General features: G+C 41.8%; 14 protein-coding genes and 2 long non-coding RNA genes across 32 annotated transcripts in view; 8 read left to right on the top strand and 8 right to left on the bottom strand.

Moving 5' to 3' along the window:
* Positions 1–16,038: 16,038 nt before the first annotated feature.
* ppp2r5ca (protein phosphatase 2, regulatory subunit B', gamma a) lies at positions 16,039–33,117 on the top strand. Of its 2 annotated transcripts, XM_035610225.2 has the most exons (14): positions 16,039–16,249; positions 20,681–20,880; positions 24,584–24,694; positions 24,957–25,049; positions 25,139–25,269; positions 25,382–25,441; positions 25,912–26,020; positions 26,338–26,391; positions 26,593–26,763; positions 26,858–26,985; positions 27,458–27,559; positions 27,753–27,825; positions 29,110–29,226; positions 30,491–33,117. In XM_035610225.2, the coding sequence occupies exons 1-14, from the start codon at positions 16,156–16,158 to the stop codon at positions 30,623–30,625; spliced, it is 1,578 nt and encodes a 525-aa protein (XP_035466118.1). In that variant the 5' UTR covers positions 16,039–16,155; the 3' UTR covers positions 30,626–33,117. The 2 variants fall into 2 exon arrangements, with proteins under 2 accessions (XP_035466118.1, XP_035466119.1); XM_035610226.2 differs by lacking the exon at positions 29,110–29,226 and having other exon boundaries at positions 16,040–16,249.
* Positions 33,118–37,648: 4,531 nt separating this feature from the next.
* On the bottom strand, positions 37,649–41,013 carry LOC118286120. The gene is made up of 3 exons (XR_004785317.2): positions 40,776–41,013; positions 38,670–38,816; positions 37,649–37,983 (listed from the first exon to the last, which is right to left on the bottom strand). It is a non-coding gene; the product is annotated as an uncharacterized LOC118286120 (long non-coding RNA).
* Positions 41,014–68,213: 27,200 nt separating this feature from the next.
* On the top strand, positions 68,214–69,838 carry dio3a (iodothyronine deiodinase 3a). The gene has a single exon (XM_035610918.2). The coding sequence runs from the start codon at positions 68,468–68,470 to the stop codon at positions 69,251–69,253; it is 786 nt and encodes a 261-aa protein (XP_035466811.1). The 5' UTR covers positions 68,214–68,467; the 3' UTR covers positions 69,254–69,838.
* A 4,834-nt stretch (positions 69,839–74,672) lies between these two features.
* LOC118286456 (protein delta homolog 1) lies at positions 74,673–83,786 on the bottom strand. Of its 2 annotated transcripts, none has more exons than XM_035610916.2 (6): positions 83,592–83,786; positions 83,084–83,164; positions 82,783–82,846; positions 82,184–82,314; positions 81,419–81,560; positions 74,673–76,881 (listed from the first exon to the last, which is right to left on the bottom strand). In XM_035610916.2, the coding sequence occupies exons 1-6, from the start codon at positions 83,620–83,622 to the stop codon at positions 76,092–76,094; spliced, it is 1,239 nt and encodes a 412-aa protein (XP_035466809.2). In that variant the 5' UTR covers positions 83,623–83,786; the 3' UTR covers positions 74,673–76,091. The 2 variants fall into 2 exon arrangements, with proteins under 2 accessions (XP_035466809.2, XP_035466810.2); XM_035610917.2 differs by having other exon boundaries at positions 83,581–83,783.
* A 20,878-nt stretch (positions 83,787–104,664) lies between these two features.
* On the top strand, positions 104,665–141,395 carry LOC118285891 (brain-enriched guanylate kinase-associated protein). Of its 3 annotated transcripts, none has more exons than XM_035609824.2 (7): positions 104,665–106,949; positions 110,657–110,688; positions 123,592–123,753; positions 125,009–125,075; positions 134,610–134,717; positions 137,011–137,094; positions 139,207–141,395. In XM_035609824.2, exons 1-7 carry the CDS (start codon positions 105,198–105,200, stop codon positions 140,743–140,745), a joined length of 3,744 nt encoding a protein of 1,247 aa, XP_035465717.1. In that variant the 5' UTR covers positions 104,665–105,197; the 3' UTR covers positions 140,746–141,395. The 3 variants fall into 3 exon arrangements, with proteins under 3 accessions (XP_035465717.1, XP_035465719.1, XP_047193525.1); XM_035609826.2 differs by lacking the exon at positions 104,665–106,949 and adding an exon at positions 121,710–121,952 and having other exon boundaries at positions 110,442–110,688; XM_047337569.1 differs by lacking the exons at positions 104,665–106,949; positions 110,657–110,688 and adding exons at positions 110,909–110,980; positions 121,710–121,952.
* On the bottom strand, positions 130,902–161,513 carry wdr25 (WD repeat domain 25). Of its 2 annotated transcripts, XM_035609829.2 has the most exons (9): positions 161,374–161,513; positions 160,792–160,921; positions 159,963–160,684; positions 155,493–155,640; positions 148,604–148,734; positions 147,294–147,464; positions 146,574–146,714; positions 145,089–145,339; positions 130,902–131,637 (listed from the first exon to the last, which is right to left on the bottom strand). In XM_035609829.2, the coding sequence occupies exons 3-8, from the start codon at positions 160,674–160,676 to the stop codon at positions 145,118–145,120; spliced, it is 1,527 nt and encodes a 508-aa protein (XP_035465722.1). In that variant the 5' UTR covers positions 160,677–160,684; positions 160,792–160,921; positions 161,374–161,513; the 3' UTR covers positions 130,902–131,637; positions 145,089–145,117. The 2 variants fall into 2 exon arrangements, with proteins under 2 accessions (XP_035465722.1, XP_035465721.1); XM_035609828.2 differs by lacking the exon at positions 130,902–131,637 and having other exon boundaries at positions 142,574–145,339.
* Positions 161,514–161,620: 107 nt separating this feature from the next.
* Positions 161,621–165,687, top strand: LOC118285893 (tryptophan--tRNA ligase, cytoplasmic). 3 transcript variants are annotated; one of them, XM_035609833.2, is made up of 11 exons: positions 161,621–161,855; positions 162,158–162,269; positions 162,636–162,855; positions 162,940–163,048; positions 163,256–163,375; positions 163,456–163,638; positions 163,820–163,920; positions 164,406–164,518; positions 164,619–164,792; positions 164,876–165,016; positions 165,168–165,687. In XM_035609833.2, exons 2-11 carry the CDS (start codon positions 162,168–162,170, stop codon positions 165,324–165,326), a joined length of 1,422 nt encoding a protein of 473 aa, XP_035465726.1. In that variant the 5' UTR covers positions 161,621–161,855; positions 162,158–162,167; the 3' UTR covers positions 165,327–165,687. The 3 variants fall into 3 exon arrangements, with proteins under 3 accessions (XP_035465726.1, XP_035465724.2, XP_035465727.1); XM_035609831.2 differs by having other exon boundaries at positions 161,641–161,860; XM_035609834.2 differs by having other exon boundaries at positions 161,641–161,893.
* On the bottom strand, positions 163,849–169,375 carry LOC118285900. 2 transcript variants are annotated; one of them, XR_004785284.2, is made up of 5 exons: positions 168,936–169,375; positions 168,746–168,846; positions 164,874–164,998; positions 164,578–164,755; positions 163,849–164,466 (listed from the first exon to the last, which is right to left on the bottom strand). It is a non-coding gene; the product is annotated as an uncharacterized LOC118285900 (long non-coding RNA). The 2 variants fall into 2 exon arrangements; XR_004785283.2 differs by lacking the exons at positions 168,746–168,846; positions 168,936–169,375 and adding an exon at positions 165,085–165,324.
* LOC118285895 (mitochondrial basic amino acids transporter) lies at positions 168,116–174,858 on the top strand. Its single transcript, XM_035609841.2, has 4 exons — positions 168,116–168,442; positions 170,201–170,244; positions 171,350–171,433; positions 172,329–174,858. Exons 1-4 carry the CDS (start codon positions 168,409–168,411, stop codon positions 173,097–173,099), a joined length of 933 nt encoding a protein of 310 aa, XP_035465734.1. The 5' UTR covers positions 168,116–168,408; the 3' UTR covers positions 173,100–174,858.
* A 176-nt stretch (positions 174,859–175,034) lies between these two features.
* fancm (FA complementation group M) lies at positions 175,035–213,305 on the bottom strand. Of its 2 annotated transcripts, none has more exons than XM_047337567.1 (24): positions 212,392–213,305; positions 212,140–212,312; positions 211,434–211,511; positions 211,137–211,295; positions 193,155–193,286; positions 192,226–192,358; positions 191,964–192,056; positions 191,658–191,762; positions 190,932–191,104; positions 190,326–190,532; positions 189,971–190,211; positions 189,623–189,771; positions 188,771–188,938; positions 180,010–181,933; positions 179,785–179,873; positions 179,071–179,136; positions 178,850–178,969; positions 178,409–178,574; positions 178,172–178,275; positions 177,570–178,066; positions 177,395–177,488; positions 176,484–176,841; positions 175,628–175,922; positions 175,035–175,538 (listed from the first exon to the last, which is right to left on the bottom strand). In XM_047337567.1, exons 1-24 carry the CDS (start codon positions 213,113–213,115, stop codon positions 175,433–175,435), a joined length of 6,354 nt encoding a protein of 2,117 aa, XP_047193523.1. In that variant the 5' UTR covers positions 213,116–213,305; the 3' UTR covers positions 175,035–175,432. The 2 variants fall into 2 exon arrangements, with proteins under 2 accessions (XP_047193523.1, XP_047193524.1); XM_047337568.1 differs by having other exon boundaries at positions 175,035–175,527.
* On the top strand, positions 198,590–208,875 carry soul3 (heme-binding protein soul3). The gene is made up of 5 exons (XM_035609843.2): positions 198,590–199,210; positions 204,521–204,615; positions 206,053–206,194; positions 206,365–206,548; positions 206,660–208,875. Exons 1-5 carry the CDS (start codon positions 198,973–198,975, stop codon positions 206,829–206,831), a joined length of 831 nt encoding a protein of 276 aa, XP_035465736.2. The 5' UTR covers positions 198,590–198,972; the 3' UTR covers positions 206,832–208,875.
* A 36-nt stretch (positions 213,306–213,341) lies between the features above and the next one.
* iqcc (IQ motif containing C) lies at positions 213,342–215,910 on the top strand. Of its 3 annotated transcripts, XR_004785282.2 has the most exons (6): positions 213,342–213,527; positions 213,744–213,887; positions 213,974–214,325; positions 214,692–214,749; positions 214,854–214,975; positions 215,817–215,910. XR_004785282.2 is itself a non-coding variant. In XM_035609845.2 (5 exons), the coding sequence occupies exons 1-5, from the start codon at positions 213,486–213,488 to the stop codon at positions 215,850–215,852; spliced, it is 561 nt and encodes a 186-aa protein (XP_035465738.1). In that variant the 5' UTR covers positions 213,342–213,485; the 3' UTR covers positions 215,853–215,910. The 3 variants fall into 3 exon arrangements, 2 of the variants coding, with proteins under 2 accessions (XP_035465738.1, XP_035465737.1); XM_035609845.2 differs by lacking the exon at positions 214,692–214,749 and having other exon boundaries at positions 213,974–214,190; XM_035609844.2 differs by lacking the exon at positions 214,692–214,749.
* A 624-nt stretch (positions 215,911–216,534) lies between these two features.
* Positions 216,535–222,310, top strand: dcdc2b (doublecortin domain containing 2B). 5 transcript variants are annotated; one of them, XM_035609835.2, is made up of 14 exons: positions 216,535–216,683; positions 216,970–217,255; positions 217,439–217,490; positions 218,972–219,042; positions 219,772–219,903; positions 220,061–220,195; positions 220,320–220,359; positions 220,554–220,619; positions 220,707–220,875; positions 220,974–221,083; positions 221,215–221,277; positions 221,659–221,718; positions 221,836–221,886; positions 222,022–222,310. In XM_035609835.2, the coding sequence occupies exons 2-14, from the start codon at positions 216,972–216,974 to the stop codon at positions 222,085–222,087; spliced, it is 1,299 nt and encodes a 432-aa protein (XP_035465728.1). In that variant the 5' UTR covers positions 216,535–216,683; positions 216,970–216,971; the 3' UTR covers positions 222,088–222,310. The 5 variants fall into 5 exon arrangements, with proteins under 5 accessions (XP_035465728.1, XP_035465732.1, XP_035465729.1 ...); XM_035609836.2 differs by having other exon boundaries at positions 216,646–216,799; XM_035609837.2 differs by having other exon boundaries at positions 216,681–216,778.
* A 1,155-nt stretch (positions 222,311–223,465) lies between these two features.
* Positions 223,466–227,667, bottom strand: tmem234 (transmembrane protein 234). The gene is made up of 5 exons (XM_035609847.2): positions 227,589–227,667; positions 227,125–227,276; positions 226,981–227,047; positions 224,664–224,756; positions 223,466–224,357 (listed from the first exon to the last, which is right to left on the bottom strand). The coding sequence occupies exons 1-5, from the start codon at positions 227,599–227,601 to the stop codon at positions 224,248–224,250; spliced, it is 435 nt and encodes a 144-aa protein (XP_035465740.1). The 5' UTR covers positions 227,602–227,667; the 3' UTR covers positions 223,466–224,247.
* A 352-nt stretch (positions 227,668–228,019) lies between these two features.
* On the bottom strand, positions 228,020–237,500 carry LOC118285898 (non-compact myelin associated protein). Its single transcript, XM_035609846.2, has 4 exons — positions 237,118–237,500; positions 230,513–230,619; positions 230,052–230,136; positions 228,020–229,118 (listed from the first exon to the last, which is right to left on the bottom strand). The coding sequence occupies exons 2-4, from the start codon at positions 230,604–230,606 to the stop codon at positions 228,839–228,841; spliced, it is 459 nt and encodes a 152-aa protein (XP_035465739.2). The 5' UTR covers positions 230,607–230,619; positions 237,118–237,500; the 3' UTR covers positions 228,020–228,838.
* Positions 237,501–241,019: 3,519 nt separating this feature from the next.
* rcan3 (regulator of calcineurin 3) overlaps positions 241,020–259,741 on the bottom strand; it is a 36,073-nt gene continuing 17,351 nt past the window's right edge. For both annotated transcript variants that reach the window (XM_035610454.2, XM_035610455.2), the window contains 3 exons: positions 247,684–247,857; positions 246,320–246,491; positions 241,020–244,266 (listed from right to left, as the gene is read on the bottom strand). In XM_035610454.2, the coding sequence (XP_035466347.1) occupies positions 244,112–244,266; positions 246,320–246,491; positions 247,684–247,857 (501 nt within the window). In that variant the 3' untranslated portion in view covers positions 241,020–244,111. The remainder of the gene's footprint in view (positions 244,267–246,319; positions 246,492–247,683; positions 247,858–259,741) is intronic.

Genomic DNA, 259,741 nt, shown 5'->3' with positions numbered 1-259,741 from the left:
GAGTGGAGCAAATCACTGTTTCAAGAAATGTAGTGGTATTAGAACATGTAGTTTTAGTTTACATTGCCACGACACAATGAGTAGCCTTTGATGTTTCCTCTGTGGCCAACAGTGAGGTGCTTGATGGGAAAAGGTCAGGATATTAAAGGTGATGAAAGGCCCCCCGTAACATTTTGGTCACAGAGGCTTCAGCAATTAGCGGACGCATGGCAGGTAGGTAAATCATTTCATGAAGGAAGTGGGCAGTCACGATGGAGGAGCAGATTAAGAGTAATGTCAGCTGCCATAACAACAGAGAAAGAGAGTGAAACCCAAAATACTCGTCGGCACACGCGCTTACGTGCACAAACCAGAGAACATCAGCTCTGCACGCACAGGTCACAGATCGCAGACACACACAAAGACAGATTGTTGCAACAAACATAAGCAAAAAGCGGCTCGGCTGCCATAACAGTTCCACGGTGACAGTGTGCACGGCTCACAACAACGTTAATCACACACACACACACACACACACACACACACACACACACACACACACACACACACACACACACACACACACACACACACACACACACAACCCCCCCCCCCCCCCCACAGAGGTTGTCTGTTCCAGTCAGAGATCCATCTACTTTGGAGCAGTTGAACCACAGTTGAACCCATAATGACGTTTTCCTTCTATTTAAAGCAGACACGAAAAAGAAAAAAAAATCTGTGGATCCAGATTTGGGAAAATGTTTTTTTCAACATTTAGCAATTAGATTATGTATATCGGCAGCATCAGTCCTTGAAAAGGAATAATTGGAGGAGTGGATGCTGATTCAGGGAAAAGGAAACCATGGATGTCTTAAGCAGAAGTGTTTATTATAAGAGATCAATATATATCAAGGAGATTTCTGGGTTACACAGATCAACAAGCCCTAAGACAATCTGCCTGTTCCCTGTCTCTGTAGTGTATTTAGTTCAGGGTAATGTCGTCATCTCCCTGCGACTATGACACCTCGAGAGAGACTTCAGTTGCTCGATGATTGTTGTGGCTTCCCACAGACAGGTTGACCTTGCTTGGTGCCTGAGAAGACTCGTCTTAACAGTTTCTCAGGGGAGGATAGACAAAGTTCCACGACAGTCCTGACCGTTGTTTCAATAACACTTTGCACAAAGTGAGAGTCAGTGCCGTATATCATAACAATAATAATAATAATAGCCACACTAAAGCACAACTGGATCCGAAATTCGCTTTAACTTCTGACAATATAAATGACACATGTCTGAGATCAACGTCATAGTTGGCTTAGAGTTCACTTGTAGCTCAGAACAGGAGCGGAGGAGACATCAGCCCGATTATCCTAATCTCATAACAGCAACAGTCGAGTCAGTAATATGGAGAAAATATCTTATTCAGAGGCAGGATTCATCTATAGGCACAACAGGATTTTGATGTAAGGGATAGAAATCTCAGAATCAAGCCTAGCGTATTTTGTTTTTACAGGACACACTTCTGCAGAATTACTCTTATTATAAGTAGTATTATTAAAACTACTATTGAATTGTATTACATGTTGGCACAGTAAATCTTTACTATGTTGTAGTTTTCATAGACAAGCTTCATGTTCAGCTCGGGCTCAGGCACGATAGGACATGACTTGCATCAGGCTGCAGCTGCACTGCTGTGGACAACTCCACCACGGTGATCCTCCTACGCTGTGCAGTGACAGCTCCAATAAATTCTTCATAGCTGCTGCTCCTTCAGCAAGCCTTCCCAGAGATAAAAGGAAACGTCTCGTTTCTCAGACCTTCAACTGCAGCAGTTTGTTTTTTTCATAGAAATTGACCACTGCGTTTTTCTTAATACTATAGTTTAAAATTGAACTGATTTGCCGTCATCCGGGCTGAAGCACAGTAATGTGTCAGTAGATGTTGAGATATTTCACAGGATAAAACTTGGCCCACGGTGGCCTTACATGAATGTCACAGGGTCAAAAAGGTATTATGATTAATCCTCTGGGCACCACGACAAGTACATGTTCAAGTCTGTACAGAATATCAAGAGACACCATCAGATGGTTGTCCAGATAAGTCAGTCTGGATCGAAGTGGACGTCCAACGGACAAACCAACACTGCCATCTCTAGAGCTGTGCCCCTGCTGTGGCCAAAACATGCGTGTTCCCTGGAATACATACAGCACACACGCTTCACAGATGTTATACATTATTGTAGTAAATATATAAGTGTTCTTTCTCTCACAATCTTGAACCTTCACAAGCAACTTTAAGGACAGAAATATTCTGAACAATCCTGAAAATCTGGTGTTCCCTTCCAGCAAGCTTTGTTGTGTGTGTGTGTGTGTGTGTGTGTGTGTATGTGTGAAATAGAGAGAGAGACATTGCTGTTACCTACGGGGCACTGTGAATCCTCCAAGAAATTCCTCACTGCCTAACTTAACGGAAAAACTATTTCGTCCCAATTCCCTATCTTTTTTTAAGTGCTGCCCTACAACCACAGGCTGAGATAAAAGGTCATTTCCATAATTGTCACAGTGCCTTCATAGTAACCGTGGATACGGTGAGTAACGGCGAGACAAGAACTCAACTCTGGTTTCCTGCACATTTTGAAATACCCCATAATGTCTAATTTCACAAAGCCATACCGGCAGGAGTCATATTTTAACATTTCTCAATCAGTGCCTTGAGCCGAGACCCCAGCAAGAAAAAAAAAACTCTCTGCAGAAACAAGAAAAGGTTTGAAGTCTGAATGAACAAAAACTACATTAGCGCAGTACAACTCCCACACATACAGCGACATGCAATTATTTTGTCATTTTAATTACCCTTGCATAGAAACTGTTTATTTACAGGCAGATGATTGACATAAAAAGAAATCTTCATTTCAACAATCATTTGTTTTACTTAATCCTCAATACAGCCACTGCCCTCTCACTGCATCATTTTCCCATCACTCCGAGGTCTCTAATGTCCAAATTTTCTATGTGTACTTCTTCAGGGGGATTTTGAACTTGGGTCTTGCGATGGAGCTTCCCCAGACACGAGGCTGCATTTCTTTTTCTGTGGCACTCTGGTACATTCATAGGTCAAGTTGGATGATATCTGATTTTAAGACACGAGCACAGCCTTTTATCAATGGCCTTTCTGTCAACCTCTGTCTCGGTCTCCAGCCGCCTGTATTCTCCAGATTAGCCCGGGCGGCTGGCTCCTTTCTCTGACCTGAGTTACTCACCAGCGGAGAGCAACTGAGCTGAGGCTGAGAGGGAATGAAGAGGATCGAGTGAAGAGGAGATAGGAGGACGAAATGCGAATAGGTCCGAGCGAAAAGACAGAACCACCAGTGGCTGACAGGAGGACAGGGTGTTATTTCATCTCAGAAGCACACTTTTCACTCAGACTTTATCTCCAGTGAAATGTGCCAGAAAAAACACCTCCTTAAAAACTAGTATTTTTTTTTTGTTCAAATCCATCATTGAAAGCCATATCCTCTTTTCCACCACTCCCTTGCGGTATTATAGGGAAAAATATAAGATTCTTACTTGCACAACTTTTTTACATTTTCAAACTTTCAGTCTGCACAGACACCGACTCGAGCGACATCAGAGGTTTTATACACATTTTTTCACCCATGTAGTAGTACTCCTCAAAACCTGATGTATAAAATCCGCAGAGTTCCCTTTCAGAAACATTAAAGCATCTTTTGAGAAAAATGTATTTAAGGTGTAATCAGACTTACATGGAGAAGGCACAGCCTGGGACCAGGCAGGTCCATTGTTTGAGAGGCCCCGCCCAGAATTTCCTGGTTTTTATGGTGTTGGTGAGCTTGGGAATGGAGCTCAATGTAAATTTATATATTTATATTTAGTTACGTCACTACGTTTCATCCCTCAGTAAATACTGGTATGGGCTGAAGGAGTGTAGGTTTTGATTGAACACCCTATATATTCAGTAGCATTTTTTTTTTTTGCTTCTCCGTTAGGACGAACAAGGTGAGGCCTTTTGTTTGAGTTTTCAGTGGTTCATTTTCAGATTTATTTTCCTTGTGTTTTCTCTAATTTTGATTTGGTTACATGCGTAATGGAGAGCACTGTAAATAAACATTCACCTTGGAGGGTCAAAAGGTCTGCCAAGTCTGCCTACCTACCACCTTCCTTTGACATTTGAGCCAAACCATCTTACTCTCGTTCACAGACATTGTGGAATCATTATCGGAGGCATCTCTTCTCTGCTCTTGTCTGTTGAACCGAAAAATGAACCGAGAGGTCCCACGTTGTCCATCTTTATACAAAAATGTGTGGAACTTATGCAGTGCTTTGTCTGTGGGGTGTCAACCAATCAATCACAGCCATTGGTGAAGTTCTTTAAATGACACAGGTGATATACTTTTGTAATCGGAATTCAGATTATATTGTACCTTGTGAAAATGAATCAAAATGGAAATGCATCTCTGATGTTTGCTGCTCAATCTAATTATTAATTTAGAGCCTGTCTTAAGTCTGAGCCCTCCTCCCCTTCTGTAGCTCTACCTCCCTTTACTCCTCCTTTTAATGGACCCGACAGCTGCAGCTGTCACAGGCCCTTTCATTCCCCATTTCCTACCTTTTTATGATAGATAAAGGGGGGTAAAGACAAAAAGAAAAGAAAAGGAATGTCTGGCCCCCGCACAGATTCAGTTTCACTGTGGACATGTCCCCCACAGTGTTAGAAGTGCCTGCAGGTTTCATACCGCCTGATAAGAGTGGTCCCGTCTCTAGCTGCAGCAGAAATACAGTCCCCCGGTCTGTCTCTGTCTATTACGGCCAAAGACTGACGAACCGAGTGTTAGAGCAAACATCACAGTGACATGACAGCAGTCAATGCTGTCCCCGACTGTCAATCCTTCCCCAGAAGAAGGAGACAGTCGCGAGCAGATGGCGGCGGGACCGGTTCATGGAAGCAAACTTAACAAGAGAGTTTACCCTGACCCTGTATGTAATGCACTGTGCCGTAATTGGGCCTTGTCAAAGGGAGGATGTTTCGAGAGAACGTCTGTGGGTGCGTGTGTTGATCAGTGTCTGTCCGTGCAGGCATGTGTGGGTGTGCACACGCTTTTGATAAAAGCACAAGTTGTTCTCTCTCCATCTTGTGTGTATGAATAATCTTCAAGACTATGTATCCTGAGGTTAACATTTTAATACCCCTTAAAAATAATTTAAAATTCCAACAACTACATTTAACAATTTTAACATATATTTTTGGTTTCTTGGTGATTACGTGTGGACCTGCTGTTTCCAGTCTCAACGCTAAGCTGATCAACGGCTCCGGCTTCATATTGATTAGACAGAAATGACATGTCATGCATTTTCCTCATCTAACTCTTGGCAAACAAGTGTGTATGTGGATTCTCCCAATGTATCACACATATATATTTAAAGCCTGTTTATGATTTTGGTGCATGCATATGAATGTGCCACAGATGGGAAAGACACGTGCATGATGACAGTTCCTCTTAATGTTTCATAACCACCTGACGGAACAGCGCTCGTGGCTCGTTACAGGTTGGTTTTAATACTGTAATCTCTAACGCGCATTTGTGTCGAGCCCTTAGGGACAGAAAGGCAAGAAATATCTCGGTAATATCACATTATCACCTCAGCTCTGGACTCAGGGGAAGAAGCTGAAGTCTCAGGTTTCCTCACGATGACATGCAGCCAAAGTACAATACACATTGCCAGTCAGTATCGTCATGATTCCCAGCTTGAATTAGAATTGTGTCTCAAAATGTGCTGCAGGTGTTTTCATATGTTTTCCAAGACACAGACCTGAAGGCTTTTCTTTAAAAACCCCACCTTTCTATCGACAACAACCCAGACTAGACTGTGAGTTTGTAGTTGTCATAAAAAAAAACTTTCAATACCCCAAAAAGTTTCTTATTTTGGACTTTTATTATTATAGAAAAGGACTTTTCTCGCATTGGCTTGACATTGGCCAAATGAACCACTGTAAAGTCCCATTTTGTTTCATTGTTATGGATTTTATAAGCATAACCAGACCACCTGGTGGCCCACACACCTTGTGAATGCTGGTCAGTGAGTCTCCCTAACTGATTCTGCTGCTAAATGCAGTGACGAGATGGCGCCAAGGGGAATGTACAATCTGATTCTGCAAAGACCTGCAACTGCTCCAGATCTGATCCAGACGGCGGTGAGTACAGAGTTTGCTGAAACAAAGTGTAGCGAGCCGTCCAGTCAGTAGACTGCTATCTGTGTCAGAGCTGAATGGTCGGGCAAGTGACTTGTCATCAACCATGATGATGGGCAATGGATGCAAGATTAACAAAACAAACCAAAAAAAAACCTTAACACATGTAACAAAATTAAAGAAATAACATAAGAGAGAAAATTAAGATAGAAAACAGATTGTGACTGAATCTTATTAAGATTAAGATCCACCGAAAACGAATAAAGATATAAAGGTTGTGTATAACCCATCTGTGGAATGTTCGAGTTGGGGTTTATAGAGAGGTTTATCTTGTAGATCGCTAAAAGTATCATTAACATTTAACAAGAGGTCACGGAGAAAGCAACAAATTCATTGTGTGTGAAAACTTGGCAATAAATACAATTCTGATTCTGATACATCAAGTAGCATTTTGTATATTTCTTAAAGGATCATAGATAATTAATTTGCCTGTGAAAACACATCCTGTCTTTTTGTGTGTGTGCTATCAGTATTGGAGTCGAGAACTCCAAGATTAGGCGGTCACTTTAATTTTTTTCAGGTTGACTGATAAAAGGCGTCTGAAAGCATAACATTTCTGTAAAAGGGAGAAAAGAGCTGTGTGCCTGGGGAGCACTCCAACCCTCCGTTTTCAAAAAGTCATTCAAGTGATGAGAAAAATTCAACAACAACTGAGAGAAAGCTCCATCTGCTGACGAATGTCTTGTGACGTGATGGAGAGAAACACAGCAGCCACTAAGAGGACCCTGTTGGGAAACTGTTTCTGTCAAGAGTAGGGCAAAGCAAAGGATGTCCAGAGGTCTGAGAGCAAGGCCTTAAGGATTTAAGAATACACACACTCAGTCTAATCATTGTATCATGCGGATTCAGGGAACAGACCGCTCATTGCTCACGTTGACTTGTGAGTGTGACCCGACCGTGTGAATTCATATTTGTATTTGTAGCTGTTTCCTGTGCTGTCCTGAACTGCTGCTGCGCAGGTCAAAATTTCAAAACATGACATACTCACTGAATCCATCTGCCATGCAATGACAGCTCCCTTTCACAACGAAAGCGGGCAAACACCCGCGAGTGCGAGCTTTTGACAGGGCAACACAACATCCACGCGTTATCATTGGGGATCGGGCACCGGCGACACAATACGGTGATTTTCAGTCAACATAGCCATCTTTCCCCCACCCGGCTTCTCCTTTGTCCTCTCCAGCAATTTTCTTCCACTTTAACAAGCTGCCCGTCTCTCTCTCTCCTTCACCCCTTTCTATTTCTCTCCCCTGGAAAAGTAAACGGGCTCTCGTTGAGCAGCCCCGACTCATTAGCCTCGCTGGCTCCGCAGCTTTCTCCTAAAACCTCCTGGTGTTATGGCAACTCACAATTCACCGACCGTGCCGGTGTAATGCAGGTTCCGTGCTTGTACAAAGGTTAAAGAATTTTAAAACCAGCTAATTCCGAAAAGAGAAAGGAAAAAGCTCCGATGGTAATAAAGAGTCAGGAAAAGAGAAAATGTCCATTCACTGTCTGAACATCAAGCTATTGGGGCAGATCTTTGTGAGAGAAAAAAAATTGATGTATGTGTTGAAAGGAGACAGAAAAACAGATCTTTACTCTCGTCACTGATATTCTTCATTACACCAGCTGCCCGTACTTCACTTATTGCATTTCTTTGTGAAGAAAGGACATATTGTGCTGTCACACACACACACGCACACACACACACACACACACGCTGTCGCCCGTCCAGCCAACCATGCGCAGGCACACGCACAATGTTGTTGCATTCACTGCTGTTGGAAGGGCAGGAAATGAAAGGAGCCGTATCAGCCAGTAATAACGCCGTGCTGGCGATGAAGCTCTGACCATGAACAGAGGCAGAGATGGAAACACAATGATTCAGAGAACAGAACACTCTCACAACCTAATCAATACACGCCAGTGTGCGGCATCGACGCCAGAACAGCAAGCAGTCCCACTCTGTTGAGCCCACACATGCAGCCATTGCTCATGTTAATCTGGACACGTGAAAAACAAGTGTCCCGTGTCACAAGCACAGTTATAAGATGTAGTTTAAATGATTTTGGGGGTTTCCCAACCAAGGGGTGGAGAAAGACAAATTCAACCAGAAGCATCAGCTCATAAAGGGTCATATGGGTGGTTTATATTTCCATCCAGTCCGTTACATTTTCATTGTGTGACAGTCTCCTCCAGTCTTTTTCTATGGCTCTCCTAAAAACAAACACACAGGAGGAAGAGTTTGACCCAAATGGATTTTCTATTGATTTCCTTGTGAACAAGCTGCCTGTAGATAAATGAAAACTATTACAGTGTGACCAAATACCTTGACTAAACTCACAAGAAAACAACAGTGCCACCATGTGGGAAGCATTATGTATTACAATAACATCACAAATATACACAGGGAAGACATGCACCTAAGATCATATATGGCCAAGCCAGACAGGGGGTCGACACATTTTTGTCCCAGGTCTGCTATATGAGTTTGATCTGGCAGTGTGTGTGTGTGTGTGTGTGTGTGTGTGTGTGTGTGTGTGTGTGTATGTGTGTATGTGTGTGTGTGAATTAATGGTTTTAAATCCCTGGTGTATGCTGGTGACGAGCTGGTTTTCACACTAAACACGTGAAGACTAGTTTAAACCTACAGCACATAGTAAACTGCCTTAGACCAAGATAAAGATTTATTTTCCCTTACTCTCGTAATCACAAGTTTGGTACCTTTGTAACAGTCTCACCGTGCTGCATGAAAACACTTGTGAGTCAGTGCTTAGAAACGTATCGTCATCATCTCACTGTAATGTGGTCACCGGCAGCAAGTTGTCCAAGACAGCCCAGGGCCCAGTTTACGTGACTGCCCTCTGGCGGCAGGTACCAGGCATCACAGCCGGCACAGGTTCAACGCATCACCCGCTGCGGCTGGGGGATTCAGAGTGGGTACCAGAAAATGAGTGCGGGGTATTGGTTGTAATTGTCTTCTTCAATTACGAACTCCGTGTTTCCAGGAAAGCTGTAAACAGGATGACACCGGGCCGTGGCGCGGTCACATGGTGGCCGGCTGCTCCGGCGACTACGGCGAGTGAACACAGGCGAGTCGCGTTAACCCGTCATCAGCTGCGGCGCCGAGGAGTCCTCGTCTCAGCAGCATGCCTCACAAGAGCAACAAGGAGAAGGTGAAGTGGCTTTTTGATAGACGTGCTCATTTAATCTCTTCTAAACTACATCTTGTCCTACTTCTAGAAGGTCATTTTCACATGACTTACTGCTTTTTACATTGTTTTTGTACATCATCCAAATCTGGAAGCTTTTTCTTTCTTTTTTTTTTAAATGGGCCTTAAGATGAAGTATACCCTACATGTTTGGTAGGTTTTTCACTGTCCGCAGAGAGCTTTCATTGACTAAAATGAATATAAGAAAGTAATTACTAACTAAGCTGCACAGAATATTACCAGTATGATTATTGTATACACCATGGGAATGTACAACACATATGACAAAGTAAAGTAAAGGGTAAAGAAAATGTTTTTCTGCTTGTGTGCATTTTAGGAAATTTGTGTATTTTTTGGAAATTATAACTGTTATGTTTATAAAAATAGCACAATAGCAAAATTTGCACTACATTCAATTACTGTAACTGCTTTTACATTTGTTTTCTTTCTCTGCCTTTTGTTCTGATGAAATGCAGGCTGATGTCATGGCATGATCTTATGACTTTATTTTCCTCTGAAAAACTATCTGTAGCACGCCCCACTATGTCTTGTGTGGCATCTGAGAATAATACCAGGCATTGTAAGGAGCTATTTTTGTTCTCATTATTTCTGTCGTTCAACATCGATGCCGAGCGCAGTGCATTGAGATTGGAGGGAGTCCTGATTGATTGACAGTTGGGACGTGGCATTTGTCCTCCCTGACAGCTTTATCAGCTCCATCTGGGTTCAATTATTCCGTCCACAGAGGTCCGTCACAGTCTCTGTCAACTGACACAGTACATTACACCACCAGCTGTGATCAGGTTGCTTCACCGAGAATCACCTGATCTAAATCGGAAAGGAACTTGACCCTTAACCACAACACCTCCTCTCCTCTCATGTCCTCTTCCTCTCCTCTCGACTCATCTCCTCTCCTCTCATGTCCTCTCCTCTCATGTCCTCTTCCTCTCCTCTCGACTCATCTCCTCTCCTCTCCTATCATGTCCTCTTCCTCTCCTCTCCTCTCATGTCCTCTTCCTCTCCTCTCGACTCATCTCCTCTCCTCTCATATCCTCTTCCTCTCCTCTCCTCTCCTCTCATGTCCTCTTCCTCTCCTCTCCTCTCCTATCATGTCCTCTTCCTCTCCTCTCGACTCATCTCCTCTCCTCTCCTCTCATCTCCTCTCGACTCATCTCCTCTCCTCTCATGTCCTCTTCCTCTCCTCTCGACTCATCTCCTCTCCTCTCCTATCATGTCCTCTTCCTCTCCTCTCCTCTCATGTCCTCTTCCTCTCCTCTCGACTCATCTCCTCTCCTCTCATATCCTCTTCCTCTCCTCTCCTCTCCTCTCATGTCCTCTTCCTCTCCTCTCCTCTCATGTCCTCTTCCTCTCCTCTCGACTCATCTCCTCTCCTCTCCTCTCATCTCCTCTCGACTCATCTCCTCTCCTCTCATGTCCTCTTCCTCTCCTCTCGACTCATCTCCTCTCCTCTCCTCTCATCTCCTCTCGACTCATCTCCTCTCCTCTCCTCTCATCTCCTCTCGACTCATCTCCTCTCGACTCATCTCCTCTCCTCTCATGTCCTCTTCCTCTCCTCTCGACTCATCTCCTCTCCTCTCCTCTCATCTCCTCTCGACTCATCTCCTCTCCTCTCCTCTCATCTCCTCTCGACTCATCTCCTCTCCTATCATGTCCTCTTCCTCTCCTCTCCTCTCCTATCATGTCCTCTTCCTCTCCTCTCGACTCATCTCCTCTCCTCTCCTCTCCTCTCCTCTCCTCTCGACCCCACAGTGACACTTGAGTCAAATTATTCCCATGTCATTTCCTTTGGGACAGGAACTACCTTACCTTACCCTGCTCCGGTAACAGGAGCCCTTCCCCTGCGACTCTTGTTTCTGCAGGGCTCCAATAAGAAAGTGCCTCCCGCAACTCAGCTGATGAGAGTAAAGCAGCCGGGGTCACACTCGGCCGCGAAGAAGGAGAAGAGGTTCAGCACTTCCTCTTTCCCCCTCACTACTAACAGAGAACTACAGAAACTACCTGCACTGGCAGGTATTCCTCTTTCAGTATAAAGTATCTCTATTATGTACTATACTCTTTTCCTCCTCAAATGCTGCACCTCTCCATTTTTCCTCTACTACCAATATACATAGATACGCTTTTGCACTTCTTATCTAAGGTTGCATGTTTGGCCTGTCTGGATGAAGGGAATCATATTAACAATTCATAACCTTGGTGGATCCTTATAACCGCCTTTTTAACCTTTGCATCTTTGCTCACTACATAATTTATAGCTAAGCAGACTTCATCTGTAATGGAAATTATGTGCAATCAGTTGAATCTCCAGCCGTACCCAGAAGAGACAGATATTTCTCCCACGGAGGGTTCGCTCACATAAGATAACGCTGACTCTGACTTCTTGGCTGCGACACCAGAAGGTGGTCGAACCTGGGCCGTCCAAGAATAACTCAAAACATCAGCCCAAATCAAACGTAAACTGTAAACCCTGATTTGGAGCAGAAGGCATCTCATACACCTAAAACACGCCTCCCCAGCATCAGCTTGCAGTGTATTATTAATGTTAGATAATACAGCCTCAAGCTGTTTTAAAATTATTGAAGTGACCAGCCATAAAAATCAGGCCAAGCTGGCCCCACTGTCAATGTTTTAATTATTGACTCTATTAGTAGATGTCAAACTGACGCCAATTCTTAGACAAGACAGTGAGGTTGAGGTTCACATCAATCTTTCAGGGCTTCTTTGTTTACACACAGCTTTACAGACCAGATCAGGCCTAAGTGGTTTCCTGTAAACTATACCCAGCTATGCTTTGTGCTTGTACCTGGACGAGCAGTGTGACATTATTAAAGGTGTACAGCCAGGGGATTTGGACGTTTGGTGGGGGATAATTTAATTTTTTTTAACCTGTGTATTTAAAAATATATTAAATATACCTCGACAATATACCTCAACACACTACAACATGCAAATACTACACCACACGGGCTAATTTAAGAAAGCATCAATTTGATGACTGTACTTGCTTGTTTTTTGTGTATCTGCGTGTTTCCTTAAGGTGCAGTGTGTTGATCTCAGTCAGGACCACAAAATTATCACCCTGACCCCGTCAGTCGATGGTTGCGACCTGGAGAAACTTGCACGAACAGGCAGAGCCTTGAATCTCATCATAAATTATTCTTCTGAGAGTCTGGGATTTTAGACCCTGTAGTCAGAGTTCAGATGGGGTCAAGGTTAAGGTTAATACTTGCTCTGTCACCCACCTTCAATAGATGAGTTGAGGTTGTGTGTGTGTGTGTGTGTGTGTGTGTGTGTGTGTGTGTGTGTGTGTGTGTGTGTGCGTGCGTGCGTGCGTGCGTGCGTGCGTGCGTGCGTGCATGCGTGTGTGCGTGTGTGCAGTTTAGTCGGTGAGTTTCTCTCTGATCTAATCGTTTTACGTGGAAAGGCAGACGTTAATACTTCTGGGTTATCCCCCAGATCTCTGACATATCTGAAATAAACCTCTGAAAGATCAGGAGATTCCTTTGTTTGTAGATTAGCAGAAAATCTACCAGGAACTATTTTGATAATTCTCTTGTAATGGTTCTTGAAAAATAATATATGTAAATGTACTTTTTCCATTAAAAGACCAAACATTTAATTGATTACTGGAAAAATAATGTCCATTTCTGCTGACTTCCTATGGTGACTTGGATGAATATAAAAGACGAGTTGTGTTTAAGGCAGATTTATTAATTTGAAAAATGAATTTGCAATATGATGTTGTTCATGTAAGATGTTATGTTGTTAAAAGAAGTGATGTTTTTGTAAAGAGTGCAGTTTGTTTGTAGCTGCAGGAGAATGTATTTTCACGGCGACGTCTCAAATGGCCGTTCAGTGGCACAGGCTTTCAAGTTATTTTTTTATGTATATTTGTGTGTGTGAGAGAGAGAGACAGAGTGGGAAACATGTGTCATATTAATAAAAATATTTTCATTAGACCAGTGGCGATGAGTATGAGTTGCTGAAGGCACTTACAGTCATCACCATGTGCTGCCATCTTGTGGTTCAAGACAGAAGTGGTGCAGTTACTTCAGCGTCCTCAGTCAGCTTTAAAAATGTCTGTAATGTTATATATTGACAGTTGCCACATGGTAGACTAATTGAAGGTTAAGGCTTGTGTTATTTAGATGTATTTACATACATGATTTGATAACTAGTAAGTATTTACTGCAGCAAGACAATGTACCTGGGATTCCCTATAAATAAACTATAATACCCACGTTCATGGGGATAAAGAACAGGTATGGCTCACCAATGTGATTTTTAAATTGTTTTTGGACAACAATGGAAGTCTGTGTCATAAAGGAATAAGTAACAGCAATGGATGGATGATCAAATAGGCCTATGGGCCTATACTGGGCACAGGCCCAGGGGCTCGAGAGGTCATTGGATGCCTGAACCAGAGCCTCTGTATTAAGTGACTTGAATGTTTCCTGTGTGAAAATCACATGGCTCAGTTAAAAGACACAAATCGACCACAAAGGAGATATAAAATAATAATAATAATAACAGAGGCAAAATGACCACAAAGAGACACAAAACGACCATATAGCGATGCAAAATGCTACAAAGACACTGAAAAACCACCGCAAAAGGACGAAAGAGACGGATGGATGGACTCAAAATGACCATAAAGAGACAAAAAAACACCAACTCTGTGGGACCTACAGTATATGGCAGGGGTGGGGGCCTTTGACCTTTGTGTATTAGTACTGCTGTACTGTGTCAGGCTGCACGTGTAAGACCTGTTTGATGGATCAGTTCATTGTTGCTTCTAGTCTGTCCATGGGATTTGTTAACTGTAAAAAAAACCAATGTAGAATTAATTTTTTGTTTCCCAGTCTGTTCTGCTGGTAGCAAGTTAGGGGCAGCTTTCTGCAAATACCGACGCCCATTGTCATGGTTGTGGAAGGTAAAGGCTGGGAGTGAGAACTGCTTGGTCTTCCTCTCCACTCCTCTAGAGGCAATAAAAATGTCAGACTGTCCAGAAATGAATTATTTCACATTACTACAGAAAAAATTGTACCTGTCAAAATAATCCAGGAATACATTGTTTTTTGCTTTATATATCTATGTTGTGATTGCTGCATTGTGCACCAGTATGTTTTTTATTCAACCAGGGAAGACATTTTACCTAGAAGTTGTGTTTATTTCGTGTCAATTTTAGTTGCTGGACTACTGTAACATGACAAATTGTACATCACAGCTTTGTTGGTGAACTCTTAAATTAAATGTATAATAAGTGGTCCATTTGTCATAAAAAAGACTGGGAAAGGACTGTGGAAATGTTGTAGTGAGTCCTACTGTTGAAAACTGTGCTTGGCCTTGTGGTGTGAATGTGGTTTCACTCAGAGTGGCTTCTGATAAATCACATGAACCGAGGGGAGGCTACGTCCTTATGTAAAGATGAAATGCTAATTCATTTATCGCCTTGGATCCTTGAGAGTCATTATTTCCTAAATGAATATTCACAAAAAGCTTTAGTCTAAATGTGAAAAAACTGAATTATTTAAAGTGTAAAATACAATACACAAATATGGCACATCATTTGAACACCTACTCTGTTTTAAAAACAAAGAGTAGGAGTCATCAGATAAACCTTCAGACAGGCTGTGGATGCTGTGTGAGCGGCAGCAGTTTCCTGTGCTGTGTGCCCGTGCATTTAATATTCCATCCTCTCGCTTTCATTTCCTGTTTACAGATAATTTTTTGCTAAGCACACGTACGTCACTCACAATAACCTAATGCAGCTAATTCTGCCTTTGCCCCGAATAGCGTGTGACACATACAATCCTCAATAATAAATACATTAAGAGGAGCCACCACCAGGTTGACTATAGTTAGATTTTTTTTTATCTGTCTATTATTATCTACCAACCATCTATTATATGGCTGTCTTGCTGGGCTAATCAATTATTTGATTTCAATGTATGAGTCATTAAGCATTGCACTGACATTATCTTTAATCTTGTGAATAATCACAACGCAGCTTCCACTGGAATTCTTTGGCTTTTCTAGTTGGAGAGTCCCCAGTATAGTCCTGTCCTCAGCCCCCTCATGATGTGGTTTCTTCTCATCTCCTCCTCTTCCTCACTGAATCCAAAGACTTGAGGCCCCTCATGACCCTCTTTCCCCCCCACCTCCTTTTCATAAAGAACCAGGCTGAGATGACAGGAGCAAACAATGAGAGGCTTTGAAGATTTGGCCAGGGCCGCTCTCTCTCTCTCTCTCTCTCTCTGTAAGCATAATCAGAGCAAGCTATTTTCTAAATGCTTATCCTAAGTCAGATTATGTTGAAAACCCTGCTAATGGTTAAACTGTGGGAAAGACTCAAGTCAATCTGATCCGAGGTCTGTGGCAGGTTCTCTGCTCTGTCGTGCAGCTCGTCACCAGAGACCAGGAGGGGGAGGAGCCGGAGCCAAAATTCCAACGCATGTCCCGCCCCCTCTGTGGCACCCTCTCAGCCAATCGCCGGCCCTCTCTCGCAGAAAGCCTCTGCCCTCATTGCTCGGTTGGCCGCCCGCGCTCGGCCAATCAGCCGGCCCCTCCGCTGCTGACGTCACTAACTAGCCAGTTCCCTCCAGCGGCAGCGAGCTTCATTTTCTGATCTGCTTTTGTGCTAAAATGGAGGCTGGCCTCTCGCCCTGAGTCGGTCGCCTTCCTGGTCGAGGTTTAGATGTTGACATGCAATAAGTCCGGAGACAGGATGGTCGTGGATGCGCCTAATTCCAACGGGCCCTTTCCGCCGCTGGCTCTAATGCACTTCAGAGGTACGTAAGGACGAATTCATTCCCCCTGCATTGTCCCAGGGAATTAAGGAGAGAGAGGGAGAGAGAGGGAGGGAGAGGGAGAGCTAGCTGTGTGTTGCTGTTCCCCTCCGCTGGCTACTGCCGGGCTAGTCCGCGATAATGTCACCGTCTCGCCTCGGTTGTGTCGGCAGAGGAACCGGGTGGACTGGTGTTTTTCTCGGGAGGCTTTTGTGTGTTTGGCTGCGAGACACCGGAGCTACATGTAAAAAAAGAATCTGGTTTTACTAGCTAGCTTCTCTCTCTCTCTCTCTCTCTCTCTCTCTCTGCCCATCCCCCCGCCGAGCGAGTGATGTCAAAGGAAGTGATGTCATAGCCCAGGGAAGGGTCTTTTCCTTAGAACCCTTTTCCCCCCCCTTCTTCCTGCTCATGTGTTTGATTGTAATTGTACGTGTCTGCATCCGTGTGTGCACTAGTTTACACGTAGCCCTTGAGGCTAATGCTAAACCTTGAATCAAACTCTGTTAGTCCGTTTTTTTTTGTCACACTCCAGTTCACCTGGGTACAAATTGGTCACAGTGTGTTGGCTGTAGACAGACAGCCACTGGTCTGCAGCAGCCACATCTCCCCCCTCACCCACCCACCCTTTACCCCCTTGTTACCCACCCACCCACCCTTTTACCCCTCATGCTCGGGCTCCCCTCATAAGTAAGGCAGAGGGGGAAAAAAATCTAATCTGAACGTGTCTCTCAAGTGCAGATCCGTGTCAGCAGAGCGGCCGCCGTCGATATGACCCAGCCATCCCTGTCACAGCTGAGAGCAGCGACGTTTTAAGGATGTGGAGCATTGGGCTCGGCCTCTTGATATGTGCACAATGCACTCAGTCATGTTTGAAAGGGCCCGGCCTGTAACCACTGTACTCGGGTGCAGCCCGGCGTTTCGATGAAGCCCCGGGCAATTATTGATCACACTCTGTAAAAGCCACACAGAGGCGACTGCCTTTTTGAATGACAACTCAGTCCGACTCGGTTTGCCTCTTCCACCTCTCCCTCTGTTCCCTGTCACCGTGTCTTTATCATTATAACCCCATTCAGACCAGACGTCCCATATCCGCACTCACGTCCAATCTAGTTGAGGCGTATTGCACTTTTTTATACATGGCATTTGAATGCATCTCAATGTAATGTCTCTGGATTCCCCACAGGGACACTGAACGAGGCTGGATGTGTTCAGGGTTGTGTTGTGTCTCCTCACGCTTAGGCCTGAAAACTGCTTTCTTCGCAACGCGAGAGAGATTTCACTTTAATATCAAGCACCGCGAAGCGCTTCTCGCCATCATTTGTCACATGGGAGCCTCCAAATTGCACCGTTGAATGTTTTTTCTCTTTTAAATATTTCCAATCATTAAATGGGCCATGGTCTAGGAACTGTACTCTACAGTATAATTTGCAGGAAGTATTCTTTGGTGTTGCTTACAACGCAGCCAAAACCTTTTTTTAATGGATTAATGTGGCGATAAAGTGAGGTGCCTTCAAACACACGGTCCCTCTACATATCTGCAAACAGTAAACAGTAAGTCAGTGTTTACGTTGAGCACAACATGCTGGTGATAACGCAGTTTGCCAAACCAGTTTTTACGCCTGGCAGCTGTTGCAGACAGTTGTTCCAATGTGACTCCCCTTATTATTTTTCTTTTGAACGGGGGGGCCAAGATTTGGTGTGTGTGCTTGTGCGCATGCTTGCTTTCCCAAGGCGTCTGTTTGTAACATTAATAGAAGTCACATTGTGTTAAACATAAGTTTTGGGATCACAACACTGGGCCTTTTTTTCCTGTTACACAACAACCTGCTGGGTATTTTGGGAGCGTACAGAAACTTTATGACACAGACAGACAGACTTATGTAATAGGAGCAGCTAGTCTGACTTGGTCAGGGGTGCGAGGTGAAGCGGCACATCACAGTCCAGCTTCACGTCCCGGTGCAGCCAATGCAAATTGGAAATAAAGGAACAAATAAATTAAAACTTGTTAAGTCCTTGTTGCTCCAAAAACTTAATTCTGAAATGTGCTATATTGAAAGTGGAAAACATAATTCTTACCAATTTTGACCGCACAATAATAAAAGTGAAACATGTCTTGGAACTTCTTTTTAGTTTTAATCATGCGGACTGGCTCTTTGAGGTGTTTTCCCGTCGTGAATCTTTATGGAAATGGCTGATGATGGCAGCTCACACACTTACCCCTTCTCCTCTGGAATTCCCAACCTCTCACTGTCATCAAGATAAATTGGCCGACTTGGAACTGACACTGCAGAAGTGTGTGTGTGTGTGTGTGTGTGTGTCTGTTCTGTGCTATGGCCTTTGTCGCTGAAATTAGGGCATGAGCAAATAGGTTTAGCTGCCTTTTATTTCCCTCCTTGTGTCAGTGTAGAGGTTGGCATTGAATTTGATGCCTGTTTTGCTTATTTCCTTATTACTTCCTATCTAATTGAAACAAGATGGAAGGTTAGCAACACAGCAGAAAGAACGAATGAATTTATCTAAGAATAATTTGGTTTTCTACGTTCATACAGCATCTTTTCTGCGCTCTGATTTGCCCTCCTCTGGTCTGTTTATTATTTATAAATCTTTATTCATTTGAACCCTGTGCCAAATTCATAAATCATGATTTGTCTTCCCGAGCCTAATTTGCTTATCTCGGTAATTGGAAGCACTCTGCCCAAAGGTTACTGTGCAGTCATAAAAGAGGAATAAGATTCATACATCTTCTAGTCTTTTGATGTGTATGCCATGTACTGTATACATCTGATCCAATATGGCTTACCCATTGCGTCAACATCGTCTCACAGCTTCAGAGCCAGCTCATTTTTAATGCCACACCATTTACTGATTAGTAGTTATGGGGTTTATGAAATGGAGTCTTTACTGCACAGGCATGACGTGTCGAGGTTTAACACCACAGATGGTAGATGCTGTATCGTACATGTTTTTTTTTATGCAAGGATGACATACATTTCGTCACCGCAGATGAGTTTCAGAGAACTTCGGTTCATGAGAGGCAATCGTATCTTGGTGCAAACCTCCTGGGGGTGTCATCTTCTGTGTGCATGTGTGTAAGCAGCGATTGCTGAAACACCCGATGCCTGTCCGCCATCAAATACAGAGCAGACCTCGCCAGCATAAACGGGAGTCTGGCAAATTAACCGGGTTTAAGTCCATTCTGTAGGTGTGTTGCAAATCACTAGGAACCAAATGAGAACATCTTTATCTGACAGACCTCTTATCTGTGTCTCTAGAAGCCGCTTGTCAGTTTAATTAACCCCACACCTGAGTTCAGTGTGATGATTTGGTGACTAGAGCCCGGCGGAAATCGATATTAGAATCGATTCCAATACCGATATATATCAGACAATATGTATATTTTAATCTGTCAATGATTCCTAAAATGTGGTTATCAAACCTTCATGACAAAGAAATGCAATTTTTTTAATTGATATTTTAGTTCAACCATAAACTTAGTCATAAATGAAAAGAAAACACAAATACAACCATATATATATAGAACTTGAAGTAAGAAAATAAACAACATTTATTTCACGCAAAATTTAAACACATTTTCCCTACATTATTTATTCTGTACAACAAAGAGTTCATATCAGTAAACATAAGCGCTGATACGATATGTCTGTGAAGGGCTCATATCGGCCATATTATTGGCTAACCGATAAATTGGTCTGGCTCTTTAATTGTGACATTATTATTTTGCCTCTCTTATTTCAGTACCCTCGGTGTAATCAATCAAATTGACATTTTGTATCAGTCAGCCAGGGAAGGGATCCTCCTCTAACCAATGAGGTTATCAACATTTTCATTTCAGTAAACTGCAAGGAACATTAGATAATAATCTTTTTAAAAACATGTTTTTTAAGAAACGTGTTTTATTGAGGAATGTCTGATCCATAAAGTGAAGCAGGTGTTGGTGTGAAATGTAATTCAAAGTATGGCTGATAAAGCTTTACTTTCAACCCCTGGCCTCAAAAAAATAAAATAATCTAAAACTACTATAACTACTTTGAACATTGTATAATACCATATAAAGCTATTCAAGTCAAGGCGTTGTGTTTTAGTTGTCCAGATCGTAAATTTAATTAACCGAGCCGTGATTGCGATCTCTTTGGTAGTCGAGGAACGAGGGAAGATGAGACAAGCAAAGATAATATGAAATATCATCAGAGACATGAAGAGAAACATGCGACATCACAGTTGTCTCGCATAACTACATAATTTTGCAGTTTTAACTGTCATCCTTGACAGCCGAACGGCACCTGTCGTTCCTTTCGTGACCCCACTCAAATATTCTCTGCCCCATCTTTTCATAATCAGTGTGTAGCCTTGTTACACTCTTGTTTTTCTTGTTTTTTTCCCCTCCTCACTTTTGTTTCTCCGGTCTTTCTTTAGATGTGGCCCCCGCGGAGCAGGAGAAGCTCTTCATCCAGAAGCTACGGCAGTGCTGCGTTCTTTTCGACTTCCTGTCCGACCCGCTGAGCGACCTAAAATGGAAGGAAGTGAAGCGGGCGGCGCTGAGCGAGATGGTGGAGTACATCACCCACAACAGGAATGTCATCACAGAGCCCATCTACCCGGAGGTGGTGCACATGGTCAGTAGAGCTGGAGGGGGTTAAATTTGTGATTAGAGCTCGAGATGAGGGAGAAACTTGGGCTGAGAACAGGGGGAAGACTGTGGCTGTGGGACAGAGCTGGTTGGAGATTAAATATGAAAAAAAAGAGTTAATTTGGGGTTCGTGTCACAGATGATGATTTGGTTTTGATCAGGCTTTTTCTCCGTCACCCTTTCTGAAGGGATTTATTTAATAAGCCACTTTGCTTTCCGCATCCATATTGTTTTCTGGGAGAGTAATTGATTAGAGCCAAAGAGCTGAAATGGATGAATCGATTGGTTGTTATGCAACTATTTTTATAATCTGATTGCTTCAGGGGTTGTTTTGTTTGTTTTTGTTTTTACAGAAACAGCAACGTTTTTCTGTCACTTGCTTCCCAAATTTGCAGATTGGATGATTTTCTTTGGGTTTTGAACTGATGATTGGAAAAAAAATGAAGTGTATTGTCTTGAGATTTGATAGAATGTAACCAATGTCTGATATTTTTATAGCCAAGCAAGCCCCGAGAAGAAAAAAAGATCTAAATCGAGATCTGAACCAAACTGTGGATTTTGGAAATTTGTCATACCCTTTCACTTTTTGTTATGCTTCAACCATATGCTTAAATTGCAATGCCTGCTCACGACGAAGTAGAAGCAGAATTTTTTGAAAAATCATTGCAATTTTTTTTGACATAAGTATTCAGACCCTTTACTCAGTACTTAGATGAACTAACTCAAGCAGCGTTTACAGCCTCAAGTCTTCTTGGATATGACACGAGAAACACTGCACAGCTGGATTGGGGGATTTTCTGACATTCTTCTTATTATTGGTGCACAGACATTTTCAGTTCACTCAAGGACATTCACAGAGTTGTCCCCTAAGACTCTCCTGCATTGTCTTGGCCGTGAGCTCCGGGGTCATTGTCCTTCGGCCCAGACTGAGGTGCTGGATACTCTGGGGAAGATTTTCATAAAGGATTTCTCTGGACTTTATTCTGTTCTGCTTTCCCTTTACCTTGACCAGCCCCCCCCCCAACAGCATGATGCTCCCACCACCACGCCTTACTGTTGAGATGGTATCAGGCAGGTGATGAGCGTCGCCTGGTTTCCTACAGAAATAGCGCTGGGAACTGAGGCCAAACAATGAAATTTAGATTTTTATCAGACCAGGGAATCTTGTTACTCACAGTCTGAGAGTCCTTTCCACCAACAGGGAACAGGCTCCAATCTTGTTTGTTCACCAAACACTGAACTGCTCGCAGCGTTTTCGACCAAGTATAAACTGATCGTGAAGCTGAAAAGTTGGTACAGAGCTGGCATCAAAAAATAGCTGGTTCTTAGGCGCGAACCGTGACAACATTGATGAGTGTCGATGGAATTGATGTGCCCCGCCATCTTGCCACTACTGTTTCCTTCTCTTTTACATCTTTCCCTTGTGTCCTCCTTTAAACACACTCTACGATTACATGGTTTCATTCATAACTGGTGGTACACAGGCCAGTTCACTAGATGGCAAATAAGCCTGAAGATTTGTTCTTTACCGCAAATCTTTCACTGAGGAGAACTTCCGTCTGACCACTCAGACAGCCATAAAGCCAAGATTGTCCTTCAGCAAGGTCTTGGTAACTTCTCTTACCAGGCAATTCTCTCCTGATTGGTGACGTTGTCCTGACAGACGGCTCTACAAAGAGCTGTCTGTTTTCTCTCTGTCATTAAGGGGTATTGTGTTTAGAGTGATGATGGAAAAATAGATTAAAATGATTGCAGCAAAAAGGATGCAATCATAGCAAATTGTGAGAGAGGGAAGTTGTTTGAATGGATGGATCAAGAAAGAGATGATGAAAATAACCAATAGTTGCAGCCAAAAAACAGTTTGTTTTTCTCACGGGTTGACTTCACATTTTTGCTGTACACACCTTTATCTTTTATTGGCTGAGTTAGGTCAAAGCCTCCCGGGAATTAGTAAAATATAAATTTTAGGTCATTTATTTCTTTCAGGAGCTGTAATGAAATAATCTGCAAGGTTTCTAGTATTAAAATGTCTCTGCGTTGCCAAGCGATTGAAGACACTCTAGGTGAAAGTGTGAACTTTCCCCGATGCAAGGAGACATTTTCAGCAGAACCTGCAGTGGTTTATTTGGAATTAATGGGAGAATTGCTTTCACTTTGATTTACAGATGCTAAACTTCGCCGAACAAGAATCTAAGCAAATCAAGATCATCACGATGAAGATTTCATCACAATCTTTAGTGTGCAGTGATGCAGAGGCGACGCTGTATACACGATGAAAAGTTTTAGAAAGATTCCCTTCCTCCGCCGCGATTATCTTTACATCCTCAAACGCAAAGAGCAGAATTGCTGTAATCATTGTGATGACATTTCCATTTGCAGTTTCTATTGTGGCGTTAATGCGCAGTCATCTCTGCAGCCCGCTCTGGGATGAAGTACAGCGTGGACAGTTTATCTCGATCTACCTTGTAGCTTGTCTTTTCAAACAAGGCTGCCGCTGTTTTAGTAGGCCACCTGCAGTGTCCCATGATCTGCCTGGCGGAGAACAGCAGCCCACAGGGGACTCAGTTGACACTGTGAGAGACCGTTAAACACAACACACTCAGATTGTTGTCGGCCAAACCCTCGGAGTGCACTGCAAAGTTAACATTGAGCTAACAAGAAAGAAAAAAACAAGATGGGACATTTCCTGAACATTTAGAATTAGGACTCAAATGTTGCTAAATTTATTCTAGACCTGTTCAGATAAGATTTATTTTTGAAGACGGCTTTCTTTTTTATTTTCTTGCTGAATTTTTGAGCATTGATGAATCAAGAATTGCCAGAAAGTTTAAAAAAAAAACTAAACCATGAAATGTGACTAACATGCTTTTCTAATAATGGACTACATGCACTAGGCTTCGTGAAGTACTTCCGTTTCAAAATAATGCTGCAAGTCTGTTTCCGGTCTGTTTACCGAAACAGTGCTTACTCACTACTTCATTCAGAGTTTTGTCACGAGTGTGCGCAGGAAAATGTCCAAAACAGGACATTTTCAAAACGGATGAAGAAGTACTCAGAGCACTACTGTGTCCCACCTTGTTCGCCGCCATCGAAATTTAATGGCGTACAAAGTTTTCATGGGTTTCCGACCCATCCCAACCTGAGGAGACACTTCGTTACCGATCGCCTAACGAAACAGCGCCATTGTTTGAAACTTTCATCTACTGGTTTGCTGCTTCTGACATTGAACTCCTTCGATGTGCTCCAGAGAGTGTGGAGTCTTGTCCCAAAGGAGGCTGCGCCGAACGTATTTTGGTTACAGAGATGCTGCCGTTTCTGTATTTACACTGTTTTAAAATGGTGCATTGTTCTTGGAAACAATCCCCAAATACAAAAAGCAGTCTTTTGATGTGGTTGAGCTGTTGGTTTGACCTCATGTCTTGACGGTAAACATTTTTTCACAAGTGGGGAAAGTTCTGACAGGAAGTTTGGGTCTTGCTGTTCAATGAAAAATAAATGTTTTGTAATGTATCCTAACACAAGCCGGGTCGAACCGCAGCATTGTTTTTCCAAACTTAAATATATATTTGCTGTGGTCGAGGCATGAACTATGGCTTCGGGTTATTACAACAAAAGGAAGTTGACATGAATAGCATTCTGTCCTGGGTCATAAACATTCAGGGTATTAATTTTCATTTCTCATCTTCCAGTTTGCAGTCAACATGTTCAGAACATTGCCTCCATCTTCCAACCCGACTGGAGCGGAGTTTGATCCAGAAGAGGACGAGCCCACACTTGAAGCGGCGTGGCCACACCTTCAGGTTGACATTTTAATTATTTTAATTGTCTGCAACACAACAAGACGCCAATAAGTGATTCTCTGCCTAGAAACGCCAGGATTCTTTAGTTTGCTGTTTGATCCATTTTATGTATGTAGAAAAAGAAAAGGACTGAAGCACACCAGAACTATGAGAACTAAGATAAACAGTTGGAGCATTTTTAGAGCACATGTAAACTACTTCTGTGCACAATTTACCCGAATGTTGCCAGTATTCATTTGTTTTTTGTCTCGTTTGTTTGCAGCTCGTCTATGAATTTTTCCTTAGGTTTTTAGAATCGCCTGACTTTCAGCCGAACACAGCGAAGAAATACATCGACCAGAAATTTGTTATGCAGGTGAGACAATAACATTTTGGCAAACTCTCTTTTCTCAAACATCATGGCAACTTTTCATTATGAGAACGTTCACCTTTCCGTCATTGCAGCTCCTAGATCTATTTGACAGCGAGGATCCCAGAGAGAGAGACTTCCTCAAAACAACCCTCCACAGGATCTACGGAAAGTTCCTGGGGCTGAGGGCGTACATCCGAAAACAGATCAATAATATTTTCTATAGGTCAGTGCAGTTCTCCCACTGCCACGTTTGTTTTTAAATCGTCCGATGAACGGTGAACATGTGAGTTGTCTTGTGTGTTGCCACTGAATCCTGGTCCCATTTGTTCTCACAGGTTTATCTACGAGACGGAGCACCACAATGGTATAGCTGAACTACTGGAAATACTTGGAAGGTATGAATCATTTTAATTCAGAGAATCTCTCAACGGGACCCATAATGGGTTAACTGGGAGTTGAAAAAAAAACCAATGTGACATGAGGATTTGATTTTGAGGAGATTGAACTCTGTAATATTTACTGAACGGAGTCGTCCTGCTTAAATCTTTGTTGTCGCAGATGTTCGTGCTGTCCACTCATGAATTACAGATTCGATTAAAGTACAGATGAATTTTAGAAGTTGATATTTACAATTGACTATGTTCTGCTACTTGGCTTTATTAACTGGTCAGTTAGTTAGTTTTACAGTTTGCTTTCAGAGCCGATACACCCGGTGGACTTTTTGTTTTTTTTAACTGTTAATCATGAAAAGCTTCTCCAGTGGAATCCCAGAATAAAAATACAGAGCTGCATAAAAGGTCCCCTTTAATTGTAAATAACGTATTTTTGAAGTGTGTTTGATAATTCTTGTTTTTTTATTTTCTAGCATAATCAATGGATTTGCCTTACCACTAAAAGAAGAGCACAAAATTTTCCTGCTGAAGGTTTTATTGCCTCTGCACAAAGTCAAATCACTTAGTGTCTACCATCCACAGGTGAGTTCAGTACACAATGAAGCACGAGAAGCTTCATTTTTAGGTTTCTGTAAAGCTGTTTGGGGAGATACAGCACATTATGTTCAGGTTACATTCTTTTGAAAAAGTATTTAAATGATCTTGTCCAAACCTGCTTTAAGTGCACTCCTCTTTCTTTTCACGAGAACAGCAGGTCATTCTGTGGCTCTTGTTAAAATAAAATCCTGGTCTTGCATGTCTGCGCCTCAGGTGCCCCGTCTCGTTCCTTCAGTTTTCTTTATGTGTAAATTCAATTGCTTTCACAGTTTTAATGATTTGTATTTGTTTGTGTTCCGTAGCTGGCTTACTGTGTGGTGCAGTTTTTGGAGAAGGACAGCACTCTAACTGAGCCGGTATGTCAGATAATAATTCTTGCTGAAACTGCATTCAAGGCTCAAAGTGAATTTTTGAAACTTTTTCTTGCAAGGTCACAAGGATTAAACAGTTGGCTGATTCTTTTGTCTGCTGTTTTGACTATTTAGCTCAAACACTGCACTCTGTTCATCCTACCTGGATGGTGATTTTAACATTATCTTTGTTCACCATGCCAACAGGTGGTAATGGCTCTACTAAAGTACTGGCCAAAGACTCACAGTCCCAAGGAAGTGATGTTCCTCAATGAGCTGGAGGAGATCCTGGACGTCATCGAGCCATCCGAGTTTGTCAAGGTGCAGGAGCCTCTGTTCAGACAGCTGGCCAAGTGCGTGTCCAGTCCGCACTTTCAGGTAACTCATGGGTATTTACAATATTCCCTTCATCGCTCTGGGGATAAGTTATTCAGGTGCCTGATTGAGGTTTATTGTTTCTTGTTTTCCGCAGGTGGCAGAGAGAGCTCTGTACTACTGGAACAACGAGTACATCATGAGTCTGATCAGTGACAACGCAGCAAAGATTCTGCCCATCATGTTCCCCGCTCTGTACCGCAACTCGAAAACCCACTGGAACAAGTGAGATACTTGAGTTGTCAAATGCCCTCCACGCACTTCACACTGCATGTAACGCCAGCCGAACACATCTTCAGATTTATATATAGATGTGGTTTTGGTCCCAGATTGTATGCTTATGCATGTCATTTAAGCAATTTTCTCATAATGAATTTGAAAATGATAATCTGTTGTTTCTTTTTATTATTGCATCTATTGCTGCAGATTAATCTTCTGGCGTCTAATACGAGACTTGGAAAAAACTAGTTGAATATTTCAACCAAAGCTGCTTTACATTGAAAATAAAGTAAAATGTGTCACATGAAAAGTTAAAAAGTGTAATTTTTGTCATTGAGCTATTTTCCAAGTATCAAGCATCATTTAAAAAAAACAAACTTAATTGTACATCTATGATATTAATTTAGGTGTGGCGCCTGTCTTGACAGTGATGCTGTTACTGTAAAGATTTGAGTCCTGACTGACCGCTTGTTCACAGAACCATCCACGGCCTCATCTACAACGCTCTGAAGCTCTTCATGGAGATGAATCAGAAGCTCTTTGATGATTGCACGCAGCAGTTCAGGGCTGAGAAAAACAAGTAGGCAGCAACACAGACACACTCTTCTCCCACTCAATTATTATTCTCTTTATTTAAAAGGCGACGTCTGGATGGCATGAAATTGCAATCAGCCTTTTAAGACTGCGACTGAATAGTTGTGTTGGATTTCACATTCACCTGCGCAGCGGAGCAGATAAATGACGTGGGGGGATTTGGTGATTTTGTTTGACAGAGAGAAGGCAAAGTCAAAAGAACGCGAAGAGGCCTGGATCAAAATTGAGAATCTCGCCAAGTCGAGTCCACAGGTGAGCAGCATGTGCAGCCTTTCAAACATCAGTTTTCCCCTTCCTGTGTGTCTGTGTGTGTGTGTCTGTGTAGGACTAAATATGGAATACATAAAGTGTCTTGTGTTTCCTGTGAGCCAGATTTGATTCTGAAATGTAGTTCTTTTTCCATCTTATCCCATTTATGTTTGCTCACACTGTTTGTTCGTAGTTAATGTGGAAAGAATTTATCGGAACGATTTTGACAAGAGCTCTAAAAATCTGCTTAGTTGTGGTGAATGGAATCAGTGAAATGACGAGATCCCCGGAGTCTTGAGCTGCTTTCGGACATGCACGGACGTCCGGACATTTTCCTGAAGTTTTCCAGAGGGGCTGTATGTGAGAACGCAAATGTCCGTAAAGGTTGGCCCAGACATTTTTCGTAACATTTCTGCCGGCCCCCTGTTAAAATTTTCAGAAAAAAAAATTGCCCTTGTGAGAATACAGCAGAAAAATCGCAGAAGATTCACAGCAAGTGAGTGGGCGATCTACCCAGGCGCCACCCCTCGCCTGAATGTCCCGAAAAATGCTCCTGTTGTTGAGCGCGTCTGACTCTCCTGCTGCGTTCTTCAAATGTGAATGGGAAACTCAAAAAATGTCTGGGCCCAATTTTCCGTACATCTTAGTTTATGTCTGAAAACAACTTTTGACTAAAAGTAAGAAACCTTCTTCTTTCTGCCCCCTTCCTAAATTTTTATTTTATTTCTTACACCATAGTAGAATGATGCTTCTGTGTTGGACATTATAAGGAGTAGTTCAACATTTTGGGAAATACACTTATTCACTTGCTGACGGTTTGATGATCAGCTTGATATCACTGTCCGTACAGTAAGTGGGAAGCTACAGCGAGTGGTCTGGACTTCAGAAGGTTAACTTGGCTCTGTCCAAGGGGGGAAACAAAAGCTGGAAAAATGTTGAACTATTCTTTTGTGCCACAAAATAAAATCCGAATCAGTATTAATGTGCCTGTAGAGATTTCATTTATATTCTATCTCCTCACACCTGTTAACACACGGTGTGTTCATAGTCAACAATTATTCCAAATAAATTCCAAATAAATCAGCGGTGAGGATGTTTTAATGATCTCTATTCCTTCACTTCAACTAAAGCGATTCAAAACCGTAACTGCAATAGATCCGAGTTGATTATTTCAATTCGTTCAGAGCCTCTTGATTAACTCTTCTTTGCATGCGACTGAAAGACTTTTCTCCATCCTTTTGTGTTTTTTTTTGTTTTTGTTTTTGTTTCCCTTTCTTTACAACATAGTTCTCTATGTATGTTGATTCCTCTGACCTCAATAGTCCTGTAGCAATGGAGACGGATGTCCCTTTGATAGAAGATGTTCAGAGGTTAAAAAAGACAGTTGAGGAGGGCGCAACTCAGGTAAACCTGCCTTTCTCTGCTCATCTCCCCTCTAACTATCACCCTATACATTGATACATTTGTATATTACCAAAGCTTGAAAAGTACAGTACAGTAGTTGTCACTCTATACTAACATTTCGTCTTTGTTTGTGTTTGTTTAATGAATCCACTTGTAAAGTAGTATGAACAAATCTGGACTGAACACTGGAATCAAGAGTTTTGTGTTTACTTCCCCATGCAGGACGTCCAAGTGTGAAGGAGCCCAACATGCTCAGTATTAAATATATAAATGAGTAATTATGAAATAAATTAGAATAAAATGTAAAAAATAAGAATACATGATAACGAATAAATCCAAGATTTCTATATGATGTGTTTTTTTTAAACTTGTCTTATTATTGTTAAATATTATTTCATCATTTTATAATTGTGAAACTGGTGACATCACTATCATGAAATCAAAGCAACAATTGTCTGTAAAATTCTATTAAGAAATTTAAGGCATTGTCATATATATGTGTATATATACACTTTTATGAAATTATTTATCTCATAATGTCTTATTTATTTATTACTGCACACCTTGAGGCTCCATAGTTTTAGTGCAGAGGTCTGATGATGTGTATTTCATTTAAAGCCGTTATTTTAATTTTTTAACTGAGTCAGTCTGTTGTCTTCCTCCTTTTTAACTAGATTTTGTTTACGTGACCGGCTACATCCACTCTAATGCTGTGCTGGCACAAAACTCAAAGCTGTTTTTCGCATTACAGTTAAACAGAAAGCATATTGTTTACACTGGAGTCGGTTGCTTAGTTACAAAAAATAGAAACAACAATGGTGAAAAGTAAGAAGAGACATTTTGTTTCTTGGACAGATGCTGTCACCAACACTTTGCCTTCACTGCTGGTAGTCGAGTCATGACTGATAAGAACCAATCAGAAAGCAAATGCGGTTGACGTCATGATTTCAAAATTAAACTGCCCGTCCAGACTATAATGCCCCTGGAGTTTTCAAACTAAAACGGAGCGAGCGGCGTTTCCAAACTTCTCCATTTTAGGTGCTCAAAAAACTCAGTATTCTGGACAGCATGTATAAATATGGCAGCAGTGATGCACTTTAAAGTTTAGAAAGCAGTAGTGTGGATGTAGTGTAAGTTGTGGTCCTGCTTGATCACAAAGATCAGATCAGAACAGAGAGGATTTGACATGTTGATAAAAGATTAGGATCCAAACTATTAGAATTCATTAAATAAACATGCTTAACTTTCTTCTGTATCTTGACAGTTGCAGCATGAGCAGCGGAAAGAGCGACCCATGGTGCGACGTAAATCTGAGTTGCCTCAGGATCTCTACACCACAAAAGCCTTGGAGACCCACCGCAGAGCTGAAGACATGTTGACCGCCCACGACGGACTCTAGGTCCCGCCAGCTCCTGGTTCGACTGCCCCTTCTCCCCCCAACAGCCATGGACCTCCACTCGTCCCAGGCTCCAGAGTTACCCTGGCGACCCGTGCTGGGTTCTCACCCCTCTTCCCCACCATCAGTTCCCCCAGAATCCTTTAGTTCTCCTTCATTCCTGCTGCCCCGGTGCAGAAGCTCTGTTCGCCTCCCTCAGATTTCTGCTTTCTCAGGTTTTTTTTTCTTTTAGGAGAGGAGTGTGAGCGTGTCTGTGTCTCTCCTTAGCCCCTTCGCCACATTCAGTGTGTTCTCCTGTCGTTTTCCCTCCGGTTCCTCTCACCTGGTTCCTTCATTCCTTCTCGCAAAACAAAGGATTGGACGTGGTTACGTGATAAGTGATTGACTCACTGTCTAAGGATCGTCCTTTGGTCTCTGCTTGGTTTTTCTTTTCTGTCAAAGGGAACAAAAACAGAACCCGTTGTTCAAATCAAAGACAAGACTTTCCGGCCATCTGTTGTTCTTTTGTTTTTTTTGCTCAATCTGATGGACATCTCATCCGTGCCAAGATGGTTGTGTTCTTTGTTTTGTTTCATGTTTTTATCTGTGACTCTGACAGGGACACTTGCCTTTGTTTCTAGTCACTGGTGTTTGAAAGTTGTTGTTTTTTTTTAGTTTAGCACACTTTTAAGACCAAACTGAGGCCTGTCCTTAGCCTTGCAACGTCCAGGAAAGATGACTTAAAAAAAAAAGGGGGGAAGTTGTCCCGTGGACACCTGACACTTTCCATTTTTATTGTTTTGTGCCATACGCCGCTCTTTTATATGCTTGCTTCCTTACGTTCACCGGCAATGTTTGAAAACCAGATCATAGTGATGCCTAAACGGTTCAAACAATGGTACTTGCTGTGCTTCAGTTGAGCAGAAGAGGACGAACCAGGAATGAAAGCTACATGCTACATTTGCTACCTAAAGTTTCAGTTGTAATATACTAGTGTTTATGCACATGCACCCACTGGCTCCATGCTGAGTAGAAAGACTGGGAGCGTGGCTGTGTTCAAGGTGAGTGTTGGGTTTTAAATGAATACATGTATCCTGTAAAATGAACAGTTGATTTATCTGTGTAAAGGAAATATAAGCAGATCATTATTATAATTTTTTCTTCGTTGTTTGGTGGGAGAGGTGCACAGATCTGTACTGTCGTAACAACTTTCACTCTGGTTTTAAGAAGCTGTTACTAGGCGAGAACCTCTGCTCATTAGGTTTCCTTTTAAACGAGCATGAAGGCATATTAGTATTGTATGGTATCAAGATTTTAAAATCCTTATTAATATTAAAAAAATAATTTATTATCAAACATAAAAGCTGGTAACCTCTTTAGATATTAACACACTGACATCTGATGATTAATTAAAGGAATATTTGATGGGAAAGAAAAGGCTTCCATAAATTTAAAGGCGTGGCATGTTTGTGTTGCTACCATTCCCTGAATTCAGTGGCCTGGCTTTATGGGTTGTGTATGTCGGACACTTCTTGGTGAGGATGTCGTTTAAAGGTTGGAAAGTATCTTCCAGTCAGTACCATTGTTTAAACTGAGGAGGTCTGCTCGATTTCTTCATGTTTGACTTGCTGTATTTCTTTGTCTCGTCTCTGGAGGTTAGTAGCGTGGATGTCAGGTGTTGGATTCCCCCCCCCCCCCCCCCCGGCCATTCAGAACGCCTGACGCTGAAAACAGACTGGCATCAAATGGCCACAAAAAGATGCCAGATGCTGAAAATAAACTGACATTGTGACTTGGCTTGTTAACTATATTAATACTGTATTTGCTTGAACGCAAAAAGATGTAAATTAAAAACTACCATGTTAAACATGTACCTTTTACCCTGGAGGAATGCCATTCACCAAACTAATTTCTGTTGTCAGGGTCATTGCGTTTTATGGAACAGTCCTGCTTGCTGGGAGGAGAGATGTTTTATGGATTTTATGAGTTTGAGATGGTTAGAGGTTTATTTTAGTGCTGAAAACAAGTCGTCCAACGTTAACGAGAGGGGATTTTAAAAATTATTCGGTGGCTTGTTCTCTCTGCAGGATCTTTGCAGATCTTTTAATTTGAACACATTATTTCCGAAACTTAATAACTTAAGTGTCCTTTTGTATGTGACCTGTACAATATGATACATTTAATATTGTATATATGATTTACCTTGTTTCATGTAGTGAGATATATATATATATATCTAGATTAATTTTGTACAAATTGTCCCACTGTACAGAATAAAACATCCATAGCAAGTTAAAGAAGTCAATCTGGCACATACCGTCTTAATTCTCCGGTTTTGGCTGTACCTTCAGTGACGCAAGAGTTTAGAAAATGTTCTTATTTTTCTCATGAAAATCTGCAAAGTTTCCTCCATCCTCTTAAATAACTGACAACTGTTCAAGCCCGTTGTGTGCTCCTATCACTGTCTTTAGTGTTGTACAACTATGTAGAATGAATAAAGAGATTATTTGAATATATATTTTCAACCATGCATCCATTTTGACTTTAATTAACTGAAAGGGCACATATCGTTAATAAAATGTAAAATACGGTAACAAGGTGATTTGCTCTTACAAGGTCAAAGACTGGTGGTTTGGAAGAGAATTATGGCATGGCATAAGAAGGAAAAAAAGATCATGTTTTGCATTTCAAGAACAAACTGGAGGTGTCCAGGATAAAGTCGATTAAATCAAAGGTGATTTTCTTTTGTAAATTATGCATTTCGGGAATCGTGACTTAGTTTGACTTTATTCACAACATTTTGACTTTATTCTCGAAATGTAAAAAATAATCTTTCTGTGATTTAGTCTGATTTTATTCTCATGCCTGTCCCAAACACTCAAATGTATCTTAGGGGTCCTGGAGATCCCATGTTCTCTTGAACAACTGACGAAGAAAAATATTAAACATTGAATCTTTATGGCTTTAACTAAATTTACTTTATGATCTTCTTTGTGGGAGCCTCAGGGTGCTGGATACAAAAGTAATGTACCCACATAGCTGTAACAGAAGTATTATGAATTCAATGAGAACAGTCTGTATGCAAACGTAACGTGTGAAAACATACAGTACATATTTATATTCGAATAACCAAAGTCCATAAAGATGTTTTTTTTAGACATGAACTCCAGAAAATGGCCTAAAAAAATTGATCTGGATTTTTTTAGGGAGTATATAAAGGTTTACTTAAAGGGAAAGAAGGTTCAATTTTGCAAATATTATCTTAAACATTACACCACTGGGTTTGTGAACCTCCCTAAAATGAGTAAGTACAGTCAAATGAATTCAAACACGAGGGTCATCAACAAGAGTATTTCATGGCGAACTGTTTCCTCATTATTTGGTTTCGATGCAGTATCGTCATTGGTGAGAAGCAGCTTTGGCAGGGGCCTGTTTTTTAACACAAGAGGGAGCCAGATAGTTGGGAGTGGACATTAACTAACAGTAGTCGGTTACAACATGCAGAAGAAAACATCTGAAACTTCAATCATTAATGCATCAGTTTTCCGGCAGCACCCACATGATGGATTCTCCTGCGGCAGCGATGTGAAGCTCCTGTGGAATTATTTGAACAGGTCCAACACTGTGTGTGTGTGTGTGTGTGTGTGTGTGTGTGTGTGTGTGTGTGTGTGTGTGTTTGTGTGTGTGTGTGTGTGTCCTTTCTGTAGCTCAGGACAGAGGTTTGCCATCAGAGTAAGCTAGTGGCCATTTATTTCCCAATCCTAGAAACTATAGAGAAATTATTATTATCTATTAATATTATTATTATCTGGGAACTGCTCCACATTGTCTAATATTTCATGAGAAAGGGGAGACTTTTGTAACATCAACAATGACCAGTTTACCTCATGCGGCTCAGTGTTGTCATCTGTTCCTGAGACCAAAATTGTTTCAACTGATTCATCCTGTGTTTTTGACAGAATCTGATACTGGCAAAAGTCACATTCGGGGGCATTTTTCTTCGTATGAATTTCATGTATTACTGCAGTACAGAGTATAAATTTGTCTAAACTTCGTCTACATATCTGAAACAAACCAATATATATTAGGAATCCATATATGAATAGGCAACGATTCCCAACATCTTGCTATCAAACCCTTATGACAAAGAATTGTGATTGAGGCTCAATATCTTCATATTTTACACTTTAACCAAAACCTTTATCATAAATAACTATAAAAATTAAAATACAACACAAATATATGTATCGGCAAACATAAACGCTGATACTAATAGGATATGAAAGGCTCATGGGTCGGGCTGTAGTTTTAACTGTAAAATAAAAAAGTGCAGCACAACTTGGCAAATATATTGGTTTCATCTTCATCACCTTATTCGTAATGATTCATAGGGGTTTCTTATTCATACATAACAAACACTGAGCTGAACGCATCTGATTTCACCTTCATAGTAATTGCCATTTGCTATGTCACATATTTCATAGACAAAATGATTAATCATTTCATCAAGAGGTAGATCGGCAGATTCATCGACACTAAACACAATTAGCCTTCATTAAATTCAAAACTATTTCACAAAGACTTAAAAATAAATCTTTCTTGTGGGAAGATTTGTTTTTAATGATCAAATAAAATAAATTACTGCTTCCTTTTCAGATGTGCAGACACAGGGGTGTAGTCGTTCAATGTATTTAAAGAATTTATTATTACTCTGCATTGAGCCGATTACATCTGAGAAGGTGATGTGATAGTGCAGAGCTCCTTCACAAGGGGAGAGACGTAGAATTAAGTGTTTCTTAGAAGTGGAGTGAAAAGAGGTAAACCTCTAACACGTGCTTTATGGATTACTTCCTGTTTCAGCGATGAGGGCTTGTGTTTTGATGTGGTTGGCCCTGTATTCCTCTAACAGTTGGCTGTAGTAGCTTATCTCCCGGTGCACAGGGAGTATTAAATCCTGATGTTACACAAGGTGAAGGACTGCTGTAAACAAGTGTGTTTGTTTTTGGAAGGGGATGATTTCGGGGAAACCAGACATTGGCTGTTTCCACGAGATTTCCCCGAGATCTGTTGATTTGTCCCGAGCTGACACCGCCATTGGCTCGAGGTCCCGCTGTTGTAAACTCACTTCCACTCCGTTACGAAAAGGCTAAGTGGTGGAGAGAGAAAGCCAAGACTTTGGAGCTATTCGGACATGCAAATGTCTGCAGCAGCTGAAAATCAAGATTATTTATCTGTTTCCCTAACTGATGCATCAAATGTGTGATGGAAGAACTGATTCATTATAAGAGCTCTATATATATCAAGGAGATTTCTGGTTGGTTACACAGGACAACAGGGTGGTCAGTGTATGGCGGCCCAAGGTTATCTGCCTATCTCCGGTCTCTGTAGGTGTATTAAGCTTTGTCAGAGTAATGTCGTCATCTCACAATCAGAATAGCTATCTCCATAGTAACACTGTATTAACCACCATGTGTCTTGCACAAATTCTGCGACTATGACACACCCGAGACAGCCTTCAGTTAGGAGACTTCTCGGCCTGCCACAGATAAGAACACCTCGCATAGTGCGTGAGAACGCTCATCTCGCAGTTTCTCAGGAGAGGACAGAAATTCCTCAACAATATGCACCAAAAAAATCCTTGGATAAACAACTGACAACATACACATTGTCTGTTAAATGAGGCACGACGCTTTCAGTTTTTCTGCAACTCGTCCAAAATGCTGCAGCCTGGCTCACAAGTGTCTGTCGAGGAAAGGGATTGCATTGTCTTGTTTCAACCGCATTGCAATGGAGGCAAAGGATAATCAGTCATATTCCATAATTATTATTTTTCTTCTAAACAGATCCGATTAATCAGATTAAAGACTAAAAGCAACAATGAACTGATCCAACTAACAAGTGTCTCCTGTGTATCTAAAACACATCAATGAGCAAAGTGCAAAGTGAAATGTACTGTCTTGATCTTTTCACAGGATTTGTTGACAAATAAAGAAAATTTACAATATGGCCTTTCATTTTAGTCACAGACATTATTGAATGTTTTAAAGTATTACATGGTCTAGCCTTTGGCATTCAGTATGTGTCTATCTCTGAACTCCTGTCACCTCACATTGCAAATAATATGCTTCTGAATATTCCATAAATACTTCTATATTAATTCAGGTTTTGGTTAAAAGAATCAGCTCTGAGTTTGTCAGATTAGGCCAAAAGTCAGAAGTGGCAATACTGGAATTCTGTTGGCAGTAAACATTACATGATATCTTTTATTTTTATTTTGTGAAAGTATATACGTGTGTGTGAGTGTGTGTGTGTGTGTGTGTGTGTATATATATATATAAATATATTCCTAATTTGATAATATATAACATTATTATAGTGTACTAATGGAATATGTCTGTTAAGAACGCATGCAATATTTATGCTTTAACAGTAAGAACAGTGTGAAAATACATATTAAAACATAATGCAGAAGATTATATCCAGAAGAATTGCCATGATACACACTGTATATATGTCAACATAACACCTTGAAAAAAGCTGGTGTGACAATGAACGTTTTGAGGTAACATGTTTCCCTGATGCTCGTCTGCGACCTGTTAGACGGTCACACATGCTGGTACAGCCGTCAATCTGCTCTAAGTAGAATGCTTTAATGTGCAGTGACCTCCGCGATTATGAAAGATTATCAAAGCAGTTTCCTCCCTCTCGAGCTTTCTGCATATTAACCATGACCCGACGCGAACCGGCAGCCATGATGTCACACTGTTCGCTTATCAAGTGTCTCAGCTCATGTCGTGACTGTTACAGCTGTTAGTCTGTGCTGTGCTTGGATACCTGCCACCATGAATGTCTTTGCCCAGGTGTTCACTCTACTAGCGGGTAAAGGTCTATAATTTGGGAGGATCAATGCAGACTAAAACGGAAGACAGTACTTTTATGACACCTCAATCCTCCTGTTAAATCATATGAGTTGAACAGAAGCAGAACGCGTTGCAATACTGCAAAAAGGCTGGCGAGATATAGAGACCAAAAAAACGGACTCACATCCACATTACACAAACTGACTCTTTATTTTGTTTGTGTAAGGTGTTAGATAAGATAACAAATTAATTCTTACTGATCCGCGTCAGAGATCAGCCTGCTCTCTCAAATCCCACAGCATCACCTGGGCTCCTGTGCCGCGGCGTTTTGTTGCCAAGCTGTCCTCACCCCACCTGCCCTACCTGACTCACAGGTGGCTGAGAGCCAAGACTGGCAGACAACTGGAGGGGAAACCTGTCACCATCTGGAACATCACCGGCTGCGGGTAACAGCCACGGCCGGCGGCCCTTGGCGATTGTGTGAAGACCAATATCCAGTGGAGGAGAAACTGTTTGTTACTTCTGCAAAATTCAAATTTCAGCCTTTACAACATTGTTAAAAGGGCAAATAAAACGTAAAATGTGCTAGACCTCAGAAGGCAGCTGGTATTCACCAGAGAGATTACAACAAAACAGAGCTATCTATCTATCTATCTATCTATCACAGGTTGTGATCACATCAGAGGACACAGTTCATGATTATATCTTCCTGATTATTTTAATTTTACAGTCAACTGTGTGGCTGGTTTTTTGTCCCCTTTTATTTAAGTATCAAATGGGCCATAACAATAACTGACATTCTTCTCCTTTCGTCAAGGGTTTAAAAAATCCCTTCAGATAATCTGAAATATATGAATACTGGTATGAGATGTAAATGGACTGTATTTATATAGCGCTTTGCTAGTCATATAGACCACTCAAAGCGCTTCACAAAGTCACACACATTCATACAGCGTTGCTATTTACCGCACTTTACATGTGATGAAGAAAATAGCCGCCAGAGGCAATATTAGGGTTAAGTGTCTTGCTCAAGGACACATCGGCATGTGGACTGGCGGAACCGCCAACCTTTCTCTATTAAGAACGACTCTACCTCCTGAGCCACAGGAGGTAGATCCTAAAACGTTACAAAATAAACTTTTTACCAGGGAATCTGTACCATGAGGTATAGAGTAGCACTGTTATCTCATGAGTCATATTCAACCCACCGCGGGAATCATGATGATTTCTCTTCTTGTGAAACGAGATTGGAAAATGCCATGCCGTGGTAGCCAACTTATTTCAGGCTTCTGGGATGAAGTCCTGCTCTGGTCCTACAGGGGGAGGTGTCACTCTACAGGGTCTGCAGCACAAGCCTGGGATATAGGGAAGATGAGAGATGGAGGAAGAGGGCAGCTGAGGTGAGAGGCTGGGTGGCAGCCGCAGTGTAAAACCTCACCACAGCCCCAGCAGGGAAATTTAATCAGCTGTTTCAGAGACTCTCTGGGCCCTGCATCACTCTCTCTCTTTCACACACACACACGCACGCACGCACGCACGCACGCACGCACGCACGCACACACGCACACACACACACACACACACACACACACACACACACACACACACACACACTCTCTCTCTCTCTCTCTTCTCTCTATCTCTCTCATTTTGAAGTGATGTGCCTCATCTCATTATCTTCAACCAGGTATGTAGAGGTTTGAAAAGATCCGGTGAACACAGGTGAGTTCTTTTCCCTGCATGGCAACATGGTTAAGTTGTATTTTGCTTGTGGATGACTTCACTCTTGGCTTGCCTTGTGGGTATTCTGCCTACTTCAGATGATTTTTATCATATTGCTGTTTTCTAATTAAATATGTGTTTGGTTATGAGCGACTTTAGTGTGAACGTGAATGCCATTAGTATACTGTATTTATTTAAAGTTGAACTTTTTTTCTGATTATTATGAATCAATTCACTACTGCCCTAAGAACTTACTTCAGGCAATATCTTTGACAACTCGTGGGACTCGCTCATAGTCTTTCAATTACAATGCTCAACTCGGAATGGATGAACTTCGAGGTTCCACCAACCTTAAGGCAGAATGGACGCATGGTAATAGTGTCAGAAGAAGATCTATCAAGAGTCTTCAAATTGCAAAGCATCCAAAAGAAATTAAATCTTTCATAAAGAGAAAACCCTCACAGAGAAGAATGCTTGGATTGTATCTGACTTCAGATACAGTAAAGAGATACATAGTAAAAGATACGGTGCATTGGGAAAAAAATGGCAAGGAACCTAGGTAAAAATCAGATCAGATAAAGATCTTTTACTTAAAAGTCGCACTATTGTACAGCACAGAAACACTTTTGCGCCAAACTATACTTGAAGTACTAAATGTAAAAGTACTCATGATGCAGAATGGCATATTTTAGAAGAATGTATTGTAATAATTGGCCTATAATTACTAATAGCTTAATGTGTACATCACTTCATTATTGAGGCTGGTCACGTTGGAGCTTATATTGATTATTTTATACAGTGCCTTGGCTTGTCTTTGCCCTAAGGGATCAATAAAGTCAGAAACACTCTATAATACAGCTTGCGATCGAGGGTGTAGTACACTTAATCTTTTATTATACATTAAGAAGAAGGTTTTGAACAACGTCTCAAACCTCAGTTATGTTTACCACGTAGGTACCCATGTAGCATTAACAAAAAAAAAATCCTTTAAAAAAGGTTATCAGATGAATATTGAGTAAATAGTTACCTCTGAAGTGTAGTGGAGTGGACGAATAAAGTGTCTGTCTGCATATTTATCAAGTATTTATTAATCATTTCATCCATTCTTTAACTCGTTTGTTGAGTTTCATTCGTTATTGTTTTGTCCTCCTTCATAGCGATGTGAAACCAGTGTGTTCACATACTTGGCCAAGAATGCCTAATGTTCAAATAAAGTTAGTCAAATGAAGATAAAAGTGTCCCAAAATTGTACTTTGTTACAGGCTTGTACTCAGTTACTTTCCACCATCGATTCTATAATGTTCAGTTTTTGTTCTTTTATATATGTATATATATATATATATATATACACACACAAAGCACCACAAACTACAGCCTCCAAAATGATCATCAACCCATCTCTGAAACAGTTACAACAGCAGCCGAACACCCTCCAGCCTCCAGGGTATATAGCAGGGCTGTGTACCTTACTGTACCTAATAAACTGAGTGTGAATCCAAAATGGCGGGATATTTAAACTGCTGCTTCCGCGTGCGCTCGCTTGTCGGCGTTGCTAGGATACCACTACTAGTGCGCCTGTTAATGAAGCTCACCTGTCGGACTGCGTCGCTTCACGTCGGCAAAATATTCAGGTCCGCTCGTCGGCACGTCCCCTCACGAGCTCCGGACCTCGAACCACCACTTCCAGCGGGGAGTCGTGCTCGTCCTCACCGGGGCCGGGGACAGCTAGAGACCGCGGACTCCCTTCGCTGCGCCGTCCGCCGATTCTGCTGCTGCTACTGCCCCTGCTTTGTCACTCCAACAAGCTAAGTATTAGCCGCCGTTGCTAACAAGCACGCTGTGCGTTAAAGGGATAGTTCAGTGATTTTGAAGTGGGGTTGTATGAGTTACTTATGCATAGTCATAGTCCCCGCTGCAACAGTGGGACTGAGACTTACACTACTTCCATTTCCCCTCCAAACTCCGTTAATGACATCCCTGATCACCATCTCCATATGGTAACATATTAATTATGCATAAGTTACTCATACAACCCCACTTCAAAATCACTGAACTATCCCTTTAATAGTACCATTTCCCCTTAGAGGTTTGGTCATTTGCTTCAGTGTAAACTGTGGATTAACGAATTTGTTGTGATGGCAGAGATTGTGTTTCAGTTGGTTGTCGTTTGACACAAACACACACACACACACACACACACACACACACACACACACATCATGATGCTCTCGGTGGTGACGGTTCAACAGTGTTTTGACTGTTGTGGTCTGAAATGTTCTTGGCTCGGACACTTTCCCGTTTTCCTGTTGATTCCCTGTTTGCTCTGCAGTCCTGTGTCTCCAGGAGAGGCTAATGTTATAACATTGGCGGTTTCCTGTTGCACTGACTTCATGTGTCTTCTGTGTATAAAGAGGCGTTCACAGGAAATTGAGCATTTTGGAGATCTTTCAGATATATGTTGTGAAAGGCATCAGGGCCCCTGTCTTCGGGTTGTTGTTGTTAAGCAAAAACCATCAATGTTTATTGTCGTCAAGCAAATTTGATTATTTGAATGCAGTTTGAGGATTGATTTGTTAATTTTGGACTCTGTTATCATGAAAAGCACTGACGTTGAAAGTATGATCAGTATTTATCGGATACACTAGGAGGGTTTGTTGGTGAGGTTCTCCTTGTCATATACAAGATCGATTTCTCAAAAAGCTTCTTTTTTTTAAAAAATCGCATCAACAATTTTTCAGAAAAATTAATGTGGCTGTTACTCTTTAAATATGTTTCAGCGTTCGAATGAAAAATTCCCCTTCTAAGTGGTCAAATGGCTCAATTCTTCTTGTAATATTCACTTTCTTCTCACAGTATCTTAAACAAGTTGGTTCTAATTAAATAACAGAGTTTATTTAACCTAATTTCTTTGTTCACTTCACTATAAGATTCAATTGTGATGTTTACGACAGTTGATTATGATTTACCAATAAACGGCAAGTTCTTATCTGAAATCATGATTACATCAACAAATCTAAGAAGATGAGGAATTTGTATCTGAAACATGAGTTCACGTATAGGGTTCATCCTAAAATGTTTTGGTCCTGATCCAGCTTACTGTTAATAAGTTGCCCTTTGGCAGGTCTGGGTTTCGATACAAAGAAATCCAGACTCCAGACAAGAAATCAAATAATCAATCTGGATAATTCAGTTATCCACTAATGGTCAGTCTGTTTGTGGAGGCCCAGCAGTGTATGTTGACTTCCACACTTACAAAGCGCTTTGAAATGTCCTCTAATCCAGTGGAGGGTTAGAAATTGTGTTATTTTTAGTCACTGGGAGAGTTAGAGTCTTAATTGGGACACTGAGATGTGTTTTTTTTTTAAATCATCTGTTTTACTGTCAGCTTTGTTTTGTTTTAATACAGTGACTTGATGAACTCAACAGAGCGGCATTAAATATACTGTGTGATGACCTCTTCAAAATATGAGAAAAAAAGGCTAGACTACAATCTCAATGAACATTTGTTTTCCATTTTGCTACATGGGTTCATGCACTGTTGCGGCAAACAGGATATCCAGCATTCAACTCAAAGCAGAACAAATGAGAAACATATTTCTGGATGTCTCTGTATCTTATTTACAGGCATCTTGAATGTATTCTTTAATTTCTGTCATTTACATCGTGCTTGTAACAGTTAAAGAGCAGACCTTTAAAACGTACATCTGAGACTTTTCCAAGGCCTTGATTAGATGCTGGATCTGGACATTTCATTTCGTGCTACAGCGGTTCTCAAATAAGGTGTGTGCAGTTATTAGTCTTTTGTAAATTGTAAATGGGATATCTTTGGTAAAATAATATTTATGCCTTGTCAAAACATGCACTTCACTTTGGACCATTAATATTACGATATAAAAAAAAAAACAGGTTGTTTAACACCGTACAATTTTTTAAGGCTATTAACAACCCAATTTACAACACTCTGTAACAGACTGTTAATGGTACTCCCTCCACTCAAAAATAATATCTTTTGTAATAAATGAACAGGTAAATGTCAGGTCAACTTTTTTTTTAACTTAAGCTTCAGAAATAAAAGTTGTCTAATTGATATTGGGGCTTACACGGTATCCTCTCTCTCCAGAGTTAGAGAACTCTTGATGTAGTTTTTTTTCCATTCATTCGCTTTAGCCTCCGTGCAAAAATGCTTTGGCACTGTGCCCAAGGCTTATAATGGTTGTGAAAACCCTGCCTTAATGGTGGCTGAACCTCTCTTCAACCACTGCAGACTTTAACACTTTGCTTAATTTATGCTTTATTTACAGCCAGGGAGAGTAAACTGTTTGGAGAAAGGAGGATGTACACCCCATGAAATATACATGAGATTGCTTTAGACGGACAATATTTAGATTATTTCCAATGGTGTTTTTCCTTTTTACATACTGCATATGTAACCATGTGGCTGAATGGGATGACTCATCAGCGTAGGTGCAGTATATAGTGTGTGCGGGACAGTGATAGTGGGCTTCACCGTATACAGTATGTTCTTGTGTAAACATATTCCTGTGATCATGAAACCAAGAACATTAACTCTGAGCTTAAAGGTCTCTCACTGACAATATCTTTGATATATTAAGAAACAATATTCAAATTAATACTGTTTATTTGTTTTAACAACATTTGTTGGTAGGTTTTCTATGTATTCAATCCCTCTCTACTGAATGTATTAAATGTTTTTTTATTGCGGTGACTGTTTCTTGTTGAGGGCCCCCAACAACCAGGAGATTGACTTAAAGGGATGGAGTTACAGCCAGGAGAAAGGAAATGGCAGTTTATAAAAACTCAAGATTTTTTGGGGGAATCAGTTCAAACCTTTTTATCACTAAGGCTGAAAAGATAAAGAGCTTGATGCAAATTGCTTGCAGACCACATTCCATTCTGCCATGTCAACAGTGTTATATTATTCTACTGCAATGCTGACAAAGCATTTTTCATGTATTGAATTAAGTGAATGACAAAAACTTAAAGTAGTTCAGTGGTAGAAATGATAAACCTACTTGTAAACATTTCCTGCAGCTGAAAGAAGCAGTGACTGAAAAAAAATATCCCGATCATCCCCCATGCAAGCTATTTTTTATTGCACTCATGTCTCCTGCTGAACTCTCCATATGGTTTATATATTGTTTATATAAGTACATGCACATGTTCTGTACTCGACCCATCACATATCTCGCACAGCTTCTCCATCACATTCTAGTCGCAGAGGAAACAGAAGGTTAAAGGAGAGAAAGTTCCTAACAGCTACTGATCAAAAACGTGTCAATCTGTAATCATATGGAGGCCTGCAGACTTTACAAGACATCTGCGTGACACATCTGAGGCTGTGTGATCTTGACGCACAGCGCTTTGTGACTATTGCTCGAATGTGGGAGATTAATGGCGTGAGCTTTACCTTTCACGTTAACGATAGGGCAAGATGCTCATACTGACACTCCAGTAATAACCACTTTTGAAGAATTATAAACATCCACATCCTAGATGGTTTGGCATCCTGATAATCTATGTTTGGGTGTGAGTGTTTCAGTTTCTACTGAAATATGAGAGTGTGGGTTGATTTGTGCCTTTTTATTAGGTGCAAAAGAGTGCCATTTTCTTTTATAAGCCAAATATCCTGGAGATTTGAATGTAATTTGAGCAGCTAATGATGGGAAGCATGGAAAGTTCATACATCACCAACTGTCTTTGGCGTTGTGTGTAGTTATTAAATGTTTACGTAACTCTTTGAAGAAATCTTTTTCGTCAGCATAGATGCACATTCTTTACTGTAATAAGGGCAACTTTGGCAATAAACTTCCATATCCATAATAACAGAGAATGCACAGTCTATCTCCACTGTTTATATGCTAATGTCTAGTTCCAATGCAAAAAAGCTATTATGATTACTTAAGTATGTCTGCAGGTAACGGGCAAACAGGCCTCTTGGGTGGTATTGCACTGGGAGAGTTCACAACAGCCTTCCATAGCGTAAAATGCATGTTATGTATGTTGATGGCAAAATAATGAGAATGACTGGCAGTAATCTGACAAAATCCAGCATGTTCTTTGACAGTTGTTGAACATAACACATCAATCCAGCGCTTGCATACTCGCAGATGACGAGGATGATTAATGTCCACGCCATCATCTGGTGCAGTTATTGAAACCTCATGTGTAAATGTGCAAGTTGAATACAGTTGTAAAAAGCATCAACAATGCATTGTGAATGTACCAACAGCTGATTGTAGAATACTTGTATATATGGCAGTACAGTTTGTTCAGTGCACCACTTTTGTCGCCTCACAGAGAGAATGTTTTGGGTTCGAACCTCGCAGCCGTCTGGGGCCTTTCTGTGTGGAGTTTGCATGTTCTTGCTGTGTCTGCGTTTGTTTTCTCCTGCTGCTCTGGCTTCCCACAGTCCAAAGACGCGCAGCCTAGTTTAATGGAGACTCTACATAAGGTGTGAATGTTTATGTCTCTATAGCTGAAAACTGAAACTCCAAAAATGATGGGGTTAAGCATTGTAAACAGGTGAGACCTGTCAAACACTGTATCAACCAAAATTATTACTGATTTCATCTTCAACTAGATCACTCATATCGTTGCCTGAACATTTGGAAATTAAGCCTTTTTCTTTTTTCACATCTTGGTCTGTGGCTTTTATAACTCTGTCTGATAATCCATTTAAATCAAGTTATTTTTGAGGTTCGATGAGGCTCCACGGGACTGCGCTGGCCAAGATATATAGCACATCCAAAAATGAACATCTTGCTCCAAGTCTTCATCTTCCCAGAACTGCAAAGCTATGTGTAAATGCTGGAGGATGTGTGGTGCTTCAGAATTCAAATTAAGTTCACAGCAGGAAAAAGCTGCCTCTCTATGCAATGGAGCCATCACCAGAACAGCATGGGTATTGAACAGACATTCACTCTAATTATAAATCAACCTCTTGCTGCTCAGCCTGCTCAGATCGCTCGCACTGCCCTCTCTCTCTCTCTCTCTCTGTGTTTCTCTCCCTCTTTCTCTCTCGCCCACATCTACCCGCAGCCAAATAGGCTTTGGTTCATCCAAGGTAAATCAGCACTGGGTAAATAATCACAACCACAGGGGATGCAATTTAGACCAGTATTCTGAAAATGTTCTTTGGAGTGGACAAGTGTCCTACTGTCTGAGGATGGACACTTTATCAAGCATGTATTTAACATTTAATGTATTTAACCTTTAAGGTAAAATGACACACCTCAGTCCATGTGTGACCAAAAAAATACTGAGCTATTTTGGTATAAGTCTACAAACCTGCAATGTTCATATCACCATCAATAGATACTTAAATGACATAGTTACTGTTGTGGAATTTTGTCTATCCTCCCCTGAGAAACTGTTAAGACGAGTCTTCTCAGGAACCAAGAAAGGTCAACCTGTCTGTGGGAAGCCACAACAATCATCGAGCAACTGAAGTCTCTCTCGAGGTGTCATAGTCGCAGGGAGATGACGACATTACCCTGAACTAAATACACTACAGAGACAGGGAACAGGCAGTTAGTTTGCTATTTTAGCCTATGGTCCAAGGTACTGGAATCTGATGAAGTGGTTTTATAAGTATCCTGGACCATTTTGTTGTACAAGTAAAACTTGACCTGTCTCTGGGCTTGGTCCTTTAGATATCATGTATGTCTGTACCAAATTTCACTGTAATCCATTTAACAGTTTTAAAACTATTTCAATCTGGACCGGGTTGTTGGAACAAACAAGCCATATGCTGGTATTTGTTAAACTGCTTCCAGATTTCCATGAATTTGCCCAAAACATTGTGTTTTAGAATAATCCCTGCTGGTTTGAACATTAATCTAGAGATTCACTTTTTTTTGCAGTGTTTGGAGAGCTTAACCACTGACTTATCGTCATTGTCATCTCCTGGCGTTTTGACAGTATTAACAGGGCACTATGTCAAATTCTAAAGTGATTCTACTAATGTACTGTGACACCTTGTCCTCTGACCTGAAGGTACAGTTTCGTAACTAGGTCGCAATCCTCACTACCTCAGTTACGGCTGATGCCAGAGTCTGATGGGATCTGCATATGACTGAATCTGCCCACCAAACATCTGGTGCGCAATGCCCAGTTCTGATTCCGGATAACAAAGCATCTGACCATCAAAACATTTCCTGATTAAAGTCAATATGCTACTGTACATGGCTGCCACATCTAATGTGTAACTGCTTGGCAGTTTGCAGAAACTTAGCTGCAGTAGCTGTCCCAGGTGAAAGATGACCAACGTGAAAGAAACTTGGCAATATCTTTTGACATCTGACGGAAATGTAGGATGACCATCTCACAAAGTGGCGGCAGCTGCTGCGAACTACTGCGTCTACTAACCAACCAGCAGGAATGTAGCATGGAAAGATGCACTGAATTAATGACGCCTCCTTTACTTAGCCATGACCAGGTCTTCCTCCTCCTCCTCCATTTTTGTTTCCACACCCATAAACACCACTATTGTAAGGACTTGATTCTTGATTAGATTCATGTTAACCACTGCAGCTGTGCAGATGGATGACACATGCTGATGATGGTTTATTCTGGTATATTGACTTTAGATTAGTACATCCAACTTAATGGCATACCCAAGTTTATTAGAGCCATGTATCACACTGCGGCTTGCAATAAACTTAGAAGATTGCTGAAATCGAACAGTCTGCATGTTCCTTAAATCCAGATTGCCCTTGAAAACAGAGCTTTAGTAAACAACAACAAACCAAAGCACCAGGGATGCCATGCTGTTGAATGGTGTTAAACTCATGACAACACCAGTTACACATTACACTGAACATTTTACAAGAAAAGAAGACAGGACGTGTGTCTGCTCAATATCGCCGAACATCTGTAATGTTAGATTTTTGCTGCGGGGAGCCTCACTCTTGTGGTGCATTTGAATGTTAGTGTGTGTTTGTTGATAAGTGATACTCTAGGTTTTTGCCACCTTCATCAAACTTGGTATTTGTCTACAAAACTGCAAACATACAGAGCTGGAGTTACACTAGATACTTAAATGATATAGTAACTACTTACTTTAAAGATCTTTTCAGACTCCAACGTTCATGTCTTTCAAGTTGTACTTATGTAACCTCAACAGTAAGCACTTTTAAGTGGGGTTGTGTTTATTTTATTCATGACAAATGTATTTGAAAGTTCATCTTATGTGGTATACAGAACTCTCACTGTCTTTCTTTGCCTTCATCAAACTTCAAAAGTGTACAGATTGCCTTATTGATATTACCAAGTTACCTTTCGACATAGGGGTTAAATCCAAAATATTGCCCAATATTTACTTCCACAGCAACCGTACAGAGCACCAACACCCAACCAACCCCACTTACTGGGGGATGTGCGTTATATCTCTCTCAACAGGTACAGGAAATCCCAAACGGAATACGGGACTGCACGTGCACGTGTGTTCATCGTAACCCTTCCCCTTTACCACATCACGCCCTGAGGTGAATTGAGTCCAGAGGGGTGTGGGGGGCCCTGCATTGTGGTTGCTGAGCTTAGGAAGGATTTAAACACTACTTCTTAGCAGCTCTTAACCTCACTGACCTCGTGACTAATACAGATCCTGTTGTGCTAGAGAATTACATTAAGCTGTAAGCCCTTTGAACCCAGGCCCAAGTGAGCACATGGACTGTAGCATTTACACTAGATTTTTCACCTGTCGCCTGCCTAACTGGGTGGGTGAGCTACCAGTTACTCGATCACACCCTGCTGCCATATGTGCTGTCGTGGCTCGATTGGGATTAATTGGTGAAGATGGGCCACACATAATAATTGTGCTTTTAAGATATTGGTCTTAATCAAGCTTTTCAGGTCAACATGTACTGCCAGTAACCAATCAATGAAATTCTAACTCTAGAGGAAACAAACTAGACGAGTGCAAAAATAATTTGTGCACATCAGTGGCTGTGCCTAGTTGCCTCATTGTCTGTCATATCTTTTGTCAAATTAAGTTCACAGCAGCAAAAGCTGCCTCTCTATGCAATGGAGACTTTTTGACTTGCATAAAATCTCAGTCAACAGTTAACTTTAATACCATGATGTCATCCCATAAATGTCCTGTTCTCACCTGATTCAGTTTTGACTGAAACCTAGTGAAGCCTGTGCTGCAGCTGCTGGAAGGTTTTTTTCTTGCTTTTTTTCCTTAATTATTTGTGTTTCGTGTGGATTTTCTTTTCCCTTCTTTTGCTCGTCTGGAGCTCATTTTGTGAATAGACGATCATCTCCCAACACCAGCTGATTGGCTGGTAGAGAAACGCAGCAGTATATTCATTTTAAAATGTCAAACAACCAGTTTTTCTTCTGACACTGAAACTCATAAGCCCAAAATCACACATTTTGAATTTCCTACGAATGCTGTTTTCTTCTTCTTTTTATCACGATTAAATCTTAAACTCCTTCGAGCTTTCTCAGTTTGAATTTGATTGGTAGGGAAAACCATGGTGCCGTTTCACAGGACTGACCTGAAGATACTTTCGTACCTGAGTTATGAACTGACTAAGCCCCAATCACATTTCACACAGTATGATTTGGGTTTGATGGATATTATATAAATCTCTAGGATGCCCTCCAAACTAGTCTTGTCTTGACTAGTCTAGTTGAAGCTTTGGCCAGGAGAAGAGGTCTTCAGGTGGTGCTAAACCTTCCTTGAGTGTTTCGATCCTTAACCTCACACTCTGGTTGGTGAATCAGCAGTGGTGGCCTGCTCACTACCCCTCTCCTCCCGGCTTCCAGTTCATCTCCTCCCTCCTAAAGCTGAGCAAACAGGAGTTGCAATACAATTGGGGAAAGTGGGACATCGACAGGCCATGGTTGGTACAACACTTGCTTTCATCCTCACCTCATGGATGCTGGGGTTAATTGGTTTATCTCTTCTCAAAAATGTTTTCATCTCAATGGTTGACCTTCGCCATGAACTGAGCTATTTTCAGAGTTTGGTACTAGCTCTAGAAGTCGGTTCATGTGCTGAAGTGGAAAAGTTTATTTGTTGTTACTTTAAATCATTAAAGATGTGATTTTATAAACATGATTTGGTCAAATCACAACTAGTTCAACTTGAAACCTCCATTGCAAAAACACTGAGAAAGGACTTTACAGTCAAGAAGGGGACTAACGTGGTTGTAGGTAGTTAAGCATCTGAATTGAAAAATAATTGCAAATGACTTCTCAAATGGGGGGAAAGGAGTAGATGTAATTTGAAGATTTTTTTGTGTAATTGTGAAAAAAGCATTTCAGACACAAATAGCTAATAACTATTTGTTTATTTATTACCTATAGCATGTTTCGAGGGAATCTGTAACAATGGTATACTTATTTATATATTCAATCACACACCTAGTGGTTTAGGTGACAGAGACCACTGAAGATTAACTGGCTCATAAAGAATATTGGTAACGTAAATTCCACAGCTTGAGTAAAATACACATCTCTAGCCTTGTGTCCTCAGACAGTTCATTCCATTGCTCATATTGGACCAACAGGTCGTAAATATAGCAAGAGGCCAGGCCACAGAGAGCCTCAACTGTAATCAATAAGGTATTATGCTCATTCCTAAATCATATGAGCCACTGTAAGGAGGCTAAAACAGGGGAGATATAGATAGCTGAATAGGGCTTACGTATTCTATGCTAATAAGGTTATATTTTTAAAAGCTCCAGATCTCAGATGGTTGTTTACCATGGAAATTAAGGAGACTTCATGTCATTTGAAACAAAAACTGTAAGACAAGCAAATAAAGGAAATAAGAAGCTAAGACTGAGCCGTATCACACATCTTTAGTGTAGACTTGGCAGTGAAACAAACGGTGCATTATACCAGAACCAGTGTTACTTCAGATGAACTTGAGTGAGTCATTGTGCTGTCTACCATTCTTTGATTCTTCCAGTAAAAGAATCTTTACTAGTCCTCTACTGGAAGTGCATCACTTCTTCTAAAAATGTAAGCTGAGACATGGTTGACGCAACAGCAAATCACAAAAGTATGCCCATTTTAAAAAAAGCAAAAAAAGCAAACAACCTCACTGTCTTCTTGCAAATCCAGACAATTTCCGCTAGACAGTTAAAAAGATTGCTCAGTCATGAGTAAGCCCTGTATGTGACGTTTACGGTAAGTACTTCACAAAGCCAGATGAAAAAGACCTGTGTCACACAAGGGAACTTTGAATATGAAAGAAAGATGTCCATTCAGCTTTTTTAGTGGCAAATGTCTGCTAATGTCTCTGTAAATTTTTCTATCAAGTAGGTCAGTGTATTCTTGGCTCACACAGGCTGTTGCAAATTGATTTGCATCGTTCTTTGTTTGTTCTTCCTCTCATTTGACAGCCTCTAACTCCATCTGCATAGCCATAAAAAATTCACACAAGTGATTTTGCAGCAGCAAGCATTCAACAGTGCTGTAGTTTTCTAAACTCCCCTCACAAATTGAAATGATGAACATTTTTGGGCGAAAGGCTAATGTGGAAATCAACCACGGGCTCTCATTCACTCTGGCTCTGCTGGGCTGTTATTCAAAAGTTCTCTTTTGGCAAGGGAAAGCTGTTTTAGGTTTACACCCCCAGGGATTCTTGGAGGGGTCCATACTGTAGGCTATAGAAAGAGGGCCTCACTGCATATTTCATGGATACCTCAGGGAACGGCTGACGGTAAATGTTAAGGACATGACAGAGGACATTGGCTGGAACAGAGAAGAAAAACTTTTCTGTCAATTGCTATCACGTTTCAACATTTTGGGAGGACAAGCCACATCTGATGAGCAAAATATGAGCGAACACAATCTGCAGGACGGGAGCCGGGACTAAAATAAGCAAGTTAACAAATATGCTGGCATTCACACATGCAGAGCACGTAGGAAACCCTCCACATACATTCTGCCTCTCATTATGCTCCCTTACATGCTCCTCATTATATCCAGGCCATCCTTCCCCCAATCCTATAGCCTTTCAGCCATTTATGTGTCAACAGAATTACCACGGAGAAGCGTCTCTGTCTCAGATGAATGTTTTCTCACTCTTTGGCCTTTTCTTCTGCCCTGATGTGTATGGATCTATATGTGATCCTTTCCTGATCCTTGGAGAGCCCTAAATGTCCCCCTTATGGTGCTTCCTTATGCTTTGTAAACCCTTAATAGATTACAGAATAGTCAGAAAAGATAAAGAATGTTTTTTTTCACGTCTTGTTTTTCATCACGGAAACAGATTTAGTTTCATATCAAAAAGGGGATCCATTTTGTATGGTTGAAATTCACTCTCCTCTCCCGTCTGCTGCCTCCCAAAAAACTGTGACTAATCTCAAGGCAGCGAGTGTACGAGTGTGTCCTCATCTGAACTTTGGGTGGATGAATTGGCAAATACACAGCTGAGTCCTGCTGCTGCGTAGTCTCTCTCTCTCTCCCCTGTATCTCTCTGCTCAGCATTCGCTTGCTCTGCTCAGTTGCCTCCTGCCTGCTCACAGCATGTCAACAAGTAAGATCTGAGATGTGACTGTGTCAAGTTGGACTCGTATCAGGTCAAAATGTGTGAGAGAAATGTCATTTGGAATTCACAGTGGAGGACGAGCAGACAGAGCTGCAGACAGAGCTGCAGACAGAGCTGCAGACAGAGCTGCGCGGGGATACAGTCATTCAAGAGACACTCATGCATGCAAACACTCGCGCGCGCACACTGACGTACACCCATGTTGTATAAACAGCAGGCAGTTGCAAGTTATCCGGTCATCTCCTTATGAAAAGTGCACTGATGACATGGATGTAAAAAAGGGGCTTTATTTCCGTGGCAACCGGTGCAACAGAAGGAGCAGGAAAACCAAAAATACTGCATTGCGTCACAGCGTTAATTCCCAGTGAGTTGCGTTTGCATGGCCACAGCCGTATTCACACTGCTCCTGAATGAAGTCCGAAGCCAGGATGTTGATGATACCGATGATCTCCCAAAGTGATTTTGTCTGCAACTTCATAAGCCCCCAGCAAAAATCCAAATTATCTGTTCAAACACTCCATTGCAAAAGACTGGGTAGGAGGTAGGGGGATGTCAGGAAAACGTCAGGAAAACGTCTGGAAAATGTCTGGAGCAACATTTGTGGACATTTGCCTTCTCACATACAGCCCCTTCAGTTCAAGAAAATGTCCCAACTTAGGTGCATATGTGAAACTTCGCATCTTATAAAGGAAAGTTTGATCAGACAGTTGCATTGATCAACAAAAATAAGGATAAAAGAAAAGAATATAATAATCTAAATGGCAGCTGATTAAAATATCTTGTTTTTGTTTGGATATACAGATGTGAGGACTTTTGCCCGCTACACACAGTACATCTATCTAATACAAAGGTCAAATGGTCCCACACTGGAGCCCTGTTACCAGAATTTCATACAGGATAGTTTGTTATTGTCCTCAAAATCAATATCAAACACTCGTCAGATCTGTTGCTGCAACAAAACATTTGAGACATAATGAGCCGACTGGCATTGGGTTGCCCAAACACAGAGGAGTGTCTAAATACTCAAACAGATTCTCTGGCTATACCTCGGCAACCCAGGAGGTTATTGGATGTTATATGAGAGCCTCAGTCTTGATGACTCTTGCAGAAGGCAACAGAAATGATGAAAAACTATTTGTTCCCACAGAAGTCTTTGCAGCTGCAGCTCCTTCACCCTGGATAAGAAATGCAAAGTCTGAGGGGATTCAGAAAGCTTCTTAATGAGTAACCGTAAGACCCATCTAAGGAACACATTGCATGGATTGTGTTAAATTACACCTGGCAGACTCTGGGTGAGATCTGGTCAGTGTGAGCCAGACTACCTCTGGAGGTCTGGCAGGCCTGATCAGACTTTAACATTGGCACTTTAATACCAGGTGTAACTGTGTTTTTTATTTCTTTTTCCTTCTTCTTCTCATCTGTGGTTTAATTTACCATGTCAGGGATTAGTTTGTGATAATGGCCGTATGTGGCTCACTCATTGTTTCTTCTTGTTTTTAAAAGCCTGATCCATTATAAAAAAGTATATCTGTTTTGGTTTGTATGTACTGTATGTTCCCTCTGTAACATACAATTCATAGTCATTGTGCTTGGGGTAAAACAGAAGATAAAATAGCCTTTTTTTCCCCCAGATGTCGAAACTTGATTCATGATCAGTGCATTCACGCACAATGACAACACTCACAGTCCACTGTTGAGATTCACGATATATGGGTGGGAATAAAATGTATAACTACAGTCAAATAAACTTAATACTCTTCCCACCACAGAAATGACAGCTTCCTGAAATAATAGTCATATCAAGCCTCAATTACATTTCTTTATCATAAAGGTTTGATAATGATATCTTAGGAATCATTGACAGATTTTATTTTAAAAGATAAAATAAATTTTATATATATATATATATATATATATATATATATACACACACACACACACACACACACACACACACACACATATATATTGGCCGATGTATCGGGAATCTTGTACTACCTAATATCGATATTTGCCCCAAAAAGTCCATATCGGTTAGGCTCTAATATTAATATATACATAATCTGCCTACAAATCCCCTATTCAGTGCAGCAAATTCAAATTGTTGCCATGCTTAGTCGTGCCTGTGACCATGACAAAACTCACTTGATTAAGTTTTGATAAAAATCAAGCATACTAATACCATTAACAGTTAATATACCACCAAAATTGTCCCATTTTTAGGGATTGGAAATTGTTGGGGTTGCAACTTGTAACAACCTGTTTGATTGTCCCTTTACTGTGAATTCACAAAGCCTGAGTTGTTCAGTTGTCTGCCGTTCAAACCTCTTAGTTTGCATGTTTCCTTATGGCTCCCCCCTCCCTTCCAGACTGCTCTAACACATTGGCTGGTACGTAGGTAGGTGTTTGCTCCTGAAAAAAACCTCTCACCTCCCCCACAAACACATTAAATATGGAATCACAAATTGAAAGTGGACTTGGTGCTGACTCCTTATGTAACCAGACTGTCAGGATGTGATTTGAACAAAAAGTTTTTTCTGTAGACTGCGTGGGAGGCAGAGGACATCGACTACATCTTTTGCCAGACTCAAACTCATGTTTGGAGAAGTTTGTAAGACATACTGTGGAGCGAAGTCTTGTCAGAGAGAAACTACATGTTTTGTCTTACAGCTCATAAAATACTGTAGGTTGTTGTCGGGGAACTGTCCAGACTGTCACTACAATCACTGTGCTTATGTTGCAAGCAGAAAGTATTGCAGATGTCTGTTTCTTAGCCGTTAAAAGTCTTACCCAGTACTGAAAACCTGAAGCCAACGCTACGCTAATCTATTTTTAGTATGATCTATGCTTTTTCTGTGTGAATACTGTTTTCTCTCGGAGGCAATGGCAAAAGTGGCATCATGTTAGTCTTTTTAAACCATGTGGTCATCTTTCACAAAAAATAATTACGTTTTTTTTCTGACACCTAAGCTTAATCAAGCCTTAACCATAAATGGACTGAAAATGCTCCAATAAATCATTTTAATCATTAAGTGCGAAGGTTCTGACACTGATGATTTGGCTGACAAATCAGCAAATGTAATGTAAAGCTCCAAGGGTAATTTAGAAATAGGAGTGTAGTGCCCGTTCAAAACATGCTTTGGAAGGGACTACATTTTTTGCCTGCAATTCAAGCATTTGGTGGCGAAAAAGTATTTGGTCGTAGTCTGTACACGTTTGTATAGTTGTAGTAAACTATTGAGGATTAGTGGCAGCCAGTGGATAAAAGGCACAATGCAGACAGAGATTACTTTCTTTATAGTTAGATGACTGATTTTTGCATTCTGGTAAGAAGAGTTGTTGAATTCAAATCATCTTCAAAAGAGGGTAGAGAAACTGACTTCAATTCAAATTAAATACATAATGTACTATTTTGTAAGGTTGGGGTGGTTTGTACTATTTCTTCATTTGAAAGCATGTAGTGTTACACTCATGCCTGTTGCATTTCGGGCTATTTTTCTTATATACACCTTCAAGCTCCATCTTTCATCATAATCCCTTATGAAGGCCTCCGGTGGCTCAATCCATAATGTGCTCTCTTTCCTTTGATTCTCCTTCATGTGTGCAGTAATATACTAGCCATCGCCCTACTTAACTGTGTCCAGTGATACTATCGTCTTAAGAGCCCCTTGCTACTTCTCTCTGGCTTTTGTGAGCACCGTTGGCATCCTTCCCTCCTGCCCATACAAGCATCTTTTTGTAGACTCTTTGCTTGTTCTTTCCTCCCAGTTATCTCTCCTTTAAAAGCCTCGGCTCAACGCCGGGCCTCTTAACCTCTTTTTTTTTTTTATAGCTCCAAAATCGTTATCCAAAAAAACACCTCGCCCTTTGCCTTAGAGATAGTTTACTATAAAAACAAACTGTGTTCCAGAGCCGAGGGTCTTAAACCATAATGTTCTCTCTTTTTTTTTTTTTCATTATTATTTTGGATTAATCAGGCTCTAGTCCTATCCACTCTGGATTTAGAGACCTAAGATTAGCCTATTAATTTGTTGAGAGCCCCAAATCTCATTGGAGAGGGAGAGGGAAGGTTTTTATGGAATGTGTTGTTTTCGTTAAATGGTTCTGTGTGTTGAAGTTAGTTAAATGGTATGCATGGTATTTTATAGCCTTTGATATGATTTTGACAGCATAGAAAAATTCTGTTGGATACTTATTCCCAAAACTGCAACAGCAAATACATTGTGATGGAAATGATCTCCTGACCTGACAACGCACATCACATGACCATTCACCTGCACTGGTCATGCATGTGCCGGTGTAATAGGAGGCACATTGTCTACTCTCCTGTTGGTTGAGAAACAGCAATGGTGAAAAACAAGGACCATCGACGAGGAGGAACTGTGACTGAAAGTTTGGGTTAGCAACACTAACTTCAGGAAGTGAACGTGGGTGTCTGTGTCGTCAGTGTCTCGGCTTCTGCACTTCCAGTCTAAAATCCAACCACTGAGTTTAAAAACGAAATCAGGGCCTGCAGCATTTTCTAAAGTCTCTGTTGTGGAGTCTCAAAAACTCTGGCATAGTGTGGACCCCAGGCATAACCATGCAACCATTTGGTCATCTTGCTGCATGATGAATTCCTCCTGATTAATTTGTATGAATACATTGAATGCGTTTCTCTAGTAGTTGGCAGACAGAATGTTTCTGTAGACGTCTGTACTCATGAAGATTAGTAAGCCTGCCATGACACCACCTGCACCAGACTTCATAGACGAGCTTGTATCTAGTTCTAGATTACTTCTCTCAATATTTTTTTTTCTTTCTGGAGTGGACTGTAAACGCAGCACTTTGCTTACAAGAAAAATACTCTTTCTGCGAACGTTTAATCCAGGCAGGGATTACGATTGTCCTCTCAATCGTAATTCGTAAAACAAATTAGTAATATATAAACCCTCATTTCAAGGAAAAAATACATCTTCTGTGTCACTTTGGCTTTATCTTGTATGCCTGGATGACCCCCCTTAAATCGGGTCGTCAGGGAATCGCAGACACCTGATTACAGCCCAGTGTCCTGAGAAAACAAGGGCAACAGAGCAACAAATGCAGTGTCCTCAAAAAAACAGCCCACATGGTCTCTCTCCCTTTCAGTTCCTTTTCTAAGTTGTTTCTGTCATTCTTTCTTCTCATACTTGTTCTAACTTAATCTTTCTCTCCCCCTCCCTCCCTCCCTCTCTCTCTCTCTCTCTCTCTCTCCCTCTCTCTCTCTCTCTCTCTCTCTCTCTCTCTCTCTCTCTCTCTCTCTCTCTCTCTCTCTCCCTCGTCTGAAACGGGACCTGGAATGACCAGCACACGTTCCCACTGGGGGGCTTGGACGGATTCATGTGGGAGCTGCTGCAGAGCTTCGCATTTCTTGTCTTAATATGTCCAGGCAGATGAAAGGGGAGACGGAGCAAACTGATGGCACAGACCAGCACTGCATTTTCATTCCTTTGAAATGGGAGTATAGTGCGATGCCAGGATTCACCAGGGGGTCTTACAAAGCCAAGGCAATAATGAAGAGGAGAGGAGAGTTATGGGGAGGGGAGGAGTTGCAGATTGGTGAGAGAGAGAGAGAGAGAGAGAGAGAGAGGGAGAGAGAGGGAGGGAGGGAGAGAGAGAGGGAGAAGGGGGGGCAGAAGAGGAAAGCGAGACGGATGAGGAGGGAGAGGTGGAGAAAAAAAAATGAAACTGCAGATGATGCTAAATGAAATAAAGTGCAATAACAGTCTTTAATGTGAAGGTCCTTGAAAGTCCTTTTAAAGAAATCTAAAATATTTTAAAATAATCGGAGGAAACAATTTCGCTCACTCTACATTGTGGGTAAATGAATTTGAATTCAACACAAGCAATCAGACAATTCAAAAAGAGAAGTCACAGTAAATCTCAGTCCGTGTTGGGTTATTAAACTCTGCTATTTTGATGAAAAACTATTCAAAGTGTTTTTCAACATGTGAATTACACCTTTTTCAATCCTGCACGCAGGCAGGCACACACACGCGTGCTTGTCTTAAACATTGTCTCCTGCTTGCTTATGATTCCACTGCAAACTAGACAGAGTTCACACAAATCAAACTCTTAGGACAGGGTGACAATTTTTCATTTTCTGGATGTTTTAAAGTAATAACATAATTAGAGAGCACACAACAGCACGTCATTCAGTCATGTGTTCAATGCCGTTGACTGTAGTAAAACCCGTAGAGGACCCCCACATCTCACTGAAGTCTGGTTACATAAAGGCACCTTTTGTAAAGGTTTCAGCAAATGTTCATCTGTGAATTTAAAGAATTTTTGGGGGAAATGCATGTTGTTCATTATCTAATTCTTTTGAAAAAAAAGAGAATTAAAATTATGGCATGTGATAAAAACAGATAAAACATCCACCATCTTAGTGTGGAAGTAATATGTTCAGAGCTGGACCAAACGAAAATAACCCACATAAAGAAGATTCATATCCAGATTCTAATGAACATGAAGATAGTCAGCACTTAAGTGGAATTTGTGGTTTTCGTTTATTTTCATGTTCTGTATGATTGTAAGAGATTAACACAACAGCAAATTAAATTGAATTTGAGAAAGAGAAAAAGAATGGATTAATGGGAATAATTAGAAGGTCTTTAATGTTTTTTCTTTAAAGACTGCAGTAAATGCCTTACTCCAGAAAACTAGAGTTTTATATTCAAAAACAGCGCAGCAAGTCCATACAACTCACCAGCTACCTTAGCTTCTCAAAGTGACAAACAAACAACTGTAAGATGAACTGAAAATAAAAATATCTAACAATCTGCTCAGTTCGGCTATAATATAGGAGGCTGATATGTAAAATCTAATCAAATAGTCTAATAATGATTATAGTAAAGTAATTTTTATTGTAAAGTTATTATAGTGATTCAATTAGACTATAATAAATAGTCTATAATGATTCATGAACATATGTATTTGTGTGTGTTGTAAAGCTTTTCGGCACTTATTCGTTATCCAGTTGGTTGTTGTTCAACTCTGTACTCTACTGATTGATCAGTGAAATATTAGAAAATGTTTGATTAGAAAAAATAAATATTTATTTATAATGACAAAATTTTATTAAATGATACAGACGTTGCCATTATTTTCAAACTCATAAAAAAAAATTCAAGGAAACCTCCACAAGCCAATCATGTTGTATAAACGCGTCTTAGTAATGTTGCCCTTCAGTTTATTAACCTACTGTGCCCTCGGCTCGCCTGAAGATCTCGGCCATCAGTGTTTTTTGCTTCACCTTCCTGTCCAGCATCACAAATGTTGCCAGTTGATGTTTGTCCCACTGCTTTAGCAGTATCCCGCAGAGACAACTCAGGGCAGAAAACACATCCTATTAAACACTGTTGAGTGCACAATGACCTTATGAGGACAGCAGTGCTTTGATTCTCCTCTTAGGGATTTGGTTTTTGGTCAGCTCATATTAACCTTTTCTGCTCTCTAAGCGTATGCACACACACAACCCGGCAAATTCTGAATTGTTTAACAAAGAATCACACCTCACTTCTAGCTGGAATACATTACTTGCAAACACACACGACTTAGCTGTTGCCACAGCGTTCCTACAAACTGATTTATATACAAATCCCTTTGTGCTGCAGCACAGTGACTCCAAACGGTTAAGGTTTGACATTATCAGTGAATTTTAATGATGTCCTGTAATAGAAAACACAGTTTAGTTTTAAAGACAATAGCTACTTCATTTTATTATATTTGGTTTGGGTAAATCACTTAGTTGTGCAATTTAAGGTTAGTTTAAGGGGCTTGTGACTGTATTTTGTCTGCGTGCGTGCGTGCGTGCGTGCGTGTGTGTGTGTGTGTGTGTGTGTGTGTGTGTGTGTGTGTGTGCGCGCCCGCGCCACACAGGTTTTCTAACTCACCCTGTCTTGCCACCATCTGTCCTGAGGACTGGCATCAATGACTGTACAGACGGGTGCAGACTAATAAGCTCAAACAGGCAGCAGCGAGAGAAGCCACATGAGGACAAACTCTGACATGCTCACCATCATCATTACTCGGCGAGTGCAAATAAGGGCAGCGACAATTGGAGACGCTAAGTTGTGTGAAGACTTGCCAGGAACCACACACAAACTTGCAGACAGTGTAATTCTCTGAGAAGCAGAAATGTCTTTGATAAGGTTTCTGGGAATATGTTTGTAAAAAAATGTGCAACGTCCATGCATAATAATGAATTAAAGAAATGCACTATTGGTCAAAAATGAGTTGTAGTCAAAGTTCTAAGATATCTATGTCAAGATTATTATTTTTTCTCTACAGAAATGAAGCTAGATAATCATTCACTTGTGCTCACTGCTTTTGATATAATTCCTGCCCGATATGAATCTAAAGAGATGCAAAAAAAACCACCCCCCCAGAACTATCCAACTTTGACTTTCCCATATTTCTAAGAAGATGTAAAAACATGATAATTAGAGCATCACTGCAGCCTTGATGCTGTAATGTTATAAAGTAAAGGCATCATAAACAAATAAATGACACTGATGCAAACCGCCAGAAACTAGGCCAATCCACAATCCTCCTGCAGCTACGGCACCAGCAGTTTCTGTCAGACCGGCGCCACCTATAGGCCTTCTCCACCGCACACATTATTGACCTGTCATAACAGGAAGTGCACAGGTGTCACTCACTACTCGCATTAACAATGGCTCTGATCGGCAGTAGTTCCTGATGGTGTGACAGTGAGCCAGCATGAACTGTACCAGGACCCTGAAACTGACGCATGCTGAATGGAATCCAGCCGCCATCCAGCTGCGCACGTTTTCTCCTGTGACATGTCAAAACGGCAGCAGAAATTTAGAGGTGCAGATGTGGACGTGCAGATGTGCGCCACATGAAGGCAAGGGTCGTGACGGTTCAGACAGTTTTGACACTTGTGCCACCAAATGAACAGAGAAGGCAGCAGATTTTTTTCTTGTTCGATAGATTTATGAATCCCCAAGATGAGCACAAAGTTACAAAATGATTTTAAAAAAACGGATGTGTCTGAGCTCCAATTCATACCACTTATAGCAAATTAGTTTCTATTAGTACCCACTTGTGACTTTCCCTAAACTATGCACAGTCTGAAAACACACCTCAAGTTACCTTTGTACAGTCGGGCAGTTTTTGTTCAAACTTGTAATTATAGGTATTTTACATTTTAAATCTGCAAACATGTTTGTATTCGCAACGTCCTTTGTGACTTTTTGCTCGACAACTTGTGTTGTTATCAAATTGTTGACAAGATGAAATTCAGACGTGTGTTATACCTACAACAGATCAGGTGTCAGTGTTTCCTTCAGTTTTGGCTCAGACGGGTGTGAGACAGACGGATCTAAACTTCTTCAGGGTTTATTTTTGTAACTCTATCATAAACCCTAAAGCTACAGCACAGACCTCACAATGCCAACAGTCTGTCTGCGCACACTGTATAGTGTGTCAGTATCGGCGACAGCTTGTCGTTCTCTCAGGATAGGTGGGTATTTGGCAACATTTACAGTTTTCGAAATCTTTCACAATCCTAAAAAAAATATGCTTAAAACAAATAGGAGTTGTGTAGAAATAGTCATTTGGACTGTCCAACAGCTGCACACTCTGCGTATGCTGGCTGGTCTGTCAGTGAAAAGATGAGTCCAAACTGAGATGCAACTTTGAATTGTCTCCTGAGCGAAGTTACTCGCGACATGAAACAGATTGTTGTAACATGTTAGTCCACCCTTTATTGGCCCGCCAGTTGCCGAGATACAAACAGCCCACAGGGCAGGCAACAGCCGTTCATTCAAGTTGAGCGTGAACACTGGTGCTCTTTGATTTAGATGAGGTCGTGGAAGGTGAGGCAGAGGATGGGAAAGAGGTAGATTTTTATCCTCTATCCTATTCAGTGCGAGGAGAGAGATATCAGTGACTTGAAAGAGAAGGAGCCAGCATCAAAACTTATCATGAATCTGTTTTCTGGGTTGGTGTTTATGATATTCCATCAGTTGTGGTCTCTGGAACCCCTCCATCTCAATAAGATCTGCATTGTCCTCAGATGAACCTGGAACCGCTGCCAAGAATCCAGCAATGTTTATGGGAGGTAAAAGTAAGCAGGTTAGAATGCAACTCAGGTTTTTCAGCCGCAACAACAAAAGAGTAATTCCTCAAAGCAAATTTAGGCACAGCAGGTGAGCCCTTTTTCCATCAAAGCCCTTCTGTTTTCTTGCTTTGAGAGAGTAAAGAGGGTTTAGATAATAGAGTGTTAATACAGTTTCTGTGCGGGGGGGGACAGAAAAAAGGACGGGAAGGGATGAAGGAGGGGAAAACTGCCTCAAAGTGAAAGAACTGCTGGACGAGGAAAAAAATAAATAAAACACATGTTAAAATGTCTACCGCAAAAAAGAAAATGGCAGAAGGAGGGAGGATGAGTCAGCTGTTGAACTCGTCAACTGCCACATCGTTCATCTTTCTGCCTCCCGATCTAAATGAGCTGTCCTCATAAAGACGCGGTCTGTCATCACACGCACTGCTAGTAATAATGAAGCGCACCACACTCATTATGACCAAGCTCCCTCATTTATGCCTTGTAAAGCCAAACAGTATGTAACTATTAAGGCTGATCAGGACCTGCTGTGTGCATACATTCACTTAATTTGAAAAAGCTGTACATTATATGATCTTTAGGTAGAGATAATATAAAATCCCCATTTTCAATTCTATAAAAGATAGCCTTTACATCTATAAAGAGCCCAAGATGACATCTTGAAATTGCTTGTTTTGTTTGACCCGTAATCAAGAACCAAAAAGTTCAGTATTTGACATACAATGAAATAAAAGAGCGATAATAATCTGGACAGCAATATGCAATTTCACATTTTAAAATAAATTAGATGATTAGATTAGAAGCTAAACAAAGTGAAAATCTGGCCTTTTAGCTTGATGAACACTTTTAAGATTTACTAATTTTCTGAGATTGTTGTCAAATACTGTCAGTTGACTAAGTTATTAACTGACTTATAGTTTCAGCAATAAGGAGTTGTTTCATCAAGATATACAACTGATGCTTGTTATCCAGCTGTGAACTGTTAGACGGAGAAGAAGTGGTCCCAACAAAATTACATGATTTAAAGAGCACCAGGAAAAGCTGGGGGAAACAAGTGATGATAATATCTGCAGTTTAAAATCTCCAGTTTTTATCTCAAGTTTTGCCTCAGTGGACGTTAGGTCACACGCTTCATGTATTCAGCCTTTTCACATCCTGTTGCATGTTCTTTTTTGTCAACACACAAAGTTCTCTACCCAACTCAAACATAAAGACTTTTTTGGGAACATTTCAAGTTTGTTGTTGTTGTAGTTTCATGTACAAAGTGAAAATGTGCTTAAAAAAACAATGGAAATGTATTTACTGATAATAAGATGAGATGGTAAGATGAACTTTTTGAATCCAAAAGGAAAACAAAAAACAAACAAAGAGGAAGATAAGAACAGTAAACTACAAATACCAATAAATAACTAATTGATTATTATTATTTTAGAAAATAAGTAGTAGGACCTTAATCTTAGTAAAATGGTTTGACCAGTGTTGATTAAACATACACGCTTGTTGTGGATTATAGTATTACTGTGGTTTTATGAGAAATGTTTTAGTTTAGTTCATGAATCTGCAGGGCGATGAACCGAGACAGACCTACAGACAAAGATATCGGCTTACCGCTCGACACCCCCTGTTTTCTGAGTCATCGCATTGTCGCCCGCAGTCGAATGACACCTCCCCTACATGTCGTACGGACACCCTGCCATCAAAAACATGACATGCATTTACTGTAACAGGAGATTAGGGCTTAATCAATAAGCTACAGTGTATGCACACTAAACCTGGAATGCTTTTGTTGAATCAGCTCTCCAGACCAGTGAATGGCATTTGGCCAGTAATGTGTGGCCAGATGTTGAATCCCTGCGGAGCACATGAGACAGACGCTGAACAGACCACTGCAATACACAAGACCCACCACTGGTTCATTAACAACATGTGCGTGTGTGATGAGGATACATTGTATGTGCACTGCATGCATCAATACCATATACAGTAGTAGCGTATAATAGCGTATAGCTCTAATAGCAGTAATTGAAGGAATGACTATAATTTTCATCTTGGAATTTTCATGAAATTTGATTACTGTGACTGAAAGTGTTTAGTTTCAATTTACCATTGAGATTAGGTTAAATTCTTTGTTTTAGCATCAACATACTTTCACTTGGCTTTGCTCTTTCTGAGCTTTCCTAAATTTTTTTCCACCTATCAAAGTTTTTTGGGGGGTTATCCTGGTATGCAGTTTGGATCATAAAGCCCTCTGAAGCAAGTTTGGGATATTGGGCTACATAAATGACACTTAAGTCATTTGACTTGACTTAAGAAAGACATTTTACCCTTTTAAAAGCCTTAATATGTTTTGTTCCCCCAATTTTCTACGGACTTTACCACTCGATCCATGAAATCCCCTCCAAGGAGTAACACAGTCAAAAGTGTGACTTATCATTGTTATTAGAGATGCATGAACATTCGCAGTGTGGTAAACAATACGCTACCTGTCGCACATCCAAACAACCAGCCTCTGGAAACTGTAATAATAATGATTTGTAATAAATAAATCTTTTAAAAACTGAATCCGAGCCACAATGAATACAATTCATACATGGTAAATGTTAGATGGCCGTTACTGACAAAAGTCAAGTTATAAGGAAGTATGAGCAGTGGTTTCTTTTCTTTTATCCCTGAGTTGGGCTAAATAAGTCTGTAGAAAGCAGTGAGCCCCCAACTACGCATATCAATATTTAAAGATTACGGTATGCCAAGAAGGAGTCATGATTCGGTTGAGCTTGACTCTGGAGCTCTTGCGAACTCTGTTTCTCTAATGTTGAAAAATATACAGCACCAAAACACCCATGCAGTTTAATTAATTTTTTTACCTTAGTTATTGTCGTCAAATGTTTCTACTTATATCATATATTAGCGCAGTGATATTGGACATTGTTGTCTGAACACCATCACATCTACTAGCCCAATGCTAGTAGATGTGATGGTGTTCGATTTACTTTGTTTTGCCGCTGTGGATGCATATGGTTGAGTATTACTTATGCCGTCTGGGTTGTTTCGCTTTTTATGCTGAGTATTTTCATATTGTCGACTGAAGAAGCCTAGGCTGTGACATTTTTAATGTTGTGTTAATCACCCATTACATTTTCTAAAATATCATATGTTGGAGACTATTTAAAAAATGTTTCTCATCTGAGCCCTTGTGTCCCTATCGCTTTTCAACACAAAGTGATGCACTTGGAAATAGGCATAGTATACGGTCAAGATTCGTTTTTTTTTGTGGTTGCACAGATGCTTTTTTTGAAATAAGACGGTGTATGATCAGATGTGGGCTGCATAGCGCTTCATATCCCAGTTTAAACCAGCCAGGGCCTTTCTGTGTGAGGTTTGCATGTTGTCTCTGTATGTTGGCCACGTGACGCGTTGGCGACCTGTCCAGGGTGTACCCCGCTTCTCGCCCAATGTCAGCTGGGATTGTACTTCAGAATCCAGATCAGTGTTTCACTTAATAACAGGGCTCTCGCAAAAGGCAGCAGAGAATGTTGCCGCAGCCAGTGACAAGGAACAATGTCCAAATAAATTACAAGTTAAATAGAAAATGACTGTGATCCAAAATAAAAACACCAACAGAGAAAACACAGTCAGTATTCACAGCAAAAATAAACGAGGTCCAGAGTACACCCTCATTTCAAGATTAAAACACTTTTATCGAGACATTGTCAATATATGAATGTTGATGTCACCGGGAATCACCAAACTAGATAGCTTGCGAATAGACAGCAAAAAAAATAAAATCACTGAGTTGGTTTTAAAAACGAGCTGTTTGGGCCCTGCGGTATGAGGGGTCTAACGATTCAACCAACGCCTCACGAGCGCCTATGTAAGACGTCTAAGATCCAACCAGACCTCTGACGCACGCTAACAACGTAGACTAACAATGGAGACGCAGGTGTTACACACGTGGCGTGGACGTCCCGCCGGCTGTGGTCGTTTCATATGCGTAGATGTGGCGCTCGCTCACACAAAATTGACAGGGTGCGGAAAAGAAGGACTTGGTGGAAAATACGCCCCTCCCACCTGTATATGTAATCTCATGTGCACATATGCACCTCATCAACACGGTGCGCCTGTACATTTTGAGTGAGCTGACAGGAAACCGAGGGCTAACGTTAAATGTATGAGGTGTCAAACGATTTCATGAGCTGTCAAACGATTCAGCCAAACGAACCCACACTATACCTCCACTGCGTACCACCTACTGCTGAAGTACACGCGCGTGTACCCGTACTTTGGCGAGCTGTTAAAAGAAGTGCCACATCAACACAGTAAATCTTAGAGTTTGATAGATATTGAGGTGAAATCTGGGGAGATTTCTGATCTATTTTTTTCTTCTTCTTAGTTTGACCCCGAAAGTTACTCATTGGAATTCATATCCTGAAATGTTTGAGTTGTATATGAGCCCTGGTTTTGCAGAGTTCTGGTATTTCCATACCCCATTAGGCAGGAGGCTCAGTGTGTCTGTGTGCGTCCTCCTATGTTTTGTTGGATTTTTTTTGAATGTCACATTAGTTGACACACCAGAGTACCTGAGGAAGAAGATTATGGCCACATTGAAAAATAGTTTAAAGGCTGAGATTAATTTGTAATCTGAGAAAGAAAATTTCTGACGTCACCACGTTTTAATACCAGAAATTATTCCTTCTTAATTTCGACCCATATTTCCTTTTTTTTCTCTTTAATGTGGCATTGATGGTTTTCCTTTGTGACCCTATTACGATGTACTGTTATGCACTATAAATGTGTCAAATGTGTTAACGTAAATCAGCGGAGGGGTTTAAACATGAGTCTATTCATATAATTTCTGCTCTGAGAAACATTGATTCATATGGACTAACGTGGTAGCCCGGGGGCTTTCCTAATCAATGACAATTTTGTGAGAACCCCCTTAAATGATGCGATCGCCTATGTACAGGAGACTGCAACGACCCCAATGGTCAGAAACGCCCGTACCAGGCCCCATGTTGTCATATTGCTTTCTGACAAAAGCTTTGGGGGACGTGGGGACGTTGGTTTGTTTGGATGTAGGGGCCCCCGGGTCCCTTTTGCCTGGGGGGCCCCTAAAGTCCCTTGAAGCGCTCCTGGTGGTGTCATCAGGTCAACCAGTGGACTGTTCACGTGTGATGGGGACCGGATGGGTTTAAGGGCACTCACACGGCCGGCCAGCTCTCGTGTTGGCCCGGAACCGCAGCATCTGCCGAGGGGCCCTGCAGTCACTGTCACCGCAGCAGCGCCGACTTCGAGCTGGCCCCTCACACATGATGCTCCTGCTGCACGGCAGAGAAAACTCTTTTTTTAACAATGTCACTGATCGCGCCTCATCACGGGAACAAGGACTTCAATCATCTTTTACAGTCTGCTTGACGAGCGGCGCACTGCCGTGGTGCACCCTCGGCCTTTGGCTGTGGCTCAAAGCCGTGGAGTTGACAGAAGGTAATCCCCACCATGTGAGGCCTCGGCCCCAGTTTGGAGGCGGGGTGTGATTCACTCAAATCTGCCGGCGCTATAAAAAGAGGGGGAAGTTGCAAGTTGCCCAACTTAAACCCACACGATCGTGCACAGTGCGAGCGCGCCGGGGTGTCCCTCTGGCCACCATGAGCACTGTGAAAGCCATCAAAAACGCCATAGTCTGCCTCGCCCTGCTGCCGCGCTTCCTGGCGGCGGCGGTCATGTTCTGGCTGCTCGACTTCATTTGCATCAGGAAAAGGGTTTTCTTCAGGATGCGGCAGCAGGGGGGCGACGCCGTCGACCCCCCCCTCTGCGTGTCGGACTCCAACCGCCTGTTCAGCCTCGAGTCCCTCAAGGCGGTGTGGCACGGCCACAAGCTGGACTTCCTGAAGGCGGCGCGCCTCGGACGCGCGGCGCCCAACACCGACGTCGTGCAGCTGGAGGACCAGCGGCGCGGCCGCATCCTCGACCACGCGAAGGGCGAGCGGCCGCTCGTGCTCAACTTCGGCAGCTGCACCTGACCGCCGTTCATGGCGCGCCTCCAGGCGTTCCGCGCGGTCGTGCGGCGCCACGGCGACATCGCGGACTCCGTGGTGGTGTACATCGAGGAGGCGCACCCCTCCGACGGCTGGACGAGCACCGACGCGCCCTACCAGATCCCCAGGCACCGCTGTCTGGAGGACCGGCTGCGCGCCGCGCAGCTGATGCGCCTGGAGGTGCCCGGCTGCCCGGTGGTCGTGGACAGCATGGAGAACTCCTCCAACGCCGCGTACGGAGCTTACTTCGACCGACTCTACATCCTGCAGGGGGGGAAGATAGTGTACCAGGGCGGCAGAGGACCCGAGGGCTATCGGATCTCGGAGCTCCGAGACTGGCTGGATCGATACCGAGCGAGCCTGGACCAGTCCAATAATCTAGTTATTCACGTTTAGACCATAACGTTCATCTTTCTACACATGCTGTGACGAAAACAAAACAGTGCTGCAGATCCTTTTTGTTGTTGTTGTTGTTGTTGTTTCAGTTTATAACTCCAGTTAGATAGATAGTGTCCTTCGTTAATGGTTTAAGTGTATTTATTTTTGATACGTTGGATCAAAGTCATTTGTTCAACAGTGTAGGATGTTCTACCGTAGCCTCCTTCGTATTAGACATGCATCCTGTGTTAGGGTCTAGTTTGAAAAAAAGAGGTTTGATCAGACAATTGTTTGTCTGTGAACAAAAGTGTGTGTGTGTGTGTGTGTGTGTGTGTGTCCAAAGTTCTGTTTCCATTTCTCCTCCGTGTGTAAATGCGCCTTTAACGGGTCCGTCGGGGTCGTGAGCATTGCGCATCACTGCGCTCGTCAGTATTGTTGTGAAGTTCGGTTTTTAAACGGGATGACTCCTGAGAACCGATACTGATGTTTTGTTCATATTGGAGATCACGGTGACGCTGCTGCTCTCTGCCCTGCACCGACTGTTTTGTAAATATTGTTCCGTTTTATGGATATATTTTTCATACAATAAAATTCTTTCATCTATAGGCCACCTTTTTCAAATTCAAAGAAAATGCTCCTGCTGTGCTGGTGGAGAAATATTGTTGGTTGCATGCAAAGGCTGGGGACCAGTCCTATGGTCTCGTACTAAGAAGACAAACAGAATGAATGTTCAATTTCCTGAACAGTAAAGCACAACCGACCACACGGCCCTTGATTCCTCTAGAAATATCGCCCTTTCAATTGCCTCCAAATTGTGTGTGGGAAGCAGAACATATGAAATAACTTCAAAAATGATAGGAACTCAACAAATCTCCAAACATAAAAAAAAGGTTTGAAAATCTGGCATTTTAAAAAGAACTAAAACTATTGTTTTATCAAAGCGAAGACAGTTTTGTCAAATTAGAGCTTTTTTTTTTATTTGACACAAGTTTCTATTCTCTACTTCTTTTTTTCAGAGCCAACCGTAATTTTCGCACCTTTTTTCCCTGGATTTAAAAATCTAGTCGGGTCTGTGCAATCAGGGTGAAGTATGTTGGATCTAATTAGTGGTCAGCCTCCTTTAAAACTGTATAGATGCTGATTATAGGTCTTTGGTCAAAGCTGCAGCGAAGAAGCCGCACTTTGTTCCTCACAGCCCCTTCCTAAGCCTTTGACCTCTTACAATTAAGCGAGGATAATCACACTTGATCCTATTATGCTGAGTGATATATCCACCTATAAGGGTCTAAACACACAATGTTGTCACGGCTTAGCTCGCCAAGTGTTACGAGTGGAGGCATTGAACTCTGGTCCGAATTCCCATGGAAACTAATGCACTTAACACACTGAAATATCTCTCTCTCTCTCTCTCTGTTGTGATCTAAAGTCCGAATCATCGGTCCCACGAGCCGTCAGTTTACTGGAAATCGTGCAATCCGTGCGAGAGTCACAACGTCGATGACCTTCAGGGGCTTCAGATCAGAGTGGTGACACAGTGGAGACGCGGCAGGGCGCCAGGGCCTCTGACGTGCGCCGAACCAGATGATTACGCCGAGACGTCCTGTGCGGAGCAACATCTAGTCAGATGTTTTGGTTCCCTGTTCCCCCTGCCTCTCCACGGTGCCATTATTCATCGTCAACCATGGAGACCGGAGCAGTTACCCCCAGCAAGGAGGTAAAATTCACAAGTGGGACATAAATCGCTGCAGACGCAGCACCGCAGGGTTTAGGACTCTCAGAGGACGCTCACTGTTGGTAAAGTGATTTCACCGTAAAACGTTGAATCACAGCCCTTGTCTCAAAAGTTGAGTCAGGTCATCTGCTATATACTGCATAACACTTAATGTTTGTAATGAAGTTGACTGAAATGAGTGAAAGATTTATTTTGTGTACCCGAGAAAAAAAGAAGATTTCTGTTACTTGTCAGATCTGAGATGTGAGAGAAAAACGGACCACATCCATCCAGTTTTCAGCCGCTGGAGCTCGAACAATGTTGTTGAATAGCAGAGCTGTGTCGACGACTGTGGCACGTCATTAATCAATTAGTCAATTCGAAAAGTTTTTCAGGAAACAATTTGATTATACATTAATCGATCTGTTGTCAACTCTTCCAGCTGAAACAACATTCACTGGTTCCTCCTCCTCAAATATGATGATTCTGTTTGTTATACTTGTTTTGATTGTACACAGTTGCTCAGACAAGACCAGCAATTTGACTACATCTCCTTGGGATCTTAGAAATTGAGGGGGGGGGGGGGTATTTTTTATCAATAATCTAAAAATAATTATGTATAAATTAGTAGTTGTTTAGTTTCAGGTCAAAGTGAGACATTTGAAGATAGATGCTACACAAATGTACATTCACTTTTAGACATTTGTCAAGAATTTGCTCATCTTCTGCTGATTTTCTAGATAACTTTAGCTTATCCAGGCTCTAACACAATTCATATATAACAGGAAAAAAAGATTCACCTTGATTCACCCGATCATAAACACAGACAGGAGTGCACAATGCACTTGTGGTCACAAGCCAAAATGATTAGGGAGCCGACCGAGAAGAGAGTCAGTAGATATGTACAGTATGTGGCTGGCCTGAAATTGGAGGTTTCACCGTGACCTGACTTCACAGCTCATCTGGAACCCATTTAACGCACAGACACACAGTGCCTGCTGTGCGCGGAGCTGACAGCTGACAGAGTGGTACCTGCCTTTAGTGAGATGTTGTGTAACAGTGTACAGCTTGTCCAGTGCGCACCCCTGAAAACAAACCCCCCACTGGAATTGTTTGAATCTGGATTCTTTCCATGTGTGATTTTCCATGGATATTACGTTTCATCTGTCAGCGGTGAGGCAGACAGGAACAAAGGGTTAAGGGTCTCTGGCTTGGAAATTTAACTTTTACTATTTCTGTTTTTGTTTTATGACTTGGAGGGAGCAGAATGGGTCTGCCAAGGTTGTTTTATATATATATGTATATACATATATATCCAGCTCTCTGCTTTGAAGGTGAGGGCCCCTCTCTCCCCAGGGCTATGACTCCACAAATGAATGTCGATAGTGGTAGGAAGCTGGGGCCCTCGGCACACGGAAAGGGTTTCAGAGAAGCCTGATTCAGGTTCTACATGTTAGGCCACTTCGAAAAGTGTGGACAGACTTTATTGCAGAACTGTAGGTGATCGCCTGAATGAAAGTTCATTTGCAGACATGTATTGGAGTCTCTTAAGTAATGCTTGAATTTGGCCGCGGTAGGAGGCATTTAATGCTCAGTTACAACATCAAGAAAAGACTATAACACCTACACAGTCCATGCGGATTAAATAACTTATACGCAGTCTAACTTTTTGACTCCTTATGCTTATGTAACTGCTCCCAGTCATGCAGAGCTCCCGGGCTGTCTGCGATGCTAAAGCTAATCTTTGTAGGTCAGGGACGCGCAGTAACACAGCAGGAGTCCCTGAGACATTTTCCAATAATGTTCAGTCTGGAGTGAGAAGGGACGGAGAAAACAAACAAACAAACAAACACTTAATGTCACGCAAAACAGAACTGAAACAGTGCAGCAAACGAAGTGGAACTTTTGTTCAGGCAAATGTGTGTGTCAATTTAAACCAATTTGTGGAAGCAGTGAATTACTTGATGATGGACTCATTCCCTGTTTTCAGAGTAATGAAATGCAACATGCCACAGCCTTTCCTCTGTCCTCTTTTAGACGGGGGACACCTTGTGGTCACACTATGAAACTACATGAGCTCTGAAAGTAAAGACTGAACCACACTGGGAGGAAACCTACTGCTGCACTGCTCTCTACAGGCTGGAAAGCCTCAGTGGTCCGTGATGATGATCTTCATTTGTGTAAAAGCATCAGTTCATATTGTACATATATGTCACAACAACATACCACATACAACATAAAGAGAGCAATCAACAGTGGTAATTCCTATAACTTTAAAGCAAACAATAAATAGTGTTAAAATTAATATATAATAAACCATCAATGAGTCTGATGGATGTGGGCACAAAGCCTAACAAGACTCTTAGTCCGGAATGTGAGTCATCTTTATCTCCGAACTTGAGGCCGAGTGACTGTAGTGTGTGTGTGTGTGTGTGTGTGTGTGTGTGTGTGTGTGTGTGTGTGTGTGTGTGTGTGTGTGTGTGTGTGTGTGTGTGTGTGTGTGTGTGTGTGTGTGTGTGTGTGTGTGTGTGTGTGTGTGTGTGTGTGTGTGTGTGTGTGTGTGTGTGTGAAATAGCATAGTATATGAGTGTAATGCGACAGTTTGTAGTCAGTGTTGCAGTGTTAAAATGCAGTAAAATGTTTCCTGGGGGAGCTCAGCCCCACTCCCTTTCTTTGGTGCATGGTAAAATAAAATGAAATTTAAAAAAAAAAAGGAAATCTAATTTGTAGCCAGAAGGAAACACGTCTCACCCTGTTGCTCATAAAAAAAATGAATGGGGAGAGAAATCTTCCCCTGACTGTGCCTTTATCACTGTTGTTAGTACCTATTTTAATGACATTGTTATTCCAAGCACAGCGCCGCCTGATTACACATCTGATCCGCTAAATATTTAAAAGTGTCTGTTTAAGAGTGTAGAGACTGTGCTGCTCATCATCATAATGTGATGTTGTTGGTAAGCCTGTTAGAATGCACAGCGTGAGCTTCAGTACGTACCGTGCTTGTCATCCACCACTCTGTACACGCTTGTGTTTTTCTTAAACTCGGAGGCCGTATTTGCTGGGATAGTGAAAATAAAAGGGCCAAAAGATCCAATTCTGATACGCACGGTTTTCTGTCGCTTCAGTTTTCTCCTGCAGCTGTTTGAGGACCATTTTATATTCCCCTCTTACGCTTTAATTCACTACAAGCAGACTTTTAATGTTTCAGAAAGGATAACACTGCAGTCTGGGCCTCAGGGAAACGTCTAACCTGACTTAACTAAATATCACCTGTATTTCCACGTGATCTTGCTCTTTGCTGAGGGCTGCAGCTTCAGGCCCCGGTGGTGAACAGCAGATAACTGGCACCACAAGGTGGAGACAGAGACTGCTATCTGAAACTGTCCCACAGTCAGGGACAGTGGCGGTGCACTGTTCTTATCCAGGTGATAACCAGTGAGCCGGGCCTGCGGGGAATTATTTTCTGAAGCACAACAGAGCAGGAGAGCAGACGTTTCACTGATTTCAGAGCAGATAGGGTCGGGGGTGGCTCACACAGCTTGTGTCACACACTGAAACATTGGATGTGATACCATTGCCAAGCATCTGATCTTGTCTTGTGTGTGGAGACAACAGCAGCAGAGGGAGAATGATGGTGAATCAAATAAAAGACTACAGTCACCTTCCAGTGTGCAGATAGGCATCACTGTCAGGTAGATGTTTTGTATATGTATATATGTTTTTATATACAGTAAACATATTTTATTACAAACAATGAATAGACAACAAAACATTATCTAGCCAAAGTACAACAATAATCATAGACTGAAATGAAGTGTACTGTGCGGTCGCAGTCACTGCCCCCAGTAGAAATGCCACTTGCAAATCATTATTTTTTGACAGCCTGAAAATGTAACTGTGGTGTTAAAAGCACAAGATAACCTCCCTGTCAGATAATTATGATTTAAAAAAAAAAAAAAGCATTAACAGGACAGCTGTGGGCGAAAGTCGTTTAACCAAGTTTTTAATTTAAATATAGTTTTTCTTGTTCACAGATTCATGGAGCGTTACCTGTGAAATTCTCAGTGGTGGAAAATATAACAAGGGCTGATTAACAGATGAAAGTGTGAAGGGATACAAATAGATTTTGATGAAGATAGAAAGTGGCATTTCTCGAGGATCTGTGAAAACAGCACATGTTTTAAACCCACGTCTTTAAACAGAGTGCACATCTTCGTATGTACCTATAAAAACCATCATCTGAAGTGACACATGCAGGCAGAGAAAATGTCATTTCTTCCAGGTACAGACAGTAATACCTTCACATTCAGTCATACCGAGTTATGACCTGCAGCATTTGAGAGTACAGCTGTTTTGGTAGAATGTGGTAATATCTAATTACACATTTGAACTGCACATGTACAAACTCACTATATGTATTTCTGCATCAATTATGAGATGGAAAATTCACAATATGTTCATCTAAGAAATAACAGTTTAACAAAATGTAGGTGTAACCCCATTATCTTGGTCCAAAAACCAAAAGACAATCTGTTCATCATCAAAGATTCGTGTAGCAGCAACTGTTTGACATTTTTGCTTGAAAAATCACTAAAATGATAAGCAAATGCCAATTAATTTTCTGGGGATTGACAAACCGATCAATCATTTCAGGGAAAGGGATGGTTATGAAATGTGACATTTAATTTGTTAACAAATGAAAAATCATTGGTACCATTACTCAGTTTAATTACAAATACTGAATGAAGCGTGATCCTGATTGATGCACTTCCAACTCGTTTCACTTTACTAACACCATTATTGTTGCCAAATCAGCTTGAAGTAGGGGAAGTAAAAGCATCATTTGTTTGTTTTTATGTTGTTCAGGATACAACACAGTGACCTCTTTTTCTGCGCAATCAGAACATGTTTTGTAATATCATACATTTGTAATGGGTAGGTTTTTTTTGGTTAAAAGTACATTTACAAACCAGGGTCATGTCTGTCCAGTAGACTGTACATTCAAATATAGTCCAAGGTAGTCCAGAATCGCTCGCTTTATAAACGCACCTGTACAGCTGTCACGGTGTGTCCTTCAGTGCTATTTCTAGACATTCATATTAGACTCCATCCAGAGGGAGCGAGGAAGAGCAAGAGACAATTTGATCAAATGGAGGTGTAGTGTCTCCCAAAGCTGGTGAGTCTAATCTTCTCCGGCAGAATGATGTTTACCGAGTGCTCCGGCTCTTCTTGGTTAGCGCCGTCAGCCTCCCTCAGCAGGTGTTCCCGTTGCTGCCGAACAAGCTGGTTGTACTTGGCGTTTGCCAGCCACGTTTCACAGCGGCCAAAGAACACGATGCCCGTGGTGCCCAGGATGACCAGGCAGGTGAGCAGGGCCAGTATGCCGAAGCAGATGAGCTGACCCTGGGTGACGAGGACGCCGGGGGTGTGGACAGTCTCCTTCAGGGTGATCTTGAGCAGGTCTCTCTCGGGCGGCCTGAGGAGCCTGTGGAAGGCGTGAGCAGGAAGGGAGTAATGCTGCGGGGTCAGCGGCAACGCCTTGTGGTCCGCGGGCCTGGCGCCGACGGGCTTCGGCCTGGTCTTGGGTCTGTGCTGCAGTGAACACGTGGGACCTGTAAACCATTTCTGGCAAACACACCGGAAGGTTCCATCGGGCTGACCGACACACGCGCTCCCGTTGGCACAGGGCCGGCCGGCGCAGGGCGAGAGGCTGGTAGTGTCGTTACAAGTAAAACCGGTGAAGCCGTGCGGACAGAGACACGTGAAGGCCAGGCCGTGGTTTGTACAGTTGCCCCCGTTGAGGCAGGGGTCAGGCTGGCAGTTGTCAATACTGATCTCACAAAAGTCCCCCGAAAATCCGGGGGGACATAAACAGGAAGAGGAGACTGCTGATTCGTTGGCATCTGTGCATGTGCCTCCGTTCTGACAAGGAGAGCTGAAGGGCAGAGCAGCACAATGTGAATACGCAGCAGGGAAAATAGAGCCAGCAATCTTTGACACAGCTTTACAACTGAATATTTTACACTCTGGTCACAAAGCATCCATCAATAGGTTTAACCCTACTCTGCAGTTAGATTTCAAAAGGCAGATGGTAAAGGCACGTTTTCTAAGTCCTTCATTTGTGGGGTCCCCAAGGGAAGTTTCCTGGGTCCCTTGTTATTAAAAGTGTCCTTTTTTAATGGGAAAATATGAATATGGTTGCTCTCCACTGAAAACCATGTATCTCTAATGATGGTGTTTTTGATTTTTTTAATTATAAAAAGAAAGTGTATGACTTGAGAAAGATCACCGTGAAGATAAATAAACCAGTTAAGAACCTAATGGATTGGTTGGACAGCAATAATAATTCCTTCCTTTGGGAAGAATTTTAGCCAATATTTTTGGATTTCAAATCATTACATTCAATTCAAATCAAGCTAAGAAGAGTTTTAAGTTCCGGCTGGTCAGACCCTTAACTGCTGATTATTAACATTAGTTTTTAGACATCAGCTGTCACTGGTGGCCATGGCACTGAAAGCACTCAATTTGTCAGGGCTAAATTTGTGCTCAGGAAGGCAGCTCCGCAAGACAGAGCGACATTAATTTGTTTGTTGGAGATCGAGTTCAATCCCGCGGACTGCGGTGCCACCATCTGCTCCCGCTGCTCTCCAAAAGATATCAAAAACTACTGACGGTTTAACATGAGCTCATTAGGGTTGTTCTCAAATTACATCCAGTGCAAATATTGCAGTTCCTGGTTGCTTAATTACCGGAATTAGCCATAAGCCAAGTGTGTTTTCATCTTTGACTGTTTCAAATGTTTTATCAGGACTCTGTGTTTGCAATTTTATGTCTTATTTCTTCGTATAACTTTATGAGAAAGTTCCATTTCTGGAATCTTACCTAATATAGCACTTATAATATATTATAGTAAACAGGTATACGGTCCATTGAAATGAACGTGAATAAGATAGATTGCATTTTGAATGCATTTGCCATATTTTGATATTAAGTATATATAATCATATTGGAAGAATATAGACCTGCAATGAACAATTATTTTCATTAGCCATTAACCAGATGATAGTATCTGGGGGTTATACTAATTTTTTTTTTTTCTTCATACATACATTTACTCATTTGACAGACACTTTTATCCAAAGTGATTCACAACTGAGGGACAACACTAAAGCTTCAGTAGGAGACCACAAAGATGTGACATGCCCATGGTGATGCAATCTAGTTCATCACAAACAATCAATGAATCTACTGTTTCAGCTCTAGAAAAATTCTTATTAATATTCTGGTATTGATTTTCAACACACCACCCAGAACTAAGGAACAACAACAGTACAGCTCATTTACTGCAAATGAAAAATCCGTACCAGTAATAAGATGCAAATGATTCTTCGCTTTGCCGCTTCAATAATCCTCCTGCATGTGCAGCATGTGATCGATGCAGCCGAGCTTCACGGCGTGAAGTGCACTGATAAAGACAGCCAATATCTCTAGTAGCAGCTGATGTAATTATTCAACCTCTTAACTGTTCACATCTGAGTGTAAGTCTACAGAAGTGTAGCTTTGGCATATTTTCTAGTCACCTCTGGTGCCTTTACTGAGGAGCTGATTAATTAAACCTCGTGCACCTTTTTATTTTAATGGAGATGAATTCCCCTGGCACACAAGTACAGCTCCAGTCGTCTCATTGTGAAAATAATGAGACTCAAAAGACTTTTGTGAGAGACAAGAGCTGTCAGTTCACTGACGCCGAGCTGTCAGCTATTGAATTTTCAGTGTGTCGTTTAAGTCAATAACAAGGCTGCCTGACAGGAGGAACATGGTGAGGATTCAGACTCCAGAGAGTCTTTCATATTCATCTGATTCCTCCGCGCATCAGTCCTGTCTGTCATCCAGGACTGGGGAGGCAAACATCAGGGGGATTTCTGGAGCTTGAACGAGACGATCCCCTGGTTTTGTTGTGGACATTAACTCAATCTTGAATCTTAGCTAATAGCTTAAAAAAATGTAATAATGTTTTTTTGTTTTTAAAATATTACTTCTAGCAGTGGTCCTTTTTAGTCGTCACCATACACTGTATTAACTGTACCGTGTGCCAATTCCAGCGAGGTGCTTTGAAGGAAGCGCCTTGTGAAGGTGGGTCCTTTCAGAGGGCCTGACTGAACCTGAGCCTCGTCTCTTCAAATGAGGACAGAACCATCGGTGCGTTCATTAGTTCCTCGTCGTCTCATTAAGTCAAACATTTCAATAAATGTGTCCTCCGATGGTTTAGAAGGAGGTAAATGTCAACAGCAAACGAAGGTTCGCTTGATAAAATTGCAGTCTCCTGATTACATAGTTTACAGTATGCGCTTCAACCTTTCAATTCAACCCAAAATAAAGAAATGTCTCACGATGTTTCCCAGTTAATGGAAACATCTGTTTATCTCTGATGCTCTTGACACTCATAAACACTGTTGGTTACACCTTGCTTCAATTGTTTCCATTGTGCAGTGACATTTCACAATAATTGTTTCAGTTTATGAGATTTGTGTCAGTGACTGATGACCACCTCAAGGCAAATGCATGAGGACTATGTGAAGGTATCATTAAACTACTGCCTGCGGAGCAGTACATTGTGGAATAGTGACATAATGCCTGACATGAACTGACATAATGCAAAGTACACATCAGACGTGTCCTCCAAACACCAGCAAAGGACAACTCAATTCCTTGTCATCTACTGAATAGAGGAGCTTTTGAAATGAGGCGGCCCGCTGAGCGATTCTGAAGTACTCAGGAGCTTGTAATGCTGCCCAGGTACACACCGCTGGCTGTTGGATAAAGGAGTCGGCTTGTCAACAACAAGGAGAACAGGCAACACGGCACCTGCTGCATTGTGGGCCGTTAATTTTCCGAAATAAATTCCGTCCACATCAGAGGATTCATGTGCTTGACCGGAAAGCAAAATCTATCCGCGGCAGGAAGCCTGTGTTTGTTTTGGGGATGTGGGCCCAGTAATATTGCTAGCATTGTTTGTTATGGCATGTGTTGTAACTACTGGTACGAAGAAAAGGTTGGCCCTAAACCTGCAGGAAGGTGTAGTACATTTTATCTTACATTTTATACAATAAAAATGTAAATTATATCCACTTTACATTAAGGTACGGACATGATGCCAAAGGGCTGCAGTTCTTATTAGGTTTGCTGCGGTAGTCTGTGTTACTGGTGTTACACAGTGTTCGATTGCATAACTTGCGTTCATCACATTAACAATGTCTCATTTATAAAATTCTAGTTTTCTGATAGTGGCATCACAGAGTAACAGAATGATAAGAAGGATTTGGTTATAAAAGATCTTTAATGTTAGTTTGAGAAGTGAACCGCTGCGGTCTTAGGTGATTCATAGGAAACACTCCAACTTAAAGTGCACAGTAAGAGCGAGCGCTGCCCGCAGGGAAATCCAACATAACAGATTTCAGTAAGCATTCCACAGAAACTGAGCTGACTCACGTCTTTTTTTGTCAAATGTCCGGTGTATAAGTAACGCCGGTGTTGTCACGGGTTTAATACCCGGTGGTAAAACTTCCACACGGTGGCATCCCCACTTGCTTCCCTCTATCTAACCGCTCTCTTTGCATAGTTTTCATGTTGCTGTCAGCACAAAAGTCACTGAATCCGACGTACACAGTCAATAACTAGCTGGTAGACATGACAGGACATTGAGCAGCTCAAGAGCCAGATATTTCCCCCAGGAGTCTGTGGGGTTAAGAAAATATTGGATTTCCATCTGTCAGGTGGACAGAGACCAAATAAATGCTAATTTTGGTTCGTAACTGGCACTGTTTATATATATCTATATCTATAGATATTTATATATATCTATATCTATAGATATAGATATATAGATATAGATATAGATATAAATATGCATCATCTTCACTTTGATGTTCCCAATCTGCTTCTGCTGCCCCCAGGTGGCAAAAAAGATCAGCGATTGCAGCTTTAAGTCTGTGCACCATTAGTTCCAAGTTGCACCAGGTACTTGCTTAGATCTGATATTGTAGGTACACATTTTATTCCATGTTCTTCTTTGCTTTAGGGCATTTCATAAAGACGTCAGTCCTCACATAAAAGTCGACTTTCTGACCAGGATTAATGAGCTGGAGCTCCGTTCGAGTGGAGCGCTCGTTCACAAACCTGGACACTCTCCAGTACCAACTTTTTAATACGCTCGTGTTCATCAGAGCAAATATTTCTGTTAGTCTGACAAATGCACAAACACCACACTGCCTGTTACAAGTCACAACAGCCAAACTGTCTGAATTGTTGCAGCAATAAGAAAAAGAACGTAATATTTTCTCTTCAAACTGCACCATGTATTGATTATTGCTCCTAATGATAAACAAATGGAGATGCACAAGGCATAAGTCCTGGAGTTTAAAAAGAAACATCTTTCTTCTTAAAATGGAAACGCATATTAAAGATGCTGGTACCCATTTGTGAGGCAAGCTCCTCTCTTCAGGTGGCAATTTTCTCCGGCGTAGCCGTGGGGACAGATGCACAGGTAACCCCCCTCTCCTGTCTCTATGCAGGTGGCGTTACCAGCACAAGGCCTGGACGAGCACAGGCGGGTATCTGTCGAAAACAAGAAAACAAACAAAAGAATCCATGCTGTTTTTAGATCTCTCTGTCTCTCCCTCTCAAGTGTGTGCTTCTTTGTGTCTCTGCCAGTTTTTCTCGCTTTCCTTTGTTTGTGCTTTCTCACTCACACTCCCCCTCCGAAGCATCTTGTCACCAAGTGCAAAACTGAGAACGCAAACCAGCCATGTTACACACGCGAGCAGCTCAAGTGCTCCAAAGAGAATCAGTCATTTTCGTGCCATAATATTCCTTTAACATATAATAGGAATGATTGAATATGTGCTAAAATAAATAGGGGCATCTACAGGAACGGAAATGTGACTTGGAAGGTTTTTCACAGCCCCACCACAATACTTTTGAGGTTCCGTGAAGTGAATCTTATGTCCCTCGCCTAATGGGAAAGCAGAGGATGGCAGTTTATAGATAAGGATTACTTCGTGGCTGCAGCTTTCATTGTCCTAGATTTCTCCATCCTTACTCCGGACATTTCCACTCCAACTTTGCCCATCTATAAATAGAATCAACTCTATCATCCAGATTCATTTGGTTGCGTTCTGCGACTCGCCCTCACCTCTGTTGTGTCGGCAAGTGTGTCGGGGTAGCTTACTGAGACTCACCTTGGTCACACAGGCTACCCACCCAGCCCTCATCACAGACGCACTGCCACGCCCTCCCACATGTGCCGTGCAGGCAGCCAGGGAAGGGCAGGCACTGGCCACAGTTGTCTCCTTGCCACCCTGGTTTGCACCTGAAAGAGATGGAATGGGCGAACAATCCAGACCTATTAATATACCACCCACCGGACCGCGCAAAGGCGTGTGGCTGTCCCCCAAAGTGAATGTGAAGACAATCCTTCATTATACAGTAATTCCTTAGATTTGGAGTACACACAATAGCCTGTGCCAGAATGAACACTTCAAATACGGGCGGGATTTGTAACCAAAGCATTTGAGCGATCTGTTGGGATAACAAAGCTATTTACTGTTCAAACAAATGCCTGATTTGGCACTTGGCACAATACAAACAGCCAACAGATCTAGAAAAACAAGAGGTGTGTGTGTGTGTGGGGGGGGGGGGGGGGCAGCTGGCTGGATTGTGATTGCATTACTCCTACACAGGGACATTTACAGCTCCAGCAATTTATGGAAATAAGGTTGCCAAAGCCCACAGGACGTGACCCATCCTCTCACACGGGTGTCGGAGGTGGTCGTCGTACCTGCACTTCCCTGGCTTCTCACAAAACCCATTTTCTGTGTTGCACTCTGCGCTGCATTCCCAACCTTCAAGAGAGAATGACAAAAAAAACAGTAAAGGAAAAAAGATACGTGTTCATATCAATTTTTTTTTTGTTGAAAAAAACCAAAACATTCCGGGCAATAAATATCCATTATTATATTATACTTTCTCTCCAGACAAGAGAGTAAATCGCTTCTGAATGAAGAGTTGTTGTTTTTAGCACTGGCTCACTGGCTCAGATCTCTTTGTTCAGCTGTCGGTGATCCACAATGTCAGATTACCTTCGGCGATGCCCGTCACGACCAGAATGAAGACCACCGCTGTGAGATGCATCGCAATTCCGAGCGAAGACCCCCTTTGTCCTGCAAAACATGCAGCGACCTGCAGTCAGTCGCGAAGCTCTGGGGCTTTTCTTTTCCCTTTTTTATGACTCAAAAGTTCATCTTTTTTTTTTTTACAAGAGCAGCAAACCTTAAAAAAAAAAAAAAAAAAAAAAAAAAAAGCAAAATTGAGGAGATGTGGCAACATTGTGTGTGGAGCTCTGGGCTGTGGGCGAATCGTTGGAGATTTTACGCGTAGGAACATGAACGTAGTATCAGAATCAAAAACAGCACACTGCAAAAGGAAACTGGTACTGACATATTTGATGGGGTGGTGGGCTTGTTTCCTTTGAGGGAACATAATTGGCGCACCCGATCCACACGCGTCCGCTCCCAGAATACCCAAATTACGCACAAACAAACAAACAAGAAGCACTCTCTTCTCAACATCCCCTTACCTATGACGCACCGGCGCTCAGGGTCCAGGTGGCTTCCGTCATGTTGGATGGATTCAATTAGACTTTGCTCTCTTTCTTTGCGCTTTTAATCCAGACGACGTGCTGGGGGAAAGTGACAGGTGAAGCACTGTAGTGGTCCGGCAGCCGGAGGTTTGGACGGGACTGCTGCGTCGTGCAGCGTCCCAGTGCAACACGCTCCTCCCACCTAAAGAGGCAGAGAGAGAGAGAGTGTGTGTGTGTGTGTGTGTGTGTGAGAGAGAAGAAGTGCTGTAGTTGTACAGTACTTCAACTGGCCACAGTTAATGTCCCAGCAGGTTCATTAATACTTCCAAAACAGCTTGCTTCTGCTCATTTGTATCTCTCTCCTTCTCCCCTTTATCCAAACATGATGCAGTTACACCCTGGTTGACTGACTGTCTGCTTGTGGTGGGGGAAAAAAGTATTCTGACCCTGCAGCTAGAGGAAAAGTGGCAACAAATTGGAAAGAAAAATATTCAGATGTAGGTAAAAGTCCTGCATTCAAAATCTAAATGAGTGAGATTACAAGTGAAAATGGCCATAGTTCACCAGAATTTGCCCATCAGCACATTTTCAAATGACAAGCATTGACTCAATGTGCTGAAACTAGTAGTTTTACTGAGGCATAAGCAGTATTTCACTTTTTGAGGTGGAGTTAATATACTTTGGACAGTTTGGTAAATGAAATGGAGTAAAAAAAGTACACATCTCGTAGAGCAGAGATGTAAAGTAGCTGAAAATGCAAATACTCAGAGTACAAGTATCAGCCCTTTACCTCAAAACTGCAGATAACGACAGTACTTGTACTTAGACACAAAAAATACTTAAAGACCTACTGTGAGTATGAAATGTTTAGGTAGTTATGTCCCTGCCTGTGAGTAAGATAGGAATGTTTATTGTATGTGTTTTGTGGCACCACGTATAATAACATATCAGAATCGTCTTTATAGGCAAAGTATTTGAACATTTGCATGGAATTTGACTCCGGTTTTACATTGTTCTCAGTTCTTACATAAATAAAGACATATACAGCTTAAAAGGAAGACAACAAAAAAGGTAAAAACAGAGGAAACAATTGAAAGAATGGATGAAATAAATTATAAATACATATTTCCCCTGATGGTTGCTTTTGTAAGCATTTTTTCCAATCTTTATTTCTGATCTAATTATCCCTGAGAGTTAAAGGCAATATGCAATTAGACTAAGCCTTGTACTGTATCACTGTATATATAACACAGACCTACATATAATCAAATAATTGTAATTGGCAAATAGTACCTAATTATATAAAATAATTCAGATTCCCTCAATGATACTGGCCAATTTCCCTCACACACACACACACACACACACACACACACACACACACACACACACACACACACACACACACACACACACACACACACACACACACACATGCACTGCATGTCATACATAATAATGTCCTGTTCTATTCTTAGTCCACCATCTCCCCTCATCTTTCCCGAGAGCAGTGGATGGTATTTTTTCTTCCCACCGAGGACCCGGCTTAGTCTTAACTGCCTAATTACGAGTTTCACTTCTCGCAGGCATCATTAGATCAGATATAAAGATTTAGAAAATGGTGGCCAAGCAGCCATCAGGGGAAATATGCTGCTCCGTCTCACTTATATGCTTCATTGTTTATCTCTTCGCATGCACAAGTGTACGACGCAGCCTGCGTCTCGTCTGGAGCTTGTGTTGTTTGTCAAAAGATGATAAATGACAGATAAACACTCATCTATCATCTGAAAGAGACGTGTCTGGATGAAGCAGGTGTGTGGGTTTGCAGTCAGGACAGTAAGAGCACAAGGGATACATATGCAAATTAGCAGTGATACTTTTTTGTTCCTTTCCCAGTTGAGCAGGGCCAAAGGCGGCACAAAGAAGCTCCCTCTTGATCCCACACAGAGTAAAAACAAGGACACTACGAACAGACAGGCCCGGGCAGAAGGGAGTGGAGGAGAAAAATGTCTCCTCTGATCTGATGTGATCTTCTGAGAGATCTCCAGTCTCATATCCCCCTGTTTTTTTTGCCGGCATGTTTATTTTCAAACCTCCCAGAGACGGAGCTCACAGTCTGAGCGTAACGGTGACGTGATTCTCTCACCGCTGCTACCGACCACGAGCCACGCCAGTCGGTCCTTTTTAATGAAACCTCTCGGGCTTGTATGAGCTTACAGATTAAAGTGAAGGAGTCATCCATCGATTTCTTTTTTCTCCCAGCACTGACCTCATCTTCATCTGGTGTCTGATGGGTTATTTTTTTCACCCGCTGTTGTCCACGTTGCTTCCTGTTCACAGGAAAATATAGACAGCGGAAATTAGATGGGAATATCAAAAATCTGACCCGATAAGGGAAATGTTAAGGGAACACACGAGAGATTACAATTCATCTTGAGGAGGTTGTGAATTTCTGTTGTTGCGACATTTCATTCAAGATCACAGATGTGTTGATAGTTGACAGGCTTTCTCTTTCTATGAACTCTTGGAAATTCTGTATTTTATAGACCAAACTCTCAATTGGTTAATCAAGAAAAAGTAATCAGTAGATTGATCAATAATGAAAATCATCATAAGAAGCAGGTCTGAATCCTTCAGAGAAGTCTATCAGCACACTCTCAAATCTGATTGAAGAAATCCCCATTCTGTGGACTTGTGTACGAGCCACGCCGCAGGGTTTTTGATACAGATCATTTCATTTCGGCTCTCAGCTGGCGCACCGTGATTTGCAGGAAATTAATCTTGAGTATCAAACTCTAAACACAATTAGCTGGATAATAACGCGCGGTGCGGCCGCCCGGGCAGCTCTCAGGCGGATCATTAGACAGGGGATCAGGCCAGGTGGAGCGTAATGTGGTTGACTTACTCACGCGGACACGACAGTGAATCTGCCACTTCACCACATCTACAGACAAACGCTTGTGTGCATAGAAATGGTGTATTTGCTCTTTTTTTTTTTAGGTAAATACTGGTGACAACTCTTTGGTTTACAGCCTGAAATTTATGGTGTGAATATTGGTTGCAATGGAATATTTTCTGGGCATCAACAAGTAGGTATAAAAATAAGTAGTTTGTAAAAAACATTTTATTGGTTGGGAGCTAGAAATAAATTCCAACATAATTACTTTCTATTATACCCCGTATATATTAAGTAATTACATGACAGATTATAGTATTTCTTCTGACAGTAGCTATGTCATTCAAAAGGAGTCAAACTGCATCTTTCACTCATTAAACAAACTTTTATTAAAACTTCATTTAAAATAGGTAAAATATTTTCTCTTATTATTGATTAAGAGAGAAAAAAAGACATAATTGTGAATGAGCTGATGATTTGACAGGATGTAAAGACTTGAAATTGTGAGATGATCTGACATTTGAGCCCAGAAATATATCACTGCTGTATTTTATCGTCCTTTTAAATCCTTCACCAAACCCCTCAAATACATTCTCCAGTAGTGCATCTTTACTTCCACGCTGAATTATTTATTTATTTTTGTTGTACATACATTTTTTCTGTGAATCTACCATGACTCATTTCGTTAAAATATTATCACTGTCACTGTTTCCCTTTTAGTCCCGTGTAGTCCTGTCCGTACCCTGTAATTTACAGCTTTAACGGCTAGCTGATTAAATGATAAGTCAATCGACATCAAAGTAGTTCACGACTGTTTAGGTAATCAATTAATTGTTGTTGTGAAAGAAAAAATGGCAAAAACACATGTATCAGTCTTTCAAATATGAAAATGTCCTGCTTTTCTCTGTTTTATAAGAAACTAGTATGCACTCAGTAGTGTGTATACCACCGCCAAGGCCCAACGGTTGCCTTAAATCCAATCAAGTCACAGTAAAGTGCACACACTCTTAGGTTTCAGTTCCCGACAGGTGCCTGACAGATCCATGCATTGTTTCATGGGAATTCAGTGAAAAAGAAAAGAAAGAAAGAAAATCTATCTTACAATGTCAAAGAAAGTGATAGAAAATCCTTGGATCCGGCGCTTTGTCCAGAATATATCAGAGGTTATTTCTTGGCCCATTGCCCCATCCTTCCACAAGTAAAGTGGAAATATGTTCAGACGTTCTGCGTAATAAATAATCATAATTCATAAACATAATCCTGCTGTCAAACAAACAATCCAACTAACAAAAAAAAATGGATGGGAGAAAAAAGATTCCCTCCTTAGTGGAGGTAATCCAATTGAATATCTTTAACTTTTGGTTTGATATAAACCAGGGAAAGACTTTTTCTGACAGCCTACAGACTAAGCGTTTAATCAAGAAATAACTGTGTAATCTATCGACAATGAAGATGAGTGATACTTGCGGCCCTACTCAACACAGCTGTTACCTCTTTATGTGGCGCCTCGTCACTTCGGACGGACTCTGAATCCCACGTCAAAGTCTTTCACAGCTGATAGATTGGGGCAATGTTGTCAGTCTCTTTGGTCTCTTAGCAGAAATTCTCATTGTCATGAGGATTTCACTGAACCCCATGATTGCAGGACAGTGTCATTAGCTCCGCTCGTCCTGTCTCTGTGGGCGACAGGCAGGGAGGGAGGGAGATGTGTGTGATGCATCAACACTCGGGCTAATTCTATTTTCTGGCTTCCAAATGGAGGTTGAAAAGCCTTTTGTAATTAGTCACAATCCTTTTTCATTAGTCACAAAGGAGAAACCCGCGTCCGACTTTGGCCACGAGCGGCTTATTTAATTACTCTGTTGTGTGAAAGGTGAAAGATAAAATGGCACCGTCGTTGTCTCAGTGATTTGGCGCCACACTTCTTTCCTCTCTGCTCTCCGTGAGTCCCATTACATTGGTTTCAACAGCTGGGATCTCTTACCTGTGATCACCAGAGAGGACGCAGGAGTCACCTCCATTGAGCTAGTTCGACGAATGCCACGTTTCTCGAGAGTATGAAACACACCCTCGGCCCTGGCAAGAAAGATGCTTTTAGCACCAAACATCAATGACAGAGGACACACCGCGGCCCAGGTGCATTGGGACAACAACACATTAGTTTCTTTATCCTCACTCAGAGACCTGAGGCGAACTCCTGCATGAATCTGGGGTAGTGGCTGGAAACCGAGGGCCCATTTCTCTCTTTCAGATATACCAATTACATGGAAGGTGGAGTAGAGACCGTCCGTCTTCTGCTGAATGGAGGCCATTTTCCTGGCGCTGGGTCGGCGGAGCCTCTAGCATCTTCAGCTCCAGTCGTCGTGATTGTGCAAAACCTTCTCCAGAATAGCCTTCAAATAAGAAGAGAGAAAGGTGAGAGGGATTTAGGAAGGGCGACATGTTCCCTTCAATATGAGCCTCATCTCTAGTTCCTGCATGATAACTGGTGTTGTCGATGGTATTGCCCAATTAGGAGACTCATTGACAGGCAACGAGCCGTTTAATTGTTAAACACAGGACGATCTGATCAGCTGTCATGTCCTTTGCCTTTGACTTGTCTTATTAATGGTTAGATTCACCTCTTTGTGCCAGAGTTCAGCTTCATCGTCCCTCTACTACTCCTGCAGGGCACATTGTGCTCATGCCACTGTTTTACACGGGTGTTACTTCAACTCGGTGCTTTATTCTGTGCAGAAGAGTGTGATTTGTCTTTCTGTAAATGGAAGGTTGTTTTTTTTGGCCATGTCTTTCTTTTGTTTACCTCGGAGGAAACTACTCCTCTAACTCCAAACTCAGACAGACGGTCCTCCGGCTTTTGAGAAACCCCTTATAATGTCGAGCAAGTAAATACGGGTGCTCCATTGATTGGTGGTGTGTCACTTAATACATTCTGTTGACAGGAAACACATCAACATCATGTCTCTCAGGAGTTGCAGATGCTTTGTTTGGCAAAGAGTATTTAACATCAGCCAGGAGCTGGATCTTTAATATTAGTATAGTGGTGTTTCATTAGCGGGGAAACCTGTCGACTCTGCATGGCCTCATTTATAGATTTCTTTAAAAAAATTAAAAAGCAGCATGACCTCTGTTTAAGTCGCCCAATCACATCGCAGTTTTGATACCTACCTATCAGGTCCTCGCCTTTATGAGTCTACGTCACATATCCGCAGACACACAGAGGCCGAACCCAAACAATGATGTTTGCCAAATTTGCCATCTGCTCAGTCGGTGAGCCGGCGTGTGCGGAGATGTTGACTTAATTTCCTTAACGGAGATAGTGTGCTCGTTATCTCCATAGCAACTGTAACGTCTTGTTGTCAGGTAAGCTCTAAGGTCGAGGAGGAAGCAGATGGACTCGACTGATAGTTAACAAGAGAATGGGGGAGCAGATGAAGAGAGAGAGGTCGAGGCAGGAGGGAGAAGAGCAAGGAAGAATCGGGGGAAATGGAAAATGTGCAGGAATGACTCCGCCTGATGACAGTTATTCCTGTCTTGTTACCATGGGAAACGGGAGGATGATGCTGTGGGTTTTTTGTGTCTTTGCGTTGCACCTTGCTATGGGATTGCATCACCAGTATATAACGAGTAGATCACCTTTTCACCCTGATGGTGTTATATCCAAAAGTGACCCAGACACAGAAGGTTATCAAAGTGTGAATTAGCACTAAATCATACAGGACAGACAGTGATGTGGCCCCGCGCCGCTCTGGGTGGGTTTCGGTCGCGGTGTAATTGATGGCCTGTTAGCAGTGATTTAATGCTTCACCGGCTCCATGTTAAGAAACGGATTCCGTGAGCGTGCCGGTGCACAGAGAGTCAGTTTTACCTTTCCCATCACATTAGTCTTTGCTGTTAAAGGGTTCATCTGCTCTGAAATCCTCACTTACATGAGAAAATCTGTACTGCGAGACATGAACTGACCTCTCATCCGAGTTTCGTCAAACGCTTCGATTTCTCCCTTGAAAATCTTCTTTCTCTGGGATTTTCGGACAGGTTCGTGATTGCGTTTATTTCTTTATACCTGCATTTCTGTGTATAGTCTATACGGCAGTGTGCCTGCAAAGGTGAATGTAAGTGTAAGTGTTTACTGGTCTCCGGGGCTCTTTTTGCCGACCTCTCTAGAAACCCAAAGCGGAGAGCGAAATTGCACAGGCGCTGGAGAGAGCTGATAGCCGGGCAGTGAAGTAAACAAATAGCAGAACTGACAGATAGAATAGGTAAGTGCCTGCTATAGACTGGTTTCCCCCCCAGACACAGATTAAACACAGGCCCTAAACATAACCGCCAGCGCTTCATTTTGTGAATTATGTAGTCGACTTGTTGAGGTCAGTTAATTTGTTGGAGAATGCATTAAAAGTTTTTTAAGAACTTTAGAGCAATAGGATGAGTCTTGCTCTGTCTATAAAGCTGGCACTGCTTTAGTTTTATCCTATTAATGTAAACCATTATGAGTCGAGGAGCTGCGCCGCTGCCGCTGTTGTGTCCGTATGTTTGCCTCTGAATATAATCGAGATTAATGGTGTTGTTGTAGCACTCTATTTGTTCTACCCCCGCTCTTTGTCTTCAACTCCTATTCATTGCCGACCTGCATCCTATTGTGCCGCACATAAACAGAGTTTTAAGAGACTCAGCGGAGTGGGGGGGAAGCAGCCAGAAAGTGAGGGGAAACACACAAGGGCTAACACAACAGAAGCAGAGAGCCTGCAATGATACTGAAAGCTAGAAATCACCCCAACCTGTTCACCCGCTTTCCTGCATGACTCATCTCTCATAATCTGACGTCTTCTCTCACAGAGAATTCAATGGAATTATTGTTCAACCTGACAAAATCCATAATGCTGTTCGGAATGTCCTCGGGCATTAGACATGAGATTTAAAGCTGCAGTAATGGATTACAATTTTGACTTCATCTTCATAAAAGAAATGCCACGCGCGTCCTTCCCTCGTCTCTGTCACCTGATCGTGGCGGCCCAGCATCTGTCACTCATGGTGATGAGATGAAAGCGTCCTCTACCGCACACGTGGGGACAGCATCCAAGACGTAGGCGATAAATGGAGGCAATCAGGGATAAACTGCAATCTGGGCTAGTGATTCTCCAAGATCACCAGTTGTCTGGTCCGTGAAGCTGAAAGTGTCAGTCCCAATTCTACGTTATATTTAGCTCAGTCAGGCCAAGATGGAGAGAAGAACTGACAAGAAAAAGAAAATCCTCCATGAACTCTGTTATTGCCTGTCTGACTGTGAGCCGACGTTGGCAGCACCCTCCCGTTCCTTCTTTTTGTTTCTACGGTCAACTTTCAAATGAGTGGGATTTTTTCCCTTGAATAGCTACTGTATGTATTCCACAAACGTCACGGTCACTCTTCATCGCCACACATTCACTTTTATCTACTGGGAATATTTTTTGAAAAGCTGGACAGTGATGCTGTCTTCCGGCTGGTACTTTTTAGAAAAATCGTAGGCATCTTCTTCTTCTGTGAAATTTGGATTCCGCTATGTTGCCCCTCTCTGGTAACTAGGTCGGTATGAATCCACCCATTGGAGCCGATCCCAGCTCCTGGGGTACAACCTGGACAGGTTCGCCGACATATCGCAGGTTCAACATACAGAGGAAAAACCTTTCACACACACAATTCAGTTGGCAATTTAGAGTCTCCAATTAACCTGACCCCAACATGGAACAGGGGTGCGAACTAAGAACCTTCTTGCTCTGAGGCGACAGCGCTACCCACTGCACCATTGTGCCGCCCCTAGAAGTCAAATTGAACAGGTCAGTGTAGCTGAGACGAAGCTGATTTAGTTTATTTTTAGTTAGTATTGCATTGCTCATTGTAATTATTTTTGTTTTGTTTTGACTTTTTTTTACTTTTATTTCAGTGAACAAAGCAATTTTTTTAACTTTAATTATAACATTAATATATATATATATATATATATATATATATATATATATATATATATATATATATATATATATATATATATATATATATATATATAATGCAGGCCATGTCATTGCCTAAAGGTGTAATTAGTAATCACTAAAGAATTCTATTGACTTTTTTTCCCACAGTTCGACCATAAGCAATCAGCAGAGGTAAACAAAACCTTCAAGTAAATTATACACCGAACATTAGAAGAAAGAAAATAAATGTAGAAAGCTCAGATAAACAGATTTTTTTGTCAAAGTGACAAAATGAAACTCATTGTGTGTCGTTGCGATGGCACATTTAACAAACTCTCCATCCTGTTTCAACAATACCAGGTGAAATACCAGATGTTCAGTGGGGACATAAAGATCACTGCTGTTTAACTGTCAGTACCATTCTCATATTATTATCCGAAAAAGTAGCATTAAATTAACTTTAGCATTCCTGCTGTTAAATCAATCCCACTAGGAGATATCGATCTCATTGCACATTACTCGTTGTGACTCGTACGCGTGAACATCCTCATTATTTATCATGGATTATCTGCTGCCACTGCGAAAACCTCTCACAACAGCCTGCGCTGAGCCGCGGCGCAGGAGGAATCACGCAGAGGTATAAGATATTCCTCTCCTCGACTAATTGAATTTCACCTTTCAACAGAAACCTGTGGCTGCCAGCCCAAGGTTAGGACAGTGTTGATATTGCTCCTCTGCTCACTCTCAAACACTTCAGTCCCTCGCTATGAATTATTCACACGCACGAGGCACATCTGAAAAAGAGGCCAACGCAAGGAAGATGAACTCAGCCTCTTAGATCAAGCCAATATATATAAAACATTCTTCAGGAAAGCACATTCGCCTGCAGCGCTCAGGGTGTATGTTGTGCCTCGTCAGCCTCCTCCACCGGCTCCACATCATACTGTACTTATGAATGAGATGATATCGGGTCCAGACAGTTTTACACCTGAGCCTCTCTGCGGTTCACCGACATTTCAAGATCATAGTCATGACCTTCCTGAAATTGTCCATCACATCCTCCCTCACGCAGGCTGGATCCGCATAATCAAAGTGGCACTGCTCCTCCAACTATGACCAACGTGACGGAACCAATCTCCTCTGTCATTTCCCGTCTCCCATGTTGCGACACGGCAGCCGTTCTGTGTCGGCCGCCGAGCGAGGGTTATCATTTCGGCGAAAATGATAAAAAAAAAACACCCCTGTATTCAGTTTATCAACATCGCCTGTGCATGGAAGATACTTACTGCTAACACAATTTTAAGTGTGTTCCATACTGGATTGGAAGAGGCGTGTACTGCTTTAACAATCGGTTTATTCACCTTTTGAAAAGCATGCGTCTGTCTTGGGAAGCAGAGTGAAACTAGACCTTAAAAATAAACTGCAAATCCAAGGTGAAACTAAATCATAGGAAAGGGAGGCAGACATAATAGCAAAGGTACAGTTTGACCTTGCTCTATTTATTTCAATTTTGTCGCTTGCCGTCTTTCTCTCTTTCTTGCTCTCTAGTGTTTGTTTGTTTTTCCCCACAAATGATTTCCTTCACCTCGGCTGCAAAGGGATGAAGTGAAGAAAGACGGAAAATGGACCCAGAATGCATGGAGGCTAGAAAATTGGTTGAAAAGGCACAGGAGGAATTGGTTGTTCTGTAACACCGGAGGGGGAAAAATGTTGATGTGAAAATGAAGATGATGAAAAAAAGAAGAGGAACGGGGGAGAAGCAGTAGAGAGGTAACACACAGAGAGAGAGAGAGAGAGAGAGGCTGCCATTACCATAAAGCTTGTTTAGTGGAGTGTGGTTAGAGCCAACAAAGTACAGTCACAAATCCCCCGGCTGAAGAAAATACAGTATCAGAGGCAACAGTGCAGAGGGGGAGAACTCCCCACCAGCGTGGCCATATTTTAAAGAATATTATTTTAGTTTTGGGATAAAGAATTTGCATTGAAATCCATGAGAGACCAGCAAAACAGAGCGAGTGTCACCTTCTTCTTTTTTTCTTGCAGAATAATAATATGAAGTTGCAATAACAGACAAGAGTTCAGACAGAGATCAAATGCAACATGAAAGGGACATGATAGAAACTCACAGGTTGCTCCGACCAACAGTTCAAAAGACACAGATTAAATTAACAATAAAATGAAGTTGAGTAAAGAAGCAAAATCTAAATATTTGATATTTATTTTTACTACTATTGATTGATTAATTGGCTTGTTATTACTGCTCTTACAGACAACAAGAGTGCGTGTAAGAGTAATATGGTTTAGATAAAACATTTTGATTTACTTGTCATCATTACATTATGCCACTGTAACAAGCGTGTGTAGTGGAAAAACCACCATGACATTATCATACGTCTATGCAATGTCAGTAAAGCAGGGCAACGTCATGAGAACATAGATACAATAAACGACAGTCAGAACCTAAAGGGAATATAACACGTTTACACAACAACAGTTTACGGCAGAGGAAAAGGGAACAACAGGCAGTGTGTGTAACACATGTTCGGATGCGTAGCAAATACATGGACAGAGCAACAATAATCCTGCTGTTCGCCTCACTGTAGAATCATCGAACTTCATCGTGTCCACCTCACCGTGACGCCTCTCTGAGCGTGTGCAGCCTCGCAGCTCCGTGACGAGCGTGTGGAGCCCTTCAGAGGTGTGCTGCGGTTTAGGACGGTGCTTTATATGCAAAGCATTTATTAAGCCAAAAAGCCTTTGGCAGAGACATCTGCTTAATGTAATAAGGGCCGCACGACTGTGTGTGTGACCTGCTGTGTGCTGATGAAAAGACTGTAGGTTACTCTATCTTAACCGATCTCTAGGAATTCATTGATGAATCCGTGCCAATGGAGCCCCGTCTGGTTTTTATTTTTTAACTTATTATTTATTATATTTTATATAAATATTTTATAATTATTTCCGAATTGAATGTTTCTGATTAATTTACGGACCCACAATAAAAAAAAATCAGCATGAAACAAAAAGTCTACCACCGCAGAATAACAAGATAAATGTCATTTGTGATAGCACTTTTTTAAATTCCACTGTTTATAGTTATGATAGTTCTCTCTTCAGCACTGGTGGTACTTGGTCGTGATTTTATTTTTATTTTCAAATCCGCCACTTCAAGCTACCTGGGGATGGGTGTTGATCTCAAGGATGACTCATGCTGGGTTTTATGTCAGCAGTCACATTGGTAGGGAAGAAGCCATCCTTTCCAAATGTCTCATTCATCGTGAAAGGCAAGTGTTCACTTTTGCAAACCTCCCATAATGTTCTGCACATTTCTCCCTCACTATAGCTGAAACTCCAGTGTGGCCTCATCAGTCATGAAGGCACCGTTTCACACACACATCCATCAGCTCCTCTGAGAGCTTGGCGGTTTTCTTTTCTGACTCTGCAGACATGTTTTCCTCACAGCGAGCGGTGCGTCGCTTTGGCAGCGCGCCCCCGCTGAGTGACCTTTCAGAGAGTGTTTCCTCCGTGCTGGCACAGTAATGCAGGAGAATCACATACACTGCTGTATTTATTTATTCACGCAAATGTATGTCATTGGACAAGGCCTTGAAAACACGTTGCCTTGTTTATAACTTAACTGTAGGTTTTATTGAGAATCAGCTGAGCAAACACTGTTAATGTTGAAATGAAATCATTTCTGAAGCCTTTAGCAGGGTGAAAGCTGCTTTTCATCCCAGCATGAGCGCATGAAAACTCTTGTCAACCACGCTTCCTTCAATTGAAATTTTGCTCACAATTTATAATCACACTCTTCACACCTTCGGACTAATGTGATCTGATTGTCTTTCCATCTATCACAATTGGAGATGAAGAGCAAGAGCTCGACGCTACAACAGTTTTGATAATGATCTTGACTGAGAGCGTCATTTCCTTTGTGGTGTCCGTGTGTTGCGACTGAAATGAAAAAAGACTGGTGTGATTGACATGTAACCTAATTATAATCCCTGTAAAGTCAAAGGCGTTTCACTTTGTTGCTTGGAAACAGCCCGCTCCACAAGCAAAGAGCGCCTTGTCAACTCTTATAACTGTTTACAGTAGCAGAGATAATTGTGAAGGATATTGTGCCCCTATGTGTGAAAAGACAAGGTGTCATAATGACGACTTCGGGTGGCTGAACTGCCACTCTTCAATATACAGTGAAGGTGCAGTAGTAGACTTCACATGAGTAAAAATAGTCATATCTTAAGCCTGCTGAGGTAAAAAATGCCTATGAAGTGCAATTTCACCCTTGTGTAATTGCTACAGTGTGATGACATGTCACGTAGTATTTTCCTGTGGGATTTGCTCATTATAACTTCCTGACCCCCAGGGACAGAAATGCCACGCAACCAATTCAGTCCAGAAACAGTCTGCGTCGAATTCAGCCGACGATGCAACCAGACAAAATTTAATTTGCACTGTACGTTTTTCTGCTGCACAGTCCAGCGTGTTCATGCGTCAGATGAGTGTGCCCTCTCCTCGGTCATGGAGGGGGGAAAAAAGAGCGTGGCATTTCACGAGAAATCACTAGACACTACAGCCTTTTAAAAGATGAGACTTTGCCACAAGGCTTGTGGTTTTATTACACATCTACTGTGAATAAAATGCCACCGTCCAAGACTCAAAGCAGGTTTAACGCATTGCGAAATAGATTGCACTCTCACAACATATAAGTAAGTGATGCACAGAAAGTGTTGCTTAGAAACCCAGGTATCGGATTATTCCTAAATGCAGCTGCTCACATGCACTCAGCTTCGCTGCTGCTGTTGTATTTGTGCGACTCAGTGTCACTTTGCAGCTCTAGCTCTGCACCTCTAGAGGATTCTAATCCAGCGGGAGTGACGTGGAATAAATGTCTTCATTCTTCACGGTCGTTCGCCGTGTTTCACTGCTGCGATGGTTGAAGGGACTAGGGCACCATTGTTGCTCTTTTTTTTCTGTCACACAGGCTTCAGCCTCTAGGGGAGTTCTGCAGGTTTATCCACTTGTATCTGTGCATTGGAAATGTGCATGCGCAAAGAACCAGGCTGTTCAGTCCCACGAGGGGAGGACTGCCCTCTTATAGACGACGGTGTCTACACCACTCCTCAAAAATAACAAATTGATCGCAGCTCGTCTTATTTTACACCTGTAACCACAGAGGACAGGGATGGATGACATTCAGTGGGTGGATTGTAGAGAAATACCAACAATAGTGGGACAACAGTGGTTTTCCTCTGTGGTTTTACACTACAGAGGAGTGAGGTCCAGTTTTGGGGGGCAGCTCTCCTGAGTCATACCTGTCCATCCCTCTATTAGACGGTAGGCCCCTGCTCGCCCTTTCACGGATTTCTTTTCCAGGGCAGCATGTGCCTCACTATCAGTCAGACAGCAAAGCCTTTCCCACAGTAATAAAGTTGGCTACCGAGCCGTCTGCCTCCTCGTGTCTCTCAGTGCAGGGTCAATTGCCTCTGCAAAGGACCTCACAGCCCTGAGGAGCCAAACTTGTTCTTTTCCTGATCCATCAAAGTCACTGTATACGTGCAGAGGTGGTTTGCCCAAAGCCCTTTTGGACGAATGCGTCAGAGTTCATCTGAGGAGGATGGGGTCGCTGATATGCAGCAGGATATCCCACCAGCCAAAATGATTCTGATGTAGATCATTCCGGCACTTTCAAACTAGTCAGAAACCCACCTTGCAGGCAAAGGGGAAGAAGGAACTTCCTCATCCGATATTTCACAGTTGCTGTGTTCAGTGTGTCCCTGTTGACTTTAAGCATAAGCCACATCTCAGCAGCAGCAGCAGCAGCAGGGGGTTTTCACCACTGCCTTGAGCTGTGTCACATCTCTGGCCCCCAGTCCTTGTGAGCCACAAGCGTCCCTCCAGATGCCCTCCAGGATATCGGACAGAAGTATTTTCTGGGTGCTCCATTGAATATGGTCAGAGTGTGCATTCATCACTCATGCTATTCCAAGCTGAAGTAAAAGTGGCCATACATTTTATTGTTTTCAGATTCTCTTACTGACCCCTAACTGTGGAAATAAAGGCAGATGGGAAGGATGGCAGCCCCCTCCTCTACCTCTCACCAGGTCTTTGCTGCAGCCCAGCTTAACCAATGGATTCTTGGCCAATGGACCATGTTGTTCCAGACTGAAATATCTGGACAACAAACGGATGAGTTGCCATGAAATTCGCTGCAAACATTCACGTCCCTCACAGGATGAATCACAATAACTTTGGTAATTCCCTGCCCTTACCTCTAGCGCTATCGCCAGGTTAAAATTCCAATTTGTCCATTGTCATTGTAGCTGATCCGGATTTTTCTTGATGACTTAAGTGCAAATTGTCGAAGTGTGAGGTTAAAATGACTTATTGATTAATTCAGTGCGATAGATTTAAGATATGTTCACAATTACAGTAAAGTTTAGATTATTCTGAATATTTCTCGCCACCTTGCAGTAAATGAGGAAGAAGAACACTGCTCCTAGTTTTGCAAACACTGACTCAGCATAACCTGAAGCCGTATTTATTAATTTGCAGATGTTGCAGCAGTGCGTCAATGGTTTTAAGAGGTACAGTCTACGTCCACTGTTTATGGACAAGAACCTGCCAGAAAAATTAAAACTGCTCTGTTATATTTAGTCTTGTGTTTTTATAGTAACACAGTAACAGCGGCTGTGGCTCAGGAGATAGTCGTTCGGCCACCAACCCGAAAGTTGGCGGTTTGATCCCTGCTTCTGCCAGTCCGCATGCCGATGTGTCCTTGGGCAAGACACCTAACACTAAATTGCCTCTGGCGGCTCCTCCGGCAGTGTATGAATGTGTATGAATTTGATAGAAAAAAGCGTGGTGAATAGCAGCGCTGTGTGAATGGGTGAATGTGACTTTCCTGTAAAGAGCTGTGAGTGGTCTATATGACTAGAAAAGCGCTATATAAATAAAGCCCATTTAATGTGTAATTTTCCGCGAAATGCCAATCATGATAATTTCACGCAGGACGTCTCCTCCTGAACGTTTCCATTTGCCTCATATGTTGCATCACCCAATGTTTAATAGGGTTGATGTATGATGTTCTCTTTTGTGGAGGGTAGTGGTGAGAAGAATTGAATTTCTGTGAGCTTATTAATGTGCAGCCATTAGTTTTGTTTGATCATTTTTATTTACATGAAAAAGAAACATTTTTAACATTCGTAACATTTCAAATAACATGTATTGATGCTGGATCAAAGAGCCCTGTTCACAATGGATTTTAAAATCCATCCTCTCATTGTCTCACAAAGGCTGTGATCCAATCTCACCAAGTATTCAAGCTCAGTCCTTTGTAATTTTCACATAAATGTCCTTGATTGCTTCATGATAATGATTATTCTCTATTGCAGAGTACTGTAGAGAAAAAATTAAGGGACGAAAAAGAAAAACCTTTTTTCTACCTCATTATCTAAATGTTTGGCAGTACACACCTAACCAAGAAAATGATATATCATCTCCCTCTGCCAGGCCTGGTGTCACTGAACTGGACTAAATTTAATCATACTTCTCAGCACCTTAATCATTTATCCTTTGCACTGTCCCCTTTGTATATTAGTCTATCACACTACTTATCCAGTATTTTTTATTTTTGATCTATGTAATAAATGTGCATTTTGTGTTTTTGCATATTTGTACTATCTACATTTGTTTACTTTTTGGCATGCATTTATCTCTATATATCTATCTCTCACATACAACACTACAGTATATGGGAAATAGTGTATCATTAGTTGTTACCTCATGGTTGAAAGTACTATCTCTAGTAATGGTACTGTAATGTAAATAATTCCGGACTGAACTGATCACTTGTTACTGTAACCTTAAATAATAAATAAAAGAATACACACAACTCACACACTGTTCATTCACAAGCACTGATGAAGAACCTTTCTCCTCAAATGATTATCCTCGACGTGTTCTCCGTTTCATTCTCATTCCAGGAATGTTTTTATAATCTGCTCAATTACAACTTATGACCTTCACTTTCGATGTAGCCCAGTATTCGAAGAGGATTCGGCGTATGTACCACCTTTATTCAGAAAGAGATAATTGGTCCCTCTGTGGCTGCATACCAGTCGTCGCAATACATATGCACAGAGAGGCTCTGCTGTAGCCATGGCAACCGAGAGTTGCATTGATGCCCCCATTTTATTTGAGCAAACATACATCAATAAAACCACGAGGCTGTTAGATCCCTCTCGCTCTGTGTCTGCACTTTTTATGGACTTAGCTCTCCCACTCACTAAGTCCATCTTTTTTTTTACCCCCCCCCCCAGGTTGGTGCCACCTGATAGAGCAGGTGGCACCAACTGTGGAGTTGAAGTTCAATGCAGAGAAAAATCAAGTAATGCCTGAGAGAGAGAGAGAGAGACAGAGAGACAGACAGAGAAACAGAGAGACAGCGAGCACTCAGTTACAGCCCTGTTCACTCCAGCTGAATGAGGTCATTAAATTTACAACTCTACATGTTGGTTTTTTCCACGAAGAAAATATGATGTTGTTGTGGCGATAATGATGTGCAATGCAGGTTCCACTCTACAAATCAAATTGAAAATGGTAGTTAGATATTTTGATCCATGTGACAGTGAGATATATTTATTATCATATACCACTGGTATTTATAGCCACCCAGTACACAACACAACACTGTCAACGTTTAATTAGTTTGTGGGTTGTCTCATGGTGATTAATGACCGCATAATTTAAAATCCAGTTAGAATGAATAGTAGTTGGAACCTGAGCAGACACACACAGGGACATCTGCCCAGCTCAGATGACTTATTTACTCTCAAAAGTACCATCACTGTCACTTTACTGTGTTTAATGTGGAAGATGTCTGGCATAAATGACTTACTGCTCGTGGAATATCCTGCAAATTATTCTAAAACAGTGAGTGAAGCATGTGCCGTACCAAACATGTGCACATGTGCATACAGAAATGTGCCTGAAAGACTCTCATATATAATTTATATGGCATAAAAAAAGATTGTTAATGTGAGAATATCTTTGTTTTACCAAAAATATTCTGTAAACGTCAGTCATGATCAAAATGTTAGATTTAAATTAGAATTAAAATGTCAGTTCAAACCTTTTATTTTTCTTTGTGTGAATTGTAAAATCTTTTATGCAACACTACAAATGAAATAACGTCCGTAGGAATTTAAATCGAACATTATAAAACCAACGGGTAGTTTAATGACTTGAGATAAATGAAAAATCATACCATATAATTTAATTACAACAACACAAAAAAGTGGTCGCATCAGCAGCTGCTTTGATTTTGTTCCATCATTTTGTCTCTCTTAAGAAACTAAGCTCCTCAAAGGAGGTTATTAGTTAATTAGTGATAAACACACTCTAGCATGTCCCCCCCCCCAGTGTGTAATTGTAGTTGTGCCAGATGATACCATGGTGCCCCCGGGCCTCGTTTACAAAATGGAATTTACCTGCGTCATGTTTGAATCCACCAAACTGTCATTACAAACTGAGATTAAAGTCTCATATCTAATTGTTGAGTTAATAATTGAGCTAATCTCAAGACATTTGAACATGTGAGAGTCTTAGCTTTTGGACACCTGTTTTAAATTTTAATTACGAAATATCTTTGAATTCAAATTGTTCTTACTTAATGTTACTTTTTCAAAACTATTTTCTGATCAGTATTGCTTGAGTCATTCAAGAGTATTTAACGTAGTTCACAATGTGTATTGCAAAATGTACAATACCTCCTTTAATGTATAGCTCATTGTTGTGCCAGATATTATACAAGTGGAAAAAATTGCATATTCTTTCATAAAACAAAACTTGAATTATTTTCTTAAGCACATAATACGTGTTTCCTGATGTTTTTATAAATCCCAGTGCAAACAGGTGAACCATCCTTAATCTCAGCGCACAATCTGACCTCTGTTGTCACAGCATTATCATTTCCATCTCTGCCATCCTTTTTTCTCCTCTGTGGATCTGCTGCGTCTGCATGTGAAATCCTTGTTGATATTCATGAATCCTCCAAACATTTTTATCACCATTTTATGCAGGTTTGACACTTTTGTTTCTTTGTTGGTTATTATCAGAAACATAATTCTTCTTAATTGATAAAAACTTGCATTATGATATGAAATAACAACACTCCTTGCAGATTTCAATTGAAAATATTGTTTTTATATCCATCTTGCAAAACACTAATTTAATAAGCATAATGGAAAAGAGGTAGTGAGAGAAGACGTGCAACAACGACTAACAATTTTATTAGTTTAAATCTGTATTAGTTTCAGATGCTCCACAGTTTCTTTGGCGCATCACAGTGTTTGAACATCCTGTCATTTTCACAAAACCAAATTCAATTTTACATCCATGTAAGTGTTGACCTATATTTGTTGCATTAGTGTATTTTCAAAGTGCAGTCTTGCAAGAGAATAATGTGAATAAGAAAAGGTGAATGAGCTGGAAGTTGTAAAGTTGATAACTAATAATTATGTCTCACCACTGGTGGCCACTAGAGAGCGATGTTGCATACATAAACAATGGGCATGTGTAATAACGCATGCAGGGGGTACTCTGCACATGCACATCGAGTATGAGTATGTTGAGTGTGCATGTGTCTGTACAAGCTTGTCAGGGAACATCTGCATTTCCAAGTATGTGCAATAGTTCTTTCAATTAATGTCTTATCGGAGGCTTTCAGTGAGGAGCAGTGGCATTAGTTTGAATTGTCTGCTACTTACTGTCTTTTTTCCCCCCTTAAATGAAAAAGATGTGCCACCGCAGGGCTTCCTCTTGACATGGAAATGAAAAATATTGTTTGGCATGGCTGACAGGCTCCATATCCTCTGTCAGACAGTGCTGCTGACATTTCCTATAGGTGTCTGTTTTAATGCCTTGGCATTTAGAGGGAAAGCTGCACAGATCTGTCTGGCTCATAGCTAGACAGGGAAAAGATGCATCTGGATTACAATCACTGTTTCCATGACAACATCGATGTTGACACCAGGGGAAAACAGGGGTCTGCCATTTGTTTCAGTGCTCATTAATGAGAAGAGAAGAAAATAACATGTGGGTACTGACTGGAAGTGGCTAAAATGACGTTAAAGTTAAATGAGTGAGAGTTCCTCTGCACACAATCGGCTGTTTTTTCTTCGGCAGCACTTCTGTCTCATGCTGAGTTAAGCAGATGGACTTGGAAGTATCAATGTACACAGACTTAAGTATGTTTACCAGGGGGTGACGACATAAAACCAAAGCGAATAGCCACCACTTGATTTTAGCTGAACAATGAACTGCCTTGTGTGAGCTCACATAACAGCTAACAGTTCCTCAGGATAAACACTCCCTGGTACAAAATACACTTGGAAAAAAACGTGCCATTTTCCTGCTTAACAACAGAATTAATTATTAATCAGCCTGAAGGCAGGTTGGGTTTGTGGTATTGTAATAAACAAGACTGAAATTCCCAGCAAATACCAAATACCCAGTGAATAGTGAATCTGAAGCATTAGCAAGATACAAAAGCAAATCATGAAACCGCTTGTAGGGATGAAATGAAGAATCTCATCTTTTTGTTTCAGTTTTGAAGACTTTGGGGAATTAGGACATACGTTAGGGATGTGGTAAGTCGGCAGAGTTTTTCTTGGCAACTGGTGTCTGTTATTCAAAGACCAAAGGGATACTTGTGTTGCTGCAAGCTTTGGCGACTATCAGCAGTTGTTAACCTGGATACAGTGGAAGAACAGAAATACTACACTTTTTGACGTTTTTCAGTTCTGAGTGTTTAGCAGCATCAGGGTCACAGTAGCTGATCTGTACTTATATCTCCTTAGCAACTTAACTTTGCACCATTCAGTTGTCCAGTAGACATAGAGGAAGACAGAGTATATTCCCACACATGACATGCTCCAAGGTTTACTTTGGTCAACCCTGGGCTCTTTCTCTGCATCATCACTCTGCATGCCTCCTCTTTCAACTGCTCCTTTTTACACTTTATTGAAGTAGGTACAGCTGTTGGGAGTTGTGTTTTTTAATGTTTCCGCCATCTGCCATGTAGAGTAGCTTCACACTGTTCTCTCTCAGCGAGCCAGTCCTCTTCCTGCTTTGGTTGAGTACTCTCCTCTTGTGGTGTAATCAGTCCTGTGCTGCTGTTTCTGCAAAATAAATGAAAAATGTAGGTAATAATCATTTGGTTGTCATAAGAGACTCAAATAAGACGAATAAGACAGGGCATGAAAAATACAAAAATATTGTAACATCTGCTTGGGAAGTTCCTTTTCATCCAAGCAAGAGGCAACAGATGCTGCTTCTTCATCTTTTGTTGGCTGCTGCCAACGAAGCAGATATCACATGGTAGCTGTGGTCAATATCTTTGACCTGGATGCAGCTGCCTTTCAACACTATCCATGTCGATACACAAATTCATTACAGATCATGCCCACAGACAAAGCACTGGTGATGCAGCTGTTGATCTATAATGCTATTTTGAAAAGGAGAGAATAGAATTGACAGTGTCAGCATATGCATGGTAATGAAAGTAGGTTGGTTGACATCCAAATGACTATCAGAGTCTAACCTCTTTGGGTTTTCATTGTGTACTTTGCTGGAGCAGGGAAAGTGTGTCACACTGCAACAGCTTGGGTGCACTGTCCGGGGACTGTGCAACTAGGGCACACAATTGAAATCAGGCAAAGCCAGAGGACATAGAACCATTGACAATCAGGTCTCCTGAGCCTGACATGGTCCACTTGTGTGTGTCAATTTCAAACGATGGTCTCAGGCTTGAATCTGTACAGAAAGGATCACCACAGACAGTGCGAAATAGGGGAAAGAAGGCGATGGCTACTCTGCGGCGCCAGTCAAGATCCAGAACATCCTCAACTCGACAGGATCGTGGCTCCTGCTCTTCCACTGCATCTTGCCCTGTTTTCTCTGGACCATACAGTGACCATGAAGAAGAACCTCAACTGCGCCACCAATCCTCGCCTTTACTCAAAGGTTCTTTTTCCAGCCTCCACAACGCTACTAGTCTAAGCTGCAAAGGATCCGTTTCTAGCTTACAAGGGTCTATTCCTTGTATCCAGGGATCATTACCTAGTCTCCAAGGATCTCTGCCCAATTTCCAGGACACTTTACCCAACCTTAGGGGATCAATGTCTCGGATGAAGAGGCGGTCGCTAGGCACCCTGGACAGCTCAAGTCCCAGCCCCAGTGAGTGGAGTACCAGCCCCAGCCTACAAAGTGGTAATGGCAGCTCCAGTGAGGACGACGGAAGTTGGGACACAAACAGCTGGAGCTCAGGGGCAACCTGCATGCTACGGACTCCTGTTAAGCAAGATAGCACCGAGCAATCAGGGGAATCAGGTGAAAAGCCTTGCACCACTGACCAGACATCTGCTACTGCGATTGCTGAACCTGAAGTCATCTATCAAAATCTTATCTTCTCTCGCCCTGCTAAAGCTAAAAACAAAGAAGATTCTGCTCCTGAGAGGGCCTCTACAGTGTTATGGAAAGACGCAGGAACTCAGAGTGTTTCCAATTCTTGCCTGAATAAGAATGTTGCTTCAGTCTCATGTCATCAGCCAGGTGAGAAGACTGAGGACAGGCGCCAGTTCACACAGTTTCTGAATGAGGTAACTTGCAGGGTGCTAAAATCTAATGGTGGTCCACAGCAGCAGAAGTCCACCCTCCGACACCGCTACCCTTCTCCTCCACCACCACCACCCTCAACCCCATCTCACCTGCCGCTAACAACTGCACTGCATTCAACACCAGTAAACCCACCACTACCACCATCTGCATCAGGAATAAACCTGTGGTACAGCCCGACAAGTTCAAACCTCCAGACCATCAAGGAGTATGATTCAAAAGATGTTACGAATTCTGTCCACCAGTGGAGCAAGTCCTTACCCAGCTGTAAGATCTTGGAACCTGGGGATGTGTTGAGGAAAGTGAAAGGGGAAAGTCACTCATACCAAGAGCAAGACCTGGAGCTATGTACAAAGGTCCAGACCCAGCCCTCCACTGGGAGACTTTATTTAGAGACAGATATTGACAGAGTGAGACACCTCGATGAACTGGTAGCCAATGGCACCCTGGGGAAAGAAAGGAACGCGAAAGGACTTGAGAAGGGTATGGAGAAGGGGAAGGAGAGGGAAAACAGGATTTCATGGGAGAGAAACGGAGGTTTAGGAATGGAGAAAGGGAAGGAGAGGGAGAGGAGAAAAGAGAACCCCTGGGAGAGAGAAAGGGGACCGGAGAAAGGAAAGAAAAATGATAAAGGGAGAGAAAAGCCTTGCTGGGAGAAAGACAGAAGAACAGAGAGAGGGAGAGAGAAAGAGAAGACAGTGGTACCTACCAGTTACGAGCCACCTCCTACTCAATCAGCTTCCAGTGGATGGAGTAACACTTGCCCTGTCTTCAGATGGCCAGAGGGATTTCCCAGAATGTCCTACAGGTCTACCTCACTGCCCAGACCTCTCAATATCCCTGTGAGTACCCCGAAGAGTTGATTCACCTAGAAATCCAAAATATTTTCTCCCTTACCTCTAGTGGTAGAGCAGAGAAAATAATTTGGTTTATACCCCAGTAGAACCAAAATGATTTAATGCATCATATGCAGTTATTACATCATGCACAGTTACCTCATGTATGGGTTATTGTGAGTATAATTCTTAGAAATTAAACGTACACTCTATGCAGCTTCATGTCATGTTTCCTCGTAATGCAGGAAGTGTAGAAGTAATTTGCTGAAAACTAGGATTTTAATGAATAAGGTTACACAAGCCTCTGATGATTTTACTCGATCTTTATCCGAGGCTTTGATGGATCACATTCCTTCTTGTTAGGAGAACCTTCTCAGATTTATTAGATGTGAATCTTTATGTTTGGTGTTTTGCTTAATTGCATCTCTCACACCACCCACTTGCCATACAAAATAAAATCTGCAAACATGATTATTCATTAATGTGATGTGAATGGGGAATCTGAATTTGTTTTGTGCTTCACATGCACAGATTTGTTAAGTACTGTATCCTTTCAAGAGCAGTTACATTAAAAACTGAGATAAAAACCTAAGAAATACAAACAGATGTATAGCATAATATAAAATAGCATTATATAAAATAGAAATAAATGGCATGATCCAGAGGTGTTTTGCAAAAGCAATTGAACAGGGAGATGCAATAGTCATGACAGGCTGGGTTCACAGTTCCATCTCTCCTTGAACCACAGTGCTACAGCTTTGCAATGTTTCTGAGCTGGAAAAAGCAGGAGTGAGTCAAACACAAAATATGATGGTCCAGAGTCAGAGCCTGGTTTGTAGAGACACCTAGATTTCTTATGAATTATTTAACTTACAAGCTGAGAGACCCAAGGCCATTAATTACTTCAGGGACAACACAAAGAGGGGCAGAAGTTAAGATTTCAGGGTTTTTTTTCAGCATTTAGCTGTACGAAATTAGTGGCCACCCAGTCTGATAGGATTTAGGCAGTTAATAAACTGGTAAACTGATCGAACTGGTAATTTCACAGTTGTAATGTTTACTGAGAACTATAATTAGATATCATCTGTGTAACAGTTAGACGAGAGCTGTTGACTATTGAGTTCAAGTGCAGAATCATTTACTCACTTTAACTTCGTCTACTCAAACACGATCTTTTCGCACTGGATGTGCACGTTCATGGTCTTGTCAAAGGAGTGCTCCTGGAATGGTCTATTTTTTTCATTTAAATACATTAGCATCTTTCTCCCCTCCACATATCAATCATAGAGATAGCAAAGAGTAAGTAAGATGGACCTTTGGCATGTGATACTATAAAGGGAAAGATGGTTTGGGTATCAAACACATCTCACTATGTTGCCTGGCTGTCTGTTTGAAGGTGGCTAATGTATTAATAATTTAAAGACTGTTCTTCATCTTTTTCCCTATCGCTTCATTGTACTTTTGAGCCTCAGGCTTAGAAATGTAGTTTTACTTACCACTATTCCCTCTCGCACCTTCTCTGTTTTACTAATACTGTGCTGGTAAATGTGTAGACCTGGACCAATGTCCAACAGTGAGGAAGCAGAGATGTGTTTGGGAGGTAACTTCCTGATCAGAATTTATTCACTGCATGGCAGCTCCCTAGCAACTGTTCAGGTGTGTGTATGCAGGGAAAGAAATACGTTTGGTATCAGGAGAGAAAACAGCAGTTTGGCAGCTTTTCACACATTTAGAGACTTGAGAGTGGGCCAATTACAGACAAGCAGTGAGATTCTTTCAGGGCAGATTAGAAGACGAGAGTGAAAGACGTGTTCTGTAACACATCAATAAATAAGAGGTGAATACATTTGTAGTATAATAAGTTGGTAAATTTGTACACATACTTATTCTACACTAGTGTGTCAAATCTCAAAATGCCATGTATTCAACTTGAGAACCGATCAACATCTCTTGCACACCTGAACATGTCCAGCATCACTGATGGGTGTGGTTAGAGGACCAGTAACCAAACCCAAAGGTGGATGTCAAAGCGTCCTGTGACATCCTTCTACTTTACTGTAGTTAGGCGGGTTAAGTTAAAACACAGGAGCTCCACAAAAAAACAAAATGATTTTAAGTTGATGAGTTGCTATTTAATGATCAAACATAACTGGGGGTTTTCTTATTTGTCAGCTTGTCATTGTAAAGAAAATGAACATGTTTTATTGTAACTAACTGACCTTAACTTACTGGAATCAGCAGATATATCTGGTGGTGGTGGTGGGTCACCTTTTCTGTTTAATTTAGCAACAGCAAAAAAGAAGGGTAACACTTTTCTCTGAATGAATGTACATCTGTAGTAGCTGCGGCTGAAGATTGTCATTCAGCGATGCCTTCCAGGAATGCAAATTCTCCTCCTCCCTCTCTCCAGGCTTGCCCTCCCCGCACAGAGGGATGGAGGGATGGAGGGATGGACAGAGGGGATTACTGAGCGTTGTCTCATTCAGTAGCTGCATGAGTCATCCTGCTGTATCACTCGCACTGTTTGTAACACCCACACAACACGAAGTGCAGCATACACGTGCTCACAAACCCAAAATGCACTCTCACAAACAAGCACGTTGACATCGAATCCTGAACTTTGAAATCCTCAACACATACAGAAACAACATTTGACATCCGTGTAGTTCATTCATATTTTATCACTAAAGTTTTGGTAAAGTCAACTTATTTTTATTTTTTGGTTGGTTAGTTTTTTATTGCAGACCATATATGTTTGCTCTGCCATGTCGACTCTGGACCCAAAGGATTGCACTGAGCAATTGGTTCTGCACCAAAGAATTAAGCCTAAGTGAAAATGTAAATGTAAATGGTAAATTCTCCAGTGAAATCCAGGCCATGCATAATGCACGTGTGACAAACAGACGCAACAAGGAGCGGTGCTGTCGTTCACCTCTGTTTGATTTTACACATATGACGACGTGGTGTAGTGGGTGTCGACATTGTGGGAAATTAGGTGAGAGGTTTGATACCACCCTGGTGGCTGTACCATAAATACGAAGCTAACACCAGAAGCCACTTTGCTTAGATGAGCAGAGCGGAAACAGCTTGCTGCCAAAGAGAAAGCCCCTGTAAAACATAGCATTGTCATTTTCCTCTTCAGTCTTTGCAGGGATTAACCGGAGGAGATGAAAAATGGTAATGAGTGAGCTTCTGCGGATGCTGCTGGGCAGATTTTTGTTGTAACTAAGCAGCTCGTGGTGTTTACCATAAAGTGGAACTATTCTTCTAAATTGACTAAACATATTTACTTTGTTTACCTTTGTATATTTCGTCCTATATTCGTCCCTGTTCGATCACTCAACTTTTCTGTTCCTCCTCTTCCTTCACCAACTTCAGTATGTAAGTCTGCCTCTCAGCCTTGGGCAGTTTCTCTCCATTTCTGCAGCACGCAGCATTTTTCTTTGCAGCTCCGCTAATCTGTCATTTCTTTCTCCGTCACTCGCCCCCTCCTCCCCCTCTCGCTTAATGCTCTCAACTCTGATATAGTACGTGTGCCGAGAGTGAGAAATAATGGATATATTTGTTTGCCGAGACGTCGTCGCTCCGAGAGCTCGTTAAACACGAGATAAGAGGCACTCCGCAGCATGCAGTGGCAGCGGCGGCGCCACATAAATCTGCCTGATGAATAAATCTAATCATTTCACCCTCTCTTCTTCTTCTCTTCCCACCAGGAACCTGATGGAGAGATGCAGCATGACACGAGGTTTGCCACTTTCACTTTTTAGCCCGTCTTCTTCTTCTTCATCGTCCCTCCATCACTCCCATAACCCCTCCTCTTCCCATACGCCTCCTCCTGCTCCATTCAGTCCTCATCTCCCTCTCTCGTTCTCTCTCTCCCCCTTCTCTCTCTCGTTCTCTCTCTCTGCCTACCAGCTTGCCTCCAGTCAGAATTAGAGGAGGCTTTTTTCTAAATGCATGCTGCTCTGACGGGATGCACAGGCACATGAATATTGTGATCTCATCTGCTGAAAATGAGGCGAAAAAGCATATAAACGGTAAGGCAAGAGAGGGGAGAAGTGCATGCCTGGTACTATTAGCGGCTCTGTGATAAGTGTACGTGTAGTGGCTTTGGCACACTTGTGAAAATATTGAATGTTGTGACTTCTCTTTTGTGGCTGTTGTGCCGTTCTGTCCATATTTGGCATAGTCTGATGGGTTTGACACAGAGGGCTGGGCAGACAGTTGTGCGTTCAACAGTACAGAATGTCAAGAGACAGCGAATACATGTTGCGCTGCGTGTGTGAGTAAACAGAAGCTTTTTGTCAATGTAATCTCTGCACCAATGAAAGTCAGGTTGCTCAAGACTCTCTGATTTAGCTATAAAACTGTGTTTTTTTTTTTGCTCAGCTGACTTTACCTGCGTGAGAATAACGAGGGGCCAAATGTTTTCACATCTCTCTCATATTCATCCCCTGGGCAAGATGATATTACAGAGGCAATTAACGGCTGAACAAGCCCATCCTGAGTGAGAAAGTTGTTCTCGTTGAACCAAAACTCCTTATCTTGTAGAGCTTAGAAGAAAAGGGGAACCGTAATGCCGTCTATTACTTGATGAGTTAAGAAAAGACACGTGATTGCTTAATGATTCAGCGAGTAAATCATGAAGTATTCTTCCGTATGATGCCTTTCGGTGGCTTCATAATAATCTGCATGTCAGAATGAACATGATCAGAACATCTAGAAGTTAATTGCATTCACCTCCAGTCGTCACCCCCAGCAAGTGAGGAAACATTGATTTTGGATATGATCTCTTCTTCCATATTACATAATTTAAGCAAACAGCACTTTGAAACTTTTGCTCTTAGAGGCAAGTTTAAAATTTCCTGCACAGTAGAAAAAGCTTCCGTTAATATGGTGGGGGAGAAAAAGAAAAAGAAAGAAAAGTGAAGTGCGTGCAAACCTTTTCAGTTATGTTGGCTTGTTCTTTACTTTACTTATTAACTTAATCTATGTTGGTGAATGTAGAAGGGTTTGCATACTTAACTTTGGCCTGCTTTCTCTGGCTCAGATATAAGAGGATGTTGTCACATTTAAATGTTGACTGTTGATTGTCCAAAGATGAACTAATACATGTAGGATGATCTATTCAGATCTATTGGATCAAAGTATTTGACGTAAAGATGTCTTCAAGTCATTCAAAATAATAAATGAGTTGAAATATGGTCATAAATGTATATCCATTGTGTCAAGCCTACAGTACTGTGCATACATCATTTTTGTCAAAAAAATTCCCCATAAAAATATTTATATGTATGACTCATCATCAGGTTTATGTTGGTGATACAACCAAAAGCTCTAAAGATATATCTGATTGTCTTCGTGATTAAACACTTCAAACGGATGCAAAATTTGATTCAATAAGTGTTGAAGTCTGTCCAAACAAATTATCAGCTCCACCAACCCCCAGCAGCACATCATGCACTGCTCCTCCTCACTTTTCTCAAATGACTCTTGACATAGGTGACAGGCCAACGCTTATCAATGAGGGCAGTTTAATTGATTAATGCAACAAAATTTAAATCCTTCTGCACTGGCATCATATCTGTCTTCACATGCAGTATTAACAATATGAACAATACACGAGACAGTGGGCACAGTAAGAGGACATTAGCCAATTTGTTAGTGGGAGATTTATGGGTTTTTGTTGAAAGAAGACAATTTAAACTTCCCAGTTAGTCTTTTCCATTTTGTGCCCATTTTCCGCTTCACACTTTTACTCAACTACTATTCTTCATTTATGTTTGATCGTTAAGATCCTCTTCACGAGGTGATTTGCTGAGACAGAAAAAATGCAAAACTAAAATGCAATCATTACTCTCAAACTAAAATTGAAAGCTGTGGGACACTGTGCCCCTAGAAAAAAATTGTAAATAATGACAATAATAAATATGTGCTAAAAAAATGAAAATGTTAAAGTTCAGTATTTTCTGTAAACATTAAAAACATTCTCACTGTCCCTGATGAAATTTTTTAAATAATGTAATGAGTTCATGTGAGTCCAAGTGTCGTGTCTGTGTGTGTCACACGGAATTATCAGTCATATAGCTGCTGAGATTAGTCGTAGATAAACCAAGGACAGAATAGTAATTAAAACAGTACAAACAGTGGGGGGGGGGGGGGGGCGTGGTTAAAAGTTGTATTGGCTTCACTTGACTTTCTGTGACTTTTAATTAGGTCTCTACAAATGTTTCATCCTACCTTCATCAACTGAATCTTCCAATGATCCAGTTTGCCTGCAGCACCAGCCCCTGGGAGACACCGCTAGCCCACTCGGCTTCAGTCAGACTTTGAGGAATGTGCCTGAAGAGGCTTTGTTTTTTCATCCCTCGTCCTTCCCTAAGCTAGCCAGGTAACCGATGCAATGCGAAGGCTCCCTCTAGGTTAGCCTGCAGCAGATTACCACCCCTCCGCTCTCTCATTCTTCTAATTATTTCCAAGACAGTGGAATCGGAAAATGTATGCGGGAGCCATTTGTGAGGGTGGACCACTGTAGCATCTGGAAGTTGCTGATGAGGGATCTGCCTTGGAGTGTGCTCAAGGGGTCGGCTTTGTCTTTGTGTGTGTACATGTATCTGTATTCTCTAATTTAGACCCCTGTGAATCCCATGTCTAGGTCTTAAGGCTCCTTTTTCTCTTTGACTTCCCACATCACCACCCTCATAGCTCCCCGGACTATTGTCGACACACCGCTCTGCCACAGAGCATTTACGGCTCCGTCAAAGCCAACAGGACAGGGTCAGCTGAGCAGCTTAAGTCTCTGGAGCATATGTCGTAGACCTCAAGTGTCATATAAACACACACACACATATATATATATACATACAATTTATATATAATACATATAAACTGTATGTCAGAACAGAAGCATGTGTGTGGCATTTTAATGTCGCTGTTGTCACGTCTTCAAAATATAGGCTTGTGCATAATCTTGTTGTACCCACTAAGACTATTTTAGCCCCGCTTAATTATTTTTTTGTTTGTTCATGCAGCTCATTAATGCATTAGCTTCAGTCCCGACCCCTCTTGTTCAGTGTCATGGTTCAGAGACTACTCCTATTATAGCAATAATAATGCGTTGATACAGCAGTTGTTGTGTTGGGCGGAAAAAAACCACACGCTGTTTTGTCAGACACATACAAACAAGCACACAGCCCTCTTACGAGCTACATGTTGAACAAACTGTGCGCGGCTATTGCACCCATTACACCTCAATAAATACTTCATTGCACCCTGGAGGGCCGTGCATGCCGCCGTATGTTCAGCCTACATGCACAGTCTCACTCACCACTGGTCCCCTCCCGCAGAGTAATGCATGGTGGATTTCCAGATGTCCTATCTGAGCTGTGATGATGCAGAGGAAAGGGTCGTTGATGAAAAGTGCAGGATGAGGTAAAAAATTGGGCCCTCGTGGCCTTTTGTACGTCTTTGTGCCGAGCTCAGCTACTGTACAACATGTGCTGTGCTCTACAGGAGGGACGGTTTCATATAAACCGACAAGAAAACCATGAATTATTTCTGAATTCAGATTCACCGGTTGAAACAGTTTGATGTCTATGAAAGAGGCAATCAGTAGTTTCTCCTATAATCTATAACCCTATGGATGGATACATGTGGATGCATTGTTTTGTTTTTTTGTTTTATTAGCAGATGACGATGTGGGTTGACTTGGGTTCTGTTTGGAAATTTCTAATTTAACCTAGAATTCTGAAGTGCAATCTTATTGTATAGGATATTTGTGGACACTAGCAACGTCAACAAAAACCCTTTATGTGTCTGCAAACAAATACAGAATCCATCCTCCTGGAACATCAGTCTGGAACAGTCTGGAACAAATGACAGACAGAAGCAGTTAGCAACTTGATGGTGAACACTGTGGAGCATTTAGGTGTTAAATAGCCAGATATTTTCCTCAGGAGGTAGTGCAGAACTAAAAGAAGAATGTCGGAGGAATATAATATCGATCTTAACATTCATTATGCGACCTGGAACAACAACTCCAAATGAATGCTAATGTTGTTCTGTATCTGCAGAATGTGTAAATAGGCTACTGCTTGCTGCCACGCTGGCTGTATAACCTCAAGGCCAGGACACACTGTACCGACGGTCGGCTGTCTGAACTCGTCTGAACGTCGATGAGTGTCAATGGTCCAAGTCGTGGCAGTGTGTTGTCGTCTATACTCGGCGATAAGCCGCTTTTCTGTTGAATCGGCGTCGGAGTCAGTTGATGGAAGAGATCATTCTGATTGGCTGTTTAGATTTAGCGAATCAGAGCATGAGAAGAGAAACTGAAGTATGAAAGACAGCATCCAAATATGAAAAGTCCACCACACACACTGTGAATTTGTAATTGTTCACATATTTGTCTTCATTAAAGGGGGGAGTTAGCTTAGCATGACCAAAACCAAGTATATTGCCTTCACTATACTGTGCCATATCAAGATGCCTTATATTCACTATACCATATACTATATGCAGAATGAGTCGTAAAAATATATTTAAGGTACTAAATATGAAATAGTAACTAGTCCGTCAGAAGATGCAGCTGCTTTATACAGTTTAGATCTTTATACTTTACTCTCTATACACAGTGTTGAATTTTAACAGTCTGCAAGGCGATCACTTCTGTTCCTCTGCCAGGCTGGGAACACAGGTATGTCACGACTGTGTTGTCGTGGCAACCTCAGCAAGGACTGAACTCGTTCACTTTCACAGAGAATGGAGAAATTGAGAAATCTTAACTCGGAATGAGGTTTTAACACACAAAAGTATACAGTGTGAAACATCCCTTCAGTACACTCTCTCTCTCTCTCTAAAGATTTATGAAACGGTCAAGGACATGATGAACTGCTGGCCTGTGGGACTGTGTGTCTACTTGTGTCAGGAATCTGATAGAAATAGAGAAGACATATTTTCAGTACATACAGCAATAAAAAATAATTGAAAGAAATCTCACAGTTGTTTCCTTGGCTATAAAATTAATTAATTGTTTTACTTGATGAGAAAAAGATTATAGCTGACTTCAACTTCATTTTACCTGATTGATATTAAGGATATCACTTGTCCATGTTACTTAAGAGTAACTTCTCTTAAACTTTGTCAATCCTCAGCAGACCTTCACAATGTTTTCATCCTTAAAGAAACCTACTCAATGCCGAAATAATTATTTTTACATCGCAATGTTATTCCTTTATGTTACTGATAAAGGTAAAAGTGAAATACAGGGCAAGCAAGTTGTTCAACTGTAACTACATTTTTCTGCTTCCAAATCCCCCTTGTTGTATTTTGTGGGTTCATTCTCAAAGTCTTATTTGAATTCATTAAAATAAATGAGGAAAAAAAGGAATTCTTAAAAGCATGTTGAGTTGAGGGGTCTTCTGATGTTTTTTATGGGACGGTCTCTCCAAAAGTTTGTATTTTAGCTGAAGACCAATCGCATACTTACTGCATCATCACTTTGACAAGGCTTACTGTAATATTTCTCGTCTCTAAAAGAGAGACGAGAACCTTGCCAACTAATTAAACCCAACTGGTACTGTCAAACCCAAACCCTGATGTCAAAACTAGTTTACACTATTAGCTGACTAGTTCTGATCAGTTTGAATATTCAACATACTTTAAATCAACTTTGCACAAACTTCCACTTGATGCCGTTGCATGTTGGATAGGTAGTGTACAGCCAAGTTTTGGGTTAACCCATTTTTAAACAAAGTCCCTTTACCTTTAGACAAAACTCGACGTACCAGTTTTGGAAAACATCTTTACAGACAGAAAAGAGGAGAAGAAGATATTTCTTTATAGAGTAATAAATCAATTTAGTATTTGCATGTCCATAAAGTTGGGTGACTTGCAAGAGACAGAATAGAAAGCTTGATTTTTAGTTTCTAGTACTGGTCAAACTCCAAAAACACTGGAGACTTTCCATAATGCAATTGTAGCTTCTTTTGTTTTACTTTCCAAAACTTACAAACAAACCACAAACTCTGCTTTTACAGCAAGCTTCCTAAAACTGTGCAGTCAACAAAGTCCAAGTACCATACCAGAATCTTATTGTGTGCTGTGACAGATGGTGATTCAGTCGGTTCAAAGATACAGTATAGTGCATTATGCTGCACAGCACTAGGTTGAAGTTGGACTCTGCCAAGAGTTGTGAGCTGCCAGTACCACACTAGTAAGTATGGTCTGGCAGGAGTGAGCTACAGTTGAGGTTGCAATTTGCTCCCTATTTAAAGGTTTATGTCAACTGAAGAAATGTATTGTAGATTCTAATAAGGGTTGTTTTTTTAAAGGTAAAAGAAATCCTATCCAAGGCACAGAGATTTGCAACATACCAGCCCTGGACTGCATGGCACATGCAGCGGAATGCAAGAGAGATCCCCTGTGGTGATTCCTGCTCTGACCCCCTGATGTGATTAGATCTGATAAGGAATAGTGTGAAATCTGCCCACAAATTTTCAGAATTGATTGACAATTTGCTGTTTCCTCGGAAGGTTGTTACACACACGAGCTCCCACGAATAAAACTTCCTTGCTTTGACTGAGGTACCCTTTAAAGGGCCAAGGATACATCAAGAAGGTGGAGGAAGATTGAAGAGTCATAGCGCAGCAGGGGAAACCATTCTTTATCAGTTAATTTATGCCCAGGAGCTTTGTGATGGAAGGAAGCATTATGATTGAATTCAAACATATTGTCTGTTTGGCCATGAACTGTGTTTGACATCACCTACAAGAACATGTCTATTACCTGCATCACGTTCCTGATTTCAATACACAGTCAATGTATCGATGTAACCAGTGACATTTTAGGTATTTTAATTCAACCTGTTAGCCTTTAGGTTTTAATAATAGACAAGCAGGAGTTTATTATACTAATTGAGTGAGGGTTCTCGTGAGAGCTGACTGCTTAGCCCACATTTTCCAAGTGTTGGCATGGAAAACTTACCAGTACAGGAACACGCTGAGTGTACGGGGATAGGGATCTTCCTTGGGGCTGGTGGGGAAGAAATACATACACATATGTAAATGTGTAGGCTCTTAGCATACACAGAAATCTGTGAAACAGCTGTCCATGCCCTTAGATTTGTTAACATGCTCAAAATACTTAGTTTGCACGTAGAAAAACCATACACTGTAAATAAAACGCACGTAGTCACGTTTAAGCCCGTATTCTCTGGAATGACCAATAGAGGGCGACTCGAATGTTTGCAAAAAGAAGTCAGTTTCTGTACTAAGTCTATAGTTGTTGATGTCCTGGCATATGAGAGCAGTGTTGCAGACCAGGGTGTTGGCGAGCCGTGACAGGACTGTAACCTGTCTTGGGTCTCGAGGAGTTGGACCATATACATGTATTTACTGACCAATAGCCTAAACTGCACAAACAGTGGACTGCTAGTTAGCAGCTAACCTGCTAACTTAAACTCTCTGGTCCAGGTAAAAGCCTAACCATCACACACCTGTCGAGAAATGCTAATAAAAAACTTCACAGTTGACGCTGCAGTACATTTACAGTTTGAAATAGTCAGAGTGCTTCACAAGTTTTATTCATTTCAAGGCCTATAAGTTTTCCCCTTAACCACTTAAGGTTGAGTCTCTTTTGATATGTAGATATAAACTAAAGGAAGGATAAACATTGCAGGGATTGCTCCCCAGTTGAAGTTCTTGTCTTCAGGCAGGAATTTGTGTTGACTAGTCATCATCATTGCTCCGGTGACTTAATCCACAGAGCTGTTTTTCTGGCCGCTGGTAGTGAAGCATGCACAAGAGACTGTTGTATTTCTGGAGTCTTGCATCAGAGGACATACTCAAAACATGGCTCTCAAGCAAAGCTTCACCCACTTACCCAGGGGGAAAAATTCAAAACTTTAAAATAATTCTATCAATTATCACCACTTCTTCTTCTGTTAGGTCGCTTTTTGCTTTTGTGCTATCATGCAACAGTCAAGATGCAACTGAAGGATCATTCTGATTCATCAAAACTTATTTTTGTAGTTTTATTCTTTTTTTTTAAACATAATTCGCTGTTCCTTGAAGACAGTACGGACATGAGAATGATGTCAATCTTTTCATCCAACTCTGATCAAGACAGCAGAAGTGCAACGAGGAGGACTTGTTGATAATCTGGCCGGACTGTTGGCTTGTTTATAGCTGACCTCTCTTGTCTGTTGCTCCAGCAGATTTCTATTGCAGCGATGTCGCCATGCTTCTTAATCTCAGCAAGTACTTTGGTTAATTCAGTGTCATCATGAGCCGTAGAGATGAGGGCCATCGGGACAAATATTTTCTAATTTGTCACATTAAGTTTTATTCTTTACACTAAATGAGGTGATTTGGGGTCTGTGTGCAGTTAAGACTTTGGGGGGGATGGCACTCTGGCCATTAAAGCTCAATGTCTCATCCTTGGCTTGATATATCGGGCAGGCTGTAACTCTTCCTTGCTCACTCCCAAGTCTCATTAGTATTAAATCAACCTGCAAGCACCATGGGCTCCTTGTTGTAGATCGAAGATGGATGTTGGCTGTTCGTAACCTTTAGTAGGTTTTGCATTTAGATCTTTTTCTGAATTAAATTGGAGTCACGTACCTATACGAACCATTTGCATGAAAGAGAAAAAAGTACACAGTCAGGGTGGTAGTTGGAAACTTTGCCTGAAGTGGGTAGTCTGCAGCTTCACAACAACCGTTTGTTGTACTCCCTGTAGTGTGCATTGTCTGATAATTGTGACAAGTCGTCTACAAGTCTACAAGTCGACAAGACCTATGAGGGAACTCTGAAGAGAAGAAAGTGTGTTTGATTTCCATATATTTTACTTTTTTTGGAGAGCAGCGATGAGCCGATCATGAGGTTCTCTGAGGACTTGAGAGACTTTTTTCCTTCATGCGGATCGTGTTTACCCTGCCCAACAACACCTTAGGCACCAAGATCTGCTGTTTATCCCTGTGGAAAAGGGTTGTGATACAGTGAGGGTACAGTGCTTCACATCCACTGCAGGGTGTGAGGATGGATTCTATAAAACTGCACTTCCTCACCAATTCAGCAACTATTTCCGTCTTCTTTTTCGTCCTCTCCCTCTGTGACTTGCAGATAAGAAAATGGCTGTAGCAACCGTAACAGTGTTCCCAGAAACCGCCATTGTTTCCTGAGCTAGTGTTGAAGGGAGATTAAAAATAATAACCAATGGTGCCATTAAAAATTGCAGCAGGCGACAAAACATTCATGCCCGTTTGTTGTTGAACTGCTACCCTGCCACTCTGCAGGCGCTGATAAAAGGAGTGCCGCAGGCAACCCCTGTCTGTATTTATGCATTTGCGCTTACGTGGCTCAAGGACGGGATATAGTGGGCTTTAAAAGCCAAACATGTGGACTCACCGAAATGTATGCACTCCAGTTACAGTCAGTGATGTTTGGAGAAGATACATGGTACATACACGTGTTGCTACACGTGTCTAGCTGAGGTATCATGGCACACACACAGACAATTTGTAACTGTGGCAGATTTTCTATTCACAGTGTAGTAACTTTTTAAACAACGGGTCTTTGACCCCAATGAGATCTGGTATTAACATCTGTCCACAGTGACCAACTATACGTACAGGTGTGAAGGCACCCAACACACTTTGAGGACACATTCAATGGTGGTCTGGGACGCAAAAACAAAACAGCTGTAAAGTGTCTTCAATACGCAATGTACAGCTACGTATTGCGCTGAGAATAGTCCAAAGCCAATTTACACATCGTAGGTAAAAAGTTTGCCGTTTTATTATCTGATGACCGATCTAGCAGATATGTAAATGTGGAGATAGCAGTAGTCCTAGTTTAACAAGAATGATGAGGTTGAATGTAAAATCAGATTGCCATTTTTTTTCAACATACTTGGACAAGCAAGACAGAGATTAGGAGATTATTCATAATAACTACCATAGAAAATGCTTTTAGATGAAGAATAAATTATATTTTATTTCTTAAGAGTTTGGCAGCTGAATGCAATAAAGAGCAGGGCCGAGATGCAAGTCTAAACTCTGACAGCAGCATGGATACTATGTAACCTGTATTGCACAATCACTGTCTCAGGAGGAATTCATAGACAGTATTTGACTCAATTATATCAACAAGACTTGTCAAATGCAGCCGCATAAAGAGAGACATAGATGGGTTTATTTTGGCATTGCCCGCGGCAGGTTATTAAGCTGTTGCGATGCAGGCGAGATCTGAGTTCAAGCGACAGCACCACAAAGCAATGATGAAGGATGAAAATGGAAACACAAAGCTATTCATCATAGGACTGAAATATTGAGCAGTGACCTCTGTGGTCAGCTGGTTAATAACTCACTATTCTTTAAGGTGCAGTTTGTGGAGGCTGCATTCAATTGTTCCCAACAAAAGGGAGGATCAAGCGATCGAAATATTGATGTTTCTACTTTCAGTGTTGCATTAACTGTGCATTTTAAATCTGCTTCTATTTTGGGATTTTTGAATTATGGGGAAAATTATTTTAATATTGAGGGCAAAGTGCAACCGGAGAGTCATTAATTACAAGTATTGCACACTTTTTAAGTTTGTTTACTGAGCTTATCTTATTGATCCCCCAGCTCTGCTCCAAACTGGCTTATTTTCTGAACGCATAAAAAATCACTTCTTTCTTTTCTTTTTTCTTTTTCTGCAGTCAACAGAACTAAAAGTGCTGCTAAATCTGTGGAACTTCAAAGCTGTTTTTCCTCTGCTCTCTTGCCAGGGTCAACACAGATAGCCAACTCCTATCTGCCTCCCCAGGCAAGACTTAGAGCTTTGACTGTTGGTTTGTGGTTAGTGTTCAAACTTGGCTGCAGCATTCAGCCGGCCAGCATCAGCAGCAGCAACAGAGGCAACAACGATACACACATGAGAGCCGGAGAAGAGAGAAAAATATGAAAAAGATATATATTGGCAAAACTGCCCTCAAAACCCAGAGAAATGGTTGCAAACATCAGAAACGAAGGTGAGTCAGCCTGGGGAGTGTTTTAAAGCATCTGCCTCATTATTGGGGAATTAATTTCATTCATTTTGACTAATGCAAATGGATTCTCATTGGGAGATCATAGCCATTAAAAGGCTATTTAATACATAATGTGGCATGTATTCATTACCATCATTCATCTTCAGATCGCTTGTCATGTATTAGCTGATATCTACATTAACTCCGCACTGAAAACAACAACAGTCTTGTGATACCCCACAAAAAAAAAACTGCTGTGTTCTCAGACTTAATTAAACAGGCTTTACTTAGTGATAAGAGCCCGGAGCAATTTTCACACGTATACATTAGTTCTCTGGACCCCTGCCATGTGTTTTTACAACATCGGTTGCAGCACCTATCTAGTTGATGAGATAACATACAAAGTCAATGCAGAGACGGGCGACACGAATAAAGTCAAAGTTGCCGTCCGTGCCATTCACTTCACTCGCTCTAGTTGAAATATTTGAACTCGACCAGAAATATTAACGTGATGCGATGTCACGAAAACCAATTAGCAATTAGAAGTCACTGACGTCAGCTTCCAACAGAGAACGGGCGGATATAATCACGGGTAGTATTTACTTGCATTACTTGCACGAGTAAACCGTAGCTAAGTAAATACACTTATTTTTACATGGCTACATACAGTAAAAAATGATTTGATGTATGCTTAATTAGTGGAGTACTCCCCCCCCCCCTTTGTCCTTTGTATTGACACGAGTCTATTAGTCTTTCTGTGGGAAACAATTTCTCTTCCTTCAGTGCCAGCTTCCTCACTGAGGCTCTGGGCTGAGCTGAACTTGGTGGTGATCTTGTTGTGAGCCACGTGCCCATCAGTCTGGCAAAATGCTGAGTCTCCCAGAGCGCACAATGGCCCTGCTCCCCGTCTCTAGCCATCCATTACTGCATCTATTCCCTCAGTCAAGCCTGTCAGTGTGTGTTCAACCCCCCTCCCCCTCCCCCATGTTCAACCTTTCTTTCCAATGCATGACCAAAATATTGCACCCTGTCTGTTATGTTGTTGTTGTTGTTGATGGAGGTGGTGTTGAAACTGTGCTTCTCCGGCCCTCTAATTCATTTTTCTCTCACGCTCTTTCTTTGCCTCTTCGCCCTCTTTTCAAAGCTCACTCACACACAAAGACGTGGTCCATTCTGTATTTTCACCTCTTCTTCTATGAATCACTCATGGTCTGTGTCTGGGGGCAAAAAATCTGTTCCTTTTCTTTCAGAGATCCAATAGGGAGGCTTGTATAAATGAATTTACCATTGCACCGATGGGAGCTCCTTCTCCCAGCTCTGCTCCCTCCCTGTGAATGGGAAATGATTAGTATTCCTCCTCCGTCCATCTCCTCCTCCCCATCGGCCCCACAGCCGCCCCCCTGCCTCGGACCTCTCACTCCAAACTGAATTTCACTCCAGCACTTCATCCCCGTCCCTCCCTCTCGCGCAAACACACGCACACGTTATTTCTTACTTTATTGCCTTTTCTGCTTGTTTCTGCACTTGTTGTTTCTCCCTCCCTCTCCGCTCGGTGACTCCGACAAACTTTCATAACAGGGAGTGTACTTCATCTGTCTTCTCAAATCCTGTATTCTAAACTCAGTGCCTCTCGTCTGTCCAGCTCTTTCCACGACCACAAGGATGACCTCCGTAAGCGCCTGTCGTACACCACCCACAAACTAGAAATGGTGGAAACAGAGTTCGACTCCACTCGGCAGTACCTGGAGACAGAGCTCCGCCGGGCCCAGGAGGAACTGGAGAAATTCACAGAGAAGCTACGCAGGTGTGTGCTCGTGACTCAGTGGGCTGGTTAACTTTGTATTCTGAACGCATGTGTGCTGTGGAGATCATCACATGCGTCACGCTCCCACCAAAAGGAAACCTCACCAAAGTTGCACTGTGGTGTTGAGGAAGGTCGGGTCAGGTAATAGATGCGGTGACGAGCCATTTAAATGCTGCGACAGCTCAGGGGAACCATTAATGTCACTTTCTGTTATCCAATCACATCTAAAAGCAAAAGTGTTTATAGGAGAAAACATGCCAGTAGAGAGTAATGGCAGTATAAACAGGGCTGATGGTCTCCCATATCAAAAATAACTGAGACAGTGGATTGAACATTTCCTTAATTTTAGTAAATGAATGCTTCCTCACCTCCACACCATTCATATACGTATGGATGTTACCAGGATGTTGTTGAAGTGATACCTTTTTTGCATAATGATAAAAGATTCCCATTTATGTTGAATACTAGTAATAGTATTTTTTTTTTAAATTTATACCTTTTGTGTGTTTCTAAACTGTGGATGGTGTGATGATTCATGGGTATTTTTAAATAAACAGCCCACATTTGGCACATTTGATGATTCAATGCTATTTTTATTATCCCACACCAATGATCTCTGGCTGACCCTAACCACGTGTTTCACTTAGCGTAACCACACCTCGACCGATCTGCCAGGATAACCATCTTGACTTTATTGACCTTCTTTTATTTTCAAATCCATCATCACAACAAGCATCATCATCATCGTGGTCCTTTCAGTACATTTTCTTTCACTGAATGGGACGGAGTAAAAGAAAAAGCCCAAAAGTATCTTTGACAACCGTTCTGTTTTGAGTGTGAGAGCGAAGGCTGGAAACCTTCTGGTCAGACAGGACAGCGTTCTTTCTGTGGCCACGCCATAAATAATTGTGATGGTTTTTCATGTTTAAATAAAATCTTCTTTGAAACTTGTAAAGTTGGAAAGCAGAGACAGTGTGGACCGTTTTTAGATGAGCCCTGGGGACTTTCTCACCCCGAGTATGATCCTCTCAAGCTCTGCAAAAAAAAAATCTCCCTCTCTGTCCTTTACTTTTTTTTCCATTTGTGATTGGCAGAACCCAAAACCTGCTCTCTTCCTAATGTTAACCATCTGAAAGATTAGTGGAGCTTACTGTTAGACTGGAAGTGCTGCTTTACTAGTGTCTCTTTAGGCCTGAAGTAAAGCATACATTGTGATTAGCATTTTTCATCAGTGTTTTCTTTTCTGCTCGTCTAGGATCCAGAGTAGCTATGCCGCTCTGCAGAGGATCAACCAGGATTTGGAGGACAAGATGTACAGGACGGTAAGAGACTCCCGCTGAAGTGTTAAATACACATCACTGAAACATATCATTGTCAAAATGTTATCTGTAATGCTATCTGGCAAAAACTCGACCAAAGTCATATCTTGTGTCGTAAAGAGATGTGAAGGGAAACGCTTAAACAACTTTGAATTTGTCAGGAGATATTTCTTCCTTCTTGCAATAAAAAGGAAATATTGAGAAACCTGGTTCCTCATAAAAAAAAATACTGTTTGACAGAAGATCAATACAAAGCCCGTAGACACTGTAAGTATTTCCCCAACAAATTGTTTTACATTTGTACATTTCCACTCTTTTGTCTTCTGTTGTTGATGGAAGTTAAAGATGTAAATTAGATATGCACAGCTGTAAATACGGTGTAAGTCTAAATGACAAGACTAGTCCCCATAAGTGTATTTACTCAAGTACTGTACACAAACACAGTTTTTGGGAACTCACTTTCATTTTTCCATTTTATGCCTCTTCTACTCTTTTTCATTTTAGAAGGAAATATTGTTCTTTAAGTGTTGTAGTTACCTTTCAAATTGAGAGTTTGATGGTTATAGATTTAAGTAGGTCTAATGAATTGAAAATGCTGCTTACATATTCATGCATCAGTGACTACTACTACTACATACTACTACTACTACAATTTTATAACATATAATCATAATAATATACTCTGTAGCGTGAGTACTTTCACCCTTCATACTTTGTGTAAGGTACATTTCTCTGGCAGGACTCAACTTTAAATTTAGGGCATTTACTTGCAATTGAGTATTTTTTTCTGTTATGATACTACTACTGTTACTTAGCAAAGTAAATGATGTGAATACTTCCTCCACGACATCGTCAGGATTACTGATTTAAACAATTATTCTACATCTTCAGCCGCGCTCTCTCTCACGTTCTCTGAATGCTTTTGTTGTTAGTGTTGATATTAGCAAGACATGCAGAATCCTGATGGTGTTTGTAAGAACCACTGAGTTCTCACCAAGAATGAAGATGTTTGGGATCTGTGAACTTATGCACATAGTAATTATGCGCACTCACATAGGCACACACATTCATGAACACACACACACAAGGCAGCTTGTGACCCACAGCTTGACCTGGAAGAATTTATTCAAGAACGCAAAGTCCTTTAGTTACTAGGAAACCATGAGTGACAGCTTGCTTTTTTATGAGAATCTTCCTCTTTCCCTCTTAGTTTACAGCAGTTGTTGAAAAATGACTAAAGAGTTGATGGCTTGGCAGGATTAAGTTTTTCAACCTTGTTTCGGTTATATATCTTTTATTCATTTCACTTATTTATTAATTTTACATCAGTTTGGTATAAAGGATGTTATTAAATACTACAAACCCTAAGAGTCTTATGTGCTAATGTTAAAAAAAAGGAGGCAGTGGAGCACCGTTGGCACCAACTTGCCATTAGCAGTGCACCAAACATAATGTTGATCTTGGTAATTTGACGTTATTTACTCCTCTGGAGTTTTAATTCAGTCCAGTGTTATTAGTCCAAGATTTAATGTGCTAAAAATCTGATGACATTTTTATATCCAAAAGGGCAAAGGTCAGCTTCACTGTTACATCATATTGTTGTCCAAAAACACACTTTTTTAGGATACAGGGTTGCAATTTCTAACAAAGCTGCTCATCTTTTGTCGTGATGCTTCAACAAGGGGAGTGGAGTGTAATATAATATGTACTCACGTAAAACAAACATAATTTAATTAGTGCATTATGATAAGGATTAGCAACCACGCTGAGAGGCCGTGGCCTCTGTTGAGAGGGAAGATACCTGGATAAGAGTCAGACTGGAGGCAGACAGAAAGAGGAAATATCAATAAACACAAAAGCATTAGATCCTCAAATACAGTGATCATAATGAATGACTTGATGAAAACGCTGCGGTCTCACACATACCAGAAAGTTCAAGAGCGATGGTGGCGTTTCCTTTCCCAGCTCTGTCTTTCTCTCTCTCTCGTCTGAGAAATGAGAAATCTGCTGTCATCGATTTGAACACACCTGTTTAGCTGCAGAACAACTCTCATCTCTCGCAGAGCAATTACATGATCAAAGACAGGCGGCACAATCAATGTCCAAGGCAATTGGTCTTTTCTGCCATGCGACCCTGTTAGAAAACTATTATAGCTAACGGCCGTTCTGATCACCTCAGCAGCCGCTGTCCGATCAAATCAGGTGGAGAAGTTCCCCGAGTGTGCCCCCGCCCCTCGCAGCCTCAGCTTTAGGACGCACAAGCCAGAATCAGTGAAGAAGACGGGCCGGCTCTTCATCGAGGGCCATTCTTATGATTTACACTACCTCGATTTAAAGTGGATCATAATCTCATCAGGAGTTTGATCCACAGGGCTCGTCTGCCCGACACACACACAGTGATGGAAGAAGACTGTGTGAAGATGATGGAGAACAGGCAGTCAGTTGCAGGAGTATTGACCCACTGTGAGCTAAATAGTCCAATGAAATGCCTATTAGCATATTACTTTCCTGTCCATTTCTATTTAAAGCTGCAGTAACCCTTTTTACATTTTCAGATATTGCATATTTATAAGATGAATATGCAAAACCTTAAGTTTTCTCACTTGTTGTCTTTAGGAGTTTACAGTTTATTCTCCGTGCTAGTGAAACGCAATAAAGGAAACGTCTGTAGGTTAAACTGAGCTTCCTAAACCCTCACGAACCACAAAAGACGAACGATAAACAAACGTGATGTAAACTCAAAAGCCAATCTACACTGAGCTTAAAATAACTCCCTCTGTTAGAACTAGTGTTAGAGTCATTTCATTAAATAATAGATCCAATGTTTTGAATAACACGTAACTGTCTCAATCTTGAACATCACACGACTCCTGCTTTTATAAACATCATTTTCCTAGAAAAACGTATTCTTACATTCAGGCCATTTCGGTATGGTTTTAAAGATTAAATTGGGGAAATTGCTGTTTGATTTGTGTTCATTTAACATACTGATCCCTAAAAGATACCACCATGATGAGTAAATTGTTAGCTGAAGCTACTGTGGATACTCATATTTAGATCAGTTGGCAGATAATGGATATTTTCTGGATGGATTTTTCTGTGAACTAGTGCGTGCTGGTGAACCAGTGAGGCATGGAAATTGTAATAAATCAACCCAGACATGAAATACAGTTTTGCACATTCAGACGACCGCCATTCACAACAGCATCTGTCTCTGCAGTAATTGCAGCTTCTTATTTGTGATGTTCTAATGTGATTCTTCTTGCTTTGTCATATCATGAGCAGACTGAGGGCCTAGAATATCTCCCCTCACACACCACACGCATACATCAGTATAAAAACTGGTAGCTTTTCAAAGGGATTGTCTGTATGGCAGAGAGCCTTGGTGAAGCAAATCAGTCTTCACAGCTGGAGAAAGTATGCCCCCCCCCCCCCCTTTTTTTTTGGAGGCAGGCCTCATTGGGATTGCTTTTGATGTCATGTCATGAAATGGCATTTTCTAGGTGTGTGTGTGAGTGTGGGAGGGTCCATTGTAGGTGAGAGTACACGCAGTCTGGCAGTGACAAAGGCAGCTTCAATCAAATCAGACACGCAATAACTAGCTCTGAGGGGCCTGGACTGGCAAGGTCAACTGGAAAACAGCAAAGCATAAAGCCACTTCATAAAAAGCAAAGCAAGAGATTAACAACTGGAGGAGCTGACAAGATGCACGTTGCGATGACATTGGAGTACTTGCAGTCAGCATAGATCTGATATACAGATAAACTGTGCAGCAGCAGATGAAGCAGATTTTTTTATTGTCTTCCTTTTTTTTTGTCTGCGGGAACAAAATATACCGATAGACTGAATCAGAAACAGATGAATGAAAGATTCATACTGAACACTGACTGTAATAATGTGTGATTAACTACCAATAACATATGGCTGCAAATTCTACTTCTACTTTTAGTTCTATTAATCCAATATGAATGGTTTTTTTTGGCAAGATGCTTCACTGTAGTTGTTCAGTTGTTGCTGTCCGTGGTGCTGGAAGCCATCGCTTTTCCTACTCCTCATTAGAGCCAGTCTTTTTACAGGGTTTGCTCACTAACAGCGGCCCTGGAAACAAAGTCTCACTCAGTGTCCTTCCACTCCTGATCACTGGCAGCCATGTTGTGAATCTCCCATCACGTCTAATCCAAAAAATCATGTGCTTAATGTGGTAAACCCATTCAGATTAATTTAACTACAACACTTGAAAAAAAAATGCATTAAGACATAGCAGAAAGGCAAGATATACAAAAATCCACAATGATAATAATATATACCAAAGTTATTATTATTATCAGTCTATTAAAAAAATAATATTTTTACAAAAAATTGACATTTACACCTTGTTCCTCTGGGATACCATGTTCAGAACAGACTAATAGTCAGAATAACCAAGCTATTCTAAGACATCACTCTGGATTCTAACCTGTGATGGGTATTTGTCTTTATTTTTCATGTTTTAGAGACCACAATAAATAATTTCTCATTTGAAATTTTAATCAATAGAATAATCAATAATGAAATATGACTTCTAGTCGCAGCCGCCGTCTAAGCATCCCTGAGTGCATTACTTTGCTATCCAGATATATTAATCTATCGCCTGTCATAACCAATCTGATTTATTTTATGTTAATTTATGAAACACAGAGGCTCAGTCTAATCTCTGGGGCTTCTGATCGTTTTCTGTCTTCGGCGACCGTCTATACGAAAAAAGCTTGAAGATAATCAATATTGTTCGATCCACGGACAATGCTTTTTAGCTGCTCGGTTTCATGGATGGCAATGTCAGAGCAGTAATTGTTCGTACGTTAAAATAGAAGAAAGTATGTGGAAGTTTTTTGTAAATGATTACTGCTTGTTTGGTTCTGTCAGAGGTTTGTGGTCAGTGAACAGAGTAGTCATGGAAACCTGAGGCGGGGAGGCATTCGCTGTAGTTTTTTTGAAGTCACAGATTCCCAGAAGCAACAAACAGCAAATAATGGCTCCTTCCTCCATGTTTACCAGTCTGAAGAGTGTCGGACGAGGGGACAACCATGGTGGTGAGTGAGAGACGAGTGAGGAGGCCTTTTGTGTCCGTGTGTTAATGTGTGGCCCGGTATGATCGTACCCACATACGTGTTGCTCACTGCTCTTCACAGAGCATCACAAAGGCCTGTCTGCAGTGCACTAATTAGTGCCATTAGCGCCGCAGTCGTTCATCATTACTCTACAATGAAAAAGTGAAAATCACACACCGGAGAGAAGCAGCACAGTGAAACTTGGCGCATGTAGATTAACATTAACTCCTGGTTCGTTCTGTAGCAGAGAAGCAGCAGCAACCCAGCAGGAAAAAAAAATTGTTAAAGAATGTATTTCTTTTTTTTTTATTACATACATACATTGCCATTACATGAAACTGGTCCGCATTCATTTCAGTACATTTCAACAAATGAATCCCACCATTATCTACATATCCGTTGAGGGTCGCCGAGTCTGTTGCAGGGCTGACATTTAGAGACAAAACACCTACGGGCAATTTTAGATTGGCTCATTAACATAAGCTGCATGTCTCTGGACGGTGGGAGGAAAACCCACGCAGACACACGGGCGGCACATGTAAACTCCACACGGAAAGAAATGCTGTCCAAAAAACTATTATAGACCCATTACTGAGCCACACTGTTGCACTGGGTGGTACGTTCCTTCATGATTTGAGTCAATCCCACCCTCAGTACTCAACAAATGTGTTAATCCGCAGCCATAAATGCAGATACAAACCACGACGCCCTGATGTTTTAAGGAAGTATCAAACCATTTGTAAAAAAATTGACTCAATATTTATGACCCTTTTTTTTTTTTTTACATTTACATCTTCAGTAGGATCCAATGGGATTAGGATGAAGTGTTAGAAGCAGGGTAGGGAATTCAGGAAGTATTTCAAGATAGGAGTTTAAGTCCATTGCATGCAATGCTTTTTGGCATTTATAAAGTTATAGAACAACAATACAGAAGAAGAATGGAAATCTATAGCCTGGTTTCACACCTGCATCATTTCAAAGTGTTTAATACTGACCCAGAGAAATAAAGGTTAAAAATTAGTCACTGTTGATCACGATCAATAACATGATACTTTTTTCTGCTTTGGAAAATGGTCACCAGAGATGATACATCCAGTATTATGTGATTTGTCAAACCATCTGAATAAATTTGATCTGTCATTTCTCTCAGTCCCAAGATGGTATGGACAGTAATCACCTTGGAAATGCCAGTTATTGTTTCCCACAATGTGCACTGATCAAATTGTTGAGGTCTCTTTGTTTCTGAAAACTGCTGTTCTCAAGAATTAGATTCAGTTTTTTATTCCAGGGCCGGTCGTTATCTTCAGTGTCTTTATTTGAAAATCCTTTTTAATTAGGTTAGAAAATCTGATTTGTTTATTTTTTATTTTTTATTAAAGCTTTCTGCTCTCTGCTCTAAACCGAGTTTTCAGTAATTGCATCTCCGGGGATTTAGGCTTCATTTGTCCAGTGGAAAGGCAGAATCTCCTCCAGAATACCTAAAATGAAACGAGCGAGTCTTAAAAACAGCTGATATATTTTCAGTTTTTATAAACCCTGCAATCGATTCAACAAAACCTCCTGATCAGTAAACGGCAAGCTTTGTTTTATCCCATAAAATATTTGCAGACGAGTTTTAAATGTGTGTTCATAGTTACATTTTTGCTCAGGATTTAAAAGAAACTTGGACACACAGATGGCCATAGATTTAAACAAAAAAAGAGACAGCAGTGAGTCTCTGAACTGCCACGTAGTGATAAACAATATCCCTCCTCCTCTGGGTAAATCTCCTGAAGATAAGAAAGTCAAATCTGCATAGTCCTTTTCCTTCATGCTGTTCTCTTAAATGTGTGGCACCAACTGATAAGAGCGTCTTGGTGACAGCCTGTGTATCTAACACAGAGCGAATGGAGGAGATAGTGAGAGAGAAAAAAAAAATCTGTGTGCACAAATTAACTGTGATTCCTCTGCTGACTGTCCATTATGCTCTAATTAAAATTACACTTCCTTCCTCTCTCCAAAATCCAGCTCAAGATCGTGTTCATCTTATCAAGCCTGTTAACATTTCCCTCTGTTCATCTTTAATCTAAAGGTCGACAATTCTGCCACTAATCATGTGCAAAAGGAGCAGCAGCATGTCGTAAAATCAGAGCAATTACTGGTTATTAAAACGATTCGGGTTTTTTTAATCACAAGAGAGATTTTACACATTAGAAGAATCAGATACTAAAGTTGAATGTTTCTCTTGGATACTTTGAATGAAGGAAATATACACTGGTGTTCTTGTTACTAATATTAAAGCAGCTCTAATTAAAATTTTATATGATATGATATGTGCACCGTATTACAAGTTTTACGATAACCTCTTATTTCATTTCTGTAGCTTGAACAACTTAATATCTGAAGTTGATAACTAAAAAACGGTCCAACATGGAAAAATAAACCTTTGTCAATCAAACAACAAAAAAGGTTTTAAAGCTGCACTAGTCAGTATTTTCATATTAACGCTGGATGATGATGTGTAACGTGGAAAGGGGTTCATTTTGAAACACCCAAAGAGACTCATCACCCAACCATTAAGTCGGCCTCAGTTCTCCAGGTCTTTCTTTGGTAGAAATGTCTCGATCCTATGTTTTCTTCATCTGGTTTCCCTGCAACCCTCTGACCTAGATCGACCAACTGAAACATGATGAGTGTCTGATAATGTCCAAGGACAGAACAAGATGACTTGGACTGGAAGACGCTTTTTCCAAGGGTGACATATGTAACCTATTATTAGGTAATACGTGACCCAACCAGTTTATGTTAATCATATCGAAGAGAAAGACAGAACAGGGAGTATTTACACGGTTGAGCTTCTAATGAATCCGGAGGTGGTCACCGCACAGTCCGCGTCGCAAAAAATACAAATACAAATCCAGAGTATCGAGCCTGCGAAAGAGTGCCAGAGAGCCACGTGTCTGCACAGCAGATTAATGACACCCAAACAGAATTGGATTTGAATATCAAAGCTGGCCAATTGCTTAAACTGACATTAATTGCCACCTATTAGATTGGCTATGTACCCCTGTATTTCAAAACAATCACCGCCACTGAGAGATTAGAGGAGGGAGGTCGAGCGAGTGCGGAGCGCTGCATCATCTGTCAGCCGCTGCTGTGTGGCAGGTTTCACAATCACCACTTTGTGTGCGTGTGCGTGTGCGTGTGTGTGTGTGTGTGTGTGATAAGACAGACAGAGACTGACAAAAAGAAAATTTCTTCGCCATTACTGGTCCCTAGGGGCTGCAATGTTAACTGCAGCTTGCAATATAAAACTAACCGTAAATAAATATAATCAGCAGATGCTCAGTTGACCATGATTGTAAAATTACATTTCCATGATTCTTAGCACCTCTATAGGACATTTATATGTCTGTTTATTAAAGTGTCCTATCAAGACACTGTTGGTCCCATGTCTTAAGATTACTGTAAATTTTAAGAAACATTTTTTCCTCTCTCAGCATTAAAGATTAGATATATTAGAATATATCAAACGTGGATCGCGAGGCGCCCAGTAGACGTCTAATATGGACATATTACCCCGGGACACTGGGTTGACCAATAGATTTTGAGTCCCCTTTGAAAATGCCATGTTTATCCATGTTGTCCATGGTGTTATTAAAATCAAACCATGTTTTCCCCTTTGGAAGCGTGAATGTGCTCAGCGTGTTATAAGACAATCTGTTTGTTAGATTTTAATGAGACATCTTGCTATCTCAAGTTTTATCTATCTATGTAAACTTTCATGTGTCCAAGTAGCAGTTTTCCGAGTGATCGTGGATGAAAGGTCAGCATCATCTGAATCATTGGGCACGAACCTCTGGGCACAATGCAACTTGTGCCAGACTCCAGGAACGTCTGCGCGTCAGTTGCTGAGATCGATGTGCGCGCACAGAAAGACACATCAGCCGACCGCCAGACATCAACATCATTAGGCGCCAATGTTAGTGGATCTAAAATGTCACTCCGGCAGAGTCATTTCACATTTCTTTGACAGTAATCACTGAAAATGGAGCCAGTGTTACATTTGCTTTCTCCCTTTTTTTATTTCTCTCTCCCACTTCCCCTCTATTTCCCTCCCTCTTACTCCCGGTGTAATTGATATGATATGAACTCTGGTAAGTGTAATCTTCTTTTAATTAAGACCTTCTGCTGGCGGCGGCTTCAGACTGATAGTAACTTACGGCTCGCTTCCTCTCATTTTTCTTCCCCCTCTTCCATCATCTTATTCTCCTTGTGTTGTTCCGACAACGCTGGCTCCCACATCTTTCTCTTGTTATCTCACCACTCAACTCTTCCCTCCAACCCTGTTCCCCTTTTCTTATCATCTACTCTGTCTACCTCTGTCTACCTCTGTCATCCTTTGTTTTGTTTTTTTTGGTTTATTTTTAACTATTTCTCTTGTCCCTTGTCCATTTTTTTTTTACCACAGTCCCAGCACCATGATGAGGAGAAGAGAGCCCTCAGCCGGGAGATCATCGTCCTCAACAACCACCTCATGGAGGCGAAGATCACCATTAATAAACTCAGAGAGGACAATGTGAGTACAGTCAGGGCTGCATCGTGTAATATCCCCCTGACAATTGGCTAATTAACCGAAAGAAAGAAAATTGTAACATAGTTGAACAGGATCTTTTTGTGTGAGGAGACTCAGTTGAGGACAGAGTCAAAATATATTTTGCCTACATGTTTAGAAATGAAGCAGTAGCCTGAGGCATTCGGGGCCACAGAGATCAGGGGCCCTGGGGCAGTGTTTTCCTCGCTGGGTCAGTCATCCAGCCTTGTCAGCACCCAAACAACAGTTGGCTTGCAGGACCGAGATGACAAGCTGCTTGTCCCGATAGAAACACGCTCTCCTGGCACATTGGCAGCGGCCTGTATGAGCACACTCCTGTTAAAAGTCTCCTATCCACCATATTTGTGCAACATCCTGGATATCTGTGCTTCAAGGAGCCACAGCAGGATAGAGGCATCAACTCTAAGCCACTGGCCGTGTCATCGTGATTATCCCGAAATCAATGGGCATCCTCAGGGCTGCCAGAGTTTGGAGCCAGGGCTGTGTGGAGCTGAGCTCAGGGGCATGTTGCAATCTGGTGCCTCAATTTTCTTTGAATCGAGTTTACTGATATTTCTACTGGGGTCTCCCGGTCAGGTTAGATTTTGTCACTTTGGGCTCCGGTAGTTCGTATCACTTCTGAGCTATTGAGTTTTTGGACAATCCCTCCGGATCCTTCCAGGCTGATTGGAGTCAAGGTTCATTCTGAATGGGTGGAGAATTTGTCCCGTCAGTGCCAACAGCGAGGCAGTCACGTTCTCCAGAGAGCAAGGTTTGGGGTTTTTTTCTGCTTAGAACACGGAGAAAGCAAGTAACCTTTGATATGTGTCATGCCTGAGACGTGACAGGAAAAGCACATGCATCGTATTAAATTAAATGTACATTTGTAAGTGATGAATCCATTTAATGTACAAAAGGTTATTCCTATTGATGCATTTCTGAACAGGCCTACCAGGAACAGACCAGGCCCAGATCCAGGGTCTAAAGGGGTCACAGGGCTTTTGTAAGATGTGACTCTGTGTTACTGGTTGAGAGACCATGAATACCAGGTTTTTTAAAGAGCCACAAAAAACTGCCATGACTACATTTGAAATACACACAGTTTGTCAAGTTTCTCATCTTCAGACATCACAAAAACAGGCTGGCCACATAACTGTGGTTGTGAGAGCTCAATGAGGTTTTCACAGGACTATTTGAACGAGCCACAAAAACCACAGGGAGGCCAAATGTCCCCTGGCAACAGACAGAAAAGAAATGAAGTGATTAAAAAAGGATTCACTGTTAACTGGGGGGTGGGTGGGTTGAAACTGTCAAAGAAAAGGCTTTGATGTTATTGGAAGTATTGTTTGGGAGGAGGCTACAGTGCAGCAAGAACTGACCTTTAAATGTGCGCAGATTTAACAGCGTAGTTGAGGAAAGTAAACCAGCTAACCCAGCTACCCGCCGACACAAACACATGCATGTGCAGATCAGAAAACAACGAAAACCGAGCGTCTGCTCTGCAGGTAGAAATGAAAGTTCACTCTCTGAAATTTAAATAAGGATCCAGAAACCATCCATTATGGGAAGAAAGCACAGAGAAAGACATAAATGATGCTGCATTGGCTTCCGAGACTGGAGGGTGGAGATACGTGAATGTTTCAGACAACTCCATTAAAATTAGCACAGACTGTACGTAGACGGAAGATATATTTCAAATTAAACTGTTTGCAAATACTTGATGACAACCCATTCAAACAGTATATCACCAAGGTGAAAAATACATATTAACTAATTAAACACTATCTGCTTCAATGGATGAATTTGTGTCCTAGATTTGACAGGCCATTAAATCAATGAATTGCCCCTTTCTATTATGCTGTTTATAGCAATGTTTCAGGATAATTTATGTAAATCAGACTTTTAAGGAAATCCATATATCATATAATTTTATACAATGAAAATGAATGTCACTGTCTCAGCATGACCCATAATTCATTCATAAGAATCTCATGAATAGTAAATTGATGTTTTATTTTTAGACGTATTGTTTCTACTGCTCAGTAGTAGCATTACACTGCTGGGTGACAAAATAATTTTCCTCACAAGTTCCCAATTATTACAAAATAGTTAAGCCACAATTAGAGGGCTCTATTATAATGTGTTACAGATTTTTCCACGGGGCTGCACAAACATAATCCCCTCGGTCAGAAGCTTACTTCAAGTATCAGGCTGCCAAAATGTGTTCAAGTGTTCAAACCGATCAGTTTAGTAATTTATCCTTTTTTGCCTCTTGCAGGACGTGTACAGGAAAGACTGCAACCTGGCTGCCCAGCTGCTGCAGTGCTCCAAGTCTCACTACAGAGCACACAAGATGTCTGAGGTGAGCTCCCCAGCACTGCTGCTACAACTGCTCCAATGTGCCAGTTCAAATCTGTGCTGCAACACAAAAACGCCGTCTGACTTAAAAACCAACATTTTCTTATTACCAACCTTTTTTTATCATGGTGGGTGATCTACAGACTGATTCCTGTATGTTTAAATTTGATCTACTTAAATTTGTCTACCTTTAGGCCTATTGGAAAATTAATTAAGAGAAAACAAAGGATTAGTATCGATACTGGTATATCACATATATTGCTTTGGGGAATATCAATTTTTGTTTTTGACCATTTTTGATTTCAGAAAATATATGAAACTCCTTGCAAACCTGTAGAAATTGTTGGTTAAACTGTAGCTGCAGGATATCAGACAATGCTAATAACATAATGTGACACTAGCCTGGACTTCACTCTGTAGTGTTGTAGCATTGTAGCCATTTCATGTGCTTATCTAAAAAGTCACAGAGAAACATTAAATAGCACACTGGTTTGTCCGTCAACTTGTGGAATTTAGCTTTAGAATATCTTGCACTACCTACCTAGTTTGGCCTGATTCAAAAACTGCTTTGTGTTGTCAACTGATAAAATCCTCATCTAGAAAATCACAAGCCCCATTTGTTTACACGTGCAAAATTTAAATCTTATTGTTTAAAAAAAACAAATCTTCAAAATTTGAAATGGTAAATGTACCACTGTGATAAACCCAGCATGTTATCACACACTGCATATGCAGCTACCAATGGCCATTTAAGAATGTGTTTTATTGCCAATTGAATGAATGAAGTGAGCTTATTTGTAAGAGGAATATTCATTTTTTTTGTATTTTGAACCTTTTACATAGAACTGCTAGAATGCCTTGAAGAACAAACGCCACATCCATCACACACCATTAAACTCATTCACTAAATTAAGACCCGTGGACACTGTCACATGGATTAACACTGCAGAACTATGTGACTGTTAATCAACACTTGCCTCGTATAGCAGCTAATGCTGAGCTAGTTTACTTGGCTCGTACCAGCCTCACCTACTTTCCATATCTTTTCCCTCTGGAGGAGGCAAAGGCTGCTAAAAATAGCCTTGACTTAAAAGATACAGTTTATTTTATATTGAGGCGAGCTTCTATTTCTTAACAAAGCCAAGTCAGTATTTTATGATTTTTCTTTCCTTCTTATTCCCAGCTGGAGACCCAGAGCACTGTTTTAATTTGAATCTAAGCCGTTCCCTGTGGAACTGGTACGTGTTTGATGGTAGAAAGAAGCGAGAGACACAGGACGAATAAGACAGGAAGAGAGAGGAAATGAGGGCTCTTTGGTTGAGATGGCAAGGAAAAAAAAAAAGATGTAAGATAAAGAAAAGGGAGGAGAGAGAAGCTCCCGCTGACCCTGACCAGCTTTAATAGGCACAAAGAACCATCCTGTAATTGACAGGAATGGTTTTATCAAACATGAGCCAATAAAAGAGGAAATATTGATGTGCATCTAAGAAATATTTAAGCTATATACAGACGTGAGCAATTTATTGTATTATTAATCGTTTCCCATTTGTTCATTTTTATAATATGACAAATCTGAGACTTCTGAGCTTTTCTAGTCTTATCGACCGCTCAGGGCCGTCACATTCATACACTGCTGGCACAGCTGTTATGTTTTCTTGCCCAGGGACACTTGGGCATGCAGACTGGGGAATGCTCGGATCACATCCCCAACCTTCTGGTTTGTGGACGATGATCCTTTCTAACCTCCTGAGCCACAGCCAGTTTTGAGGACAAAGAAAATAAATAAATGGATGGGCAATTATCTGAAAAGTTCATTACAGGGGCTATTGTGAGATACATAAAAGGCTCTGGCCTTTGCAAGAATTTCTTACTTTCTAAATCAGAGCTATAGACTAAAATCCTCAGGACAGTTCATAGAATATGTCTGAGGAAGAGTTGGTTGCATAAATAATTAAGAAAAAGCTGTTGAGGAATTCATTTTTTTAGGGACCTTTATAGGCAAAATCTGACTTCTTCAACATTCACACTTTCAACAAAAAAACATCTGTGTTGGTTTTCATTTTAATTTCCCTTGTTCATCAAGCTTATTTTGTCTCTTTGCATATCTGTCTCCCAGCTGCCAGTGGATTTACAGGAACGAATTAGTTCCCACATGGAGAAACATAATCGGGGCAGCGGGGCCACCATGGCAATGTGCCACTCCAATTACACTGACGCCGTGCCCACCTCCGTAATTGCCAAGGTCCTGGAGAAGCCAGAACCTGGAAGCAGCTGCCCTGTAACACGCTCAGCAAGCCCACTGCCGCAAGATGGAGACTTTCTTACAGGAACAGGAAGCACTGATCACCTGAACCGCCGCGTTGCATATAAAACATCTGACCTGTACTGCAGCGATACAGCACTCTACTGCCCTGAGCGATGGCAAGAAACAGAGCGCAGGCAGAGCGTCGACCTTCACGGCACCGGGCTGCTTCAACTCCACACCCAGAACTCGACTGATAGCAACCCAGACGAAGAGGCCTACCACTCTGGAAGTTTCTCCCACCATGAACGTCAATCCTCCTTCCAGCAACATCAGGAGTTTGGGACTGGTAGCCTCCCTGCTTCCAGCTCCTACTCGAGCTTCAGCCTTGCGTCAGACGAGAAGGGAGGAGTAAGTGGTGGGTGTGGGCGCACTGCCAGCAGCACCTTATCCTCTTCCCACCAGGGACTCTATATGGACTGGCGAGATGGTGGCATTGGGGATTATGAGCACAAAAGCATGTCTTCGTATGATAAAGACAGCCCAAGTTTCCCCAAGTCCCACAGCATCCAGCACATGGCAACCACCAGGAGCCCGCAAAAGGGTCCCTCACCATCGTACACTAGGACGGCTTCTTGCTTCAGTGAACCATACAACTCCAGCTCCCTCCGTCTGGCCTCGTCTCACAGTATGGGGTCCACGTCTGCACTGGGCCAAGATCGTGACAGAGCTCTGGACAGTCGAGGTGACGTCCGGGTCCCTGAGGATGACCTGAGCAGCCGGTGGAGACAGCTCAGTGTGGAAGACATCAACACCGTCTCATCTTCCTACCGCAACATCACAGGGCGGGCCTCTCCGTACAGTTTCTCCGAGCACCACTTTGCCATGGGGCCCTCCAATAAGGTCAAGGGATCTCTCTACAGCAGCTTCCAAGATGGAGATGACGTCTTCCATAGCCGCATGTTGGACCAGTGCTTTGCTGTGGGTCCCCCTTCGCCCAGCCGCAGTCCCAAACCGATGGAGCACCACAAGCAGGAGAAAACGTCTGTTTTGTATAGAGCCAAGGACGACAGTCAGGACTCAGAGTGCAGTCTGTTCCTCTCAGGGAGCTCCAAAGACAAGGAGAGTAGTGTGGGGGCGACGGCAAGCTGCGCCAAGAAGGACTATGTAAATCTGAGCGCAGACAGCTCTGCTGAGTCCTTACATCATAGCTCCCTCGAGGCCTCAAGTCTTCAATACTACCCGAGCCCTCGGCCGAGCGTCCGTCCTCGCCCGAGCTCCAGCTCTGCCCTCAGTGTCGGCCCCGCACTTCCAAAGAAGACCTCTCCAAGATACCAAAAATTTGGCAGCACGGGACTGACGAGGAAAGACAGTTTGACCAAGGCACAGCTGTACGGTACACTACTGAACTGAACAAGCCACGAGAGGTTTTCATTTCATGCATGATGATGATGATGATTCATAACTTACTCTACTGTATGTCTCCCTGCAGCGAACATACTTGGTATGATGGGGTATTAGTATGTTGCTGTTTTATGTATCTCTTAGCCAAGGCACGTTTCATGAAGCCTGCAACGGTTTTTCTATTGTATGTCAAACAGTGTAGCTACCTGACACCAGCTATTCAGTGTTTTTAGTGATGATGATGATAATTAGAGCTCCGGGGATCATTTTTAGCACAAACCCATAAACAGTTTGCTATTTTTTGGTGTCAAGTACCGCAAGTAAAATAGAAAAAGGCCATTAATTCTTGCTCTAACATATACAGTACAGATAATGGACTAAAGTGTGTGTAATGGACCGACATGAATTACTCATGTTAGGGAGAGTTTATCTATTATAAAGTGGACCCTGCTAATTACAGGCTGTTAAAAAATATTCTCTAATTTCTCTTAAAGAAAACGCATGCTGTATAATGCATATAACTATGATGGAAAAACACATTTCCAGTGGAAATTGTTGTTCTTAAGCCCCTCTAAGAAGGGTTTAAGGCATATTTTTCAATTGGCTGCATAAAAGGTATTAAAAATGGATTTTAGCTAGTTTTCACATGTTAACAAAATTAACATTCATTCATTCATTCATCGTCTACCGCTTTATCCATTTAAGGGTCGCGGGGGGTCGCTGGAGCCAATCCCAGCTAACATTGAGCGAGAGGCGGGGTACACCCTGGACAGGACGCCAGCCTATCACAGGGCCACACACAGAGACGGACAACCATTCACTCTCACATTCACACCTACGGTCAATTTAGAGTTTCCAATGAACCTAACCCCATTCTGCATGTCTTTGGACTGTGGGAGGAAGCCGGAGAACCCGGAGAGAACCCACACATACACGGGGAGAACATGCAAACTCCACACAGAAAGGCCCTGGTTGAACCGGGAGTCGAACCCAGAACCTTCTTGCTGTGAGGCGAAGGTGCTAACCACTACACCACCGTGCAGCCTCAAAATTAACATGATGATTTTATTTGTATGAATAATAGTTATATTATATACAGTATGAACCTATAAAAATGTATGTTGCCAGAAATGTACAAATAAATTAATGTACACATTCAGTAGAAATGATTATACATAAATTAAGGAGTAATACCATGAGGATCCAGATATGAGCTGCCAAGATTTCTAGACGTATTCAGCTGGAATTCATCTTATTTTTTTTATATCAAAGCAAGATGAAATCTGAGGCTGAATTGCACAGTAGTTAGAGGAATGTCAGGAAACTTGTGAAATTGCCTTAATCCTGTTCAGTGGACTAAACGGTCTCCTTTACAGTATCTGACAACTGTGCACATAGTCTATATCTGATGTATTGTTAATGTACGTATACACTACTGCTACTGTCACTACTGTTACTACCTACAGCGTATGTTCTTCCTGTCAGATAACACACACACACACACAAACAAAAACACCGGCCATTTTCTTGGAGGAGGAATAAGTCTGTTCTTAGATTGAGGATTGTCTTTCAGTGGAGATCTCCATTGCAATTTGTGTAAATTGTAGAGGACGAGGATTAATCCCCGTCTGCAAATCTGGCGCGTGCAGCCCAACTCCACCAGCCTCCTCATCACCCTTGGCACCAGTAACACAAACCAAAAACAAAAGTGCTGGTTTTAGTTTTTCAGCAGAGACTAATTGGAAAAACTCTCCAGGCAAGCTAGCAGATCTGCAAAGTATGCACAAAATGGGGAAAGGAAAGTGAACAGTAGAAAAGAAACAAAAACAAAAACTCATTCAAGACAAAAATGTACAGTCAGTGTTGTTTTTACACCAGCATGCTCAGTTAGGCATAGAAAACACTGTGAAAATAGACGGCGTGCATATATCTACAGTGCGTACATACATAGAAAGTGGCAAAGACTCGCTGAACCTGTCTTTGTAAGTCCTGTACCAATTGTTAAGCAGAAGTCGCCCTGCTACCCCACATTAATTCTACAAGCTAATGTTACGAGTATAGATGGGGACAAAAGTACAACATTAAATACGGTATGTCTGTGCAGAAGTTTTTGGCATGACAGATTTTGAAGGATTTCTTCTTGCCTGTGTAGCTCTATAAATCTGAGAGGAATGGTGACAGGGATAAGCTAAACAGGAGCTGAGCTTTGCCATCGAGTGGGGTTTTTTGTTGAACGCCCTGCTTCTTCTACCTCTCCCATTCCTGCAGATCTGGATACTGGCTTAAAGCTGTTTATACAGATTTCAAAACTGCATCTATTCTTTTTGACCTTGTGACATAATGTATAAAAAGAGATATAGATACTGCATACACACTCGCTATTACACCTAGACTCTTTTTTTATTCTGTTTTCGGTTGATGTTATATTTATTGAATGTTTTGACCCTGAATGAAGAGGAGAAGTGTTTCTGTCCTACCTCCTGCCCTGTTCCAACAACAACAGGCCAGCTGTCTAAATGTTGACATGATTGTCCGTCTGATGCATGGTTATATATTTTTGCTGTATGTTTATTTACTTAATAAAGATGGGTGTTGGGAAATACATCGCAGACTTCCAGAAATCATTTTACTTTTTCAAGGACGTTGAACCTTGGAGATCCTAGATATTGGGGATGGCTGCAGTTACTTTTTAAATAAATTTCATGGATGACAAGTTCTGTCTACATCAGCACTTTTAATGCATTTCCTGCAATTCAAATTGGTGCACGAGATTCATTGGTGTATGAATCTCATGTCACTTTATTTATTTTTTCCTTAGTTTCTTAGATGTGGACGTTTGTTGTTCTGTCAAGATACGATATTCATTCCAATATCCAGTTCAATTTTCTGCTCTTTTGCAAAGGTCAGCATGGAGCAGTGATTAGCTAGGGAAGTGTTGAACCTTGTCTTAAGTGTATTTGTTTTTACTTTTTTATGCCTTGTTATGTCTTCCATCATGGCCCGACTCCCTCTGTTCCCTTTAGAACAAATTTCTATTGAGTTTCAAGGAATAAAAATTTTTGTGACTGAAAGATTATAACTGCCGTAGGCGAAAATCGTCTGAAGTAATTTTCCCAAAAGATCCTTCCTCATACTCTACAAACAGTCAATATAACACTTTTTGTCTTTAACTTCCTCTTATCATCTTAATAATTAATGGAATGACCTCCGGTTAGTGAAAAATTAACAATCAGGATACTTACCATCAAGGAAATCCATTCCATTTCTTTCCTGAGGAGGTTCTCAAAATTAAAAACTCTCTTCCCTGACATGTATGACATGGGTTTTTAACACCAATTTTCTTCTAGACTTGTTAGCAACACAAAAGAGCAGCAGTTTCCACAAGTGTGGAATTGCTTAGTGATCCTTCACAATGTCAGTTTAACTTTTATTGACCATAAACAACCGCCGCAGGGGCCGGAAAAAGGCGAAAAAAGTATTGAGCCATTAGAAGTTGCCTTACAGCTTAACAGCAATGTGTATTTTAAGGACTGTTCCACTAGATACTGAATAAAGATTATGAGCTTCTGTCTGCACTCTGCTGCTCCGTTGTTGACTGGCAGGGTGGTGGAAGAACCTGGCAGTGCTTTGACAGACGTCAGCCTGCTTTTAGTTTTTTTTGTTTAAAGATCTTTGGTTGTCTCGGCAATGCTCTAAGCTGTCAGTGAAAAGGGAAAGTCATATCGGAGCCAACGAGAACAAAAAGGCAAAGAGGACAGTGATGTGTGTGCAGAATTCTCAATGAAAAACACGTCTGATTAGAAAATGCCCTAAGACATGTTTTTCTTTTTGTACATGTTATTCTTTTTGTAGCAACATAATAATGACGATTGTGATGTCCCCTGGCTGTATTTGGAGTGGAAAGCCGACTATAAAAGCATTGAGGTGGTGTGTGTGTGCGCAGCGAGACAGCTTCCCCACCGCCTACCACTTTAGATAAAACTCACAACAATAGTTCACTCTTTGAACTGTAAAGAAACTTCCTTTGATCTCCTGCAGTGTGACTTTCCTGATTTCGGGATATTAAAACAATGCGAGATGGGCCAAATATGAATAACACGCATATCCAATAGTGATGGTTCTTGTGCCAGTATCAGTTCATATCAATGGTAACGAGAATGTGGGTGGTTTTAAAATAATATGAAGCACTACAAAATACACAGTGTGGAAAAAAACTGTTTTTCAAAAGGCGTAGAAAGAAGTTCTTATCCTCTTATGCCAAGAGATTACGTGGGACAAAGTCTTGAAAAGGGTTGTGCGCATGAGTTGCTAGTTTATTGTAGTCTGTATCTTGGCAAACCTGCTTTTTTTACCGTGCCGTATTTACTTGGTCGTCCAGTCCTCAGTGCCAGACTTTGATTTCACCAGCCCAGTCGCAGGTGGCCGCGGTTGCTGGCAGGATGGGATGCTGAGCCACACACAAACAGGGCTGCCTGTGGGCGTGGACGGCGTGCAGCATCCGGGTGTTGTGGTAGTCGTAGAAGTGAGCAGAGCCCGTGGCGCTCCCTGAGGCCAGTATAGTTCCATCCGGAGAAAACTCAGACTTCACTGCATATCCCTCCACCTGGGGGAAACAAAAATATAAATAATATTGGGTATTATATCGATGTTAGCAGCGTGACAAAATGCCAGTACAATAGGTGCATCTTGAGCCAGTAGATTTCTAGACTAGGGCAGCTGAAATGTTAAAGAAATAGAGTGCATGTGATGAGTCGTTTGCCAGTTCAGTGTTTGGAACAGAAGAATAAAACTGTGTTGGTGAAGCTGAGATGCACTTCCCTCTCCCTCACTCTCACCTCTGGGTGCTCATTGAGCAACTACTTCTTTGTGTTGTTCAGATTCTAGGTGTGAATGTATTTGGAACAGGGTGTTCATGGAAAAGAGAAGTTGTGCTTACTAAGTAGACCCAAATCCAAGTGGCTCTATGTAGCTTGCAGAGTTGGATGGTGTCACTATAGCTATTTTCAGGAATTTGCAGGAGATTCTCCAAGTCAGACGAGTTCACAAACATCAGAAAAATCTGATCTTATTCTGGTTGGAGCATGCAGGAGGCAGGACATTAACACGTCCGCTCGCTTGCTGTGAATCTTCCAGAAATTCCTGTATTCATGTATTCTCGCGTGGGGTCAAGGAGACATTTTCCATTTTTACCCAGAGACGAGCAGGAACAAGTTGAGGAAAATGTCTGGACTTCAGTGCCTTCATGCCTGAAAGCAGCTTTAATTTCTCACTGTTGCCGGGCAAGAAAACAGTGGGAAGCTTGACTGACTGGTCTAACGCAGACACTGAAGCCTCATTGCTTTAGCTGGAGTTTAGAACAGATGGAGGACAGATGTTAGATATTGTTCTCCATATATTCCACTGGATCTCAGCAGGACCAGTTTAGAGAGGAGAAATTATTACGGCGACCCATAACTCTCCCATGTATCAATGAGCAAGTCAGAGAGACTGGGGGAAAAATATCTGATCATATCTTTCAAAATATTTGTCATCATCAATAGATGAGTGATAGTTGTGACAGTGAATATTTTTCTGATTAAAGTAAAGGATGTGTGATATACAGTAGGTTAATGAACCTTGCTATGGACACATGTACACTGTTAGATGCATTTGCTTCCAGTAAAGAGAACATGAAAGAGGATGAAAAATGAAATATTAGTCTTGTCTGTTTTGTCGATTTTTAATGTTGTGGGGAAAAAACAGGATGTGTGTGTGTGTGTGTTGCCGTTTACATCCGAATTCTGTATTGATCAGGCCCCGCGTGCGTCCCCGTCCCAGAGGCAACAGTCGTTACTGACCTTGTGTCCCTCGTATCGCCGCCTCTTGTTCATCCTATAGGGCCGCTGAGAGGAGAACACTGCCATGTAGTCCCCGTTGGTCTGGGCGACAAAGGAATCCTCCAGTGGGTGGAGCGCCAGGCTGGGGCACGTGTACCTCTCCTGGTGGCCAAACGAGGGGAAGGGGAAAATCCAGAGGGTAAATGAATTCACTATTTGACCTTTTCTCGCTGTTAATAACCGCAGAGTCGGTCGCATGTTAACTAGTCTATTAATTTGAAAAGCCTCATGTTCTGAGGTGCAGTGTTTCCACAAAGTAACAGAAACACTTGCTGTGGTCATTGCACAGCGGGTATGGAGAATTTGCAGTGTCTTCTGACACTTCCTGTAGCGTAAAATAAAATCTCAATTCAGCTCGAGAAACAGATTCAGAAATGAGAATTTATTCAGCACCGAAAAAAAGCACAAAGGTTATTGAAAACATTTTCAAAACAGGAGGCAGTCAGTAGAGCACACACTTCTTTTGCACTGTTGCATCTGTGAAATTATGGCAGTTTCACATGCATCATTACAAACTTGTTTCACACCAGGAGGTTCACACAGTTTCAGGAATGTACTGTACCTGAGATGTGATTCGCTTGTCAAAATTCCAACTGCTCTTCAGTCTTTTAGCTAATATCTTTAACATTTAGGGCCAATCGTCCCCTTCTTTCTTATTCACACAGACACAGATTCCCTTACCTGGTATATCTGGTTGGAGACCTTGGCCGTGGTCTGAAAGTCCCAGGCGATGAGGGTTCGGTCCGCAGAGTCTCTGCTCACGCAGTCGGAACTTGTTATGAAGTCCACACCTCCTCTCAGAAACAGAATGTCCAAGGTCTGCTGGATCCCCGCTTTGTACATTTTCACCATCTGGACACGGACGGACGGACACACACACACACACACACACACAGAATAAGAATCAAACTCTCTTTCCTCAAACTCAAAAAAAAAAATGGAGAAATGCAGTTGAAACAACAATGTGCGGGGAAAAATTAACAGCACACTGCTTTTTTTTTAAAAATACACATTGTTAGCTATACACCTATTGTACACTTTATTGACACCTGTGTTTGCTCAGCCAGTCTTATCAGATCGGATTTTTTCCGGGTGTTTGATGGGATCAGGTTGAATTTCAGAGCCACTGAGCCAGTAGCAAGCAGCGACATGATTCACTGGGCAATTTAACTTTCGACCCCGATATGTCTGCAACGGCTCCTTCTGGTTTGTGACCAAACTTTTAAATATTGCTCTTTAAAAAGTGTTTCAGCATAACGAGGCAGAGCAATCTCCTCAGTCATCCAGTTCTACCTCGTGAGTCTTTTTGACAAGGCTGTTTACGGTCGTACCTGTGAATGGGTGAACTGGTCTCAGCGTTTTTATTTTAATCTAGTGAGGTAATTTCACTCTGGTGCAAAAGAAAACCCAACAACAACAACAACAACACACAACCTAAGGGCTGAGACTGAAAGGCAGCCAGGACGCTACAGAATTAACAACCTATTCGCTGTGCACTGGTCTGTGCTCACTCTGCAATATACACCGACACACACTGGCAGAGGTGATCCCTGCTGTATTAACTCTAGAACCCTGCTGGGAAACGATTCGGTTTGCCAAAGAGTGAAAAAAGAAGTACACGTGCACCTTCGGATTCTGAGGAAGTGAATAGGATTACCATATAAAACAGCCCATTAGGCTTAATAGCATTATTAGGTTGCAGCTTCGTGGGAACAATTTGAGTCCAGAAGGAAATTAAAAATTTGCTTTCAATAATTGGCGAGTTAACCTGCAGTGTTACTCCTCTGTATGAGGCGGAAAGATCCTTTAAGAAAAATATAGCAGAGAGCCAAGTGTGGACTGCCTTGCTTGTACTGGCGTGTGGGAGGGAGTTGTGAATGAGGCGCTGGCGTTCAAAGAAAACACGGCTTGGATTTATAAAAGGTCAAACAACAGTCGGTGAACCTCTGTCAATAAAAATAATAAACTTTGAGGAGGTTAATAAGTTTGACCTTGCGGCTGCGAGCGTCCCAGGCCTTGACCACCGAACTGTGACCTCCGCACAGGAAAACGTCGGGGCTGCTGGGATGCAGCGCTGCACACATCACCTTGAACTCGTTGTCCAATCTCACTATGTGCTGCCCTACACACATGAAGAAAACAAGGGAGAGAGAACGAGAAGAGAACATGATAAATGGGCGTCATGCCAGAAAAAAGTGGTGTGTTTGTTTGTATATGTGTGTGTGTGTCTGTGTGTGTGTGTGTATGTGTGTGTGTAATTCCCAAATTCACCAATGTTCTTGTAATTTGAACTTCCTTCCAGATACAAACACAATTTGTCCGTCGTCGGAGTCGTGTGAAATTAGTCTGCTGTTATTCAAATCAGGTTTTCACTAATGGATTGTATATTTCATCACTTTGAAGCAATTATAATACATAATTTACACCTTGTAATTATGTCGATATTAATCTGCAATTAAAATTATAATTCTAAATGTATTCATGTACCTGATAAATGTCTTTGTGCTGCAAACTAATGCAGATGCCTTGCACAAGAAAGCTCACAAAAGCTGTTTTCTGATCATTTACCTAAATTCCACTACTTTCTCCAGGTGACAGAGGTTTATGCTTTAACTCTCTGACCCAAGAGGCTTCTCGTCAACCTACATTCTGAACAGAGTGTTCAAAAAACAATCTTCCTTGGTTTATATAATTCCTTGTGAAGCACCCATTCGATTCCTGAGCAGTAAAGATGGTGTGTAATTAAATTGTGCCACTGCCTTTGCTGATAAACAAGGCAATTCAAAAACAAGATCACTGACTAAATCGTACTGTAAGCTGCTGCTGAAGATAGCGTTCCCAACTCAGAGCACCTTCTGAAATTCACAAGGGAATGAAGTAGAAATTTCAAAAAGAGGAGAGAAGCTTTCTGCGATGGTCCCAGATCAGAGGCAGGTGACACGCTTGTTTAAAGACTTCAGTTTTTTGCTCACCTGTTTCAGTCATTATAAGAAGCTTCACACAAGCCCATGGGAAGTTTTGTGATAAAATAAAGCCTCTAATTTTATCATTTGCTGTCAGAGGTCAGTTCAACAACTGTATGTCTGTAACTCACTCTAATGATGGTGGGTAATGGGACTGACTCCAGGTTGCCGGAGCCTGCCTGTCTTTTCCTGACAGCAGCACATCACAGAAATCAGTCTCTGAAATTCTACTTGATCTAAACACCACTCGACACAAAAAAGAAAACCTAAACTGACACTGAGACGTAGAAAAGTGAAAACCACTGTTTTGGCTGAAGGCGGCTTTATCTACTGTATATCAATTTGAAAAAATGCCACACTTAAAAACAAAAAAACAAAAACACTGAGGGGAATAAATATAATTAGGCCTGACAGGGTGCGACCAGAAATTAGTTTCCTTGGGAAACGACAAAGAAGACTACACGAGGAACCAGACTTTGAGCCAGCAGCTCTGTCGAAGGCTATGCAAAGCAGGAGCCCACAGGGTTCGACGGCTCCTCATTAATTCATCGAAGAAACAACAACAACAAAAAATAACACACACATCCAAAACAGTCTTAGGGCCACAACAAAAATGTACTTCATTACACACTTGTTCCACGATTTTCCTAACAAGTCTTTTCAGCGAAGCAGAATGAGTCACAGCTAATAAATATACAGCAAAAATTGGACCGTCTTCCACCTAATGGGGCTCCCAGACTCCGTTGCATTGATCAGAGGTTTTAACGGGCAATGTCGTCAGGCTCACACATCCTGCTTTAATTGGTTTACCCGTAGCGACATAGGAGAAGATCTGTCATCAAGGTTTTTAAAACTCATGTTTGGCAAGACGACTAAAAATAAAACAATCTTCTCGGAATTATTCGGGGCCTTGTCATGTTTTAATTAAGTAAGATTAATTAGTTTGCTTGAGAGGGGAGATAAGGGAAGACTGCAGTGATCTGTCCCCCCCTTACTGTGGTTTACTTTGTAGTCCTGTGATAGTGCCGCAGAGCTGACACGCAGTGGAGGACGGTAGGAGAGGGGGGACACTGGGGGTGATGGGGACGGCAGGGATGAGCTTCTTTAGGGCAGAGGGAAGTGGAGATGAAATGGATATACTGCCTCATTACCACATCCACCAAAGCAGGGTGCCGCCACCGCACACGGGGAAAGGGTGGGAGCACAGTGCTCGGGTTTTTTAAAAGACTATATCCAAAATAAATTTGGAAATGGTTTTAATGAGCCAGATATTTTACATAAAAAATGGTAAGGTAAGGTTCTGTAAGGTATTATTCATTATCACAAAGGGAAAGTTTTCTTGTCTCCACGCCACTGTATTAAATATCATACGGCATATTGCAGTCCATTGTCAACATCACAGTGGACCAACATACTGTTCATTAGAACTCATACAGAGAAGCAAGCTGTCGAGTGTGGGTGACTAAAAGCAATTAAAGACAGTAGTACTCCTACTTATTTCTGTTTAGTGACCTAATGGGAGGGCTGCACAGTGGTGTAGTGGTTAGTGCTGATGCCTCACGGCAAGAAGGTTCTGGGTTCACATGGAACCAACCAGGGCTTCTTTGTGGAGTGTGTGCATACAGTCCAAAGACATGTAGGTTATGTTCATTGGAGACTCTGAGGTGATGGTCGTGAACGTGAGAGTGAATGGTTGTGTGTCTCTGTATGTTGGCCCTGTGATACGATGGCGGCCTGTCCAGGGTGAACCCCGCCTCTCGCCCAATGTCCGCTGGGATTGGCTCCGCGACCCTTAATGGTATAATGGGATAAAGTGCAATAGATAATGGATAGGTGGATAACATGATGGAAGATGGGATGAATAAATTCTTATGCCGATAACGAACCGTCGGCCTGAGGGCAGCAGTTCACATTCTGATTCAAGGGTGCGTTGGGATCTTCTGTGCCTCCCTACGCACCATTTTGACACGAAAAACCTAAGGGAACAATTACCATTTCTTCTTGTCTCCTTTTAAATCATATCATGATAGAAGCACACACAGTTATGTTGAAGACATACAAAATTGTCAATGACTAATATAAGTTGTGAATGTAGCTATCACATTTTTGAAACGAGGGTCTGTTTGTATTTTCTGTCAAATAACAAGGTAAAACCTGTTTTCACCAAGCAGGTAACCGTTACAGAATAAAGCTTGCAAACTAGGTCAAAATGCAGATATGCTCGCCTTGGCAGTTGGAGTTAAGCTTCTGAGTGTGTGTGTGTGTGTGTGTGTGTGTGTGCGTGCATGCTGTATTGTCTCCAGGCGAGCACACTTAAGGCTCCTATCTTTATAAAGCCAGAAGGAGGTATTAGGGTAAAATGAAAAATGTTTTATTGAAAATGCATTCATTGTAGAAACTGTATGGTTTCATTGTTCATAAAAAAAATCAAACAATATAGGGTGTGGATATCGGTGACTAACCCCAATAAGATTTGGACTCTTGGATCATTCTTAAAAAAAAACGGTGGCAGGTGTAAGTTTTGGAGACAAAACACAAACAACACTGATGTTTTCCTGTTAACCAAATAAATGCTTCACAATAAATAACTAAAGAAAATTACAATCTATTTTTTAAAAAATCTTAACTGAGTATATTTTAGTTAGGTTTGCGCAAGTTAAAGTTACTTTGTTTAGGAGCGACTACTATAAAACATTTAAGAAAAAGCTCAGGTGATATGTCTTAAATAAAAAAAGAAGAGTGACACCTAACTTAACACCACAATGCGATTCATTATTTTGACCTTGCACTACTGTCATATATATGTTGGTGAAGCCTTTAGCTACATTCATCAAATATGATTCTGTAAAGCCAAAGTGAGGTGGAAGGGTGATGGACAATCCCACTCCAGCACTGGCACCATCTTTGTGTATTATTGGTTCTTGGAAAGCGAGGACAATCCTCCTTTCTGCCAGTGTCTGATGGGATCTGGACAAATGACTCATGTCCTGCATACACATGCATGGTCTGACACACCAACCTGTGACAGCCTGTGGGTATGCGGGAATATTTCCCCACGCCATCCTCCACCAATCAGCTTTTCCAAGGACAGCCGTGAAAGCATTGGACAACAGCTGCCACTTCACACTAATGCCCTCCAGATGAAATTCATTTATTCCACTCCCCAACTCCCACTTTCTCTGTCTCTCATTCTCCGAAATTTATTCTGCCTCTTTTGATTTCATCCTCTGTATTCTTGCTCTCCACTTACTTTCTCTCTCTCTGCATTACGCCTCTTAACCTGCGAGTTCTCCCTTATTTCTTCCTTATCCCTCTACATTGCTATTCAGCCGTGACAGCCTTCCTGTGGCCCACTAAGAGTGGATAATAGACTCTACAATCTAAAGTGGACACAGAAACAACTGCAAAGAGGCCCACACACTATTCTGATTTAGTAGGTTCTCCCAAAATTCTAATCCTGTGCAAACCTTCTGACTAATGCAGCATCTGGTTTTGACATACTGTGATGTCCAACAAGATTCCTGCTGATCGTTACAGGGCCTGCACACCTCTCTAAAGAGAGCTCAATTGAACAGAAGAGTTCCCCCGCTGTCTTCCTTGTTAGATTTAAGAGACTCTACATTACTGTGACCAGTAAGATCAAATTAATTAATTACACTCTGACATGGTGAACACTCGGCTCCTTCGGTTGCCCATCACGCCTGGTAGAGATAGTGTTAACACATATGCTGTGTGAACGTCGGAGGCGAATGTCCCTATCATAATTACACCTACACCTTCCTGCAGCACTGTCATTTTTGTCAGAAATATAAATCCTCTGGAAGGAGGACATTCATACCACATTGTGATGAGAACCACAATTATGTCAGTCTGTATTTGAAATTATTACCAGACTAATTACGCATACAGCCTGGCCTCTGTTCTCTCCGCTGATCGAGTGTGATCGGTTTTAACGTGTCAGTGCCTTAGTCGCAGCTCTACCACATTAAATTGGAACCGGAACTGAGCAGAAACTGGTCTTAAATGCCCAACTCCAATATTAATATGCAGCTAAATTTAATACTTTTCATCTCACGCTACCATAGTCATGCCGTCACAAGTGTGCGGATCATCGATCCTCAGAAACATTAAGATTTATCTCATTTTAAAACACTAATTACTATTAATAGTAGTGGGAATATGAGTAAGAATAATGTCTTTAAAAAAGGAAAGACTGCTGCTGGATTGATGTGAGAGCCTTCCAGACATCTGACAACACTTCAAAGCTGTCAGTTTGAACCTACTTGGACACCCAACTGTGCTGAGCAAAGCACTGGCAGCTACCAAAGAGAAGGCCTAAAATAAACACTTGTTTGTTTACGGTTGTAGTAGGTGACGTTCCCGTATAAGGTCATGGTGGCTGCTCCTGTGGTGTTGTATCCATTATTGATCCCTATGCTGGAGCTGCCTGTGTGTTTAATGGGCTGGCCAGGCCATTATCCGTAGGCCCTATTGGCAGTATTGACAGACGTGCTGAGAGGGGAAGTGCAAACGGCAGCAAGTCATCACAGCATTACGTTGACCCTGGAGATGTAGATGCCACAGGGCTTCAAAACAAGGTCTATTTGTGCGTTGGCTCATTTCGTTGAGCTTCCACTGTGGTCGTTTTGTGTGTGTGTAAACACACTGTCACCAAGAAGGAACAAGATACAAGATGTGAGATTACTCTCAGTGACTCTTGAATCTGAACAATTTTTCTATATATTCATCATAACGTTTTTCAAATTTCAGGTCTAGAAATTCAAAAATTGTTTCATTCTATTTGCGGAACAATCTGTTAATGACTTCCTACAGGAGTTGCTCCCACCCTTTCTGCCATGACTGTTCAACAGACGCTTTACCAGAAGAAGAACAGGGAACTTTCGTTCAGTTTGCATGTTCTCCCTGTGTCTTCCTGCTTCCTCCCACAGTCCAGAGACATGCAGATTGGGGTTATGTCAATTGGAGACTCTAAATTGACCATAGGTGTGAATGTTTTGTTTGTTGTTCATGTGTTGGCCCTATGATGGATAATGAGCCTGTGGATTTTGGCTCAAAGAGAGAGATGTGCCCCATTTTAAGAGCCATCCCCATGGAGGCAGACATGTAGCCTCCCTCCAACCTAATTCACAACCTCCCTCCCTAAATGAAACAGTCCACTGATAATTCACTCAAGTGTCACTGTAGGTTTATGGGGTCGTTACAGCAAAGAATGAAATGCAAGTATTTTCTAATAACAATAAAACGCCATCTAACGGAAGAATGTTTTGCCATCATTAATTTCCCATATACCTTTAAAATCATTAACATACACCATTATAAAGGCAGAGAAGTCGGTTGGACACCGGTGGTGCTGCAGGCTGAAGAGGAACCACTAGTTGTTTTATCGCTAAATTTAGCGAAAAGTAGCCTGAATTCCTTTGCAGTGGGATTGTCCAGCAGCTGTGATGTATTCACTCAAGAAATGGGATTGTCGAAGGTGGTGGTGCCTGAAATGGGTCACGACTACAGAGAGTGAGCTTTGCGAATTATACAATGGGTTTATAGCAGGTTTTGTGACCCAAGGCAGTTTAAAGACACACCACACATAAATTACTAAAACTAAACTTAAATTTGCAGGAAGTAAAGTTGCCAAGGAGTTTTTGCTTTCCCACAACAAGCACAACACCAATGTGCTTAGAGAAAAATGTTTGCTCAAACTGATCTCAAATAGTATAAATGTGAGGAAAATATAAAGAAACACCACTGCTGTTCTGGTTTCCTGTGGGCCGATAACCACGAATGAGAAGCACTGGACTGTGGACGAAATACAAAATTGTATCTGATGTTTAGTTCAGTTGAGGGCACAGTCACGGTGATATACTTGTGTTTGTGCTTTGTGACATTGTGGTGTTCTCACCCGTCTCCACGTCTGTGATCACACTCGTATTGTCGAATGACCCAGTGAGAAGGTGTCGCCCGCAGGGGGTCCAGCAGGCGTCACGCACAGCTCCCGAATGGCAGGTGTACACCCGGAGGCATTGTCCGCTCTCCGCTCCATCCCACACCTGCCAGCCACGAACACATTGCATCAAGCAAAAGTCACAAACATGCCTTGACAGGAGCAACAAAGCCGTCTTTTTTTTTTTTTTTTACAGACGGTGCACAAGCTGAAATAGTTCTTGAAGAAATTTGTTATTGTTCTGCCTCCACTACATGACATACAACGGTTTGTGCTACAGAACAACTTCAATTGAAAGGAACTGGTTCCCCCTTAAAAAGCAATTGTGAAATCCACAAGATCGTGAAAGTAATTTGTCCTGAGTCTTTGTAGGATACTTTTTACAAAACGTTTAACAAGCCAAAAGGAGTGAAAAGCAAAAAGTGCTGTAAATGTGCTGAAAGGCTGAAGTGTGGCACTGACCCTTGTTTCCTTTACAGCAGATGTGATGAAACAACATGCAGTGTGACATAAGGAAGCAGTGGATAGGAAGAGACATCAGACAACACTGACACACTGTGCTTCCCTTCTCATAGAACATACACAACAACAAAGGTTGGACGTTTTTTGGACGAAATTTCAAGGCAGTTTACCGAGAACCAAATGCTTCAGGTCAGACTTGGTGGCCAGCCACTCCGCTCCACTCCCCCCAAAAAAGACAAATAAATAAATAAAAACACTTCTGCCGATGCCTTTACAAACGATGAATGCAAGGTGTCCTCCGGCACTGAAAGTCCCCCCTGTGTGAATGAGAACTAGTGAATAGACAGTCTGACACTTTCTCAATGCTGACAAGGTTTCAATCTAAGCCTTCTTCAACTAAATTCCACTGTAATGAAAGCAAAATGAAAATACATTAAAGAAATGGCAATAAATGTGTACAAATCGGACGTATTTGAAGAATTTAAAAGCAAAAAAACAACCTATGTAATTTAGCAGTAAAACCAATTTAATTTGAGTGTCCGTATAAGTCCATCTCCTGTGGAGTGTAATGGCTTCACTAAAGAGCAGAGGAGAAAAGCACCCAGCTGCCTTCTGTTGTTGTGACCTCCATAACTGCACTACAGTATATAACACCTTGCTGGATGGAAATTTGATATCATGGTGCAAATAAAGTGCAAAAACAAAAGAAAAGCCGAAGCTGTTTAATGAACGAGGAGTTTTAGTCTGCCAGATCGCTCTATTGTGGATTTTTTTGTTTTTGCAGTGTTTCAAAAAGAGATCGCTTGGCAAACAGACAGGTCAAAAAAAATGTCTTTCATTAGATGCCGTGCTGATAAAGATGAATGATTTTCTGTCAGACATGTCAAAAGACAAAAGATTCTCCCTGAAGTACAGCCTGAAATCCAGTGGGTGGTCTGGACTGGTCCGGTGCCCACTGCGATGCGATATCACACTAATGATGATTTTTTTTTTTTTTTGCTTCCCTGGCTTTGCCCAGGCCCACAGAGGAACTTTGAAGATCTGCGCAGCAGATCCCTCTCTGACTCTATCTGTGTTTCATTATTAAAGATGACTCCTCCACACATTTGAAACACGCTGAAAAGCACCGTGCCACAGCTCCCACCGGAGACAGACAGTGGGGAAAGAGATGGGACAGCAGAGACGGTGACATGTCAATCAAGCAGGCAGAATTTAACAAACAGAATGCAAGAGATGCCTCCAGGGCGAAAAAAGTAAAGTAACACAGAGAGAAACAGAGACACAGAGTCACACTTCTGATTGATAAGAAGCTAAACATTAAAGAGATGCAGCCATTAATACTATTTCCATTCACTGTGGAACAAAATATGCAACTTATAGTATGATCTTACGTTTAGGGAAACGCTGCCATCTGAAGGTAACATGAAAATCTGTTGAACAGCAACAGATGATAAAATCTATAGAGTTTCACAAAAACATTCAACTAAACACAGATTTTGCCGTGTTGCTTTACGCAGGCTCCGGGACACTTTCTAATGATATACACCATTAACAACACCAATGCACAAACAGTTACAACAATCGTGTACAATGGGAGACCTGTGCATGGGTGAGAGAACGAGCGCTTGTTTATTTGCATCCCCTTTAATTTCACCGGCCACTTAACAGACACGCAGAGCGGATCTTCGCAGATGACTCATTGGGGCTTCCTAATATGCTTCCTAAATGACTCTCGGTAATTAAAACTAAATTGGTTTTCGTGTTATCAACTTAAAACTGCTGCCTTACACCTGGCGTAGTCATGGCGACAACAGTTGCAAACAGGCTGGAATAATAATGGTCTGCCTCTGCCTCTGAGGGACTGACAGACAGGATGGAGAAAGAGGAAGCCTGAATGAAGTCGGCGAAGAAAACACATTCGCAAAAAGAGAAAGTGTGAAGATTTCATGGAGTGTGCTCCCTCGCTTCTTCTACACACAACAAAAAAACAAAAAGCTGTAGTCAAAGTGCTGAAGGAAAATCATAATAAAATCTGCCGTACAATATGTCAATGAGAAAGCAATGACGGACAAGCTGTCATGATACAAGAAAAACAATGTCAGATTTTCATAACTGACCAAATAATTCTGTTCCAGGAAATCCTGGAGTGATTGTACTCATACGAAGGCAGCTGCTTCCCAAACTAAAATATTAGACTGTCTGTAAATAATGTTCAAATATACATTCTCTTCATTTTACATCTGAGACAATAACTTTGTTAATCCGTAACCATTTTTAATAATTTATTAACTGTCCAACTTTTCAGGTATGAGCCAAAAACGTTTCCATATTTCCAGCACTTCATTTGTGAGGAACTGATTGTCTTGAGTTGTGGACAATTAGTCAGTAATACAAGCAATAAGACTCGAGCTGATATAATAAGTTGATCAGCACTTTGATACCCAAGTAGAAATTTAAGTCATTTTTCAAGCGAAAATGCAAAAACACTCTCTAGCCCACGCTCTTCTGTTCTGATGTTTTTCTGCTTTTCTCTGCTTTACATAATTGTAATTTCTTTGAGATGTGGATCATCAGATCAAATAATCTATTTGAACATTTCCTCATGGTCTAATAGAAACTGTGAAGTGATTAAGAATATAATCTATAGATTACCAGAATCATTAATTAATGTAAATAAACATTAGCTGCAACCCTAAGACACTTTGGATAATAGGGAAATTGTTATGGGCAAGTTATTCTCTGCCTTTGAATAGACCCCCAAGATTAATAAATTAACCAACAAATAATCAGTGATTCTAATAATAATAATTGTAAGTTTTTTCAAGATTTATACTTAGTATAATCCATGACTAGGTCTTCTTTGGGAAAGTTAACAGGTTGACACAGAGAGAAGCTAGTTAAACACTGTTACCACAGTGTTTTCCAGGCTGAATGTGTTATTTAAAATCTTTTTAGGACTGAATGATTATCACAATTACGAATAGATCAAGCTTTTCCGACGTTGAATCACATAGTGCTTTGATAACTGAAACCTCTATGTGAAACCTGAAAATCTCTGAGCGCAGTATGAACTTTTTTGGGGGGGAAAATACTATTGTTCAAAATGGGCAAATGGCTCACAAGACAGAGATAAGTAAAAGAATACCACATCGCTCCCCTTCCTAATGGTTTCTTAGAGCAAAGGTGCAGCAGCCCGAGACAGAGAAGAAGACAAACCCTTGCATACAAAACAACAAAGACTTTTCTTCCCTCTCTCTGCGAGTCTCCACCATCTGCTCCAAACAGCCCTCTCCAGGTGCCAGGAGAGGTTGGCTACCATGCTGCTTGCACTTGTATGATTATGCAAATGATTTGATGAATATTTAAATTATTAATTATTCAGATTCCTCTCAGGATATTGGTGGGGCGGGTGATTTTGCATTTGGGACAGAAATATATTTTGTCCCTGGCAGACACCTGCATTGCTTTGACCTTTACAGTAGGGAAATGAGGGATTGCTTCCTGGTGTGGAATACCCCAAAAAATGGAGGGGGGGTATCAGAAAGATGTCCCATAAGTCTTGACATACATTCGACTGACAGTGACAGATATGATTCTAAGGAAAGAGGTTCACAGTGCCCTTATGTGTGTGAAAGTGCAAAATTTTATCTCCCTGCCTGTAACACGGTGCAAATTACACTGAATGTCAAGTAAAGCGATTATCGGGAGCACTTGGCACCTGCCTGGAACTATGCCGATAGATGGATATATGTGTTCCTGACGACCACGTGAACGTATTATGTAGCACACAACATGAAAAAGGATGAAAAATGTTATCACATGGGAAAAAAACCTTTTCACAGATTACCAAGCCAGTTATTGAGTGTACTGACTGTACAATGCAGAAATCCCTTCTTTACTCTATTTAAGTATCCATATACACATAATTTCTGAAGATAGCGATGACCCTATTGGAGCCGCCTTTACCTTGAACGTCTTGTCCATGGAGGCCGACAGCAGCAGGTGACTGCGATGAGGAACAGGACACCACTGCACGGTGTTGACCGGGCCCTGGTGGCCTCCCAGGCTCATCAGAAGCTTCCTCGGTATCCCTGCGGCGTCGAGCTTGCGAGCGAGATACGGCTTCACTCTCGCCGACACATCTGAGAGAATTTGGTTCTCCCTGCTCAGCCTCCCTGGGACCGGCCCTGCTGGACACGTTGGGTCCACAGTCCCTACCGAAGTGGCAAGTCTCTGTCTCTTGGGGATGTACGGCCTGACACCGGACGGGAGACTGTGGTGCCTTTTCGCCGGGTTCAACCCATCACCGCTGCTTTGTGGCATGTGAGGAAGAGACTGCCATGGGGGGATCTTCTCCTGAGTTGCATGTAAACTCGGAGAAGCTGCAGTGTCTCCAAAATGCTCAGATTGCGCTGACCTGCGACTACAATACTTTACCTCCCGATCAGAGCGGCTCTGTAGTGAGGAACTGCTTCTCCCTGAGGTACTTCCATGATATTCCAACAGAGTCTGGTCCGGGGTGAAACTTTGAGCGCTGGCTGTTTCCTTTGAGTCCTCACGCACTTGGTTTTGATCACGAGGTCCAGTTTGGACAGAGAGTGATGCTCCGTCCTCCGCTTGGTCCAAAGATTCACCCTCTGACTCTGAATCCTCATAGGCCACTAATGAAGACATCTTCATCAGACACTCTGTTGGGACACCAGAGGGACAACAGGTTATTCCATTAGATGCCCAAAGGTGACATCTAGTGGTTGCTTGGATTTCAAGCACCTAAAAGTAAACCTACAGTACTCACCTGTCACCAATTGTTAGATTTGTGGACATTAAAATCATCTGTCCTGGCAGCGTGACCCCAAATCAACAGATGTTTTCTTTGTGCTATTGTCACTTGTCTCTCAGCCTCCTCCAAGTGCCAGCTGAGCAGCCTGGAAGAGAAACATGAAGAAGGTAAATCCACTGTGTGTGTGTGTGGGGGGGGGTTAAGAGAAGAAGGACAGTATGATGATTGTTGCGCATTAAACGTCAATGCTACGTGCGTTGGCCTGTTCTTTCTTGTTATCCAGTCAACACAACACACACGAAAGAAAAGAAAACAAACAGCCAGATAGGTCCGTTTACTGCCTGTAGACGGACCGAACACACTGTTACAGTTACAGTTGTTTTGTTTCTTGATGTCAGTTGACTTATAAACGTTCAGGCTTGGACGGTGTCACGACAAAAACATGAAGTTTAACGATACGTCACGGTTAGTTCCTCCAGTGCTACCAGTATAGCAAAAGTAGCTAACGTTGGTCGTTGCATTTCTGACTTATAGTTATTATTTTTATTTTGTATTAAGTCAAACTACCCGGTAGATCTGCCTTCAACCATTAAATACCTGTAGTCTGGATGCAAATGCATGAAATATTTTCCACTTCTGAGCGACAACATTCAAACACTTGGTACCAACGTCCCGCAAAACCCATTTGAGTAAATGCAAAGTTTCAGAATAAAGTAAGGTTTCGCTTTGTCCCATTCATTCCAGAAGCAGTGCACCCGTAATAAAACTTTTATCTTGAAGGCAGCCGGGAAGAACACAATGACTGTCCCACCCTCTTCCGACCGTGTGAACCATTAGGGTCCATTACGTGTTGATTACGACGTTTGGTTTAATTAGAAATTAACCTGATAAAACACAAGAAGCCCTGTTCGTAATAAAACTGTCTAACCCAGCTCCTAAAGCGGCTCTCTTTCTTTTCTTTGTATTATCACACCCGGAGCGGAACTGTTGACGAAGCCGGGTGGCCTGGGAAGAATTTGATCCGAACACTACCTCACTCAGGCTGATGCAAGCTGTCAGTCAGCTGTGTGAAGAGTATTGTACGGTATGCCGGCTAGTGATAGTATTTACTGTCATGGTAGCTACTTCATGATTTAATATAATTTCTCTAACTTCATCATGTATGTCATCTATCGTGATAAGATAAATCCAAATAACCGGCGCGCCGCTGTTCAATAGCTAGCCAAGTTAGCTGTTGTTAATGTTGACATATGGGATTCTTCTCACACTGCTGTGGAAGGAGTTACAGAACAGTCCTCCTGTAATCTGCTTCTAAGTGCTATGTTGAACGTTTGCCACGTGTTTGGTATCTAATCATTTTGTTGTTTTATCTCTTGGGCAGTGTGAAGAAGATGACGGACTGTCAGGAAGCAAACAGTCCAATGGAGCTGTATGAGAAACTGACAGCTCAAGGAGACAAAGTCAGGGCCTTGAAAACTGACAAAGCTGAGAAAGTGAGTGCTCGAAAACTACTTTGTATAAGCAGCGATTTTACTCGATGGGTTTCCTGTTATAATTGGTTGGTTAAACAAAATGACAAAACACACACGATCCTCACTGGTTTGCTGTAGTGAGGATAAACATCTATTGGGATTTTCTACCTCTGCACAATAGATTATATTTCAGTAATTTTTCAGTAGTCTCTGGGATATGGAAATCCCAGAGACAGATATGATCACCAAAACAGACACTATTTGTAATAGTCTATGTAATTTGGGTAAACTGATTCTTGTTTTGTTTTGTTTAAACGTTCAATTCCGGTGGGATTTTGTGGATTTTATTCGTGTGGTTCTTCTGACAGCAGTGTTTGGTTTCCACAGGCTGAAGTTGTTGCTGCTGTCCAGATGCTGCTAAAGTTGAAAGTGGACTACAAACAGACGACGGGTCAGGATTACAAAGCGGGTTGTCCGCCCTCGGAAACCGCTGCCGCTGTCACTGACAATGGGCCGGCAGCAGATGGAGATGGTGGCGAAGACAACGTTGACCCGTGGAACGTTTCCACCACTAACGCCAAGGGGGTAGACTACGACAAACTCATAGGTGGGATTAAAAAAAAGTGTGACTCTCACTCAAGGAGCTGAATGTTAAGCTCAATAATTCACATTGTGTCGTGTCTGTGTTCAGTGAGGTTTGGCAGCAGTAAAGTTGAAAAGGAGCTGGTGGACAGAATAGAAAAAGTCTCGGGACAGAAACCTCACCGCTTTCTACGAAGAGGAATCTTCTTCTCACACAGGTCAGTATTTCAGGAAGCAGAAATGTTTCATCAGCGTTACAACCCAGTTACTGAGACTTCTAGCAAATGAGTGTTTAGCACATTATTATCTTACATCATTATTACATTATGACTCAGATTTTTTGTGATGGTGGTGGGAAGGTGAGAGTTCATTGGAGAATGACACATCAATTAATCACTTTCCTCTTATTGCATTTTTTTTGGCAGAGATATGCATCAGGTGCTGGATGCATATGAGAAGCATAAGTCCTTCTACCTTTACACTGGCAGAGGTCCGTCCTCTGAAGCCATGCACGTTGGTCACCTGATCCCCTTCATCTTCACTAAGTACGTTTTCCTTTACTAAATTTTTTACCTGATATTACTTGTAGATTTTTTTTTAATTGATTCTTGTGTCCTTGTTCCAGGTGGCTTCAGGATGTGTTTGACATCCCCCTGGTTATCCAGCTGACTGATGATGAAAAGTACCTGTGGAAGGATCTGTCACTGGAAGACTGCCACCGCTTCGCTGTGGAAAATGCCAAGGACATAATCGCCTGTGGCTTTGATGTCAACAAGACCTTCATCTTCTCTGACCTCGACTACATGGGGTAAAATTTGACAATAAGAATATCTCACACTCCTGTCTCGCAGTCCTGCTGAGGCTTCCTAGGATCCATGTTAAGAAATGAAAGATCCACTTTATATGTTCATGTAACCGGAGTTGGCATAGAATTTTTGATTGAAGTGTGTTTTGTTTTTTAATGGGTTCATTCGTTTTTTTTCCCACAGTGCATCCCCCGATTTCTACCGGAACGTGGTTAAGATCCAGAAGCATGTAACATTTAACCAGGTCAAAGGCATCTTTGGCTTTACGGACAGTGACTGCATTGGTAAGAACACTGACAAGTCGTCAGGGTCTAAAGAAAAACAACCATTTGACAGCAATCATTCAAATATTCTCACATCACTTTGGAAAGAGGAAGAAACATGACATTTATTGCAGGGAAAGCAGTTTGCACTCAGTATTTTTCACTATTCTTTCCAGATTAGAGTGCAATGTGCTGCAAAAAATATTTTTTTGTAACTTTCTGATTCATTATATTGTATTTCATGTTTAGATTTGTAAAAAAAAAAAAGAAGTATTAAAAATTAAAAAGCCAAATGTTCATAACTGGTTGCCAGAGCTTCAATAGGTTTCAGATTGCTTCCTTTGTCAGACCTGCGTCTGAAATACTAATTGGTAACATTTTTTGATGGACAAAAAGTTGCAGTATAATTTTGTGTTTGTGGTTTTACTCTGTTGTGTCATGAGTCTGAATTTGATTGTATAAACTGCTTGTTGGATAAAGGTGTTTATTATTTTTCATCCATTCAGGTAAGATCAGTTTCCCGGCCATCCAGGCTGCTCCATCCTTCAGTAGCTCCTTCCCACAGATCTTTGGAGGCAGAAAGGACATTCAGTGTCTCATCCCCTGCGCCATAGACCAGGTCAGCACAGCATTTGCACGAATACATGACAACACTGCACACTGGCATTCATAGCTCACAATGACATGATGTGTCTGGACCCCTCCTCTCACTCATGCAGGACCCTTACTTCCGGATGACCCGTGATGTCGCTCCAAGGATCGGTTATCCCAAACCAGCACTGCTGCACTCCACCTTCTTCCCCGCACTGCAGGGGGCTCAGACCAAGATGAGCGCCAGTGACGCCAACACCTCCATCTTCCTCACGGACACACCCAAGCAGATCAAAAGCAAGGTGCTAATATTATTAGTTATTACTAGTCATTACATATATTGCAAGTTATTGGCTGATATGACGTGTGTAACCTTTACTCACAGATCAACAAACATGCATTTTCGGGGGGGAAAGACACGGTGGAAGAGCACAGGAAGTACGGTGGGAACGCAGATGTAGACGTCTCCTTCATGTACTTGACCTTCTTCCTAGAGGATGATGAGCAGCTGGAGAAGATCAGACAGGTGAGCGTTTAGAAGACTAGGCAATCAAATATTTTTTTTTGCTCTCCTTATCTTTCCTTGAACTCTACCTTGTAAATCATTACTCTCTGGTCATTCATCGTCCTCTTTAACTTCTTTTCTGCACTCTCATCGCTTCTCTTCACACTTGCAGGACTACACAAGCGGAGCCCTTCTCACAGGGGAGCTGAAGAAGATTTTGACTGAGACTCTCCAGCCGATGATCGCGCAACATCAAGAGAGACGCAAACAAGTCACAGATGAGACAGTCAAGCAGTTCATGACTCCAAGACCTTTAAATTTTAACTTGTAGCCTGCTTGAGCATCTGAAAAGGCCGGCACATCATCATGTTTATCTCAAGACAAGAACAAATAATGCATCCACCACATTTAAAATCCACATAATTTCTAATGGGACGACGGACATTTTCTCATAGTTTGCATCAGTACTGGAGAAAAGTGTAAATGAAAGTTTCTGGCGCTGATGTGATTCTTCCTTGTCAAAACTAAGCATGGAATTGCCCACAGCTACATGCTAATTGTCATGCCACTCGATAAATGTACACGTTCATGAAGTATTTGTAGTTTCAGCGCTGCTGTAACGTCACATGATACCGACTCCTCGCCCTGTACTCAGTTCAGGAGAGCAAGGAGATTAAAGTTGAGTACAGATGTTTGTTGTGGAAAATTATCAACACAGCTACATATCCACTTTTCAGAATGCGGTTTGAGAAGTCTTATTTTACTTGTGAACAAAAGCTGTGTCATTTTGAGTCTATGAACTTTTCATCTGTCCTCACAGAAAGAACCAAAGCAAATGTAACTCGGCAAAAGGAACTTGAGTCAAACCTTTTCACTAAGCATGTTCTAAATCAACAACTTAAGCCCAGAATAATCATTAAAATGTACTTCAGCTAAAAAAAACTTTTATTTTTTTTGAAAATTAAATGATTTCCATAATTTTTTTGATTTATTTATATCTCACTTCACGCAGTAGTGCATAATTACCCATTTTTCTTGCAATATCCCACAAATTAACGATTCAAAATAGGTATTTTGTGATACAATGACTGCACTGTGACTTTTTCATGTAAGACATTTTGACATGTCGTAACACATGCACTTCCCCTGCAAATCAAAATGTCTCCAGAATGAAATGAGCTTTGAACAGTGGATACATATCACATTTCATATTTCATCTTATCATGTTCCTTGAAAAGCAACATCTTTGACCCAAAGGTTTTCTGAATATACTTGTAATCAACAAATTATTTGCTATAGGGTTCTTTAAATGATCATAACACAGCCAAGTATGTTAGTAACACAGACAATAGGCTGGGATGTTGGAAGTAAAACAGAGTTTTAACAAAAGATAAAACTGTTTTTCCACAGAATTAAGTTTCAAAATAATTCAACGCATAACCTAACGTTCAGAACCAACAACTACCAAATGATGATTGTTGTTATCTGCTGCCTGATTGTAAAGTTTCTCAAGGAAGGGACTATCATATCAATTTCCTCTCAAAACAAAAACATGATACTTTACTGAAGAAAAGCTGCTCATGATCAAGTGGCTCAACACCCAAGTCTTATTTCCTTTTGAATCATTAGCTTACAAAAAGTACCTAGAAACCACCTCAAAGAATATTCTACATAAACATATTTCCTTTTTGATAAACTCATCGTATCTGAAAATTAATGATTTTGATTCCACGTGAAATTCTAAACATATACAAGTCAGAAACTTTAGTCAGGAAGTTTGGACAGTTTTCTTTTATCTCCCTGCTTTATTTTGTGGGCGCACTTGATCGTTGTGGAAAATATCCTCCAGTCTCATTCAAATGAGACACAAATTAAAACCTCGTAAAAATGCTGTAAAGACGTGCTCCATGATAGCAGCAATTGCGTGTGCAAATATCATTTCGTGGAAGTGCTTATAAAACAAATCCTCAACTTATAAAACAAATCCTCAACTGCTACTAAATCAGTGACAGATATAGATAAAATAAGATATACCTTTATTCGTCCCACAATGGGGAAATTTGGTCGTTACAGCTGCGCAGTGGACCGAATATTGCAGAAATAGCAGAATATAGAAATACATTTGAAAAAGCAATATGTATGTACAAAATATAAAAATATAAATACTATATACAGAGCAGTAGCAATAGTTGCACATCGAGGATAAAAATAAATATTGCACAGATGGTTATTGCACTATTGTACCTGTGAATTATTTTTTTTACAGTGGTTGAGTCCTGTGTGTGTGTGTGTGTGTTCTGTTGAGAGAAGTGCTGGTTATACAGTCTCACAGCAGCCGGAAAGAAGGACCTGCGATACCTCCTTCACACACTTAGGGTGAAGCAGCAGGTAATATGATACAACGCTCCTCTAAGCCAGATTCAACAAAAAACTGAACATCATAACCTTTAAGAAGGTATGATTAATTGCAGGGCGGCAGTGTTAGAACCTAATGACCTGCTAACTGAGTGTGACCTAAAACTATTAAGTTCTTAAATCTAGATTTCTACACAGGCAGGGTGAAGGAGGAAATTAATGTCAATTTGCAATCAATTTGCAATTAATCAAATTATGTGGACCCTGAAGAGATAGTGGCTTGACCCAGGTGGTGGTCCAGCCTTGACGACCAGTACAATATTTCTCAACTCAGGAGGAACTTCATTGTAAATGTATTGACGGAGTTGCACCACAGTTGCACAGAGGTCCCCGATGTTGCGACCTGAACTTGGCACCCGGTCCCTTGTGCCTCTGGCTTCCCAATCTGCAGTTGGACAGTTGATACGCGCCGATGACGACCGCCGTGATAACACTGTTGATTCTGACGGTGGGGACTGGGAGAGGCGACGGTGGACGGCCGCCGCCGCTTCCAGCGCGGCTCTGCCCGGCGGCAGCCAATGGGCGCGGGGGGCGGACGAGCGGCCTGCTGGGAGTTGTCTTCCTCCGAGTCACCCGATTGGTCCGCTTTAAAAAGGCCCGAACAACGCTGCTTCTCCTTCACCTCGAGCCCCCTCCCTTCCCCCCCTCCCCCCATCGGGCACAGAAATAGAACAGGTCTGGCCAGAAAGAGCGCGTCTTGTATGAGAGAGCGAGGACACATCAGCAGAAAAGAGTGAACCTGTCTTGGTTTTCAACAAGCTCCGAGAGTCCGCAGCAGAATCCTCCTCCTCCGCCTGCAACACTCCCCCTCCCCAAAAAGAGAGAGGGGCACCAGCAGCCGGGGGTCTGTCTTTAATCAATTCTCTTAATTTTTTTTTGTGTTTTTTTTTTTTTTGACAAAGAGTCAGACAAAAGTTACCACTTCCGGGTGAGCTGACTCTGTCTACCGTCGAGTGAGCTTGACACGTGTCGGCCGTTAGTGGTGCTCTTCTCGGGGGATGGCACTGGACTTCGCCGCGGGATGCTTAGGAGGTAAGTCGGTTAGCCACGTTAGCAAGCCCGGCTGCACAGGTTGAGCTGGTGGCGGCTAGCGTTAGCACCTAGGAATTAGCACCTAGCGTTAGCAGCCGGTCTGTACTTTTCCATTGACTGAATGTGTGGTGGTGAATTATAGTGATTTTCATTTTGGGTTTTTTAAGCCGCTCTGTTGTCACAACTGAGCAATTGCAACAACAGTCTAGAGACACAAACTCTAGCAGCGTCCTATTTATAAAAAAAGAAGTAAATAAAGGTTTTCAAAATATCCCGGATGTAAAGTGAAGTTACATTCCTCACCTCTGGCTCGCGCAGCAGGGAGTGGTTCTTCTTCATGTGCTGCTGTGATTTAACAGCTGGTGTCGGTTGGATTTAACCTCGTGCACAAACAGCTTATCCCCCTAAAAAAAACAAACTATCAGGATATTGCCTCATCCCCTTTTCATGTTTTTTTTACCTACCCCCCCTCCTGTGTTGCTAAGTTACTCACCATCAGATGAAAGGCCAAAGGTCACGTCATCCTGTTTGAATGGAGCCCACGGCTCGCAGCCGAAGTTTCCACAGAAGCCTCCTCGTCCCCAGAAGCCTTTGGGAATCTTGTCACCTGTTTTGTCTTCGCCCAAGGCCGAGCTCGTCCCCCAAACGCAAACACGCCGAGGACGACAGATAAGAGTCCCCCAGGCCCTGGTGTGATTTAAACGTCCAGGGAGCCTGGTAGAGTCATGTTGTCAAAGGGGGGTTGACATTTTTTATGTACTAGAGCCTCATTTTTAACAAGGTGAGGACCCCCCGGACCGCAGTTGTCTCGTCGTAGTCACAAATCCATTTCATTTCCCCCCCCCACGACAACTCTGAATTCACTCCACCACTGCCACTGGTTTCACTCATTCACAATACTGCGACACAACCCTGGAAATAATGATTTGATTGCACCCGGTTTTCCATAAACCCAAACCGGCGGGCACACTGACTACTCTGGTTAATCAGTCAAAAGCCCTCTGAGGTATGTGTGCGTACATTTGTTTTTTTAAGGTCATGGTCACAAGATCCTACACACGAGTGGGGAAATTTCATGAGTTTAAAAACCACAAAATCTTAGCATTTCTATCAAAATCTCCCATGGTGATGATGCCAACATACATTCAGACAATGGCGTATAAGTGCGTTTCATTTGAAGATGAGATACCTGACAACTCTGGACTAATACGTCCCAGTGAGACGTGGTCTTATTGGGTCATCGTGTTGCTGTATAGTGGATTTATCTTTTGGCTCCTGGACGGTCCAATGTTAAGCTTTATCACTGGGTACAGTGCAGTGACCATCTGTCTGTTGCCTGTCCTTTCGTGTTGAGCCACTTAATCACCTTTTTTACTTCCCAAAATTAAAGCACACCGAGCATAACTCGGTTACATTGCATCTGTACTGTGCAGTTTCAGATGTGTACTGTTGTTATGCTCTTATCAGGTCAAGAAGACAGTGACAGATTTGATAAACAGTTTATATATATATATATATATATATATATATATATATATTAGAGCCCGACCTATATGGCTCTTTGGGGGCCGATATCGATATTTACAAGAGTACAAGATTCCCGATACATTGGCCGATATATATAAATATTTTTAAAATCTGTCAATGATTCCTAAAATGTTGTTATCAAACCTTTATGACAAAGTCATGTAATAACTTGATCATAAATAACAAAAAATTGAGAATACAAATATATAGATCCTGTCTCCTCTTTTTCAGGTGCTGCTGGTGTTTTGGTCGGACATCCATTTGACACTGTGAAGGTGGGAATTATTTTATTCAACGGTTAGGCAATGACATGACCCAGTTCTGGGGCATTAAAAGGTTTTGAGTCGGCCCACTCTGTTGGCAGCCGTTGCCATGGGTAAACTACAGTTGAACCTGCAACAGGAGTGACGTCATTGAGCAAGAGGAATGGGTATTTTCAGTCACTGTAGCAATATTATATGTTCAAAGATATTTGTACAGGATTATTAAATGCATGTAACTGTGATTTGAGGTTTTGTAGATAAAATTTTCCATCTCTTTGCTGCTAAACTGGTCAAATGTTTAGTATCTGTCAGCAACTACATTCTATTTATTAAGTTTAGAGAGTGAGTAAAACCTCTCATTGCTTATTCCAGCTCATAACTTAGTTTTATTTATTTTTTATTTTTAATGAACTCACCTCCTGCAAAGTCAAAGTAAGTATGATAGGCATTACATTTAGTCAATGTGTCTGTGCAATACTTATTTAGTCTAAATATTTTTGTTTAAGTCAAAATTTAATGAAAAACAAATAAAAAAAAGATTTTCTTCTTTTCTTCCTTCTTGATTTGTTTAAAAAGGCAAGGAAGTTTTTAAACATAGCATTACGATTGTGTGGATTTTGTGGCTTTCTCCTAATGGGCTCACAGAGCTGGTGAATGGTTTGGTTGTAGTTCTTGAATGCTTTGCTTTTCAATGTCATTTCTTGCCTGAGCTGGTGTCTGTGTGGGGGCCGGGGGAGGCTGTCTTTAACAGCAACAGTGTCACTGTGTTGTAGATGAGAGAGAGAAATAAACAACCTCTCCACGGAAATGTGACCTAGTAAGTATGGTCAAGGTCTTTCTTCCTCTCACCCAATGTCCTGTCTTGAGCTGTAGAAATGTAAAGCACTGAAGACTTTATTTGTTTTTTAGTTTTTTAATACTTCATTCTCTGCTCATGTTTTCTCCTCCTCGTGTTGCACCCCCCCTTAGACACATCACCCTGAAAAGAAACCGTTTTAAAACTGTTTGTTTCCCCTCTCAGTTTTTTTTTAAGGAATAAAATATGTGTCTTGTAGTAGTCATCTTTGGCCTTGTTACTCCTTTTGTACAACTCTGACACGAGGGCTGTCTTCCACAGGTGCGGCTTCAAGTTCAAAATGTGGACAAACCTCTTTACCGTGGAACGTATCACTGCTTCCAGTCCATCATACGCCAGGAGTCGGTAAGCTTGTGTTTGTTGTGAATGTCCTACCACTTCATGTCAAGTGATTCCTGGGTTGCGTTTAAACCCTGTGTGCAGCTCTCACCATGTGCTTCCCTTACTATGCCAACGTGATCGCTGCACAAATTCGAGTGTCTGGTTACGGTCCCGTCAGCCTGGGACCGGCCAGCGTTCCTAACATGGGCTGTTGGGGGTGAAAGGGGGCAGGTGGTGCGTCTGTTGTCCAGGGTCAGCAAGGACCTTATTCCTGCATGGGCTAAATAAAGATGTGGACGTTGGGCCATATGAGCTGAGCGACATATGCTCGGTCTTTCTCTTGTCGTGGAGGTATCAGACTATGTTCCTCCCACAGCACAATATAAAAACTTTAAATGGCTGCTCAGGTCATTTTTGTTGATTTAGGTGCATCAGGAGGCTTGAATGTGTAACTGTGCACTGTTTAACTTTAGTAGTTACATTTTCCAGCATTGCCTCTGCAATGATTGTATGACTCCACATAGATGTACCGTACACAAAGCCATGAAACCTGTATATCAGACATGCAAATATATATATATATATATATATAATATTATATAATTTAAAAAATGTAGTTAAAATAAAAAAATAAAATGTAGGAATTAGAAGCGTTCAGTTCAGTTAGATAATAAGATTATCTCATATGAAGTGAATACAGTGTAGAAGTGCTAGAAAAACCATGTAGAATCAAAAGAAAGGGAAAAAATATTAAATATCAAATCAGGAACGAGTTGCAGATAACTAACAAAGTATAACTAAATGGCGATACTAATTATCAGAGACTTGACCTTTGACACGTGCAGAACTCTACAGATGTGTTGATCTGAATCTGTAATGTTCCCTCGGTGGGGTCAGTAATGTGTCTCTGTGTCTGTAGACGCTCGGCCTCTACAAAGGCATCGGCTCTCCGATGATGGGGCTGGCCTTCATCAACGCCATAGTATTCGGCGTCCAGGGCAATGCCATGCGCAAGCTAGGGCGTGACACGCCGCTCAACCAGTTCCTTGCAGGAGCCTCTGCCGGGGCCATCCAGTGTGTCATCTGCTGCCCGATGGAGTTGGCCAAGACGCGCATGCAGCTGCAGGGGACCGGAGAGAAGAAGTCGAAGCGGAAGCTGTACAAGAACTCCCTGGACTGTCTGGTGAGAATCTACAACAGGGAGGGAATCCGAGGCATCAACCGCGGCATGGTGACCACGCTGCTGCGGGAGACCCCGGGTTTTGGCGTGTATTTCCTCGCGTATGACATGTTGACACGTTCCCTGGGCTGTGAGCCAGAAGACCCATACATGATCCCCAAGCTGCTGTTCGCCGGCGGAATGTCGGGCATCGCCTCCTGGATCTCCACCTATCCCGTGGACGTGATCAAGTCGCGTCTGCAGGCGGACGGGGTCGGCGGTGTCAACAAGTACAGCGGCATCATGGACTGCGTCAGGCAGAGCTTGCAGAAGGAGGGGTGGAGGGTGTTCACGCGTGGACTCACGTCCACTTTGCTCCGCGCGTTTCCGGTGAATGCCACCACGTTCGCCACCGTAACTCTATTTTTACTGTACATGCGCGAGGGGGAAGAGTGTCGCATGCAGGACTCTGAGCCACAGTCCGTCCAGCTGCAGCCTCTGCAGCCACAGACGCAGCCGACCAGCATGTAAGCCGCCGTGCAGCTGCGACCATTACTACTGTCATCAGCCTGTCAACTAGAGATGGAACTTGCTCCTTGCAGATCAGATCCGTCAGCTGGTATCCACAATAACAAAAGGTGAACCGGTGCCGTGTGAGCATCTGTCCACTGAGCTCCTGCTGAGTGACCACGTAGTATTTAAATAATATATACTGTACTTTAAAAGTAAAATCTGCACTTGTAAATATGGTCTATTTTTAAACATCCTTGGTTTTTGGGTGAGTTTTTATGTCATTTAGGAAACTCTAGGTCACAGATGTCCCTAAAGTTTTAAGTCAGGGAAACACTTGGACTGTGATGCTGTGTTAAGTTCATGTTTATCTTCATGTGAATGCAGTTTTTCAGCATCGTGTTGTAGTGGCTAAAAGTACAAAGAGAGAGCGCCTTATACATGTACATTTTATGTAGATATGGTTGTATTAATTTTCTGTAGTTACAACTGTGTATGTGGTTTAATTTTCCTATGAACCGTGACGTTTTAAACAAGTGTGAGGTCACAAATGTCATCTTTTAAAGCCAATGACTTTGTTGGCTTTAATTATCTACGTTTTGATTTTCAAATGTTACAGAGCTCTGACACCGACCCAGTTGCAGTAGGACATGAACCTAGTTTAGAGGTTTGGAAGTCGGACACTGTATATTCATGTGAAATAATTTTTATACAATCATGAATTATTCAACACAATCATGCTGTAAAAAAACAAATCGGTTGCAGTTTGTAATCTTGTTTTGGACAGTACGGTGTCCAAAGAAAGCACCTTATGGTTATGATATTAAAGTTGTCACACATTTTACTTTACACTACAATATATGTCATATTCTGTGTCTGCATCTAATGCAAACATGTTACAGTTGGGGAAAAAGGGGGATGGCTTGTGAAGGGTCAATTTTCCAAATTTGGACATGAAGCACAACGTTCATCATGCTCCATGTTTTCCACAAGGGGGCGCTGTCAGACCAGTAGTGCACACTAACCTGTCGAAGTAGAGGAAGTCACGGCCCCTTTCATACTGGAGCTGCAGATTTTTTTTAGCCTGTCCTTGATCCAGCTGCATATTGTGTCTTTTATAGCTTGTGAGTTTATGAAAGTTCAATTCCACTAACAATTACCTTATAGTAATTATTATTATTACATTTATCCGTCAACAACTTCCATCTGTAAACATTTATCTACCTGCTGCATTAACGTTATGACATTTTTTCAATGGCTAAAAAGAAGGATCGAACTAACCTTCTGATCTCCGCTCTTATATTAATCAGGACAGTCCTCAGTGTCTCTCAGCACAGTATCACCTGTGTAAACTAGTCTGTTAACAGTTGCACTTGTGAAAATGCTTTCACACTTTGCAGATTTAAAGATGTAAACTGAACCATGTTGCCATTCACCTTCCCGCTGGCTGCAATGCTGTCAGAACTGCAGAAGCTGTTACTTTCCCTGCACATCTTCACGTCTGTATTTGCAAACTGATGCTGCTTCATTTAACTTGTCCTCACCAGTGGGTATGAGTTTATTTGGTTTTCTCTCTACTTGTATTTCTGTTTGAAGACTCATATATATATATATATATACACTAGGTTTGTCTGACTTTATTGGTGGGTGATACACAATTGTGGATATTTTTATGAAAGGACTCCTTTTATTATCTAATGTTGCCGTTGTGTACTGTGCTCTATGTTCCAAAGCTGCCTGCCCTGTCCTTTGGTGAAATAAAAGCCACTTTTTTCCCTCAGTCTGAAACATGCAGTTCTTGGCACAGCCATCGCCACTCTACATTGAATATTTGAAACTTTGAAGTTTTCAGATCTCCCACAACCTTAAAAGTGAGAATTAATGAATTGATGCAACATGCAAGAAATGAAGGGCTGGATTTTAGTCATTTGTATTTTTCAATCATTAAAAACAGAATCATGTACAAAAATGTTTTTTTATTTAAGAAACAATATTTGTATAAAGCAAATCTGTAAACAAATGTATCCATTATCTTAGTAGAAATAAATAATTCAAGTGTTGAATATAGATGAGGTTGTTATGATCACAGGGTTGTTTAGCTGCCAGTTCACTGCCAGTATGAGTCTCGAGGGAAATGAAACATAGTAATGTTATGTCGGCAAAACCCATCGTATTATATTACATCGAGTTGAGAGGGGTTCCCCTTTGACTTGTGCAAAAAGGTTGATTATTGTCCATTATCCCGAGGCGCTTCTCACATCGTAGAAGTAATGAAAAACAAAGGGCAAAGAAAAGTGAAGACACTTTGTGTTGTGGAGAAGGTTCGCTGTCTGCAAACTGGATTTTCCTGCTTTTCATGTGCTCATGAGGAAAGTGTCACAAGGGTAGCGCAGGAAGCGGTAGATCTCCTCAGCTCTGGATGGACTCATACAGCCTCCCTTTTGTATGGCTTCAACGGAGCTGGAGGAGGAAAACAAGTAGATAAGAATTTATGATGTGTAAACCAGACGGGAAGGAGATCTCACGGTACACGCAGGCTCTTCTTTTACCTGTTCATGAGTTGGGCGATGGAGCTGAAGTTGTGGCTCATGTTGAGGGCATGGACGTAGCTGACTGAGGGCAGGTTCAGGTACAGCTGCAGGGCCTGCTGCCTGTGCTGCCCTTTGACCTTGAGCGGGACACCGATGCCCTGGCCTTTGCGCTGCTCCAGCCGCGCCAGGTCTGCCAGCACGGCAGCACTCTGCTCGGCACCGTCGCTCCACAGCAGGCGGACCCCGGAGCGCACCAGCCCCGTTAACGTGCTGTCGTAGTAACGCGTTCGCTGAAACGGACGTGCCGCTTCACCTGAGACACAAAGATCAGATGCAAACATAAGTCTAACACAGTTCATTAAATTGTCTTTAACCTCACTTATTTCTTTATCTCTAAAGTTAATACTTTCTTAGTATTAGTGTGTAAATTTGTGGAATAAGCTACTTTTTGTTACAGCTAGCCTGGCTCAATCGGAAGGTAACAAAACCTGGCCACCAGCACCTCAAATAAAATAAAGTCTTGTTTCTTTTAGCCGTACAAAAACAAAGCTGTAAAAATTGACTCGTGGCTTTTGTAGGCCCGCTGTAATAACTGTGAGGCTGCCAAGACTCCAGGAAGTCACTGCTAAGAAATAGTACGCCACAAAATGTCCCAACTACACTTGGGAGGGATTTATCTCTTCATTTAACTCTAAGTAGGAAAACAAACGTTTCCTTTCAAGTCACAACATTTACAGGAGTAAAAATGAATTTTTTTTAAATGCACAAAAGGCCTTAAAATATGTAGTGCAAGACCCATATTTCAAATATATATATATATATATATTTTTAACACAACATTTCATAGCATTCAGTCACAAAATCAGTTACAGACCTGGCTTGGTTCGTTCCTTCTCCACAATCAAACAAACGCGCTCAAACAATCTCTGTAAGCCGGTCACTCTTTCGACCAGTCGCTTCCGGTTCTGCATTGCGGCCAGATCCGATTGGCTGTGCCTCTCCACCGCCATGCGGTTGCTGACGACGAAGTAGCTGCCGTCCAGGGAGCAGACGTGGACGGTGGCTGCGTGGCGCTGACGCAGGCTGGTCATCAGCTCCACGCCAGTGCTGATGCAGCGACTGTCCGCCAGAATGCAAACAGAGCCGGGCGGCGCGGGGGACTCGCCGACCGACACATCCTGACAGACGGACCTCGGGGGCGCAGGAGCTGAAGAGGAGTTGCTGGTTGTTGCCTGGACAAATGAGAATCGAATGTATATCAGCTTTATGTTTACCCGATATGAAAGTAAATCAGCACAGTGTGTGTCTATGTCCTACAAGTCTCTTTCCCACTATAGTCTGGACAACTTCCTGAATTGTGTGTGAGAACGCATCTGTCCGCAGATGATAAACACTGATTTCCACAGCGGAAATATCGTCATGTCCTGCCTCCAGCATGCTCTACCCAGACGCCACAAAATGAACCAGAGTTCCTGTCGTATGTGAACGGAAAAAACTCTGGAAAATATCTGGACTTAATCCGAACATTTTCTGGAGTTCATGTCGGAAAACAGCTCCCTAGCAAAATTTCAGAAAAATGTGAGCATGTGAGCAAACAGCAGGAAAAATTCCAGGGGACTGTACCCAGGTGCCACACTTCACCTTAATGTTCCTGCAATTTTCCTGCTGTTGTGAACGCGTCTGACTCGGACAATCTCTTGCTGCTTTCTTCATATGTGGACGGCAAACTCATGTGAAAAGTGGCTACTGACTGGTGGGTACACATCTCGTCTCGTTTGCTTTCACCTTGGGTTGATTCCTGGAGGATTTCAGTGACACGCCCTCCTCAAAGTCCAGCTCATCGGAGAGGAGATGTTGATTTTCTAACCTCTGGAGACACCTGCAGGAGAAGTTCAAACAATGCTCAAGTACTTGCTCACTCTTAGCACATCTGTGCAACTATATATGAAGGTTTCCTTACCTCTCATTTTGTTGTTCTTCAGTCTCTGAGCTCCTTTGTGCTTTACTCAACAATGAGACCTTGGACGCTATGGTTGAAGACGAGGAGGAGAGGGCTCTCTGCTGCTGATGATGCCTGCTGGGCTCTAGCTGTGCTTCCTTTTGGCGCAAGGTGACGGCAACACCCCCCCTTGCTATAACACTTCTTTCTTTATCAACTTCACCTGTCTCCTCATCACTCGAATCATTAATGCGTATGATCCGCGTTCGTTTGGTTTTCACCTCAGTCCCCTGCTCTGATGCAGCTCCAGCCACGGTCTTGGTGCCAAATCCCACTCTTTCTCTGACTTTGTGCAGGAAAACTCGCCGCCGTGTGGCATACTGCCTCCTACCGTCCATGTACGAGTCCTCCGGCATGAGCTCTATGTCCTCGGCCTCGTCCTCGCCACTCTCCACCTCCTCTACCTCACTGCCGACCACAAAGCTGTCCTCCGCGTACGTTTCATCCATCTCAGGCACCTGGGCACAGAGGTTAGGGGGGCATGGATGATTTGAGTTGGGAGATTGGAGATTTACAAGTGTGCATTGAGTAAAGAAAATCTGGGAATAAACTGTACAGAGTACCTGGGAAAAGACGTTGTCGAGATGGTGTCTGTAAGACATTTTGAACTTGCCATGGACTGCGGGGCTTTTCACAGACTTCAGGTAAACTCCATGCATCTCTGAGTCTGATACAAAGTGCAGACAGGAAGCACAAGTGTAAATGTCACAGTTGTCACACACTGTCAACACAGTTCGGTGAATCTAGATTTGAATAAATCCACTAAAGATACAGTCCAATCACACTCAATGGTGCTGTACCATTGAGTCCCTGGGAGAACTGTGTGCTGTCGACCACGAATCCATCAAGAGACTGGTTCTGTTCCTCTCCGTCCTCCTCATCAGATGAAATGTCTGCCCCCCTCGTGTCCTCTGACAGCTCCGCTTCTTCCTGCAGGAACTGACGCCCGTTTTGATGCCCCGCGGACTGACAAAAGGAACGATGGGAAATGTCAAAGCCGGCGGAAAGCTGAAGGTGTTCGTACGACTGGCAATGGATATCGCCTCGAAAATTCTATGGTCTGAAATTTGTCGACTGCAATTTGAAAGAGACAAACGGCAGTAGCTTGTAGGGCTTATGATGGAGCCAGAAAACATTCATCATTAAAAAAAAAATGCACGTATCATTCACTACATGAGGTGACATGAGGACATGTATGTCAGGATCACAGCATCACCGGAGCCATCTGTTGCTGTACAGACCTTGGCTTTGGCCCGTTGGGCTCGTTTCCCCTCAGCCCCCTGTGCTGCGGTTCTGCGTGTCAACACGCTCTCATTCTGGAAATCATCGTCGGAAACAGCTCCGCCGTCCGTTTCATCAGACTGGAGAACAACAAGGAGAGCATATTATTAAATAATGAGGGCCAGCAGAAAAATGATTCCAAAGCAGAAGGTGGAACAGTGAGGCATCAAGAAACTCTCACAGTGTTAAGTGGAGCTGCAAGTTTCCTGTTCACGACCACCGGAGAGTCTACGTCACTGATCTTCGACTGGCAGAGACAAAACATGTTTTTACATAAATGCATTTTCTGTCTGTAACAAATACTTGTGAGTTTGTAAATGTTTGTGTCAAGATTTATTTTGCCAAGTTTTTTTTTCAGACACAAACGCTTCATCACTTGCAGACTGGTTGTCATGACAACTGCATGTACCTGGGAAATGATGGATAGAGGCAGCCTGAGCAGTCTGAGTCAGATACTTCCTGTCTTGGCTGCTGTTTTGAGCCATCACATAGAGGTGAGCTCATGGTTATAATTTGCCATTTATTTTTAATGTATATACAAGCAGTATGCATCAAGTGAGTGTTTTTGGGACATAAAGGAGGCAAATATTAACAAAAAACTGCAATGAGCTGCAGCTTAATCAAAAAAATCAAAGCAAAAAATCCACTGGTTTTAAATCCTAAAATATTATCTGCGTTTTTTGGATCTTCAATGAAACTGAATATCTGGACAGTTGGTGAGAAAGGCCTTTCAAAAACACTCACAGCAAGATATGGGAAACTGATGGAACTTTTCACTTCACTGACATCTCAACCAAATCATAAATTAAATAATTGAGAAAAAAAAAACCAGTAGATTAGTCTAATAAAATGAAAACGATTTGTTGCAGCCCTGATATCAACAGGCCTTGCTCACCACTTCTGGGGATGACAAGGGGTTGAGCATATTCTGAGGTCTTCTCTTGAGGATCACAACTTCATCGTCACTGTCACTGTTGCACACCACTGAGGAAGATTCACAGAGTCACAGAGAAAAGCAGGTATGGTGACACGAGGATCAAATCAGGGGAAAATAATGAGCCAATAAACAGAAAAATTTAAAGTTCAGGCATCATGATTTTTTGGAAGGGTAAAAACAAACCTGGACGAGGAAGGGAGTTAGACACACAGACAGATTCAAGGCGTGACTCGTTTCCCACAGCCGACCCTCTCTTGTAGTCAGAGGTGGGACCCGCCGATCGTTTCCGCTTGGAGCTGGAGAGTAAAGACGGCGCGTGAGGCCTTGCTAGACCAGGCATGAGCGTCCTCCTTGCTCCCGCCGACGTGATTGGAGATGGAAGAGCCCCGTCTTTAGACGTCAAAGTCAGAAGTGGGGACATTTCTCTGTTCCTCTGCTCTGGTAACATTTGTGGCGTGGACAGTTTAGATTCACTGCGCTGTGCGGGCCTTCTCTGTGTTGTGAAGCTGTTGTGGGGAGTGGAAGAGTTGGAGACGGTTGGCAAGGACACCAGGGTGTCAGCTGACTGCTTTTTAGGCCGTGGAGAGGTCAACATACATGGGGGAGAAGGAGCCTCTGTGCCGGCATCATCCTCGGAGTCCACGAGTGAATAGCCAAGGTCAAAGTTGACAGGGAAGTAGTCATGGGAACTCTCAAATGACTCTGTGGGAGGTTTAGGAGGAGCTGCAATGAACCCAGCTGGGTCGCTGGGTGCCGTTGTGTGTGTGTACGTTTTTGTAGTGTTACAAGCAGCTGCACCCTCAGTTATCTGCTCGGCGTGGAGAGAACGAGATAAGTGTTTTGTGCATGCTAATTCATCTGTTTGCACCGTGTCTGCTGTGTGCTCAGTCGGGCGTGTTGAATTGTACATTTGTGAAGTGTCATAAATCTGTTCTGTGCTAATGGAGATGTCACCGGCACAGGGGGATGTCCTGGGTGTGATGCCTGGAGTGGAGATGTCTGGTATGGTCATCTGCAGGAAGGCTTCATCATCCCCAAACAGATCCATGCTGTCATCCATGAGAGAGATGCTCTGGGAGGCCCTGTTGTTTTTTACACCTCCAGGCAACCAGCCGCCCTTTACCTCGCTCGTGTTTTCATTTTCTGTTTCCTTATCCCTCCCAGCTTCCTCAGCAATCAGTTCACTCTTGAAGTTACGGTACATTTCAGCGTCCGTCTCCTTGCTGTCTTCCCCAGTGTGACGATCATCGTTTACCTCTTCGTCCCCAAAAACCTCATCCCAGGTCGGACTGTCGGCTGCTGTACGGACAGGCTGCTGCTCACGATGAGGCCAATCATTACAGGTTTTGCTGTCCTCTTCACCCACTGGAGGCTGGTATGAGTTCGTTGGAGAGGCACCGTCAGCGTCACTCATCATTTCTTCATTGTCATCATCGTCCACATCCAGGGTAAAGCTGACCTGGAATGGCTGAGGAGGCCACAGATTAGAGGGAGGAAGAGACGGAGCGGCCATGTCAGCCTCTAAACATGCGGGCGGTGACGGTGGAGACCGTGACAGGAGCTCTGCCACGTTGGCCAGGATGAACTTTAGACTTTCATATCTCTCTGGCAGGGGTTTGGCGTAGGAGGGAGGAGGAGCTGAGTCCCATTTGGGAAGGTAGAACATGGCCTGAAGTTCAACATCATCTTCATCAAGCGCCCTTCTCTGCTGTGTATTATTGTCTGAATCTATAGGCTCTTCATTAATAATGGCACAGTCGTCGTCCATGTCGGCCTCTGGACAGTCATTTTTTGAAGGAAGAGGACAAATAGCCTCTGGTCCAGGGGGGTCTGTGAAGTCATAGGATGCTTCAGTATGATGTTCAAGTCTTTTTTTTGTCACAGCCGATGTGGAAACTAAACTTGCTTTCTGTGTTTTTTTCCTGTGTGCTTCCTTGTTGATACACTCCACGTCAGAAAGTGTAGTAGAGGGAGAGACTTTGGGTTTGTTGTTGGTTTTACTGCAGGTCTTTGCGCGCTTCTGCTTCTTCAGTCCGTAATTCTCTTGGCCAACAGAATCGGCTTTGTGGCGGTAAGGAAGAAGCTCCTCTTCGTAATGACACTCCCCCTAAAAACAAACACACACACACACACACACACACACACACACACACACACACACACACACACACACACACACACACACACACACACACACACACACACACACACACACACACACACACACACACACACACACACACACACACACACACACACACACACACACACACACACACACACACACACACACAGAGTTGTATAAGAAAAGATCCCACAGCGGGAGAACCAAGGTCAAGGAGCTGCAATCAACCTCTGGACTTGCCAGCCTGCTTTGCGTCAGAAGTGATATTCAGGGCAGCCGATTCACCAATCAATTCCGTAATAAAGTCAGAAGTGTCCTATGAAGAAATGTCTCATGGCAGCAACACGTGGGGCACATAGAAAAGTCTGGTTTCCCAAATTAGTTTTTGTGAAGCAACAAACGCCGAAGGAGAAGAAGACACACAGACATTGTATTGTAACAAATAAGACATTGTTCAAAGTTCTCAAGGAATTCTTTTAAATAGACAATAATTCTACAAGTCTGCCCCCAAAATTGAAAATCTCTCCATCTTTGTCTCATCGTCTCTTACTCACAAGTGCACACACATCGTCATAATCATCCTTCAGACCATTTGACCTGGAAATGATTTATCTAGAGTGGTATCCTGCTTGGGTCAGCAGGATGCCATCGAACCTGTGAGCAGCAGGACAAAGACGCTCCGTGAACACGGAAGAGACAACGAAAGGTTCCTAATGTAGAATCACAGTGTGCATGCAGGGAAAAACACTGGTTTTGCCTCAGGTGAGGGGGATAAAACTGAATGAGAGGAAACCTTATGTCACTTTATTAAATAAAGCTTCACACGTCATAGAGTGGGAGTGATTTAAATGTGAACAAATGGCCCCTGGCCCCCAAATGGCCCCCGACCGTGCGTCGGGGTGAGAAAATTAGTCCCAGGTCACATGACAAAGTACATGATTCCACTTTTGATCTGTTAAGAAACTGTGCATTTTTGCTGATGACAAGGCCATACATGCCTTTTGATCCGGATGGAGATGATAACACCCCTTGCTGTGTCTTTACGTAACAGGTCACAACATGAGCACCATTTTGTAACACCCGCCTGCTGTAGAACCTATTCAACATTTGCAGGGGTTGAAGTCAATTTTCATATTTGACATTCGTCAGTTTTCGCGGCTGTTATCTTCATTGGCTCATTCAGGAAGATGTTTCACAGGTTCGATCAAATCAAAAATCACCAAAAATGATGATGCAGTGGGGAGCACAAGGATGTGGATGTCTTCCCAGTGCGCATATCACTATTGTCATTTTAATCTGCAATAACTTTTTTTGTTTTGTTTTTAAATGAAAGGTTTTCTTTCTCAATAGCTCACTCATTTATGAATTAATTGACATCAAACCCCCTCTCATGTGTCTGGGACATCCTCTCACAACTTCCACAGCTGTTAGTTTGTGAATAAGGCCTGATCGAATCCCTTAGCAACTGGAATGGAAATCAATCTGCAAGTTACAGAGAAATTTCAGCGATGGAACAGACATCAGACAGAACAGACAGATAAACCGAGCAATTCACGGAGCCACACTGCAACCAAGGCTAATGATTAGGTATAAAGGGATTTTGATTTACTGATTTGATTTACTTTTGTTTTGTTAACTTTTGTTTGATTTTTAACTTAATTTTGATAAACTGTGCAGCTGAACTGACATCAGCAGGTGTTTTTTGTGTGGTTTTGCAGCACACAGGAACGTGGCCATGGAACATCAACATGGTCGGGCCCTACCGGTTCAGCGATCCACTCACAGGAAAGTTATGCCTGTTTTCTTTATGGGGAACAAACTGTACCATTTCAATTCTTGATCAGCAGGTTTTTACTTTGAGGCTTGGCACCAATGTGTTGTGTCGTCAGTGCTTGTTCACATATTTCACACCTGATCAGCATAATTAGCACGCTATCGTGGACCAGGTAAGTGTGATGCCTAAAAAACTGCTTCTGAACTGCTCAGCCTGTAGAGGACGGACAGACAAGTAATTCAGTCAACGTTGGGAGTGATATGAAGCCTTTATAGAGGCTGGGCAACAAATACATGTATATTGTTTTCAACTAAAAACATAAATGTAAACTAGAATGGCACTCAGTAGAGCGCATACCTCCGCCAAGGCAGAACAACCTAAGTTCTTATAGTAGAAATAAAATAAAGGGGGAAGTGGTCTGATAACCTAAATGATTTATTTGTCATAAAACGTAGTCCTTAACAGTGGAAAATTAAGATCAGATTATCAAAATGTGTTTGGTTAAAAAATGTTGAAAAATGCAAGAAAGTTAAGCAAACATAAAAACTGGAATGACGTTTCTAGGTTGAAAAGTTTGGAAGGAGAATAGGGACCAAAAAGAATAACATTGTGGTCCCATAATGTTGAAATAATACACTGCCCTAACAATGTTTACAGTAACATGTTTGCTGTTTCACCTGTGTGACAGGTCCAAATGCCAATCAAGAAAATTGCCCTTAATTACAATGAAAATATTGGATAATTACTCAGCAGACACTTGCTGCCCTCAATCCACACACTTTCTTTCTGAAAAAAACGATGACTTGAACTACATTCGGACAGGATTAATCTTAAACCCACACAATTAATTAACGGTTAGAGTCTCTCGATTGGGGAGAGAGTTCATGTTGTTCAGTCCGCATGAGAGGGAGGCAGCCGAGTGGAAACTTCTCTCTGCTGATTATCTCATTGCACTAAAACAATTCTACGTGTTTGACGCTCACGAGCACACACAGAGAACGCTTCACCCGTGTTAATCAGACTGCATGACCTTGTTTCCAAACATGCTCCAGCTTAGGTTAACAATCACTCGCGTTTCCTTGTTCTCAGACTGGTCGACACAGATGGACTGGCAACACCAGTTGCCCTGATTCAAATGATGCTCTTGAGCTAATACTGCAAACTTAACTGATCAGAGGCCTTTTAGCTACAGTTGCTATGAAGGTTCTGAAACAGCTAGTTACTGGCTACAAACAATGTGGTAAACGGACTATTTATTTAGCCCTTGTCTGGTCTTATCGAACACCATGTGCTTTTTTCTATCACACATGAACCACATATGAATTTCAGCTTATTTGGCCATGATGAGAAACTCAAGAATCGACGAAAAGCCCCAGCGGGGAAATGCAAATCCTGCGCACGTTGTGTACATGCTACTAAATATATAATGTGTATACTATTTGTCTCGCCAAAATGATACTTAATTTTTTTTACGCAGCACAAAAGATTTCGCTCTATCTCTCTTACCATCAGCACCTGGATAAAAGTCTCACCTGCGTCGGTGTCCCATTAAAACATCCATGAAGTTTTTTTTTACATGTATACAATTCTCAACAGCAGGCCGACCGTGGCTCAACACCGGCCCCCTCTCTGTAAGAGAGCATTGAGTGCGCATGAAAACTATGGACTTGGTGTTTGGAAAGTGATTGTAGAGATGCAACACCAGTGACGCAACTTCAACAAGCTCGGATGTCAACATTTAAGCAAGAACGAAACATGAGACACAACAACTTGCAACAAAAATGCAACAAAACGTCATTTTTGTGAGACGTATAAAAGCAGGAATGTACTTAAAGCTGCGATATCTTGTCTGTTGCTATAAACAGCTCAAGCACAATCTAATTGAAAATGCAAACCCTAGACCTTTGCAATCTTTATTAATTCACTTCAAATAATTTTGTATTTGTCTTCTTCCATCTTTTACTGTTTTTTGATCTCCGGCACACCCCTCTTCAGCCCAGCACCACATGCATCTAGGTCATTACAGCCTGACCCACTTCCAGCTTCCTGGCTTTATGTAACAGTTCAGAGAATCGTTACATAATCACAAGAGGCGGCTGGCCTGCCATGTGCCTCCTCATCAGACAGCGAAAGCGCCAGCACAATGAAAAACACGGCGTGGTTTTTGAATCTTTGCAGACAGAGAATGGCCTTAAATGAGGAAAATGGCCTCGGGGGTGCAGGGCTATTAGGTGGAGGAGGACGTGTGTGTGTGTGTGTCTGTGCAAGATTCAAAAGACAAATATTTATTAGTCTTTGTACCCTCACTGATGTTTGTGGAGGGAAAAAGGTTGTGAGGCCTCTGAGTAAATTTAGGCCCACCGAGTAAGCTGTGTTATCTGTGACAGAATAATACAGACAAATATAGGACATAGCAGGGGCAGAGTTTTCCGTCATCAGCACTAAATGGAGAGTTAATGTTCATCAAACCAAGGTTAAGAATGAGTGTGTTTTTAGTAAGATTTTTAATTTGTCAAATTTAAGGGAAACAACAAGACAATGCAGGTTAAGACAAATTTGCATTTAGGCACTTTAACTTCTTTAGTAATTAAGGTGAAAAAAATTGGTTGGTTGTGAAAAAAACATACTGAAATACACAAAGATTAAAATAAAAGGGACCTTTGCCTGGAAAAAGTAAAGTACTTACCTCTTCCAAGGTTTTCATTTTCAGTCCCATTTGTTTTTCTTGTCTTTATTATTTTATCTTTTTCTCTATCTCTTTTTAATGTTTTATCTTTCTTTGTTTACTTGCCTTTGGTATTTCCTCATTGCAAATTGAAGAGACTCACAATGGCATCTCCTCAGTTCCTGTTATTATTGTTTTGCTCTGTGCGTGAGATAGGGGGTAGATGGGGGGTTATTTATTGTTATCATTGTTTTTATTGCTTTTATTTTGGACGGCACTTTTGTGTTACATTGTTTGATGAAAAGTGCAATACAAATAAAGTCTGAAGAAATGTTAGGCCACGAATTTAGAGGGGAAAAGAACATAATTTTATGTTGCAGTTACAAATTCATGTATTTCAAATTAGAGTTGGGTAAGTTTTACATTCCAGTTCATTTCCAAATAATAACCCCAAATAAAATTAATTCCTGGAAAGAGACATGTCATTTGGTACAAAGGATAGCAGGTCAGCTATGCATGTAAAATATGTCTACAAACCAACTTACAAGTCAGCATAAATGAAGAATAAAGTTTTCAAAAATAAATTTGTAATATTTACTGGGTGGAAAATGGAGCAATTTCTTTCATCATAATTCATCTACAAGTCTTGAATAGTAAACACCACTAGTTTTACTTCAACTAAAAGAACATAATTAGACCCATGTTACTACATGGTTCTTTTCAGGAAACTTTTGAGAAATTATTAGGAAACAATGGACCTGTAAAATAAAACATTTTGAGGATTCCTCAACATTGTGAGATATGGGTATATCTAAATATAATTTGAGCTATTTTCCTCAAACTACAGCAAACTCTGTCACTATATCATATTCATATTCATATTCATATTATGAAGATACATTTAGAAAATTGTGTACAGGTGTGTACTGTAGGTCAAATGAAGCTAGAATGCAACTCCCTGCTTAAATAGATAAACTGCCTGGTACATGATTTATGAACAGTATTCACCCGAACAACTGCAGATGACAATAATCGTATTCACAGCATCTCGCTGCCATAAAACAAGCCTGGCCTCTGCACTGCCTAACGATTCAGGTTTATGCACTTCTGTGTTCTGCAGCGTATTGTTTGTGTTTTTTTCACTGTCAGAAATAACTGTTGTTTTATCATGTACAATCAGATGTTTGAATACAAGAACCGTTTTGTTCACTTGTTGATTAATGACCTCAATTCATGAGATGTTGGCTTTGACCTTGCCGTCTAATCCTGTTTTGTTTTTAAAGGTGAGCTAATCCCTCCTTCCCTAGTGTGGTCCAGACCCGCGGTGGGGAAAGAAAAAAAAAAAAGTAATAAAAACCCACTCGTGAGTTCAGCCAATAGTCAGTGTTACCATAATCTCTGACCCAATTTCAAGGATTTGGACAAATTCAGGGGTCTTATCGATGACACAGTCTTGTGAAATAGCAGATGGTGAGACAAGGAGGGCTAGTGGTTCAATTACCTGTCAGATATTGATTATCAAACCACGCCATAGCAACAGAGTTGCATCACAGTTCTAGTAGATCTGATGACCGTGCTGATATAACTAAACCATACAAGCACCCACAAACACAAGATTGCAATCAACTAAACTGAGACCACGAACCAAGCTGCTATTAGGTCACCAGAGAGTGTTAACCAGAGTTAACATCTCTATAAAATGAAGAAGAATGAATGATTGAATGGTGATCATGAGTTTGATGAAAAAAAAATATGATTAATACATAATATAAAGCAGTTCTTCACTTTTTCTAGCCCTGTGTTGAAAAGAGATGTTTTGTTTCTTGTTCTATCTAATTTAAGAGCAGAAGACTAGAGGAGTATCAGCCTGGATGCACCCTCACTGAATATAAATTCCATTTTTTTTTCCCTTTCACCAATACCACAATTCCGCCATGGAGCCCTTTTTTCATGCCAGGAATTTGCCTTCCAGGTCAAAATGATGAATGTAGTAACTCAACACAGACCACAATCATATTTTCACATGCACCTCAGCTGACTTTTAGCCTAGTGAGTTTATTAAGTTTGGTTTTCCCTTACGTAAACATAGACTCCTTTCTTTCTTTCATGAAACAAAGCAGGGGGTTTGGAAAATGATTGAAGCCATTTTGTAAAAAACATTCGGCAAACACCAGACAACTTTGTTTAACTGATCTACACCCTTCATTAGTGGTTACATGGTCATCTGGTTAACGCATTAACCTGATGACGCATTCAAGACTCGAGACCAGATATTTTCCTTCATGCCACACAGTCCGAATTCATTAATTTCTGCCTTGATGCTCACGGTAATAATATGAAAGAATGTGATCACACATAAACTAGCTGGTCCTCTTCTCACCTCATTTTCCTCTCTCATGCCGTCTATGAGCGCCATCACCGTCGTGAAGTGGTGACAACGGAGGGAATGATCAACAATGTGGGTGGGCAGCACTTTGTGCTGCCAGTGCCTCCATTCCCACAGAGACAGCACTCTGGACGGGGGTCCCGTTTTGTTAAGTTCCTCCCCCTAGGACATCAAATGACAAAAAATTTGGTATTGGTAAAATAGTGGCATAGTACACAGACTAGACTGGAGCAGGAGTCTTGAAGATATTCTATTTTTCAAACCCCTGACTTTTCCACATTTAATTTTCCGACCTTGGGCAGGAGATTTTTGCAAAGTGAGTTAATGGCAAAATTCAGTACCAGCCTCCATGCATGTCTGAGAACTGGCACCAAAGTACAATTTCCTTGAGATGCTGTGTAGTGTGTGAAAAACAAACTCCAAACCATTAAAAGTCACTTTTTCCCCTCAACGGTTATGTTGTCATTAGTTAATTTTCCTGCTTCTATTGCATTATTTAAATCACAATCTCAAACATGTTTTTCATGAAAAGTGTATGTAGCTTGACTATTAACCAATCGGTCCAATAACTGCCAAAATGGGCAACAAGTGGAAACCTCAAATCTAGGGAAAATGTATCTTTTGTATAAGTTTTGTATGATTTTCTAAGGTCTTTGGGGCAAACATGCTGTCTTTCATTATTTCATTTTAAAACACTACTGCATAAAACATTAAGTATGCAGGATTTTATTGTATGGATGGATATCCCTGCTTTAAAATGATCTTACAACAGCTTTATCTTCATAGTCCTCCCGACTTTTTACACCTCCAAGAAAAAAAGTGACAAAATGAAAGAAAGAAAAAAACCTGAGGCGGTAGATCACTCTCTATGGACATGAAGTTTGACTGCTTCAGGGTCGGATGAGCTTCATTCTCCTCCAGCCTCATGGTGGACGCCCACAGGGAATATTCTGTACTGCACAGGAACCCATCCCTTGTGGCCCTGCCCTGCCGAACTATCACATTACACACACACACACACACACACACACACACACACACACGCACACACGCACACACGCACACACGCACACACGCACACACACACACACACACAGAAACCAATGTCAGGCTTCTCCAATCAAGGCAACTTCTTTTTTCTCTATCACCATTTTGAATAACACAAATACTGTATACTCCTGCCTTGCCCCTTACTCAGGTTTTGAGGGTGGGTGAGTGAGGTCCGTCTCTCAGAGTGGGACCGTCTACCCCCGACAGACCCCCTGCCGCTTTCCCGGTGGTCAAACTGGCCACAAGTAATGTGCATCTTATGCAGGGTGGGATTCACCCCCTCCGGAAGCATGCGGGGACTGTTGGGATACATGTGAAACCCGCATGTGTTGCCGGTGATAGACTTGTACACACTGCGCTTGTTGCTCTGGCTCTGGTTGTAGGTCTTAGGGAAAACAGAACATTAAGGGGTAGTTTTGGTGAACTGTTTAATGCACCAAACTTTTAATCCAGGGTCAATTGAGCTTTTGTTAATGCAAGTCACTACAAAAACACTCACTCTCTCCTCACGCCCCTCTGCCAGGATGACAACGATGCGTCCCTGCCGCTTACGTCCAGTACGTCCCATCCGCTGCACGAGGCGGATGGGGCTCTTCTGTGCATCGAAGCAAACAATGAGGTCCACCTCTCCGATGTCCAGCCCCTCTTCCCCCACACAGGTGGACACCAGTGTGTTGAAGCCTCCCTGACGGAACCTGTGCACCACCTAAAAGACAGCAGCGCTTTTAATAATGCACAAAGTGTCTGGTCTATTTTTTAGTACAATGTACATTTACATGTAATAACCAGTCCTGCGTTATTTACTCAGAGGAAGTGGCACAGACTGGCTGCAGAGAGAAACTGTGCTGCCTGGAAGTGGACCGGCAGTTTGACATGGTACATGGTACAGTAGCAGTGTCAAACTGAGCGGTAGACTAGGTTGAAAATTATACTAATCTTTCTCACTACAAAACAACTGGGAAAATTCTAGTTGAAATGAAAATATTTTTTGAAATCAGCTAAATAGTAAGAATCTTATTTATTCTCCTGGAAAATATTATGGTATCTTTTATCATTGCATAATGGCTACAGCTAAAACCACATCCACCACCATAGTATACTCTACCTCCAGCTGTTCCTTTTGGGTGAAGCCTTTGACCCCCTTTCCAGCCGAGGCTTGGCCCATAAAGGTCATGACCCTGATCATCGGTGCATGGCGGTTTAACATGTCTGCGATCTCCTGTACGCTTTCCCGGAAAGATGAGAAGATCATCACGCGTGTGCTTTCTGCCCCAAGAGCTGAACCAGGAAAATAATTACACAGGGGGGGAAAAAAAGAAAAACAGCTAATTTCTTTCGGCAATTCAACTTACAATATGCCCGTTTGATTCAGATGCTGAATACTTTATACTTTGATCCTAATCCAAATCTAAACACACCATTATCAAAAGAGATCAAAGATCCTCATTCAAATAGCCCCGTGGGTTCATAGAATAAAATATGTAGCGAACTTGATAATGACTTCATGAAAAATTATGAGATTTTCTGCAAAATGCCATACGCAACGTTATGTGAATGCCGCGGAAGTTCCCTTGTTCAGAAGGACTTTGTACATTTGTATGGACGCTGCAGTACTGTATATATTTACCAGAAATTTTAGAAATACCAGACAATAAAACACCAAGGTAACGTCTTTAAAGCATAAGAACATAAGAAGAAAGCTACAACTGCTGCATAGCAACGCTAGGAGATATCTTCTTTGCTGTAGTTAGAAGATGAAAATAACTATAGATTCAGAATCAACTCTATACAAATGAGTCACAGCATAGCACTGCTACAACAAGTAAATCACCATCATTGTCTGTGGAGCTCTCGGCTGACAGTATGAAGTGCTGCAGCACCACCCCCTCCAGCTTCTCCAGTTTGGGGTGACTGTAAATGAATGACTCATCTGGACCTAGAAATATCATTCACAGAGGATGTTAGTCAAATAGAGGCAGTGGATTTCCAGCAATACTTTAAAGCACCTTGTAAATTGAGGCATTTTGTTTCTAGATTGGGGAGAAGTGGCATTCAAATTTCTACACAATCAGAGAGCCTCATCCAACGATAAATGGTGATAAATTTGATTGATATGATATGAATTGTGTTCAGGTACCAGCAGATGGCTTCACAAACATTGCTTCCATCTCATGGTAGAGGTCAATGAAGGTGGGAGTCCTCTGCAACTCATTCCTCGCCCTGGACATCTCTGAAGCAAACAACACATGGTGATGAGCATGCAGTGGCAATGATGAAAAGAAATCAAGGGATATAAAAGAGTGGATATCAGCTGTAGTAGTGCAAACACGCATATATGAGGAAGAAACATTTTTCTCCTTCCGAGTGCAAGAGGTCAGCACGGAGGTAAGGTGATCAACCTCTGGATCCATCCATGATTCCCTGGATGTAAAAGAAGAGCGAGCGTAGCCCCATCTGCATCAGCAGCTCATAGCCATGGTACAAACTGATGCAAAGGGCAAAGTCTCCCTCGAGCATTCCCTGCTGAGGACCCTGTCGAGAGCAAGAGGACACGTAAGTGCATGTCACAACTGTGAGAACCCTGTTAAGAATTAGATGAAAAGGCTTTGGATGAATTAAATATTCAGGTTAGGCGCTGTATCCATGTACTGTAAATCAGCTGCAATAACATCCTTTATTCTGCTTCTATTTTATTTGAAAATACATTAAAGCATGATATATAATTTGCAATTAAGATGTTAGATAACATGTATTGTATCATCAAATGTATGGCCATTAAATACAAAAACTTCAATTCTTCCTTTTTGCTGCCATGGTTATCCAGAAAATTGAAAATTGGACAGAAAAAGCATTCATTGTAATTCAACTATTAGACAATGCTGTCACTATGAAATACAAGACATTATTATACGCTAACAAAATTAATGAACAAAACTTCCTTAAATCACTTTGAGAAGTAGTTCAAGACTTTTACTTTTGACGATAACAAGAACTAATTATCAAAATCCAAGGGTATTTGTTACTAACTGTTCAGGGTTGAATGCAAAAGAATGAAACTGTATATATATATATTTACATTTTTTACTTTACATTATTTTACTTTACATTATTTAACCAACAGTATTACCTACTGATGTAACCTATGCATTTCTATTTTTTACTTGTCCGATAACCTTTTACTACATTTTGTCATTTTCATGGCCCCACGCATCTTAAAACTGGTTGGCTGGTGATGCTGAAAGGTTGTTGTATCGTATCATGTGAAGCTGTGTAGCACACAATATATCACTCAACGCCATCCAATCATTCACAGAGCTTTAGTCCGTGCCTTGACGTTCGGTGGTGGGTTTTTACGAAACTGGTCCCTGGCGAGTATGAGCTGGTATTTGGTGAGCGTCCTCAGGTCTCGGTGAGCCATCACTCGGTTCTGGACCAGACGAGACATGAATTTCTCCAGCACCTGTCAGGAAGAGGAACACACATATAGGTCATTGGTAATTGTCCATTTCCACACACACACACACCACACACACACACACACACACACACACACACACACACACACACACACACACACACACACACACACACACACACACACACACACACACACACACACACACACACACACACACACACACACACACACACACACACACACACACACACACACACACACACACACACACACACACACACACACACACACACACACACACACACAGCTGTTCCTTTAGTGGTAAACAGACTGAATAGACATCTTACTTTAACAACAGACACAGAATAACACCGTAATTTGTTGAATTCTTTCTTCCTCTCGCTGTACTCATTTCTTAATAATGGGAGGAGAGATGGACGCGGCTTATCCAATTTTTGGCAATTTTGGCAATATCTATTCATCCTCACCAACACAGATAATGGGAGGCCTGGGTCATTACAATTTCAATTTCGGTTGTGTAGAAGTGCTGCTCTGAAAACAGAGCAGAATAAAAGGCTGCTCTGAAAGAAGAAGTGGGCCGACGCGCTATTTGGTTGTTTTGAATTGTAAATGGGAATCGTGTTAGGAAATGGGCACAAAACTTAATTATGGTATGAATTACAATGCAGGCCACATGACATTAGCCTCAATTCAAAGAAGAAGAAGTAATGGTGGCTAAAAAAAATATTATTTAAACATTATAAATAGAAATAAATTAGTTATCTTAGTAAAAAAAAATTGTTTTGAGCCAGTCGTGATTATAGGAACTATAATTATTCTCCCATCACTTTGTCAAAACACATCTTTTATGACAGCAAGTGACAATATTTATAATAGAAAATAATAGTTATTTAGTTTTCCTCTTAGAGTGCAGTTTCTGCTTAGCGTCAGTCTGTATCTCAGAGGTGAGAGAGGGGTGTGCTTCTCAGAGCTTACGGAGACAAAAGCGACGGGCTACATAACGACCTTTAATTCCACTGACCTTTCGGAAGACATCAACAGCTATATCACCTCCCCCTAAATGTTTTGATTAGGTCTGTCTTTCATTTCACATGATATGGTTTAAGCCTGAAGAAGACACCATTACTTAGGGTGATTGCCAACGGAGATTCATTGAAGAACTGAGGAACCAACTAAGACTCAACAAACTCAACAAACTTTAAAGAAATAAGGTTATTATTCAAATATTTAAATGTTTTAGTTTTTTTATGTATAACATGTGCAGTAGAGTAGAGTAACTACTATATTGAGTAAGAGTATTGTAATGTTGTATAGTATTGAGGGTATTGAGTCATCCTTGTGACAGGTGAAGGGAATGATGAACCTCTGGTAGGGATGAGTTGGATGGAGGCTATATTGCACAATGCAGCGTTCAGGTAGTTCTGGGTACAGAAAAAGATGGAAATACACAAAGCTTCTGTATAGATGAGAAAAAGGATTAAGATTTAAATGAAATCCAGCTACATTTTGTATTAGCTGAATTTCTTTCACGCTTCATCATAGGTGAGGGTTGAAATGTCTGATGCCACTGACTCAGTGTCATGAATCACCTCTGCTGCAAAATTATGAGCAGAATTTTAAGCAGCTACATTGAAGTCATGATGATTTCTGACAATGCGTGAACACTGCAGGCTTAATGTCTTTCTCAGATAATTGGACTGGTTTCATTTGAGCCTCACTGGCAGCACGGCTCTAGGGACAACAATGCAATGTGTTAAATTCATCCTCCAAAACTTTGGTTCAGATTTGATGGATCACCATGTGGAAGAAATTCCTGGCCTGGATAGCATAATTATTTTTGAAGTCCCGCTTGTCCAACATTTAACATTTATCCGTCTATTCTCTGGACTAGCTTTTTTTTTTCCACAAATCAGTCGTGACCATATAGACTGTATATAAAAATGTACGTAGTCACCCGGTCCTGAAAATGAAGCCAATGAGGTGCCTGAAGCCTGTATTCTCTGGAATGACAAGCAGTTTTACATCTGATGAAAGGTGGGGGACAAGTGTCCAGTCTATATACTGAAACAACCATTCACACTCACAATTCAAAAAGTCTTCAACAAGAAAATTAAGAGTAACCATACCCAACTCGTCCTAAATCATTCAACATGTTAACGTATAATAGGTTTCATCTTGAGTTTCGCAAAAATTCTGAATCAATAAAAACAGAGTATCATCCAGTTTGTTTATTATACTGCACAAACATGACTGTATGGTTGTGTCAGAGAGAAGCAAACAGCATTGAGAGAAAGGGCCACAAAGTGGTTATAAGGCACGACCCACCCACTGTACCCCCCTCCACTCCACACCCTCATCCCTCTCTAGTTAACTGACAGGTGGTGCACAATGTGGGAATGTGTAAACAGCGGCTAGGGCCAGATAATGAGATTATACAGAACCAGATTAATAAAGTCGCCATTTTTGTCTGGTTGGAGTGAAATGACAAAGTGTGCACAAAGAAAAGCGCGTGTAGCGTCTACTACTACTATTTTTTTTGTGTAATACTCAAATTCCCCACTCTTTTGGTTTACACCTGTCAAATACATTTATCATATCATGTGGAGCATGGCAATCAATGTTATCAGAACATTTGATTACTATCTTATTTCCCTATTTGTTTATTAATTCAGAGGATCCCATTGAAGCTGGAAAAACACAACGAGGAAATTCAACACCTGCAGTCTTTACGTTTGCTTTGCTGCCAAATGTAAAGTGAAATGCTGAATAGAAATTGTTTGACACTGCAATGGTTAAGTGCCTGGTACAAGGACTGTGGGCCTCTCCTTCACAGCTAAGGATTACAGTAGCGAGTGTGCCTGAGCGGTACAGCTAACCTGGTTTTTAACTACACTAAGGCATTCAGCACATGTATGTAAAACCTGTCAAGGATGAGATCAATTAGATGGAAACTGCTGACTAATATTTTCCAAAGTGAGCATTATGACTGAGAAAGTGAAGAGGGAAAAAACGTGGAGAAAAAAACTGCCATATACTGTAGTTCCCAGATGCTACTGACGTCTTGCATACAGGGATAATGAGAAGATAAGTGAAGACAAAAATAGTAGAATGCACTTCAGGATCACAGGAAAACAAATTATGAATTAATATGAAACAGAAACAGTTACTGCTGTCATGCTCTTAACAGGCAAAGAATCACTGTTCATTAAGTGGAAATAGAGCAGATGAGTTCCAGGCTATGAATATGGGAAGAGGAGAAAGCGACAGAGAAATTGGAAACACTAGAGGGTACCTTTTTTTCCTTTTATCATAAGAAAAAATTAGTAAAAAGGATGATGATAGAGGTATTTTTTAAAAGGTTAAATTAGCACCAATGAGGTGAAGTATGTTGGGGGCTGGGAATAAATAAATAAAAAATCAGTATGAGGTTCTTCTGGATTCAGAACAAATACGATGTGTACATTAGATTTATGTTAGAGGAGAGGGGAGGAGAGGAGGGGGTGAGGCCAAATGACAACATCGTTGATGCAAGCCTCAAAGAGCATGCTCAGAAGAGGCCAACAGCTGATTGGTCAAGGAGCATGGAGCTAAGTGACGTGGTGTATCAGAGAAAAAGCTTGTAGGGGGCTATTAATAACTGAAACTGAACTCTCACTCCTGTATGTCAACAATACAAGGGACTAACAGTGTGTGTGAAACACACACACACACACACACACACACACACACACACACACACACACACACACACACACACACACACACACACACACACACACACACACACACACACACACACACACACACACACACACACACACACACACACACACACACACACACACACACAGGATTATGTAACAGCCTCTCTCTACGTGCATGTTGAAGGGTGCAACATGGTGGTTGGCTGTTGCAGTGACAGATCAGACAAAATCCTGCCCCCAGGAGCACATCCTCTGCCTGGAAACTGTTTATTTACCATCATCCACATTCACAAAGACAATTTTTATTAAGACAATGAAACAACAAAAAAGCTATTCCAAAGCAAAGAACACAAGATACGACTACTTGAGAATGCCCTGGCATCCCTCTTTTTCAGGTCTTTAAAGGTTAACGGAGCATATTTTAGAATATATATATTCTGTATTTCCTCTCCTATTATTGCGTAAAAAAGCCTTCATGGCTGTTGCGGAACACGTGTAAATGCACATACAACCGCTGATACATACATCCTGCCAAACTCTACCACTGGGTGTCCTGCTGTCAAGGAAAATGGTCCCATGCAGCAATGGTGTTACAGACAAATAATCTAAAGCTGCCATCCTAAGTGAACACTGAAAGCAACTGAAAGGAGTTTTATTAATCTCTGAGTAGACAGTGACAGGAAGTTAAATGGTATTATGTGTGGACATAGATATCTTAAAAAATATACTGATGTAATAAAGATTTTTTGTGTGTAAAATTTTACATGAATGGTTGAAAGGATAGTGCCACTTCAAAGTATTACTATATGTAAAGTCTGCTAATATACTACAGTAGACAAGGCATTTTATTTGTTAAGGCACCTTTCTCACACAGAGGCAATTCAAAGTGCTTCACATAAGGTGGAGAAGTACCTTTTCAAGATTTGAATAAAATACAAGCAGACAGAAATAATGGTAGACCACATATTCAGTTTTCAATGCTAAAGTGATTGTAATATCATTAATAATTATTCAGATAATCATTAAACAGGATTTTTTTCTCGATTAATTCGATTCGTTGTTTGGTTCATAAAATGTCGATCGTGTTTCCCAAAACTCCATGTTTTGTTTTGTCCACACACCAAATATCTTCAGTTTACTGCCACAGAGGAGCAAAGAAACCAGACAATATTCACATTTAAGAAGCTGAAATCTGAGAATTTGAGACTACTTGAATGTAATGTAAATTCTTTATATTTATTATTCTTATACCTCTAAATTTTGGGAATTTGTATATTTTTTACATTTGTTTGTGTATATATTGTATATATTTTGTGTGCCCTGTGAAATGTGCCGCTGTCACACCGCTGCTGTATGTGCTGCAGCCCACAATAAACAGGTATATTAAAAAAAAATAAAAAATAAAAAATAAAATATATATATATATATATATATATAAACAATACAAGGGACTAACAGTGTGTGTGTGTATATATATATATAATTTTTATATATATATATATATATATATATATATATCTCTTCGGTCAAGCTGGCGATCTGTCTGTGTCTGGGGGGGAGGGGGAGTGGGGGGGGGGGGGCAGCAGCGTCACGTGGTCCGACCTCATCTCCTATAAACGTCACAGTCACCTCCGGCTGCAGCAAGGCGAGCGTCACGCTGCCAGGCGGAGGCGACTGGTGCGGTTCATGTACTTGTTGTTTCGTCTACTCGAAGCAGAGGAGCATGGCTCGTGTCGGTTGAACACAACGCGGCGAAGCTCATAATGGCCGAATTCGTCGGGGGAAGCTTCGTCACGCCTGCTTCCTTGACCAGAGAGTAACGCGCGTCCTACCGAGGTCCGAAGGGGAAGAAGACGCCGCCGCCGCCGCAACAACAACAACAACAACAAAAACAAAAAGGCGTCAATTCAGCGACGATTCATGAGCGATCGGGAGCTTCTCCACTCGAAGTCGACCCGTTCGAAGTGTATCTCTCATCCACCCGTCGAACGACCGTCGACAACATGGACCGAGGCGGCTGCCAGATGAGCGGCGGCGGCGGCGGGGTCGTGGACGACGGCGGCGGGCCCGAGTCGAGCGGCATGATCACGCTGGAGGACCTGGAGTCCTTCTCGGAGGACCAGCTGTCAGACTCGGGCAACGGCAGCCTGGAGGAGGCGGCGGACACCATGGAGGAGGACGGCCGCCTGCTGCAGTACTGGCAGGACGTGGCCAGGGGACACCAGGTGAAAGTTTCTCAAGGTAAAGAGGAAGAAGATGAAGAGGTAGCTGAGTGCAGAGAGAGGAAGGAGCCAACAGGTCGCTCCGAGGTGTTGGCCCCGGCGGTAGACGATTCTACTCTGGCTCCACTTCCGGTAGCGGTACCGCCGTGTACACTGACCTAGTTTCAAGCGAAGACTCGTCTCCAGTCAGGCCACGCCCACGCGCTTCAACTGTAGTTCTCCAAAGGTTATTAATTGCAATAGATGCTCAGTCAGACCTTTGGAGCCAGGCTGTAATGTGTCTGGAGACAATAACTACAAGCCCCCCCCAAGCTTGGTCATGAGACCAGAGGGGTTTTCTTTCTGGGTTGTTCCAGAAAGATGAGGAATGATTAAGTGGCCTCCCTTATTTTGTTTTTGGCCAATAAGTCTGCAAAAAATAATAACCAGACACTATAATTCGATCCTAGTTTGCAATTACTTCGTAGTAATGGTTCTATAACGCAACAACAGAGATCTTGCAGATGTGTTTCTTTGATCCAATGTAATAAATAAGGTCCTGTTGTCAATATAGGTTTTGGGTTTTTTAGGACATTTTAAGTGGGGGGAAAAATGGAAAAGGCCTCTGTCACAGTACTTAAAATGGCTAATTGTGTTGTTATCAGGTATATAAAAGCAGACGGACATTTTCCTCTTGTAAGTCAAAATAGTCAAATACATTGTAATTTTTAGATCTTCTCTCTCTTTTTATATATTTCTATGGTGATTTTATATTCTATACACCTTGGCAACTCCCCCCGGGCAGATGGATAATAATTCTGGATAATAAGATTCCTGTATAAATGAACTAAGACTAAAAGTATAGAATCACCAGATTCAAATCTTATTTAAAAAAAGTTTGACTAGTTTGCCACAAATTAAGGTTTAAAATGATGTTTTTTACACGCAGGTTATCCTTCTAGTCGGACACCGACCTATTTTATAGAGTGCCGTGACGCGGTACCATTGGCTCATCCCTCCAGAGCACTTTAACAAATGAGCGATTAAGGCTTTTTGAGCATAGTACAGTAGAATAATACCATTGGTCTTAAAACTGATCGTAAGTTCATAAGGTAAAGATTACTGAAAGTTTGAATCTCCGTTTTCAAATACTAGAGGAATCACATTGGTTTGTTTACTTCCAGCTAACAAGGGACGAGGTGTTTGGTTATTTTTGATAGACTGGATTCAGAAATTTAATTAAGTTGATTAGTTAGTTAATTTTTGCCCTTAGAGAATTTCAACCTTACCTTGAGAAATGAATACTACAGCACATACAATTTATAAAACTAGGAAGGTGGATTAGTCCTTTTTACTTTGCTCAATCTATTCATTCATGTGGATGGCACAGGGATCACCAAGGAATGCAAAGATATTTAGCCTGTATTATGCTCTGTACACACCCCTGTCACTGTGAAGATGGTGGCGTGTGGGTCCATAGTGTTTGTATTTCAGCGTGCATGTGTGCTCTATTAAATGCAAGCTCGCTGGAATGTGGTCAGGACTGTACAAGATTGAAGTGCTTTGCAAACACTGAACGGAAAAGATGGTCCAGTCCAGTCTGACTTCAGTTGAGTGTGTAGTTGAGCTGAGCCTCAGGCGTCACTGTTGGAACACGAAAAATCTTTCAAAGTCTGTTCTCTCCATTTCCTCCTTTAAGTCTTTGTGTAAAATTTGAAGTCGTAATGTCACTGCAGACATGCCAACCTGTATGCATTTTGCATAGTAGGTGCGCTTTTTGACATGCAAGTACTCTGGTACGATTTGCCACTCTAAACTACGCGATAAGCTGGTGACGCCTGTGAACTAAACTGTGCAAGTGCAGTATTCAAGGCCGACAGTAAGAGGCAGCAGTGTCAGGCCTGAACATGGAAGTGGGCCTGCCTAAAAGCAAAAGAAGAAAAGTTCAACCAATTATAGCGCCGGGTTTAATTCTCCCAATATCAAGCAGGGGTGGTCAATCATTTCAAGAGTCTATTATTACAGCCAAACCAGAAACCAGAATGATAGCAGCACTGCTCCATAGCCGATTTCTAAATTTACCAAAAAATTGTAATTGCGATGAGGCGGTGCAATGACCATGTTCTAACCTAAGTGGCATGGAATCACTGAACTAAGCGTCACACTGTTGTACTCATGGTTGGTTTGATTTGACCATACACGTCCAGGTGTTGTGTGCAGCTGGAGACTGTAACAGCATGTGCACTCTGGAACCTTCCTAATCTAAGTAATAGCCGCTTATCACAGATCTCGGGCACACAGAACTGCACAATGGACCCACTGAAATAAGCTATACTTCAACATTCACAACTCACAGCAATAAGATGCTACCCTCAAAACTCTTAGATGTTACATTAGTTGCAGATATCTAACTTTGCCTTGCATGGATTTAAACAATTTTACCTAATCAATGTAAAAGCCTTCTTCATAAATTCAACTTGTGTATGGTAAACGTCCTGACAACCAGGTTGGGAATCACCTGGTAATGCCATCTGTCATCCAGCTCTGTGGTTGTCCAATGTTAATTCAGAAAACACACTGACACACCCTCAGACTACAGCACTGATTTAGGACTTACTTGCCGGGGCTTTATGACTCAGGGGGGGATTAGCTACCATGTCTACACTGGTACTGGGGTTGTAGCCGCTTAGTCCTGAACTCACTCAGGACACAGACTGCTACAGTAAACCACTTTGACTCCATCTCTAAATGGGATGGAGGGAGAGGCATGCCGTTGGTGTCCATGCAGAGCAGTTAAGTTTAATACAGTCAAGCAAGTACCGGAAAGAGAAGACAGATGCCTCCAACATTGTTTTTATGGTAACCATGCAAACATGTATCAGTGTGCTGGCAAACTAGATGGCTGTAAACACAAAACGAGGAAACGTCAACCCTAAAAATCTATAATTTGGTATCTTTTGTTTCTTGCTGTGCAAAAATTTTATACTGTATGAAAGTCCTTGGCAGACTATGATTTCCCTGCCTTCTCAGCTGTTTAAACAAAGCTGATATTATTTGCAAGGGATATTCAAAATGGCTCATTGTAAAGTAAAAGGAGGTCAAAGGAGAAGATATCATCAACTGATGCGGGTTCATTGAGGGCTCGTAGCTTGTAAACAACATGGAATTCATTGCTCCAAAGATTTAGGCCAAGAGGGCACTCATGTTTGTTTGTTTTTTAATTTACATCCGTGTACACCAAATGAACACTTAATGAAGAAAGCAGACCTTGATTTAGAATTAAGTACATTAGAACACCCAAGAAACTACAGACAAACTAAACATCAGTTTCCTCATACCAAAGACCACAAAACCTACTTGATTGCATGCAAATCTTTTTAACAACACAGATGTGTTTCAACAGTGCTCACATTTTTACAATTGTTTGCAAAAGATGAATAGAAGACAAGCGTCAGCATGTTTATTTTGTCTGTTCCCGTCAGTATACAGCTTACGTGTTAATATTTCAAAGCAGTCAACACTCTGATTATGAAGTCAATCGACTGACATGTGAAGCCACAACCACCCTTAGTCTCTCCAAATTCAACTTTACAGAATGGGGCTCGTCTACACAATCATGTATTTAAAGATGGTACACCTGATTGTATGTGATTATTGGCAGTAGTACAGTAGCTATTACATACTTTCCAAAATCTACACATTTGTTTAACTGATGTACTGTACATAGCACTGCATGGCATTACGCAATTTCATACGCAAAAGCCACAAATTGAATTGACACCACTTATTATGGAGAATTGAACTACGTCTGCTCTGGAGTGTATTTCTGCCTAACTCTCAATTTTAACTATCTTCAACGGGGTATTCTTTTCATATTCTTTACAAACTCTGTATCAATAACTGTCATTAATATTGTTCCAATATTACACATGGGTGCAATTTCCAAAAGATTAGGATTCTCCCGCAAAATTCCCTGGTCATGTTGTGCTTCTAAAAACCCTGTATAACAAACTAATTTGGTATGTTTACTAATTTAGTAAGAATATATATTGGACACTGTGATTTGACAGTGGTGTTAGCGGATTATGAACAGAATCATCATCTCAAAACAACGTCCTATTTTTCAGAAGAAAAAAAATGATGGGACATAAAAAACAGGTTAGTGGAACAGGATCCAGACTGAAAGGCTACGTGACTTCAGGCCCTGTATTGATCAGAAAGCCCAGGTGCAAAAACAACTGCGTATGTCAACTGAGCATGTTGACTGTTCTGCGTCAGCACTAAGCCGCAGCTCTCGATGTGCTGCTTACTTATGTGTGGGCAGTTTGCGCCTGTGTGTGTGGTATATCCACGCAGTATTTTGGGCTGTTTTCTGTCCTTCCATGTGTTGAAGATGCACACATGCTAACCAGAGGGTGGCGTTTTTCTGTCAAATGTTTGAGGAACTGCCTTAATTAATGGTTATACACTATAACCTGGATTTCCTGAGATGCTGCTAAATAAATTTAGACGCACACACTCACACACCAACTCTCAGCTGTGTTCGTGGTCAAATTATCGATCACCTAAATACCATACCAGATTCCTCTGAGCCAGCTGTCCTCCATGGTAGTGAGTTACACAACGTGATTGAATCTGGTTCACCTTGGGTGCCTTGGTTTTGACAGTTCAACAATGGAACAAAATGCTGTTGTTTTATCTTATCTGATCTTAAACCAGTTTGGATTCATTTGGTTGGAGAATAAGGGTGATTGCTGATAAAATGCAGCAAAGCTACTACTGTAGTACATCTCTGTTAAAACCGGTCTATATCTTGCCTTGGGCGGCATTAGTCAGTGTTCACTCCATCAGCTATGATAAACATTACTCTCTGCAACAACCAGGAACAGCGCACTGCCCATCCGGCAGCCTTTTCTCAGACAACTACAGACATCACCTGCCAGCAGATTACTGGAAGTGAGGGTGTTTTACATGGATTACAGAGAAGGCACTGCACGTGAACATACAGTATGAGTGGAATTAAATGTAATTTTCGAAAGTATGTGAAAATTGAATTTGAGGTTGGAAACAGATTCAACTTACTATATGTTAATGGTATTAACATGTATGCCCCAAACACACAGTATCAAAAAAAAGAGGCACAATTGCATTTTGTAAAAAGTTGTCATCTTTTTCGGAAGGAATAGTTTTGGCTGTCCTCGTCAAATAGGGACATGCCAGGACAAACAAACAAGAGAAAATTATTTGTTTTCATTCAGAAAATGTTTTTTTTATTCATGTCAACAATCCTTTTCATTTTTGGACCGTGGTCTTAACTGACCAAGTACTTTTTTCTTTTGTCTGTTGACAGATATGGCAGAACCCATTCAGCAGTTAACAAGCAACAACCAAGGACGCAGCAAGAGAGAACACATCCCTTTTACTCTCCTTGGAAAAAGAGAGAAGGTACTGTATCTATAAAGTTTTACTGTGTTAACCAGGACAATTTATGTATTCATTACTTACACAATTTCATGTACTGTATGAAAAGGGAAAAGCTCAGACCACTAGACAATTATGCCTCCACTTTGGGCTAGATCTCTCAAATGTAGACCTTGCATGACAAGCCAATCATTGAAGAGCAGCAGGTTGGAAACCTTAATCTACCTGAGAGTACTACTAGAGCAGTCAACTGTTGGATGCAAGAAGCTCTCAGCAATGCAAAATATCCAAAATGGTGTAGCCTATAAAATCAACTTTGAGTTCTACGAATCAACGAGGGCACAGAACTTCATGACGACATCAAATGTTTTTCTGAACCGTCTACTCCACAGCCTCTTTTAGTGTCCAGTACATGAAATTATGCTTGTTTGCAGTTTATGTCAGCATGACACCCTTTATTTATTGTTCTGACCAATGGGTTACAAAATACAGCGGCACACTTAACAGCTTGTCTACAAACGTCAGTGCCCTGTAATGCACACAAATCAAATAGATCAGGCCTCTCTATGAACATAAGATTGAGGGCATGACCAGCATCTCTGTCAGTCTAGAATCACATGGAGATCTTCTGTGCGAGCATGGGTCAGCTATTTATTTTCAACAAAATGATCATGTGATTCAACACAAAGCCTTTTAAACTCCTTAGGGCACTGTATAAATAAAGAGGGCTAATTGGTTTAACTTGAGTTAATTAGTTCATTCAAACTTGGCTGGACACCCAGGTGAAACAAAGGATAATCATGGCAATCTATTCTTAGAGCAGGTTTCACTGCTTTGTAAAAGGAAAAGCACGTTGACTGCAAACGGTTCTGAGACAGGGAGTCATACACCTGAGCTGCATTGGTCACAGTGCGCATACAGAGAACACTATTGTTTTGTCTCAGTTCGCCAAACTTTCTTCACATTATCGGCGGCATAATTGCCATGTCGCCTAAAACTTGGGCACACCCAAGGAAATAAAACATTCATTTTTAATTCAGTTGAGAAAAGCGGTATGCAGATATTTTGGCAGGCAATAATCATCGTGGCAATAGTCATTTCCAGTGAGTGTGCAACAGTTTTGTAATTTAAGACAGCAAATAGGAATTCCTTAATTTCTCCCATTTAAAATACTGTGTATACAGTGTACTACATGCGTGTGTGTGCCCTGAAGTATCCGACTTGAGGCACAGCAAGTAACAGAGGTTGGGGTGGTAAAAGTGTTTTAGGTTTTATAGACCAATTATTTTCCCATTAGTCAGAACATTTGCTGGCACTTTAATACCATTCTCCACTTTTAACAGAAGAGTTTGCAGCATGTTACAGATTATCTGTTTCATAAGGATATTTAATTCAATTCAACGCAGTTTTCATAAAGTGTTGAAATTCTAACTATGTATTTTGTCATCTGTACCTTCTCAGTGTGGGAACCTGCTCTATGAGAAACGCGAATATGAAAAGGGCCACTGGGCTTGTATAACAATGTGTGAGGACACTTACGAACAGAGCATCTGTTATGGTTTCATGAGGATGATGAGATACATCTGCCAGCAGAACTCTTTGGGTAAGTCAACAAGCAAGGGACCGTTCAACTTATGCAATCAGGTTGTGGCCTTTTGAATCCCAACTTCATCATCCATTTCAATTTCTGAAGAACGTCTCCACAACAAACATTTTTCAAGCCAGCCCAAAAACATAATAAATGCTAGTTGCCATTTTCTTCATCTACTTTAGGTGACTACTTGGGCATGACGATCCCCATCGTGACAGTGGTACACACAGATGAGAGCCACACTGTGATCTCCAATGGTGTCACTGTGGCGTACTACCTTCCTGCTGAGCATCAGGCCCAGCCCCCACAACCCGAGGACAACGAGATCACCATAGATATCTGGCCCAGCACTATTGTGTACACAAGGTTAGTAGAGAATAAAATAAAATTGCCAGTTCCGTGATTCTAAATCTGTCCTCCAGTGATCAATAGGGTGAAGATTAATGGTTGACATGTTTTTTTTCCCCCTGCTTCCAGGGCCTTCTCCGGTCCCACCAATGAAGTGACCATCATTGATCAGATAAATGCCATGGCAGAGGTGCTCGAATCTCCTGGCGTGTGCGTCAACGACTCGTTCATCGTGGCCGGCTACACCAACCCTGCTCACAGCAACCGTCAGAATGAGATCTGGTTCCTGGAGCGCCGCTGAGGGACGAGAGGATTTAGGCAGCCTCCGTATCTGTGACCTTGAGCCTGATAAAGACTCCCTTAACACTGCCCCAACTCAGCTACAGCCTCAGGTGTAATACTTTCTGTAGTTACCACCTCTACCTGAAACAACCACCAGCTCATCACACTCCAGAGCAGTTTGGCAACCCATGACTCAAAACCTCAGCAAATTTTCATTTATGTTCATTTAGAGATATCCTCAACTCACCCACAACAGCTGAACCAAATCACTGCCATACGCTCATGGACACAACTCAAATGCTTAGGTGAAGTGTAGCATTCATCTCCCGCTCCTACACTTAGATGACTAAACCCTTTCCTAAGCACAGTGCTCTCTTGTTAAAGTTGAAATAGTTTTAACTCTTAGCACTCCATGAACATAGTAACCATTGCGCCAGAAACTTGTGACAGCGTGTCTTTTCCACGGTGGAAACAGGCTCCCAGAGGATATGCAGTCTTATTAAACTTTTTTTGTTGCACAGCTGCAATGCCTTGTCATGTGGGTTGAAGTTCAAATCACAACAGAAAGAAAAGAAGAATAAAACAGTTTCTCTGTCGCTTTCTGGAACAATTTCAACTCTGTCACTGTTGATCTGCTGTTCAAATTCAATACAGGTCCCAAATCTACAGTATGTGATGCCAAACACACTGCATATTTTGCTTTAACAATAAGTGCAATATTTACAATATTAACCAGCAACCAACAAGCCAGTTACTACAGTTACTGGGCCACTAACCTAACCCAGTTAAAAGGTGTGTTCAGTTACAGGTGGGGACAGTGTGAAAAAAAACCTGACAAACAACATCCAGTCCAGAACTGGCGGCTTGAACCATGAATTTGCTCTAGACAAAAGGTGACAGTAATGTAGAAGACAGATGCACATGAATGTAACCTGTTTGTGTGTTTCTGTGCATGAATGTACAGCTACAGGGAGGGGTGAAAACAAATGTCACACTTACAGAAACCAAACGCTGAAAACTCACCGATTCAACTGCTGAATGACAATCATAAAGTACTTATATATATATATATATATACATTCTTTTCTTTCTGCGAGAAAACAATGTGATGAAATCAATGCATTCCTCATGATTCAAGGCACATTCACACGCAGGAATTGTATGTACCTCTTTCTCATGCTCTTTCTACTTGCTACGCTGTGTCAATGTTAGTGAGTTTGCATTCACTACTGTATAGCAAATACCACTGCTTCTGAGTAGGAACAGTGTAACCAAGAAAATTAGACCACAAAGAATACCTCTACTGTGATAATACTCTTACTCTTTCACACTGTTAGACTACAGTAAAAAAAAAGTTCTACTTAAAACTGTATTTGATGTTCTATCACCAAGATAAGAAGATTTTGTAGTCAAAGTGAAGGATGTATGTCTATCTTTGCTATATTTTAAAATAAAACGTACCAGTACAATTCAAAAATAATAATAAAGCAAACTAGCTACAATGAGAGTTCACATTAACATTGGAATCTTTCTGCTTTGGAAATTTACATTTACTGCTTGGGTGCCAGTCAAATAAAACTGGAGGTGAACTAGCCAAATCATAACTGTGTGGGCGTTTTTTAAAGGACAGGGTGATGAAATACTTAGGCGGGTAGGTTTGTTGAGGCCTATTAAAAGCTCAAATTTAGAGGAATTTTGGTTTAATCTTACTTAAACCACAAGAATGTAAATAAATTGAGTTGCAAGGTTTGCTCAGCCTTTAAGTCCAAATCCGAAGAATTTTGCATTTAATGATGGAAGAGATCTATGACAACAACCATAGTGTGCAAACACTTGCAAAGCCATGATACATGTAGGTTTGTTTTCCCTTTAAGAGCCTGGTTATATGGGAACATCAAGTGTAACAGTTTAATTTGTGTTCCCTTTTTTCTGCTTAAAGTGTAGTTGTTTTTTTGTGTTTCGCAAGAGTGCAGTACTGTGAACGTTCAAGTGCAACAACAAGAGCTACTGTGGTTTTTCTTTGTTCAATAAAGATGTGCTCGTATCCTGTCTTTCGAAATCTACAGTGATGCTGGGTTTTATTGGACTTGTTCACACACTACACGATATAAACAATTATGGGGGTATTGTTGCACGAATATCATTGAATAAATTATATTCAGTAATGTGGTACTCTGGATAATCCTGTACATTTTTAGAGAACCAATTGATATCCTATCTAATCCTTGAGTATGCATCCAAGCTGAATTATTGAAAAAGATTTGACAATTTACATTTCTACTAATGTAACAACTAAGCAATTCCAGCTTCACACTCGTCCTTTATACGGAGCGGAGACAAGCACCGCGGGTTGTGTTTCAGACTAATCCCTGCGCTTCCCTCCCTGAAGGGATTCCTTCTTATGGGATCAAATGTGGCAAACAATAATTGGTCACACCCTCCTTTGTTCTGTGACACTTTGCCTTGCTTATTTCATAAGAAGAACTAGTGCTCAGTTACTGGAGCATAGTAACAAGATGACCTCTCACAAGATTTACACACACACACACACACACACACACACACACACACACACACACACACACACACACACACACACACACACACACACACACACACACACACACACACACACACACACACACACACACACACACACAAACACACAAACACACACACACACTATAGTAGTTCTCCCAGTACAGAACAGTACACTGTATACAGTGTGTCTAAGGGAGATGGAAACAGTTGGAAGTATTAAGAATTTAATTAGCTGAATTTGAGGTTGAGACAACGATAAACATTACAGTATATTCTAATAAATGTATAAAACAACAATGTAAGCACATTTGCTTAAATAAATGAGAGGTATTCCTCTTTAATCTACGTGAAATACCACTTAATCTTAAGCCCTAAATGTTTCCTTTACAACACAGGTTGTATCCTTTATGACTGATATCTGTAATGGAGGGCATCTGTGGCCAAGGAGGAAGAGAGGGTCATCCCCTAACCAGAAGGTCGATGGTTAGAATACCCGGGTCCACCAGTCCGCGTGCCAAAATGTCTTTGGGCATGAATAATTGTGTGATAGAAAAAATGTTATATGAATGTGTGTGTGAATGGGTGAATGTGACTTTTGGGTGGTAAAAAGACCTAAAAAATATTACACTAATTCTTCTAGAAAAACCTCCATCCATGCCCATTAAAATCACAATGCTGCTTCAGCGGTTATATGGACAGTTCTCGTCTCTCTGTAATGGCTTGTGATAAAATAGGCAAAACTGGAGGAAAACCACATAACTAATCCCGGAGAGAACCGTCTGCATGACTGGCTCATTTCTCAGATTTTCTCAACAATCATTAAATTTCACCCGAATAACCGCACTAATGTTCATTAGACCTGACTACAGGGATATCTCTGTTTTGTGTGCCGTCTGGTCAAAGTTAGGGAGGCCAGAGGGGACATGGAGGTTAACAAGCAGGTTGCAGACACAGATACCTTCCAGTCAGGAGGTGGAATGTGAAAAATAAAAGACTGCACAGTGACCGCAGAATAAAAAGGAAGAGCTCAGACTTATTATTACAAACAGGAATCCAAGAGGAATCAGAAAGGAGGGAAGAACTTTCAACAGGTCAAAACTTTCAAATCCAGGTGTCACATTCCAGCTGTCCAGCCAGCTGAGACAGATTAATTGTAGCTGTACGTTTACAGTCTACACAGGCTGCGAGTCAATGCCCGGAGGGGAGAGACTCGCCTGTAGGGTCCATTAATAATCCAGACAGTCTACCAACACTGAAAGCTAGACGTCCAAGTGTAAGAGGACATTGGTTTCAAGACAAATCCATTCGTTCAATATGAACTGAAGCAGTACGCAGTACACCACACAGTGAGGGGAAAGATGTGTGAAGCAGAAGAAAAGGATTACAGTATGGTTGAGGGTTTCTTTTGGTCAGAAGTCAGCAAACAGTAACCACAGGATGGCAGCAAAGCACTAAAAACAAATGCTGTTACATCATGATATGTCCAACAGGTGGGAAGTTTGACAATAAAGTTTTGTTTAAGTTTAAATGTACTTGTCTGCATGTGTGTTTTTTGTATTTATAACTGATATGACTCTGACAGTGAAAACATCATGAACAATACTCAAACCTCAAGTCAAAATGAATTAAAATAGTAAAATAATTTGCAATCGGTGCGGCTCCATTGTTTGTTTTTGGCCTTGTGGCAAAAAAGTAAAAAACCTTAATCCGTTAAACTCTGACTGTGTTTATTTGTAGGAAAAAGGTGTTTTGCTCAGACTGATGCATCACTGCATGGGCCTACCTGCAGGTAGCGCGCCTGGTGAGCAGAGAGGGCCTCTCCAAGAGGAACCACCATCTTCTCCACGATGCGCTGGTGGGAATGGGCCTGGATGTCTGGGCTTTCCTCTGAACGCAGCTCAATGTGAGAGATCAGCAAATTAGAGATCACCGACTGCACCGACTAAAGGGATGGAGTGAAAGAGAAATGATGGAATCAGATTTGCGATTAATTAAATTTAGATTTTTTTTTCAGAGCACATTAGAACCAGAGAGAGAGAAGAAATGTTTAAGGGGCAACAATGCTGTGTATCGTTCTGACCTTTGAATCTCCACCTGGAGTTGCACTCAGGGCCAGGATGCGGAATTGTAGAGTCTGAGTGCCGAGCTGTCTGATCACCTGGAAATCAGAGAGAAGAGCAAGTAGAGGACATTTCCAACAACCATATTGGAAAGACCAAATATTCAGTAAAGTTAGTGTTAGAATGCAAACCTGAAGAGGCATCTCTGCTAGAAAACAGAAGTTGGCAAGTAGATAAAGTCCTCAAATACAATACATACAATATTGATATTAATCCTAATGCAGTAAATTTTCTGAAAAAATCAATTGACAATCTTTACAGTGATTAAGTAACCCTGTTCACTGATTTATATTTTACAAATTGAACTAGTAGCATGATAACAGACATTACATGGATAGCTTCCAAACCCAATCCTAAAAAAATAATGATTTAAGTGTCACACCGACTGTCGCAAATCACAATTCTAGGTTGTGCAGTTACAGCTCCAGCACCTTCACCGGTGTGTGAACAACCAAATGATACACCGAGTGAAGATGAAAAAACAACAACTTTCAAGTTTATAAGGGTGAGTATTACTTAATGAAGTTATATTTTGGGGTGGATTATCTCTTTAAAGGCATTTTAATGAGGATTTCACAATCAGAATGGGACTTTGCAAGTAAAATATAACCAGCAATATGCATCAAACTGAACTGCGCTGTGATCCGCAGTGGAAGGTTCGTGTACCTGACAGTAAGCGTGGTTGCCCAGCGCCTTGTGGGCTTCATCGATCACCACACACTTGACCTGCAGGGCTGGGCAGGTGCCTCTGGACAAGTCGTTCACCATGACCTGGGGGGTGAGGAAGAAGACGCGCTTGGACCTCCACACCTCCTGTCTCTGTTTTGCCGCTGTGCTGCCTGTGAATCGATCGACATTGTCTTGTAAATAATTAGCTAGAATACGAAAGACATTTTTTGTGTTATAATATTTTGTTACCTGTCAACTCAGCCATGTGCGCCTGTGGGATCCCCATCACTTTATAGCAGGCCTCGATCTGTTGTGCCACCAGGGGTTTGGTGGGAGCCATGAACACGATCTTCCCCGATGGATACCAGCGGTAGAAGTTGTACATGACCACAGCGGCTATGAAGGTTTTCCCCAGACCGGTGGGCAGACACACCAGTGTGTTCTGGAACAGGCCAGCCTCTGATATCCTCAGCTGGTACTCCCTGATGGGGTAGTTGGTGGGGTAGATCCATACTCTAGCCGAGGAACTGTCAAAGCCAGGGAAGTCTGGATATGTCTGCCCACCTGATGGGGCAGGAGAGAGGGCACTGCCCTCTGCTCCCACACGGTTGTCATCTTGAAACAAGTTTGCATTTTCATTTTCAAGTTGCAGGCCCTTCTCAGCCTCGTAGACAGCAACCACCATAAGATCATCATCGTCATCTTCATCTGCATAAGCGGGTGTGGGCTCCTCTGTCCCCACCGGGGTCTCTGGTGCGTGTGAGGACCCCTGACCTATTTCAGCCCACAGAGGATTGCGAGGAGGAGGAGGAGGAGGAGGGTGTGTTGCAGCGACCTGAGCCGTGTCGCCCGGGGTTGTCCTGCGCCGTCCAGCGGCTTTGTCGCCACGTTTTTTCGGTTGACCACATTGATTTTGTGGAACCGCAGCGCCCCAAGTCTGGAACAAAGTCCTCTGGTTTGAACCATTACTCATGTTCTCAATTTGCGGCGAGAAACGTGAAGATAAAGTGCCATGTGACGAGCAGCGGCGGCGGCATTACAAAATGAAAATACAACAAATGGCAGGGTCACTTCCGCTCAACGTCTTTCCAAAATATAGCAACGCACACAAACGGACGGGTTTTTTCCGGAGTTATTTCGGTCGCTTGCACAGAGTTTACGTTGTAAAATTGTACGTTAGCAAAGCATTAGTAGCACACGTGGCTATACGGTCAACTCGCGTGCGCGTCCGGTTAGATTTCACAAGGACGTGCTTTTATTTTTTGAGTCTGACACCGGAAAGAAATCAAAGGTTCGAGTTTATCTCCCGCTTTCCGCGGTAGCGACCTCGCGTTGCCATAGCAATGGACAGGGGGACGTGGGAGACGATACTCACCCGTTTCCAGGTAATACTTTTTATTTAATTCACCTGCTTTGAAGGCGTAAACTCTCACGTGTCGTCTCTGTACATGCAAACGTTAACAGACACTAGTTTGTATGCTACTTTGGTATGTTTAGCTACTTTAGCTAACGTTCGAAACCAGCTGCTGATGCTAGCTATAGCTCCTTTTAGCATTGGCCTATCACAGCCGTTACTCTTCGTCCTCTCTTCCCCTCGGTAGGCACGTGCACGTGGGTATTCGGTGAGAAAGGAAGTCGGCCGCGCACGAGAAGACTTTACAGACATCGTGCAAGAGATCGATGGAGGCTTGGCCCACCTGCAGTGGAGGGACACGGTTATCCCCATTCCTCACTTCACAGACACTGTAAGTACCTGGAGCTGTTCAGAGAAAAGGGGCATTGATGAGCCGTTTCCAATGCTTTTTTATTGTTGTTGCTCATGCATCCTCAGGGCGGACTGTTTCTACGACCCAGCAGTGATGCCAGCAGGCCTTTGGATCCAGGGCTGGATGTGAGAACCAGTCCCCAGAGTCCAGCAGCAGCCTTATCACAGGAGAGAGGGGGAGATCGGGCGCTCCTTCTGCAGAAGTCAGAAGCACAGAGAGATGACTCAGGAACCAAAGGCCAAGCACGTCTCTCCACTGACCGTCTGCCCAGCAGCCATGCAGGTGGAGGCGGGGTGGGCCTTGGGCAGAGGGATCAGGGGGGAGATAAAGAGGGAAGAGCGACAGGCAGCTCGGGAGACTCCACCAGCCTCTGGAGCAGTTTGGAGCAGGATGAGAACTTTAGTCGCTCTCATCGAGGTGAGAGCTGCGAACATACAGTGCTAAGGCACTAGTGATCACTGCCTATTTTGTGTGTATCGAAAAGTTTTGAAGTGAGAAAACTTTTAATGTATCTGGCTTATCTGTCATTAATAATTTGAGGCAAGAGGAAAAATAGGAGGTACAAGACTGTGCCATGTACCTCCTATTTTTCATAAATCTTGCTCCTCTGTCATTTGAGCCTATGACATATGAGAAAATGTGTGAGAAAAAGCCTCTCCCAGTTTCGAAGAGCACATGTAGATGTCTAAAAAAAAGGCCAAAAGTTGTTTACTATGAAAGTCATGGTCCTCTGTCCACATTTTTAAATGGCCTTTTTTGTCAACAAGTTTTTACTTGTTTAAGGGGGAAAAGACAGAAGAAGAAGAAAAGGGATTTTGACCATCGTTAGTAGCTTTGTGATGTATGTACACATACTTATTTGTGAATAATGTTTAAACATGTCCTGTTTGTCACACGTCTGATGTAGGCCTCATCATCAGTTTGAATTTGCCATCTCCTTCTCAGGTCCCCGGCAGTACTGCTTGGCACAGGAGGTGCCGCGCACACCGGAGGCCCTGCATCTCCATAGAAACACCCTGACCATGGAGTTGGTCTGGCTACAACAGGCCATTGACAGCAGGAAAAAGGTGAGACAGAGAAAGGAAAAGATGTATTGTTTCCTTCTGGTCATTCAGCAGGGGCAGTCTCCTGCTGCAAGAAAATTAACTCTACTGCGAGCCATAATTTATTTAGTAGCCTGAAAGATAAGTCACTACAATAGGTCCAAGAAGTAGCATTTCCCCCAGAACAAATATCTGCATGGTGAGTATTTGTGTCAGTGGGGGTGTCAAGTTGTCAATTTATACTTATGAACGTACATGATGAAGGTTCAGGCTTAAGTCTGGTCTACTTATTAAGAGATTAGATAAGCATGTTCAACTGCCTGCGCCCTTTGCAGTCAGACTCTTTACCAAGCAGGTCCTGCAATTTAAGTTAAACAATGATGTATTCTGCAGATCCAGAGAGTGTAATGGTAAACAGTTAATACTAAACTAAGGCTGCTTTCAGACATGTACTGAAGCCCATGCATTTTCCTGCTTCCGCGTCTGACTCAGATAATCTCCCGCTGCATTAATCATACGTGAACAGCAAACTGGGAAAGTGTCTGGACCTCATTTTCTGGACATTTTCCACAGTTCATGTCTGAAAACGGCTTTAACGGCGTTAACTGCATACAAACTCAAAGAAAGCAGGATTAGCTCATGGACACTAGTGTTTTTCAAATGCAGCTGTTCACAGAAAAAATGACAAGAAAAAACTCGGAGGCATTAGAGACATCAACTCATTGACTCAACGATAAAATCCAAAAACTCTCTAGATTTGTGGTCATGCAATGGGAGTGTGCTCACTGATCCTTTCAGATTACAAGGTGTTACTTGACAGAAAACAAACATTTAACTAACATTTTCCCTTTTTCTTCCCCAACAGTACTTGTCTCTGAAGGATAGGCTAACAGTATCCTGAAGCATGTGGGAGGCCTGACAGTTCAGTTATTTTATATTTATGTAAAGAAATTGTTTGTGAAAACCATTTATCATGTGTTGAATAAAACCTGTACATGGGATATGTTGTTTGTCAATCTAAAGAAAAAAGAATAAATGATATTTTTCTAAAATGGTTTCTCTCTGTTGTTTTTGTCAGTGCAGTGGTTTCACTTATATTGTCCTCATAGCATAAATTGCGAGAGGTTAAGGTATTTAACTATTGTGTAGGACGGAGATCTATTGAAAGGAATTCATGGGAGGATCCTTGGCCTTTAAACAAGTTTGTGTTTTGTCTCAGAAGCTCAAATTTCCCATGTGGACTTCGATGAATGAGTTCTCACTCATCAGGAGGCGGTCGTTACAATTATTCACACGAGAGTTTCCTGTTAAGCTGCTGTTGTCTTATGGTGTTATTGTCACCTAAGAAGGATAAAGCATTGAAAGTCTAAAAATAAAATCCAATTGCCTCTCCCTCCAAAACCTATTTTATTGTAAGTTTGCTTCATTTTGAAATTGAATTGTCTATTTAAAAAGCCTCTGATGATTTGCAGTAATGGCTCTGTCACCTTCTGGTTCTTGCACTTGCTCGGTAGTGCTAATATCCATGATATATTCTTATTGAGTGAGCTAACAACACAGCGACCCACCCACTCTCCCCTCCTCTGTCTGTGTCTTTTGTTGTGGTTGCTGCCGATGGTTTGACCCACAAAGCCAGTCATTGCTGGCCACGCTGCCATAGCAACAAGGAAATACTCACCGGCATCAGTGGAGTAGTATGTGTGTTAGAGGGAACAGAGAGGAGCAGAACGTGGTGAGTGGGAGTCCAGACAGACCACAACAACAGGAGGGACTGATTTTCACCTTTGCCTTCACATTCTGAGATTTTCCCGCTTCTTCTTCCACCAGGCGTGTGATTGAGCAGCGTTTGTACGGATCAAAGATCATGTCTTTGTATTGATGTGTGGTTGTTGAACAAGTGAGACCCAAAAACTTAGGAGTGTGAATGTGAAAATGGTCAGTATGTTTGTGTGTGTGCGTGTGTGTGTATTTACTTGGAAAATACTAAACAGCTTTTTTAAATGTGTGTGTGGACTCAGAGATGGCTGGCAGCACCGCGGCCACAACTCTCCTGCCGCCAGTGAAGAGTGTGGTGGTGTACAGGAACGGTGACCCCTTCTACAATGGACGGAGGTTTGTGGTCAACCAGAGACAAATGGCCACCATGGAGGCTTTTCTGAACGAAGTGACCCAGAACATCGGAGCGCCGCTCGCCGTCAGGACCCTGTACACTCCAAGGCAGGGCCACAAGGTCACGGACCTCCAGGACCTGCAGACAGGAGCCCAGTACGTTGCTGCTGGCTTTGAAAGGTTCAAGAAACTGGAGTGAGTACAAAAGACATTTACAGATACCGGGGTGTACAGTTCCTCAAATAGAAGGCTTACTGTCTCTACATTAGACATCAACATAGATTTAGAATCAACCCTAACAGATGTTTTGTTGTCTGGAAAAGAGATGAAACGTTGTTGCGGGCTTTTCTTTATCGTATCTTTTGTCTTAATGTGCAGCTACCTGAACGTGGGAGCAAAAAAGCAGCCTGCTGCACGTGAAGAAACCCAGGTAGGCTTTCACTTTCTCATGCGGGCCACTTCCTTTCAAGGCCGAGAGTACAATCCATCACTCATTAATCTCCGTCTAACCAGGAGGAATGCACCACCGGGACTCACTGTGCCCATGTCAAGTCGATCCAGCTTTGAACACCTGCCAAATCAAATATAGAACTGAGAGCAGGCTTTTCCATTACTGAGTAAAGGTCATATGTGCCTGTAAAAGTAACGACACATTGTTATGTCGGCATTAGTTACTGAAGGTTGCATGCACTTTCTTGCGAGTGCATGGGTCACTCTGAACACGTACCATCCCCCTGATGTCGTAGGCTGTCATGTAAATTACCGTTAATAATGGGCTAATGATGTTCTGTCCATCACAGTCACTTTGAGATTCCACGGTGGCCTTTCAAGGCTCTCGTGTGACATTTAGATTCAGTAATTACAGGCGGATATAATCGTTGATCAGTAAATCTTAGAGGGCGTCAGAGATTATGAAATTGGCTGAATGAATCTGAACTCAACTTTTTCTCTTTCGTTGCTCGAATGAAAACATTTCCCTGTAAATTGAAAGAAACACAGAGCATGATGAGGATCACAGCGCTAGTGTATGCCGACGGGAGCTCTCTCAAGATTCACACAAGATTGATTTCAGAGCAACGCACACAAGGACGCACACACAGCCACTCATGCTCACAAGTGGCCACTTTGTTTTCTGACCGGCTGGCAAGAACGGCCGCCTGGTTTTTCAGACGCAGATTGTGTTCTTAGTCTTAAGCCATCAGTGTTGCTTTTCTGCAAAACATAAAAGAGTGGTGAGTAACTGTGTGTGCCTTGGGTGTCTGCCATGTGGGAAGCAGATTTGTCTTATCTGGTTTTAAAGTCTTACATGCCTGTGTTGCGGTTGCTGTGGAGCGATGCAGGAAGTGTGACTGTATTAGAGATTCTGATCCTGCTGGTGAAACAAAGAGTTAACGCTTCCGCACCACGTTATCAGGCAATGTGCATGTCTGGGCAGGCCTCTCTGCGCAGAGACACTGTAAATGCATTAAAAATGTCTGCCCCTTCAAAGTAAAAACTATAAGGGAGGATTATCAATGTCTATTTTTGCTCTGAGTTGATTTGTCCCAGTTATTCTAGCTAAGCAGACACGGATATTGGCTCCAGATTTCATTGATATGGGACATCATGGGTCACAGCTTCCCGAGAGGAGCCTTCGGATCCGATGCGGCGTGTTAAAGTGTCATTGAAGAAGTCGCAGAGTGACGTCAATTTCCATGGCTGCGGCATTTGAGCCGACATGAGCGGAATAGTTAGTCAGTCATTAGACATTTGGGACAAATGATTTCTGCTGTTGTGGACGTGCAGCGTAATAGGTGTGCAGGACATGGATGATGCAAATCTGATGAGGGAATATTCAATATTGCTGTGAAAATGTCAACATTATGGTGTTCAGCTGTACCATGCATATGATTCTCTGAATTTCCCCTCCAGGCAAAAATAATCCAGAGGCCAAATGTTTCAGCTAAATGGAGGAAGTTTATACCTGTACCATGCATTATACAGTGAGTTGGACAATCCACATGCAAACACACACATGAAGATATTATCTGCGAGAGACTCTCTTTAAAGGATGGGTTCAAATTCTGTTAGCATTTACATTTACATTTGTATTTTGAAACAGTTATTGCTGCAATTGTTCCTTATTTCCATTCTGGACGTGACGAGATATATCTTCAAAGTTCCAACTTCCAAATGAACAATGTTTTTGATAAAAGTGACGACACTTTTATCAAAAACATTTTGGTTTACAGCAAAATATCTCAACAATTGTTGGTTAGAATGAGATCAAATATCATACAGATATTTATGATCCCCAGAGGATAACTCCAGCTGACCTTGATCCCCTGACTTTCCCCCTTGCACCACCAGCATGTTTACACTTTTACCTTTTTAACAACTATTGAATGCCATGTTTGCCATGCATTTGGTAAAGGTTTCACACATTTATGTTCCCCTCAGAATGACCCATAAAAACATTGGTGACTTTCAGACCTTTCCTCTATTGCCGTCATCAGGTCATACTTAGCTGAACATTACTATGCATTTTGTGACTGAACGAGGACACTTGATTCTGTTTCATATGTCTTACACTGGAATAACACGGGAAGGGATCTCGTCATGGCCAGTACAGACAGGAACAATTGTAGTAACCAAAAACTCTTGTAGTTTCCAGTGTTGAGAGACAGACTTGGAAAAAGAGATGTAAACTAACCCTTAACGCTTGTGTTCAGTGTTTTCCGTAATGGAGATTTCCTGTGTCCGCCATTTCGGTTCATCATCCCTCGGAGCATGCGGCAGGACCTGGAGCAGATCCTGAGTCTGGTCACAGAGAAGGTCTGCCTACGAACCGGAGCTGTGCGCAGGTCCGTAAGACTGACGGACACACACACACACACACACACACACACACACACACACACACACACACACACACACACACAAATACAGTTTGTGCACTTATTGTGCAATACAAACTGCAGGAGAACTCCACTGAATGAAACATCTCTAATGCTTCACCAGGTTGTGTTCTTTGGAGGGAGTGACTGTGTCCTCAGCTGTGGAGCTGGAGACCGGCCACTGCTATGTTGCCGTGGGAACCGAGAGGTTCAAGAAACTTCCATATGTGGAGCTGCTGGTTTCAAAAGCTGCAGAGAGGTATTGTTATGCAGGGTCCTCTGTGAGTCTGCATGAATGTACATCTTGTGCACGTACAAAAAGATAATATGCACTTTTATCTCATACTTTGTTCACACAACAATGTTTTATCTTTATTTTGTAGGTTTTACCCAGGAAAGAAAAGAGTGTTGAGGAGAACGGAGGTCAGTTCATTTCTCATTTCTTACAACAGAGACCGCAGACCTCCTTTTACCATAATGATTACCATAAGTTCCTTGGCAGAGATAAAAGACAATCTCAGAATGTTATACTGCAGTATACAGGTCTCAATGACTGTACTCAGAAGATAACTGACTAAAAATCAAATCTGTTGAAGGACATTGATTTTGTCTTTCAGAACAGGAAAGCAGGAAGTGGTCCAGCAGACCAGTACAGTGACTCAGCCCTCCTCGATTCCCCAGAGGTAAAAGAAAATAAAAAAATCCTCCTGTGTATTTTATTCACACCACGTGCTAAATTGGAACTGTTAATTTCTATATGTAATACTCAGTCAGATGGTCGGAGGGTGAAGTCAACAGGAGATGAAGCTGCACCTCCACAAGCCACACAGCAGAGGAGCAGGAGACCGGGGGAAGATGAGGCATCTGTGTTCTTTGCCAGGCCGGTCAAGATCCGCAAAAACAGAGGACAGATGAGATTGCCACTTAGTAATGGATCTGGTTAGGAGCCACATTAAATCTTACTTAATATATATATAATCCGATGTCTTCACATTCAAAATGAGTATAAAATGAGTATCGATGTATGTTTATTACAGTCCAACCCAGCGTATTTAAAAGGGCAGCACGAAAGAGGAGAGAGGAGGTTCGAGGAGCCGAGGTGGTGCAGGAGGATGAGAATACAGCTACAGAGCTTCCTGTTGACCAGGTTAACGTAACATGAATATATCTGTGTGTGGTAAAATGACAAAAAATATCACACAAGGAGAAACATTAGTTGCTGTAAGTGTACATGGTTAAAGCACTAAATCTAAATCAGTCTCTCGTGTCCTTTCAAAGAGAGTGGCAGAAGTAGTGGAGGATGAAGAACTCACAGATGATCCTCTGCACAGCACACAGCAGGTAGGCATGAAGTCAGAATTTTTTTTCCCAACAAGACTTTTCATATCTAAATGACAAAATGTGGCAAAAAACTGTCTTTTACATTCACACATTCTCAATTAGAATTTTCTACACACTGAAAAGACATTTAGAGTCTAATTTGGAAATTTTAGAGATTCCAGATGCTGTATTTATGCCATGGTGCCATTGCGAGTTTATATTTTGCACAGGTGAGATAAAATATGAGGGATGGATATTTGACATATTTTCTTCTGAAAATGGAAAAATAAAACACAAACCAAAACATAAGCATAATAATAATAAGCATACATTTGTCCTAATGGGAAAGGTTCAGTTTACTTTTTCGGATATAATGTTCATTTTCTTTTTCTAAAAAAAAAGGTAAAGTCACCTAAACAAAATGGTATCGAACAGACAGAGAAGTCTGCTGGTGAAATACAGGTACACACAGCGACACACTCTCCAAACTACTTGAAGCAATGAGTGACAGCTTACATTTACTTGTACATGGACACAGAAAAAATGAGTCAACAATCAATGTGTCTTCCATTTCAAAAGGAATCTGAGCTGAAGCGCACATGTTCAAGGCCTTCGTCGCCCAACTCTCAGGTAAAGAGCGGCGGAGAGAAGGCGGGTTCGACCACCTCATATCGTAAAATCAGTGCACGACATTCGACATCACCATGACCAGGCCCATTGAAAATATCTGCTTGATTTCTTTGTTTTCATGCATTGTTCTGACAGGATAGCCCACAGGACAATGTCCCTTCAAATTCAGTAGAACAGAACCACCACGAGGGCGACCAGTGAATGACGAGCACAGAAGACTCATCGAGGAGGTCACATGAGCACAAGGACCACGGCCCAAAGCCCAGCAGATAACCAGGCAATTAGTGTTTCAGCAGGACCCATGTGGCTAAATGAATGTTATGATTAGGCATGATATCTGGAAAATTTGCGACGTGCAATTAATATTGTTCAATACTGCGATGACGATGTGACTTGCGATAAATAAAACAAACGTTTAATTGTGCATATTAGCTCTACAGTTTCTATGTCTTTCTGCTTTAATTGGTATACTGCCAACATAGACCCCAAACATTAAATAGCACATGCCCACTGATTCTCAAAAAAGTTAAATTTCCCCTGCTCCTTTTAAAATATCTTAAAAATATGTTTTATAAATTCTTTACAAAAACAATTCTTAACATACAGTGTTGAAATGAAACAATATCTTGGGGGGGGGGGGGATGAAATCATTTAAATATAAAATAACTATTGTCTCGACTCCGGCCAACAAGGTGCAGAGATCTATAGTGCTAGGGGGAATATCTCCCCTTTAGGGCAAGTTGCCACCTTAGTTATTTACTTAAGGCAAGTTCTGGGCCATGTGATACCAGCATGTTAACTTTGGCAGGTATCAAACATGCACGACGAGATGTTACCACATTCCCTGGTGTGCTGCAGAGCCTCTCCAAAAGGGTGAACTAGTGGCGTTGATACAAAGATACCTCCTAGCTAGTTTGCTCCGTTTTGGATAGGTGACCTGGTGGAGTTTCCACCAAGCCAATGGATCAGCCTCACTGTCAATGGTGGGGGGCAACAAGTAGCTGTTAAGTTTCAGCTTCAACAACTTGTGCTGGCTGCATGGAGGATGCGGTGGGAGTGGAGCTAACTGCTTAATGATCCCTTTGTTTTCTTGTCATCGGGGATGGATGGGCCGCAGTGTTGTCAGAAGGTGTTCCCTCCTTAAACGGAGACAATTAAGAATCCGTAGAACAATACACATGCTACATTTAGTCATCGGATCACAGATGAATTGTCATTTATCTGGACCTGGTCCAATGTGGTCTAGAGGTGAAAAAAGCAGTGAAGTCACTCTTTTTGCATTTTCACCAATAGAATGTGGGTAGTAGAGTATTTGGCCTCTCTGTGTAGCTATTATGCTATCCACAAAGGGCAGGTCGCTCAGCATTTCCCTCAACTTTCCCCTTAACTGCCGAATCACAAAATGTGAATCGGGAGCTAACTTCGGCGTTGTCTATTGCCCTGTGAATGACATCTGGTCTGAGAATGTGACAAAACAGTTTTCTAGTGATTAGATTTTTTGTCATTCAAAATAGAAAAAGAAAATCAAACCATTTTTGAAATTTCACTCATCCGCTTCTGACCATGAAAAAGAAAAACGTTTTTGTTTTTCGAATACCCGTATACATTTATTCCATTTACAATATGTACATTCATACAACGAAGGCGAATAATCATGTTTTGCCAACAATTTCTTAATAAAATATCAGCTACGTGACAAGCTGAATAGATGCAACAATGACAAGTCATCTGTACAGTGCTCTGTGTGAATTAAATACCATGACAATAAAATATACAATATATTACTAAGCATGTGAATTATTTCTGAATACTGTACAACATGTCCAGAATGGTTGAAAGGGCAAACAAGGTTCACTCACACTTAGAGCAACTAAGTCCTTCATTACTGCTTCACTGAATCTACCTCAGTAATACATCACATTTACAAGGAAAAACAGCATTATCCCCCTGCCAATCATCAAATGTCCCACAGAAACCAGGAGGTGACTTACACCATTTTAAACCCCAGACTTATTTGAACGTGTTCTCTATTTTTCTGCAGATGCCAGTCCCACGGCGGGACAGCAGGGTGCTTAAAAGTCAACGTTAACGACCACTGATTTCTATGTGAGAGCCATAAATCTAATCTAGCTCTGGGGTGAACTCTACGTGAACTCATTTCCCCTTCCAACTTGGTGTGAGAGTCTCAGACCAGGTCTTCTGAAGCTCACACCGAGTTCATTTTGGCACAATTCAACAGAGCCGTTTCTCTAAGGAGACATTGCCTGAATCTAAATCGCCAGCTCAAGTCCCGCTCTAACTCTCTACTTTCATTCCCTGCCGAATATTCGGAAGAATGTGCTTCAGTCCTCCTGATCTCTGTCAGAGCAGAGACTCGGTCATATCCTGCTTCCCAGTGTCTTTGTCCTTGATGGAGCTTATGACACACAGAGTGATCCCGGCCATGGTGAGAAACATTCCTGCGACAGCCTCTGAAGATTGCGAGGTGCGTGGGGAAGGATTTGACAGAAAATTCAACTTTTAAAATTAAAGACATAACACAACCAGTAAAGTATTTTTCAAGGACAGGGGGGATGTAACTGCGAAGTAATGTGTTTGTATGTTGTGTCTTGTTTATGTGATATCGTCAAATAAGTAAGTAAAAGCTCTAAATGTGTTTCAATAGCCTCATGTTACTTTGATCCTAAAGCTCGGAGTATCTTAATACCTGCATCTGCCTTCGTGTGAATCAACATCCCTGGCTGTGTGACTGAAAAGAAAACATTTTTGTGACTTACGTTTGCCTCCAAACTCTTCACCGAGTAACTTGCCAGTCAGCAGAGTGCAGAGGAATGTGAGAGAGTTGGCCACAGGAACAACAAGTGATAACTCTGGATAAGAGGAGAAGTGAGAGAATATTGGAAATAAGATTTGCATTAAAAAAAGGCTTTCAAAGATTATTTGCCAACAGCTTCATATCTGCCCGAATCACAAATCATCATCCACTTTCAAAAAAGACATGGTCTGATGCAAAACTCAGTATGTTGTGCTCTGAATGAGAAACAAGGAAAAAAACAATTAAGTGTAATATGATTATTTGAAAAACTGGGAAATAATTGTGATTTTTCAAAATAAATGCAATTTTTTTAAAGCTCCTGAGATTTTCTTTTCAGTTAAAATATCTTGAAATCAACAGACATAAATACCTGGAAATTAATCTCCATGAAGAAATGTTAAGTTGACTGTTAAATTTAAGTCTAACGTGAGCATTTACAACACACACCACAGCTATTTGTTCCAACAAGACCAATGTTTGAAAAGGGAAATGTATTCCTTGTGTAAATCAGGGAACACTTTTAACACAACCTTCTTTTTTTCCCTTTTTTTTTACAAAAAACAAAGCTGCTCATTTCAGTCGATCAACTAAAAATATATCAGCAACTTTTTTGCTAAACGCTTTAAGTAATTTTTCAAGCAAGAATGCCAAATATTTGCATGTTGCAGATTCTCAGGTGTGAGGATTTTCTCCCCTTCCTTGTCTCACAAAAACAAAAACTTGCACTTGATTACAAATAGCATTTGAAGTGTTTTTTGCATATTTAATGAATGTTTATGTAATTACTAATTTCTTGCACTTTTGAGTAATATCTTCATGGTTGAATGCACTTATTGTAAGTTTCTTTGGACAAAAGCGTCTGCTAAATGAATTTAATGTAATGTAAAGTTACATCATAGTACAATTTTAATAGGGATTTTCAATTTTACACACACATAAAAGCAGTTAGAATATCATCTTTGACTCACGCAGAAATGTGATCAGCATTTTTCTTTGACCATTTTCTAACATTTAAAAAATCAGCTGTATCAAAAATAACTTATTGGGAGTTGCACTTCAATGTATCCGCTCTTCTTGACATGTTTATGTATTCACCTTCATGCCAGTTTAAAGTTTAAATGTCAACTGTCAACCCTCTATGTTTTTAACTATAGACATTTTGATGTTTTTTACGTTTTTCACTCTAGACATATTGACGTTTTTTACTATGGACATTTTGACGTTGACCTTTTTTACTATAGACAATTTGTCGTGACCTTTTTTACTATAGACATTTTGACTTTTTTTACTATAGACATTTTGACGTTTTTTCTTTTTTCTTTACTATAGACATTTTGACGTTTTTTACTATAGACATTTTGACGTTGACCTTTTTTACTATAGACATTTTGACTTTTTTTACTATAGACATTTTGACGTTTTTTCTTTTTTCTTTACTATGGACATTTTGACGTTTTTTACTATAGACATTTTGACGTTGACCTTTTTTACTATAGACATTTTGACGTTGAACTTTTTTACTATAGACATTTTGACTTTTTTTACTATAGACATTTTGACTTTTTTTACTATAGACATTTTGACTTTTTTACTATAGACATTTTGACGTTGAACTTTTTTACTATAGACATTTTGACTTTTTTTACTATAGACATTTTGACGTTTTTTCTTTTTTCTTTACTATAGACATTTTGACGTTTTTTACTATAGACATTTTGACGTTGACCTTTTTTACTATAGACATTTTGACTTTTTTTACTATAGACATTTTGACGTTTTTTCTTTTTTCTTTACTATGGACATTTTGATGTTTTTTACTATAGACATTTTGACGTTGACCTTTTTTACTATAGACATTTTGACGTTGAACTTTTTTACTATAGACATTTTGACTTTTTTTACTATAGACATTTTGACTTTTTTACTATAGACATTTTGACGTTGAACTTTTTTACTATAGACATTTTGACTTTTTTTACTATAGACATTTTGACGATTTTACTGTAGACATTTTGACGTTGACGACTTTTACTATAGACATTTTGACGTTCTTTACTTTAGACATTTTGCCTTTTTTTTTCGATAGACATTTTGACGTTGACGACTTTTACTATAGACATTTTGACGTTTTTTATTATAGACATTTTGACCTTATTTTTTACGATAGACCTTTTGACGTTCCTGATTAAATTCACTAATTCATTTCATTATTTACACCTGTGCTTTTCCCCACAGGGCCACGTGCCACCAGTCAGTGACGAAAGTGCTGGCAGGCTCACCTGAGGTGGAAAGTGTGTAGTAGTAGACCAACGAGCCGCTCTGGTTCAGAAGAAAGGGGACCAGGTACTGCAGGAGGATGAAGTCCATTCAATAATTCAAACTATTTAAAATCACACATGTTGAATTGGTGTCAGAGGGTTTACCTTGGTGTTGAGGAACAGAAACTTGACCTCGGCCAGCAGCTGAGACGCTCTGTTGGCCCCTGTCACGGTCTCTATCCCCCGGGAGCCTCTCTTCAGGAACGGGTTGGTGCAGCCCCACAGCACCGACACCAGCAGGAGACTCAGCAGGTCCACTGCGATACACGGTAGTCACGTCACCCACCATCACCCTGTCACCTCACATCCTGCTACTATCACCTACTGGTGAGGTTCTACAACTCACCTGTTGGACGTTAGCGAAAGAGCTAACGGATAAATAGCGAGGTTAGCAGCTGACGTTAGCTACAGTTAGCTTCCTACCTTCGCATGGGCTCTGGCGTGATAGTGTTAGTTTTGTGATATTAATGCCGGAAATGAAGCGGATACCTTTTTGTAACTTTAAAAACAAATGTAGTATTTGAAGTGAAGTGAATATCGGGGTGGATTATGTTGTTAGCCGAACTCACCTACGGACACCATCGTGAGGTAAACATAGACTGTATATAAACAGGAAGTAAACAGCCGCCGCGGAGTTGCATTCAAGAGCAGTCTTTGATTTTAAGCAACACATTTTAAACGTTTCTCAAAATAACGAGGCTCAATTATACGTGTTAAAGCTACCCCACGATTTATGATGAATTAAAATAAAACTCAGGTAAACAACAATTTTACACCAACGGCCTCCGTGTGAAATGCATCTTTTTGCAACATTTTTAGTCATCTTGAATGCAGCTTTGCAATTTTTTTCCTTTGTGGTAGGACGAAGAGGAACCAGCAGAGGGCGATATAACGTATTCAAATATACCTTTTCTTTTCTCACTTATGGCCTTTTAGACATCATCACCATTTGTCATACCATCATCTGTACACATCACAAGCAGGACACATTTATAAAACATTACATTTTATTTTCATTTATTTTAATTTAATAATGAGCCACAAACGATACAAATACAGGGAGAATACGAGAATAAAGTGCAAAATCTGTTGGCATATAAAAGAAAAGAAAGCACATCAACCTAGATGTTTCACAAAATATGTCTGTGGTCTGTTAAATGTACGTGGTTTTTCCTTAATCTTAAAACAAAAACTCATCGGAGAGAATAGTATTGTCTATCAATATAAATCTGCTGTATCAACGTTTATCCTGAATTGCACTATTACACAATGAGTTAGCCTCCAACGTCTTTTTTATCAATTTTTTTACTATACTAATTCTAAAGTTACTCATGAACCTATATGATTCTTCTTGATACAGAAATGTACACATTTAAGACCAACATTTCAAGCCATTACAGTCTTTACTACACATTTTCTTCATTGTATTAGTAGTGATGGAACATCAACAACAACAACAATAGCAAAAACACACAACAAAAAACAGTAGGAAACTAAATGTCATCTATAATCTGAACACTGACTCTGACACCAAAAAGCCACTCTTCACAACTCTTCCCATCATGCAGCATCCTTCACTTGATCCATTGTGTCTGTTTCTGTTACAGTTTTGTTCTTCATTTGTGTATGTTTGTACACCAAAATGACGTATAACCATGCAGTCACCAGCAGTGGTTCAGTTGGTGAGGGCCGACAGTGACAACTCTGTCGTCTCGGATTGAGTTTCCACGGGATTCAGTCGGCACACAGTTTGTGTGCACACGGACGAAGACGACGCATCAGTCGATGCCTGTTGTGAGACGAAACCACAGTCTTGGTGCTATGTGTTTCCCAGTGATGGAGTGTCGTGTATGGTGACCACAGTGGAGCCGCTGGTGGTGCTGAACTGCTCTATGTGGTTTCCCTCCACGCTGTTCAACTCCGCCCGGGGCAGCCGGAAGCCGTTTTCCAAGGCCGGGTTTGAATTGGCGACCCCGCCCGACACAGAGTCGATTCCCATGGGGCTCAGTGGCATGCTGCTCTGAACCGTGGACTGTGTCACCTTCGGTAGAGGTTTGGAGCCACCGCTGACTCCCAGGACTCTGGATACATGTGTCCGCCTGGCAAAAATGAGACCATATTAAAAACAAATCTCATATCACTCACGTTCTATCTAGTGGGCCATTATTTAGCAAATTTATATGAATGTTCATTCATAGTTGCTTTAGTGAACAATACTTTAAATATATAGCAGCTGTCTAATATAATGTTTGCTGCTTGGCCTTTTACTTCAGTGGTCAATTACAAAAGACACCAAACACATTCTGTAAAAAATCTGAAAAAACAGAAAAAACAAATGTATGATATGACCCATCGGGGGCCCTGCCCCCAGGTTTACATTGGCACAACATTACAAAGCATATTTACTTTACACCTGAGCAACTTGCACTTGAGCTTTTCCATTTTGTGATACTCAATGCTTAAAAACTATAATTTATAGTAACTTTTTATTTTGAAACTTAGCACACAATACACATTATCTGGTCATATATGATGAGTTGTTATTAATTTACTAACACAACAAAAAAGTTGTTATTGTCAGCTCAAACTATGACCAACTACAAAATAAAAGGCATCGCACACGATTTGGCCTCATAATGAAAATAATTACGTCGTATAATAATAAACAGACAGAGCTCATGCAACTAACTTGTGAGTACTTTTTATTTTTATTTTTTTGTTAATTTTGCTCAATACTTATGGACTGTTATTTTGAATAAAATAAATACAGTATCTCATGGACTGTTGAAAACGAGTCCAACTTGCTGGTCAGCACAATTCAAGGGGTCACAAGATTAATCTAAACTATTCAAACTATGGAATATAAAAGGGGAATGTCCGTCGTTGTACTGGAGCCTTATAATAAGATGCATAACAAAAAGCAGCAGCAGGCGTCTATTCTTCCTCAGGATAAAAATAGCAGGGTTGTTGTTTGACGGCTCGTGACATTCAGAATGCAGGAATTGTCCCGTCGAACCAGAATGTGGCCTTACCTGTTGTATGTCTTCAGAATGATCAGTAGAATGGCGAGAATGATTATGATCCCTATGACGATGATGGCAATCATTGCCCCAGAACCTGAGAGACACAGAAAGAGGAGGAATGAGCCATTAACGCCTCTGCTCCTCGCGGTGCAACTTATTTTGCTTTAACTCCACATGTAGGTGTTTGGTGCTTAGCAACAACGTCACTCACAGGCAATCAGAACACAAAATTATGTTTAATGTTCTATTAAATGCATGGGTGCCACTCCCGTACAAGCCTGCATGACGCAATAGATTATTTATGAGGCTTGGCTTATCATCTAATGACATTATTATTAGTTTCACTATAGGGGACATTGATCAGATGGTTTCTCATCTCCTTCACACGAGTGTGCCCTATACATATGTGTTACTCAAGAAGGCAAGGGAGAAGAAAACACAAGTAGGAACACAAGGTGAGGCATCCTTACTCTGGATGAGTATTTGTTCTTTGGACTTTGTGACGGTGGTTGTGTTTGAAGTTGCTGTAGTGTTGGTCCCAGGTGAGACAGTTGGAGCTTGCATCTTCAGCAATAACCTACAAAGACAAAAAAAAAACAACAACTCTTTAGTAAATGAAATAATCAGTTAAACCACTGTTTAACAGTGTTACAATGACAGGTATGTGATAAAAAAAATCATTTGCAGTCATGCTACAGATCAAACAAGGATTCAGAAATATAATGAGGAAATGAGAATATTGACTGACATGTGGCATGTGTAGCAGAGGGAGAGGCCCCAATCAATAAATATTCTATAGAAACCGCAGGAACGAGGATCCTCACCAGAACATTAAGTACGAAATACTTTTCAGTGCCGACTTCACTAACATAGGATCAATGTACAGGTCAAGTACAGGTCTCGTTGTTCATTTCTGCCAGTGATTAAGCAGAAAGTTGAACATTGGTTTTTCCGAAGGTTTTTTTTGTTTTGTTTCATAGGATTAGAATCCAAGTCAGCACTGGGTCTCAAGAGGTCCACGAGGACCTGGTGGTTACATCCGAGGTATGTGCCCCTTCTTACAGCCTGGTAAAGAAGTCGGGCCGCTGAATGCAACCATGACTCATAGTTATCCAAAATGAACAATTCAAAATGTATTCTCTGGTGTCGTAATCTTGATCTACATCTAATCTACCGTGTTGCAATTGTTATGAGTCATGCGAAGATCCACTCACATTGAGGAGGATCCCTGATACTTTAGAAGAAACAATCTGCACAGTGCCGTAGGTCAGGGCTGTCCCCGTAACCGATACTTCCCCTGAGTCAGGGTAACATGCCTTCACCTACCCAGAGACGGAAAACCCGTGCAAACCTCATCACCTGCTGTCATTCTGTGTTTCATGTCTTCATGTGATTATTACATTTAGATTTCCACTCAGCCTTTGATTTAGAAATGTCCCTGATACTTAAGTGTCCTCTTGTACTGGGTATGGGAACGTGCGAGCGTCATCGCGGGAGTTCCTCATCCTCTTTTCACATAGTGTGACGTAAAACAAAGAGTAGAAGATATGGTGACTGAGTTAATTTAGTGTGACTCAGACGTGGTCATTAATTAGGAAAACATCATGGTCAAAACGATGGCACACATGACAATGATCATCTTTATTCTTATGACCTCATTCGTCACAAATATGTAAAGCTTCCTTTATTATTTTATGGGCAGTTCTGTAATTCTTATTGACTTCTTAAATACATTTTCAGTTTTATTTCAGGGCTCCATTATTTCCATTACTCATTTGACAGCTTCAGTGACTAACACTAGAATCATGCAGGGTGTAAACTGGATTATTTCGCTATGCTGTCAGAGAAATGACAGACTGTGCATTTATGGTGTACGTATCATTATGATATTTGCCGTTCAAATGTTGCTATTGGTAGAATTACAACACGAGCCAGAACAGGTGCTTCGAGCAGACAAATAAGTATCGAAAAAATGAAAACCCTGACACACAGAAGAGCAGTCTGACACACACACACACACACACACACACACACAAACAGACACAACTCATCCCTCGCCACCGACCAAGTTGGACTATTCTATTGTGACATATAAATTTGCAGTAAAACCTTCAGGTCAATAGCATCAAATCACAACCTGTGAAGTTACTGCGAAACATTATGAATGTTGAAAACTATTTTTTTTTTTAAATATCACAATTCAGGTATGGACCAGGTGCTCTCACAAAAGGCCTCTTATGAAAAGGTGGTGGGGGGGGGGGGGGCACCTTGCTGCTGAAAGACACACTGACAGACTCTCTGTTTTCTCTTTACTTACAGTGGCCTAATTATTTTCTTCCACATAGATGAGAAGCGTGATACCCCTCTGATGTCTGAATGGTCAAAATACACGTCAAATAAATTTCCCGAAAATATGGCTCCTGTCATTTTAGGTATTTTCTAATCACTCTGCTGTATATTTAAGTGTTTATTCCTCTGATAAAATACTGATACTGTGTAGACTCTGGTTCCAAATGACGTCACCAGCGCAAAATGTACGCGATATTTTGGCTTTTAATTTTCTTTCAGGCTCCTCTCCTCTTTAACATGTAATGTATGGACACGTGGCTTGTGTACATAGCCTTAACCATCAACGGGCGTTAAAGTTAACATTTCACCTATAGACTCACTGTGCACATGCTGCAATGCAAACACAGTGAAATGTCAATTTACAGCCTCATTCATGTGACCCCCATCACCTGACAGATGGAGAACACTACGGTGCATTTCCTTTTCACAGGGTCATGATCTGTGGAAAAAAATTACACAGACTAGGATTTTAAAGTTGTCTCACCGAAATGTGACGAAAAAGTCAAATCCGAGTTTCGTATTTAAAGGCTGTCAAAGGCCCGGAGTCGCTGCTCGTACTGGCGTACCGCACGTCTTATCCAGCTTCCTGCTCCACAGCAAATATTACAGAACAACTCTCCCTGTGTTGACACACTTTGAAGCAAAGAGATTAGTAATGACATATATCAGGTTGGCTGTTTGCAGAGGTGACAGTTTCTGATAAGTGGCTAACTGATCTGTATGACTTTGATAGCACCACTGCTTTGTTGCGCATGGTGGAAAATACTGTACGCTGTTGATGTTGGCAATGCTATGCTTAAAGGGTGTGCACAATATGGACAATTTGGCGTAAGGTGTTGTTTTTGGGGTTTTCTTTACCTGAAATTGTTCTTTGTTTAAATGAACAGCAAATATGCAGAGATTTGAGGTTTGACGGGTGAACTGAAGCGTTTGAACATTAGATCCAACCAAAAGTTTAGTTACGACATGAAAGAGACCTGATTCATGTATGTACATACGTGATGGACTTTGTACCCATGTGCAGATACATTTAAGTGCACGAGTAATATATATTGCTCAGTGTCGTAATTCTGGGGGACGATATTGTCTGCTACCTGCACTAAGCGAGCTGCTAGCTGATGGGACAGTTTACAGATCGATAAAGCTCTAGAGGGTTTTTAATAAGGAATAATAAAATAATTAGTCGGCTAATCTTTAACATTTTAACTATAAATATTTTTACAGGAAATATTCAGTAACAAAAGCTTCTCGATACTGCGATGCGTGTTACTGTAGCCCTGGCAAAGCCATTTCATCAGCGATGGCTGGGCGTGTCGACTCCCACAGAATGGGGTGTTCTTACAGAAGTGGGTGATTCATCCAACCGACTGCAGGTCAGGTTTAGGTGTAGGTTTGGTGTGGCACAGCTGAAATAATGATCGGGAGAACCCTAACCTGAGGAAACAGCTACAGTTGACACGCCTTTTACCAGTTAAGCACATTTTTGTGTTCAGCCTTTCACTGATTTTAGGCGAGCAGAGGTGATGGCATCTATTCTTTCTAGCACAATCCTTCACAATAATTGGTTTCACTCCACATAAGCACGACTGCCTGAGATGATGGAGTATGACAACAACCTGCCGAAATAAACACATCTATGGATGCACTGACGACTGAGAACATACAACACGGGTGGACTGGCAGTGTAACAATGTCTACTTGTTGTTTAATTTCACTCCACCAGTTCAAACATTTACTTTAAACCAATTAGTTGATAATAATTAGTTAATGACCATTAGTTAATCCCCAACTGACTTACTTAGACATTAATCTGTTGAGTCAAATTCTTTATTTATAGGGGAAATTCAAATATGATGGTAAGCAAGACTTGGTACATGATTAACAAAGATTTGATCCTATTATATTAATACTGTTCTGTAACAGTGCTGAATCAAAAGTAATACATTGAATAGTAATTGGCTTCATCACTGTACAATTGAAGGACATTATAGACTTTATGTGTTTAGTTGCTGTGATTGCGATGCTTTGATTCTCAAATTCCACATCTCAGAGAAGGGATTAGTGTGGCAAGTGGGGTCTTATTTATTAAATCATTCATTTGAGATTTGAGGAAAATCCTTTCACATCTTGTGCAGGAGTTAATATTGACCTCATTGTGGAATTTCCCCTTCGTGTCTCAATGTTAAAATCACAGAGGACATTTATAATTTGAATAGATTGTTATTATTTTCTTTAAATTCCTCTGAACTTTTGGGGGGGAAAGGGAATTTGTAACTGTATGATTTTTTTTTTTCTCTGCTCGCAATATCTTCCACGTTGTAAAAATAGTTTGTTTGTTGTCCTACGAAACGCAGCGATTCAGCTGCACAGCAGATTCAATATCCTTTCTTCCCCCCCTCAGTAAACAAATCATTTATTGGTCTGTTCAGAGAGAGGACACAGAACAGGAACAATTTAGTTTCCTCTTTTCTTTTTTTTTTTTGTAACGAAGAAACGCCTGACAAAGTTGTTTACCCACTCATCTTTTTTCCCCCCCTGCGCACGTTCTCGTCCACCCATCAGGGACGACACAGTCTCCTGTTGTTAAACACATTCACAGCCTGCCCTCCGACCGCTTGACGTCGGGAGTCAATATTTGAGCTGTCAATTTGAAGCAGCTTCATAAGACACTGGTGGGGCAATTACTTCAGCTTCAGCCTGCGAGATGAGGCCCCGCGGTGCGAAGTCGCAGCGGAGAGGTCATCTGTACCACATCAGACGTACAGTAAACACCCCACGGCCGCTCCTTTTCCAGATGTCGCCTTAAAGGGCCATTTAACTATGACTTTAATCGACCTCAGTCATTTGCTGCAGCGCTGACAGTCTTTGGCACGACGCGCAGTAGCCTGTTGACGTGAATGATGCAGTGACGTCAGAGACTGAACAACCGGCTTATTAATTAAAAGGTGTGTGTGTGGTAAAGGAATAATATAGGAGTATGGTTGATATTTGGACTTTAATAAAGTCAACACTCAGTAATTAAGTACAGGCTTCATTGTCCCTACAAATATCATGATGGGTAAAGTATAACTTTTTAAAAATGAAGTAGGGCCGAAGAAAACCACTCGGTCATCAACGGTACAATACAGTGGGTTTGCATGACAGTTCAAGCAAACAATGTTTTCTTCCCGTGGCAGTAGAAATAAAAATTGGCACAAACACGCCATCCTCCATGTCAGTAACTTTTAAAAGGGCTCTGACTGATCCAGTCATTGTCCAACGTTGTCCAAGTTTGACAAGTGTGTCTGTCTTGATACAAAAGACTAGAATACCGTCGGTATGCTCAGTGTGCACAGCACAGTGTGCTTTCTAAGGCTCGCAGGATTTTTAAACAATACTTATCGCCCGCTAAAATGATAAGAGAAGAAACTGAATGTTTATCATCTGCTAAGCGAGCCAGAAGATTAAGTTTCTCTTTCGTGGGAACGTGTGGGACTTCTCAGGCAGAGTTGGGTTGCAGTGATCACTGATCTGATTCTGGTGACTTGATAAACTCTGAAGAGGAATACATGTAATTTCATCAAAAAAATTAGATATTATGTCCTGTAACCTGGATTGAGGGAATAGCCTGTTGATGGCACTTATACACACAAGTATTATATTATTTTCTTCAAGATTTTATGGTTTGGGGCTATATTTTTCCCTTTTTACATTTGTCTTTTTGTGTCTTGTGTCTCTATCTAAAACAGCTATGCCAATAGGTAGAATTACCGACTCGCAGTTGTAAGTTTGAGTTTACGTCCATGCCTGTCCAGAGTCATGTAATATATGTTCTAAAAAGATATTAGGTATTAAGTGTTGAATTCTTGTGTTTTGGCCATGATTAGTGAGTTCACCTTAAACTTTGACCACCAAAGTCTAATGAGTTCATCCTGGAGGCCGACTGTTTTGTGCCAAATCCGAAGAGTCTCTCTGAGACGTTGCACTCACAAAGATGCAACCGACAGAAAACCAGAGAACATAATGCCTCTGGCCACAGCCCGCGTATATAGGGACATACAAATAAAAGAGGCATACAAGTAACAACATTTACAGCAACATTTTACAGTCAAACTGTAAAATCTAGCCTAATCTAGCCTCGAGCACTTGGAGCTGACATACAAACATAGTCAGTGGCCTTCATAAGGCTGACTGTAGCCTGGCAGACACCTCTCCCCATAGTCAAAAGCCCTGCAAATTATTGTTCATACAAAGTGCGCAGGTCCGTCACTATCAGTCCGCTTACATTACATGCAAACACACACCGTTGAGCTTTGAATTAGTGCAGCAGCACTGTACAAACAGCACTCATATTTTCCTACAACGTAGTGGCTACTGATGAGATGATAAGTGCAGCGGCTCCATCACACGCTCACTTATCAGGAAGAGATACACACACGCACACACAGCAGTGGGAAGTGAAACTGTGGAATTGAAACTTCCTCACTCTGATGTGAATCTGTGCCAATTCCACTGGTTCGACAGCAACTGCAGATTTCATAAATCCCACAGCTCTGTGGAATGTGAGCTATTCCCTTTCACCGGAGACTCACCTGGTTGTCTCGCCATGTTGTCAGGAGCAACCCACACACCCTGACACAACCACCGTGCACTCACACACATACACAAGTGACACAAGTTCACGGGGAAACCTCAAATCTACAGAGAGAAAAGGAGCCACAGGCGGATGATGAACCTTGTGACTTACCTCACGTCTCCTCTTTGATTTCAGCCCAAGCCTTCTCCGGCCGGGAGCCTGAGCAGCGCAGAGCCCCCTCCCTCAGCTGACCGAAGGGGGCATAGTCCACCGGTGGAGGGCCGAGGGTCACAGCAGGTCCAGAGGAGTGTGTGAGCTTCACTCACAAGAGAGGAATGTACAGTCCCAGGTGCTGCTGTAAAGTGACAGTCCCACAGGTAAAAAACGGATGGGACGGACAAGAACACGAGAGTTTAAAACAAGCAGGGACTCCTGTGTGTGAGTGTGTGTGTGTGTGCGTGTGTGAGTTAATGAGTGTGTGAGTAGTTTTTCTGTGGGAATCAGAGTGTTTATGTGAAGAGGAGGAGGAGGCTCCACGCTCGCTCGCTCGCTTACTGACTCACTCACTCGCTGAGAGTAATAATCTGCGGCAGCTGGTTTTTCAGGTCCTTCCGCCAGGTCGCTTAGGCGTGCCATGGCCACTGATCAAAAGAGCAGTCTGCGCTGCTCGGCTCTCACCATGACTACTGCCTCTCAGAGTCTGTCTGTCTGCATCTGATAGGATGTTTCAGAAGATGAAACGGACTCAAAAAGAACATCTCAAACCCCCCCAAAAAATCCAGGGTAGATCCTGCCATCATTAAAATAAAATAAAAAAGATATATATATATATATATATATATATATATATATATAGTCATTACCTCCTATTGATGGAGAATAATAAGTACTTTGCGTGTGTGTTTTGTGTTGTTGTGCAGATGAAGTATGTGGTTTCAATGTTATCACAAATGTGTTTTATCTGTGTGGTTGAATATTAACTGTGAAGTACAGTTCAAAGGGTACTGGGTGTGTTTATACAAAAGATACAGCCTTTTCTTTTTTTTCTATTCTACTATAGGGAAATAAACTTAGCAACATTTGTGTGAAAGTTGTCCACCGAACAAACAAAATGTTCTTGCTGGCAATAATTTGCTCATCTTTCCGACTGCCCTACTATCGGCCCCATTCTTTTTTCTAGCACACGAGCTCCTGTGACACACTGTCCCGTGTAGTCTTTCCCCAGACAGAGGCAGCAAGTCGTCAGGATCGGGCCTCATGTTACCTCCTGGGGCGAGGTAGTGCCCACGACTATTAAGCAAGTCGACGCTGAACCTTTGTGAGAAAGTGTAACTAAACTTCATTCGTTCGGGCACACATTGTCCCGCTTCACCCAATGGAAGGGCTGGAAGTGCTGCTTATACACAGGTCTTAGTACTCACACAGCACCGGTGTCCCCATGTCCCCGCGCTCGGCTGCCGTGGAAGACCATTACATAAGTCGGAGAGCTGGAGGTCAAGTTTCATAGGGAAGAATACGTCTTTCATAATGGCATCCTGGCATTGTGTCGGTTCCAGTCCAGTACAAATGGTGCACGGCAAACTAAAAATGTGCTAAAAATTGTTTGATTCCATTGAAGGTGAAACGACAGGTGGATCATGTTTACTTTGTTTACTATTGTCAACATTTGGTTTGTGTTTATCCAATCCATGTTCGCTTGTCCAACGGCGCTGGCTGTCAACCACACTTAATCATCTATTTTCAATACTTCTAATATTGAAGAGGACTTGAAACTAGAGATTGAGACCATAAAGGAAAATGTTTACTGACGTAATAAATCAAGTGAGAAGTAGAAACGTTTTCTCATAGACTTCTATAGTAAAACCGACTTCTTTTTGCAACCCATGTAGTCGCCCACTGCTGGCCAGTCCAGAGAATACAGGTTTAAGGCACTTCATCATCAGCTTCACTTTCTTTTATATAGTCTATGGTTTTACCATGATGTCAAGTTTTATTATAAAATGAAAACTATATGATAGTATTTTGAATCGACAAGGTGTACGGTTTGTGTCTAACATAATCAATCTATATGTATGACTTACGGACAGGGGAGTAAAAGGATATTGCCGACCTGCTTGATTAATTGGCTATTTTCAACAAGATTAGCTAGTTACTCTATGAGACTGAAGCAAAGTACAGCATATGTTGATTCAACTACAAGTGTACTTTTGAGGACCCACTTTACTGAAAGAAAAGAAATAAATACCCTGCATTGTTTGCTCCGGACTAATTCATCACTTAAGATTCCAGCGTGGGCAACTGGGACGTTGGTGCTGTGTAATTCTGGACAGTAACTTTAACAGAAATCTGGAGGCACTGGCCCCATCAACGCCCTGGAGGACCATGTCAACCGGATCCGCTACCCTTAGGTTTGCATACGTATCGTCACGTTCAACAACGAGGGTCATTGTGAAGAGGAATTCCCCCGTCTCCCACACCGGGAAGAGAGGGCTTTTTGTGACATGGAGAAGAAGGCACCCGGTGGTCCGGGGCATGCCTCATCTCACAGTGAGTACTCGCTCCTCTTCACCTGTGAAATACTGACAGTCGGCCATTGTCTTGACCTGAATAGACAATTCTTATATTATATTTCTTGAAATATGTATAATATTAAACTCTCAAAATCCGTCCATCTCCCCCGGGTAGGATGTCTCACAGGAAGTTTGGAGGGTGTGTCACATTTTGTCAAAGAAAAAAAGAAACTAAAAGAACAAAAATGACATTTCAGATTTTAAAAATCCAAGTCCACATTTATAAAGCACTTTTAAAAACACCGTTACAAAGTGCTTCACAATGAGCAGGATAACAAATCATTAAAATAACTGAAAATAAAACAAACAACTCAGATAAAAATCAGAAAAGGCTTTCCGGTAGAAAAGACGGGAAGCGAGTTAGAAGTAACACAGGAAACTGTTAAATATGCCGAGTTTTAAACAGGCTGGGACCAAATCGGTCAAATGTTCTTGCTAAAACTGAAAACTCAAAAGTTATGTCTTTCGGTTATATGCTATAACTAAAGGCATTCTATACAGATACCTCTTCCTTGAACCTGTGCTTGCAACACATCCTTTTTTTTTGTGCAATCAGAGGGGACAATGTGCAAACCGTTTTTGGCTTTGTTTTCCTCTCCTCCTCGCAATAGTGACATGCAGTTTCTCAGAGGGAAATGGATGAGAGAAATCCATTGTTTACAGGTCTCATGAGCAGTCGTCTGTCATTTCTCTATGACTGACACGAGGAAACTGCAGCCCTGAAATTCAATAGGCAGCTGAAATGCAAGTCATTCTGTGCACTGCCACACGCCTTTCGTGCTGTAAATGTCACGTCCAGTGTAGCTTACTGAACGAGTCACATGTAAGTTCAATGAGGGGTCTTCTTAAGAGACATTTAGTATAGGATCTATACTACAGATCTCTGTTCCATAATATTAGGTCGACCTTGCTGTGGTTGTCTTTACGATTGAACAAGGCCAGAAAAAAAATAACTTGTTGTTAATATGAGTAAGACTCCATAGTGTCAGTATGTGAACATTTAATTAGGCCAAGGCAAAAAATGTTAACAATATGGTGTTTGGTGTTATTGGCTTAAAAAACAAAAAAGTTTGATGAGCAAAACCTACAGTTTTGTTGGTATTTCTATCTGCAGCCGGATAAAAAAAAAAAAAAAGGCATTTTCCAAGTTGAGTCTTAATTGTGGGTCACACAAAATATATAGTTTTAGTGGATAATAACATAATAGATTTAGATATGCGACCTGATAATCAAACTTTGTATCACATATTCAAAAGTTAGTTAAATTCCAGCTAGCACACAGCAACAAATCCACGAAACTACTTCAGATTAACAAAATGATTTGGGAAATGCCTTAAAAGAGCCTAATGTTTCTCTGAAGAAATTTGTGAATTAAATGGAAAAAATAGATAAATAAATATTATATATATATATATATATATATATATAGCTTGACATTCTGTTTCTGGGTTTTGAGTGTAGCCTGTAAAGTGACGAATCCACTAAAATAAACAAAACAAAACATGGCTTTTAAGAATATGTCTTTATGTATATTGTATGTGAAACAAAGGACTATTATACTACACAAATAGAAGCAGATACTGTAAGAGACAGAGACCATCTCCGAGAAGTAAGTACAGAACATGAAAATACAGACAACGGTATTATACAACTGTAAATTATTGCTTGTTTTGCTACGTTGTTTTCTGGATTTCTACAATACAAGATACAATATTCATATTTCGACAGAAACAGAGCAACAGTGACAAACTGTATCATTGACCTTTTCAGTAGACGATCCCCAATAGAGTCCTCGTTGAACTGTTGAACACAACACAATGACAGTTGGTTTGGAACGAGCATCTTCAGGACTTATTGTTACACATTTTTGTATTTTTTTTTTTCCATTACAACATTGCAAAGAGAAGCCATAACAAACTGCACACCGGGACTGGCCTCAGCAAAAAAGAAAAAGAAAAGACTTGGCATATGTACATAAATATACATCTTCATATCATCTGTGACCAAAATGCGCCCAGTTTTAAACATCGTGACCAGAGTAAAAAAGTCTCCACAAGTGTCCTTCCTCCTGTCCCACCGCTTCCTCTTTATCATAATCCACCTCGGCACTTCCACCAATCTGCCGTCTGCTTAGATAGCCGCGACAGCTTTACTGTAGTGCCAATAAAACTGCACTCTACCACCACGGTGAGTTTCAAAGAACTGTTTGACTTTCTCAGAAGATAAGAGTAAAGTTTCTTGTGGACAAACACGAAAACAAAGACATTAATTTTTGTTCTGCAATGTCTTCCTGCCTCGTTTCGAAACCTGTGACTGTGCTGCGTCCCTACGCGTCTTTCAGGAGCACACGTCCAAAGATCCAAAAGGCCTGAAATTCTCCAAGGTTCACCCTAGCAAAAAGGAAGTGGAGTGTTTCACTCACTGCAATATGCTGGTGAAAAGGCTAACCAGGTGTTCAGCTTGAGATAAATGAGACAACACAAGAGGAGAAACAGAGAAGAAATGCAATGTGCTTCCTACTTTGTCTCGAGAAAGATTTTATGTCGCGGAAACAAACAAAACACTGACGATAAAGTGCTCACATGCAGATGGACCTTTGTCTACTTATGTTATATAGAAAAAAAGTTAGATTTCATGCTGCCTAACGACAAACAAGGTTTAGACTCACCACTGACGCCCCAAATCCCTGTTAGAAACGTGTTCCTGTTGCTTCTGAAGCACTGAATGATTTCACGAGATGAGTAGTCGAAGCACAATAATCTGATAAAGGACTGGAGGGAGAGTTAAACAAGAAAGAAGTAAGAAGCTCATGATCTTTTTAGTGGAAATTTGTTCGAGTTTCCACTGAACAACATACCGTGGAAAAAGTATTAATATAAAATAAGAATATAATTGAGTACTGCAGTTGTGTTGGGAAAATATGAGTTCTCTCTCAGATTAACAAATATACATCAGTGTCTTTGAGTAAGAAATATCCCTCTAGGCTTTGATGACAATGTGGGGTGAGTGAATGCTTTGGTTGATATCTCATGAGGCTACCTAATATTCCCTTTTCTCAGCAAAATGCTTCCAGGTATACTACAAAATCTAAGAGGACTATTTCCACAAGTCTATACCACGCCCAGCTATTTACAGAGAAAAGCAGCGCAGTAATCAGGCGCACAGCAGGAGACGTTTGAGGGCCCCGCAATTGCTTGGAGATATCAAGAGATACTCAGTGCAAAAAAAGCAGTAGGTTTCAGGAGAAAACCTGACACGTAGAAAGTGGGTTTGATCAAACAACATAACCAAAACATTGAAGATATGAATTACAACAAACAGAATCAGAGACCAAAAAACAGAATCCCAAAACCCCTTGAAGAAAACGAGGAGGATTAACTGTCTCTGATCCATCAAATCCCCCCAAAAAGCGACAAATGCAAATTTGCCTTCAAGCCAAAGACTGAACCGTCAATCATACAAAAACCCATTTAGGCTTTTTTCCCCCCAAAAGACGTCACTTTAAACTCTGCGTGGGGATATGCACTTGCGTCAGAAGCGTCACACCATTTATTTCCCTGTCATCACAAACAGCAATAAAAAAACCCAAAAAAAACACACCTCAGCTCCTCATCTACAGAAATAACTAAGCATGCAAAAGTGTTGGGGTATAAAATACACAGTAAGAATACACATCTAGTAGTCTAGCAAAAAACAACACCTCTCCAAAATTAAAAAAGAAGACAAAAAGCGAAAACGAGCCGGGGAGGGGGGGGGAGTCAAACAACCACTACAACTTTGTTTGTCACATATGGCGCTTCGTGCTGTGTGACGTTAAATAGGTTCCTTTTTCTTGATATATTCTGTTAGTAGTTTGTGTTTCTGTACGTATTTTTTTTGTAATATATTATATACATGCAGACGAGTGGGAACATCACACACTCAATCTTGATGCAGGCTGAAGCGACAAACCAGATATGAAGATGGATGGAAAAGAAAATAAGAGACACACATATGTGCAGTTTATATGTATTGATATATATATATATATATATATATACTGTATATATATACATATATAAAACACAGACACATATATATATATATCACGTGTGAAAACACAATTTATTTTAAAAAAGAAAAAAAGAAAAATGTCTTTGTTACTGAACAAATGACTGAAAGTAAGGGAGAGGTACGGCTAACAGGCTAATTAACTAGCAGGCTACTGAGCAGGATTCGCGATGAGAGCTGAGTGTGTGTGATAAGTGACAGGTGCCTACACTGGGACAGGTATTTCGACCCCTGTTGCTGAAAACGAGGGGGGTTGGTGGGGTGGAGGCAAGTGTGCCCGCCACTCCCCACGCTGTCCGCAGAATGTGATGAGTGTGTGTGTGATTCTCATCCATCCCCTTCAAGCCGCCTCATTCCATCGCCACACTCCCCACAAACACCGTTTTTGAGCAATGTTTGTTGGTTTGTTTTTGCTTGTAGTTGAACTGAAATGAGGGGCGTCGACGCTCTCTGTGAGTGCAGAGACAAGAGAGAGAGGGCAGGTGTGTTGCGGGTTTAAGGGGCGGTCGGCGGCCGCGCCGGTGTCGGGGGGGGGGGAGGCCTCTCTAGTTGAAGACCTTGGGGGGTTCATCGGGGCGTCTGGTCTGGACGATCTGCTGCTTTGGCCGCGCCGCCTCGTCCTCCTCCGTCTCGCTCTCGCACACGTGGACAACCACGCTGGGGGTGGACTCTGTGCCCGCGTGGAGCTCATACTTTTCACCTGTGGGGAGGGAGGCAAGGGGGGAAGGGATGGAGAGAGAAAGACAAAGAGCAAGCTTTACCCGGGAAATATTTACAAATGAATACCCCCGTCTGTAACACAACAGCATATCACAGTATTCTCGTTGTGTTATTTTGTTGTCTAGTTTTGCTTAAGTAAAAGATCTGAATATTTTCTTCCACCACTGTTAATAGTGAGACAAAAAGACAGATAGATTTCTTTATTGCCATTCAAAACTCCATACCAGACAGGTACATAGTAGGATCGGAATTCCGTTACTCAACAGAGTAAAAACAGAAAATGTTCGTATAAATCTATATATACATAATGAAGGTTCAATAAATAGATAAAATACTTAAAGTCAAGTTACATGACAATTTATTTAATTCAGAACATTTTTATAGGAACAAATAATCTGCTGCTTTTTTTCCCCGTCAGTTGAATAACGGTTCAGCTCTCAGGTTCAAGGACATGGATTCAAGAGAAAACAAAAAGACTATTCCTCAGTATAGTGCTGCCATTTGTCCAGATGCCAAACTCAGCCGACTTGGACTGAAAACACACACACACACACTTGCAGGATTGTATCTCAGTTGCCATGGAGATGAGATCCGACAGCTGGCAGACAGCAGGAAATTGGTCTCGTATCTTTTCACTGTGGTGCCAAACACAGAGATGGACGGTGAATAGAGTCCTGCTGTTACCACAGGGAGTTGATAGAGGGAGTCAGCGCACTGCGCCGCAGCCCGGCGCTTATCTGATTTCAGATGCCAGTATTTGAGGCAAAGAACAAAGCCAGTTCCTGATGCCGTGTGTTGCTATGGTAACAGCCGAGCGTGTCAAAAGTGGTCCTCTGGGCTGGGGACTGTGCGCGATGTGCGTGGAAAGTTAAATCACGCTTCTGATGATGGCAAAAAGACGATTGTGTTCAACTGAATGCAGTCTTAAACAAAATGTTTCCCATTTCATCAGCGTGAGCATATACCCACACACACATACACAACTGTGGAAAGACCTTGTGGACAGGGCACACCTTTCAATGTGTGTTGGGTGACATTTTATAAAGGTTGCCGCAATCTAAAATCTTGTCGGCAGGGCGGACACAGGCGCCATTACTGAGCAGAGAAGCTGCCGGGGAACGAGGCTGCAGGGAAAGATCTTGAATTTTTCCAAATCTAACAGCCCCTCTGCCGAGCTGCCTACACATTTAATACACTTGCTAAAATTGTAATAGGGGGTGAACTGCAAAAACGATCTTAATTAGTTGGTTAAAAATGCTGTCTCTAGGTGGATTAAGCATTTTAAAACTAGAATCTAATAACAAAAGGGTCTTACACATTCATTTGATTGCAACATGCTGACTATGACATCATACTAACAGTGAGGCTAAATCTAACCCCAAGAAAACCAAAGATAGACCTGTTGTGCCGATGATTAATCAATATCGCTGTTTGACAGTGGGATTTAGTGAACACACAAAGTGGCGCACACACACAGACAGACAGACACACACACACACACACACACACACACACACACACACACGCACACATACTGGCTTTGATGCGTATTTCCTCGGAGATGTCAGACTGCAGCAAGTCGAGGTTAAGCACCCTTGACATCGACGTATGGTGGCCAAGCACGGTGGATATGATTTATGGGCTTCAAACTGGGTTTTTTTCTTACTGCCTGACCAGGATTAAATGCACAGTGACCCCGGAGAAGTAAATTCTATGATGACATCCGTTTCACTTGGAGAAATATAGATTTTTTAAATCCCCATTAATGAAATTATAAAGGCAGGTAGTCCTAATGGAAGGAAAAATAGATTCGCAATCACGTAAATTTAGATGTAAGGCTGCTGATTCAACAAGGTCCTCGCCAACTGCTTCCTACACACACAATCTTCAACGACCCGCTGGGGAGCTGGAAATGATTTCCTGTTTTTATTTGGATAATTTGGGGCGAGGAATTAATGAAATGACCTCAGTGTTGTACTGTGCACAATGGAGGATACTACAAAAGGGAATAATTGAACTTAGTGAGTACTGACCAGGTCCTAGCTTGGCTACTGCACACAGGAGGTCATAGTTGATGACGGGCGTAGCGTCCTCGCTCTGGCTCCAGCCCACAGGTGGCGAGGCAGGCGGTGAGATCAGAAACTGCTTGACGGGTGCGGGAGGGGCCAGGTACGACTTGTCAATGTCCTCGTCGCCATTCTGGACCTGTTGGAGAGACGTTGGCACTTGATAAGTGCTGGAGAGCTCTGAATAGGAGATCAAGTGTGTGTAGCCATTTACATTTCCTCAGTCAAATGATTTCATGTATTGAACTGTCCTCTGTACACCTGCCTCTTGATTCACTGGTTCAATATACTGGATAGTGCTCTGCAACCCAGCTTCATGCCCTAGGGCCTGTACAAAGGGACAACATCAACTTGATGTTCTGTGAAGCTGTGCAAACTGGGTCAGATCGGGTGAACTCTTGAAGTTCCCGTACTTCAAAAAAAATAATAAATGTAATCCTGATACTCAAGAGCTAGAAAAGCACATTTGGCTTGTCGTCACAGCTTCAGTCTCTTGGTCTCAAATCGCAGGCTCCTTCCCATGAGGGAATTTGATGTTTTGATAGCCGCCACTTGCCATAATTACAATACTGTGAAATCGTTAATCCTCTTATATCAAAATGCTGAGAGGTGCAGCAGGGGTCATGACTGGTCATGCACTTGGCCGTCAATTACAAGACGACTCATCGTTTCTATGTGAGAGTGAATTCCAAGGTCTGAAGACCATCTGACATAGAACATCTGGGCTACAACCGGGCTGAATTATCAGTTTTCTTTCCGGACTTTCTACACATTGACATAGTCATTTAAATGCTGTTGAAAAAAATACATAACCAACATTTGCTTTTCAACTAATTCAGCCCAGTTTCAACCAACAGATTAGGAAACCCAGGCCTATACTCAAATCTCATTTTCGTAGATATGACTGTATGTGACTATGCACAACAAATTCATCACAGTACTGACCAAATATGCTCATCTTATTTTGTGACTGCACTAGAAAAACACTTCACTTTGTTCACGCACAGGCACAGAGAGAAAGAGAAATCAAATGTGTTCAGATATGAGTGATGGGATTTACAAGGGCACATTGGTGGGTTGAGGACGCAGCCAGGTGTGGCTCAGAGAAGAGAGGATAAAAAAAGAAAGAAGAGAAAGTCACGAGAGAGTTTTTGACCCTGTTCTGTTGTGTGTACTTGTGTGTGTGTGTGTGTGTGTGTGTGTGTGTGTGTGTTCTCGTAAGAGGGAATGGTGCACAAGGGCATAAGTGTCCATGTAAATAAGCTTCCTTAGATGGTCCGCGTCTCAGGCCCCCTGCCTGCCCTTTCCCAGACTTCGAAACTCAAACTCACTTGGGCAAAGTAGAGTTTCAGCTTCGTGCCATTGAACTCTGACTCGTGCAGCTCAATGCGAGCGCGGGCAGCGGCCTCTGGGGTGCTGAAGTTGATCCGCACTCTCCGGAAGCTTTTGAACATCTGGAAAGTCGTCTGTTCGTCGTAGATCCTGAACAATGCTTCGAACCTCTCCTGTAGAAGACAAAAAACATAAACATGAACAAATGTGATTAGAAATTGATATGGGTTATGGCTTATTTTGTCCGACTGACAAAACATTCTCAATATGCAATGACCTTAAACAGAGTAAAAAGCAAAAACCTTCACTTAAAACACTTTAGCCAGCAAATAGCCTTTTTATAGCATCATAGATACTTAAGATCATTAAATGTTATTTATTTATATTTATTTATGTTGATCTCCTTAGTCAATAATATCTTCTAATATATCATTTGTTGCTGTGTATAGAGAAACCTTCAAATTCATTTTTCTAAATTGTTGGTACGTTTTGTGTAAATCCAACAGAAACTGTGCAATCATTTTCATAAGAAGGTGGCTCATTTTGTGGTGAGCTGAAGTTTGGCGGTTAAAATTCACTGACACCTCTCTCTGTGCAGCAGACGTGACTCTAACTGCTCTGCAGCCGTTCAATTTGCGATGGAGTTAATAGGGAAATAAGATTTTAAGCTTCCTGTCATTTTCCTGCGGTCTTCTCCGACGCTGTCGGTCTCACAGTCCTCTTTTCTATATCTCACTTTCATGTTTAAAAAAAAAAAATCTTGTGTCTCTGACGACTTCTTGTGCATCAGGCTTTGTTTTTAACAATGCTTATGTGATATATTCTAACATTTCCGACGTGTCTGAGTCCTCTCCACGGCCACCAGACTGGCCTCCTCAGCTGTGAACTCAATCAAGCCGCTCAGTAGGAGGGGGAAAGGAAAAAGGAAAAAGGCCGCCAGGAGAGATGCTCTCTTAATAATCTGGAGCATTATCCTTTTGTCTCCTAGCCGACCATCTCCCAGCACAGGCAGAGACATGACTATGAGGCTGCTTTCCAAGAATCAAGAAGGATGATTGGGTGAATGTGCCAGTCGAGAGGGACGACGTGACCTAATTTGACTGCTGCTTTTTTTGTTTTAGTCGTACATTCAGTTTTTGCTCCGTGCATTTTATCCTGCAACAGTAAGATCATCACACAATTTCATCACTTTGCACTAAAGGCTTGTGCAAAAAGACAAAACAATATTAGATAACATACCTTATAACATTCCCTTAAATAACAAGGGAATTGTGATACTGTCACTGTTATCATCATAGTGAATTTTAATAATCTCATCTATAATTCAATTTTATTCACATGTTCTGAGGTAAAACGTGTGCAGTCACTTATATAATAATAATACAACTTTACTTCAAATTAAGACAAATAAAAATTAAGAAATATAGCATAAAAGATAATGATAAAAACAAACCACATCAGTTAAAAATCAGGCATTACAAATATGTTTCAGGCAACGATTTAAAACCAGGTTAAGTCTAATATCAACTGCTAAGTGTCTCTTTTGAATCAGTCAGATTCTACTGTTGCATATTCTGTCTGAATATATTGTCTTTTCTCTTACAGGCAATGGGAGACCAAAAGCTAAAAAATTCTCCCACAACACTCCGCTTGCTCAGCTGACACAGCCACTCTCACCAGGAAGGGAAGGCTGCCTGTTACCTGAAGGAACATGCGGCGTGTCGGCTGTGAGATAAGTGACAGAACAGTGACGGGAGACACCAGATATCTGTCAACGCTGCAGGGAGTGCTCGGTTCTGTCCGAGTGTCCTGTCAGTCCTGTGTCCTTTTGACGGATCCATACAAAATTGTGGCATGTATACATCTGGTCTCAACTTGTTTGGCATCTTGTAATTAAAAAAAACAACCTCTTATTATACTTCAATATAAGGGTGGAAATGCTTTAATGTCTATATCCATCACAAAGACACACAAAAAAGGATAAGTGCATAGCTATAGGGCTGCATCTAACAATTATTTTCAATAAATAACTAATCCATCAGTCAATTGATCAACTGTTTGGTCCAGAAAACTTCGGAAAACAGTGAAACATTTTCTGACCAAAACTCAAAGATATTGACTTGAATATAAAATGAAATGGGAAAACGCAGAATAACCTCAAATTTCAATAGCTGGAAGTGTTAAATGTTTGACATTTTTCTCCAATGATCCCTTCATCAATCAACTACTCTTTTAACTCACTGCTATATTTTACTGAATATGAATAATCCTAAGAATGTCGCTCTATATACCACATATACCTAATGATAAGCATTACACAGAAATAGTATCCAAACAGATGATAATATTCAGTATCTTTCAAAAACCAATTGTCAGGATGAGACAGTGTATATCCTCTAACACACATGCTGTTCTCTACATCATTAACCAATCTGACTCAGGCCGAGTTGTGAAACACAGTTATGCTCCTGTGTGTAGTAAAACTTTGCAATGTAAGAACAAGCAGATTAACACTTGCACTAATGACACTCTCTCGTCTCCTTGCTTCTCGTTTCATTTCCAGTTTTTCTCAGCATGGAAATGCATCTGGCCTTGCCGTGCTAAATGCCTCCGGGGGGAGCTGGCCAAACTTCAGAGCTGACTTCACCTTCGGACTCCGTGATGCCATTTTTAGTCCGGATTTTAGAATGCACCATACAAGGTGCATTCTACAGCAGAGGCATGGGAAAGAGGTCAGGTCAGGAATGTGTGAATATCTTAACTCCTTTTATGCATTCTGGGGAGAATTAGGGACTAGCTTCGCAATTAGAATGCAAAAAAAATCCCCCGAAACAACAGAGGCGAGGGAAGAGTGTGACTCACCACCATCCGGGGACAGCCAAGTGTTAAGTGTGCTCATTTAAAATTGATTCTCTCATCCCCACAGACAACACAGTCGACTGCAAAACGGTGGCTAACCAAATAACCTCCTTCCTTTAATTGTGTGTGCACAGCAGAAGAAACAATATGTCCAAATACCTCACTAAACAGGTAAAAGAGTCACTCGCTGCAACACAGATCTGTGTATTGATCCATCTCTTGTCCCCCCCCCACCGGGTTAAAGCCAGAGGAACACACAGGACACACAGCCTGGAGCTATGTTGTTTATATGAGGCTAACATGTGAGAAACAGAAACTTTTTCAGTGACCTGATAAGCCCTTTTTCATACAGTCACATGGACAGTTTGTGTTTTGACCTGCATTATGCATACGAGAAAACATAATTAAACATCTGGCAGTTATGGAGCAACACTCGCATTTCTCTGCGCCCTGGCATGGGGCCCTGTCTTTCTGTGCGTGCATGCGAGTGTGTGTGTGTGTGTGTGTGTGTGTGTGTGTGTGTGTGCGTGTGCCTGTGTGTGTGAACGCGTCTGACTTGAAAAACCTCCTGCTACGTTCGTCATGTGTGAAGGCCAAACTCTGGAGGAAAAGTTCATGTCTGAAAACAGCTCAATTTAGGGGCCGTTTATGCAAAAATATCTAGTGTACATTTAGTAGACACAGTATACAACAGGCGTGCACAGCATGCACCGCCCCTCTGATGCTTCTCATTGGAAGTTGAGTTTCTGGACACCTGATTAATGTTAACTCCAATATTCACTCTCCTTCAAAATCTGTTTCAGCCTCCTCCTTCTTCTTCTTCTTAATCCTCAAATCGGCACCATCTGTTAGCATGTGCCAGAAACACACCCCAGTGTTTCCCATCAATTACCTATAGACTGCAGCTTTCACCGTCCATGGCAGGCAGGCAGACGGAATTAGGCAGAAAAATTGATATTTGCATTGCCGCAACAAGCCCCGCCCCCTGTTGCAGATTGGCTGGAATGGTGTTGTGTGGCTCGGCCCGACTTACTTTGTCTGTATTGAAACACCAAATATTCTTTTCAACACAAACAGAACGGACGGATTAGCGCTAAGACTAAGAGGAGACGCAGACTTTGACGAACTCTTACTCCACATTTAACTGAATTAGTCCGACAACAAAGCACTTGTTTGACTTTTGTGCTGTGTGAATTTTCCATGAGCCGTAGTCGACTACTGTGACCCACATGTCATCAAACTCCATGTGGGGTAACTGATCAGGTAATCTTTCACCCGCACACACGCGCGCGCGCACACGCACCCCCCTTTAACCTATATTGATGTTTTGGCATGAGCAGACAAGTGGGAATGCACTAAGATCATGTTCCATAATAGCGTGTACAGTTTTTTCTTTTAACCCCACGCGCACTGATGCTGATACACCCTGCGGCCGACTGGTGTGCAACAAGTGAGCGTGCTGATCACTAATGTATGTGGTCTTTATGAGCGGACATCCTGAGGGAATGAGAGGAGGAGGAGGAGGGGGAAACGAGGAAGAGGAGCGGGGTGTGTAGTTACACAGGACTGAAAAGTGGCCTGCTCATCTGCCATCGCAATGCTCCCTGCTGTGACCCACTCCCTTTGTTCTCTTTGTGCGTGTCGGGGGTATTTCTTTAGACACACACACACATGCACAGGGGGCATGCGCGGGCGTCGTCAAATAATGGAGCAGGTAGCACCATGAGTATCTGAGCACAGCTGAAGGACGACGGTTTGACTGTCAGCAGATATAGACTGCTTCTAATCACACACGCACGCACGGACACACACACACTCACACACACTCACACACACACACACACACACACACACACACACACACACACACACACACACACACACACACACACACACACACACACACACACACACACACACACACTCACACACACACACACACACAAACACACACACACACACACACACACACACACACACACACACACACACAGAGCTTGATTTGATCCGGCACCTGCTCCTACTGCCTAGGACAACAGGTGAGCGAGGAGAGGGGAACAGCATGTACTTGTTTTTCATTCTCAACAAGGCGGATAACAACGTCTACTGAAGAGGCCCGGTGAAAATATGATTTATCTCAAAATGCGGTAGCTAGGCAACAGAAAACAAGAGGGAGCACGCCATATTTGGAAAACAAATGAGGGAGAGAAAACAAAGAGAGCCTAACTTCACCCTCACGTTCCCTTGGCGGAAAAGTTTACTCATAGCTTTTTTGTTTTCACATCAACAGAAATGTGGAGGGAGGTGGAAGGAGTGAAACGGAGGAGGTGGCCGACAACTCGTCCTGATTGAAACGGTGGCGAGTGCGGTCCTTAATGCTGACTGCGTGTTTTCTCCGTGTCACCTTTGCATAACATCCAGGGCGCACCTCAACGGGCAGAAAGCAAGTTTCACCAAATGTGCAACGTGTGGCGTGAGATCATTTTGTCTTCATTTTGACAGATTTCACTCACTCAATCAAACGACCCGTGACGGCTCACCAATTTATCTGAAATTGGGAGAAAAAAAATCTGATATTTCATAAGCTGATAATGTTCTTGTTACATCTTTTAGACCGTGTTTTTCAGTTTCTACAGATCTCGGTGAGCCACTTTACTTCTAAGGAAAAAAAAAAAGTCCTATTGACGGCTCAGGAGGTTCCTCCGGTAGCAGGAAGTGAAAGGAAATTTGGGAGCGACCGCCGTAATGAGCAGACGCCGACGAGCCACAGTCAATGGAAATGAAAATACTACAATGGTTTAACAGCAAATTGTATTTTTTAATAGTTAAACCAATCCACCAATGTTGTTTTGTTGTAGTATGAAACCTTACTCTACGGTTTATATGGGAGGAAAAGTGAAATGAATAATTTTCTGTCCAAAAAGAGGGGAAAAGGAAATTGAAATAACACAACACAGAAAATAAAAATGCGATGTGTAGAAATGTGAAGCTCGATGGCGAACTGCAGCCACTCCACTGCGGGGCCGCAGGGCTATCCTTTCACGGTCAGCCTCTCGGGTAATGAGGCAGTTATGTTCCTGACGGTAATGGAAAGGCTGTCATCGCGGTGGCAACAGGACATGACTGCAGGCATGACTCACATCGAGCGACACGGGGAGGCAGCAAGCACCGCGCCAGCGAGCGGGCCTGACACACAACCATCCGAACAAAAGATCAGTGGGGCTTAGTGAGCGGGCGCGGCTTGACCGGGTGATGTCGACTTGGCTTCATCGGGGCCAAAGCCAGGGGGCCAGAACAATAAACAGCGGCGACTGACATAGACGGGTGCAAAGGCAACGGGGCAGTAAGAAAGGGAGGGGCGATAAAAAAAAAGCCGAGGAACGAACGAGTGGTGAGCACGGCATCGGCCTCCGACCTCCGACCTCTTTGAACCAGTCAAGTGGCGGAATGGGGAATGTAACCTTGTGACACGCCACTGTGACACGGGTGTTTTTCCTTACGCAAAGGAAAGGATCGAATTTCTCCCGCGCGTCGCGATCGTCGCTGACAACTAGCGGGAGCCGCAGGTCCGACCTGATCTGTGAGCACCGCAAACTCCAGCACACGGGCTGTCGTCAGACATGCACTGAAGTAAAGGGACATTTTTCCGGAAATTTTTCCCGGAGGTGCTGTATGAGAGAACTCAAATGTTGCTCCGGGCATTTTTTCGTAACTTTTCCCTCCTGCCCTCTGTGAAAAAAATACTGCTGGAAAATGTCCAAGTGAGCCCATGTGAGAATACAGCAGGAAAAGTCACAGCGGGCGAGTGGGCGTGTTGATGACTGTAAACAAAAACACTGCTTTCCACAGCGGAATCATGGTAATGCTCCTGCCTCCTGCATGCGCTGCCCAGAGAGCACAGAAGATTTCTTGAACGTGTCTGACTGGCGACAATCTCCCGCTTGCTGTTCATCGTACGTGAAAGGCCAACTCGAGCAAGTGATCAGACTACAATGTTCGGGAGGTCAAGGTGAATCTAGCTTCAGGGGCCCCCGAAGATTTGACTCAAGTACTAGACTCTCCTACATGCGATCGACGCTCATTGTTGTCTCTGGCAGCCCACTGTGCACGTTCGGGAGTTACAGTGAGTCAGTCTCACATATTCAGCTGCTCCCCGTCACCGGTGAGAGTGAACACGTCACCTCGGCTGAAACACACTGACATGTTCCGTCCCCTTTGGTCGTCCACGTGCCCGAACAATGCAAACATAAAACCAAGAGGAACTAATCGTCCCGACCTAAATGAAAGAACAAAGGCCGTTTGCCAAACGTGAGTGAACTGCACATAGTGGTCTTATAATGCTTGTCGTGTATAGTTCATCTAAAAGAGGGGGGGGGGACCTTCATTAAGTAATAGTTTTTCTTCTTTTAAGAAAAAAAATGCCCACGCTGCACAGCTTTTACCTTCTCAAATATAAGTATTTGCTATAGGTTTCTCAGTCTTTGTGACAGTAAACTGAATATCTCTGGGGTTTTGGACAAAACAAGTCATTTCAAAATTGTGCTCTGCTTTCGGGGAGAAAAACAAAACAGCATCTGATTAATCAAGTGCAGATTAAACAGTAATGACAATAATCATTGTTTGTCAGCCCTGATAGAGTATCTACAAACATGCTTTGTCCGTACAAAAATCTGCAGCCGAAGCATTTCAATTCGCTGACAGAGACACATGCTCTATTTTTGATCTGCTTTCTCGTTTAAGCTCGTACAGTACTTATTCTGGACACCACGATCCACGGCTGCAATCCACAATCTAATTCAGGTCTGCGTTGAATTACACTATTTTGGTATTTTGGGACAAAATGAAAAGATTAACCGAGCCTAATTGGGATGTAAAGAAGGGTTATTCAGTGTGTTTCTCTCTCTCTCTCTCTCTGTGGTGAATCGCTCATCTTGCTCGGTGACACGTGTGTGTCGCTTGAGCACAGTCTAATCCAGACCCCTCGTGCTTGAACGGGATTTGGGTGAAAACAAACAATCTAGGCCACGGAGCCTCTGGGTGAGTCAGGGACAGTGTTACACTGAAAATAAACAATTGTTGGAATAATTAAGAAAATGAATTTCTCAAGTGTACGGACCGTCACTTTGAATCACTGTCCTCCCTGAAGGGCCACACCGGTCTAATGAGGTCGGACGAGGCAGGATGATTGTGGAGATAACACACAGAGCCAGATGAAAAATACCTGCATGCACGTCTGTTCCAGCACATTTTTGTTTATCACAACTCCATATTGTTTCCATGACTGTTCCATAAAACCGGAGCCAACTTTCCATGGCAGTTATGCCTGTCTGCAGTTACAGCTATCACTCGGGAGATGAAAGCGGATCGTGTTTAAAACACGGCAGAGCTTTTTTTTGCAGCGGAGTAAAACGAATACTCAGAGTGCGAAGGCGTTTCCCTCACGTTTATCAGGTTGTCAGCCTCGTTCTACAGTGAAGATCCACGCACATACACTATACATCCCAATCAACCAGTTTCAGAGCGGTTAACCACCGGTACAGATCCACAGAAGTTCAACTGCATTCAGGATTCAGTCAGACCTGTGAAGGACTCCGGGTCGTTTTCACACCCTAAAAGTTTGGACCAGGCTGTTCGATGTAAACATTTGATCCGGATAGTTTTGGTTTGACATTGCAATTTAGGGAGCGCACTAAGACGTACGTACGTCCTGCCGTCATTACCAACGTGGGCTGCGTCCACCTATACTTGACATGAATTGGTTTGTAGACTGGCGAGCAACTGACGTCAACGTGTTGTCAATTGAGGATAGTAGTCTTTCTGTTCCAATGGAGGAAATAAACAAAGGGATTTCTCTTGTTAATGTCGTTGCCACTGTATTATCAACGTGGCTTTACTACCGGCAACGCCAGGCGGCGTATTGACAGTATAGTTCCAATACATAAAATAATCGTCTTTGTCGTTCAGAAATAAAGTCGTCGAACCACGAAGACAGTGGTCCAAGGCACCTGTTATTTTGGTTCGGAATTAAACTGAAAAGTGCCCAAAAGTACCAGAGCTAGACAGGTACTAGGACTAGGCGAGATGAGAATGTATGTACTGTTTATATGTAGCTTTATATATAATTTGTCTCTTGTTTCATATCCTTGTTGTGCCACAACACATGCTCTTTACGGCAATTTTTTTTTTGTAATTTGGACTGCACTCTGCATTCTTCCACGCAGCATTAACGCAGGCGGGAAATTTACACTGGAGGCAACACAAACAAACACGGTGCAGAGTGAATATGACATGAAACGGAGTAATTCAGAACAGGAGACGAAGCTTAAAGAGCAGCTCCTTCTGTCGCATGGACGTGGTTTGAGTATGAAAAGTCTGACACGGACAAGGAAACTGTACTTATGATCATGCTGCAGATTGGTCCCCACAACAGACTCAAATGGCACTGACCTCCTTTACCACCTACACAAGAACCATGACAAAAAGCACAGTGTCCACAGGTGAGAAGTAAAGTGAAGTACAGTCGAGTGATCCAAACAAACCAGACTCAGACGTTGCAAGAGGCTTTTGCCCCCGACACACCATATGGCAAACACTGACGAGGACGTTAGAATATTGGAGCTGTCCGTTGCAAATCACATCTGCAACTGTCTCATTTAGAATTTTAGTCCCCACTGGAGTTATTAAGTTATTAATATTCCATTGCTTCAGAGAAAAAATGTCCATATCAAAAGATTGACAGGATTTAACTTTCTTAATCTACGATGAGTAAATACAACCATAATTCAGACGCAGCACTCTGGCCTTACACTTAATCTGGAAGTCGTGGTCCAGCAGTAGGAAAGACCGTAACCTATAGTTAACTTGCTGAGGATGATGTAATGGCCGGCCACAGGAAAAACAGAGACTCAATATCGCTGGATAAACTCTGAGGGTGTGTGTGTGTGTGTGTGTGTGTGTGTATGGTGACCCGACAGTCATGACACACATGCAATCATGGCCTCTGTCAAAGCGGCTATTACTATCAGCGTAGCGGCAAATCCCGAGTATTACAAAACAACGAAAACAACTCGTGATTAATAGCCCTGTTTGCATTGTGAGGGTCTGCGTAAGCACCGGGGAGGCATGTGAGCGGGGCGAGTGTTATTACAGCGGGATCAATACCTCTAGCGGGGGGGGCACGACGCTGCAGCACTGCACTGCCGCTGCCTCCGGGACAGCGAGTCCATGGCAGGGAGACTGAAATCAGTTTACAGCATGTGGGGACACATTAATCCTATTACCACCAATGTGGTCATTACGGTTTTTATTGAGGCGGGAGCTTTTCCTCGTCAGCAGCACTTTGGCCCCGTTCGAAAACACATCCACACACTCACATACACATACGCTCTTAACATGCAAGTATGTCCACACGGGCGACTACACGGACTCACATCTTTAAAGGCGACGGTAATCCAAAGAGTTACCTATTACATAAGGCGGCTAAAATACTTTTTATGCCAGCAAAGCGTATGGACAGATGAACTCTTTTTTCTTTTTCTTTCCTCAGAACCGTGCTGTCTCTTCCTTCAGGGCCTCACCTTGGTCGTCGTGAGGCAGCACAATGCTGGAGGGATGATCAAGCGTCACAGGCACAAGAGTAGGAGCGTGGCTGCACGGCTTTGCAAACGTCATGCACGTCTCGGACGCGGACAGTTCTCCAGTGGTGTATTGACATGCTCGTGCTTTTTTACTTTGCCTCAAATACATATTTTAAAGCAGGACTTTTATTTGTAACTGCTCATTTTTATGCACCGTGATATTCAACTTCAGACAATTCCAGCCAATGTTTGTCATTTCTGCTCTATAAATGACTAATTGATTAATTGATTATGAATCAATTACTTTGCTGTGGATCCACTGACGGGCTAGTCGTTTCAGCACTATTGTAGGCACTACTTTACGTCACATTAATAAAGTTCACCTTCCCTCGCAGCGGGCTGTAGACACTGTGTCCGCCTTTAGGTATAATGTCATTTCTATTTTAAGCTATTCCCAGAGTCATTTGTGTTGCACCACTGTAAAATCCCATTGGAAATTCTGACAGCAAAATCATGTTTGACCTGTGATTTCTGGAAACAAAGGCCAGTCGTTGTACGACACTGACGCACACTAGCGAGTTGTGGGCCCCCAGATTCCACTGCGGGACGTTTTTTTTTCTGTGCATCTAATCTTATCACTTCATAGTTGTGTTGACCACATGGTAACCAGACACCCCCCACAGGAGTCTGTCCTTTTGTTCTACGTCACCCTAACGGACACAGCGCTAACCTCTACCCGACACCTGAGCCACAGCGCTTCTCTAGGGTTTCAGGCCAATGTGAGCTGCCCATCTCCACCTGCCTGGTGCCCAGACGGGGGGAACAGGCACACCTGAGCCCGCTGCTCTGGCCCGGGATCGCTCAACCTTGCCAAGATGCAGATCTGTTTCCAACCAGCACAGAACATGATACCGTCGCCGCCGACATTCATCCTGTCCGTCCTGCCGCTGCTCCTCTGCCTCTCGCCTTCACCCCAACAACTGGTCGAAGTGCACCGCAGCAGTGTGTTGTTTTTGTTTGTTTTTAAATGCGAGTCTGGGCTCACATTCATTTTAAATTCTAGTTAGATGAGCATGAACGGTCGTTAGTCCCTTGCTTTGCTGCTTTGATGCTCAAAATAACCTTCACAAATAAAAGGGAATAACAACATGTTATGTAACGTTGTATATATAAAAAGAGGCTGTGGGAAAGAATGAGAACTTCATAGATGTCAGCAAGACGCTCCAGTTTTGCACTACAAATAGCAGATTACTCATCAAATATCCCCTCCTTCCTCAAAACAAGTGTTATTTCTGTTATGATAAAGCCTGAGAACAGACATATGACAAATGCCACAGATAAAAAGAAAGCGAGGAGGACAAACAGAAAGTGACCCAGGTGGACGGAAAACTTCACCATACCTCTTCGGTGAGGAGTGGTGTGTGTGTGTGTGTGTGTGTTTGCTGACAGAGGTGTTCGTGGGTCTGCGAGTCCGCTGACTCACTGTTGGGGTTGGAGTGTGTGACTGATGAGTGTGTGACTGTGTCAGTGTTACTACGGTCTCATCTGTGTGTAGGAGGGAAGGCTTAGGTCGAATGCAGCGGTTCTTTGCGGCTTTTGTGACGCAGCCTCTGTTGTGCGT

This window comes from Scophthalmus maximus, chromosome 15, assembly GCF_022379125.1.
Source record: "Scophthalmus maximus strain ysfricsl-2021 chromosome 15, ASM2237912v1, whole genome shotgun sequence".
Classification (NCBI taxonomy): Eukaryota; Metazoa; Chordata; class Actinopteri; order Pleuronectiformes; family Scophthalmidae; genus Scophthalmus; species Scophthalmus maximus.
The sequence above is the reverse complement of the archived record's forward strand: the minus strand, read 5'-3'. Positions and strand labels throughout refer to the sequence as shown.

What these genes read in the sequence shown, in the direction of transcription:
- ppp2r5ca (XM_035610225.2), top strand. Translation starts at nt 16,156, where the DNA reads ATGTTGACATGCAATAAGTCCGGAGACAGGATGGTCGTGGATGCGCCT. An exon ending in ACCCGGAGGTGGTGCACATG is followed by an intron (nt 20,881 to 24,583) that starts GTCAGTAGAGCT and finishes CTCATCTTCCAG; the next exon opens with TTTGCAGTCAACATGTTCAG. An exon ending in ACCAGAAATTTGTTATGCAG is followed by an intron (nt 25,050 to 25,138) that starts GTGAGACAATAA and finishes CCGTCATTGCAG; the next exon opens with CTCCTAGATCTATTTGACAG.
- LOC118286456 (XM_035610916.2), bottom strand. Translation starts at nt 83,622, where the DNA reads ATGACGGAAGCCACCTGGACCCTGAGCGCCG. An exon ending in CACCTGGACCCTGAGCGCCG is followed by an intron (nt 83,165 to 83,591) that starts GTGCGTCATAGG and finishes CATGTTTTGCAG; the next exon opens with GACAAAGGGGGTCTTCGCTC. An exon ending in CGTGACGGGCATCGCCGAAG is followed by an intron (nt 82,847 to 83,083) that starts GTAATCTGACAT and finishes TCTCTCTTGAAG; the next exon opens with GTTGGGAATGCAGCGCAGAG.
- LOC118285891 (XM_035609824.2), top strand. Translation starts at nt 105,198, where the DNA reads ATGGTCCACTTGTGTGTGTCAATTTCAAACGATGGTCTCAGGCTTGAA. An exon ending in TTCACAGAGAAGCTACGCAG is followed by an intron (nt 123,754 to 125,008) that starts GTGTGTGCTCGT and finishes CTGCTCGTCTAG; the next exon opens with GATCCAGAGTAGCTATGCCG. An exon ending in AGGACAAGATGTACAGGACG is followed by an intron (nt 125,076 to 134,609) that starts GTAAGAGACTCC and finishes TTTTTACCACAG; the next exon opens with TCCCAGCACCATGATGAGGA.
- wdr25 (XM_035609829.2), bottom strand. Translation starts at nt 160,676, where the DNA reads ATGAAGATGTCTTCATTAGTGGCCTATGAGGATTCAGAGTCAGAGGGT. An exon ending in GATCACAGACGTGGAGACGG is followed by an intron (nt 148,735 to 155,492) that starts GTGAGAACACCA and finishes TCATGTGTGTAG; the next exon opens with GGCAGCACATAGTGAGATTG. An exon ending in GGCGATACGAGGGACACAAG is followed by an intron (nt 145,340 to 146,573) that starts GTCAGTAACGAC and finishes TGTTTCCCCCAG; the next exon opens with GTGGAGGGATATGCAGTGAA.
- LOC118285893 (XM_035609833.2), top strand. Translation starts at nt 162,168, where the DNA reads ATGACGGACTGTCAGGAAGCAAACAGTCCAATGGAGCTGTATGAGAAA. An exon ending in ATCCCCTTCATCTTCACTAA is followed by an intron (nt 163,376 to 163,455) that starts GTACGTTTTCCT and finishes TCCTTGTTCCAG; the next exon opens with GTGGCTTCAGGATGTGTTTG. An exon ending in AGCTGGAGAAGATCAGACAG is followed by an intron (nt 165,017 to 165,167) that starts GTGAGCGTTTAG and finishes TCACACTTGCAG; the next exon opens with GACTACACAAGCGGAGCCCT.
- LOC118285895 (XM_035609841.2), top strand. Translation starts at nt 168,409, where the DNA reads ATGGCACTGGACTTCGCCGCGGGATGCTTAGGAG. An exon ending in CGCCGCGGGATGCTTAGGAG is followed by an intron (nt 168,443 to 170,200) that starts GTAAGTCGGTTA and finishes CCTCTTTTTCAG; the next exon opens with GTGCTGCTGGTGTTTTGGTC. An exon ending in ATCCATTTGACACTGTGAAG is followed by an intron (nt 170,245 to 171,349) that starts GTGGGAATTATT and finishes TGTCTTCCACAG; the next exon opens with GTGCGGCTTCAAGTTCAAAA.
- soul3 (XM_035609843.2), top strand. Translation starts at nt 198,973, where the DNA reads ATGGACCGAGGCGGCTGCCAGATGAGCGGCGGCGGCGGCGGGGTCGTG. An exon ending in CTGCCAGCAGAACTCTTTGG is followed by an intron (nt 206,195 to 206,364) that starts GTAAGTCAACAA and finishes CATCTACTTTAG; the next exon opens with GTGACTACTTGGGCATGACG. An exon ending in AGCACTATTGTGTACACAAG is followed by an intron (nt 206,549 to 206,659) that starts GTTAGTAGAGAA and finishes CCCTGCTTCCAG; the next exon opens with GGCCTTCTCCGGTCCCACCA.
- fancm (XM_047337567.1), bottom strand. Translation starts at nt 213,115, where the DNA reads ATGAGTAATGGTTCAAACCAGAGGACTTTGTTCCAGACTTGGGGCGCT. An exon ending in ACCAGGCGCGCTACCTGCAG is followed by an intron (nt 193,287 to 211,136) that starts GTAGGCCCATGC and finishes TCTTCCTGACAG; the next exon opens with GTGCTGGAGAAATTCATGTC. An exon ending in AGAGTGATCTACCGCCTCAG is followed by an intron (nt 188,939 to 189,622) that starts GTTTTTTTCTTT and finishes TTGATGTCCTAG; the next exon opens with GGGGAGGAACTTAACAAAAC.
- iqcc (XM_035609844.2), top strand. Translation starts at nt 213,486, where the DNA reads ATGGACAGGGGGACGTGGGAGACGATACTCACCCGTTTCCAG. An exon ending in CTTTAGTCGCTCTCATCGAG is followed by an intron (nt 214,326 to 214,853) that starts GTGAGAGCTGCG and finishes TCTCCTTCTCAG; the next exon opens with GTCCCCGGCAGTACTGCTTG. An exon ending in CCATTGACAGCAGGAAAAAG is followed by an intron (nt 214,976 to 215,816) that starts GTGAGACAGAGA and finishes CTTCCCCAACAG; the next exon opens with TACTTGTCTCTGAAGGATAG.
- dcdc2b (XM_035609835.2), top strand. Translation starts at nt 216,972, where the DNA reads ATGGCTGGCAGCACCGCGGCCACAACTCTCCTGCCGCCAGTGAAGAGT. An exon ending in GTTTCAAAAGCTGCAGAGAG is followed by an intron (nt 220,196 to 220,319) that starts GTATTGTTATGC and finishes TTTATTTTGTAG; the next exon opens with GTTTTACCCAGGAAAGAAAA. An exon ending in GAGTGTTGAGGAGAACGGAG is followed by an intron (nt 220,360 to 220,553) that starts GTCAGTTCATTT and finishes TTTGTCTTTCAG; the next exon opens with AACAGGAAAGCAGGAAGTGG.
- tmem234 (XM_035609847.2), bottom strand. An exon ending in TTCTGTTCCTCAACACCAAG is followed by an intron (nt 227,048 to 227,124) that starts GTAAACCCTCTG and finishes ATCCTCCTGCAG; the next exon opens with TACCTGGTCCCCTTTCTTCT. An exon ending in TGAAGAGTTTGGAGGCAAAC is followed by an intron (nt 224,358 to 224,663) that starts GTAAGTCACAAA and finishes CGCAATCTTCAG; the next exon opens with AGGCTGTCGCAGGAATGTTT.
- LOC118285898 (XM_035609846.2), bottom strand. Translation starts at nt 230,606, where the DNA reads ATGCAAGCTCCAACTGTCTCACCTGGGACCAACACTACAGCAACTTCA. An exon ending in AGAACAAATACTCATCCAGA is followed by an intron (nt 230,137 to 230,512) that starts GTAAGGATGCCT and finishes TGTGTCTCTCAG; the next exon opens with GTTCTGGGGCAATGATTGCC. An exon ending in ATTCTGAAGACATACAACAG is followed by an intron (nt 229,119 to 230,051) that starts GTAAGGCCACAT and finishes CATTTTTGCCAG; the next exon opens with GCGGACACATGTATCCAGAG.